Source organism: Apus apus, chromosome 1 (genome assembly GCF_020740795.1).
Source record: "Apus apus isolate bApuApu2 chromosome 1, bApuApu2.pri.cur, whole genome shotgun sequence".
In the NCBI taxonomy this organism is placed as follows: domain Eukaryota; kingdom Metazoa; phylum Chordata; class Aves; order Apodiformes; family Apodidae; genus Apus; species Apus apus.
In genome coordinates, this window is record NC_067282.1 from 28,558,553 (window position 1) to 28,814,803 (window position 256,251).

The 256,251-nt window shown below is 42.6% G+C and overlaps 7 protein-coding genes across 23 annotated transcripts; 3 read left to right on the forward strand and 4 right to left on the reverse strand.

The window, feature by feature from the left end:
* The first annotated feature begins 16,598 nt into the window (after positions 1-16,598).
* On the forward strand, positions 16,599-69,626 carry KPNA3 (karyopherin subunit alpha 3). Its single transcript, XM_051622368.1, has 17 exons — positions 16,599-16,737; positions 37,004-37,048; positions 50,403-50,492; positions 50,707-50,736; positions 50,822-50,874; positions 50,964-51,059; positions 52,093-52,178; positions 55,125-55,211; positions 55,605-55,774; positions 56,872-56,916; positions 59,305-59,436; positions 60,408-60,536; positions 63,025-63,129; positions 63,266-63,337; positions 63,437-63,599; positions 64,508-64,602; positions 67,035-69,626. The coding sequence occupies exons 1-17, from the start codon at positions 16,660-16,662 to the stop codon at positions 67,131-67,133; spliced, it is 1,575 nt and encodes a 524-aa protein (XP_051478328.1). The 5' UTR covers positions 16,599-16,659; the 3' UTR covers positions 67,134-69,626.
* An 11,338-nt stretch (positions 69,627-80,964) lies between these two features.
* On the reverse strand, positions 80,965-89,335 carry ARL11 (ADP ribosylation factor like GTPase 11). 2 transcript variants are annotated; one of them, XM_051635322.1, is made up of 3 exons: positions 89,093-89,335; positions 83,613-88,982; positions 80,965-83,041 (listed from the first exon to the last, which is right to left on the reverse strand). In XM_051635322.1, the coding sequence occupies exon 3, from the start codon at positions 82,681-82,683 to the stop codon at positions 82,078-82,080; it is 606 nt and encodes a 201-aa protein (XP_051491282.1). In that variant the 5' UTR covers positions 82,684-83,041; positions 83,613-88,982; positions 89,093-89,335; the 3' UTR covers positions 80,965-82,077. The 2 variants fall into 2 exon arrangements, with proteins under 2 accessions (XP_051491282.1, XP_051491274.1); XM_051635314.1 differs by having other exon boundaries at positions 80,965-88,982.
* Positions 89,336-89,833: 498 nt separating this feature from the next.
* Positions 89,834-116,772, forward strand: RCBTB1 (RCC1 and BTB domain containing protein 1). Of its 7 annotated transcripts, none has more exons than XM_051635038.1 (12): positions 89,834-89,916; positions 96,056-96,226; positions 97,052-97,202; positions 97,668-97,834; positions 102,285-102,443; positions 103,521-103,628; positions 104,521-104,663; positions 107,602-107,792; positions 111,142-111,268; positions 111,778-111,929; positions 112,606-112,736; positions 115,824-116,772. In XM_051635038.1, exons 2-12 carry the CDS (start codon positions 96,083-96,085, stop codon positions 115,962-115,964), a joined length of 1,614 nt encoding a protein of 537 aa, XP_051490998.1. In that variant the 5' UTR covers positions 89,834-89,916; positions 96,056-96,082; the 3' UTR covers positions 115,965-116,772. The 7 variants fall into 7 exon arrangements, with proteins under 7 accessions (XP_051490998.1, XP_051490987.1, XP_051491007.1 ...); XM_051635027.1 differs by lacking the exon at positions 89,834-89,916 and adding an exon at positions 90,124-90,343; XM_051635047.1 differs by lacking the exon at positions 89,834-89,916 and adding an exon at positions 90,350-90,637.
* A 1,170-nt stretch (positions 116,773-117,942) lies between these two features.
* PHF11 (PHD finger protein 11) lies at positions 117,943-142,384 on the reverse strand. Of its 3 annotated transcripts, none has more exons than XM_051635190.1 (12): positions 142,299-142,384; positions 139,301-139,444; positions 138,660-138,778; positions 137,685-137,806; positions 135,964-136,071; positions 135,115-135,248; positions 131,414-131,460; positions 127,820-127,878; positions 126,318-126,384; positions 124,560-124,682; positions 122,993-123,064; positions 117,943-118,815 (listed from the first exon to the last, which is right to left on the reverse strand). In XM_051635190.1, the coding sequence occupies exons 4-12, from the start codon at positions 137,790-137,792 to the stop codon at positions 118,676-118,678; spliced, it is 858 nt and encodes a 285-aa protein (XP_051491150.1). In that variant the 5' UTR covers positions 137,793-137,806; positions 138,660-138,778; positions 139,301-139,444; positions 142,299-142,384; the 3' UTR covers positions 117,943-118,675. The 3 variants fall into 3 exon arrangements, with proteins under 3 accessions (XP_051491150.1, XP_051491167.1, XP_051491159.1); XM_051635207.1 differs by having other exon boundaries at positions 137,685-137,820; XM_051635199.1 differs by lacking the exon at positions 139,301-139,444 and having other exon boundaries at positions 142,299-142,355.
* A 2,334-nt stretch (positions 142,385-144,718) lies between these two features.
* Positions 144,719-164,469, reverse strand: SETDB2 (SET domain bifurcated histone lysine methyltransferase 2). 6 transcript variants are annotated; one of them, XM_051634902.1, is made up of 14 exons: positions 164,266-164,469; positions 163,176-163,235; positions 160,823-160,945; positions 159,150-159,215; positions 158,281-158,383; positions 156,977-157,543; positions 155,407-155,526; positions 154,038-154,180; positions 153,393-153,621; positions 151,433-151,517; positions 150,387-150,495; positions 149,342-149,673; positions 148,104-148,192; positions 144,719-145,767 (listed from the first exon to the last, which is right to left on the reverse strand). In XM_051634902.1, the coding sequence occupies exons 1-14, from the start codon at positions 164,330-164,332 to the stop codon at positions 145,650-145,652; spliced, it is 2,211 nt and encodes a 736-aa protein (XP_051490862.1). In that variant the 5' UTR covers positions 164,333-164,469; the 3' UTR covers positions 144,719-145,649. The 6 variants fall into 6 exon arrangements, with proteins under 6 accessions (XP_051490862.1, XP_051490851.1, XP_051490871.1 ...); XM_051634891.1 differs by having other exon boundaries at positions 154,038-154,207; XM_051634911.1 differs by having other exon boundaries at positions 154,038-154,207; positions 164,035-164,468.
* A 15,767-nt stretch (positions 164,470-180,236) lies between these two features.
* Positions 180,237-228,755, forward strand: CAB39L (calcium binding protein 39 like). Of its 2 annotated transcripts, none has more exons than XM_051635165.1 (10): positions 180,237-180,463; positions 180,961-181,193; positions 189,766-189,914; positions 201,886-202,050; positions 207,394-207,512; positions 212,939-213,107; positions 216,134-216,193; positions 218,064-218,129; positions 218,797-218,940; positions 226,854-228,755. In XM_051635165.1, the coding sequence occupies exons 3-10, from the start codon at positions 189,813-189,815 to the stop codon at positions 227,031-227,033; spliced, it is 1,005 nt and encodes a 334-aa protein (XP_051491125.1). In that variant the 5' UTR covers positions 180,237-180,463; positions 180,961-181,193; positions 189,766-189,812; the 3' UTR covers positions 227,034-228,755. The 2 variants fall into 2 exon arrangements, with proteins under 2 accessions (XP_051491125.1, XP_051491114.1); XM_051635154.1 differs by lacking the exon at positions 180,237-180,463 and adding an exon at positions 180,594-180,762.
* Positions 228,756-240,329: 11,574 nt separating this feature from the next.
* Positions 240,330-253,138, reverse strand: CDADC1 (cytidine and dCMP deaminase domain containing 1). Of its 2 annotated transcripts, none has more exons than XM_051635085.1 (9): positions 253,026-253,138; positions 249,976-250,070; positions 248,220-248,397; positions 246,821-247,399; positions 244,696-244,745; positions 243,466-243,635; positions 242,757-242,946; positions 241,983-242,043; positions 240,330-240,670 (listed from the first exon to the last, which is right to left on the reverse strand). In XM_051635085.1, exons 1-9 carry the CDS (start codon positions 253,102-253,104, stop codon positions 240,600-240,602), a joined length of 1,473 nt encoding a protein of 490 aa, XP_051491045.1. In that variant the 5' UTR covers positions 253,105-253,138; the 3' UTR covers positions 240,330-240,599. The 2 variants fall into 2 exon arrangements, with proteins under 2 accessions (XP_051491045.1, XP_051491051.1); XM_051635091.1 differs by lacking the exon at positions 253,026-253,138 and adding an exon at positions 251,934-251,959.
* Positions 253,139-256,251: the final 3,113 nt, after the last annotated feature.

Genomic DNA, 256,251 nt, shown 5'->3' on the forward strand with positions numbered 1-256,251 from the left:
TGGACTCCCCCTCCCTGGAAGTGTTCAAGGCCAGGCTGGATGGGGCTTTGAGCAACCTTGTCTAGTGGGAGGTGTCCCTGCCCATGCAGGGGGGTTGGAACCAGATGATCTTTAACATCCCTTCCAACTCAAACCATTCTATGATTCTATGACTCTATGAAACCAGCACTGCGATGCGGTGTTGCCAAAACAGGGACTGACTGCGGGTTCTTTGACACAACTGATGCCGCCTGAGTTCAGCTTTTAGCTTCCTGAACTACTTGTGCAATCACAGCTCCTGTAAGGGATTAGCTTGCCTCTCCATGTCCCAATATCTTGCTCCTGGCCAGCTGGCTCTTGGTGTGAAATCCACAGCTCTACACACTGTGGTGATGCTCCTTGTACATGCACAGACCCGTTGGAGCTCATTCGACCTGGCATCTTGTGTCCTGGTGTGATCCAGCATGTTAGCTCAGGGTATCTGTGGTCTCCCCTAGGTCTTGAGCTCTGCCTATCATCTCCCTTTGCAGTGGACCATAGCAGCACAGTTTGGGGACAGACTTGGAGCACCTCACAGCCAGCATGGCCACCACACATCCCACACCACCACATTTGCCCAAAACTGGCCACCCTAGGGGGTTGACCATCATTCCCAGCACACTGGAGAGGACACACAGCACTGCAAATCCTTGGGGTGGAGGAGCCCAGCTCTGGGGTAATGCTCTATAGCATCCAGATAATTGTGAATGGGAGGGGATGGGAGGACCAGTCATGGGAACAAGCAGGACAGTGAGGGGCAGTAGCTGCCACCCCACCGAGCGCTGGGTGACCCCTGTAAGCATCAGCCCAGCAGAGGTTGCTCCAGGCTCCCTGCAACTGCAGAGGCTACAGACACCCTCCTCCAGCTTAAACCAGACTCACGTTCAGCACAAGCCTGACAGGGATGTAAGCAATTCAATCCCTGTGACTTTCTCAGACAGTGTGATTTTACACAGCCCTGCCCTCTCCTCCCTGTCTCTGCCCCACAGCCTTAAGATGTCTCCCTTCAAAAGAAAAACTACTACACCCTAGCCAGTTTAAACAATTGCCCAATAACCTGCCATGACCAGGCAGAGAGGAAAAACATGGGATTAAAAATACTCTGCCCTCCCCTGCCAAGTCGCCTTGCAAAGCAGTATCTGCTCCTCCAGCCAATTACAGGTGTCAGGTTGCCTCAGGATCCCTTTGTGGTTTTATAGGATGATCCATCAAAGAAACACATTACACAACCCTGAGCTCACCAGTTTATCTGGGAGGCTGCCAGACACGTGCATGCAGAAGTACAGCCTGGGTCATGTCCCCTCTTCCCATGGTGGAGTGACTTTGCTGGAGACCTGGGATGGGCTGACTGGTCCACATCCCGCCTGGAGGCCTGCATGGCCAGAGCCTCTGCCTGGGCAGGGGTCCTGGTGCTCATGGGGACAAAACTCCAGAAGATGAGGTAATGGTCTTCAGGGCAGCATTCCTCGGGTGATGTTAATCCATGGCAGAGTGGAAAGATGGAGAAGGTCCTTTTCTCTTGGGTAAACTCATGTTCTCAGCTTACTGAAGATAACAGTGTATAGTTATCAGAATATAGTAAAACTGTGTGAGTTTTGTATAGCTTCATTTTTCTCACGCAGAAGAGGCTCAAAAATGCAGTGGCTTCTCCCCACTTTCTTTCCCAGACAAACTGGTAATCACCACATACCAGAAACAACCCTTGTACTTCAGTGACTTCCTTGTAAGCTCTCCTAAAATCCAGTATTGTCAGCAGTTTGCCATGTCCATCACTAGGAGACACTCGGTACAACTGAAACAGTCACACTGTTGCAAAACTGCTTTCAGGTATAATCCAACAAGTGTTGCTTCTCCTTTAACCTTTTCATCCTGTGTTGCACCAAAAGCCGTGAATGATTTCAAGAGGGTGACTCGCATCCCTCAGTAATTTCCAAGGACACTGTCTTCTCTTTAAAATAATGAATAATTGATTCATGGCCAATAATTTCACCATTTATATGGGCTTCTCTGCTGGGTCAAGGATATTGAAAAAGTCTTTGGCCCTAGAGTATGTGCGTCTGTGTTAAGAGGCTGAAGGTGACGGGTACAGCTCATACCACCCACGCTCATTGCTCAGACAGGCTGATGTGTGGTGGCTAAAGGAGTCAATTTAATCTTTAGTCTTCTTACTTTCTCCCCAGTTTAAATCAATACCAAAAGCAGAGGGGATGCTCTTGTCGTTTGGCTTAAATCCGCTTCTGATCTGGGTAAGCCAAGTTGGAGATCAGGCATTTTTATGGCATAGTATGTGGTTTCTTACATATAACCCTGTCATTTCAAGGACAGGTTAGAGAAAGGAAAGGAATGAAAGGGAAAAGCAACAGCCCTGCAGCAACAAAGCCCTTCCCATGTTGCTTGGAGAAACCTCCTACTGGGGTCCATCAGAGTGGTCCAAAAAAAGTACACCAGCCAAACTCGCCATGAAGAAAAACAAATGCAACAAAACCAGTCACCAGTGCTCCTTACAGGACTTGTGCCTCCTGAATTTGAAGATGAAAGATGACACTTGGAAAACAAGCTGCTCACGCCTTGATTGGGTTCTTTCCTTTTCCCTCCATTGGCTCCCTGCTGCTCAAGAAGAGGTTTGTAGGAACAGGGCATGAGCTTTGCTAAATGCCACAAGCAAAATGCCACAGGCAAGAATGGTGAGTGTGTGGGTGACAGAGAAGGATCCTTGGTGCCACTGAGTGCAGGGCAGATCATGTGGCAGAGCAGACACTGTGCCTTCAGAGCCAAACTGTAGTTGAAACTCATGGGGCAGCATTTGGAAAGGGACTGACGTGGTGTTACTCATGATTTTTAAAGGTGCATAAGAGAGGAAAGGTGGCAGCCAGTCTAGGTCTGAAGTAATATGGCTTGTGGCCCCCGCTTCATTAGCAGTAGGCATCTTCTTTGGGGTCCCTTCCTCAGTTTTTGGCTTCTCACAGGTGGGTTAAAAAGATTATTCCTTGAGCTGTGGACAGGGCTGGCACCTTGGGAAGTCACTGCTGTGATAGACTGGTTTGGACCTATTCTGGTGCCAGTTATCCAGGCTGCTGCTGCTGTTTCATGTGCCCATCATCGTGGCACCTTTCGTTGCTGTGAATGCCCTTTGCAGAGGTCCCCTGCCAACCTCCCACAAGTACAACCTGGACAGCAATTAAGGAGAGCGGATGAAAGACATCTGTCCTCTAATTCATTGTTTCACTTCTTGGCATGCTTTTGGGGAAATAACTGAAACATAGGTGCTAAATAATACTCACTATGAGGGATTTATTGCATTTTAATGCTGTAAGTAACTTCCAAAAACTACAGCTCCAAATAACGTGTATATTGGTCAAATATATCTAAGATGTGAAGTTTTAATAGCTGCATTCATCTTCCTGAATTGCATTTCTACTAGATTTACAAAATGCATTCCTATTTCATTCTCTCCATACCAATATGGGTTTCTAATGATCTACGTAGAAATCTTATCATTTCAGCCTTAACTGTTAAATGTAACAGTTAAATAAGAAGAGAAGGTGAAGAGTGAGTGGCCTTCTTCCCTTCTCCTAATCCACAAGGATTTCCTCTCCCTTCAGGACCCCAGTGTATATTCTCAGTGCTTTATACGACTCAAAAATGCAACTGTAATTACTATCAAACCAACACCAGCATCTCTCAAGAGTCTGAACAAAACCCCACACATATTAGCTATCAACCCAGGTATTTACATCTGGCTGCATCTCAGTCTCTTGAGCCTCTATAGTAAGCAGAGATGTTTATTCTGCCACTTTCCCCATAGCAACCTACAAGGCTTCAGATATAACAACCATCAGTCAATGCAGGCTGAGCATATTTGGAGCAGAGAGACCCCCTGCATGGCTGTCATGGCTGTATGCTTAAATTAAAAAGCACAGTTATCTTTTGTAGCCTGGAGCACTGTTATCTCTTCAAATACGTGAAACCCTATTCCTTTTACACTGACAGAGCAATTCCAGGGATTCACCAAGTGTGCTCAATACAACAGTTTAAGAAAAAAGAAAATCTGCAGCACTGACATAATTATCTGAACTCCCACTTATTACCTGGAACAACAGAAATCCGACGGTAATTTTGGCAGAGCCAATGCTGGTTTTCTGCCAGGGAAGAAGTTCACCGTAGCCAGGAGGGTGGCTTTCAGTTTCTCTTCTTGGCCTCCCTCTTTTTTTTAATCCTGGCTTGCTGAGTGCTGACAAGAGACACTGGGATGTGCACAGCAGAGGGAGACAGGGCAGCACAGTGTTTCACGAAGCCAGCAGAGCTCCTGCTGAGGGGCACGAGGGAGCATGTGGCTCTGCCCAGGGGCCTCCGAAGGGGACCCACCCAGGAGTCCTTCCAACTGGGGCCTCCCATTCCTACCATTTTTCAAATTGGATGAAGAAGTCTTGCAGGGTTTTGGGGTTTACTGCTGCTGTTTTTCCTCCCTGCTTGTATTTGCCTTGGCAAATACAGTAAAAACAGCCTGGGAGAAGGAAAAAAAAACAATCCACTATCAACAGATACTCCTCTCTTCCTTCTTCTCTTTTCCCTCTGGATCAGTCCTCTGAGCTGGTTCACCACCAACCAGCCAACAGCCCATACTGGCTCATGGTGGAGACCCTTGGGGAGCAGAACCAGCCCTCACTGCTGGCCTGGCACCTAAATAAATTGGCATAAAACATCAATTTCAACTCTCTCCTCTCCTATCCACTCCCCTTACCTACTATTTTCTTGCCTTTTCTTGCCCCTGCCTGCTTTTCCTTTTGCCTTCCTTTCCCTTTTCCTTCCCTTGCCTTTTCCTTGCCTTGCCCTTTTCCTTTCCCTTTTCTTTGCACTGATGAATAAAAGCTGAAAAGTGCCTCCCAGGCTCACCCTGAAGACAAAGCCAGACTCAGGACTAGCTGAGCTCAATGCCCACTGCTGGAAAACAGCAAGTGGTGAGTCCATTTCATCAGTGGGTTGGATGTCCCCGCCCTGGGATGACAGCATCCGTCGGTGGATGCTGGGGACAGGAACGGCAGCTGCGGCGCTGCCTCTGGGCTGCAGCCAGATGCCCCATGCCCAGCTCAGAGCTGACGGACCCCAATCTCCACCAGCAGAGCCCCAGCAAGTTTGGCACAGCTCCTGGCATTGGCCCATCCTGGCCAGTGAGCTGTAGGGCCTCAGTCACCTCAGCTGAGTCCCACGGGGACACATCGGGGTGCCCTCGAGTCAGACAAGGCGCTGAAGACACTTGCATTTAGGCAAGCTCGCCTGCAGCTGGTGAGATGCCATTGTAGTGAGTGGTTGTCGTCACCAGCTCCGCTGGTCAGGAAATAAAGAGAGACAATTTAGCACTGTACAGCTCCAACTGGGAGTGTTTCCCAGCCCCTGGCTCTGCATGAGCTTCTCAGCCATACCCTGGTTTTGCTCTGTGTTGTGCAGAGCTTGAAGTGCCTCAACCTGTTCAACATTAAGGGCTCCTGTCTGCAGCCTCCTGACTGCTCTGTGTCTTGTCCTGATGCTGCTGTATTCTCTCAAGCCCCTGGGCAGTGGTTTTCCCTTGTCAGCCCATGTTGGTTTTGCCTTCTTCTCGTGTCCCTGCTCCTGCAAGCCCTGTTACGATGGTCTCCCATGAGAAGTGATAGCCAGTAGCATAAGGATCATCTTCCTCTCCCACCTCTCTTCCTATTCCTGGACTGTCACCCTCATCTTACATTAGGGAACCTGATAAAATGTACACACAAATCTTCCCAAACAACAAGTGTCCTCCACCAGCGTGTGCTCCCATCAGCACTTACAGCTTTGTAAGCAGGAACAACAAATAGGGAGTTTGAGAGGGTCAAAGAAAAAAGTAAAATACATAGAAATACCATGGGAAATTCGCCTGCAGGGAGGGCACCCATGTCAGCAGAGAGGATACCCAGGGGAGGATACTTGTCTGAGGACCTCCTGTTCTTTCTCCTTCCAGCCGGCCACAGAGATGAGATTTCCTTTCCCTTCTGTTTATCTCCTTTCATTTTTTTACCTTTCCCAAAAAGCAGCTATTATCTCTGGAGTCAATGCACGCCACCAGCTACAGGCCCCATGAATATATTTTTGTGCAGGTCCAGCTGTCCCAACATCCTCCACAGAACAACATGGAAGAGGCTTTGGGCAGCTGAACACCAGCCAGCAAATGAGCACTGATGGCAAATGGTGCCCATCTTCCTGTGGGACTTGGTGCCCACCATCCCTGGCACTCTTGGGATCACACAAGGTGCAGGCTCTAGGAGTGATGGAGAGCTGGGCAACCAGGAGATGAGGTCCATGTGATACCTGATGGCCTACAGGGAGAGGTCCATTCAGACACTGTTCTGCTGGAGCACTCTCAAAGGTTCATCAGAGAGGCAGAGAGCAGAGAAACTGTGTGTGTAGTTGATTCTTCCTTCATCGTACATTACCTTCAAGCACTTAACATAAAACGAGATTCCTATTCTTAAACAAAAAATTTGCAAGGCTTCCTGTTTTGATTAACAGCTCAAATCCAAAGGGGGAACACATGAATATACAAAATGAGGTTAGGATTCATTTTCCTGCCTCTCCTCTTCCATGGCACCATTTCAGTGGTATTTTGCTGGGAAGAGCAGTGCCTAATGGGTTCCCGATACACATGAACCACGTCAGGTATTGTCACGAAGCCATTCAAAGGGATGAATGCAGGCCTGCTTTCAAAAAGGACAATGTAAAAATAGCATGCCCTCACTTGACACACCTGACCAAGTACAGCAGATCTCTACGTGTACTTGGAAATTAGTTATTTGCTTTTGTGATCGAAACAAAACCTCCTCCCTGCAAGCACGCACCCATATGCCTTACGCATGTGTGGCATCTGGTTTATTCAGTCAAAATAGCTGCACACATTGTTATTTTCAGGATTTGAGAAGCTATTGCCATGGGGACTGAAGATCCAAATAGATCCTGAGATCAGATCACAGGAGGTTTTAAAATAAAATTGTCATTTCAGCCAATAATCATGTGAAACTGGCTTCAATGTATAAGCACGGGGACTCGCTGCTTTGGTGACTTCTTACCATTGAAGTTACAGAAACAAGGGGAATATTATATGTTGTTCATAACAGCCTGGCACCAAATGAATAACTGTTTGCAGCCCTTAAATATGCAGAACATCTCCTCAAATGAGCAGGAGATTATGGTAGTCAGCTGTAGTGGGTCTGTGTTGGTACCAGAGGTGTAACTACCCTTCAGTTTCCTTCCATCAAGGCACAAAAAGGGAAGTGTCTCTTGTTTCAGATTCACATAGCACCCCATCTGTGACTTTATTATCTCTGCAGAAAGACAAGCTGTTACACACAGACAGAGAGATAAAATAAATACATACATAGATATATAAGAACATACTGGAATAGAAACTAAAACTTGTTATGTAGAACAGCAGTAATGGTAACCTGCCTCTACTTCCGTGTAATCTCTGCAGCGGAGCAATCTCAGGGTGTGCTGTCAGCTCTGGCAAACAGAGCAATGTCAGGGCAGGTATGGGTGGACTTGGATGTGAACACAAAAGAAAATCCACCTTTCTAAGGATGCTGTTAATGAGGGACTGAGACAGCCTGCCTTGGGTGTCTGTGGGGAGACGCTGGTTGCACAACATGCAGACAGTCTGGAAATACAAATTGCATTGCTGAGACCCAGAGGAGCAGGGGAACCAGAAGCCCCACAGATCCACCTCAGTAAGTCTTTGCCTTGTCTGTCATAATTGTTTGCATTACATTGTCTTTGCTCATACGAAAAGTTCTTAATCTGAGTTAGTGAAATCACATCAAACCCAAGTGAAGGCTCCTGATAACCTTCAACAATGTGAGCACTAAAGGTACTTCAGTGTCACTTCAATTCCACTTGGAGATGCTTCTGCTAAAAAAAAATACCTATTTTCTGCAGTGCAGGCATAAGTTCTGCAGCTCTCACAGACTGTGTTTAGAAGAAAAAAGTGTATTGCTACCCCGTGCCAAAAGCTGAAAGGGGTCATCGTGCTTTCTGATGGTGTGGTGGGTTGATCCTGGCTGGATGCCAGATGCCCACTCTATCACTCCTCATCTCAGCTGTACAGGAGGGAGACAAATATCACACACAGCTCGTGGGTCAAAATAAGGACAGGGAGATCACTCAGCAATTACCATCATGGGCAAAACAGACTTGACTCAGGGAAATTAATTTAATTCAATTTATTGCAAATCAAATCAGAGTAGGGTAATGAGAAATAAAACTAAATCCTGAAACACCTTCCCTGCACCCCTCCCTTCTTTCTGGACTCAACTGCACTCCTGATTTCTCTACCTCCCCTCCCCCAGCAGTGAAGGAGAACAGGGAATGGGGGTTGTGGTTGGTTCATCGCACGTTGTTCTGCTGCTCCTTCCTCCTCACAGGGAGGACTCCTCACAGTTTTCCTCTGATCCAGCGTGGGGTCCCTTCCACAGGAGACAGTCTTCCATGATCTTCTCTGATGTAAGTCCTTCCCATAGGCTGCAATTCTTCACTTCCAGTGTGGGCCCTTTCCATGGGGTGCCGCCCTTCAGGAACAGGCTGCTTCAGCGTGGGTCCCCTGTGGGGTCACAAGTCCTGCCAGCAAACCTGTTCCTATGTGGGCTCTTCCCTCCATGGGGCCACAGGTGTTGGCAGGAGCCTGCTCCAGCACAGGCTCTCCACAGGGTCACAGCCTTCTTTGGGCACATCCACCTGCTCTTGGTTGGGGTTCTCCACAGGCTGCAGGTGGATATCTGCTCCACCATGGACCTCCACGGGCTGCACGCAGACACCCTGCCTTACCGTGATCTTCACCACAGATGGGAGGGGAATCTGTGATGGGTGAGTTACAGGAGGAATTGAGCAGGCTGCACTACATCAGAGAAGATGAAAGGGAGATAAGCCAGGAGCTTCTCTGAGACTTCTGGGCTGGAGTCCTCTACAGGCTGCAGGGGGATAGCCTGCCTCACCATGGTCTTCACCGTAGATGGCAGGGGAATCTCTGCTCTGGCACCAGGACCACCTCCTCCCCCTCCTTCTTCACTGACCTTGGTGTTTGCAAAGTTGTTTCTCTCACGTATTCTCACTACTCTCTTGTGGCTGCTGCTGTCCAGCACTTTTTCTCCCTTCTAATATATATTATCACAGAGGTGCTAACACCATCACCGATAGGCTCGGCTTTGGCCAGCAGCAGGTCCATCTTGCACCCACCTGGCATTGGCTCTGTTGGACATAGAGGAAGCTCCCAGCAGCTTCTGCAGACTCCCTGTAGTCCCCCCACTACCAAAACATTGCCTTGCAAACCCAATACAGATGGCAGCATGCTGGCTCCTCACATCTGTGCTAGCTAAATACATCTGGCAATGGTGGCTCAAACCACCATTTCCCCATCGATCCATCCATGGACATTAACATCAGTTAGTGTATGTCACTTAGGACCTGTTCAAAGCAGCAGTGTCTCAGCACCATGGTGTTTAGGAAGGTGGCAGCACAGCTTTGCATTATGATTTGGAGGTGACAAAGGTCACTCCGACTACAGAGCTCCAAACCTGCAGTTCGATTACTTCAGACATGATCCTCCAGTGCCACCAAACCAGAGGCTACCAGAGGAAAGCCATCTTCTTCCCTTGGGCTGCTGAAATAGAGAGTTGTCTGATGTGCATCAAAACTTTCATTGCTTGGGGCTGTCAGTACAAGGGAGTTCATGAGCTAAGGCCTTACCCAACAGATTACCAGAGACATTTTAAGTGTTCACTAAACTGAGGTTATCCGATCTGGATTGTCTTTTGCAGACCAGCCAGAGCCAACCAAATCTTTCCTATGTTTCATAGTCCAACCATAGTGTTGAGATGGATTTACACAGGCTGGTTTGCAGGAACTTCAGTACCTCTGGGGAGGACAGGCCATGGACATGTGTCCTTGCCAGCCAGCAGAAGCTGGCTGTGACAGCAGAGCTGCCTGTCCACCAGCAGCTGAACCTCACTGACACCAAGACTGGCTGTCATACCCAGCTCCACATTGTCCCTCTTGTGCACACTTTGAGACCACACAGAAATGTGCAGTAGCATGACCCTGCTGCAAGGGATGCTAATGAGGTCTGACCACAGAGCATTGCCTCAAGTTCTCCCACAGTCTTCAAGGACAGATCAGATGGTTTATAGCAGGAGGATCCTCCTCATGTTAGAGCTTACAGACTCAAATATACACTGTGGCTGATGTGTCATAGATGGAGAACATCACCCTTCAGCTGGCTCCATGACTCTTTGCAGGATGGAATAGAGGGGGCTTTGGGTGGTTGATCCTGAGTCCAAGGGGTTCAGAGAGAGGCTTTATTTTGCCCACAGTCTTGCCACAGTCTCCACAGCTTGCATGAAGGGTTTGAGGAGAACTTTTGCCTAGAGAATGCACTAAGAAAGGGTTGCCCCAGCACTGATGGCACCGCCACAGCTGCTGGGTCTAGTTCCCTGGCCAGAAGGTAGGCGTGGGAAGCCATACATGACCATACAGCTGATACAGGGCTACCTGCATTGTGCCCCCAAGGTTATAACACATGCGTTTGCACCACTAAGAATATCACCCTGGAGCACTGACTGTCCCCTCCTCTTTGCCATGATGCAGAAGTAAACCTCTCCTGCTCCAGAAGGTGAGGAATGTGGTAGCCCATACCCTTTGACTAGCATGATAGAAGAAGATCTTTGTTATCCCTGCAGTCTCCCAAATAAGACAACATTATTTACCTGGTTGCAGACTATGTCTGGAGTTATCTCCCTGCTTTCCTCTCACTGTCTCTACTCCTGTATTCCGTGCATCCACAATGAAGAGAAGAAAGAAAACACTCAATTATGCCAAATAAGTTATCCACTCTGAAATAAAAAATTAAGAGCCATCCTGCAGTCAGTCTCTCCCAGGTCCCCAGGGACCTTTCCTGTAAACTGCATGCCTTTGATGTCTCCTTCAGGCACAGCATAATCTGTGCCAAGGGTTTCCTGGCTCTTTTTGCCTCTAGGGTTGGGCTTGAACTGGTGCATCTCTAGGCTGCCTGTGCCCAAGGCTCTGGGCCATGAAGCAGATTGCCCAGAGTTGTTCCTACCAGAAAAACCAGCGAGCCCATCAGGTTTTGCTGCTTGTTGCACAGTACAGCCCAGCATCCTTAGCACCTGCATCCCAAGGCCAAAGCCTAGGAGGCTGGTGGACTCATGTCTCTGCAAACAGTCTCTCAGGAGCTTTGCTTTGATCAAAGCTTTGGGTAAGATGGCATTCTGTTTCCTGATCACCATCTGCCTTAAATTTGGGAAAGCTGTCCAGGGCCTGTTGCTAACACAGATATTTGTGACCCATCTGGTTCTGCAGTAGCCTGGAGCTTAGACATCAGAAGAAAGGGATGTTTTCAGCTCCAGATGGGTGCCCAGGCCATGAGCACATCCCCTTCTTCTGGGTTTTGGGCTGCCTGGGCCCAAGGTCAGCTTTGACAGTGCAGCTGCCTGGCCTTGAATCAAAGAGCTGTTTGAGAACAAGCTGAGAAGAGCCTTGTTGGGGACTCACTCCCTTTATCTCAGGAATTGCTTTTAAGGATCACTCTTTCCCTTTGTCTCTGTCTGAGGTTCATTGCAGCTATCCCCATACCAGGCACTAACACTCACTGTTCATGACCTGGGACCTGCCTCATCACTTTGGTCTTGCCTGGTGATTGGCCCTTTGAGGGACTTCAGCTACCATCACCCAACCAAGCTCATCTTGCTTGGGTAATGTGGCAGCAGGGACTTGTCCATGAAGCTCTGCAGCTCACCTTCTGTGTGGAGTTGTCTGACAGAGGGAAAGAGCAGAAGAGGAGGAACTGATACGTACTTGCCCTGGAATTTCTTGTGAGAACAGAGGAGGAGGAAAGTAGTGCTCTGTCTCGGGAGGAGCTTCCCCTAATTCTCCTCCTGGTCAAAGTGTGGACAAAGATGCTGAGACAGCAACTTCGCTCAGACCGAACACAGAGGGCTCATGAAAAACCATAGGTTTTACAGTTCCTCCTTCACTGACAACGTCCCCGAGGTTCTGGAAACGCCAGCAGACCTGCCAGCTGCTCCCTCAGTGCTTCTGTTCCTGGTCTGCAGATAAGGAGGCATTTATAAATCCTGACCCTGGGCTGTTCACTGTTCAGCCTCATGTCGGCTTCTTCACCAGCTCTTTTGTGTTGCCTCCAAAAGCAACTTCTCCCAGCAGAAAGGGCAGCTCTCTGAGATTGGTCTTGGCACAGAGGTGCTGAGGAGAGTCTTCATTTCCCTGAGCCCTGTACGAGTCCACATGCCTCCTGACAGCCCAGTGGAGCTGCCTGTTTTTGTAAAGGGCCATTGACTGAGCTGCCTATGGGTAGCAGGATTGGTGCACTGCTGCAGAAAGGTATTTAAAGACTTCCAAGTCCCTTGAGACACTATTGCAGGACTGTGAAAAGGACATTGGAAAGCCAAATTTGATGAGGTACACTTTAGCCAGGGCAGAGTTTCCTTGTGTGGACCATCCTAGCCTGTGGCTGGAGTTTTCTGCCAAAAGAGCAGAGTCTGGCACAAGGTAAGCTGTCTCCATGGTGGGTGACCCCTGCTGTGAATGGGGCAAAGCAACAACACAACAGCTTTGTGACACCCATAACCTGCTGCTTTGAACCTGGGGGACCACACTGTGTCCTGAGAGTACTTGCATGCCAAATCCACCCTGATGTGGCTCCCTGAGCACTAACTTTCTTTCTGCTGTAAATATAAGGACTACTGTGGGTCAGACCAAAAGCCTGTCTTATTCAGTATGGCATCTCCAGCAGATGCCAGCAAATGGATGTTTTCGGAAAAGTGTAAGAACAGGAAAAAAAGTGATGCTTCCCCCAGCACTTTCCCAGCTCCCAACCATTTTCATTGTCATTAGGGATTTCCTGACCTGGGTGTATATATCTTTGCACACAGCAATTTTCTTGGCCTTTTCTTCAGTGAACCTATCTCATCTCTTCTGGAGTGTGTGTTACTTCTCAGCATCCAGAGTATTTGATGACAGCATTTGACGAAGTTGGAGTCTTTACCAGGATTCACCTCACATTCATTACTAAGCCTTAGTAACCTTAAGGTAAGAACACAACTGTTAGCCTATGAGGAAACATTTCTACTTCAGTGATGGAGAGAACTGCAAACAGGCATTGCTGATCTCACCAAAATGATACATGTATCTTAAGGCAGAAAAAGTGTCAAAGGCATCGTTTGTCAGGGATGTTGCCTTAGTTTACTTTATACGTTACTCATCCCTTTTTGTCAGAGAGCAACACCCAAGGAGATGCTGCTCAGCTGGCTGCTGGGGAAGCTACACGTGGGCTGGAGAGCTCTGTGGTGGGCACAGCTGCAGAGGATCTGGGCAGGGACACCGGCTGTGCACGTGTCTGAGAATGCTGCCTCTAACAGGCGTGAGAAAGCAAGGCATGAAAGTTAATGTCTGCTGGGAGTTAGAGAGCACAAACAGTGGCAGAAGCTTTCTCTCACTCTGCCATGCCAGTGGTAGTACACAGATACTGCTGTTGTGCAACCCAATCCAGGGATGCTTAGGCATCCCATTTTGAGATGGGCAAGCAAGATCAAGAACCATGAGTGGTTTAGGTTAACAGCTTAACTAACCATCCTTGTACCCTTCTGTGATTACAAGATGCATGATTTTACAGACTGCTCTTGACAGGCAGTTTGCAGCCAAGTCAGCATCAGTGGTTTCAAGATGATACCACCTCACCAGCTGCCCTGCTCCTCCACACCTCCTCCACTGCACAGGTTTTGGCTTCAGCTGCTCATGGCTGTGAACAGAGAGGCTGAGGAGCTGACACGTACTATCTACCTCTCCTGTCTTCCCTTCTAACATCCACCCACCAGCAGGGTGGGACTGACAACAGGTAGCGTCTTAAAGCACTGCACCTAAATCTCCCCAATCCTTCTTGGAGGGACTCCCAGCAAGAGCATGACTCAGATTCTTTACATTTCTTTTACGTGCTGGTTTTCTTGCAGCTGTATTGACTGGTGGATATAGACAAAATCACTGGTTGCAAAAGAACACATGATCAGCTACCACAGGGTGAGTGGCTTCTGACTCTAGAGCTTCAGGTGGGCTCCTGAGCTAATCATGTGCATTTCTCAGAATATGGCAATGTCATCTGCTGGGTTCATTTTTTTTTGCTGAAGTCAACAGGTCATCCCAGAAGCACAGCTTGACTGAACAGTCATGGAACACCCAAAGAGTTGTTATTGTCCTGAGAGATCTTTCCTCCCCATAGATCTTTCAGTTATGAAGTTTATGCTATTGGAGCACTGAAGCCACCCACAGATCCCACTGGCCCTAGCTAGCTTCTTTTCCTCCCCTTCAGCTCTTCCCATCATCCAGGAGCCCCATTTCAGCCCAGCCAGGACATTAGCCTGCACATCGGGGCCGGGGCTGTGCTGGAGCTGGAGACTGGCACTGCTGCAGCAGTGTTGGGGTAGGGGGCTGAAATGCACTGTGGGGAGGCTGCTCAGGGCCAGTAAATCCTATCAGTGTGCTCACAACCCTGACATATATCTTGCAGAGCTTGGCAACAAGAACAAATTGATATGAAGCTCATATGGTGAGGAAGAATGGCCACTTTAAACCACTTGGTTCACTCGGTTTTCAAAGTAGCAAAGTACTTTTTCTTTGTATTTTAGTAGTGTCTGTTAATTACAGTGCCAAAAAGTAGTATTTGCTTAAATAAAACAAAATGTTTTCTAAGTACATATAAGTTAAATTATCTAGGGAAGAGCTCCACCAAGAAGCTTTATTTCAGACAGTAGAACTAACAAAACTTCCACGTAGCTCTAAGAGGTGTTCAATTTCTGAATGTCTGAGACTAATGAAAGGCACTACAGAAACTCTGAAAGGCTTGTATCGTGGATAGGAAGACATGAGAAATAAAAGACTTTGCCACAGTTGTATCTATAAATCCTATCTAGTGGAATGGGTATAGATTTATAGATTGGTAAATTGAGTTGTCCAGGTCTGGAGACACTCAATTTTCTATTTGCAGGTTTTCCTTTTACCTCACTGATTACACTGGATGGAGCAGAACAAAGCTCTTTTGTTCATGGTAATATTGAGCAGCTCCTCCAAAGGATAACTGCAGCACCCCTGCCTGCCAGGGATCAGATCAGCATTGCTCTGATGTCCTACCAGGCCTGAGCAAGCCACAGCTGGCAGCTACAGCCACCTTCCCTGGCACGTAAACCAAAGTTCTCAGCTACTGAATCTGCTTTAGCAGCTTTCTTGAAGACAGCTGGACAGCTGGATCCAATTCTCTGTTAGAAGAGCAAGTGCCAGAACCTAGAAGCCACCTCTGACACTAGTGATCTTGACAAATGCCGGCCACATCCATCATGCCCTTTGGGCTCTGCCTGCTCCTGGCTCTTTCTCTTCCATTGCCAGCAATGATGGTGCAGCACACCCAGACAAAGCTGTTGGGAAGAGGAACGGAGGAGAGTACATTAGAAGCTGAGGTTATTTGGGTATGAGGGGGATGGAAATGCTACGTTGATCCCAGAACATTTGGCACGCGGCTGAACGACAGCGAAGAAGAGCATCAGTCTTCCAGATTTTTATTCATCTCCGTCAGGCTGCAGAGCTTGTTTTGCCAGAACTGTGAGCTACAAGTTAGTGTCATTTGAACGATATGAAGAGGGGCTGGGGGAAGGCAGCTGAAAAGCTGAGCTGTCAATTACAGGGAGAAACCTCGGAAAGACGTCTGTGAAAAGCTTATGCATAGCCACTTGGGTCTGCTGCAGGGCCTGCTGTGGGGTAAAATAAACTAGATGTGAACGTTCCATGCTTCTGTGACTTGGGGGTTTTGGTTTTCTTGGGCCCTTTTCTTCCAAAGGAATGACTCCCTGCTTTACGGGAGGTGCGGGTCCCCTGCGCACCGCTGTCTGCAGCCACCGCGCATCGCCCCCCGCATCCTCCTCTCCAGCCTGGAAATACCGGGCGTGACTTTGGGGCGCCGTGCCCGGTCGGGGGGGGGTGGTCCCGGGGAGGGGCTGATCCCGGGGGGGCTGATCCCGGGGGGGCTGATCCCGGGAGTGGGGGCTGATCCCGGGGGGGCTGATCCCGGGGGGGCTGATCCCGGGGGGGGGCGGGGCCCGGGACCCCCCGCCTGGCACGAAGCGCGCGGAGCCGGAGGCCCCGCCCCCCTCCCCCCCCCCGCGCGCTCCCGCCCCCCGCACGTGCGGGGCCGCCGCCCGCCGGGACTACACGCCCCAGAATGCTGCGCGGGGGCGGCCGCGGTGCATGGCGGGAAGCGCAGTCTCCCGCCGCGAGCCCCGCCCCGCCCTGCCCGGCGCCCTCCGGCCGCTCCGCGCGCGGCGGGCGGGCGGGGCCAAGCGGGCGAGAGGCGCGCTGCGATTGGCGGAGCCCGCCTGGTCACGTGCGCTCGCGGCCGCTCTCCCAGTCACTCAGCAACGGCGCGCGCTCCCCCCTCCCCCCCCCCCTCCCGCCCCCCCGCGCGCTCGTCACGGCGCGCCCCGCGTCCCCCCGCCCCGCCCCGCCCCCCGCCCTCCCTGCGCGAGCCGCCGGAGCCGCCGGAGCCGCCTCGCAGGAGCCGCCGCAGCCGCCGCCATGGCCGAGAACGCCGCCGCCGCCGGCCTGGAGAACCACCGCATCAAGAGCTTCAAGAACAAGGGCCGCGACGTGGAGGTAGGTGCGGGGCCGGCGGGGCCCCGGCCGGGCCCGGCCTCCGCCTCCGGCGGGCGCGAGAGGAGGGGCCGGGGCCTGCCCGTGCTCTCGGCGCCGGGCGGCGGGAAGGAGGCGGGGAGCGGCCGCCCGGGGCGGGCGGGCGGCGGGGGGGAAAACGCCCGCGGGGAGTGGGGGGCGGGGGGGGTTTCTCCTCCGTCATGCGGGCGCGGCCGGCGGGGGGCGGAGGAGGCGGCGGCGGGGGGAAGGGTTGTTGCTGCCGGCCCCGGCACGGCCCCGGCGGGCGGCCTGCGGGCCCCTCCGCCGCCTCCCCGGCCTGCCCGGCTGCGGAAGGGCCCGCTGGGCCCCGCGCCGGCGGCCGTGCCGTGCCGGGCGGGCAGGATGCGCCGCCCCCCCCAGCTCCCCCTCCTCCCACCCGAGCTGCCTCCCCGCGCCCCCTTCCCCGGCTTCGGCAGGGTCGGGGCTCGGGTGCGGTGGACAAAGGTGCTGGCTGCCTTTTGTGCCAGCCCCTCTGGCCGGGGCAGGGGTTGGGCTGGCCGCCCCCCGGGCCCGCCGTGCCGCTGCAGAGCACGGGGCCCCGCGCCGCTGGGCTGGGGCCGCTCCCACGCTCCGAGCTGCCTTTCTTCAGCCTCCTGTGCTGACCGATTTTGCTCCCTGTGCTGCCTTAAATCGACCTTTCCCCCCTCCCCCTTTTTTTATTTTTTAAAATGCTGGTAGGCACATAGGTCTGCTGGGCGTCTGCATTTCGATCGGGAAGGAGTGTGGTGCTTTCTGACGCGGGTGGGATGCTAATACACTCCTCCGAATCTGAGAAATGCCGGGTGATTAGAAGCTTATTCTCGGGAGATGTTCCGAAGGTCTCCTGAATCGGTGTGTCATTACTGGAGACATCTTCAGTTGTGGTCGCAATTGAAAAGCCCAAATCTTTTGTTTAAGTTTCTGTAATAAGAAAGGAAGGGGGAGGGAGTTCTCAAATCAGACTAGGATTGAAATCGGATTAGGGTTTGCTAGAGCGAAAACCTAAATATATGTCAGATTACTGTGACTTCACCCCAGGGTGTTTGCTATGCTTCCGTGGATTTTATCACTGAAATTCACTTCTGTAATCAGTAGGGCTGGAATTTTAGCCCTTTGAAAACACATGTTGTATTTCAGCAGAATTCACACCTCTGCTGCTATTGTTTGGGTGGAGGCAATTTTATGCAGGTCAGGCTTAGCAGCAGCAGTGTCTTTAAGATGACATTCACGATGTGAACTAATCTTTATCTTAATTTTTGTCTAACTTGATTATAGTGAATCCTTCTCACAGCAAGTATTGTATCTAAAGGGTATGATAACTTCAGCATGTGTGACTTAACATTAGTAAACGTTAGAAAGTAACTAAAAATTGCCATCCTTCTGTTTAGCAGTTGCTTTTCAGGGAAAGGGGGAGCTGTGGTGGGTTTCTTTTCCCCCTTCCCATCCAGTGAGACTCTTCCTGCTGCTTCTCATTCATTTTGTCCTTGTCTCCTCTCCCGGTATTGGTTACTGGCATTGTTGCTGCTTTCTCAGTCACTGGCCTGAATCCATCAGAGCTCTAAACAGGGAAAGGTTAGGTATGTCCATGCCTACTGTGAACTGATCTGTCATCCATAGTTGCTTATATTATAGCATGCCAAGACTAGGGGAATTTAAGTGTCTGCCATAGGGGGGAGGAAGGGAATTGACTGCTTGATCTTTACTGCAATTAGTTATACCAGACCAGCTAAGACAGCTTAGCTCTCATTTCTTCCTGAAGGGGAGTGATTATTTTAGTATAGGGTATTTGCTGTTACAGAGAAGTATATCCTCTAGGGTTATCTTCCAGTGTGCTGACTGACTTCCTTTTGTGACTGAGCCTTAGACTGTTTGGCAAATAGCTCCAGCAATGTTAATGTGGTTGAAGCTTTCATCCGTGCTTTTGAAAAGAGTTAAAACCTAAGAAGCATCTTTCTTTTGGGGGCAGCAAAGAGATGAAACACAAAAGACTGTAAGAGTTGTATACCCATGAAGGTATGGTAAAATGAAATTTAGATTAATTTAAAGGACTGTAAAAGGTTAGAAATATGTTAGCATCTTTCAGGGCAACTTAATTTGTATGAAATGTCTGAAATTTTCTACTACACCTCCTTGTTGACTCTCTTCTCATCATGGTACATGTTAAAAAGTTCATATTAGAGGTACACTTCTAAGTAAACTTGGTCTAACTTAAGTCCCTGTAAGTAAAACAATGTAAGTTAAGTAGGTGGAGAATGAAGGAGCACAGCAGTGCTATGTAATTGCCATCACTTGCTGTGCTTCTCTTCAGATACTGGTGTACAGACTGGCTTATTGATTGGACAGTTTGTATTTAGTGAAAGTTATCAGTTCTTCACAACATGCTTTTCTAAATCAAATATTATACATAATCTCCAACTGTGAGCAATTAAATATGCTTGTTTTTTATCTCTATGCTGCAATAAGGAGATCCTGCCTCCAGTTTTCTCTATGTAACTTTGGAAACCAGGAGGCATCGGTGCTATTGTTGGCGTTGGTCTGCATCTACACATTTTGTCAGATTCCACCAATGAGAAAGTAATGGTTAGGACAATGGAGTAATAAATTATGGTCTGATATCTAGACTGTAGCCTTTGGAAAATCTAAAACATTTAAAGCTGTATGCTCTGGATTTCAGTTTGAAAACAGTGATGTTTGAGTCACCTTCTGCATGGAGACAATCACTGCCTTTGAACTCATCAGGCTTGAATATATTCTTAAGTAATCTTCCTTTGGCTTCTAATAAATACTGATGAGTTATTATTGATCCTCTCTGGGTACAGACTCTTCTGGCAGACCAAAATTACTTACTTCTTTAATTTGTAGTTAACTCATATTTTATTACTGGGTTTGCTAGGCCATACAATTGTCTCTGCTTTTTGTTAACGCAACTTGGGAAACAAAAGAGACGTACTTTTAGGTTAAGACAGACCTCATTATCCCTTGCAACTTATCACTGTGTATTTGAATGATGTAAAGAAGAGTAAATAAATTGATCTGTTGAGCATAAGTCAAAGCTTCTGAATCCTTCACCTGTACAAGTTCATTCTACTTTTCCTAGTTTCAGGTTTGGGTGGAAGTTCCTTACCTTTTTGTTGGCATCCTCTTTTAAGGAAGTAGAGTTGTGGTTTTGAAGTATTAAAACTTCCAAAAAGTATTTAGCCCCCAAAAGGGATAACAGCAAATCAAATGCTGGAAACCAAGCATTATGCCCTTAGCATGAGTTTGTGTTCTTGCTTTTATTAGTGAGGCTCTTCTATTTTTATAGTTACTGACATGTGATTAGCAGCAGACAGACCTAACCTGAACCTGCGGAGCTGAGTGATAAGGAGCCAAGGCACTAGTGGCTTCATCTGGACAAACAAGTGCCAGAACAGTTTCTCCTCAAAACCTTCTCAATTTTCTGTTCCTCAAAGATGTGAAAGGGCTTTTTAAATTGTCCCGTATATGAAGAGGAAATTTGCCTGTGTTGATCATACGTGTAGTCTTACATTTCAGTGGGTTTCTTCTAATTGTATGGCACTGATTATTCCAATACAGTTGAGGCTTTACAGGATAAGATTTAACAGTTGTGATCACTTAATTTGTGATTTGTAATATCCCATTTAACTTCTGCATTTGTTTGCTTATATTGACATCTAAGCTAGCATAGATTATAGAAAACCTAATTTGAACCTTCTGATTTTTCTGTTAGCAGTTCTTCAGCTTCACTTTTTACCTAGTAACATCTTTCTTAAGCTTTTTTACTCCTCCAACTTCTGGGACTAGAGATGTTATTCTACAATAGCAGGCACCCATATGTTGGCTCAATGTTCTCATGTTTAAGGTGACACGTTAAACAATTCAACCAAGTTCTTTTTGTTGAGATTCATCAGCATCATTAGCTAAAACTGTGGAAAAAATCTTGATGAATGGAGTTGTTATGTTTTGTAGGCTATTTGCATAACTTACTTTTAGTTTTGTTTGTGATGCAGTGAGTCTGTGTGGTCATATGATTAGCAAAATGCATACTGGATCAAAAGTAAAGCTCCATGTGCACTCATTTAGCAAACAAACCAACAAATCAGCTAGTGAGGAGTTAGTGCATTATAATGTAAAATAACATTCTGTAAAAACACTTCAATGACTGTGATTGAAATTTCCTTTGTATACTTGTCACACCCCTCATCATAAGTCAAAAGAACACAGGTTCTTGAATTTCTGTTGCTTAGGCTATAGGATAAACCTGCTGAAATTTGATTAGGGCTGTTCACCAAAATGAGATAAAGCCACTCTGTCATCTTTCACCTACTCCTACTCTATTTGATTTTAAGCTTCAGAGGTCCTGGCTACTGTGGTGTCTTATTCCCAGTTACAGGTTTTGGCAGGGCAATTATATCAGCTTTTGGTCTGTGTTACCATTTTTGTTCTGTACCCTCAGCATCCCAACCCCAGATGAAGCAGAGGAAGAAACTGGGCTTAGCCCATGTCTCCATCATCAGCTTGGCAGCTTCTGTGTGTTTATTGTTGCTGCTTTGTTAACAGTGTGGATCTAATTCCTGAGGATGCTTGAATTTATTCACATTTTTCTGTCATGCTGCCATGAATTTTTATGCAAGCAGAGGAATAACCATTCTGGGGAGACCAAGTCTGCACAGTCTCTGGGCATCTGAGAAGGGTGTAGGTTGACTTAAAGCCATATTTCTGTCAAAAGTCAAAGGCTCGTTGAAGTGGAGGTACCAAAGCTGCGTAGTGTTAACCAATGAGCAGATGTGCTGCTACCAGCTTATTCCTTGATACTGTTCTGTGCACTGGGTGGCTGTTTTGCTGACTCCCTGTACTCCCCTCAAACACTATATGCAACAAATAAGGCTTGTAGCAAGCACAGAAAGCCTGTTATTCCAAGCTACTTTATAACAACCCAGTATCTTTCAGGTGTGCACTTTTACAGATTGATCAGCTTTCTGCCTTTTGTCTTGCTGTCACAGGAGGAACTGATACTGGCAAGAGAAGAGATGGGAAGGAATGGGGAATGTAACAGCTGATTTAGGTTGGTTTAAGGTACTGTGGACCTGCTGTCTTAATAGCCTCACTGGCTCAGTGAATCTCAACTGTTACAGTGAAAACACAGGTGTCAGGTAGCTTCCTTTTGGGAACTGGATTTAATGTCAGATGCAGTATTCTTATGCAGAGTTTCTAAGCTTTGACTCCTGCAGCTTTATTGCCTTTTCAGACAAGTATACTCTTGGGAGAATACAGGTGTATGTGTTTGCACCTTGGAAACAGTTACATGGGTAGGAAATAAGAGGTAGATTTGTGAAGACTCCTGGTTTTCTATTGCTGGAGAATTCTCCAAACTTTAGTTAGTCTGCAGGTAAACAGTACAATATCGTGAAATGTTTGTGTCTCTAATTAGAAAACAAACATCTAATAAGACTACTTATGTATACTGTCTTATATTTTCCTTACAAGGTTCAAAATCAATTGAATGCTTTGTATTTTTAAATGTTTAAAGATACAGATGCCTTAGGAAGTAATTGTTTATTTCAGAAATACCTGTGGAGAAAACATTTGGAGATGGCATCTCATGATGAACATAATCTTCATAAGCTGATTGGGATCTGTGCTTGCTGTATTAAGGCCCAATTATTGCTGTTTATTGTTGTGATATACCAAGCCTTAGCTAATCTTCCTCTAATTACAGAATTTGTTTTTCTTCATTCTTGTGTATTTCTAACACCACAGCAGTTGCTCTGGTATCTCTAAAGCTGCTTCTATTCAAAGGATTGATTTTTAACTTGTAAACTGTCAAATTTGATAGCGGCATAACTATCATACTAGTTTTAAGAGCTCCTTAACTGTTTTTATGTAAGTTCTTTGAGGCTTTCATCATATCAAGCATGACGTTTTGTCCTCTAAAATTGTGTTATCTGAAAAGACAACGATTAGGAGGATGTACCAGCTACAAGTGACTAATCAGATTTGTATTTATTGTGGGTTTGGAAGTAGAACGAAGCATCTAATTTATAAGATCAGTCCAGAAAAAGCAATGAACTGGTTCAAGCAAAGAGTAGTAAAGGCAAATTGCCAAGTGAAATGACTTAAAATGCAAAAGAATTGAAAAGCTATATATTTTCCAAGAATAGGGCTTATCAGTCGTTTCCAAAATACACAGCACTCTGAAATTCTGACACTGAATTGGTGTTTCTGGATACTTCTGTAATAGCAGGAGCTGTGGACTTCACATTCCATTTCACATGATTTGATATGGATAGTCAAAGAGCTACTTTCTTCTAAAAAGTTAGCCCTACATCAGAACTGCCTGTGCCTTAGGAGTGAACTAGTAGCAAAGCTCTTTGTATTTCTTGAAGTTTTTTTGCTCCCTTAGCTTCCTGAGCCAGCCCTTAAAGTCTGAAGAAGGCCAGTGCTGGCTCAAAGAGGAGGTCAGTATGAAAATAGGATGTATACCTTGTCTAGTGATACTTAACTGTTGGATTGTTATCTATTCACAAGTAGATTGACACCATTAAATCTGCAGGAGAAGTTTATATAATTTCTTTTGGATCAGTTGATACTTATTCTCAGCTTAAGCAAATGTTAAGCTTGATTTGTGTGTGTGTGTTTAATAAATACAGCAAGTACAAAATAGGAATATATACTGTATGAATGGCTCCAGAACAGGACATAAAAGAAGTATCTTCCTCATTCAAACACCTCTTACTGAATAACTATTTTCCCTTACATTCTGTCATGTCTGACAAGCTGAGGATCTCTGTGCATTTTACCCTTGTTTATTGTCAGATTCAATAACAGGTGGAATTGGGAGGTAGTGATAGAATAGGTGATTTACAAAATCGACTTGGAGAAATGGCTTCCTCATAGCTTGACTTGTTAGCCTTGATGGAGGTGTATTTTAATGAGTGCTTAAGCCCCAAAGCAAACTTGCTGGTGTGGAACATAATCAAACCTGTTTGCAGCAGCAGAAGGTGGTTAGTAGGTGGTCAGACAGAGTTCTAGGACAACTTGTGACCAGGTTTTCAGAGATGCAGTAAGGGATTCCTGGCCAGGTGCAGTGTGAGATCTCAGGTTTGCAGTTCTCAGAATGTCCTAGACTTTGCCTTTTCTTAGTCAGTGTCATTGTAAGTCAGAAAGTTGATGGAATTATGCAGAGAGACATGATAGTTCTCTCACAGATAAGCAAAGGTCACCCTAACCAGCAGAAACTGTCTTTACATGCAGTTTTTTGGCACTGGGGTCTCATACTTCTTTTCACACACAGAAATTACAATTGCACAGACAGTGGTAGTGATTTCTCTGCACCAAAAATCTGACTTGCAGCCAGATATAGAAGGCTGTCAACATCAAGAGAGAATCCTGAAATGGGAGAGCCCTGCTAGGAGTCAGCAAGATCCTGTTAACCACTGTTCATCAGACACGCAAGAAGAAAGTAAGCTGGTAATGGGTAATATTCATAACACTGGACAAACAGCAGTGTGAGCAGCCTTCCAGATACAAAGAGACATTTAAGGAGCTCTGACACAAGCTGTGAATGTGACAGAACCTTTAAGGATCACAAGCTGCCAGCATCAGGTCAGAATCTGGCAGTAGCCTCTTCACGTGCCTATGGTCAACAGTGGTGTGGCCCACTATACCTCCGTGTTCAGCATAACCTGCGTTTTGGTGGGTCCTACAGCTGTGAGGTTTGAATGAGTTTTGTATTCATTTTTGTCCATCAAAACCAGACGACTTCTGGTGATCGAAGTAACTTCTTAGGGCTAGCTGGTACCCTTTTTATGAAGGTCATTCACATTGGAGATTTTAGAAACTGAAGGTTGAGAAATCCTTAAGGAGAGAAGTATGATACCCAAAATGTTAAAATGGCAGAAACATGGGATTGGGGCATGTGGCATGGTAAAAAGTGGTAAGTTAAAAAGTAGAAGCATCTGGAATTCCTAATATTGAAATGATTAAATCCAAAGGGTTGCTTACAGGATTCATAAAAGATTGTGGGATGTTGCTAGAGCATATTTTCTAATTCATAATGCTCTTTCTTCTTGTTAGGTTATTAGCTGGATCTGTTGTTTTCTCTTGCATCTTGAGCAGAATGATCTCTTCATAGATTTAATTAGGCAACTAGCACATGGTTAATCTTTTTTTTGCTTTTTGATTACAACTTTCAAAAAAACAGGAAAAAAATACTCATTTCATATGAGCCATATAATACTATACCAAAAAAAGTTCACTCTGGTTAAGTATAGACTAGCTCTCTAGGGACTTTGTTTTGTTTTTTTTATGGCATCTGCACCCTATGAATGTATGCAATTGCAATGATTTTTTTCCATTTTATACATAGAATAATAGGACTTCTTCTTCTCACTTCACAGGTACTTTAAATATATCATAGAACCCTAGAATGATTGTCTGAGGTACTTTAATATTACAGTTGAATATTTTTAAAGTATATGGAAAAGGAGTGTCTTTGTTCAAACATAGATTACACAAGAAGAGTTATCTGGCTAGTATTTAGCCTAGTAGGTTTTCATTTTTCTTTTTCCTAGGGGAAACTAGTATAAATATTTGGGAAGCTTAAGAATGTCTGGTTTTCTGTGGCATTTGCCCCAGAAGTCCATGAGACCTTTCTGAGCAAACAATTAATTTTGTAATTAGATTCTTCAAAGCGGCCATCTCCAATTTTATAAAAACCTTTAATTTATTTGAGTCTTTATGCTGATCTAAAGATCAAAATTTTAGTCTGATGTCTGCATGTTACTGTGAACAGTCATTTTCATTTTGCTCTGCTGTTTTCTGTTTCCATGTCCTGTACACAAGTTAATACAGTGTTTAGTCTCTGAAGTATGGCATTAAAAGTAGTGGATTTGGTTTCTGGCAACATCTGTTGAAAAAACATGAACCTTTACCTCTGAATTGGGGTCTTCAAGACTATGGAAGAGGAAAGGGACTCCTGCTCTTTTGCAATGGCGATCATATGTTTGGCTTGAATAGACAAGATTACTTTATTGTCCTCCTTGATGTGGGAATGGGAGGGATGCTTGCTTAGAAATTCTAGAAGACTACAAAGATGGTGTCATGTCTTGGGAGAGACCAAGGAGTCTTGTAGTTTTCCCCCAAGGACAGAATAAGCTTCTGTTTCTAGGAGATTATAAAGCATCTGCTGCACTATTTGTCAATACAGGAAAATAACTGATAACTTTTAAGCATTCACACACATGAACAGAAATTTGTGTACTGGCAAAAGCAAATCCCTTTAACAAAATGGTACCAAATTTCAAATCCTTGTACTTTATTTAGAGTGTGTCAAGAAGCCTAAATCTTACTACTTTTTAAATAAATGTGAATAGGAATCTCTTGTAATTAGGTTTTTTTGGTTATCCACTGTTCTTGGTGCCTGTTTGGCATATCACAATATTCAGATAAGGCAGGACTGGCATCATTGTAAAATTCAGTCTGCCCTTCTGCTTCCAAAAAGTACAGGAGAGTAAAAATTTGATACAGGTGTCCTTCAGACCAGTAGTTAGTTACTTTTGGGCTGTAGCATAAATGACATAATTCCACGGTTCTTCAAGGTGGGCTCCTGTCAAAAGTGGACACAGCAGTGGCTACGTTGCCATTGCTCTTTGGAATACCATGTGGAGAGGTTCCTTGCCCTGTTAGGACTACAGGACAAAGTAAATAGTTTGAATTGGTTGGTGATCCTTGCTGCCTGCCTGTTGGTCCGCAGAGACCAACTGTTGTGCAGTGATGATTTAACTTGGGTTTTTGTGGGATTACCTGGAAGCTTCAGTTTGACTTCAGGTAGAGCCTATATGGCTGCATTCCTGTCCTTGTTCTGATGTCAGTAAAGGTGTGATTAACAGATGTATGTCTGAATGGAAATGCTGTAAAACATTTGACTAGGTATAATGTCCTTGATTCACACAACAACAGTAACTGGAAATCTGCTAAATTGTCTTCCTTCCTCTAGTTGAGTTTTGATGTTGAATAGGGAATTTCAGCTCTTATTTTATATTAAAACAGTAGATAACATGTTTATTGTATTCTGGATTGCTTTGTGTCCTTTAGTATTGGTGCAATTTATGTTGAATGCAGCTAACTAAATTGCTTCAGGTCCAGTCTCCTGAGGATTTTCTGATGTGTTTGTACTTGTAAACTGGGTAATTGGTATATGGAAATTAAAACATGAGTGCTCACATCTCACTTTCTTTGCTGGTAGTAGCTCAGTATGTAAGTTAAACAAATGCAGAGAGGATATTTGGAGCTCGAAGAATATGCTTCCAAAAGAGCTGGTAAAAACACTTAGCAACTGCTTTTCTACCTTTGGAGCAGTAGAAGTGGATAATGTGGATGGGCAGCTTTGTCTGCTTCCATAGGGCTTTCATGTGAGTCAACACCACGAGCAACAATAATTGGAGACTTACGGGTTTCCATTTTGGCATGGATGTTAAACTTCAGTTACTCATTATCCATCGCTAAGTAAGAGTCATATAGGATATCTGATGCGTCCGGTTTGCTGGGACTAGATGCATCCAGTTTGCTGAGACTAGCCAGGTTCAGATACTTGAATTATCTTGCCACAGACTGGCTAACAAAAGGCAGCTGGTATTCATTTCAGGGGCCCCAAACTGAGTATTAAAAAACGTGTGTCAGCTTCAGCTGCAAAATAACTAATTTTCATTCAGTGGCCTGTATTAACCCCAAGGAACATGAGTCCCAGACAGACTATGGCATATAAAATACAGTAGCATAAATACTGCACTCTGCTTCCAGTGTACCTAGTAATGCGTTAAAGGTTGCAAGACAAAAGGAAACTTTGTAAGTGTTCTGCAGTGCACAGAGAATCTGAACCAAGTTCTCATACTTTTTGCTAAATAATAGAATGTGTCACTAGAAGAGGAGCAAATACTTTTCTGATCAAACAGTATTAAAATGAAATAAACTTCTCCTGGACTCTCAGGTCAGAATAGAGGCACATAGTAAGTGTATTTGTCTGCTTTGGTGGATCTGTTGCTTGTACTGCAGAATCCATACCCCCTGCCTGCATTTCTTACTGGGTCAGCATAATTTAATATGGAGCTATGATAACAAAGCCAGGGGTGAAGTTGTTCTGACTTTGTAGTCTATAGGACTGAAAAAGCATCACTGTTTTTCTTAGAAGGACAATTTGGAGCTTTGTTGGGAGTACTTGGTAATTAGGTCAATCTCAAAATTGGGTGTGGGGAAGGAGAGTTGGCCTAGAACACTGCAGGGGGAGAAGGGCTGGCTAATAATCCATGATGCATGCCATTAAAGGAATAAACCTAGCAGGAAGGGTTAATTTTTTACTAAATATTTGGTTTAGCTTGCCATGGATATCAAATCTTTTAGCCTGTCCAAAAGAAACAGAGGGGATCAATGTGCACAGTGTAATTTGTTTTAGTTCTTTTGGTTGTGTTTAAGTAGTTGTGTTCAGATCATCATGATGCTGTCCCATCATTTTTCCCTCATATTTTGTGATTTGCTTGTAATTCTTGCAGTAAGCTGCGTGCACTTTGAAGTGTGAACAGGTATAACAGCAGTATCACCTATCAGTGTCCCTTTGGCTCTGTTTTTGGCTGAAGCCAGCTGTACCAGAACAAGTAGAGCAATATCATCAGTCTAAGCCTTAATTTTACACATACTAACAAATTATATTCCTATGCACATATGCACTACTTCTAATGTTAACCAAAGATAGACAGCTGACAACCTTGATAATCTCAACTATTGTATACAAACAAGCACTTGATCTTTTTTTTCTTGCCCCAAACCAGCCCAGCCCCCAAGGCCTCTGCATTTTCATGTGCATTGCAGTATTTCATGCTTGTTAAAAGGTGTCAGATAAGGAATAAGGAAAAAAGGCTAGTAAAGCTATTTCTAGGGAAGAACACAGTTTACTTCCATCAATGCAAGCACCTTCTCCTTTTGCTGTATGGTACCCACATCTACACTGTAAAGTATTTGAACTATGCTATAGGGTATGCTCATGTGCAAGAGGGGAGATATTACTGAAATCCAATCCAGCTGTTGGAACTGGGCCAGGTTTTTTCTGTCAGTTAGGCAGGTGGAAGTAGCCTGGTATTGACTTGCAAATGCTAAGCTCTTTGGTTACCCTGTATGTTTAATCGAGCTATTTTACTATCACAACTATGTAATCAAGCTAGCTCTTTCCTGTAAGCATGGATCTTCTGGTTTTCTGACACTGGTTCCTGTAATATTGAGGGGAAAGAGCAGAAAGAAAGAATTTAAATTACTTCATCTTTTAATTAAGTTTGTAGATGCAGAGAAATTAGAGTCAGTTAATCTGTTCTGTCTTTTCCACTAATAGCTGAACTTCCAAAAGCGAAAAAGTACATTTTACCAGAGTTTCTGAAAATGTATCTTTTGTATCCACAGAATAGCCAAAATTTATGTTAGTGTATGGTGTTTGTCTTGTCAAGGTGAGCCTGGCTTGTCCACTTCTGTGGGCTAGCTGGTGGAGGCTGATGAATGCAGCAGAGCAGGGGCAGTTGGCAGGCCAGCCACCCTGGTAATATTGATATGCTGGCTGGCATAAAAACATCTTTTTTTTCTGCCTCTTTGTCTCTGATGTTTTCTGGACTTGCTCCCATTGCAATGGAACTGTTGTAAATGTGTTGGTTAAAAAATTACACTCCTCAGGTGTCCCACTTAATGAGGTAGCTAGTCTGGGTGAGCACCACACTGATCTCCAGAACTTGTTACAGTGTTAAGTAGATTTTTAGTCATTAAATTATGGTTGTTCTTTAATCCTCCCTCTGACACAATTGTTGGTATAGCTAAAATGGTTTAAATGTTTAAAATTTGAATCACTCATTGTGGCAGCATTTGGTTATTTTTTTCTGTACAGTGAATGTATGTTATTAAACACCTTGTATCTGAAACTTCATTTTTAATTTAATCTAAGAAACCTTTATCCCAGCATAAAAAAAGGAATGTAATGGCACGAGCTTCTCACTAGTTATATTCTTGACACATTGAAATAGTTTTCATTTTCTGATTTGTACTGTAACTGAGGATGAAGTAATCTTATCGGGTGTCCTGAATTTCTTGTCTGTGGAAGTGATATACTTAAGGGACTTTAAAGTGCTTATAATGAATTAAGATTGATTTATTTAATACAAACTACAAATGAGCAGCAACCCTAAGACTAGTTCCAATATTTTATTTAGCATGAGCTCTAGCGTGCATACCATAGTACTAATGTTTTAAATTGTTTTTCATAAATAGAAGGACAGTTCTGACTGCTGTGTCTCAGATGGGTTTTGTCCTTTTGATTTAGTCTGAATTTTCTTCTTCTAGTCTTGTATAACTTTGCTAGAGTTTCATTTTGGTTTTGTTGGCTGGGCTTTTTTTTTTTCTGGGAAAAGCACACTACATTATGTATTTGCTACAGAGGGTTTTGGAAAGTATGTTATCTTTTCTGATGTATGGTAGGTAGGTACAGCTGATTGGTTTCAGGTTCCTTTTTTTTTTTTTTTCTTTTTCGTTTACAGAAGCTATATGAGTTGCCTTTTCAGGCATATATATTATGCAGTTGAACATTTTCTATGTTAAACAAAGGCTCAGGAAGCCAGAGGAGCTTGCTAGACTTAATTCTCTCCTTTAGTATCTCAATGCTATTCAAAACTTCAAAGTAATCTCTTTGTGTTTGCATCCAGGGTGTGGATGCATTTTTACAACAGTGATATTTGCTCTTTAACACATACTGAGCATCTTATGCACCTTTTTACAGAGTTTCACAATTGGTACTTGTGAGGTATGTGTGGTTGATCCAGAGGGTCCCAAATGTTTTGTCACTGAAAAATAATTATTTGAAGGTGCTGGTGGTAAGGTGTCAGCGTTTGACTCAGATCTGACGACAATGCTCTCGATCCCCTCCCCCTCCCACCCAGATAGGGAAGGAGAGAGAGAAAGAGAGACTTGGCTGGATTGAAAACTAAACTACACAGCTTTAATTAAACACTAATGAATGATATAAGAAAAAATATATACGATTATATACAGATATGTTCAGGTATGAGCAAAAGCCTCTCGCCTCCCCCCACCCCCAGCAACTCCCACCACACTCCCCTGAGCTGGAAACAGTCCCGAGAAATCCCGGAGCTGCTGCTGGAGAGAGCGGAGAGTGATGAGGGTCAGGAGAGCTCGAGCCTAAGGGTCGACGGTGCTGGATGGATGGAGTCCTCCCCGGACGCCGGCCATGGATGGAAGAGAAGGGAGGAAGAAGAAGGAAGGAAGTTGTCTTCTGTGATTTCTGACCTTCCTCTGAGCTTACGTAGATCTATGGAAAGGAATATCTCTGGCCAATTTTGCTGTCTGTCTAACTCAGCCTCCTACGGGGGGGTCACAGATCTCCCCGTAGTGTCTGAGCCGGCAGAGTGAAGGTGCAACCTTGAAGACCCAGCAGTTAGAAAAACATTCCAATGTCTTATCAACCTAGCTAGAACAGAATGTTGCTAGTTAAAAGAAAGCTCACTGAAGAAAAAAAAAATGAGTAAAAAGGGAAATTGGTTTCATCCTGGCTCAGACCAGGACATAAGGGTTACTGTTATGCTGATAATTCAGAATTTCACAGGTTTCTTTTTACCCATTGATAGTTGATATCAAGAGTTTTGTGTTCAGTTTTGTCTTCTGTCATAAACTAAGTATCGACTGAAGAATTAGGAAGGCATTCCCTTCTTCACAAGTAGATCTAAAATTGAACTTTGAGTTTCTTGTTAGCTTCTTATTGAAGAGAGATACCAGAGCTGACAGTGCTGGTATGATGAACGTGGCAGTATTATGTCTTGCTTCCACCCATTGATTGTGTCAAAGGCAGTTTCACAGGGACTGAGGCATTCTTTCAAATCTTATTTTGGGCATTGACTTGAGGCTTGCTTTAATTTCAAGGTCTAGTGTCTCTTAAATCTCTTTTGTCACCTTACCATTTTTGTGTTTCATGTCAGCCTGAAACAAGGTTCCCTTGCAGTCCATAACACAACAGTGCTGACATACGCACTGATTTTATTTGTTGGCATATAAAATTAGTTTCAGTTTTGAGACTTCGATAGAACTAAGACTTATTTTTCTTTCAAGTGGAAGGTGTAAGGGAGAGATTCTTGGCACGTAACATTTTGTATCTGGCTTTGGGGGGTATATTCAAGGTAGAAGTGAGAACACTTACCTTACAGCACCTAGTACATCATCTGGGGTTTTTGTCTGGTTTATTTTGGAAAATAACAAAATGCCAGGGGAATTGAAATCAGCAATATTGCTGAACATCTACTTTTGGCTTGTTATAAGACTTAATGGTACTTGGTGCGTTATTGTGGTTTTGTCAGCCTGTCAAACACACTTGCAAGTAATTGTTCTTCACAGGCGGTAAACTGGGGAGAAGAAATCTCTTTTTACAGAAGCCTTATGAACTTAAGTCTGACTTGAGTCATGTGTAGCAACTGAGATGTAGTGTTGTAGCACAACTTGGTAAGTCTTGTATGATCTTGTTTCTTGATAGTACATGTGGAGTAATAGTGAATATCCTCATTTTTTACTTTCTGCACCTTGCATATGGTGCATTAATGACCCTGTGTATAGGAGCAGCCTCACAGTTCAGATTTTGCAGGAGTAAATTGTAATAATTGTTGTCTTTTGTAGGAATTTACCTACAGGCCAAAAGAGATTTGGAGTCTGCTGTTTTTTGTTTGGGTTTTTTTTTGGTGTTTTTTTTTTAAATATTCAGTGAAGCAGTTCAGATTTGTTGGGTAGTTTTGAGGTGTGCTGTTTCACTGTGACATGAAGCTACTTGTTGGAGTACATTATACTGAAAAGTGTCTGTAGTCAGATGCTGTGGGTGTCAAACACTGTTTTAAATCCATTGGTAACATCTTGCTAGGCTTCAACTAGTGTCGCATATATAGACTTTAGCAGATAGTTGTCCTTCCAGCCTAGTAATGAATCTGTAGGGTTAAATTGCAGAATTATTTTGTCTCTTCTCTGTTTTAGCTGACTTACATGAGCTGGGGAAAATGTTTCTACTACTGTCTAGATCTCTTGTAAATGCCTATCAGTTCCTTACATGTTGGTGCTTGCTTCTAGTATAAAAGTGTGGTGTTCTGTTTATCGTGGTAATTTTTCCTTAAAGGAGGCTTGCAGTGGTACTTCAGACTGCTGCTTCTATATGCTGTTGGGTTATAGTATGTTTACTTCTTCTAAGAATGTAGGAAGGTGCTGATAAGTTCCTGTATTTCTAAAATGCTTAACCTGAAACTCAAGCTTTAAATACCTACCTTTTAAGAGATGCCAAATAAGGACAGAAAAATTAACTGGATCACTTAAGTGTGTTTTGGGGGAATAAAATTTAGATTATTCCAACCCATCTCCCCCATAACATGTAAGATTATAAATTTTGCCTATCAGTTTGCAAGTTTTAAAATAAAGCTTGGAAAAGCCCAGCTGGAGAGTCCAGTATATATATAGCATGATGCTATAGGTATACCTGCTTTTCCTGTAGTCACATGAGGGTTGCAGCATGTTTTTGATCTTAGGAGCGTAGACTCTCAAGGCAAGGATAGCCAAATTGCAGACGTTCAGAAAACTTATCATAGAGCAGTCCATCACTAGTGTATCAGCTCCTGTGGCAAAAAGGAGAAAATCAAGATGGGGAACAGTCTGAACAAATGCCAATTAAGTAGCAGGCATAAAATTAAGAAATTGGGCCAATGTCAAGTGCATACATGTGTTTTTCATGTGCACTACTATTGTGACAGTTGACATGTACAAAGTGGAATTAATGATCTTAAATATATTGCTATGCAATAGTCATATGTTTGGGGCATTAAGTGGAAATAATGAAGTTAGAAATAATGCCAACATGGATCTAGCTGAGAGCACAGGTTGTGATCCGATTGTGGCAAGCAAGTTTAGCTGCCAGGATGCACCGTAGACTTTTTGGGAACTTCAGTGCCATATACTTGTAGGCAGATTCTGGCCTTAACACTGTGCTGCTGATTCTTGGGCAATCCTACTGACCCTCCACATGCTGAATTTTTAAAGGTCCTGTGGCAGCAGGAAACTCTTCAAGACTGTGAGCCCTTAGTTCATTGGGGGCCAGATAAAATTAATTAGTTCTCTGAAGTTAAGGCCAAGTGATATCCCCAGTTATCAGCCTGCTTGCTCTGTGAGTGGAGAAGCAGCTCTGGACTTAGTGTTGGGTACAGTCTATTCTAGCTTTTAAAGGAGGAAGGACAAAAAGAAAATGTACCAGAACTGCTTTGAAAGAGAAATTACATATAGCAAGTTTAAAATGAAATACAAACAAACTGCTAAAAGGGTAAACCCAGGTACTATGGAGATTGCCTTAAGATACATATTAAAGCTCGAAAATGTATGCTAATAGTCAGCAAGAATGTCCATGCAGTTGATGACCTTTTAGAAGAATCTTTCTAAAGAGGACTAGCTTTCTAAATGAGGAAAAGATGAGAAATTCTTGTTGGTCTGTTCTCCCAAGTAACAAGTGATAGAACAAGAGAAAATGTCCTCAAGTAGTACCACAGGAGGTTTAGATTGGGTATTAGGAAATATTTCCTCACCAAAAGGGTTGTCAGACACTGAAACAGGCTACTCAGGGAGATGTTAGAGTCACTAACCCTGAAGGTGTTTAAAAACAGGTAGATATGGTGGGCTTGGCAGTGTGCTGTGCTAATGGTTGGACTATATGATCTCAAAGGTCTTTTCCAGCCAAAATGATTCTATGATTAAACGTAAAGCCGTAACGGAGTAGTCAAATATTTTGCGATTAGTTTGATAAAAGTGAAAAACTAGTAAAAAAAAACTGAAGCAAAATTGCAGTAGAGTAGGATCAGTGGGGCTGAAATAATGGAAGTATGAAATGAAGATAAAACCCAGATTGAAAAGCTGAGTGAATTATTTGTCTTCAGAAAGAAGCTTTGAATCTTCCCAGTAGAGCCTTTATGGATGAATGGCTCTGAGTTACTGTCTTCAGTCAAAGCATTATTAGAGGAGGTTTTAGAGTAAATTGGAACGATGCACAGTAAAGCCTTGCCTGGGACTGCACTGTATTTGTTTGTTTTTTTAAACTGAGCATACAGTCTTTCTTGAATTTGCCTTGCTTCCAGAAGAATGGTAGGTGGCAAATGTTATGGTTGTCCCCTAAAGAGCTTCAAATTTGATCTGATTTTTCTTCTCAATTAAAAATATTCTAGAGTATTATCACATAGATAAATGAAAAAATGTAGGAATAAATTGTAACTGGGGAGCAAATTTAAAAGTAAATTGTACCTTAGATACATTAAATCCCTGAGATTTCAAACCTGGCACATACAATTTGGGGTAGAAAATGCTAATGGGGACTCACATTAACTAATTTGTCCTATGATGGGGTACCCCTTAAAATTTAAGATAAGGAATAAAATACTAGATTTCAGAGTGGAGTTGGGGGCTGTTACTAGTGAGAAGGTTTGTAAAGAACTTTGATGGCTAGCACGTTTGGAATGATCAAGAAAAGGAACTTCTATAGCAGAAATCAGAGACAACCTTATCTAACTACATTTTTCCATTGAAATGCAGAGTTATGATGGGGAGGAAGTACTGCAAATTTTTTTTAGGTTTTTTAGTGCCCTTAAATTTGATGCAGTTTTCAAGATAATTCAAATATTAAATTCTAATATAACAAGAAACTGGAATGAGTGGTCTTGCTAGTTACATGCAATGACTTTGCAGGTTCTTCATTTGTCTCTTGCCTACTTACCCAATGCTGTCCCATCCCCCAGCAATCCAATTCTATCATACTGAGCTTTTGCAGCAGGCTCAGATGGTTACAACAATCAAACAGCTTAGCAGAATAATAAGGTAGGAATAAAGTGTAGTTCTGGTAGATGCTGTAGTGCTAGTGTCCTCTTACTGTGATAAGGATTTGCTTTGTTTCAAGCGTAGTTTATGCTTGTAGATGTAAAAGGAGAATTGACTCTGTGATTACTTGAGTGAATTGGTTAGTTAAGCAGTGGAGAGGACGACAAGCCTTCCTCACTCTCAAGTCAACCTAAAGTAATTAAATGAACAATGCTATGCCAACTAGTTGAGAACAGTGAAGCTAAGATAATGTTCTAAGCACTGAAACTACATCCTGTGTAGATTCATGGTGTGAAGTCTGCTCATTTCATTTACCCATGTTTGAGCTTTAGCATGTTTGGTATTTCCTCCAATGAATGATGGGAAGTGGTGGTATTTTCTGTGTCCTCTTGGTATTCATTGATACTTTTTAGCTTAGGAAAGTTATTTGCCCTAAGTCCTAAGGAACGTGGTAGTAGCAGTGAAGGTCGATAGCAAGGATAGGACATAGAAAGTATTTTAAAAGGCTAATTTTAGTTAGTTTGGGTGATCTTTCTAGGCTGCCAATCTAGGCCTGATTTTTTCTGAATTGCATTCTGATGGTACATGTCTTTCCCACTAATAGTAAAAGGAACCCAGGGTGGTTGTCTTCACTAGGCTAAAATTGTTCGTCAATCTTTAGATCTCCTTTAGCTAAGAGGAATAGCTGCATTGTGGGGAATATGTCCTGAGTGTCCAGTATCTTCAAGGAGCAGAGATATTTATGGGATGTTTTTCCTTTACAGTGTTTAGGCTATAGATCCTAAGTAACTCAGTGCCACTGTACGGCTTTGATTCCTTTTGCCACAAGCTTTAATCTCTCTTGTTTGACCTCAGTCATCTTCTGTCACTCATGGTTGATTTTGGCCAGATAGCTGGCATAGGTTATGTGCTTAGGTTGTGAAAGTGATCATATGTGAATAAGAGATTGTCTAACCTATATTTACCATTTCTTTTGGTGTGCACATATTAATTCTAGTGAAAATCCGTGGGAAAGTCAGTGTTTTCTGCCTTTGGGATACTTGCTGTCGTCTATGACAAACCTTTCTGTAAGGTGTATAAACTTAAGAAAAACACAAAAACCCCAAACAAATACAAAATACAAAATGAAACAAAAACCCAACAAACAAAAAAAAACCCCAAACCCTCAAAAATACACCACAAAAAAACAACTTGTGCATCTTGCTAGGAAAGACTGAGTTAGGAATGATGCATGCTATTTTCCTTAACTTTTGGTAAATAACTCTTTACCTAGAGGAAACTGATTCCAAAACAATACTACTTTACATACAAGTAATTGTTATTTTTTTATTTACAGACTATGAGAAGACACAGAAATGAAGTTACAATTGAATTGCGGAAGGTGAGTCTGCTTTTCTTTATCAGCTCTTTGCTAATAATGATCTGGTGTCTTAGCTAAATATTTTGCCATAAGCTTTGCTTTATGGCCCCTAACTTTGATAGAAAAGTTGTAAATTTGTAGATTACTTAAGTGCTGATTCTAATGTTAGTTTTGCTCTCCAACTCCTTAAGCTCAGAGCAGCAGAACAGCACTGCTTTATTGCAGTGTATTGCTTGAAAATAATCCATATTCAGTTTCTGTACCAGTTCTCATGTCATTACAGTGAAGCTGTCAGCTGTTCAAATGTTTAATGTCTCCTAATGGGAAAAGGGAGAGTTTTAGCATTTAGAAAGTGTTTGTTTTCTGGAAATTATTGCTTCTGTATAATAGAGGGAGTTAATTTTAGAGTCAGGTTTTGGTTATACTGCTTAAACACCAATGTATCTGGGAAGATCATGGCTGTGAGAGATGGCTGAGTTTGGTGCTCTGCCTAAATACAGGATTTGTTACACCCTTGTCCTTCATAACACTTCCAACATTCTTTTTAGGCACTGTAAATCTTGCTTGCTTTCACAAGCTAAGCTATCTTGGGCTTTGTGTGTAAAGAGAAGTGGTAAACTCTTCTCTGCATTTGGGGTACGTTCAATATATTTGAGGACTGTTGTTGGCCCCTTTGGTTTTATCCTGTTGAGACAAATTCAGTTCTTCACCCTTTCGTTGAACGTTCTGTTTCCTAGATTTGACTTGTTGCTGCTCCTCTGATCCAAATTGCCTGTATCTTTCTGGAAGTCTTGAAGGATGCAAGCCACAGCTGACGTTCAAATGGGACACTTCTTAGCACAGTGTTCTTATTTATATTTGAGTATGTTGTTGCACTCAGTCTGTGATCCGCTACATCCTTCGGACACTTCCGACAGTACCGCAAAGCAGGGGTACTTGTTCACATTCTCTGTTTGCATAGCTTATTAAATGCAGAAGCTTTAAAACATGATTGTTTCTTGTCTTTTGAATTGCATCTGCTTTTCCCAGACTTACTTAACTTAAATTCCCATTCTGTTCCCAATATGCTCCTAAGCCTCCCCACCTTGGTATCACCCATATTTTCTAATATTCGCATTAATGACTTGATGGAAGCACATGCTTTCAATAGTCTAAGTGTAGGCCAAGCTCTGTTGGTTTCCTGCTTGATGTATATCTCCAGGTTGCCAGTTGAATAATTGACAGTGGGGCTTACTTAGGAGTGCACACCCACCCGATTTCTTCTTAGTATTTTTTTTAATTATTTGCAAGAGAAGACAAAAGCCTTGCTAAAATCAAGGCAAGGGGTTTATAAATAGAAGTTATATTGATAGTAATGAGCTTGACTTGTTTTTGAGAAATTTTATCTGCACTTATCATCTGACTGTGTAGGAGCTACCAAAATCTCGTGCAGGTATTTTCCTGGGATCCTTCTGCTCTTCTTAAAAAAAAAAACAAACAAAAAAACCCCCCAACAATAACAACAAAAAAACAAAACAACAAAACTACTTTCTTTTTTCAGGTCTTAGAGAAAATACATATCTCATTACAATATCAAAAATAAATACTTAAAGGATTCATCCTGAGACTATAAGAAGTAGTTAAAGGCATCTAATTGGATCCAGATGACTGGAAAAAAAATAATCTTAATACTTACATAAGTATGATGTGTCATCTAAACCTTGTTTGATGCTTTCATATTTTTCTAATCAAAGAAACTAGCTGAAGATGTCTGAATGTATTTTGTAGCTTGAGTGAACTATGGCCCCATCAGTACTGGCAGATGACCGAGGTGTGGAAAAAGCAACTTCTACGTAAAGTGGCAGTTACCAAGTGAAAAATTAAACTAGCCAGTTCTTGCTTAAAATGAGATTCAGGTAATTAATTTTGATATCAGTTGAAGTTTTATTTTATGCTGGTGTGTTGAGTCAGTGTAAAACTGGCAGTATAGCTATGAAGTCTGTACTGAGAAGAGTCATTCATGGCACTGGGGCAGCCTGTGCCTGCTAGCAAAAAACCCTTCTAAAATACGGCTTAGCTAATACAGCCTATCCTCATATACCTCGTTAAATTAAGACTGCATGTGAGTGTTCCAGTGGAGTCTTTGGAGAGACCTTTGCAGTGCAAAGTGAGAATTTTTATTTTAATTGAATTCTGATAATTGATTTTTGTAACAGGTTACAATTTCAAGGCCATTTCATTACTGAAGTGTGGTGGGGAGCAAGTCATACACTTAAAACAAGGCAATGGGAAGAAGGAATCCTCTGTGTGCCAGTAATATGTGAGTGAAAATGAGGAAGAGGAAGCCTCTGAGCTGCTAGTGACTTTTCACTGAAAACTGCACATAAAAAGATCAGTTACACATTTAGAGAACCTTAAGCACTGGATGCAGGTCGAACTATAAATCAAGAGTGAGCAGCAGCTGCAGAACTCTTAAATGCAGAAGTTGTGTTCTTCTGCAGTGTTTGCCAAACATCTACTGCAAAGAGGAAATCTGCTTTACTAAGAGATTCAGCATGTGTCAGAGTTGTTGGTTTGCAGCAACTGAACTGGGACTGGTGGGCAACTGGTTTGCTGTGGGAGCTCTGTAGCAGATGTGAGACCATTACTTCTGGTACAGAACTGGGACTGAAAGGTGAAGTGATACATTTTACTAAGCTCCAGCAGTGGAAAGGATAAGCTGTAATATCATGGTTTCATTCTTCAGCTTTACAGCTAGCCCTGCTACACTAGCATGAGTATGCTAAATTCAGGACATGTCTGTATTGGCATGACCTTAGTGCCACAGTAGTGCCTCTTCAAAACAAAGGGGTTTCTTCCCTTAATCACAGCTACACAGATGCTGAGTCTACACTTGTCTTTTGAAGAAATTGGGCAAACTGAGCAAATTCCTGACCTGTATGGTTGAAACACTACATAGTCATGGGTTTGTCTTTTGAATCAACCTGTGTATAAATATCAAATGAATGGATCTGATGAAGTTGCTTACATCTCTGTTTTGTAAGGTGGAATAAATATAAACATTCACAGCTTTGAACGGTAGTAAACAATTTCTGCATGCATTCGTGTGAGGTGTTTATTCTTTTGAGATTACAGACGTCAGGGTGCATTTGCAGCACATTCTGTGTTTCAAAATATATTATCTCTATTCACTATCTTCACACCACAGCTCTTGTTAAAAAATAACCTTTACTTTTTTGTTGTTGTTTGTTTTGCTTACTTTTCTTTCTTTCCCAATCACCTGTTATTTGATTAGGAATTCAGCTACCAAAGCTATCTCAGACATACAAGGGTAGTAGTCATCTGGCAGAGTCCTGGCTGAGGCATAGGCTGGCACTGTGAGACAGTCAGATGATACTCCTGATGGTCAGATGCCCTTTTCTGATTGCATATTGGCCTTGCTGAACATGTGTTTTATGCATTTTTTTGGAATGGGCCTGCCACACTTCTGGAAAGATGGTCTTGGTGTCTTGCTATATTGTTAGTTCAGCAACAGGCCAAAGAGTTTGAAAATTAGTCATCTCTTTTTTCCAGACACATAAGGTAATGATGTCAGTTTTGTTGACAGAGACTGTCTCAGGATTTAGAATTTAAACTTCCCAGTGTAGTGCCTGGTTGAAATCTGAATGTTTACCACTGAATTTCCACATTACAGAAATCTGAAGGCTGCTATGTTAGCAACAGGGCCGCTGGAACTAATTGGCTAACCTAGCAGATCAGTCTGACTCTGAAGGGGAGTGGGGTAGGTGTGTAATGCTTAGGATTCAGTTTAAGTTTCCACACCTAAATGAAGCCTGTAACTCCACTGCTGTGAGAGATCCTTTGCTCCATTTGCTTGGCTTTCTGTGAGGAAGGAATACTTTGTGTTTGGGCTAGTTGTGTACTTTAAGAAAGGTAGTCCTTCTCCATGTCAGTGTTATGGTCACTGGGTTAGATGCCACCCTTAAAATGAAGCCTTAACACTCCTAACCTCATCAGAAACAGAGGATCCTGTCCTTTAAGGCATGCTAATTAACTGGAAGTTAGTTTGTAAGAACTTGCAGGATTTCTCATAAGGTTTCTTTTTCACTTTCTTGGCAAACTCAGTTGCCTCTGAGACCTCATAGGCATGAGTTCCAAAAGCTCTAATTGCCAATTAAGTGTGATGCAAGGCAAAGCAATTATATTTTAAACAAGTGGTGGATGAAGGAGCTATGGACCACATATCTTTTTAACCTGTTTCCGTGGCATACTGTAATTGTTGCCCCTATCCTGATCTTTCTTAAATAAGATTGCTTATGTTCACAATAGCTCCTAAATTAAGTACTGAGCCTTGAGGAAAGGAGTCTATTGTCATCTTGCTGGGAGAGCTAAGGTGAGAAAAATCTTCTTCTGATTCGCAGAAAGTCTGAGAAGGCAAAGTTAATTTTTTTTTTTTTTTTAAATCCACATTTTCAGGTTCAGGGTAGTAAAACTTGTTCCATGTAAACATAAGGAAAAATTTTTTCATTGTGAGTGTGACAGAGCACTGGAACTGGCTGCCCAGAGATGTTGTGGAGTCACTTTGTCTGGAGACATTCAAAACCTGCCTGGATGTGTTCCTGTGTGATCTACTCTAAGGAATCCTACTCTAGGGAATCCTCCTCTGGCAGGGGGGTTGGACTAGATGATCTTTCAAGGTCCCTTCCAACCCCTAACATTCAGTGATTCTGTAACTTACTTTGGTTATGCATCTTTTCCAGATCAATATGAATATATAGTTTTTAATTCACTGTAAAGCACTCTTTTTTTGGTGTAATTCTACCTAATTCAAATAAATGGCTACAATCACAAACCTTATGAAGGTTTCCCTGCCCATTGTTAGTGGTGCAAATTCTTAGGAAAGAACTTGCATCTACCCTGCCTTGACTGATTCCTCAAAAAAAAAAAAAAAAAAAAAAGGCTCTAGGAGGAAAATTATATTCTCAATGTATTCTTCTGGAGACTTAGTTTTAAAAGGCTCTGAAGAAATTCCCTGAATCCCATTTTAGGAAGAGCGTGCTTGTACCTAACTTTAACAGGCCTCAAAAGTTGCCTTCATCATCTAACCCCCTATCTGTAGGTATGCTCTTTATCTGAAGAACAGTCTTGGAATTTATTTCACCACCTCTGCATACAAGGGAAATAATTCATGAAGCATGTAGGATAAAATTTTGATATCCATGGATTGTAGGATCATCAAACTGAGCTGTTCTGCTTTTTTGCAGGTTTACAGGGTGTTGGTTTTTTTAAATCTCTCTACATGTTACTAGAGCAGTGAGTACAGCCAACTAATAGTCCTTTCCCAGCCATTTAAGAAATTGAATCTTTCCCCAGGTTCATATCCAAAAACTGTTAAGAGGAATTTCTGCAGGCTAGGTAGCCCACCTAAGAAAACTTTCATTAAGAGCATATTCAGTAGAGATTTTCAGAGCATCCCTTTACCATGATGAGGTTTGAGTGCTAGGTGTGTTTTCTTTCTCTTCATGATGGACTGTGGCAGATGCTCTCACTCCCCAAGGCCAAAATTGGGGATTACATGTAAGTGAAACCTGGAAGTTCAGCTAAGACTCTCACAACAGTGGCCGCTGAAAAGGGACATCCAGACAACCTGCATCTACCTCTGTCCCTGGCCTGATTCTTTAGTCTTTCCAAGGAAGAGACGGGGAGATGAAATCCCTTCCACTGGAAACAAAGACAAAGTTCGCAACCATCTGAGGAACCTGAACATACACAAGTCCATGGGACCTGATGAGATGCATCCCAGAGTCCTGAGGGAACTGGCTGATGTAGTTGCCAAGCCACTCTCTATGTTATTTGAAAAGTCATGGCAGTCAGGTGAAGTCCCTGGTGACTGGAAGAAAAGAAACATTACATCCATTTTTAAAAAGGGTAGAAAGGATGACCCTGGGAACTACTGACCTGTCAGCCTCACTTCTGTGCATGGGAAAATCATGGAACAGGTCCTCCTAGAACACATGCTAAGGCACATGGAGGTGATTCAGGACAGCCAGCATGGCTTTACTAGGGGAAAATCCTGCCTGACCTACCTAAGTGGCTTTCTGCAATGGAGTGACTGCATCAGTGGACAAGGGAAGACCTATGGATGTCAACTATCTGGACTGCTGCAAGGCCTTTGACACAGTCCCCCACAACATCCTTCTCTCTAAGTTGAAGAGATACAAGTTCAGTGGACTGTTCAGTGAATAAGGAATTGGCTGGATGGTTGCATCCAGAGGGTAGCGGTCAATGCTTTGATTTTCAAATGGAAAACAGTGACAAGTGGTGTCCCTCAGGGGTCTGTACTGGGACCAGTGTTGTTTAATATCTTCATTAATGATACTGACAGTGGCATTAAGAGCACCCTCAGCAAGTTTGCTGATGACACCAAGCTGGTGCAGTCAGTATGCCCGCGGATGGGATGCCATCCAGAGGGACCTAGACAAGCTGCCCAGGGGAACCTCATGAGGTTCAGCATGGACAAGTGCAGGGCCCTGCATCTGGGCCAGGGGGGCAACCGGAGATATGAATACAGGCTAGGGGAAGAAATGCAAGAGAGCAGCCCCGTGGAAAAAAACCTGGGGGTAGTAGTGGATGAAGAGCTGGACGTGACCCACCAATGTGCAGTTGCAGTCCAGAAGGCCAACCACATCCTGGGCTGCATCAAGAGAAATGCGGCCAGCAAGGCGAGAGAGGTGATTCTGCCCCTCTATTCTGTCCTGGTGAGACCTCACCTGGAGGACTGCATCCAGCTCTGGAGCCCCTAGCACAAGAAGGATGTGGACCTGTTGGAGCATGTCCAGAGGAGGGCAATGACAATGATCAGAGGTCTGGAGCACCTCTCTTATGAAGACAGGCTGGGGGAGTTGGGGTTGTTCAGCCTGAAGAGAAGACTACAGGGGACCTTATAATGACCTTCCAATACCTGAAAGGAGCCTGTAAGAAGGCTGGGGAAGACCTGTTCACTGGAGCATGGAGCAATAGGAGGAGAAGCTTCAAGCTGAAGAAGGGTAGATTTGGGGTGAATATTAGGAAGACATTCTTTACAATGAGGGCGGTGGATCACTGGAACGGGTTGCCTAGAGAGGTGCTGGGGGCCCCATCCCTGGAGAGATTCAAGGTCAGGGCTTGATGTGGCTCTGAGCAATGTCTTCGAGTATGACATGTCCTTGCTTATGGTAGGGGGTTTGGACTAGATGACCTTTAGAGATCCCTTCCAACCCAACCTATAATTCTATGAAAGAGCAGAAGAAAGAGCTGCTTGTTGGCATCTGTGATATAGCTATTACTGGCCAATGTTTGGATGTTTTTGAAGTTCTGTTCTTTGTCCCCAGGGGACTCAAACATAAATATCTTAAATTTCATGCCAAAATAATTGCTTCCTACTAGCTGCTGAGTTCCTAAACCTTTCCCTCACCTGAAGAAGCATTTCATAATGGTGTTTGTTACCTGAGGGCAAAGATTTTCTTGTTTATTTTCTCTTCTGATCTTGAAGCTTCCCAATAGAATTTACACTCTATGCAGAGTTTTCCCATATGTCAAATTCTGAAAAGCATGTATAAATTTATATTAACACCTTTCACAGCTCTGTATCCTGTTGCCCATATCCTTAGTAGTACTAAGTGCAATGCAGCACAGTGCTTGTTGGACATCCTCTGCCCACAAAGATTCTCTCAGTAGTGTTTTCATTGAAACTTGTTTGCATTAATAGGCACTTTTTCAAATCTTGCGGCCTTTTTCCATGAAAGTAAACAAGAAGTATTGAAATCTGCAGGGTTTGCATGTTTACTGTTCATGCAGCCTGACCATCGTGCTGTCAGCGAAGCTAATGATGCTTTTCTGTCATCAGAAATTCTTAACAGATCATCACACTGGGCTAGGAAGTGCACCCCTTGTATCTTTACTGTTTGGCATTTTTGCTTGGCATATATGTCCACATACCTTCTGTTTGTACAGAAACCTCTGTAGACTGTTGTAGTGGGATCACTACCAGACTGTTGACATGCTTATAACCAGCAGTCACCTGCTTTTTATAAGTTTTCTGGCTTTGCTGTACATAGCACACGTGGTTCAGGCAGTGGTTGAGTATCTTGAAGGTGAGCTACTTAGTTTTGTTGGTGACAAGGTCTTACCCTTCATCAGAGGTTCCAGTCTGATGCCTCTCCTTTGAAAGGGCTCTCTCAGCAGGCTTTGGACAGGATGGCGGTATTGAGGTATGCTCATTTGTCTTCATTGTCAACACAGGAGCCTGTAGAAGAGGCTGGTGCTATGATTTAGGCAAAAACTTTTGAATTTGTCACAGTATGACAAAACGCAAGCATTTGAAGGTTATACCAAGCTGCAAGTCATGTTCTTTTACCTTTATGCAGAGCAGCGGTTGGTATAGGAAATTACTGTATACAGTAGTTGAGCTGTCCAAGCATTGGATGTTTTTGCAGATGGAAAGAGCTGCTTTAAATAGTCATAGAGCTACTTCTTATGACTGGAAGGTTCCACTTTGACTTTATAAGAAATGCGACTAATACTATTTTTTTCTTAGTAAGATTTTTAGTGCTTCTCAAGAAGCAGTAGCCTCTCTGCTTCAGGCTGCTGTGGAAGCTCCACTATATATGTTCTTCACAGTTGTTTTTCAGCCCACCCATCTGCAAACAGCGAGTATCTACAGGAACATTCTTGCTTGTTCTTTTCCTGGTTAAAGTAATTTTTTCTGCCCATTGTACCATATGACTTGACAGCCTGAAGATGTTGCCTGCATTTGCAGAAATTCAAGTGCCAATCTGCGGTCTGGTATGTCTTACGAAGTTCAGCTCTCTCAAGGAAGGTAGAATATCTTGGCATTAGCATATAACGCTTACTCATGCTTATTTTGGTTAACTTTAATATTAGGAAGCATTCTCTTAGGCATACTCATATTGCCAAAGGAATTGGATAGTTGTGTATGCAGTTATAAAGGCTCTCAAAGGAGCTATTAACTTGCTTGCTGGCACAGGAGAGAACTAGGCTCTGGGTTAGCTCAGTTACAGTGTCTCTTATGGCCATCTTTACATGCAGCTATAAATGGAAAGGTTTTTCAATGTGACTCAGTCTTAACCATGCTAAGATTTCTAATGAGGCTGATACAGTGTTGCACTTGTCAAGAGACTGTGTCCGACAGTGAAATTTAAAGCTAGGTTATGTATATTTGATGGGCCAGAATTGGAAACTTCATGCTTTCATTACCCTCTTCACCATCTTTGTTACCATCTTCGGCACGGGTGGCCTCCCTGTGGGCTATCTCCATTCCTGATAGCTGCAGGACAGTTAGTTGGAGCTCTTGGTGTGCTGCTGCTGTTAGCAGGTCCTTCAGTGTCTGTTCATTTAGGGATTCATGGGACTCTCCTCCAGGTAACTGCAGTTTTTGTGAGGTGTACTGTTTGGACATGCTGCATCCATGTTCACATGCACAACTGCTTGAAGGAGAGAGACAAGTTGTTGTCTGTTACTCTTCTTCTGTAACTATGTGTTCGTTTACAACCTTCTCTCCTTTTCTCTTTGCCCAAGGCCCTGAAAGATTATAGGGAATTGGAGGAACTTAAAAATAAGTGTTAATTACCAATTCTGTGGCCATGAATAGAGAGAATTTGTGCATGGCTCTCCAAATACTCAAGCAAATTATTTCAACTAACAGTACTTTTATAGAAGCGTGCTCACTGTGCATTAAACACGAAGTGTGTTTCAGATAATGGTTACAGGCAGGTAGTCTTTGTGAAGTTCTTTGAGTGAAGTGGCATGGAATAATCCAGTGCTTTGTCCACTGGCATGCTCTAGATTTACTGCCTGGTGTTCCTGTGGGAGGTGATTTTCCAGCTGTTTGGCTGCTGAAGGCTGTGCAGCTCATTCCGGCCATTCTGTGAGGATGCTGTTCAGCCAGCTGCAGTGGGACTTTCGCTTTATTCCAACTATATTCTCTGTATTGGCACAGTTGAACTAGATGACCTTTAAAGGTCCTTGCTAATCCAAACCATTCTGTGATTTACTGCTGTACTCCAGCTGCTGCTATCCTGGTATTTGAAGGATGTTTGTGAGAGGGTCTCAAGATACATCATTCTTGCATTCTGGAGCAACTGGATACCATAGCCCTTCTGTTACACTCCAGTAGAGACGTAACCCTCACAAAAACTGATTGCTTAGAATGATGTAACTGTATATGTTGAAAAGACACACAAGTCTATGTATGGATACTCATTTAGTGTCACAGTTGTTGCAGTGTGACTTTCCTTTTTGCATCCAAAAACTTCTAGATTTTTCAAGCTAGAAAATAAATTATGTGATTTCAGCTAGTTTTGGTTAATGTATTTTTTGGAGGAAAGTGTTGAGGGTCAAAGTGATGTCCATGATAGATACTGCTCACATCATGTGATCTTAATTCTGAGTGGATGTCATCTATTTAATGTCAACAGTTGAGAAGATCTTGGCCTTATTTGATTTTCCACTTAAAATAGGAACAAAGTAAGACTTTAAATGACCCTTGTGTACCCTTTGCGTTTTGGAGGGATCTCAGTCAAATCTCTCCAACGTGCATCTATTCTGTGCCAGCACAGATGCTTTTGTGGGGAGCAACATGGAATGGTGGTGTAACAGTTTCTCTCCCCCATAAATATAGGCATGGTTTCTTAAGTTCAGAGGATTCAATAGTGGGGGAAACTGCTAATACAGTGGTGTGAAACACCTAAATGGGAGAATCTGCTGTTTGAGCTCTTAAAAAGTTTTATCTTTTTATTGACAGAAGAAACTCGGAAATAACAAATGAGATAATGTGGCATTTCCTAACTGGAATTTTATTTTCAGTAAGTTCAGTAAAAATAGTTTGTTTGCTAAATTCTTGATTATTCTAAGTATTTAATAATCTTCTGAAGCAAAGGATCTGCAAGAGGCCTGCATCTAAAAGACTTTTTAACAGAAATTTGATAGTAAAGGTCACCTGTCTTTATTGCAAGATCTTGCAAAACACATAGTTGAGCAGCACTGATACCAAACTATTTGTTTGAAAAAGTATCACCAGGTGAATAAGCATGGATAACAATTCTTACATAAAAATTGTTACATCAAAAAATTTTAGAAAAACCCTCCAAAGCTCTTCCCCTGAATTTTCTGAGTATGAGGTGCAGAAAATCCAACCAAATACTTTAAGGAGGAACAGAATCAGAAAACCTTGCCTTACACTACAGTGGTTTGCTGCTAATGATAAGTAAGCTGGATTCTTCCCTGTAAAGGATTTTTTATTAATCATTTAACTTGCTGCAGCAGACATTTGGTGATAGTTCTGCGTTAAGACTCTGGGTTCTTCAGGCTGCACCTTTTATGTAAACAGGGAATGTCTGGTGGGGCCATGTCTGCCTCCCTCATAACTAAATATGTCTTCCTGTACATTCATCGATGTGTGGACTCATCACCGTGAACTGAGTCTATGGGTGGAAAGAGAAGGGCAGTAGGACTGAAGACATGAAGGCATTCATTCCTCCAGCTCATGTCACTCCTCCCAGAGCTGTCTTGTTTTACTTAACAGCACAGCTGATCTGTAGGAGCTGCTCTTCTGAGGCAGCAAGGAGGCCCTTTCTCCAAGGGGAGATGCGTGTAGTAGCTGTGCACTGAAGAAAGCTCACCTGTGCATGGAGAGGGCCTCTGGAAATTGGGTCTGGTCCCTGCAGTTGCCAAAGCAATATAGTTTAGACAACCAGTAGGAAAAGGTGTTGTTCTTGAGAAATCCAGATTGGCTGGGGTTAAATGATGTTTGCTCTTTTCTTAAAATGGCAGTAGCCAGTACTTAGTGTGGAAAATAAATATATTGTAGGTCTTTATGGTGAATGCATCCTTCAGTGTGAAGGAGCTGCCCGATGCAGTTTGTCTGCATAGCACTGTTTGCTCAGCCTGCTCATTTGCATCTTCCTTCTCTCCAAAAACGCTTGACAACAAAATAACTTCAGTGCTTGTCTGAATGGATGTGCTCCAAGGACACTGCCATTACTCTGCAGCTCTGGAGAGGCTCTCGTAGCTAATCTAGGTGATCTGATGTGCTCTTTGGAGATTTAGTTTCTCTGCTTAGACTTGACAAAAATTAAACTATGCTAAGTTTGTGGAGCATTGTGTTCTGCATTAAATGGCTGTTTAATTCTGGTGCTTGTTTATTGTTTTAAGCATTCTCTTACATGACAAAAAACAATATATTGCTTGAGAGCCTTTCAAAGTGAGGCTGGAAAGGTTGTTTTAAATTCTTTTCAAATATCTAAAAAGTAAGCAAGTCCCAGAAATTTTGGATCTGAGCTTGCTGTTTTTTCTAAAATAAAATAAAATATTAGGGTCTCCTTCGAAACATTATCCTCTTCGGGAGCTTTTATATGTTCTACAAGCAAAGCATGATATCATCTCCAGTCAGTACCCTATGGTTGTCAGTTAATTGTTTGGAAACTGAAAATCCTGCCTTTCCTTGCTAGTATATTTGTTTTAGATGTTACAGCTGTTTGTTACATCTTTTCAATTATTTGCTTCATTAGAGACTGAAATAATAACGCACTGTTAAAAACAAACACAAATCAAAACACCATAAAAAGATGTTCATATATACATGCATAATCATCTTCCATTGCCCTTTCTGTCTTTGATTGTACCTCTAGACATACCAAGCAAAATATAAAGTCTAAAATTTAGAAATAACTGCTTCATACATTCAGAATAATACTTTTAGGACATTTTAAATTTGTAAAAAAGCACATACAGGCACAGTAACAATTGATTATTTGATTCCTTTCTTTTTATATTAGGCCTTTAGGTGTTCAGTTTTTTTCTAACTAAGCAAGGTGGCGATGTTAAATGGTACTTTACCACTGAAAAGTTGTTTTTTTTTTTCTTCAGTAATTCCTTAAAGGAGCTAATTCTGGAAGGTGCATTGTTGTAAATCAGGAATTAGGCTAACAATGTCAGTGGGAAATAGTGTACGGAGCGTGCTGCTTTCACCCACAAGATGAAAATACGTGTAACCAGGAACTTTGAAGTAGGCTTACCTGAGAACTGATCTTACACTGGAAAATAATTTGTCACGTGTGGCTAAACATTAATGTCATGCAGCTCTATGTGTATTGTAAAGGTCTGTTAGAAAATTGATCCCCAAACAGCAAGTTTTATTTCATTCACATGTTGTGGATTGTCGTAGTTCTGTCTGTGATTAGCAAGCTGCTAGATCCTTGGAGCTGAAATACTGTGAATTCTATTTGCAGTTACAAATGCCTTTATGAAAGCAATTTTATCTAAACTTTTCTTTTGAAAGGGACCATTGCATCATCACCCTGTGCATTAAGTGTCTCTATTTTTTGTCACTGCTTTACAGAACAAAAGAGATGAACATCTTTTGAAAAAAAGAAATGTTCCGCAAGAAGAAAGTTTAGAAGATTCTGATGTTGATGCTGACTTCAAAGCAGTAAGTTCCTTGATTCTAGAATTATTTTTAAAACTTTGGTGGTGTCCAAAAGCAATACATTTTGGTTTTACTTTAACACTGGGAGTCTTGCAGTTACTTGAAAGCAAAATTATGAACTTATATGCTTTTAAAATTAGGTTGATTTTATTAAATGTTTTAAATTATATCATTTAGCAGCAAAATTAATTACTAAAACTTTTTTTTTCTTTTCAAGCAAAACGTAACACTAGAAGCTATACTGCAGGTATGTTACATTTAATGATTTTTTTAATAAAAATGCATGTGCTGTGCTTTTTTTTTTTTACTGGTTTGTTTTTTGTTATTTTCAGAACGCCACAAGTGACAACCCAGTGATCCAACTGAGTGCTGTCCAAGCTGCAAGGTAAAAATAGATAAAGGCACAGAGGTGTGTTTCCTATGCTTTTTTCGTTACGGAAGTTACTTATTTTACTTTTACATTTAATTTCACAGAAAACTCCTATCCAGTGACAGAAATCCACCTATTGATGACTTAATAAAATCAGGAATTTTGCCAATTCTGGTTAAATGCCTAGAAAGGGATGATAAGTAAGTATACTTTTTTAAATGTTCACCTTTACTAAAATCTGCATTCAACAAAACATCTACTTTCAAATGACACTGAAGATTCATAGCACTGTGTAATCTATTACAGTGGATCATATTCCATGATGATATACTATAAATCCTTCATGAGTATTTACTCTGCCACTGAAATGTCCTTTCATTTTTTAGACCTTGCAAGAGTATATCCAGCTAATGAAACCTTACCAAATTTCTCACTGGTTTTGAATATTTCAGACTTTTTTTGTTAACTGTTTTTAAGAAACTTGCCTCAGGCTTGCTGCATGTATTTGTGTGAAGGCAGGGGAAAAATCTAGCATCAATATCAAAAGAAAGGATCATGCTAGTATTAAAACAAGACTTACTAGATGCAGATAAAATTAGTTACAAATATTATGAAAGCTGAGGAACATCTCTTCCAAGATGTCTGTGATGGAGCAGAAAAATGTCTTTATCCCAGTGTGCCAGCTTACACTTGATCTGGGATGTAATGTTAGGCCAAGTTTTTATTAGTTATGATCAGACATGGTAAATTTATTGAGAACTGCTAATGACAGTGAGGCAGTTGCATATTGTTCACTAAATATGAATGGGTTTGGATGAGTTGGATGTGAAGAGGTCTCTATTACCCATTAGAGAGGCATAATTCAATTTTATTATAAGAGGTGCTAGAAATCTTTCATACAGGAGATAATTAATTGACTAGAGTCATGGTCAGCTTAATTGGTTAGTGTGTGCTTTGACAAGTATTGCTGCGTTTATTTTTACTACTAATACAAAGTCAGAATGATGGGGTAGATTATATAAGTTAATGGAATGTTAAATCTTTTTTCTATCTTTTACTCTGAAATGTCAAGGCTTATAATTTTTTTTTACTTTTTTTTTTAACTTTAAGCCTAGTGGCACTACTTAAACGTAGAGTGTCTCAGAGTGGATACAGCTAGTAATGCTGAAATGAACCGTGAAATAATATACAGATCGTATTTCAACTTATTACTGTAAAATTATTTAATTACAGCCCTTCATTACAATTTGAAGCTGCGTGGGCATTGACTAACATAGCATCAGGGACTTCTGCACAGACTCAAGCTGTTGTACAGTCTAGTAAGTATGATGATTTTCCTTTTGGGGTTGGTTGATCTTGTGGGTAAAAGGGAAGAGGGGATATTTGGATAACAAATGCCTTTTTTTAATCAAAACCATTAAAATAATAAATGCATGTCTATCCTCTTTAAAACAATTCAACGTTTGCTCTTAAACATTAACATGTTTGTCACTAACGATTTCATACTAAGGAATCCCAGACCTGATTTTTCCCATAAAGAAGACAGAGATTGACAGATGATGTACTGAGAATGTAAAAAAAATTGTAGTCCTTTCTAATCCTTGAGTTGATTTCTGCAATCATGTACCACTAAACCCCGTATAACTAAATCTTGTTAGCAAGTAATTCTTTATACCTCAAAGGGATGTTCATAAATCTTACTAAAGTTTTCAAATACCTAGCATTATGTAAGGTTGCCCATTTAAATACAGAGCTAAGAAAGTTGCCATCCTTTCCATCACCATGTGATTAGTATCTCGTAAAGACGCAGTGTTTGTTGCGCTGCCTTCGTTTCTTGCTTAACCAACCAGTGAGACTTCTATTATGAGAAGAGAAATAAACTCTGAAGTTAATTGAAGATGAATTAATCTAATTAATTTTTCAGGATTATAGATGTAACCTTTATATATCAGCATGCTTATCTTAAACCAATCACCTTTATGCTAAATACAACATTCTGTCACTAAGCAGGAGACATTCGATAATCAATTTTATGATAAATTGTCTTGACTTACTGAGTCAGTGTTTTTATATGGGAAATCAGTGACTTAGTTATTTGATTTCTTTTTATTTTAACTGTATGAACCTGCCTTTCAAATAAAAATTCTGGTTTGTATATTTTAATAGCTAATAAAAATCTCACTAGTTGTCACATTCTACATAGATTAGATACTGGATGACTAGAGTGAGAATGCTTTTACCAAAATGAGCTTTGGTTAAAAATCCAAAGCCTTTTAAGAAAAATAAACATCTTTAATTTGTTTCAAAAAATCCTGATATGGTTGGGCACTTCTGGTTTTAGATTGCTTTTCTGGTGTCTAAATATCTTGGGAAGTCTATTCCCAAGTTTTTCCATCCTTCCCAGCTTGTTCATTGGTTAGTAATAATTTTCTTCCTTTATCAAGTCCCACTATGTTACCATATTTGAATGAATTAATCTAATGAAAAGGCTGATCATAGTCTTAGCTTTGCAGAAAAAAAATCTGGAAAAATCTCAAAGTAAAAATTAAAATTAGAATGAAAATATGTACAGCATGGCCAAAAGCATTGTTGTTACCTAAACAATTACTGGGAGTTCAAGCTGGAATATGTCTGTCCCAAAATCTGTTTAGCTAATGCTTGAAAAGAAGAAAATGTGATAGTTACTTGAGAGAAGCAAAAAGCATTTCTCAAGCTTTAATCCTGAAGAGAAAATGGAAGAAGTTTAGTCTAAAAGTCTTGCTGCTTTGGCTGGGAGATGACTAAGGGAAACATCCTCCTAACTCTGCTCTCTTTTGGTAAGAGATTGTTTGAGGAAACAGCCACAGGCCAGAGGCTGCTGCAGCCTAAGTACAAAAGAAAGCAACTCCTGCAATCAAGAGGGGCAGATGGTAGTTGGAAGGCCCAGGAGAAGAGGAGAAGTACTATACGCACAGAATAGCTCTTGGCAGGAGCCAATTTGGAGAAGAAGTAATTAATTTTTTAGCAGCAGTAGATCGAATAACCTGCAACTTGTGCTTTCTCAGACTGCCCTCAAGCCTGAGTGCTGATAGGAAATAACTTCATTTGTACTTTGGAAAGCAGACCAGGATTGCAATCTAATGTAAACTACATACTTGGCTGTCCCCTCTGACATATGTTGAATACATATATGAGTGAAGTGTAATCTCAGTAATGACTGACAAGGAAGCTAGAATATTCCACTTGAGCTAATGGAAGTGGGATGATTGTTACAAGAAGAGAGTGAGTGTTCTTAAGCAGCAGTGTGCTGCTGCCCCTCAACACTTGTCAGTTGTAGACAGTTGCTGAATTACTCATCTAGGCCACGGAAGGGAGTTCTAGGTTGCCTTTACTCGTCGTCACACTGTTTTTCAGGAAAATACATCAGGTGGTTTTGGCTCATTATCACATGTTAAATTATCAACAGAGTATTGATTCACAGTTGCTCACAAATTGTGTTGCAATTTTTTTAAATTTCTGGATCTGTTTTTACAATTAAAAAACAGTCTCCCCTTCAACAGTATATAAATTGATCTATTTTGCTCAGAAAGACTGTAGGATGAGTATGATCATATATAGATACAAAAAACTGCTGCAAGTATTACTGTCTTTCAAACAGTGTGGATTGTTTGAAGGAAAGTAGTGCATGGGAATACTAGAGGAATACTTTTGTAGCTCTGTTAAATTTATTTAATTCAGCAGAGACTGATATCTAAAATCAGTACCACTTCCTTAATCTGGTATGTTGAATGGAGTATATAAGAGCAAATTAGAACACGTCTTAGGACTGGCAGATGGATGTAAATCTTCACTCCATGTGGAAACTAACTATAGCCAGCTCTTGGGAGGAAGCTATTTTCTTACAGTCAAGATTTGAAGCACGTTTGCACAAGTAGGCACGTCATTCTGCTAGGTACATCTTGTGATCTTGGATAACTGGAAAATGTGAATTACCAGGATGTTAAACCTAACACCTACATACTTGAGGCTCTTTCTCATAATTGTGAGAAATACAGGGAAATATTTGAATGTGGGCAGTATGGTTGTTTCATAGTTGCTTGTTCTCAAGTCTTTATTTTTTCCCCTCTAGACGTGAATAGAAATTTAACTAACTGAGGTTTTGTGTGCTTTTCATAATAGAAACATGCGTCTTGGTATAAGGCATGGTAGTGAAAGTGTTAATCAGTGGAAGTATTGTGCATATACCATGTTCCAGTAAAAACAAAACCACTCTTTGCCTTCTGCAGATGCAGTACCCCTCTTCTTGAGACTACTTCATTCGCCACACCAGAATGTCTGTGAGCAAGCTGTCTGGGCTCTTGGGAATATCATAGGTAACTCTTTTTGTTAGAATGATTTGAATCCAGGGAGTGTTTCATTTTAGAATATGACTTTTGGAACATTGGCATTATCATATAAGACTATGTTTCCTCTAAATTCTGTGACTTGATATAATTTTTACATGGCCAGAATTACCTATGTACATCCTGCTTTTTCAAAAGAATAGTGTCTCTTGCTACACAAAATATTAACAGGATAAATTTTGTGTCTTGTAAAATATACATACATATCCGTACGTATGTATATTTAATTGAACATGATCTTTTAGTAGTAGAGACTATTGGTGAGGAAACATAGAATTTCAGTATCCCGACATGTCATTGCATACATTTCAAGATTTTCCATTTTTAATGTAATTTCTTTTACAACAATTTTCATTTCTGTAGGTGATGGTCCTCAGTGTAGAGATTATGTCATATCACTGGGAGTTGTCAAACCTCTTCTGTCCTTCATCAATCCTTCCATTCCCATCACCTTCCTTCGGAACGTCACATGGGTCATTGTAAATCTCTGCAGGAATAAGGACCCCCCACCGCCTATGGAGACAGTTCAGGAGGTAAATAAAGAATTACAAGACAGATCATTTTTTATACTCTGGGCTAGAGGCCAAATGTTTTACATTGCCATACTATGAATTTATGCATGTTATTTGCCACTGTCTTGTACCACTTACAAGTTTTAAAATGAAGTTACTTGACTGAGTAAGACTAAAGACTGATGAGCCTTATATTAAAAGAGACACAATAAAAAATTGACACTAGAAAGTGTTAACATACTTAGTATTTCATGTTTTTATAAAAAGTACTTCAAACATGATTCTGTATATAGAAGTATTCAAATGTTATTTTTAGTAAGAGAGAATGTAAGTAAACTGGTGAATGTAGTGGAGTCTGTTTTCAGCTAGTGTGAACATGCAATATCAAGTCCCTACTTGAGAAGACAAGCATCTGAAAATCCTTTTAAACTGGTGAATGGAGTGAATGCACCTTTTATAGAGTAGTAAGCACAGCTAATAAGGTGGTGCTCTTTGTCTAGAACTATAGTTGTAATGTTTGTAAAGTTCTTAATGATGTCCCAAGTGTAGTTAGCATTTTTGAAGCCAGGTGAAGTATAATATTGCTGTTGGCAACTATACTTCAATGAAATTCTTCAAACGTAGCAGAGAATGGGGAAACTTTTACAAGTAATACTTGTAATACCAAATAAAAATCCCTATTCTAAGCAGTCCTATCATGGCTCGGTTTTATATTTTCTCCATATGTGAATACAAAAATAAAATTTTACTTTAATCCAAGAGGTATTTTATGTATTGATGTTAGGCAAATGATTTTTATTGTATTGTGTGGTAAGAAAGCTTTCAAAAAAGCAGAAGGAAGTCTTATCTCTGTTTGCTTGTTTTCCCTCAATAGTCTACTGTCTGTGTGTCTTTGAAATATAGTACTGCCTTGTATTTTTATGAATTTTAGATTTATATGTGTGTATGTATATATATATCCACACACACACACTTTGAGGGAATGACCAGCTGCTGGGAATTGTGTGAATGCAATATGCTAATGCAGTCTCAAGCTAAGCTTTCTGACTGTAATACTTGGATTTGTGATTGTACTGCCAATTATATTCTACTGTAATGACTGATGAACTTCTTTTCAGATTTTGCCAGCATTGTGTGTTCTCATTTACCATACAGATATAAACGTAAGTAATTTCTAAAGTTTTAGAAGTAAGTGGCAAACTCGGTTTTGTGTGTTAATTTATATATAATTAAGTAGTAAATGCACTATTAAATATGAAGACTAATATAATTGTAGTAATTTAGAGCATGAAAAAGAATGTCTAAACACTGTTTCTGAAATATCTTTTCTAAAAGTTTGGGGTTTCTTTCTCCTTTACATTAGAAACTACATAGAAAATCCTATCTGGCAGAATTGAGCACTAGAAATTTAAAATGCCAGCTTTGCCATCAGCTTCACTTTAATTCTGCCCAAATTTATAGTTTTACATAGATGATACATAATGCATGTGTAGAAAAAGTGCATATAATTCTACATATCAGTCCAATCAGATGCCATGATCATTTGGGTAAATCTTGAGTTCTGTAACCTGCTGGGTGCCTGACTTTCCTTTTTAACTAGGAAAATCACATGTAAAAATATACTTAAACAGTAATAAACTATTGTTTTGTGGCACCTTTGGCAACTTTTCTTCATGTTTTTAGTACTAAATTTTCAGTACTTCCCACATTCCTGATCAATAGGTTTACATATATTTTCTGAGTAAAGTGGTAAAGGCGTGGACTTATTTCCTGAAGTCTTATATTGGGACTTCAGGACCAAAGATGTGTGTAACTAAGGGATACTGAGCTGTTCTTCTCCCATTAGAACTTTGTAATGTATTTGGTTCTTGCTCCGTGTACTGATCTTTTAACTTAGGTAAGCATGAATAAAACTTTCGTGGTGGGTCTGGAGATAGAACATAAGGTGGAACTATCTTTGGTTACCTCCACGCTGTGGTAGTGGTGGTGTTTCTGCTGCTCTTTTAATGGTGAAGTGAGCTTTCCAATTTGTAATTTGGGCAAACTTGAATGGAAATTAATAGCAAAACCATACATCTAACTTATAGACAGTTTTTTCCCTGCCAAATTTGAAAGGTTTTGCAAGCGATGATTGTGTGAGAGCTTCTTGAAGTAGATATGAGACTATGTGATGCCAGGTTTTGACTGATCTCAACTAGGGTGCCCGTCTTTTTGATCCTGAGAGTCAGGTGCTAGTTTGGAGGTACCAGTCTGGTCCCAGCCTCTCTGTACAGGAGCAGCAAACGTATCTTTGGAGATGAGTCAGTGATGCAGGTAGGTCAGCCAACAGTCCTGCAAGCGCTTCTGGTGGCTGCTGCTCTTGTCACCAGCAGGGCTGTGGGGCAGCAAACTGGTGAGGCACCATCTCTCACTGCTTCTGCTGTGATACTGGCTCCACTGCAGCACGTTCTGCTGTCTCTGTGGCATTAGCAGGTGAAGGCAGCAGCAGGCTGTGTCAAGAAAGCATTAGGTCTGTGCTGTCTGGTTCCAGGAGCTGGGTGGAAGCAGCCTGTGGGCCAGGACTTCAAAGTCCTTCCTGTTTTAGTACTGTAGCATGTAGCTGTCTTAATAGGTCGAAATTTTGAACAGGTACCTGTTTTAAGAGTAGAATAGATCTAGATACTGCAGCAGATTATGTCCTCAGTGGGGTCCCAGTTTTCCTTCCTGCAGTTCCTGATGTCATCTTGACGAGATGTGATATCCCTCTTTCTGCTGGCTTTATGTCTGCTTCAGATACTACCTTTAATGACTGTAACTATTCTACCTTTCCTTTTTGAGGCCTCTCAAATCATCCTTATCAAGTCATCACTGATGTAGTCTTTATTTTCTTTAAGAGAGTAAGATTGCCCTGCATGATAGTAATTTCTCTGCTTTCCAGTTGCTACTTTACAATAGTTGCTAGTCCTTTAGTTGGTATAAGCACTCCTCTCCTTTGCTGTGGATTTTAATCTTAATATGAAGGCAGAAAAAGGCAAACATCCAGAATAGTTTGCAGTTCCACTTCTGAACTGCACTATGGATCAGAAATGCTACGGTTTAGGTAGACGGACTAGAGACTGAGGCAACTTAGTTATTCTGTAATCAAAAGATTGCACAGGTAACAAATGATAGCAAATTATAGGCTGGGTTGTATTGTCTTCTGTTCCTGGCACAACTGCCTATCTGAGCTGGTTATCTATGAAATGCAAATTGAGTCCAGCAGTTTACATTTGTGAGATGATGTATACTGTCACTGTATGTACCAAAATGTGGTATTTAATAAAAAAAAAATAATTGGACAGAGGACATATGGAAATTATTGTTATGGAACAAATGGCCCTAGTTTTCAGAGTTGTACGTAGTAATTACCAGTTTACTGGTTAGGTCTAGTCATAATGTTTGAGTTTTTCCTGTAACTAAATTGCATGTTCTTTTTTCCCCTCCAGACATGTGAAATGTTGATCACTAAATTAAGCCTCCATTGTATGGATTTTACTGTTCAATGTGTAATCCACATTCTGTCTAATTTGTAGATTCTCGTGGACACTGTTTGGGCTTTGTCCTACTTAACAGATGGTGGAAATGAACAGATACAAATGGTGATTGATTCAGGAGTTGTACCTTTTCTAGTTCCCCTTCTGAGTCATCAGGAGGTTAAAGTTCAAGTAAGTCTGGTTCAGTTGCTGTTCTTCATAAGGCTATTTTCTAAAAAAATGTGTGTTAGTGTATTTATTAATGGAGTACTGTGATGGGCATTTGTTTTGTTACAGTTCTTTTTAGCATTTGATGTTACAGGTAAAATTGAACAAAAATGTTACCTACACTGGGGCAAAAAGGTTATTAAAATTAAATAAAACTTGAACAAAACAGTTCTAATACAGTTTTAAGTAAAGTGACATGTTACGTTAACTTCCATTATGTGATTACATGGGGTGTCTTCCTTTTGTATTCCTAAAATATTTAATGACATCAGATTTTACATTTTACAGAATTCAAGTTACATCCACTGTATTCTGTTGCAGCACACATTGCTGTGCATATTCTGTCTGAAAAGCTCATGGGAGTCACTTTATTTTGGGATCTTTCAAATGTTAAAGTATTTGCAGATGCTGAGCCCTTTTAGTAAATTTCTCACTAGCTACAAGTGGTAGCTAGTTAACTGAGCTTGTTTGTTTAATTTCAAAGATGAAGGGAGACTAAAAGCATTTACTAACTGAGACATAAAGTCCAATTCTGAAAGTCAACCGAGTCAGTAAGAAAAAAATGTAGTGAAGAGCTTAATGGAGAAGTAAGCAACCTTGGCAGATGAAGTCAAAGCCTAGAAACAGCATAGTTGTAAGTCAGATATGATGCATGATGAATTAACTTTCTATTTTTTAATATTATTTTAACTTCTAATCTTTACACTCTTAAGAGTTGAGCTGCAGCATGTCTGTTCAATAAAATGCTGCACTGTGCGTTTCTGTTTTGATGAAAGAGTATCCATTTTTAGATGTAGCTCAGAGGGTGAAGTGCTAAATTGTATTTTGCAAAGTGTTTTTATAAAGAGACGTTTTAAAATTATGTTTGTTTTAGCATAAGTAACAGCAATGTCTTTAACACGCAATTTTCTTTCCTTCCCACTTTGGATATTCAGACAGCAGCACTGAGAGCAGTAGGCAACATAGTAACTGGTACTGATGAACAGACACAAGTTGTTCTCAATTGTGATGTTTTGTCTTATTTCCCAAATCTCCTGACGCATCCAAAAGAGAAGATAAACAAGGTATTATTTGTTTCTTCCTGACTTGATCTTTTTGTTTAAGAAATGAACCAGTCTGTAGAATATTACAGGAGGATTTCTTGGAAATCCTCTTGGAAATACATGCTGTTATTTCCAGCATCTGGGCAATTTTGTATAAAGATGCAACCTTTCAGGCTGGTGCTTAATTAGGTCTAAAGCCAAACAGCTGTAGTGAGGATCCATACATTAGAGTTGATGTTTTTAGGGTGGACAGATGGGTTTTGGTTTGGAGTGAGATTTTTTTTTTCATTTGCAAAGTGAGTAACTGGCTAACTTGTGTTACAGTTTTTCATAACTAAAGATCATTACTTTTGCTTGAGTCCAGTGAGTAGACTAAGACTGATCCAGTTTTTCTACTGTATCTTTTCCTGGTGGAGTTTGTTCTCTTGTCCATCTTCACCTTCTGGGATGTGTAGGGAGCACCACTGTACTTTTCTGAAAGTGGTCCTTGCGTTTTCCTCTCCTTCCTTTTGGCAGAGTTAATGTCACTGCTGCAAAGACTGGAGGGAAGAGAGGAAGTTACATGAAAGTGATCAGTGCCCTCTTTTCCATAGTTGTATTTCATGTTATTGGCAGGTTTTTTTAATCATCTTGTCATCTTCCACTGCAAAAGTGGGGCTGGCTGAGGAGAAGCCTTTTTTGTTTGTCTTACTGTCAGAGTTTAACACAGGATCAGCAATTAAACTAACGACAATAATGTTCTCTAATCCCTCCCACCCAGATAAGGAAAGGAGAGGGAATAAGGAGAGAGGCTTCCAGATTGAAAACTAGACTAGACGGCTTTAATGAAATACTAGTGATAAAAGAAAATATGTACAAATATATACAAATATGTGCAGGAATGTGCAAAACCCCTGTCGCCTACCCCCAGCAATTCCCAGTATACTCCCTTGTCCCAGAACGGTCCAAAACTGCTTCCAGAGATAGTGGCAGGGCAGACAGGAGCTGAGGGTAGAGGTATGAAGGACAGGAATGCACAGGCCTAGGGATCAAAGGAGATGAACAGATGCAGTCCTCCCTGGACCCCAGCCAGGGGTGGAAGAAGAAGGAGGAAGAAAGTTACTTCTGTGATCCCTGAATTTATACCGATGGTGACACAGTGGTCTGGAATAATCTTTTTGGCAAATTTTGTCATCTGTCTAGTCCCCTCCTCCCTACAGAAGGGCTGTAAATACAACTCTTCTGCTCCTTTGGTGTCTGAAGCAGCAGATGCAACAAGGGGAGCAAAGTGGCCTTGGTCTCTCAGCAGTAACTATAAACGTTCAGACATTATCAGTCCACAGGCTGAAAAACTTGCTGCTACTTTCAGCAAGTGTGCTGCTTAAAAGAGAGTTCACTGAAGGAAAACCAAAAGTCAGTAGAAAGAAAATTGGCTTCATCCTGGCTCAAACTGGGACACCTGTGTGATTCCCCCATTTAATGTATCACTGAGGGGAAAACTACTCATGAGGAATCTGTGTTTCCTTAGGCCCCTTGACTGCCAGGAGCTCTGAAGAAGTCAACTTTGACAGCTCAAACTGCTGTGATTTACTTCTGCCTGCGCTTCTGTAGCTCTCTGAAAAGAATGATGAAGAGCTTTTGAATGCCAAGACAGGAATTATATTTGTATACGAGGAGTCTGTAAATGCTTTGAGATTTAAGTATACATTGTGTGAGGCAAATAGAAATAAAAGCAGATATACATTCCTAAAAAAATTGAACCCATTATGTTTTTTTATTGAAGTACTGCATAACTGGCTGCTTGCCACATCTGTTTTTTCTTTACTAAAGATGGGAAGCTTTTTAAGATGTGCTGGATTGCCTTGACAAGTATTCCCCTTTGTAACCAGGAACTTGTAGCAGCCATGAGATAGGTGTTAGCTGTGCCAGTGAACCATCTGAAGGAGTTAATTGCTGAGTAGGGTCTCAGGACTTAGAGTCCTGTCTGATACTGAGAGGCTTTGAAAGAGTTTTCTGAGCTTCACTTCATGTTTCAGGAAGACAGTGGGACCTGGAGCTGGTCATTCTTGTATCAGCACAGAAAGCTACTGCTGAGCTGTTAAGTCAAATACTATAGGACAAGTCCTTTTTTAGATGATGTTTTACCAGTTTTTCTTTTTTTGCAAAACTGATCCTAATTTGAAAACATGGCCATGACTCCAGCAGTGCAAAGTGAATGTAAGGCTTAAGTCAGTATTGCTCTCATTATGTGGAGACAGTCCTTGTACATACAAGTAATAATCTGGGCCTGTGAATTAATAATATCAGTTTTACATTGATTCCTTATGTGCTTGGCTTTTACAGTGCAATAAAAGTGTGTGTGCTAAAAGTGCTACTGGGAAGGAAACCTGGAGGCTCTGTTTAGTGATTGGTCATGGTACGATATTAGGCTTTGAAGTTGTTTCATTTGGTTGGTTTGGGCTTTTTTTCCATCTGTTGACTATTTTTTTTTTTAAAAAGTATTTTGCTTTTTTATTTTGTCCAATTGTAGGAAGCAGTTTGGTTCCTTTCCAATATCACAGCAGGAAACCAGCAACAAGTTCAGGCTGTAATAGATGCTGGGCTAATCCCTATGATCATACACCAGCTGGCTAAGGTCAGTCAAACTATCAACTATGCAAGTTGTCATTCTCTTTTTATAAATCTGACATGAGGAGTGTATGATTTTTAATAATAAGCTTGGCAGATGTTTCCATGCTGATTTTAATGAGCTATTAATTTTCTTTTTTTAGGGGGACTTCGGAACACAAAAGGAAGCTGCTTGGGCAATTAGCAATTTGACAATAAGTGGGAGAAAAGATCAGGTATGTGTAGTAGGATTTCAAATTGTCACTAAAATGTTACACATGCAGCCATTTGTAAGAGGCACAGTGTTGAAAGCACTTATGTTTTTTGTTATTTAGGTTGAATATCTTGTACAGCAAAATGTAATCCCACCATTCTGCAAACTACTCTCAGTAAAGGATTCTCAAGTGGTACAGGTGGTTCTGGATGGTCTCAAAAACATCCTGATAATGGCTGGTGATGAGGCTAGCACAATAGCTGAAATTATAGAAGAGTGTGGAGGTAAGTGCTTGCTAGGCTTCTAAAAAATTTAATTTGGTGGATATTATGCTGTCTTCCCCTTGCTGCTGTTCATATCTGCTATAGCATTTGTTTACCATTGTTTACTATTTGAATAAGCAACTAAAACCTTTAATGAGAGAAATTTACTCTTCTCCTGTTCAGTTTGGTTTAGGGATTGTCATGCTGGAGGCAATCATTGAGAGATGTTTTAGGTTTAAATGAGAATGGTATTTCTATTAATTTGATTATTTTATTTCTTTGGTTCTGTGGTAAAACTCACAATTCTTGCTTTAGTTTTTTTGCTTTGGAAGCAGTTGTCAGGATCATTATTTTATTACAGAGCAAAGCAGGATGAGGAGTCAGGCTTTTCAATACTGCAATCCAAGTTTTAACACATGCAAATTAATGTATTATAGGAAGATAGCAGTAAAGGAATGTTTGACAACTTACTATACTAGAAGTTTTTCCCTTGTATTATACCATATCCAGTTTGAAAATAGAACTAGAGTTTTAAGCTGTACTTGGTGTGAGATTTTGTTGCCTTATTGTTTTAAACTTGTATTCAACACACAAATGAAGCCACTTCCATTTGGTGATACACAGAAAGCACACTGGGACAAAAACTGTGTAGCAGCTTATGTATGTAGTACATACTATGTCTAAAAAGAGAGAAGATTCCATTATTCCTTCTTCATAAAATGTGATATTCTATGGCATGCAAAGGTTCACAAACCACTTTTTTTCCCCCATCGAAAGAGACAAAGATAGGACAATATTTGCAAACTTGAGTTACGTCTTTTCTTTTATGTTTCAATAGTAATGTTTCATTCTTTTTCCTAATGTAGTTTTTTTCAAAATATTAATTAACTTCAGTTTAAACTTACAAAACTCTATTTTCTTTTATCCAGGGTTAGAGAAAATTGAAGCCTTGCAACAGCATGAGAATGAAGACATTTATAAACTAGCATTTGAAATCATAGATCAGTATTTCTCTGGTGATGATGTAAGTATGCTAAATTGTATGCACTGTGGTGTTAGCTTAGTAAGTACATTGACAGTGTTCCTCATTTCTAGTGGTCATGAACATAGGTTATCTGGGAATTCAGTTTTCCTCTTCTATTTTCAGGGCAGCTTCGCTTAATTGAAAGTCTTTGGAGAGTTTCTCAATACCAAGAATTTTCTCTAGCAGCATCAAAATGATTGTTCTGGTTTTGCCTAGTAAATTGATTGACGCAGGCCTGATTTTGTCACACTGATATATAAAATGACATGTAATTACTTGTGATTGGAATCCAAACAGTTCTCTGGCTCTCCTTTTTACTTTTTCATACATCAGTCTTTGGAGCAGGGAGGTGTATCCTGAGTTTCAGATAGATTATTGTATTCCAGCTCTGGAATTGCTTGATCTGAATTCTGCATTAAAAGGCATCAAACCCAGAACATTTTTTGCAAGTGACTGATGTAGACCATCTTATATTTTGTTGCTCCCTGATCAGATATTTTGACCCTTTGGGTTCTAGCTCTTCTGCTACTGGCTGCTTCTGAGCCCCTCAGAAGCACTTCAGTGAGTAATTTGAAGATGAATAATAACTGCCTTTTCTAGGCCATCCAGGGTGTCTGCACTTCTGCAGCCTAGCAGAACTGTGTCTTCAGTTCTTCTTCTCTTGAATTGAACTCACCAGATACCAGCTCTAACTTTAGGGCTTTTTAATTTTCAGTTCATGGACCCATCTTGTGACTGCAGAGCTAGGCACCAGAAGTTAAGATACGTGAAAAGTTGCTTACACTGTGATGATTCTCTAGCAGTGTCTAGTAATCTCCATGATGCTCTGAGACTTGGGTAGTTACCTTTAGTTAACTATAGTTGTTGTGGGTGGAAATTAGCCCTTTTGAGGCTAGTATTCCCTTTTTTACATTTGTTTTTTACATAAACTAATGCAATTCAATCTATGCCTGATTTGCTGAATTTACGTCCCTTACTCAGGAGCAAGACTTGACTTCAGATTATTGTTTATATTGTTATCATATTTTCTGGGAGTTGTGAAATTTGATATTGTAGAAATTTCATGATTGGGCGATAGGAGTTAAAACTTGAAAACCAGACACATTTTCAGGCAGTAGCTCTAAGCAGGAAAATAACCCTTGTTGTTAGAGGACCAGTGCAAAAAAAAAAATCATCCCAGAAACAAAATGGAAATTGCCCTAGGGAGACAAGAGAGTGGTTATGTTAGCCTGCTTGGCAGTGTTAAGATTGACTGCCTAGGAGTATTTCTGCCTTCTGTCACTTCAGGATCTTCTCTGTTCTTGTGAGATGTTGCTGGCGACTGGATATCCCTTCATTGTTTATCCCATCTGCTCCTTGCTGAGCCCTGTAAAGTGCACAGGCACGGACTTCAGGATCAGCACTGCTGGCTTTCTGACTTCAGTTTATTGTGTTAACAGTCATATGAACTTAGATAATGTTACTTTCTAGTACCTCAGCAGAAGTGCTAATTTATCAACTCACAAACATTTTGCAAAGCATTCTGAAACCAGATTTCATCTCGGTTTGGGCCTGGCGTGCCCCACTCTTCTTCCTGAGGACTGCTGGTCACCAAAGGCCTGAACCTCTCCCTCCAAAAGCTGTTTAGGCACTCCTCACAAGGGCTCTTCCCTGCTTCAGAATGACACAGTTTAAAACGAGGCATGTGGTTCCTTGCAGCCTGGTTTGTAGAGGTGGGGTGCTTGGGAGAGCAGATCTGGCTGTGGTATGGAGCAGGATGGGTAGGGTTTGAAGTTGTGCATCCTGAGGCTACTGACCTTGTTTGCCGTTCATAGTGGCAATAAATACCTACATTCTAACAGCTGTGAGGAAGTTGGGTGAAGATGGATATTGAAGCCTTTCATTCTATATCCGTAGAGTAATTAAGTACTTTTGGTTTAAAAAAAATATTTCAGATTGCACTTATGAGAGTGATGTAAAACTGCTCAGAAATTAGTAAATCTAAATCCTTCAGATTCTGCTAGGAGATGCTGAGAACTCTTTTAAGCTTTATATAAGTGTTTCTGTCAGCTGCCAATAAAAACTGTTTTCATGTTGAAAGAAAATGGGAGGAAGTACAAAACTAATTTTGGAATTCACAACTAGTGATTAGCCAGCTCCAGAAGTACTAAAAATTGGCATTGAAAAATTAAATGGCACAGCTAAAATAGCAACTTCTTTGACCAAGCATCAAGCCAGGCTCTAACCATTTACATTTTCTGTTTCCGTAATAGCGTTAGAACGCAGTTGACGTGTCGTTCTTTGTGAATGTACTTGAGGAATTGAATTGGGAAACCATAATTTATTTCTTTTAAATAATATATATGAACAAGAACATTTGTGAATCTCTGCTGTGTGTACTTGGTTGTGCAAGGAATTGGCTTCTTATGTATTTTTGTTGCTGTATTTTATAGATCGATGAAGATCCCAGTCTCATTCCTGAAGCCACTCAAGGAGGTACTTACAACTTTGACCCAACGGCCAACCTTCAAACGAAAGAATTTAATTTTTAAGTTGAAGAAAGTGCAGCTTCTCTGTCCCACACCAGTATGAAGCACCACCAGATGGCTACCAAGTGAAGAAACAAAAGGCTCCAAGACACACATGCCTCTTCGTTTTGATGCTTCTAAAGCAAGCCATGTATCGGTCACTTCGCAGTTGCCAAACGTCACTATCACATGGACTGTAAATGCATATGCATGATCTCTTAAACAGTTTCAGAATTCTTTTTAACAGTCCCAACTACCTTTTTTTGCCTTTTTCCTGGTGCCACATGCTGACAACCGCAATCTGCAGTTTTGTTAAGAATATTCCATAGTGGTGGCACATTGGCTTTCCACGGAAAAGTAGCTTCTTTGGAAAATGGTGCGCTGTGGATCAAGACACTTTGGTATGATGCGTACATTCTGGAAGACTTCACAGGGGCTCAGTTTGCTCTGAGCCTCCATCATTGTCCTCCACAGACATATTTTCATATACTTTATGTGGAAGAATAGATTAAAAAATGCAAGCCAAATGAATTTCATTGGTGAAACTGAAATAAAAGTAACTTTAATAAAACAAACACTTGGCAATTGATTAAACACTTAAGTTTAAAACAAACAAAAAAAAACTACTTCAGCTATCAGTAATTGATGTGTGTTCATTAACTGCCTCAGAAACCAGGGTTGGAGGATGAACTGTAGATTTGGACTGGTAAAGCTTTTGCCATTATACCTAATTTTTGAGAACAGCGAGCCCTATTTGACCACTCACTTCAGCCTGTGTGTTCCTGCTGTTTTGAAGTAATCAAATGCTGTGCATGGTATTTTACCTGAGCTACAACCTGTTACGGACTTGAACTTCTGTTTAAGCTGAAAGCAAGAGTCCCAGACTGTAGAAAGAAAAAAATTCTGTCCAAAAGCATATTAGTTAAAAAAGAATCTTGCTTTCAACTTTCAGTAGTCAATACATTTTGGTTTAAATCGATAATTGGATATGGTTGATTTATATTGGGTTTAAACTGTGGAGCTTTCATGTTTACTGTAATTTAGTCTTAAACTATTTTTTACTTAGTAACCAGTGCTTATGATGTGGTTGGCAACAAACCAGCAACTACTTAGAAGCGTCATAAAAGCTTCATTCTTGGAGTATTGGAAGAGTAAAGTCAGAAATTAGTCTCAAATCTTATTCACATGATTAAAAAAAAGAGACAAACTGGTTGATGTGTGAGGCTGTATGGAAGCTGCCATTATTCAGCATAAACTTGATGTGCAGCGCACATTAAATAACTGTACATGAGATAGGTGAGGTCATTGCTTTTGGAAAATCGTCTGACCCAGTCATTTTCAAAGGGATTTTGATATTGCTGGGGTGAAGGTGGATAATTTTGGAATTCTGTAAGCTATCACACAAACTGGTTTTGTTGCTGTTGTTTACTGGGTGTAATTTCCCAATGCATTGATGTGAAGGGATAGAAAAATCTAAACTAATTTAGTTATTGGATGTGGGTTGTATTTACTGTGATGAAGATAAGGACAGATGCCATCAGAGCTTTGTGGATCAGCTGTTTTTCCACTGATGAACAACGCATAGCAGGTGTGCATTCATTAAATATATATCTGCCAAGGTGGAGCCACTTTAAAGAGTGAGTTGTCTTGTATCTCACCTGGATACAAGCGTATGTTTAAACTGCAAGATTTTTACTTGCTAGATAATCTGTTTTAATATAGTGGTTTGGCCTCTGATTATTTATAGGTTTTATAAATTTTAGAAACAATTTCTCTTTAAGGTGGCTCAGATTTTTCAACTCTTGTGCACATAAAATTGAGTTGAAGTTCATTGTGCCTTTTTTCTTTTCCCAAAAGTTGAGTTGAAGCTTCATATGGTAACTGCATCCTGTTCACACACTATAGTCTAAAATCTTGAAACTGTGTGGTGTTCGCTAAAAAAAAAAACAACTAAACAATAAAAAGTCAAAGTTAGGTAAGGTCACAAAGTTTTTGTGAAATTAGGAGTTCCAGCAGATGTTATTGTGAACAAATATTCCCCCCCCCCTTCTAATTCAATTTAGTCTCCCCGTATGCCACGTAGAGTGACAGATACCCTGTTCAGCCTGCACTCGCTGTTGTCCTACAAGTGACATACAAATTGATACTGAAACAGTTTTCCACTACTGTGAAGATTTGATCCTTTTCTTGCACTCAATGCATTACATTGAAAGTGAACATCGGAGAACTGGGTAAGGCAGGACAAAGCGTTTGCTCAGTTCCTTCTGTTGTGACCTTATCAGCTTTTGATTGGGATTGCACCATTTCATAGTTAATAAAGGAAACAAAGTATATTGCTGCACTTTTACGTTTTCAGAACAGTGTTTAAAATTGCATTGTTTTTATTATTTTTTTAAACTATCAGTTAAAATAGACTAAAACGTTCTTTCAAAGAGGCATCTAAATGTGTTCCTAATTTTGTATATGGGCTTAGGTTTTGTAACCAATAAAAAGCTGCTATCAAATACTATAAAAAAATTCAAGAATTTATTTTGAAGATGATGGAAACACTTAGTCTTAAGGGATTGACTTAGGGGTTTCTTGTCTGTGACTAGATATCGGTTAGCACAACTTGGCATCAAACGTCAAAGTATGCTACAAGAATGAATAAAGTAAGCTAATGCAGCCATCTCTGAAACTTTGTATGCTGTTCCAGTACAGAGTTTTATGCTTTTTAAGGAGATGTTTCCCAAACATGTGCAGGAGGCTTTGGTAAGTGGGTTGCAGCTGAGCCACAGAACTGTGTTAAATGGTGACTTCAGTTTTAATGTTTGAAGGTGCACCATAGTGTCCAGGAGCTTTCACAGTCATTTTCTGCCTCCAGAAATGTCCTTTCTAGGTTCCTAATGTTAGACTCACATTGCTGAATCAGGACTAATTTCAAGCTTGGAGTGCTGTACAAGCAGCCCCTACTCCCACCTGGAGTCCCTTGGGCAGAGGTGTGGCCCAAGGGAGGAGAGCTGGGAGGGATGGCCAGCAGCCCTTGCCTCAGGCACAAGTGACACGTTGGGGTGCTGCTCAGGGATAGATTGGAGCCAAGTCAAGATCTGCACTGTCCAGCAGCCCTCTAATTAGTACAGACCTGCTTTAATTGTGTGACAGCACCGATGGAGAAAAACCTCTTGAACTGCTGGAGAGGTGCCTGCAACTCTGCAACTATGGCTTTGCCATCCTTGCTCCATGTCGGTCGGGTGAGTCACGTGGAGAAACCCCTCTCTCTCCATGGGTACGTTGATGATGGAAGTGAGCTTCCAGTGCTGTATTTAATTCTTTGCAAATGCTCTTCCATGGGGGGATATAAATGATAAGGATCTCAAAAGAACCCAACCTCCATTTCCAAAAGCAATTTCATCTCTTTGTTTCCTTCAGCTTTCAGTTGACAAACTTTAAACTCTTGAATCGTGGGGGTTTTGCAACCTATTAATCATCCAGCAGGTCCTCAATGACTTGAAAGACACTACAGTGCAATGAAGAACATATATTAAGTGACATCTTATTTAGAAATAATAAAATCTAGAGAATATTTTCACGTTCCCTATACTTTAAAAAATAGAAACACTTGCATTTTGTTGGCTAAATCTGCTGAACAGAGAAATGAGTGAGATTTACTTGCAGGCACAGGTTTTATAAATGTTTTAAAATCTCAGTGGACTGAGTGATAGTTCAAGCCCATTTTGGTTATTCTAACCTGATCTATAATGCCCTCTGGATTCTGAGTCTGTTTCAAACTAGTCTTTTTCTACCAAAGCAGCCTAGCTGTGCTGTGTTCCTTCTATTTTGTTGCATAAAACCCACTCCCTTCTGTGGTATACTTATGCTTCTATTCAAACATATGTAGGACAACAAATTATGCCAAGCCATTAGAAAGCACTTTTCAAGAAGAAATAGAAAAAACAGTAGAAGCCTGTGGGCTCCAGCAGGCAAAGCCTTGGGAGATGCTGCCGCAGGGGTTTGTCATGGTTGCCAGGCCAGCTCCGTGGCTGCACAGGCAGAGGGAGCTGCCTGAGCTGCTCAGCTGGTGGTTGCCTCAGACTGCTCAGGAAAGTTGGCTCCTATTGAGATGCGGAGTCACAGCCTAGAGCAGCTTTGCATTTTCCCAGCTCTGGTTTGTTGTGTGTTGTCCTGCTGCAGGTCTGATCTGTGCTGCTGGCTTAGACCCGGAGATTTTGCAGCAGCATCAGCAGCTTCCTTTTTCAAGGCTTTCATGATAAAGCTTTCTTGAGCAGCAAAAAGGTCTTAAAGGAATATAGGGGTTGTTTCTTTCCAACCCTAGTTTTACAAAAGTAAAGTTGGGGACATGAAACTCTTGTGTGTCGTACCTGAGAACACTTAAGACCATGATTCTTGTATTTTAAAATGAAGGCTAAAATCTTTACTGCTCTCTGCCTTCACCCATCAGCAGTAAAATGGTAAATGTCGCTGTGCAACCTTGGAGGAAAAATTTTGTGAAGGATTTAGATACTCTGCAGGAAGGCCCTTCCCTGGACACATTGAGGGAACTGCAGGAGGAGGTTGGTTTTCAGTCTGCTCAGTGTGCACTAAGTAGGGCCCAGGGTGGCATCAAGATGTGAAGATGGATTAACCATCCTCTTTACTAAATGGGATGCTGCAGAAGACAGTGAGGGCTGAATTTTCCTAAGGTGCTGAAATTAGGCATAAGGGATCTCACATCTGCATCCTAATTATTTGCAAGCTGATCCTCTGTAGTGGCTTTTTCTTTCCCTGATGTTTTTTTTTTTAAACCCTACTTTGTGGAGCTAAATAATCCCACAAACAATTTCTCTGTATGTGAAGGAAAAGGGAGGGTGAAACCGAAATGTTTTGCCAGCAACTTCAGTAAATTAAGTTCTAGGTTTGTGCAGGGAGATGCTTAGGGAAGCTGTACCTCTTACCCCAGGATTAGGCCTGTTGCTGTTCCTTTCTGTTTAATGTAGTTTACAGCTGTTTTCCCCTGCATTTTATCCTACATCCTGGTAGGGCTTCCTGAAATCCAGATACTGTCTGGGTTTTATAGTAAAATTAAAATAAGGGATAAAATAAAAGGATGTTCTGCTTGCCATGGTGACCCTAGCTTATGGAAGGAATGACCACAATGAAGTCTAGCCCTGTGAAAGAGAGTATTTGACATTAGTTCTTTGGGAACTGTTTGTATGGTCTAGGTTTTTGCTCTTTAGAGCATGACAGTGCATAAGAAATCTCAGGCAATGAAATGTGTGTGTGGGGGGAAGTCATTGGACTTGTCAAATTCTCACATATAAATCAAAGACATCCAAACTCTTCCAAAACCACATAGCTTCCTCAGAAATGTACTTTTCCAGTTTTGGCATCCTTGGATCCTTGTCATTTTTTTCTCTCTCTGAGCTGTTGCCTTCAGTGGTTTAGAACAAACCAGAAAAAACTTTAAAAACACCCCCCACTCCCCCCCTTTTTTTTTTAACCTCCCCCTTTTTCCTGCATGTTTGAAAGTGGGGGGAAAAAAAAAGCAACAAAGGTTCCACTGCTGCTAAAACACATGCTGATGCCTGTGATGCCTGTCTCTCACATGGATGAGCTTCTGTCCAAAGGGCTTGTTTGTGAACACTTACAGGCAGCTGGATGTGCAGACACTGTGTTGGAGTCTCAGCAAGAACAGTCCTAGCTCTGTCTGTCATTCTCAGCGTTCCAGGGCTCTGTGCTGGAATGTTTAACCTTTTGCTGAGAAAGGGGCACAATCCAGGGGGAGTGTTTAGCAAGGTGGTGTCTTGGCTCCCTGCTTCTGCAGCAGGGTTGTGATCCTACTCTCTCTGCTGGGGTTTAAACCCCACCTTGCTGTCAGCAGCACAGAGCCTGGTGTCTGTGCTGAGCTGTGCACAGCTCTTGGTATCCAGGGAGGTGTTTTTGGGGAAGCTCAACCAGAGGTTTGGGCTTGAAGTATGAAAGTCTGATGGAAAGGGAAGAAATCATCCATCGTAGAGCTCACAGTTTGCTCTGAATTTGATATTTTAGTCAACAGCTGAGCTCTTGAAAGGGGCCAGAAGTTATACTGACCTCAGCAGTTGCACGTGAGCCTATATTTAAAGGAGGAAAGATTTGGTCCTTAAAGATGGGAGAGAAAATTTGAAAATGTAAATCCTACAGGCTTAGAAATGGAGATTTATTAAATGTCATTGTTCTTAATGTAACCATGGGGATTGTTTCTCATGCTTCCAGCTGCAGCAATACTGCTATAAGTATTCCTTGCAGTTCTTGAGCCCATCAGTTTGTTGCTCTTACCACAACCCAAATTGCTTACTTAAAGAGAAACACTGTAAGCACTAAAGTGTTATCACTTAGGACTTGGAGGCTCTTTTCTTCTCCCCTCTCACCTGGAAATCATCAAAAGAACCCCTTGCATCAATGTTTCTTCAAAGCTAAGAGAGCTAAAAGTGGTAGTAGAGGGGCAAAACCTGGCTGGGCAGGTTTCACCACTGGCTGCAGGCTCTGTGTCCCAGGGCTGACCTCCCAAGTCAGGCTGTTCCCCTCCCTTACCCCTGAGAAACTCAGCGTGCACGTAACTTGCTCCTGACTTACTCAGTGTGTAGCTGCTGGGAGTTGTGAAGTGGGTGGCTGCATGGAGACTCACTCCCTGCCTGGCCCTGGGAACCAAGCAACTGACCTGGGGTGATTTGCTGCTTATGGTGAGGCTTTCACTGGTGGTTTGCCCTTTGGAGAAGGTGACCAGTAAGTTATAAAGAGGTTAAGAGGCGACCCTTCGCAACATCTCACGTGGGCGTGTGGCTGCACTAGGAGTTTCGGTTAGTGTCACCAGATTAGTCTGGTGACAAAAGCCAAGTCAGGAGCTTAGCTGGTCTCAGCTCCTGCAGGACTGCTGCAGTCAGAGCTCCTGTGTGCACTTCTGCTTTATTTCGCAGATGAAAAACTGCCCAGGAGCAGCAGCTCAACAACCAGCTGCACACGACTGGGACGGGAGCTCTGGCTGGCAGCTGCCTTTCTCCTCCTGCAATCTGGCTCCCGGGTGACTGATAAAACACAAGAAATAAAGGATTTTGCCTTTGCTGGGGGTAAAGGTGGCCACTTGGCAGCCATGGATGGTAAACTGAAACCTGGCTTCACTTTTTGCACCCTGCTGCCTGCTAATTGGCAGGTATTAGAGCAGGGCACCTCACCCCCAGGGTGTCTTGGAAATCACAATCTCTGTGGGGCAGCCTGAGCAGGTCAGGGAAAACCTGCTCCTTAATGTACTTTATTTGAGTACATTTGGCTTTGTTTCTCCTGCTCCCAGTTGAAAGGAGCTGAAGAAAGCATTTTGGGAAGCTTCATACAGTTGGGCTTTGGGTTTAAAGGTCACAGGTGAGTTTTGGAGCTTCCCCTGGGCCCTCCTCAGCAGGGGAAGCCTCCTGGTGACATCTCCGTACACATGTTTGAGAGACTGCCTGTCCTGGCAGCTTGCAGCTCTGTGACACTTGATCACTCACGCGGCAATAGCAGTTTGGGACACTTGCCAATGAAGTCCTGGGCCTCAAACACCATGTGGTGCAGTGAGTTGCCCCAGCACGTGCTGCCTTCTAAAGGGCCTAGAAGTCTACCTCATGGTGCAACAGCTCTCCTCCAGCTCTGCAAGGATTGTTGTGGTTATTAACACAGCTCCTGGGGGATATCTCCAGCTTTCCAGCACCACCAGCTCTGCTGGAAAGCATTTCTTTCATCAGCTGGGTGAAGAGGTCAGAGCAAACACTCACAAGAGCCATGTCCTAGACCTCACCTTCTCCCTAATCTCTGAGTTCAAAGCCTCCTTAAGTATAATGGTTGGCTTTAGTATGGGATTTGGTATGAGGTTAATGGTTGGACTTGATGATCCTACAGGTCTTTTCCAACCAAAATGATTCTATTATTTTAAAGGAATAACCCATACGTTATGATGTCATGCTCAGCATACCAAGCTGGGGGAAAAAGGAAGGGGGTTTCGTTCAGAGCAATGGTGTTTGTCTTCCCAAGTAACTGCTACATGTGATGGAGCCTGGCTTTCCTGGGGATGGCTGCACACCTGCCTCCTTGTGGGAATTAGGGAATAAATTGCTTGGTTTGCTTTGCTTGCATGTGTGGCTTTTGCTTTACCTATTAACGTGTCTTTATCTCAACACATGAGTTTTCTCACTTCTCATCAGAAGGAAAAGACCTTTCCGATCCTCTCCCCCATCCCACTGAGGGAAAGTGAGCGAGCAGCTGTGTGGGGCTGGCAGGGGTTAAACCCTGACAGCTCTGTTGCAGGTTGCATTTGAGCCTGAGCAGCAAAGGTTGTTGGGCACAGCATTTCAGTCATGGCTCTGAACTGACCAATGAGTCTTGGTGTCTTCAAGGCTTTCTGGAAGTTTGGTCCCCAGACAGGTCCTTCAGCTCAAGAGCACCTTGGCGGCTTTGGTCCGTTCTGCTGGCCAAGGTGAGAGCTGGTACTAGGCAGGTTGCTGCTGCCAACAAGCTTGGATATGACAGTGGAGGAAAAACACATTATTTTTTTCCAGCTCATTTGGAAAAAAAAGAGGTGTACTCCTTACCCATAGCCCACCGTGGCTGTAACACACCAAGTGCTAAACCAGGGAGATTCCCACTGACCTTCCTGCAACTGACTCAGGGAGAAACATCACCCACACACCACCCAACCCTGAATGACAAAGCCTCCTAGAAAAATTACTGTAGCTTTTAAAAAATATTTTTTATTTCACTGCTTCTCAGCCTGTAAACATTACAATGAAACTTGAGCACTGATAGTTTCTGTTTCCAGGAAGAGCTTTTTCCACAAGCTACAGTGTGGAGCAAGTGCTGCAATATTGGCTGCAGATTATTCCCTTGGACTGTGCTGGGTTCAGTCACTGAATACAGAGATGCTGGGAATGCACAGTGCTAGGGCCCAAACTAGGTATAAACAAAGCAAAATCCAGTCAGGACGTGGCAAAACCAGTGCAACCCCGACTTCTTAATTTTCTTCACTCCATAGCTGATGAGGCAGCCCAGTTTGGGTGAAGTTTTTGTTTGCAGCTGAAACTTCCTGCGTCGTCCCTGGTTTTCAGGGTTTGGGAGTTTAGTTTGCATGTGTAAGTGGTTGTGACCTGTTGAAAAAACTGTGGTTGCCACATTCAAGCGTGGTTAGCCAGCACAGGCCAAAAAAAAAAAGGATAAAAAAATTAAATATTGGAGGCCTAAGGAAGAATCTAAGAACAGTTTGTCAGCTCTGGGAACTCCAGGGAGTTTGTTTCTCACAGCAGTTAGCAGGCAAGACCCTGATGCTGGACTGACTCAATGCATTAGAGCTTTAGAGGTGACAGGTGTCTGAGATTAATGCTGCTGGTCCAACCTCAGAGCAGCAGGCAGGGCTGCAGGAACAGGGAGACACACTTGCCAGGTCTAGGTGGGCATTGCCTTTCACAGCAGCGGGTTGGATAATTTATCTTTTCCTTTTTTTTTTTTTTTTTTTTTTTTTCCTTTTTGCAGGAATTTTGTACAAGTCAGTGTGTGAAGTAAGAAGTGGGGGGCTTGATTTGCTCCCAGCTGTGGACACATCGCTGAGGTCCCAACCCTTCACCTGGTGTTCTTCACAATATCCCAGGGGACAGCTCAGGGCTGTGAATCAAGCAAATGCATCATGAAAACATCAAGTATCAGAAGGTTTAGATGAAGGCCAGTTAATTAACTCATTGAAGGCTGTAGTGCCTTGAACTGTAGTTTGTAATCTGTCTTAGTTGTAATTGCATGACTGGTTTTTAATATCATTTGGCAATGGTATTAATTTTTTTAAGAGGTGGTGTCACACGTGGTTTTGCTCCTTGTTTTCTCTTGGTGACTTGCATGTGATGAATCTTTATGGTGGTATTTCAAATCATCTTTAAGAGGAAGAAATTATTTTACAGCCATTAGCTATATCAAAGCAGTAATTAAGACATTCCACTGCATCACACAGCCTGTCTCCCAACAAAAGGAGTTTTTGCAACATATATATATATATTTTTTTTTTTTTTTTTTACATGTTGTATTTGAAAAGAAAGTTCTTACCTTTTAAAAAAATTCTTTGTGACCTTTTTTTCCCTGGACATTTCCCAAGTTTCTGGCTGCTGCCCTGAAACTTTGCTCCCAGTGCTACAGCTGGTCACTGTTCACTCACAGGTGTCCTGTGGCTGCCTGTTCCCACATTAAACAGTTCCTTGGACACCATTCATGGCCTTGCCCTGCAGTGCTGGGATTGCCTGGTTCCCCTCTGATCTCAGGCCCCTCAGCAAGACTGTGGTGAAACCCATCAGAGAAGCACCATGAGTAACTGCAAGGGCAAATGGCATGTACGTCCATCCAAAACCAAAGAAATTGGGTCAGGAGCAGAAATCACCTCATGCACAAGTAGTAACTATTTTGTGTCACTGACTGGCTGAAATATGGAAGTTGTGAAGAGACCAGGGAAAAGGGAATCATCCTTCCTGTACTGGTGTAGAGAAGGGGAACAGGTGAAGCATCTTTCATGTCCTGCTTTTAACGTTGGTTCTTTTTGTTCCAGCTCACTGCTTTCCTTCTCTCTGGGGGAGGATGGAAAACTTCTTGTCAGAAATTAAAAAGTAAAGCTATGCTGAGTTCATAGGCATGAAAAAGGTTTGCTGAAGCTGCTTTAAAAACCTGTCCCACATAAATGTTAGTACATCAGTGAGTAATTATCTAGGCCCTTTCATAAGCAGTGTGAAAGGTGACAGAAGTGTCTCGTCATCCTTGAAAGAGGCAGTGGGACATGGAGGCAGCTCCTGCTGCAGTGATCCCTGCAAAGCAGGGAAGGGATGGGAGGTCTCAGGGCTGGAGGGAATGATGGTCCTGGGCAAGGAGGTTGCTCTGACAGCTCCAAGCAAGGACAGATACTTACCAGTATGGCTCTTCTCAGTGGAGTGGTGACTGGGAAGATTAACACAATTACAGAATCCAGTTATGTTGCTGTAAAAGTTAATATATACCAGAGTGCCTCTAAAGGTGCTGGTTTGTGGAATCTCCATCCTGGGAGACATCCAAAACTGCTGCACCAGGCCGTGAGCAACCTGATTCAAGCAGCGCTTTGGACCAGAAGTCCTTTCCAAACCTTGCTGTATTAAGAGTCTGCCACTTTCTGCCAATGTATCTAGCTCATGGCCACCAGATTCTAGAATATGGAGAAGCAGATCACATTAATAACTAAATACTGACTAGGTCAGTTAAAGAGAGCTGAAGGAGCTGTAGGAAGTTACTTGGCAGAGTCTGGAAGTGCGATGCAAGTTACAGCAAGGGGGGGGTGGTGGGAAAAAAAGCAGCAGTGAAACCATTCCCAAGCAATAATTTTCCTTTATAAAGAGAGCCAAATAAATACTTGTTGCTGAAAAAAAAACCCACAACAAACCAAAACCAAACAAAAAAAACCCCATACAAAACAAACAAAAACCAAAACAACAACAAAACCCCCCCAAAGCCCCAAAGAAACTAAAAGGAAATAAAAGAGAAGCAGCCTAATGTTCCAAACTTTTCCTTCTGGCTTTGAGACAGCCAACATCAGGGATAGAAGCGGATAGACTTAACTTCCAGAAAAGCTGCTAAAAAGGGATCTTGAGCAACCAGCATGGGCTCTAGGACCAATAACCCAAAGGATACTTCAAATTTGTGAGGAACTTGAAACACAGAAGTGTCCTAAGGATTTTTGTTTTGCCTGTTACTAGGAAGGAAGCTGTGTTATTTTAGAAATGGGCACAGAGGCTGAGACATCTACCAGACTCCCAGGAAGACAGAAACTGTAAGTCTGAGTGTGCCCTCCTGGCGGAAGTCCATAAGTGAGGATGTTTAAGGTATCAGTACCACTCCACATGGCAGCAACTCTCCAGCAGAATTACCAAGAAAAACTGGTAGCAACTTCCCTCCCTGGAGCTGGCTTCTTTCTGCAAACCTCCTCACTGCTCCCCTTGAACCAGGCAGGAGTTCTAACACTGAAGCATTTAAGTGCCATTGGGTGGGCATTCAACAAGCGTTTGATTAGAGCAGTGCAGGGCTTATTAGATTAACTTGTTTTAACATGCTTTCCAATGCAGGAGAAAAGAGACAATAATTAGAAGAGAACTCTGTGTTGCTGTTTCAAACCTTATGACCCAGCATCATTTTGACAGTCTCTAACAATGGCATAAATGAGCTGAGTAATGTGGCTGAGCATCTAGAAAAGCCTTATTCCAGAAAACAAGGATAGTAAATCACATGATGCCCCATGAGATGGGGTATTTTGCCAAATTACTGCTTCAGGGGAAGTGAGAACACTTTCAGTAACAGGGATGTTGTTTCATCAGTTTCAGGCATTCAGGGTTCCCACTGCCAAGAACAACCTCTTCTTCCCCACCTCCTACCTTGCTATTTTAATTTTTAACTGGTGGCATCTACGAAAGGCTGGTGATTACCCCTGTTTGCTGCCAGAGAAGCCTTTTTGCTTCTCTTTAAGGGGCTTTAAAACACTCCTGGGGTAATGGGAGGCCTTTTTGAACCACCACTAGACAATCCTGTAGAGTCCAATGCAGGCATCAAAAGCCAAATAAGTGTACACGATCATCAGGACAACCCTTCATTCTGTGCTGAGTTTAAACTATTACTGATCCCTCTCTCTCTAATTACAATACTCTGCTTTGTACCATGTGAGATGCAAGACTGAAACACCAGTAAGGTGAATTGTTTTGGCATGGCAATGTACCACAGACCCTTTTGTGTTGTGCCTCTAGAACTGGTATTCAAAACGGCCAGATGGGCCCCTGAGAAGATGTGGCTTTTTTATGTACTGGCTACTGGGTTGCATAGATGTCCTGAGTTTGTTCATCCCTGTCTGGGTATTAGCACTTGTATTGTCTCACTAAAAGTGCTTGGTCCAGCTCTGGCACTCAAATACTCCACATGTGCATTGGAGACTTGTGTCTTAGAAGCAAATCGTGACCACCTACAACAAACCAAAGGCAGATTGACCTGCTTATGTTAACTGCAAAGATGTAAAGACATATTTTGTCCTCCTTACCATGCACACAGGTTTGTCATAGAAGTAATTATATAAATCAGTGTTGTTTAAGTATACTCATAACCCTGAACCCTTAGGCCAGATCAACACTGGACTGCAATTTTATAGCATACAGTAGTTATTCTACATTAACACACCACAAAAAATCTGATTTTAACCATTAGGAAGATTTTTTTTTTATTAAGACCTTCCTATAAATGTCAGATTCTGCTTCTCTATGACTGCTTAAGCTCTCTATTCCAGCCGCTGCCTTCTGTGATAGGAGGCTAATCATAGAATGTCTTGGGTTGGAAGGGACCTTAAGGATCATTTAGTTCCAGCCCCCCTGCCATGGGCAGGGACACCTCTCACTGGACCAAGTTGCTCAAAGTTCCATCCAACCTGGCCTTGAACACTTTCAGGGATGGAGCTTCACAAATTCCCTGGGCAACCTGTTTCAGTGTCTCACCTCCTTCACATAAAAGAATTTCTTCCTAATGTCTAACCTAAATCTCCTCTCTTCCAGTCTTATCCATTAGCCCTTGTCCTCTCACCACAAGCTCTTGTAAAAAGTCCCTCCCCAGCTTTCCTGTAGGCCCTAAATAACAGCACCAGTAACAGCTGGATTATTAATTCCTTAACAACTTTAAAATGCTCTGGTATGAACAGAAGACAATTTCACCCTTTATTTCTCCTTGGTGTTTCTAGGGTGAATAAATTCTTCCTCGAAAGCAGCTGACTTCTGCTGCCTGAAAAATTTGTGTCCTTCTTCTCTGCTTCCCCCACCACTTTAATTCATTTCATAATAACGTAGTGACTACTATGACATTTTAAAATTTTTAACCTTTAATAACAGAATTTTGGGTACAGGGAGCTCTCAAGCACATTATTTTATTGGTCTTTATGAGGGCAGGTTGAGCAGGATCAGACAAAGGTCATCACTGCAACAAGGGACCAGGCCCCACTCTGAGCTGCCAGGGGCATTTCAGCTGCCCTGGATGCATTTGAGCATGGAGAACCCGTTAGTTAACAACCTGCCTATGCCCATAGGTGCCCATGGTTACCAACCATTGCCTGTAGAGTGGTCTCATCCAGTTTCAAAATGTCTGAGAGACAGGGCTTCATCTTGGCTGTTCAGACCACCAGGAGTGTATTTAGAGGTTGACTGGCCATGCAGATGTGTTTCCAAACATCTAGAAGTGAGGTTTGATTTCTTATATTTAAATATGATCCAAGGAAAATGAGGTACCATTTTCATGAAATCAGTATTTGATAAAAATAATGAATGGGTAAGAAAGACCCAGGACAAAAAATGCAGAAATTAATATATGCACATCCTCGAACCACATTATGCCATCAAATCCTGACTTGCTTCCATGGCTTGAAGATTATACCCATAGATGTTGCATTAAAACAAATGATCTGTTGGCCATTTGAAGTCCTGTGCTTATGCTATTCCCATTCAGCCATTCCTTTTCATGGCTGCTTTCTTTTCTAGCTGATGAATGTGTGATTCAAGCTGAGAGAGAATCAGCCTGGGGAACATCCAAACACCCCCCTGTGGGGATCAGTCCATAAGGATAGCTGTATCTGGGCTGGGAGCCATAGAAAGAAGAAAATCTCTCTGTCCCTTTTGCACATCTCTGTTATAATTTATATTGCTCTGGCAAAAAGCATCCCTGCTGAAGCACTAAACATGCACACAATGGATAAGCAGAGCCTGGAGGCAGTAGGAAAAGCTGCAGCCAGTGATGGGAGTCCAAGAGACGGGGCCAAAAATGCTCCACAATGGAAGTTTAGCTCAGAGGTCTTCCTAGTGGGTTTTGGTGGTGAGCAGCTGAGGGTTCTGCAGAGTCTACCAGCAGCAGGTCTGCTCAGGCTGGGATCCCCTGTGACAAACCTGCTGGCAGGCACAACTGGGAAGGGTCCACCTGAAGTTCAGGTTTGCTCTAGAGCTTGCCTCCTCACCGCTGGCCCTGCGAGGGGCTGCTCTTGGGGTGGGGACCTCTGCTCCAAACCTTGCAGCAGCTCTCCCAGGACGACCAGGGCTTCCTGCAGGCCCTGTCCGGTGCGGGCACTGCACCCCAGGAGCACCCAGCGCCGCTCCTCCAGCCGCCCCCACCGCAGCCTCTCCCCCAGCTCAGCAGGAGCCAGCGCCCCTGGCACCTCCTGCTTGTTGGCCAGGAGGAGGACGGGGACACCAGCCATGCTGGGGTGGCTCAGGGCTTCTTCCAGCGCTGCCGCCGCTTCAGGCAGCCGCGCTGTGTCTGTGCTGTCAAGCACAAAGATGAGGGTGTTGGTGTCCTCCAGGTAGTCAGGCCAGCTTGCCCGCAGGCTGCCTTGTCCGCCCACGTCCCAGAGGGTGAAGGGTATGTGACAGGGTGTTTGCAGAGATTCCACGTTGAAGCCCACTGTTGGGCAGGTCTCCACAGCCTGGCCACGCTTCAGTTTGTACAGAAGGGTGGATTTGCCGGCGAAGTCGAGCCCCAGCATGACAACCCGAGCATCTCCGGCACACCGGCCTTTGGAGATCAGCTTCCCCATCAGGACGCTGCCACAACTGTGGCAGAAACAGAATTGCAGCCAAACGGAAAGCACGTGTATTTCCTTGATAATGCCAGTTAATCACAGAATGCTGTCTTGCCTCCCCAAGAGAAGCACCTCGGTTTGCTGAAGAGACGCACAGGCAGTTTGCTCTTCCTTCTCTTGGTAGCTGAAATGAGGGTATTATTTATGAGATGTGGAGCAGAGCCAGGGAGCTGTGTTCAGAACCATTTCCATAGCCCAGCTCTGCTGCCTCTCACTTCCATTTTCATTCATGACCTGAAGCGATAGCCACAAAAGAGAGCCAACACTGCAGGAAGATGTGGGGAGATGGTGGAGCAAGTTTCCTCCTCCCCACCTACAGAAAAAAAACAAACAACAATGACCTTCTTTTCATTGGCTTCTCTAGCGGAAATCCACCCCCAGCAGGACAGGACAAGGAGGAACCTGGGTTTCAGATCAGGGTTACTCTGGGAATTTGCTGAATCACAGCTCAAGGGCGTGGATTTAAACACGAGCAACAAGACAACTGACAATTTTTCTCCCTGTCTTATGTTAAAAGAATACAAAACAAATCTTTGTAGCCTCAGCTTTTACTATCTGTTGTGTGGAAGGTAACGACAGAAATTTAAAAAAATGCACACATGCATGTTTTTTAATGTCTCACTGAAATACAATGAGTTAAAATGCCTTCCCTGGGGTAAAAACCTATAAAATTCTTTACATCAAAGTATTTACGTTTTAACTTTTGTAAGTGAAACAAAGTCAGTCCTCTGTGGCTGAGGGGGTAAAAAAATCCCTTAAAAGAAAGCATCACTTGAACTCTACATGCCAGAGGCCAAAATGTGCTGCTGAAACAGCTCCCAGAGTTGCTTGTGCAAGAGCAGCTGATGGCAGCCAGGCAGAGTCCCAGGAAAGCAAATATTTACCTCTTTATTGGTTGGGTTTTGCTCCTAAAAGACAGCTCAGAAACGTTAAGAACTGAAAGTGGCTGCAGACCTCACACTGCGGCATTAACGCCGAGCTGCTCTCCAGCCACCTTTGCTTGAGAAGGAAATGTGATTCATCTGTGCTTCCCCAGGACCACAGGCAACTTCCATGTGTCTGTGGGAGATGCCATTCCCCCAGCAATGATCTCCACAGGACACCTCCATGTCGCCTGCCACCATTGCTGGGAATGAAGTTCAGCATGTGGAAGGGACTGTCCGGTCAGTGACCACATTACTGGTGGCCAACCTGAGGCATATTTCTTACCCTGGAGGAAAGATGTGTCAGTTTTCCATCTTTTAAAAAAGGAAGATGAATGAGAAACAGAACAAAACAAGTAGTCCAGCCCAGATAGGCTGCATGGGATTGCAAGGGGTCCTACAGACCATGTTTTGCAAGGTATTTCTGTGACAGATGTCACAGAATCAGAGAATTGTCACAGTTGGAAGGGACCTCTACAGATCATCTAGTCCAACTCCCCTGCTAAAGGGGATCCCCTAAAGCACACTACTCAGGACTGTATCCAGATGGGTTTTGAGTATCTTCAGAGAAGGAGACTCCACAACCTCCCTGGGCAGCCTGCTCCAGTGCTCTGTCACCCTCACACTAAAGAAGATTTTCCTCATAGTTAAGTGGAACTTCCTATGTTCCAGCTTGTGCCTGTTGTCCCTCATCCTGTCACTGGGAACTACTGACAACAGTCTGGCTCCATCCTCCCTGCACCCACCCTTTAGATACTTGCAGGTATTAATAAGGTCTCCCCTCAGCCTTCTCCTCTCCAGGATAAAGAGTCCCAGCTCTCTCAGCCTTTCCCCATAAAAGAGATGCTCCAATCCCCCTGTCATCTTTGTTGCCCTCCACTGGACTCTCTCTAGTAGTTCCCTGGTTAACCCATGGTTAACCCACAGAGCTGATTGGCATTGAGAGCCTCCACAAGCTTTGTGCAGCTGGTGTGTGTATAAGTTGTGTTGCTATGCTCAGGCTTTAGGTCAATTCAAAAGCTGATGCTTGTTTACAGCAGTTGTTGCAGAGTTAATCTAACCATATAAAAAACAGCACCATGCATGTGATAACTCATGCAGTGTATGATCTTTTCTGAAACTAGTCTATAAATGGAAAAAGGGCAGGAAGATCTCTAGATAGGAATTAAAAAAGAGAACTATGCTGTGCAGCAGATCACAGTCCTTCAGGAAACTGTGTGCACGCTCTGTAGTGTGAGCTGCTGCCTGAGGGTTACTCGTTCATCTCAGTTCTTAATCTTTAAAAAGAAGTTTAACTGTTGTCTGGCTCCTTAACCTGCTTGTTCTCCATTTTGGTAAAACCTTTCACCCCATGTTGCATTGTACTGTAGGATCAATGTAGTTGGCGTTTTTTGATGCACCAGTGGGTTGAGTGAATCATCTCATGATGTTTTCATGTTTCTCCTGCTTTTGCTGAGGCTTGATAGGAGGTAGACATCTGTTTCATCTGACCAGACATTCACAGCCCTGAAATTTATTTTAAGTAAACTAAAATACAATTACAGGAAGCAAGGGTTGAGATTCCAATGAGTATTTGAGTATTTAAAAGATGATGTGATGGCTGCTTTATTGCATCACTCTCTAACATGCTACAGGAGTAGGCTGCTTCTGTAATTAAAAAAATAAATATAATAACAATAATAAAAAAGATTTAAAAGAAAGGGAACGAAAAATATAGCCAGAATAAAGAATGCAACTAGGGTACTGTTCTACTGAAGATTGTTTTCAGGTTTTCTATAGCACAGAACAGTGCAATTCATGGGCAAATAGAGGCAACTCTATATTCTTTCTGTTTTCTTTTACATTCTCATGCCTTATGTATCAAACTGCAGCCTATTTTCTTTCTTCCTGCCAATTATTCCAAATATGGGGTGCAAATGGTGCCTACAGAGTCTGTTCCACCCACAGCTATGTTATAAAAGCATAGTGTTTCCAGTAAATAATACATGGGAGCAATTGCAAGTCTGTTTAAGAAAGAATGAAAGAGAAAAAAGTAAAAGCAGATGAGATGAGCTCTGAGTGAGTTTATTGCCAGAGCAGAAAGGCTGTATGCTAAATAATTCAGAAATTGTGTTCAGAGATGAGGACAGCCCCTATCACAGCCACGTCTAATGTAGATAGAACAAATGCTCTTGCCTCGTGTTTCATGTTTCTGAATTCACAGGAGCAAAGCTAGTGGTTGATTATTTCATTTCTAATTTCATAGAATTTCAGTCAATGTATTTGCTGTTTGTTAGGCATGCATTCCCGTTTCCTAGATATTAATCACCAAGAGCAATAATCAGGACTAGTACTATAGGAATGCTATGGTTTGTGCTGGTTTGGTTTGGCAGGATTTTTGGTAGCAGGGAAAGGGCCCCAGGAGTGGCTCTGGCAAGAAGCTGAGAAGCTGCCCCTGCTCCAAACCCAGCCAAGGAGCCATTAGAGGGACAATAGATGCGCCTCAGTTAACATACGAAAAAACTGGTGTACAACCAGAGCAGAAGAGCACTTAAAGGAGAAGAGCTGTGCTGGAGAGGCAGAGTAGTGCCTGTGGTTGGTGAGGAAGAAGGGGAAAAAGGTGCCCGAGCAGAAGTTTCCCTGCAACCCATGGCGAGATGGCAGCTGTCCCCCTGCACTCATGCAGGAACATGGTGGGACATTCCCTGAAGGTGCCAGGAGGGGTGAACTTGGCCAGTGGACTTGGATTTTGTGGCCCGTGGACATGGATTATGCAGCTTTGGAAAACCCCGGTGCCGGGGGAGTTTGTTCCCTAAGCAGCTCGTGACTCTGTGGGAAGCCCAGGCTGGAGCAGCTCTGTACCTCGTGGGAAGGACTCATGAAGCAGAGGTTCGTGGAGGACTCTCTCCCATGGGAGGGACCCCGTGGGGAAGTAGGGGAGGATGGTAAGGAATCCTTCTTCCTGAGGAGGAAGGAGCAGCAGGAACCACCAGCCTGTGAACTGACTCTAAACCCCATCCCCTGTCCCCCTGTGCCGCTGGTGGGAAGGAGGCAGAGAAACCGGGAACAAAGTGATTTGGGCCCGGGAAGAAGGGAGGGGTGGGGTAACATATGTAAGCCCTGCTCTGGGCGTTGCCTGTGTCACAGACAAAAACCACAGCATGGTTTGAGGGGACCCAGGCTAATTTTACAGTCCAAATACGAGGACCTAGAAATAGGTCCTTTAGGACTCTGAAGGATCCGGGGCCAGAACAGAGACAGATCAGTATCCCCACCCATTTTCTGCTATATTCTATAAAAGCCAGGAGGACCAGAAGTCTGTCCATTTTCCTGCTCTCTTCTTCCTTGCTTCTTTGCTGCACCTGGAGGTCTTGGAGAGGGAGGCTCCTGTTTTGTCATCAGCTCACCACATGCTCTGCAGGGTACAAATCCTGCGGGGTACAATACAATCGGGTGCTGGAAAGAGACGTGGACCCTTTTCCCAAGTCGGCTCTGCCACAATGGACCTTTGGACACTTATCCTTGTGATCATCGAGGTCGGGTTTTGTACGTATTTGTAGATCTGTTCCTCAACGCCCGTGTTACTATCCCTTCCTTGTTCCAGTAAACCTGTTCTAGTTTAAACTTCCAGCCTATGTGTCTCTCTTCCTTATTCCTGTCTCTCTTGAACTGAGGAGCCCAGAACTGGACACAGTATTCCAGCTGTGGCCTCACCAGGGCAGAATGTCCTCCCTTGATCTACTGGCCACACTCTCCTTATGCACCCCAGGATTCCATTGGCCCTCTCTGTTGCAAGGGCACACTGCTGGCTCATGGATAATTTACTGTCTACCAGGACTCCCAGATCTTTCTCCTCAGAATGCAAAAGCAATCTGTTACTTCTATGGGTAGTAAAAATTAAAGCTGCTGATGAAGTGCAGCTCTCCAGATTAGTCCAGAGGAAATTCTGCTTTGCAAATCTAGTTCCTCTTGGCCTTCCCTTGTTCCAGTTCCACAGGACAAAATGTGATTAAAATGACAACATAAGCATGGGCCTGAAAATGCACCTCATACAACCTGCCAAGTTCCAGAGTAACGGTGGAGTCTTACTGTCAGTGCTCCTCCCAGTCAGTGGACGCCAAGTTTTGTTTGGTCATTTCTTTGTAGTTTTCGTCTTAACTTACACGTTTAGGACATTTTATAGCAATAAGGGAATTGTACTGAAAAGACACTGGAAATTATCAATAAGAATGAAAATGACAAGCTGGTGTTTACTATCCTCCTGCCAGGTAAAACGGATGACAACAAAGAAAGCCTGTGAGAATGCAGACATGGCGTTTCACCCGGCTGGCCACGGCGTGTCACTCTTATCCCACACATTTCCCGGCGGAGCCACCATCTCCAGCTCCTGCCAAACCGCAGATGTCAGAGCCCTCCTGCTTTGATGCGGGGAGGATTCCCCTCGGCAGAGCCCTCGGCCTTTGGCACCTTTTTGCGGCGGAATCACTTGGAAACGGGTTTTGCCGGACAGCTGTAGATGTATTTTGCGACCCTGCTCTTTCACAGCCACAGAAACCTGATGGTGAGGACAGCTGAAGGGACTTGGAACAAGACATCATCTATCTTGTTTTCATATCAGATGTAGCTGGCATTGTATTCTAGCACTCTGAAGTTGGAATGAAAACCATTAACTGACTGACGGAAAAAATAACATGAAATGAGGAGGAAAATCATAGAATCATAGAATCATAGGGGTTGGAAGGGACCTCGAAAGATCATCTAGTCCAACCCCCAGCTTTGAAAAGTTTTCTTCTTTGAATATTCTTCAGCAGGTCACTGACAGTGGGCACCACAGCTCTTCACTGCGGTCACTTACAGAGCTGCAGGTACAGAACAGACTTTTTAACCTACAAGTGACAAGATGATAAAGTCTCCTAAGCTTGGGATTCATCAATGACTATGCACAGTTCTGTCATCTCCAGCTTCAACAACGTCTGCTTCGGAATAAAACTGCTGATTCAGGTTGCATTAGGGTGTAATTCCATGCCGCGCTATTGTGCATTTTGAATCTCAGATGTTCCCAGTTTGGTCACTTGAGAACAGCTCTTCACAGTCACATGCCATGGTTATCAAAAGAGATGTAAGCTGAGACTATCCGTGTAAGAGAGGGGGATCAGCACCTCAGCTAACCCACTACAGTCAGCATCGAGTTGCACACACCATCTGCCTTAAGCAACAAATCCCTTTTATTCTACAAAACTTGTCTCTGAGTATCACTGATTTGCCTGGTTGGCCTATTTGCTGCTTTCATAACATTTACAGTCTGTCCGAACTTTTCCAAGGCGGATATAAGGTTTCACATCCCTTTCCCTTCTAGAAAAAAAAAAAAAAAAAAAAAAAGATGGGGAAAGGTTATTTTTTGTTATTGTTGGCTTTTACAAAAAGCCAAACTGAAAGAAAAAGAACTGAAATTTGATACTCACAAGATTATAAAATTACTTCTGCTCCATGCAAAGCACTTTTTTAGCTGTTTCAGCTGTTTGCAAAGCTCAGACACAGTATAAACTGCCTGCCACTACTGTTTAAGAACTTTTTGTGCATGGTAAAAACCAGTAACAAGAAACTTAAACCCTTTTGAACAAAAAACCTGAGGGCTCGTCTGTCAGTAGTTGTTAAAACAACTGGGTTTCTGTATATCATAACTAAGCAGGCCTGTTCTGCAGTACTGAACAGGATCAAAGTTCTGTTTACACAGCTTCACCTTTGCACCTTTTCCCAGCGGTGTCAGGAAAGGGAATTGCTCTTGACAGGCCATTCCTTTGTGGAGCCACAATCACGAGCAGAAAATAAGTGCTGTGTCTATTCCCTTTCCAGCTCCTTCAGAGGCCTTCCCTTGCGGAGGCTCTGATGACACTTTCACACGTATCTTCTTATTTGTGCCTTTTTTGTTGCTCCAGAATTTGCACAACCCATTCGGCAGCGCCTCCCTGATGCCAGCTGCAGTCCCTCGGCGGCACAGGAAGCAGGAGCTCGGCAGGAAACATCTTTCAGCTCTGGACCTCCTGCTGCGCTTGCCTTGCCTCGGCTTCCACAGCGGGACTTCTTCAGCATCGCCGGTTTCCCCTCAGAGCAACCCATCCGCGCTTGAGCCCTGGGCACTGAAACCGATTTTTCTTTTGCCTTTTTAAAACCCGTCTCCCGGCAACAGCTTCGCCGTAACAGAAGAGCTCTCTCGGGAGGGCCGGCCGGCCTCCCCTCTTCCCTTTCCTCGGCCCTCCCTCACAGCTGCTGCCTGCTCGACCTGCAGGTGCGGACACGGAGGGGGCTTTAAAGAGACGCGGTTATGTCCATGCGGAGTTTTAACAACTAAAACACCCGGGAACGGAAAGAAGCGCCGGCAGGAGGCCCAGGAGGCCCAACAGGCCCCACGGCCCGGGGGGGGGGGCGGGGAGGGGAGACCCCCCCCCGACCCTGAGCGTGGCGTCACGTGACGCCCCGCCCCGCCGCCGTCACGCGCTGCGCACCCCCGGACGTGCGGCGCGCGCGGCGGGGCCGGCGCTAACGGCCCTAACGGTCTTGCGGGAGGGGGGCGGCTGCGGCTGCGGCGGGGCCGCTCGCCCCGGCGCCCGGGCACCTCGGAGGCTCCTCGGAGGCTCCTCGGAGGCAGCCGGGGCGCCCGGCCCGCCAAGCGGAGGGGCCGCTGGGAGCCCGCCGGGGGCTGTCGCAAGCGCCGGGTAAGGATCTGCGGGCGCCGGGCCCCGCCGTCGGCACCTCGTCGTTCCCTCAGGGCGCTGTGAGGGCTGCGGCGGTGGGGAGCACCGCGGAGACCTCGGTGGGGGTCTGTGAGGCTGGTGACAGCCATCCGGAGGAGGATGGGGTCCTCCTCCTCGCGCAAATGACGCTTGGTTAGCCGCTCTCATCCGAGTGGATTGGCGGAGCTTTAGCTTGGTCCGCCTGTGAGTTTCTCCCGCACAGCTCTCTGAAAGTCTCTCTTCCTGCTTGGCGTAGCTCACAGTAAGTCCTTACAGGTTTTTGGTTTTTTTTTCTGGTTCATGGTGTGTCAGTTCATCCTTCCCTTTGTTGTCTGCTTCCTGAAGGCTGAGATCTAGCTTGCTGAAAAAGCGGGGCTCTCAACAGTGTTGTTTTTTTTTCCCCCCTAACCGAGTTTTATATAAATAATTAGTGTTTCTTCAGTTTTTAATACAGATCTTCTAAATTAAACATTAAAGGAACATTAACTTTTGAAAGGAACTTGTAGAGTTCTAACTTAGGTAGTTGAAGTGATCTCTTTTGGAAAGCGTGTTTTCTACTGACAAAAGGTAAAATGGACTTAAGTTGTATAAAGCAGGGGTGGGATGATGAGAAAATGATGCTAAACATTATTAATGGAAATGTGTTTGGAGCAGGTTTTTTTAGGAAGATGCAATAATTCTTTAGAGCCTTAACAGGAGTTATTTCCTTTGAACGCTTATCTCTCTGTACACCAGATTGGAAGATAGGTATTTCTTATAGGTAAAGCTTATTGCTGTATTAAATACAGTTACTGTCTTGTCCTGAGTGAACGACTTAAGTAAGTTGCAGTAATGGCTCAGCATAAACAAAACTAAGAAGGCATATTGTAATTGCAGTTTTGTTATGGTGGGTGGACAACTGTCATCCTACTAATGTTTTTTTTCCTATGCCTGAAACAGTCTTATGTTCAATAATATTAATGTACTTAGTGTTTTTTTGCTTGCTTGTGTATCTTTCAGCTAGTTACTCAAAGCAAATAGTAGGTCTGGTTGTCAGTTCTTAGATCTGCAGGCTTTTCTTTCCCTGGATTTTTCATAAAAGGCATCCAAAAATAAATCATGCAGCAGTTTGAACACACAGATTTTGTCATAGAAATCTTGCCTTATGTAAGGTCTAGGGCAAGTAAGTTAAGGCGCGTGATTTCAGCGAGTGCAGTATCTTTTTGTTGTCAGGGAGAAAGCTGCACAAAGATCACTTCCTTCACACGTGATTAATGCCAGTAATATGTGTTGTTTCTCTGTTCTTTCTCAATACTCAAGTGTCAGATTGAAAAACAAACAGACTGGAGAAAACGTGTGGAAGACTGGTGTTATGATTTTACTTTTTCTTGTGTGAGGATCAAGTGTGCCAGTTATTTCATGTTGTTCTAAAGCCAGATACCCCTGCTTTTGTGTTCTCACAGCTGTAGACAATTCCCGTAGGCAGTCAGGAGAAATGAAGGCCTGAGCATGCAGTTTCTTTCTGTGCAAGAATAAGTTTGCCCAGCTAGAATAAACTGCAGCGTTGGAGCCTGAGGAAGGAGTGAAACAGACATGCAATTGTGTCCAAATACTCTTTACAAATAAGGGGATAATATTTGAGGATTTAACTATAGCTTTTTGTTGCAATGACAATTGGTACTGTTTTCCTGGTAGGATGTTGTATTAGGCCATTGTTCTCTCCAGCATGGATTTGTGTAGCTGAACTATAAACTCTGTAAAACTTTATCTAAAGCAATTTAATAAAATATTTTGTAAACACTGCCCTTTTTTTTTTTTTTTTTTTAAGGCAGGGACTGAGGTTTGCCTACACGTATCACCGAGAATCAGCCTGCACTGTTTGTTTAGAATGCAAACCAGTGAGAAGTTGAATGCGTAGCCAGCAGTTTAGCATAGAATTTTTGAAGGGCTTATGTCTCTGAAAGAATGTGGGGGTTTGTGATTGTGAGCAGATCTAGATTTTTTTCCGTGATAAGTGACCGCTCTGAGTTCAGTTTCTTTTTATCACAGTATGTGGCCGGTTCCGTTTCCTTCTCTACAGGTCATCCTTTCTTGCTTATTTTTAGCCCCAGTGAAATTCAGTCATCTTTGTTTCTGTTCCTGTTTGTATACCGATATTGTTGGATAACTTCAAAGATGTCAAAGCAGTTAGAAGAGGTATTGTTGATACAAGCTCCCTCTGCCGGTTAGTTCTGCGGTAGAAATAAAGGTCTGGGGTGTAGAGTTGTTTATCACTGATCATACAGCAGATATTAAAAGACGGTTAAATGCAGTGACACACAGTCTCGCTAAAAGCAGCTATCTATTAGAGCACCAGGTTTAAGCTTATGACTTTTGTACTCTTAAGGCTTTTAATTGCGATTAAATAAAAAGCTAGATGTTGATACATAACAGATATTCCTTAGAACTGCTGCTGCCATGCTGCGTACAGAATCTAAACAATAGCTTGAGAGCTAATATATTGAGGCAGCTATTTGCATACAGATTAAAATGGCTTCATTACTTTTGACTCAGTCTGGTACATTTACTACTACATTGCACTTACAAACTTTCAGTTAAGATTTAGTTGTTGTATAGTAGGTAATGTAATGGAGTCCAGGCATCTACATGGTTATCAGAAGTAAACAATAATCTTAGCTTTCTTATTAATGCAGTACAGGAAGGGTGAGTGAAGGACACAGTGTTTGTGCCACTGCTTGCAGTGACATGAGTGAAGTCTCCTAGATCAGCCTTTCATAGCAAGGATTGTCCAGAAGAAACTCTGCACACACCTTCCCCCTCCACGTTCAGACAAATGTGCAAGGATGAAGTTTGAGTGAGATTGATGTAAGAGGTCAGTCACAATATTGCATTTATTTTCTGTGGACAATGGGGAATAAGTACCACAGCTTTCTATGCACGGTTAGTGCTAAGAAACAGTAGTCTGTGTATAAGCTCCAGAACTTTCAGGTTTGTGTGTTACTTCACACATTTACATATAAGCATAAACAAGAATAGCTGCTGTTGCTACTGCAAAAATATCGTGGCTGAGTGATGATAGATACTCCAGCAAATGGCAGCATTTAAGGACAATAGTTAGTACTTCCAGAGGAGAGGAAGAGGTTGTGTTTGCTGAGAAAGAGTACATATTATGAAAAAGGCAAGAGATATTTTATGTTGATTGATTTGTTTTGGTTTTAAGTATTTTTGTGAACATTTATTGCTTTCTAAACCTGGAGAAACTTTAAGATTCAGATGAGTTGTCATTAAAAGCCTTTTAGGGAAAATCCTTGAAATAATTTTGTAAGATTATAGGAACAGTTGAAACTAAAAACGCAGCATTGCTTTAGATAAAGCAGTGTTACACCTGTCAAAAATTGTAGGGTTCCTAATCTGTGGAATGGAGTTCATTGCTCATGTCTTCAATTGGGAGTGTTGTGAGCATGAAAACTTTTGTCTACTTGTATTAGTTTGTCTGACAAGATACCCAGTTGAGGTATTTGAGCTTTGAGGAGTGTAACTTGCACAAGTTTTGTCAAAGAGGAGTGGTTAGTTGAGTCATGTGGTAGTGGAAAACAAGCCAGGAGGAATGAGGACTAGAGAAGATCAGAAAAGGAGAGGTAAAGTAGCATATCTTAAACTGGTTACTTTTAGAGTGGAATAGGTTTTCAGGGTGCAGTAAAACTTGTAAATTTACTAGGACATTTTCCATCAAAATAACTTCTTATCTCTGTGTCTTAAATTGACAGGATGTGTTGAAAAGAACTTCAGTGAAGAAAATACTTTTATGAATGTGCAGTTTATTACATGTTTTGGTCCCACCATTGTATATTATGTGGGGAAAATTAAATAGGTAAAGTCAGAAGGAAGAATTAGTTGGTCTTCTCAAGAGAACAACTCATCACTGTCTCCTTTTACTTGATTGATAGTGTCATATGTTAAAAGATTTTCTAAAGTGAGGTAGCAGATCTTAGCAGCTAACTAGCCTGAGTTTGTAACTGGACTAGAAATTAAGAAGGCTTAAATGCATTAAAATCTGTTTAGCTGTGGAGAATGTGCTGTGGTGTGGACAATGGGTAGACTTCCAAAAGCTGTTCTACAAATACATGTATTACAAATGTGCCATCTGGAAACTTCAGATGTTGTCAAGACCTGCTTCAAAGGTGAAATGTAGAGTGATGTCAGGCTCTTAGTCAGAGAGGTGCCTATAGAGCAGAGCTGGGTTTGTTGGAGCAAGATTACAAAATTGATAAGGGAAGAAGTCTTTTTTTTGTTTGGGTGAGATTTTTTTTTTCTAGACATATTTCCACTGTGACCTCAGCATTTCTCAAGCTTAAAAAATAATAGTAATAAACCTCCTCCTTCTAAAAAACATCTGTACTAAGCAGCCTGTATTTTAGGTTTGGCTGCTGGTCTTGAATAGCTTTCTGAAACTGTCTTGGTTGTCAGCACGGTTTTGAGAACCAAGTATCAGAAACAAAGGAAAGACTCTCTTGTGTTGTCACTGTTGTCCATATCTGATACCCATGCATCATCAAGAAGCAGCCTCACTTGAAAGCAGCAGAGCAAAGAATAGGGGGCTGGTGTAGGACTGGAGCAAACAAAGGAAAAGGAAAGGATGAGAGGATGTAATCTGGATAGAAACTTCTTATTTTTTTTATTTTTTTTATTATTTTAATGGTTGTGTACCTGCCTTTTTTAAAATAGTTTATTGTGATTTGTATTATGTCACTGACATTCTGTAGAATTCTCCACATAGTGCTTCCAGATTTCACAAAACTTGTTGAGACCCCTGAGCATGGATCCTAGCTTGTCAGTTGGCAGAGTTCCTCCGGAGCGTGAGCCATGTTAAAATTTTTCTGTGCAGGCCTGAAGGTCTAAATGAGCTCTCTAGGTTTGTGTTGACTATCAGCTTTGGCCTTGAGCTGGTGCAGTTGCCCTGAGGAAACTGGGAAGAAGGAGCATTGTGGAAGGATGGATTGTAAACATCTGTGTTCTTTGCCAGATGGTGTCTGTAGCCAGTTGTATTGCCAGCTTTTGATGTGGTTCAGCTTATTACTAAGTAACAGATTATGACAATTTCACTTAATCACTTTTCTCTGATGTATTTTACTGCTCAATTATACAAAGTCATTAGTTTATCTCATACTTTTGTGCTCTCACAAATAGTCCTTGAACATAGTAACGGCTTTTGATGACACAAGACATGGCAAATTTGGGTCATGTGGTCAACAGCCCCAGCTTTATTTTTATTTGCAGGATTCACATATACATCTACAGCTTGCTTATACGGCACATACAAGTTGTAAGACTACAAAAAAATTCCACAGGCGAAAATTTTGTAAATGAGATTTTAAACTGAGAGTCCCCCTGAAGATGCCCTTAGAAATTACTCTGCTATCAGTGGCTGTTTCCTAGATCATAACCTTTTAACAAACTTTCTTGTAGAATAGCAGATGTTCAGATGGACTGAATATGGTTTACATAAATGTCCTGTTAATAAAAGTTCTGTTCTTCCTGTGTCCTACCAGTGACTTGCTATTTGTTCACCTTTCTATATGGAAATACAATTACATATTTCATATAGAATAAAATGTTATACATAACACGTGTCTTTCCTTTAAAGGAAATTATTTTATTGCCTTTTGATGGAAGTGCAAAAGTACACCTTTTAATAATCTTTTATTTTTGTTACAGCAATGTCATCTTACTAATCAAAACATCATGACACACAGCAGCATCATGGTGGATGTAGGAAAGTGGCCAATATTTACTTTACTCTCACCTCAAGAAATAGCATCTATTCGGAAAGCATGTGTATTTGGTACATCAGCCAACGAAGCTATATACATAACACACAACGATGAGGTAAGGCTGTAATAAATTGGAACACATAATCCACAGTTAATTTTTTCCAGAGTCCATTAAATACCTGCAAATTAATAGTTTCTTAGATGTGTTGTGTGAAGTTTGTATATTTCAAAACATGCTGGATGTACCTTCTAATTATTCATTTAGTCTTGCATAGGAACAATATAGATGGAGTAATAAAAAAATTTACAAATGAAGAAATATGGGATGGAGTACATGCATTTCTGAAGACAGTCAGAATTCAAAAGATGTGGTAGTATGAAATTAAGTGTAAGCACTCCAACTGTGAAGATATAAAATGAAGTTATGGCTTGCTAAGTAACAACAGAGCAGATCATCTGTGGATTTTAATGATTCAGAAACTCAATGTGAGCTAGCATTGTGCTGCTGAAAGAAAGCAAACCAGCTGTTCTGGGATATATTAGGGGGAAGGTTTCTTGTGAGACTGGATAGAGTAGGATTCCCCCCCTAAGTCCTGTTAAAGGTGCCAGTAGGATGAGCTTCCCAGTTGTGGCTGATCTTTACAAACTCCTTTTAAAAGAAAGTGTCTTCCACTTTCACAGTTTAATACATTTTATAGTACAGTTCCTGCAAATGAGAAGCCTAGCTTTCAGGCGTGCATGGATCCAAAGTGTTCAGACTCATCAGTTAAATTCCAGAGTGTCCCGATCCTGACTCTTGAGCTTACTAATTTCCATGAGGGAAGTCTCCAGTCCTCAAGAGTCTGTGGCAAGATTCTGACTGGCTTTATGAAGACCCGGATATTACCACATCGGTGCATACCCGAGTATAAATAATTCAAAATGTATTTCTGTTTTTCAGGTGTTTGTTTTTGGACTGAATTGCAGTAATTGTTTGGGAACTGGAGATAATCAGAGTACAATAGTACCAAAGAAATTAGAAGCCTTATGTGGAAAGAAGGTTTCCAGTCTCAGTTATGGAAGTGGACCCCATGTTGTAATTTGCACTGAAGGTAGAAAATAACATGTAGTATAGAAACACAAGTTACAGATTGTAAGTTCCAATTGCCTTTAACAAGAATGGATTGAAGTGTAATTGTATTAACTTGTTAACTGGGTAATGTACACTTAGGGGTTCTTGTTGGTCTTAATTGTAACTAAATGTACTCTGTAATCGATAAAGTAAGTTTCTGTTACATTTCGGTTCTGTTGCAACTGTAGAGTTTTACTGTCATTTATGACATGCTCAGTCTTAACCTGTGCACATTCATGTATTTCCACAATTATACTGTGATATATATATATATATAATAGTTGTATGCAAAGTATGTATTTTTTTAAATATACTGATGATTCTTGTAATAATTTCACTATTTGCTAATGTCCTTTCTCTTTCATGGTAGCATTTTTAATTTCTTAGAATTCTATCTTCCTTGGAATTTTTGGTGGCTATTATGATAAACAAATTTTTTTTGCAGATGGTGAAGTCTATGCTTGGGGACATAATGGTTACAGCCAGCTTGGGAATGGCACAACCAATCAGGGCATTACTCCTATTCAAGTTTGCACAAATCTGTTAATAAAGAAAGTGGTGGAAGTGGCTTGTGGCTCTCATCATTCCATGGCGCTGTCGTTTGATGGGGATGTAAGTTGAAACCTGTTCAAATCTCTTAATCTCGTTCTTGAAGGGAATAGTGCAGGTGACCTTGCAGTCTGAGTTTCTCTCCTTCTCTACAGTGTAGTTACATCAAAACCTTTTCTCCTGCAGCCTCAAACTAGGGTATCTTTTCTTCAGAGCAGACTTCAGAACAACTCAAAAAAACCCAACAACCCCAAGCCCTACTCACAAACCCCAACACAGAAACTCCAACTCAACCACAAAAACAGGGAAATTAAAGTCTAGTAAATGTTTGTCTCTTTCATTTTTTACATACTCCCCAGGGATGAGACCAGAAATGCGTGCCACTTAAGAGGTGAAAGAATCATTTGTAAGGGGCAAAATGTAAAATTGTTATTTGGTTGTAGTTCTGTTTTTTAAGGGGTATATTGAGTTGTTTGTGTGTTTCTTGTGGTCTAGGTGGTTTTCACACTGGTACTGTAAAAGAATGTTGCTCTGCACACCTCTGAATACCTTTGTGTGTAGCTAATGAAAAGCACTTAATTTATATCCTGAGCTGCTTTATACTATTTGCTTACATGCCTTAAGGCCATGTGTCATAGGAAATGCATACAATTAGTTTCCAGTTAGTCAGATTTGACGTATGTGTGTGTCTCTGATTTGACTTACATGTTACTGCATGACAGCCTGGCTTCAGCTCTGCATTAATAAAAGAAGAGTTCTTTTAAAACCTTCCTAACAATGAAAATGGAAACTACAGTTCTTCCCATCCTGGTAATCTGAGCAGGTCTGTATTATGGTTCTGGATGGAGGGACAATGCAATAGTAATACAGAATAGCAAATTGTTACTTTGAGGGTAGTGTTAAATTAAGTGGTCTTTGTTGAATCTCTGAAAGGAGCAGCTGTACTTAAAATAGAGCTTCATGTTGTCCTGTTGGACTTGGTTAAATTATACAGTTTGGTGTGCATGCTGGAAGGCAAGGGTGTTCATGCATGAGTTAAACTAGTGGTGCCAGCTGATGTGTAGTAGCTGCCTGTGATGGCCCTGCTGTCTCTTGTAATAAATGTAACATGCTTGAAATCTCAATGGAGGAGAGGAAGTTGCTTTGTGTTTACCATAGAGTTGGTATTTGCAGCTCACATACCATTGTGGATAGTTAATGTGCTATAAATCCATCCCTAACGTACCTGTGAAGTAGTTTAGTCTGTTTGTGCTCTGAGGTTTTATCTGTACCATAACAGATTATACTGAAAGCAGTGAAAGCTAGAGCTCAAACTAGTTACAGCTGTTAGGGGTAATAAAAAATGTTTCTATAAGTTCACTAACAGCAAAAGGAGGATTAGGGAAAATCTCCATCCTTTATTGGATGCAAAGGGAATCTTAGTAATAAAGAATGAGGAAAAGGCTGAGGTGCTCAACACCTACTTTGTCTCAGTCTTTAGCAGTGGAACTAGCTGTTCCATGGATACACAGCCTCATGAGCTGGGAAACAGGAGATGCAGAATGACGTCATCACAATGAAAGAGGAAGTGGTCAGAGACCTGCTACACCACTTAGATGCACACAAGTCTATGGGACCGGATGGGTTCCATCCTAGGGTGCTGAAAGAGTTGGCAGATGTGATCACCAAGCCACTTTCCATTATTAACCTGAAGTCCTGGCTAACTGGGGAGGTGCCAATGGACTGGGAGGTAGCAAATGTAACACCCATCTATAAGAAAGGTAGAAAGGAGGATCCAGGAAACTATAGACCTGTCAGTCTGACCTCAGTACCAGAGAATGTCATGGAGCAGATCATCTTGAGTGTCATTAGAAAACATATTGAGGGCAACCAGGGGATCAGGCCCAGTCAGCATGGGTTTATGAAAGGCAAGTCCTGCCTGATGAACCTGATCTTCTATAACCTGATGACCTGGCTATTGGATCAGGGGAAGGCTGTGGATATTGCCTATCTGAACCTCCAAAAAGCATTTGACACGGTTCCCCATAGAACTCTCACTAAAAACCTGGCTGTTCGTGGCCTGGATGAGCACATGATCTGTTGGATCAAGCACTGGCTGGACAGTTGGGCTGAAAGAGTGGTTGGTGGTCAATGGAGTCAAATCCAGCTGGCACTGGTCACAAGTGGTGTTCCTCAGGGCTCAGTGTTGGGACCATTTCTGTTTAACATCTTTATTGATGATCTTGATAAGGACATGGAGTGTATTATCAGTAAGTTTGCAGATGACACCAAGCTAGGCAGGAGTGTTGATCTGCATGAGGACAGGGAGGCTCTACAGAGAGACTTGGATAGATTAGATTGTTGGGCTAATGTTAATGGTCTGGGCTTCAGCAAGGCCAAGTGCCAGGTCCTGCACTTGGGCCACAACAACCCCAGGCAACGCTCCAGGCTTGGGGAGGTGTGGCTGGAAAGTGTCTGGCAGAAAAGGACCTGGGGGTTCTCATTGACAAGAGGCTGAAGATGAGCCAGCAGTGTGCCCAGGTGGCCAAGAAAGCCAATGGCATCCTGGCTTGTATTAGAAACAGTATGACCAGCAGAAGTAGAGAGGTGATTGTCCCCCTGTCCTCAGCACTGGTGAGGCCACTCCTGGAGCATTGTGTCCAGTTTTGGGCACCTCAGTTCAGGTGAATGAAGGGCCTAGAGAATCAATCTTATGAAGAATGCTTGAAGGAGTTGGGAATGTTTAGTTTGAGGAAGAGGAGGCTAAGGGGAGACCTCATCAGTCTCTACAACTACCTGAAAGGACATTGTAGAGAGGTTGATGCTGGTCTCTTCTCACAGGTCATTAGCAACAGAACAGGAGTGAATGGCTTCAAGCTGCAACAGGGCAGGTTTAGACTGGACATTAGGAAAAATTGTTTTCACAGAATGAGTGGTCAGACACTGAAATAGGCTGCCCAGGGAGGTGGTTTAGTCACCATCCCTGGAGGTGTTTAAGGGTCATTTGGATGTGGTGTTGGTGGATATGGTTTAGGGGAGAACTTTGTAGAGTAGGGATGATAGTTGGACTTGGTGATCCCAAGGGTCTTTTCCAACCTGAATAGTTCTATCAATCTATGAAATGTAATAAATGGAGTTTCATTTACAGAAATATTTGGCTGTAAATAGCTGGAGTTTCAGAAACTGATCGAAGTTGGAAGTATTTGTGGAAATACTTGGCATAATTGATTTGTACAGTTGGTTCAGTGCAATTTTAATACAGTGCAAATAATAATAAAAAAATCTTAATGGTAGACCTCAAGGCCTGCAGACATGCATGCTTCTGTGAGAGGAAAATCATTAGCTCTTTGGCATTTTGATCTACCTTCTGAGATGCTCTTTGTTTTTTCAATTTTATTGAAATGAAGACATTTTATAGATCATCAAATACTCAGTGGGAATCAAAGATCCAGAAAATACAACTAACAAAAAGCAAAGGACTAATACTTTCTTTTTTTTCATATTAGTCATGGTAAATGGGTTGTGTTGGTGGAAGATTTTTTTTGTTCTTGTCTTTGGTGGTTTCATTTGTTGGGTTTTTTTTGTTGGTGTGGGGGGCTTTTTGTTGGTTTTGGGTGGGTTTTTTTGGTGGTAGGAAAGGTGTTTGTTTCTCAGGTCTGATTTTTGGTTTGGTGTCAGAGGAGACAGGTGGCTTCTGGCACCAAGGGATCTGCAGACTTTTCATTAGATTCTCTGTCAATGTGCTTTTACTGGCTGGCATGTCTGTGGTTTGGTATTTCTGAAAGGACAAACTTTTTCACTGGGTGAAGCACCAAAGAATGAACTGTCTGTGTGCACATAATAAAAACTGAAGGAACTGAAAATAAACTATAAATATATTTTATGTCATATTAGTTTCGTGTCTTCTGGACTTCTAGAAGAAACGAACCAGTATTTTTTTATTGTATTATTATTTGTTTGCCACTGGCAAATTTTAACTGTCAGAGATGATGCTTTATGGTAATGTTATTGATTTTTGCTGCTGTGAAACATGGGCTAACAAAACATCTGCTTTCATAGCTCTTGAAAGATACAGAAGAGGTATGATGAGTGTCCAGCAATAACCTGATTATTCTAGAGTTCTGTGAGTAAAACTGAATAGCTGGAAATTGGGGACTTCAGCTTGTCTGCGAAATAAATTATATTCTGGCTTGCATTCCTTTTTCCAACATCAGGAAAATGCAGAGGCAATCCACTCACTATCTTCTTTGTCTTACATTTACTATGGAAACGTTGCTTTTATTTCCACCTGTAGCCAGATGTCCTGGTTCTGTAGGAAGAAGCTAAAAAACGTGCACTTTTTATATTTGCTAGATCAATCCTAGTACTGTTTATAATTTTCAGCTGTTGAAAATTAATTTTAAGTATTTTAACTCATTAAATAGGATCATTTTCCCAAACTGATTCTGACTGCAGTAAGATTATAGCTTATTACTATTGTTACTGTTATTAAGACTTAAACTGCAAGTGTGTGTTTGTTTGTTTTTATGGACAGCTGTACGCTTGGGGCTACAATAACTGTGGTCAGGTTGGATCTGGATCTACAGCAAACCAGCCAACTCCTCGCAGAGTTTCAAACTGTTTACAGGGTAAAATGGTGGTTGGCATTGCTTGTGGTCAGACCTCCTCCATGGCTGTAATAAACAATGGTGAGGTAAGCATTGCTGCATTCTTGTGTTCTCTCCCTGTTACTCAAACTTACAAAGTTAAATGTCTGAACATGAAGAAATGCTGACGTGGATTGCTCAAGTTACAGAGTTGTATTGATGTAATAATGTAGAATTATATTGATAACTTCACTGAGGCTGGTTTAAGGAAAACTGCAATTAGCTGGAGATGCTGTCTTTACATCAAGCATTCCTTCTTGGGGCAAAGAAGCCTGAAACGACAAGAATTTGAACATTTGTATTAAACGTGTGTCTTCTTTATTTCAATAGATTGTTTAACATATATCTCAATTCTATTTTTTGAAAGCATACACAATTAAATAGTTAATCTTACTGCAAGAATACACTGACTAATCCTGGTTCTTAAACACATTGCTTAATTGCCAGCAACAAAACTAAATCAGGCTTTTGAAAATTGCCCTAGTATTGTGCAACTGCTCAGTTTCACAAAAGTTTATAATGCTATCTTGCTTCTAGGTATAAACTGTAGCCTCAATTTTACTACATTTCACCAAGCCTGGAGCATAGCATTTCTTTGTGAGTGGAGGAACTGTAGAAGTCCCTGAGACTGAGATGAACTTTCATAGTACATACTTTTGTCTTGATGTGTCTACCATAGAAAAACTAAAGGAAAAATTAGAGTGAAACTGGAGACTTCAGTTCAGACTAATCTAATAGCTAATCAGCTGATCAGAATAACTAATTTATTGTTGTCTTTAAAAATAGGGGAAAAAAGAAATAAGGAAGGAGGGAAGGTATAAAAGCCAACTAAAATGTTGACACTGTGGAAGAGGTTTTGGTGTATAGGAAGTTTACTGCAAAATTCCTAGTACTTGAAAGACAAATCTATTTTAGAAGGCTTCTTTAAAAGGTAAATGTAGGATTGAAAAATTGAATACAGTCAAGTCATTGCAGTATATATTCAGCGTTTTCTATATTGCTCTTAAAATACTATACAGTTTTTTAATAAGAAGTACTTTTCTGACTTGTACTTGATACTAAGTCTTACATGTTTTGTACTTCTGCAGGGGAGTGGCTTAATTTTGTTTTCCTTTTGCATTCAGGTTTATGGCTGGGGTTACAATGGCAATGGGCAGCTAGGCCTTGGGAACAATGGCAATCAGCTAACACCATGCAGAGTGGCAGCCTTACATGGTGTGTGTATACTCCAGGTATGTCTGCTTTCATGTTTCTAGCATCTGCTAAAACTGTATCTTTGGAATCTTACATCTGCTTATGGCTTTCACAGTTAAAATACTGAATTTTCTTAGCTTCTATTAATTATATTAGTCTTAGAAAATGCAAGTAAGCTGTAAAATACGGCCTTTTGTAACTTTTGAATTATTTAAAATTACCTAGTGTAACTACTAGTAGATTATGCTGTGGATACAAATTGCTGAATGAATGAAATGCAATAGGCATAGACAAGAAATGAAGATAAACAAGATGTTAAGTTAGATTCTACATTAATATTGTAATTAGCTCTTCAGAAGTGAGGGGAGAGGGAAGGGAAGTCATGGGTGGGGGGCTGATTGTTTAGTGGTTGGGGTTTGGTTTTTTTGGTTTTGTTTTTTAAATTTTTTTTCAGCTAAGGAGTAAAAGTAAAAAATCTAACTTAGTGGGTTTTCAGTAGGGTGCTGTGAAGTTTCATGTGATAACTTGGGTTGAACAGTTGTTAGCTATTGAACTGGAACTCTCATAGTTTGTATGGTATTCAAAATACCACAATCTGAAGGTATTTCAGAATTGCGAGATGTGGTTATGAAGTTCATTGGGTTTTTTCTGGCAAGTCTGCAGCTGAAAGCAAGTAAAAGCCAGGGAGACCTTGCAAGAGTGCAGCTAATTTTTTAAGAGTAACCAACTAGATGAATGAAGTTAGGACATTCTCAGCACCTACAGTTAACATTTCTTGTGTTAGCTTTAAGTACTGAGAAGTAATATATTGTACTGCTAAATGAAGAATGCTGGAGATATTTAACATCAGCTAGACTAAGGTAATGTGTGTGGTAATTGTGTTTCTGTCTCTGTTTTGTTCAGTAGTAATGCTTATACATTTACTTACAGATTGCCTGTGGCTATGCGCACACACTAGCACTAACAGATGAGGGTTTGCTCTATGCCTGGGGAGCTAACACTTACGGGCAGCTGGGAACTGGCAATAAAAGTAACCAGCTAAGCCCGGTGCAGATCATGATGGAAAAAGAAAGGTAATCTTGCTGAAGCTGTTTCTGGATTGATAAATCTGAGCATGTGTTATGCTGTCCCTAGCACTGGAAGCACGCATGTATGAGGCTTGGTGGATTGTTTTTCTATTGCTCATGTTAAAAGCACAGGGAAGGAGGGTAACCTACTCTTTACTGTGGACTGAGTGCTTTTTGCTATCTGTAATGATTATTGAAAGTAAAAATACTTTGTATTTATGCGATATTGAATGATAACTAATGACTAGGTGTTAGGCTGTTCTAAATATGGTTCCTTTGGTTAAAAATTTGGAGCTATGAAACTGATAAGCCAAGCTTTTAAGCTGTACTGAGTGTGATGTGAGGAAAAAACAATTTTCTGAGAGGCTGCCAGTAGCCAACTATGAAAACAGAACTCTGCAAGTTTGCTAGAGCTAAGGGTGGATGATACCACTTTTTTCAGTGGTATCAGTTGTTAGTTTGTAGTTTCTTAGTTGCCTAAACTCATAAAATAACCACAATCCTTGTCCACCCTCACTCATCACCCGTGTTATCCTCATATTTGGGGTGGCTTTTCTGCTGTTCATCTGCAAACTTGGACCTCAGTCCCATTCTCTCACCCTCTGTGTGTACCTATAGATTAATGAACCTCAGTTCAGAAACCTCTTAGTCTGTAAATCCCTCAACCTGTAAATCTCTTACCTTGTAATCTCCTCTTAACTAGGAAACACTTGTGGTTGGTTTTTCTGCTCCATTTCTGAACTGTCTTTCTGGGAAGTCATCCCTATTTTTTCTTGTTTCTCACACTTGACATTAAATTAAAAGCTGCACAGTACTGAGAATATTTAAGATCTTAAAAAATGGATTGGGGGAAAGAAGGAAGGAACCATTACAACAAAAACCAGTGAGGTGAGGCTAGCTTGTCTGTGAAGGAGCTGACGCTAGTGAAGCAGAATTAAATACTACTCGTTAAAAAAAGCACTGTAAGAGAAATGCATATATTTGTAAACAGATCAACTTTTTTTCTTAGCAATTTATTTCTTGAGTGAACTAAGGGTATTTCTTGCATTTAGAGCTGTATTTTAATTCAAGCATGGGATTATAATAAAAATGGCATTTTTTTTCAATGACTAAAGGAGGGTCAAAATATCATAGAGCTTCTGCTTGGAGTCTAAGAGAGAGTAAGTCACTTGAATTTACTCATCTTGCTTGACTTGGCTCCCATGGAAACAGTGCTGTAAGTGAATGAGCTGTCATTTTTCATGAAGCACTCTTTCTCCTGGATTTTGTATAATCTTTTGTCATTTATATGTAATGCTGGTGACAGTTCCTTAGGAGGTGGCATTTGATTTTGTCTTAATGTTGCACATACAGCCTGTAAGGAAATGTTAGACTTTATTTTGTGTTAGCTTGGAGGAACAGTCATGAAGGTCAGCTTCCTGATTTTTGGTATGTGTATGTTATGTATGTGCTTAACATGTTATCCTGTATGTGCACTGTAAGCATACTGTTTGGGTACTGTACATGTGTTACAGTACATGTCCTGCCATGCTTCTTAATTACACTATAGTTACTCTAAAATTAAGAATTTGTTCTGCTAGGTAAAGAAAGGCTGGGAAAAGAAAGCAGTTTAGGCAGATAGCCATGATGGACAAGAAGTTCTCTGTAAAATAATTACTTAATGATATCTCATGTAGAGAAGCTGAAAGATCTCAATTTTGCATACAGGTTTGTAAGCTGATAATGGTGTGAAACAACCCATTAGTCTTTTACCTACCAGAAATCATTGATGTACATGCTGAAAGCAATTGTAGATGCTTTCTGTGTTTAACCTTGAAATAATTTTTGCACTTACAATGTGGTTTTTTTTTGCTAAAAATGCTAACTCTTCATGGATATTGTTCTGTAAAGGAATAAACATTTTTGTATATATATTCTTAGACTGCTTGGGAAACATCTATTTGTCCCAGTTGGTCTGTTTCTGGCACAAAAGCATGAAATCCTTTGATGCATTTTTAGCATGGAGAAAAAACAGGAAAGCGTAGTTTTTATTTTGATCTAACGCTGGAACTTCCTCTAGTTTTTCCTTATCGTGTGAATAGAAACATGGAAAATATCCTTATGGTCCTTTTTAATGGAAGTGTGATTCTTCTCAGTTCTTGCAATGTTCAGATAGCAAGATAGGGGACTCTGTGAGCAATGGGAGAATAGAATAGAGAAGTGTGCATCAGCAGCTCTGGTATTTTTAAGAACTGTGTGAAGTGGGTGGAAATACGGTTTATACTTTTGTTTGAAAAACACCCATAGCTCTTCAAGTTAAGTGTGTTTGTTCACCTCTCCTCCAGTGAAGCACTATCCATGTTCCATGCTGAATGTCAGTGTTGAGGAAAGGAAACTAACAAAAGATAAGAAGTCAGAAATACTGGCAGTAGGTCAGATCTCTGTCTACATACAAAAAAACAGATTAAAGGCAGGGTAGAACAGTTTCTTAATAAAGATTAATTGAAAAATACATAGGACCTTTATCACAAAATGGGAGAATTTTTACAATCTCTTAGAAAGATGTTCTGAAAACTGTTCTGCAAAAGTCTTAGTAGTATGACATTTCTGCCTAACTGGAAGTTTTGTAAGCTCCATAAGCATTTCTTCTTGAGAATAAGTGTCTGATATTAGTTGCTTTTAAAGGAGATAAAAACCAAACTTTGTTTTGCTTCATTCCTTTCTCATAGTTATGGAAGAAAAGGAGGAATGTCAGCTGATGAGAATCACATTATTAAGGCAATATCTGATTACAGTAAAATCTACAAGCAATCTGAAAATGTCACTGCAGTTTTAAAAATATTGATCCATTTAAGCATTCATGCAGGACAAAGAAAGAAGTACAGGAATGCAATTTGGTTGGCTGTTATTTTGGTGAGACATTTGGAAAGTCACTTGATTCTTACAAGTTTTCTTCTGTTTGCAGGGTTGTGGAGATTGCAGCCTGCCACTCTGCTCACACCTCAGCTGCCAAGACCCAGAGCGGCCAGGTGTACATGTGGGGCCAGTGCCGTGGGCAGTCAGTGATCCTTCCCCACCTCACTCACTTTGCCTGCACTGACGATGTGTTTGCTTGCTTTGCTACCCCTGCTGTCATGTGGCGTCTTCTGTCAGTAGGTGAGAACAAGCTCCGGTCTGACAGCCACTGCTGTGCTCTGTACACGTTTCTAGCAAGTAGTACAGGGTACCCCTTCCATGGTGGGGTGGTTCCTGCTTCAAGGAGAACCAGCAATTAAAACAACCTCTTGTAGCTAGGTTTTTTCTTCTGAAAAAAGCAGTCTGTGTCAGCAGCTGAGGATCCAGAATGGGCTTAACAAGATTGTTTGCCAGCATGAATCTGGAGGAAAATACTGTTTTACCATTGCACTGTGAATATTGCATATTTCCTACCTTTGTATAGTTTGTATATTGCTACTTGGAAGACTGCTGCTGACACTTGTTACTTTGGTATCTAACACCTTTGAATTATATATGTTGTCTAGTTTTCCCTCATTAGTGCTTACGGTTCTAGTATAAATATGAACGATTGAAGCTCTGTCCTATGTTTCATGCTAGGAGAGTAAAGTAACAGAATTCCAAGTTTTCATTTTGTGAAATGAATCTCAGCTCGATTTAGTTTGAGTTTCCCCAAAGACCTGCAGACTTGTAAATAATAGTCCCTGTATTACAAGACCCTAATATAATTGTTTTCTCTGAATTCTCTTCTTATACTGCCTTGGATTACAATTTGGCATGCAGTGTTTGTAACCAACAAATAAGCCCAAGCCAGCGCAGAGCTACTAAGATGATTAAGGGAGTGGAACATCTCCCTTATGAGGAAAGGTTGAGGGGGCTGGGTCTCTTTAGCTTGGAGAAGAGGAGGCTGAGGGGTGACCTCATCAATGTTTACAAATATGTAAGGGGTGAGTGTCAGGGAGATGGAGTTAGGCTCTTCTCAGTGATGACCAGTGATAGGACAAGGGGTAATGGGTGTAAATTGGAGCATAGGAGGTTCAAGGTGAATATCCGAAAAAATTTTTTTACTGTAAGAGTGACAGAGCACTGGAACAGGCTGCCCAGGGAGGTTGTGGAGTCTCCTTCACTGGAGACATTCAAAACCCACCTGGATGCGTTCCTATGTGATGTACTCTAGGTGACCCTGCTCTGGCAGGGGGGGTTGGACTAGATGATCTTTCGAGGTCCCTTCCAACCCCTAGGATTCTATGATTCTATGATTCTATGATTCTTTCTTCTCAATTATCTTTGATTCACATGCTGCTCATTCTTACTTGACCCCAAATACGCTTTTAAGTGCTGAGCTTGCACTTCCTTGAAAACGTAAAGGTGTTTTCATCTTAGATCTGCTGCTTCAGTTCTGAAGATTGTTTAGGATAGGTAATCCTTTTTTACATTGAGAACAGATCCTAATTTTGTTAGTCCCTGCACAATATTGCTTTTTGGAGGGGTCACATCCTGAGAAACCTTTTCTCAGACTCAGAAGTTATCTTTGCATGTGGCTTGTCCTAACACAGCTTCTCCATCTTTAACTTCTCATTTAGCATCTTATCCCATTTATAGAGGTCCAGATAACAGCATCTCGTCTATAGAGGAAAACTGAATAGTTGTACTACAGAGAGAGAAGATTAGCTTGGAGTGATCTGCTTTTGGGTAAATCCAAGTCTTGTTTTATCCCACTTCCCACTTTCTCCATTCTCTAATCCTCTGGGATGTGTGTTAGTCTTGCCCTCTGTAGAAGTCTGGTGGTTGTCCAGGTCTTTTGACTTTTGCTAATGGTGAAGGCTGTTTAAATGACATCTCTCCAGCTTCAGTACCTTTCAAGTCCTTATTTTTATGAAGTATTCCCAGTATTTTACTTCCTCTTAGCCTTTGTGGGTTCTTCCCTCTTACTCTGATAATTCTACTTACTGAGTATTTGTATCAAAAGCCTGAATTTGGGGGGTATTTTAAATCTTCATTTTCCATATGCATTTTTTTTCCTTCCCCACCTCTTTTTATTCATACAGATTTTGGGGAAAAAACCCAACTTTTCCCTTTTTATGTTTTGTTTTGTTTTCCTTAGCAAGAGCTAACTCTGCATAAAGGTGGTTGTTCTACTTCCAGTTATGATGGCTCTGCCAAAAAAATGAATCAGTCTCTCAGGATTGGCTGTGGTGAAGTACAAATCTGCAGCCTTTATTGAGGAATGAACTTAAGGTATTTCGAGTGAAAGTTGATCTACTGCATAGCTTAAGCTAAGCTGATGACCTAGAAAAAAATCACATGGGTAAATGGAGAGGGTTTGCAGCATGGTTTAGTTAACTCTGATGAGATGCAGATTCCATGGGTGATCCATGTCAGTGAGTCTTTTGGGGCACAAGCATGACTTGTCTGTTACAGCAGTTTGATATAGCGGTTTTTCTTTTTAAATACCAACTAATTTAGCTGTCCCTAATAGTGAAGAGCAATCTGTGAATTGTAGATGAACAATACCTAGTCCTGTGTGACACAGGAGACAGACCACATCCCACTATAGTTGAAATCCTGTTATTTTTCTTTTCCATGCTTCACTTCTTAGAACCCATGTGTTTTGAAAAACACGAGATGCATCAACAGAACTTCAAACAGTGAGTTAAATTAGGTTTTCTAAGACTTCAGACTTCTTCCTTTACCACAAGCCTTACTAACTTACGGTTCAACTCTTGTATGATTAGAGAATGGCACCTCTGTGGGACCAGTGCTATAGGCCTTAATATAAAGAACTGTCAAAGAGCTATGGTATCTCAGCTTGGTTGTACCAAGAACACAGTATCTACTGTCTCTCTTCTTCAGCAGCACTGCTTTTGGATTTTCTGTTGTCATAACTGGCTAATAAACTGAACATATTGGTGTCAGTGATAGTTCGTGTTAGTGAGCCCTGACAAAGACCTTAACAGACAACCTGCAAGATACATCCAAACTGCCAGCATAAAAAAGTAGTCAAGTGATGACATGTTGTCTTACTCTTGATGCTCAGATCACACCATGTCAGTGTGGCTGAAGTACTGTACACTGTGTCTCAAGAGAGATGCAGGTGGTGCTGTAGACTCCCATTACCAACAGTTTGCAGGCTGCAGAGCTGAGCTGACCTAGCATGAGCGCTGAGCTGCCAGGAGGCTGGCAATTTCATGGGTGGTTGCCAGGTGGAGAATGAGAAAGGAAGATCTCCAGGTACTTTACTCGGTGCTATTCTACCTCTGTGTGATGAACTGAAACAGGAACTTCTGACCACTGCTACGAGTAGCTGCTGTGGAGCAGTCCTTGCCAACAGGAATTGGTATTGGATTCATTCATTCTTCCTGTTTCACCACTTAAGCCAGTGAAGCCCTGATACTGATCTGTTTTCCTTGACATGCTCTTTGTTGAGCTGCTATCTGTAGTTAGTGATGTGTGTGTTGTGTTTAAGATGCTTAACATGTTTGGTTTGTTTGTTTTAAACTTGTTTCTGTAGAGCATGAGGACTTTTTAACTGTAGCAGAATCTCTGAAGAAAGAGTTTGACAGCCCAGAAACCTCGGACCTAAAATTTCGTGTGGATGGAAAATACATCCATGTCCACAAAGCTGTTTTGAAAATCAGGTAGTTGTCATGTTTCACAGCTCTTTCTTTATATAGAATAAACTCTTACTATTGCATCTAAGGGGGGAGGAGAGTAATGTAAGGGGTAGCAAGAGACCCCTGAACCTGAAAGTTACAGCATCTGTGTGTCCATAATCATTTTAAATTAAGTGATTATAAAAGGAGTTGCATCAAAGCTCTCCTTGAAGTGGTCTGTCTTAAAATGGTCCATATTCAGTTTTCCCTAAGCCTACTTGTTGTTTCCAGAATAAATATTCTGTGAAGTTAGGCTGATTTGCAGTGTATACACAGACGTTTCTGTAGCATAGATCAAATAAGTTTTATCTTGATGCACAAGGGTAACAATGGCCACGCTGTTAGGAACCAAAACGAGGACCACTGTCTGTGATGGGGTGTGGTAAAATAGTGTGAATATTGCAGAGTGCACTAAATATGTGTTTTAGGGGGACTGTAATGTAACATTCATGTGTTCATATAATAGTGTTCCAGATGATGTCTTTGTCTCTTAGGTGTGAACACTTCAGAACCATGTTCCAGTCCTACTGGAATGAGGATATGAAGGAAGTGATAGAAATAGACCAGTTTTCTTATCCTGTGTATCGTGCCTTTCTTGAGTACTTGTACACAGACAGTGTTGACCTTCCTCCTGAAGATGCAATAGGTATTGCTTATAGTCCAATTGTCTTACAAAGCAGCATCCACTGAGACAGGGGATGCAGAATCAATTCTAGTCTAGTCTACAAAGCATTTCACTGGTGATAAATTAAGCTGTCTTTAAAATACTGTTGTAGCAAACTTACTACAGCAAAAGTGATGCATGTTTAGAAATAAACTATGAGCGGTTTTTTCAAGGTTGGGAGAGAAACTATTTCTCTGCATTAAAATACTTGCATATTTGACTAAATTGAGTCAGTTATTGTTTAGGATAATATGAAAGAACCTCAGTAGATCTAACCAGGGGAAACTTGAACAGCAGAGCAAAGAGCAAGCTGTAATTCAAGCACAGGTTTTAATAATGGTAGGGCTTTGCTTGTGTTGTGGTGCCTGTTTTGTGACAGTTCCGCTCTCGCAAGCAGTTAGCTATGCAAATCAGGGGAACAGCCTGCATATTTACAAAGTTTAATAGGATTGTGGCATGAGGTAATAAAAGGCCTTTCTTCCTGTGTAATGGTAAAATACATTTTTCTGAGTAGTGACCTACTTGCAAAAAGCATGTTGTAGGCATAGAGAACATTGCATACAGAGTAGAGATGCAGCCTGTACCCCAGGAGCATGAGCTGTTGTTGAAAGAGCAGAGATGGTTACAACTGGCTAACACAGTGATGTTATAATTGCAGGGCTTTTGGATTTGGCTACTTCGTACTGTGAAAACAGACTGAAAAAACTATGTCAACACATTATCAAGAGAGGAATTACTGTGGAAAATGCATTTTCATTGCTCTCTGCTGCTGTCAGATATGATGCAGAGGTAAACTTCTAAACTTCAGTCTCTTAAATGGGTGGTTGCTTTCTGACCTAACTATGGAGAAAAGCAACCAGTTATTTTCATATAAACTCTCACTATCATGTAATGCTGTTTGCCAGTTTCAGAATTTGAGAATCTTGGACTTACCAAAGCTGTATTTTTGTTGAGAGATGTATCTATTTTTTTTTCCCCATAAACCAGTACTGGGAAGGCAAACTGGTATGCAGATATCTAAAGCATATAGGACTTAAGTCCCAAGCTGAGACTCAGTATCTGTAAATGCTCGTATTGCTCAGTTTCATGGTAAAATGTTACGATGCTGTGCCAAGCTTCATGATTTACTATTTTGGGGGTGGGGAATAACAAAAAATTTCTGAGGATGAAAGCACTTAACTCTGAAACAAGGAAAGGGTTTAAATGTAAAGTAGAACCCATAACATTAGGAAAAGCAATCTTGTAAACCTTAAATTACTTACTTGTGAGGTTGTGTGGTGTGTGTGGTTTATGGTGGTAGGTTTAGGGAGCGAGTGCAGTTGGGTTTTGTTGGTTGGTGGGGTGCTTTTTTGTTTGTTTTGTTTAGGTACACTCAGTCTCCACAGTACACTAATGAGATGGCAGGATAACTGCTTTATGAAGTTAGTAAACTTTGAAGACAGAAAGCAGTGTGTGAAAAGAGGGGAAGGGTAGAAAAATTTCTCTCCTACATACTGTCTGACTTCACTACTAGATGACTAACATACTGCTTCATGAACTAATCAGGAAGTATTCCTGGGCTCGCTTTGGCTGTGTTCGGCATAGTATCTGTGCATCACGTTTACAACTTCATGATTGGTTCATTTTTCGCTTGCTACTTATGCTTATAAAGCAATTCTGGTACTCAGTAGATCAGCTCATTGCTTTTTCTTGTACTTAATATCCAGCAATTGGCATGCAGTTACCCTAATTTATTACAGAGCTTTGTAGTGTTGCTTGTTTGATATACCTTGCCCAAAGGGCTGTGTTAGTGTCTGAATTGTGGCTTCAGCTGTACTGTGAATAATGATCTCTTTGGTGTGAGTTAATGGAAAATAGGAAGTTTTCTATATTTTAGTCTTAAAAGATTTTTTGCAGAATGAGTCTTCAGTATGTGATTGATTCTGCTTGTAAAGGATAGAAGAAATCTGTTTACTGTGCCTTGGCTGTACCTCACTAGCTGAATGAAGTTAGAAGTGAAGTGACAACAGTGGGCTTAAGTGCTATATCAGGGAGGGAGTGGGTTACACACAGGGACTGGGTTTTAGTAAAAAGTGGCTTTCACATGCAGAAATGGTAGATGGGGGCTTGAAATGGCTTGGGTGATATAGTTCCTTCAAGGGACTGTGCATCTGCAAGACAACAGTTGAAAGAAGCTGCTTTGCTAATATAAAATACCTTCATGACATGAAACTCCCCTATACTTTATTGTGATTATTGCCTGAATTGAAGTGGCTAGAATTAGGTCAGGTCAGGCTTCTAATTGTAGCTTTAAAAATAATCATTGGATGTATCTTGTGCCTTTATTCACTTAAGTCTATAGTAACTACAGTTTGCTGGGAGTGCATCCATCTGCAAATGAAATCCAGCCTTTTTTATACAGAACTTTAAATTTTCCAAAGTTACTTACTAATACTACAGTATTTCTGTTTATTGTATGCTTCTGTTGCATTGACTTGGAATATGATTTTTTTTTAATAAAGCAGTGCAAAATATTGTAATGTGTATGATGTAATTTTGTTTAAAGTGCTAATTCATTTTGTTATTTGAAAAAAAAAAAAAAAGAAAAACCCACTCAGCGTTCAGTTCTATTAAGCCTTTTTTTGTTGCCACAAAGATGCCACACAAGTCAAGATCTGCAGCTTCAGACTGTCTGGGGTTTTATTTATTGTTGTGCCAAGGACTCTCACTGGCAGCAGTTGCTCTAGCTTTCAGTATTGCCCTCAATTGAAAACGTGAATATTAATCAGTCTTTCACACCTCATGTAGCTTAAAGAACTCTGCAAATTAGTTATGCCTTACCCAGCACCCAGTCTGCTGAGCAGCTAAGGAAGGGTGTGTTCTCACCTATAAAGTACTGGTTCTACCAACTTCTAATACAGAAATTAGAGCAGGGTGGGGAGTTGCTGGTTTGTAGAGGCTGCAGCATCCTCCCTATTTCAGCATAGATGTGCACCACAAAGAGTAGATTTCCTGCTCAGGAGTTGGAAACAAATAATCTGAGTGAGAATTGTTCTGTGATCAACCTTGTATCGACAACGCCTGTCTCTTGGTTTTTTAGACACCCTTTCTCACCCACATGATGGTTGGTTGGTGAGGCTTTTCTAATCCTTAAAATGGAAAGCGCTTCCAAGTAGACTCAAATATCCAGAGTCCACTTTCTGCAAGAATTGCTGTGTTGTGTGGTGCCACAGTCCTGCCTCTGAATAATTTTTGGGACATCTGTGAAGCACTTTGTAACATGAGTCTGTTTCTAATGCACAGAAAGGCCTTCTGCCCAAGCTGTGCTGTCAGTGTCCAGTTGGTACACGCTGGCACTGAGCCTGCTGACATGCGACTTCAAGGCTTCAGTGACACCCTTCACTAAGCAGGAAGTCAAGCAACCTTATGTGTAGATATGAGTTTATATTACAGAACAAAAGAGCTGTAGTTTTAAAATCCACAGTCTTGGTGATATATCATTACCCCAAGATCTCTGTTCGTATTGGTTTTTAATAGCTGTCACTGAATGCCGATGATGAAACTTCCAAGTGGGTAAACTTTTAAAATGTATACTGCTCAGAAAAGCTGGTTTGTGTGGCTGCAACTGTACAGTGAGAACCAAATTATAGCTATTTCTCCCTTTGTAACCATGTAATATGAGTAGAATTACTGCTTTCTGTTGCATTTACATAGTGACTATGTGGGGGAAAACATTGAGAACCACTGGGTGAATGTGTTTGTCTAATTCTCTGCAAAGATAAAGCATATACAGGCATTTGTGCCTGAATGTAATTTTCTGGGATGGAAACAAAAATAATAAGATTTTTTTCCTCTTTTTTTTTTTTTTCCTTTTGTTTGTTTGTTTTGTTTGTTTAGGACTTAGAGGAATTCTGCTTTAAGTTTTGTGTCAATCATTTGACAGAAGTGACACAAACTACAGCATTTTGGCAAATGGACGGTCGCCTGCTAAAGGAATTCATTGCTAAAGCCAGTAAATGTGGAGCCTTTAAGAACTGAAATGAGGTTGTAAGTTACAGGTGTTTGTAGGGATTTCTTTGCAGTTCAAGCAGGATGTCATAACTGTACAGGTAAAGGCGAGGTGTTAGCTGGTCTCTTGTGCCAGAAGATGTGAAAGGCCACAGTGAAATGTTTGCTGCGCTCAAGAGCGAACTGTCGTAAAATGTCAAGTATTCACTTGCAGTTACCGAACCGGGATGGTGGAACCAGCTGAAGATCTCGGAGGAAGGAGGAAACGCTGCAGTTTCCTGCAGAGGATATCAGCAGGGTTAAGGACTTGCCTTTCTAGCCTAGGAAATCTCCACGCTAGCGCCACCTGTCAGTATTTTCAATTTACTTTTTGGGGTTGGAGAAGAGTCTGACCTGAGCCACTGAATTATGTCACTTAAATAATTAACTTTCTGGGATTATAGAGAAGCAGATGGCAGGGCTAGATCTCTTACTGCATTTGCATGATTGCAAAAGAATTTGCCATTTGCTGTATGTAATTAACCAAATGTATCAGGTGCTTAGAAAATTGTGCACAAATAAATACATCCTCAAAGCCTATGCAAGTGACCTTGAAGAAAGAGGTAACTAGCAAATCTAATTGGAAGTACATCTCTGTATTTGGGCATACCTTAATATAAGTTGTAATGTGTACTTTGTGGAATCTGTTCAAGCAATATTTGTAATGGTTAATTCCCTCTTTGGTCAGCTCAGATTACATTGGTTTCCTTGGGAGGGAGATACTGTTCTGAAAGTGGGGGTTTTGCATTTAGGTGTTGTATAAATTTAAACTACCTGTAATAAAATTAACTTTTTTGTACCTCTTCATTAGCTTAACTTCTTTGAAGAATATTGCAAGATTTTGTGTTACCTACAGCGTTTGTTTTATTAAAAAACACAAACCAAAATAACAAACCACCCTAGATTATGTGTTACTAAATCTTACCGATTTCACTGTGTTTGACACCTACCACTGATCTCAGTTTGAGAAAACAGCAAGTTTCCATGGAGGCACTAATATAGAGCCCAGGGGTTGCAATCCATGGATCAGCCCTTATGTGACTGTAACCTTACATCACGTACCTGTGCACATGCACACCTCCTGCTTTTACTGTGTGCTTTTAAGGTCTTATATCCCCACCAAATCCAGGGTAGAGAACCTGGAACTTCAGCTTTGAAGTTTAGGTTAACCACAGGTCTAATATTGGGGTTATGACTTATAAATTTTGCAAAGCCTGGATTTTTGTATTGCTGACTGAGGGAGGGAGCTGCTGGAGTGTGACAGTGGAAGTTCAGTCTAGGATAGTCCCACAAAATGCTTCCAGATGTGTCAGAAGTGTTTCTAATCAACAGCTTGTTCTGGATTGCAAACTTCAGACTGAAGGTCTCCATTGCAGGGTGGAGGACTTGTCATCTAAGCTGCCCTGAAGCTTGTCAGTCATTCAGATTGCTTCTATAGGGAAAACAGCTCACATGAGCTTTTATGTCTTTCCTGTGACAGTGGATTTGCATCTTTCTTTGTTCCCTATAGGCAGATAAATTCATTCTCCATGTTAATACATGTGTTTTAGCTGGGAGTCTTCCAGGTGGAATAGCTGAGTCAGGCACTAAACTGGTGGCGTTTCTAGTCCTGGCCAGACAGCAGGCCTGAACTGTAAAAGCAAGTAAAAACACTACTATTTTGTTCAGTTGGGCACAGCTAATAGTTCTACCCCAAGAACTTATGTTTTGGAAATGATTCAGTGTTTACTGATCCCCACCTTCATCCAGAAGCAGCTTAAGTTAACACATTTTTACTATTCATGGAGAGTACAGCTGTTCTACCAGGATGGTGCTACAGCCTGGCAGAACAAAAGGAGTCTGAGCTGTCAACAGGACAGTGCATCACTCTGGTCCTTCTCTGCTGCTGAGGGCAAGGTGTGGTTAAACCATGGTAGGACAGGACACCCCTCCTCAGCCATCTCCTGGGCAACAGCACAGCATACAGAGCTTTCTGAAAAACATTTTATTTGGTTAACCTTTTAGAGCTAAGCAATGCTTTTCTGTATTCAAACATATTTTTTTAAGATGAAACACTTGGAAATTGTATCCTTTCTTAATGAGGAAAGGAAGATACAGTCCATTGTTTGATCCATTTTGAATTGTACAGGTTGTTTAGAATATGATGCCCAACCATTCCTGGTCTGCCTACAAACACTGTTTCAGCACTGCCATTACAGCAGCACTAAATACATATTAAGCAGTTTATCAAGAATAATTTCATTTTTAAAAAGCAACCCACAAACTCTTGTTTATAATTCAGAAGGCTTCTTTGAGTGCAAGTTCTGCTGATTTATCTTCTTTGGAAAGCCAAAGCAGCAACCTGAACCTTACAACGTGACTGTCTGGATGCAGACAGTGAAGCAGCTACCCCATAGTCAGGAGAGGGCTCCCACAGTTAAAGTGACTTTAACAAGTGTTCTGTGGCAGCTGATGCTGCCTTGTCTTTGAGAGTGTTTTGCTGAGCTTTAAAAAAGGCCTATAACACTCGTTTTAAAAAGAACGGGACAACTTAAAATTATTGCAACAGTGAGGTATAAAAATTAGTAAAACACCCAGTTCTGGCTTATGTCCCTGTCCTGGGAGTGGGGGAGGGAATGACACACACACTGACCAGACGTGCTCTATGGTTTCTATCATTAGAAAAACCTAAGTATTGACACCATCTCAGACAGACTGAGGGGTTATTCAGACATGGTACTAGATGTACTAGCACTACTCTCCTGGGCAGGAAGGACAACTTCTTTTAAGTCCTGAAGTAGTTCAATCTTGGAATCCAGTTTTTTCCTGCTTTCCATAAGTTCCTGGATTTTTTCCTCTGTTCCTATTAGGAAAAAGGACAACATTTTTTATTCATATGTAACTATTATTAATTTAAAATACATGTTCTGTGTGTGTAAACACTGTAGGAGGCTACTGATGCTTAGTTTAACCTACACTAAAACCTCTGCCCTTCTGAAACAGAGTCTTCAACCTGACAACCCCCCACACATTGGTGTCCCTGTGAAGAAATGGACTGTGGGGTGTAGGAGAGATTCGCTGAAGCAGCCAAGTGTCAGAGGAAAATATGACACAGCAGTTACAGACTCTGTCATCCCTTTGCTGTAAACTCAAAACTACCTACATCATGGATTTCATTTAAACCATCACAGCACACGTAAACACGATTTGTTTAGTAACTCAATGTTACTTGGCATATGAGCTTTACCAGTTCCATTTTCAGAATCCCTTTGCCTGGGGACTCCTCCAACAAACATGCATTTTAACTCTAGATAACGCCTCTTGAATGACACACTTAAAAATCACAAGCCTCATGGATTTTAGCCAACAACAAAATTAAACCTAGAAAGAGATGGACAACTGCATTAAACAGCTAGATTCCCAGAAACATGACTCGAGCATTTCATGTTCCTGCTTCTGGCAAAATAGTTACTGCCAGTATGCCAACAGGATTGACCGAGTTCCTTCCCTTATTTGCAAAGCCCTGCCTGCCTGGGTTTCTGCTTCCATCTACTGCTTCCATTTTCCCAATGCTAAAGATGATTGAAATCAGCAAGAGCTCAGTAACAGGTTTTGCTGGAATTCAGAAGCATCACCGTAACCTTACATTGCTAATTGCAAGTTTTAAATCACAGAATTGTCACTGTTGGAAAAGACCTCTTAAGATCACAGAGGCAACTGTCCATGCAGGAGATTTAAAAAAAAAAACAAAAACAACACACCAAAAAGCAAAAAAACCCCCAACAAACCAAAACCAACAACACACCACCAGCCACCATGGCCACTAAAGCATGTCCTGAAGTGCTTTGGTCCTGCACTTGGGTCACAACAACCCCATGCAATGCTACAGGCTTGGGGAAGAGTGAAGAAAAGGACCTGGGGGTGCTGGTTGACAGCCAGCTGAACATGAGCCAACAGTGTGCCCAGGTGGCCAAAAGGACCAACACTATCCTGGCTTGTGTCAGGAATAGCGTGGCCAGTAGGAACAGGGAAGTGATTGTCCCCCTGTGCTCAACACTGGTGAGGCTGCACCTCAAGACCTGTGTGCAGTTCTGGGCCCTCCCACCACAAGGACAATGATACGGTGGAGTGTGTCCAGAGGAGGGCAAAAAAGCTGGTGAAAGGTCTGGAGAAAAGTCTTATGAGGAGCGGCTGAGGGGACTGAGGTTGTTTATTCTGAAGAAAAGCAGGCTGAGGGGAGACCTCATCACCCTCTGCAACTACCTGAAAGGAGGTTGTGGTGAGGTGGGTGTTGGCCTCTTCTCCCTAGTGATTAGCGACAGGACAAGAGGAAATGGGGTCAGGTTGTGCCAGGGGAGGGTCAGATTGGATATTAGGGAAAATTTCTTCCCCAAAAGGGTGGCCAGGCACTGGAACAGGCTGCCCAAGGAAGTGGTGGTAAAGGTGTAATGGTTAAGAGTGGGGAATAGTTAGAGTGGCTCCAGCCACTCACCCCTGTTCAATCTGAATTACAGAGCCTGAACCATTATTAACTGTTTATCTACTTGTTTTTGAAGCCTTTGGCCTTCTGCTCCCCTGCTCTGTCCCCCCTGCTCCTGCCTCTTTGTTCAGAAAGCCCATCCCTGCTGCTCTCCATGTGCGTGCACGGAAGGGTCCGTGTGTGCACACCCTCTGATAATGCATTTTCAGTCACGTTCCCCAGCCTGCGTGGCTAGAAAAGCTAGCAGGCAACCTCGGGGGAAAAAGCTGGGCGTGTACAAGTGGGAGCCGAAGAAACTCCTAGAGAGTATTTGGATGCAAATTAATAAACTTAGAAATTGACAGAACAAAGAGCAAACATGATGATTCTGTTACTGTATTCAGCAGATGGGCGACCCACGTGTGGCTTCATCTCTGCTTCCAGTATGATGTGGCAGAAACAGGAATAGCCCAGAGAAATAATGTCACTGATGGGAATGCCTGGCCTGTGGGAGCTCTTCCATAGGAAGGCAGATAACAGATTGTGAACCTTCCACCTCACACAGGAGATGACCTAAAGGGAAGGAACATGTTTTTCTCTAAAACCAGGAATGGTCTGAGGAATGTGGACCTGGAATGACTGCACTTGCTCCTCCCTAAGGCAAGGGCTAAGGGGCTCTTGGTGAAGTGTCTGCACAACTGTTTTAAAACCAAGTATCCCTGCCTTTGCACAACTGAACTGCAGAATTCACTGCCACAGATGCCCCGAAAACAAATGCTACCAAGGAGCTCAACAGCTACTGGACAAAGTGCTGACCCACAGAGAGAGGAGATGAAAGGTGATGGAGGTATCACCCCAAGCAGGACACGGGACAAACAGAACACAAACCTTTAGTCACTTTTCCTTGGAGGACAGAACAAGAACCTCCAACCTAGAAACTTGAAATTACTGAGAACATAGCTGGTCCCATATGAAAAGTTTTAAAAGCAGTCAGGTGTGCAGCAAAGCTGCAGAACTGTTTATGCCTGAACATCAAAGACATTTTAAGAAGCAGATTCAACAATTACAGTTCAGGGTAACCTCACTGTGCTGACACATAAGGCTTTACAACAGGTTTTGCCTGATGGTCCTGGAAGTGAAAAAAAGATAACATTAAAAAATTTACTGAAGGTAAAGCATGTCAGATGACCCAAAATCATCATTTCCAGGAGAAAGATCAAAGATGACACAGGATTTATACTATTCCTACTTTTTTTAGTCCTAGACTTTGAACGTCATCACAGAGACTCATTAGCTAGAGCTCAGAAGACAGATTAGGACCCAAAACCAAAAGATTAAAAAGCTGGTGATTTCCTTCCCTCCCTGGTTTCACTAGTGACCAACATTGTTTTCATTCCTTTCTGACCAGTTCACTTTAAGAGCTCCTCTTGGATCGGTTTTGGAACCAACCTTGATGTGTGTTTTCATCATTGGCCTTGAAGTTAAAAGTAGGCTGATGGCTTCAGAAGATTCTGTGGTACAGGAAGAACTGAGCTGCTCAAGGATTGGGGAACTGGAGAGGGGACAACTTTTACACATGAGAATCACGTGGGTGTGTGTATGTAGGTGCTGATACCAGTGAGCTAAGAGGATGAAATAATTGATGCAGCTGGGAAAGAAGCAAGCATGATGCAAGGCTGTTTCCATGAGTTTTCAGCAGAGATGTTTTAATGCCCTCAGATGAGGCACTGGTGGAACCTTGTGTCAGATAACTCTGCAAAATCTCCTATTTCCAAAAGAGGAATCAAAGTGCGAGATCAGGAGAGAGGAGCCTGGCTTTTTCAGTCGAGTGAAGGGGAAATAGCACATCAGCAAACATCACCTTCACCCACTGGACCTCAGCACTAGCTAATTAAAACCCATTTCCCTTTTCACAAGGCCAAACTGAAGCAGAAGTTAGAACAAGGTTGCTACTTGTTAGAGAGGGAAGACTCGCCTATCTGAAAAGCAGTTTTAACCTTGTCCCTTACAATAGCCCAGGCTGGAGTCCAAGCCACAGTTTCCTTCCCCACTGGTGTTCCCAAGCCATCCCTCCTGTTTATCATTTCACTCTGTGAGCACTCAGCTTGTTTTTAAAACCCTGTTACAGTGGCCATCAGGTCCGGGGAAGTTCTGCCCATAGCATTCAATGCTCTTAACTGAAACACGGCAGGCAGTGTGGGCAGCGTTCCTCAGCAGGGAGCAGAGCTGAGACCCGGGCAAGCTGCTGGAGGGAGGCTGCGCAGGAGGAAGGGAAACAACCTGCAGAAGCAGGACACCAGCGCACCCTGCAGGAGAGGGAAGCTCCTCTGGGGCGGGGACCCTTCGTCTGTGGAACCGTCACTTGCCTCCCCCTTCAGGTCAGCCAGCCAAATTTAACATACTGTGCTTCTAAAGATTCAGGTAGCAATGGCTTTTATTCAATTATCTGCAGAATGTTGAAAAAAAAATTCCTTGGAATTTTCATTTGACATGGTTATTCTATCAAAATTCTCGGGAAAATAACCTCACTGCCAAAAACCATACCAACTGCTAGTGCTCTGACAGCTTTTTTTTCACATACCTGAGTGAATATTTGTCAGGATATTTTCAAACAGTCCACAGTCGAAGAGTGACATCACTGTCTCTTCATACTCTGGGGAAAAAGAATTTGATTTCATGTTACTGAGCAAAGGGTTACAGAGCCCTCGTGTTACTGCAGAGCCCTACATTAGAAGTAGCACAAAACAGTAATTACTTATATTATACTGATTGCTTGAGGTTTTAGGATGTCTCCCTTCTCATATAGTCTATATTGAGAAAGAAGGATTAATTCGTCAATTCTAGGTTGTTGGTTTTTTTAAGTTTCATAAAGAAAACAGCCATTATTCCTTTTTAGGGTCTGCACCCCAAGAACAGTCTGTTTAAAAACGAGCAACATACTTTAAGTCACATTCCATTCCAGGGCTGTACATGCAATGGCAGGGCTGACCATTCCTTGACTGATTATGGGACACATGGGATGGTGCTACCACTCTTCAGCGTTAAAAACCAGCCTGGAATTGTGCCTCAGCTTCATGACTGAGGCTTCCACTGAAAAAAAATCCAAACCACAACACACCTGGAGAGTTTGTGTGGCTGGTAAGAGGTTTGTTTAATGGTGAAGACCTTTGAAACCCCAATGTAGAATCACAGAATGTGTGGGGTTGGAAGAGACCTTTAAAGGTCATCTAGCCCAGCTCCCCAGCAGTGCACAGGGACCTTGTTAACTAGACCAGGTTGCCCAGAGCCTGGTCAAGCCTGACCTTGAATGTTTCCAGGGATGGGGTGTGTCCTGGACTTCATTACTGTCTCCAGCAGCTGCTGACACGTTACATGCAAGCGCTGGTGAGGAAGGTTTAGCCAGGTGGGTTACTTCACCTTCCATGCATGTGCTTCAGTTACTTCACATAAACCAGCATTTGTTACAGACAGTATTATTGAGAATTTTGTAAAGCTGGGAGGACAACAGCAGAGGAAGGTTCAAAATGTTATTTTTTAACTGTGTTGTGGACTAAGCAACATCAGGATGGAACCCTTCAAGAACAATGTGTTTCATACAAGTGAAACCCCCAAATACACATGAACAGCTAACAAATTGTTCTAACTAAAAGTTCCAACTAATCATCCAAAGACTTAAAAGTACATACTCAGAGATTTTTCCCTCAAAAAGCAGTGCTGATATTAAGAGATAGCTGGTCCCTCTGTGAAGCTGGAAGAACAACAGAGGCATGTTGTGTTTACTGTGCTGTGATCTAGCAGACTATTTTACATGGCAACTAGGATTGTCTTGAAGTGGTTTGGTAAGAACCAACAAGAAAAAAAACAAACAAAAAGAATCCATTTATGCATCAGAATTTGATGTTGTTTTCTTTTTTCTTCAACTGAAGCTGATAGTTTATATTCTCAATAAATAACCTGAGTAACCCATCTGAGTGTTCCTGTGGGATCTACTGTAGGTGATCCTGCTCTGGCAGGTGGGTTGGACTAGATGATCTTCAGAGGTCCCTTCCAAGCCTGACGACTCTCTGATGACTTAATATCCAAGCAAAACACGGCATTCAGCTCAGCATTTCTGCTCTGAGAGCAGAGTCCCCCATGGGTCTCCATACCTGTTTCTGAAGTGTTGTCATCCATCAGTTTTTCCTGCGCCAGGTGAAGTGTGTCCAGCATCTCTTCAAATATGTCATCCAGAAGCCCAGCTTGCTTGCATTTCCTAACAAAGTCTATTTGGACTGTTAAAACACAAAAAGAGACTCTTACACAGAAGTCAGCTGTAAAGTGGGCTTTACCTGCTTGCTTCAGAAACTACAACTTTGGCTAATGTCCCCCTTTCAGTAAGAAATACTTGTGCAAATCTCTGGCTCCTCCAGCCACCCATTCAGCAACAAAAACTTAGTAAGGTAGACATAAGCATTGCACTGGGTGCAAAATTCCCTGAGCTCTAGATTTGGCTTAATTGATCAAAAGCAAATACCTCCATGACTCTAAATCCATCATTCCTAAAGACTCCTGATACCTCCCTAGTATAGGAAAGCAAGTGATTTGCCTTGTTTTTTTGCTCCCAATCCTCAGCATCACACTGTGGATGGAACAGACTAAAGGATAGAAAACAGTGCAAGAAGTGAACCAGTATTGGATTTATTAGGAAAATTAAGGCTATTTTACTCAAGTGATCCTGGCATTAAACTCGTGTATTACAGCCCATTTTACACACCCACGTTGTCAGATTTGGATTGCCAGAGAGATCCCTATATTTTTCCTCATCTCAGAGCAACAGGTCAGTGACAGGTTTCAGTGAGATCAATTCACTGGGCTGTTCAAATGCAGAGAGCTATCAGACAGCTCACAGAAGTCTGCCAGTCTCTACTAAAAACAGTGTTACTTTTTACTGGAGACATTTGTGAGAAAAGAAATGTCCTTTCACTTAACTCTAGATGCCCTAGAAGTAATCCAGGATTTTTTTTTTATAGTAAAAATTCAGGAAAAACACTAGGCAGCCACCTATGGTTATAATGCCATGCCCATGTACTGAACATGGGAAGGTGAATAATCACCACCAATGCCTTCCAAAATTCCAAGTGACAGTGTCATCCTGACAAACAATTGCAGCAGGATTTTTGGGGTAACAGGAAAACCCCAGAACTCAGGGATAGGTCCAGTGATTGCTTTCACTGCTGTAACACTGTACTTAGGAAGTAAAATACTGTGCTGTGTGAAGCACCCTGTGCACACCTAGAGATCAAACGGCCAGAGAAGCACCCAGTGGCTGAAGGACTGCAGCAGCATTTAGGGAGCCCCCTTCCCACCCAGTGAGCCAGAGCTCCTGTCCAAGGTGCCCTGAACTCCCCTCTCGCTGCTGGGTTACTGCTCAAGCCCCCTTCTCACAGCACCTCCTCCCTCTGCTCACCCATTCCAGAGCACCACCTGGCAGAATTGCATCCCTGTCCTTCAAGAGGGGCACGGCACAAGGAGACCAAGGTGAAGGATCAATTATTCTATTTAAAATGTAACGGTATTGATATGGTAGAGGGGGCGTCAGGCTGAGCCACCCGTTTGCTGGAGACACACTCCTGAACACAGCAGACAGCCAGAGCAGGATGTTATAAGAATTCCAGCTGGATTCACCAGCTGACATCACACAGCAAGTCTCGGCAAAGCAGGGAGATTTGTTTGCTGCCCAGTGATTAGAACCTGCACAGTCATCCTGCAAATCAGACTTCCGCTCCCTCGCCAGAGCTTGGAAAGTCACTCATCTCAGGAGAATAAGAAATATATTTGCAGCCCCTCTGCTATCAACCGTCTCCAAGCTCTGAACTTCAGCATAATGATCCCAGCAACTCCTGGCTGTTCTAGAAAGGGAGTTGCACCTTTATGCCTGTTGTTTTTTCTCTTCAGTATTCGTAAACTGTTTTCTTCTGCTGTCTCGTCTGTGCTCTGTAAGAAAATAAAACCAACATTTTTACATCATGCTGACATTTACTGCTCTGTTTTCATCATCTTACCTCTACATTAGCAGATAGAAAACAGAACATATTTTTGTGAACACAGTCAACTTCTCTGCACCTTTAGAAATATTCCTCTCTAGACATCCAGTTTTTAAAAAGGAAAACAAACATTGGAGAAGTCCAACACCCTCCTTAATTATTACTGCATTTGCAGATAGCACAGATGTTAAAAAGTGCCTACGGCTAATTCCCAGTGCAAATGATGCTTAGTTCCCTAGACCAGATGGAATACTAGAAAGGATATGAGAGGGGCAATATTTTTCTTTAGACAGGATGCAGTCATTCTGTGCTGTTCCACATCATACCACAGTACTACAAATGATTCTTAAGCTCTGCCTCTGAACCATCAGTGTAAAAATGCATGCTTACACAGGGGTAAACTATTTATCCTGCAGTGATAAATCCTGGAGCCCCTCAGCTTACTTGCAGTGTTTGTACTGATTTCCAAGATCGCTAGCCCTGGAGAGCAGTGGAAACACATTACCTGGGTCACAGGAATCTCAGTCCATGTATGAACATTAGTGGATTTACAGCTGAGAAATTATTGGAGACAAATAACCTGTCCTTATGGAAGTAGTACGTAAAATCTGCAAAGATGGTTCACATCCCCTCACATGAACTCCCTTTAAACTCAAGACCTGAGAAAGGCAGTTTTTCCTCAGGAAAGCTGAATGCTAATTCCTCTAAAAAAGAGAAATCCTAACCCCCTAAGGGTCAATGGGAGTTCCCACAAATACTTCCATGGAGCCTAGAGAATCACCTAAAAAAATAAAATAAGCTCTATTTACAGGTTTTCTAACAGCAGCCTCTAAAACAACTTCCCCAGCAACCAGAGGGATGCTCAGTTTGATAGCTCCCAAACCCTTGGGAAGGCCATCTTCACCAGCAGAGCTGAGAACTGCCTGATCTGCAAAGACAATGTGCCACAGTCCCCATGAGCACAGGCTCACAAACCAGTAAGTTCTAGTTTAAAAGGCCAAGTAACCCATCAAAAGAAGTGTTTCATGCAAACTGTGTCAAGCCCTAAGCAACTATGAGGGATGTAGCACTCCAAAGAAAAGAAGCCCCCAAAGGGAAGCTCCTTCTGGTCATGTCAAGATCCCAACCACTGAGTCAGCCTGGTTTGGAGGTTCCTATGGTGTTTGCGCAATGTTAGCCGAGGGCAGTGCTGGCTGTGCCTGAATCAGCTCCAAATGCAAACAGTTTTGTTTTGACAGATCAAAACAAGGCAGCTCAATAGAAAGAGTTATGGTTTCTGTGAGGAAGTCGCATTCTGAATACACTGTCCAAATACTGCACTAAAAAAAGCCCTTTGCTGTAGCAGATGTGGGTTGACTACTAGAAAAACCTGAAGTCAGCATTACCATCTGTTGTGCAATGGTGGGAGATTTCAATGCATGTCTTCTCCTCTTGTTAGCCGCATCTAGGAACCAAGAAACAACAAAGTAACCAATATGTCAACCTCAGCAGATCATTCCAATTCTCTCTTTTCCCGAAAAACTATAAAAGTGAGGCACTTTGGGTGTCAAGGCAAGAGTATGCTTCAGGTTTCCCGAGATACCTGATATTTCAGTGGAATTCTCATCATTTTCCTGTAAGAGGAATTACAAGCCCGAACCATTGGGAAGAAGTGCAAACCACCACAGCATCAGGGTATCATTTTGCCTTTTAAATTCAGTATAAAGCAAACTGGTTTTTAACATAAAATTTTTGATTGTGGCAGAATGAACTGATTCTCCCCAGCAGCAGCACTAACTCTACATGGGAAAATCTTCACAAAAAATTTATGAAATATGACTGTTTTGGTTTTTTTCCAGTCAATCCTTGTTTATGTTAACACACCCTGAATACTAAGACTACATGAAGAATTATTTTAGGTGTCCTAAAGACATCTCAATGGCATCAGGTTTTCCCTGGACATAATGACCACCTAAAAAGCCTCCAGGACAATCTGACTTGCAAGATGAATATTGTTTAAGCTACTAAGTGTTTTTAGTGAGGTGGCATGAGATCTCTGCAAAATCATTTCCTTTCACTCCAGCCTTTCTGTCAGCATGCACCAGCCTCTCCCCAACATCCTAACTGGTAGCTGTCGAGAACAGCTACGGCATCGCAAGCAGAGAAGCGTAACTAGCAAGGAAGACATGGAAGGAGCAGAGAAAGCCAGAGAGGAGTTCAATCACCCAAGAAAACCTGTGGGTTTGAAGGAGGCCTACAGGAAAGCTGGGGAGGGATTTTTTTCAAGCGCATGTAGTGATAGAATGAGGGGCAATGGCTTTAAATTGGAAGAGGGGAGATTTATGTTAGACATTAGGAATAAATTGTTTAGTGTAAGGGTGGTGAGACATTGGCACAGGTTGCCCAAAGACATTGTGGATGTCCCCTCCCTGGAAGTGTTCAAGGCCAGGTTGGATGGGGCTTTGAGCAACCTGATCTAGTGGGAGGTGTCCCTGCCCATGGCAGGGGGGGTTGGAAGTAGATGGTCTTTAAGGTCCCTCCCTTCCCATGCAAACCATTCTATGATTACACGTCCCCTTCTTGTTTAATTCTACACCCTCTGGACAGCAGTTAGTAAGGTTTTTCCTATTAGAAATCCTATTAAGAGGAATGAGGAGTTACAGGGAGGTGGCTGAAACAAGATTGGTTTTGGGCTACTCTTCTTTGGGCAGGATGCTGTACATTTGCATTCTTCATAGCCTAAAAATAAATCATAGCCTCTCACTTCAGCCAAAATAAAGCTGGGTGGCCTAATCTGGAGCAGTCTAGGAGATGCTGGTGTAGACACAAAGGGTTGCTTGCTGTCAAGCAAGACATCTTTGATCTGTGGTAGGATTTTCTCAGCTCTTCTTGGTGTTTGCTTTAGGGATGCCTTATGAAACAAGAGGAACACAATCTGAAAAGCAGCCCAACTGCTCCCCACAGTGTTACTCACTTGCTTACATTTGTCAGCCTTTACTCTGAGTGCATCCAACATTTCCAGTTAAGCTGAGGTTGGGGACTGTTTCCAAGCCCAAAGTGCCCTCCCATCCCTGCTGCAAGGAGACCTCTTGGATCCTAAGGCACTCTATCCCCTTCCAATCACACAGAAGAGCCCTGACTTTTCAGCACAGGAATGTTGTCTGGACCAAGAACAAGGGGATGTTCCTTAACCCCATTTTCTCCAAGCTACCAGGGAAAACAAGCCTGGAGAGGCAGCTTTTTTGCCCAGCTTCTGCTCTCAGCCAGGGCTGGCTCAGCCTGCCCCAGAGGAAGAACTGAGCTACTTTACCTGAGTTGGATCCTGAAAGTCAGAACTTTGGAGTCACAGTTCTTCTATCCCAGCCTGTCTCACTCCCCACCTTGTGTGGATCTGCAAACAGCACAGGTGTCCCTGCCTGCCCAGGAGGGCCAGGACTGGGCCAGAGTACCTGCTCCTTCAGTCAACTTACCAGAAGATACCTCCAGCTATTCTGAGCACCACACATGCATCTGAGACGCACTCAGAGGCAGGAGACATGGGTCTTGGGGAACAAAGTGTCATTTGCCCAACTCTCACAGCTTCTCCCCACCTCCTGGGGTACAGCTACTCTCTCAGACAGAGGTAGGAGAAACTTTTTCAGGAAGCACAGCAGACACTGCTGGCAGAATCCATTTACCCCTCATAAAGAGAGCACCTCCAAAGTATGTGCCTCTGGAAGATCTCCTCTAGGACAAAACTGTTTTCTCAGGTAACAGGCTGTACAATGCATATGCAGCACTTGAAGACACCAAGGCCTTCAACCTTGTAAGATTTAAGTCTTCCTTATGAAGGAGGTTGTCTCCAGAGCTGGGCCTAATATTGTAATCTTACCTCATACTGGAAACAAAGCAATCCTGGCCCAGTCTAGTACTTGGGCAGGAGACCACCTGAGAGCCTGGACAGACCCAAGGCAGACCCAACAGACTGACAACCAATAGACCACAAAAATCTAATTAATTTTTAAAAGGGCAGGAATATCAGGCCTCTCAACTATGGATAAAGTAAAAAGCAAAATTGGTTAAGTGAAATAAGTTGCATTTGGTTAGTGAACCACAGCAGTACTGTGTGTTAAACAGACTGTACGTCTGGCAGAGAAGCCCCTATGACTAAAAGTGTAAATGACAATCACCCAAGCCATCCCTTGAGTGGCACCAGGTGGGAGCCAGACTTTGCCAAGACTAGCCAAAGTTTGCTGGACTTCTGTGGGAGCACCACCCTCACCACCAGTGCTCCTAGTGTGAATGAGCTTAACTTCAAAGGGAAGGCCAGTCTAGAACCCACTCAGCTTTGAGCAGGATCGTTTGCATTTACAAAGGCACAGCTAATTCCTGTGAGATTCCTGACTACCACTGAATCAACAAGGACCAGGACTGCCAATTTAAGCTGATTTTCCAAAGCAAAGGAAGTGATCCTTAAACAGGAGTTGTATAACCCATTGTTACACTTATAAAGCTCTTTGGGATCCTCCAGAATGAAAGGTCCTATTTAAAGAACTACTGCAGTGAATACAGAAGATGCAAATGCAATCACTTTAACCTAAGGAGAGATAAAAATCCCACGGTGACCACTCCCATAACAGTCCTCTCTTTGCCAATCCAGTGCAAGCTTGTGCATCACTCCTCAGGCTGGCTCTCATATCTCACATGGATTTTACAAGCTGCTTGGGCCTACCTGCCTGCACAGAGCCAGAATAATTCCTTGAAGGATCAGGTCCACAGTGCTTCAAGTCAGTTTTGAGAGAAATTTGGGATCAAATATAGACATTTCCTACTTAAAAAAACCTTCTAAATTGTTTGTGTATTCACATGGATCTCAATCAAACCACTCCTGCAGGGTTAGAAATCCACTGCTCAATTATAAAGGTGGAGTAACATGTTTTTTGTTCAAATGAGTTACTACTGACTGTAGGACACAAACTTTTAAAACAAATTAAATCAATGAAGCCATTAAAGAAACTCACCATAGTGGTTGGTCCTATTGTCTGGGTCATGTTTTGTGCAGAACACTCTAAAATTTAAGTTCCATTTTAAGAAAAAGAGAAAAAGTATTAATAAATATGTAAACAGAGTTATGCTGACTGATTTAAACATATTTTCCCTTTTCACTGAATGTAAACCGAAAGATACTCAAAAAAATTATCAGGAATTTTTTTCGGCATTACCCACCTAGGAAAGCACCTGCTGTAAAGTCACACACATGCACAAGAGTCTCAGTGGACTTTGAACACTGAAACTTTGAATCATCAGTTCCATTACTCCACTCTGGACTTGCTCACTGTTCCTGGACTACACCCAAAGAAGCATGGGCAGCAGGTCGAGGGAGGTGATTCTGCTCCTCTACTCCACGCTCCTCTACTCCACGTGAGACCCCACCTGGAGTATGTGTCCAGTTCTGGAGCCCTCAACATAGGAAGGACATAGAGCTCTTGGAGCAAGTCCAGAGGAGGGTCACAAAGATGATCAAAGGGCTGGAGCACCTCTCCTATGAAGACAGGTTGAAAGAGTTGGGGCTGTTCAGCCTAGAGAAGAGAAGGCTCTGGGGAGACCTTATAGTGGCCTTCCAGCACGTGAAGGGGATACAGAAAAGCTGGGGAGGGGATTTTCACCAGGGTGTGGAATGATAGGACAAGGGGTAACAGTTTTAAACTAGAAGAGGGGAGACTTAGGTTAGACATTAAGAATAATTCTTTAGTGTACAGGTGGTGAGACCCTGGCACAGGTTGCCCACGCAGGTTGTGGAAGCTCCATCCCTGGAAGTGATCAAGGCCAGGTTGGACAGGGCCTGGTCCAGTGGAAGGTGTTCCTGCCAATGCAGGGAAGTTGGAACTAGATGATCTTAAAGGTCCCTTCCAACCCAAACCCCTTCTTGATTCTATTATTCAAATCCTGAGTCCGACACATTTCCCCTGGTGTGGCCATCACTGTGGCAGGGGTACTCTTATTGAAGCACCTTATTAAAGTGACATTAATGTTGTCATGATGAAACACCACAGGACTAATATAGCTTGATCACAGCTACTGCGGTTCTGCACCCTTGCCCTGTACCACAACCTGGGTCCAGAATCTCTTTAGGTGTTTCTGCTTACCAGTGAGCTTGAACTGAAGCCCTGCATGATGCGCTAGCATAGCCATGCGGCACTGCACCACCATGCATGGTGCCATTTCCTTGTCTGGAGATCTCTTTGCCCCTCCCTTTACACTGCCTAGTGCTGGTGAGGTGGTCCCCAACATCACAAGGAAGCAAGTCCCCCGGTTTGAGATCCAGTAGCTTAAAGCTGCCCAACCCATTCACTCCTTAAAGATTTGAGTAATACGCAAGATGGGAATATTTTCTCTGGTTCTAGGAGAGCAATGTGAATTCCTCAGAAAAGGTAAAATGCAACAAATAAAGCTGGAAGTATTCCTTATTTTCTGAATACAATAACATGCAGAGAACACAAACCAGCTTCTACATTATGCCTTTCTTACAGAAGGATCCCAAATAACTTTTTCAGCAAAATTGCTTCGCCAAGAGTGTGGTTTAGCTGATCTCTTCATTACAAATCTATTTGCCAAGACTAATGCTCAAGTGTTTGGAAGCAATTTTTAAAGGGAACTGCATTTACTAGGACATTTTCTAATTACAGTTTTTTCTTCTATTTTAACAAAATAGAAGCACTGACCTTAGGAATGCAGTCTGTTTCCTTGATGAGCCAGTGTTTTTGTGTGACATTCATTTTGATGCACAAAACCCCCCAGATTTATGCATGCCTAAGAATTCAATCAGGAAGCTAAGTTCTAGAGGCACTTTCTTTACATCCCTGAATTCCTAATATTGCCCTTTGGAGGCTGTTGTTTTCCTCACCTCCATTTAATTCTATTATTTCCCAGTTAAAAATAAGAATATTTTATAAAGAACAGACAATACCTTTTACTACTCTATTTGGAAACATTCCCCAGCTACCATGTTTGCAAGATGGCAGCACAAATTACACTTATTGCCCCACCTCTGCTCTTACTTGCCACTACCATAGCACTTCTCATTTTTTGTTGTGCTCTACTTGTTTTGATAATTGCTGCTCATCATCACCATGATAGCAACTCAGAATTTAAAAACACCAGCTCTCCCTCTCTTGAAGGAATTCTCTCTTTTGATATGGTTCGCAGTATGTTTTATTTCACCATGAAAAAGCACAGAGGGCTCTCAATCCACTGTTTTTCAAGTCTTGCTCACCTTTTCTCCAATAATTTCAAGCTAGCTACAAATGTTGTGCCTTACTCATGCCACTGATACTGTGCAAAAGTCTTTGGGTTCAAGTTCCTGAAACCCACCTCACCATCTTTCTCTAATCCAGTCCTTTTTTACCTCTTCCATAGAGGTTACTATAGCCTAGTTTCCTGTATTTCTATATATATGACAAGCAACCAGTCTCACACTGTGACTTAATACATGGCATTTTGAAGCGTTCGTCTTCCAAACCTCCAAGGTCACCAGCTCAGAAAAGCACCAAATCAAACCATATATTCAACCACTTCTTTACAAGTTTGTATCTAGACTGTTCTCAGTCTCGTTTATTTTCCAGTATCTTGAGAAGTTCAGTCTTGCTCAGCCTGAGGTTTCCTTGCTAAAGCTGCAAGGTGAGAGCCTTTAAAGTATTCTGTGATGATAGAAAGTTTCCATATCCCAGCTACACCCTTTCACGAGTTTTGCAGACTCCCTAAGACTTTATAGGCACAAACATCTTTGTTACACAGCTGGGCCTACACCCTTGCGGAAAGATACATTTATTTTGGACTGAGAGCCCTAGTGAAGCTGCCAGGACGGCAAGTGTTCTGACACAAAAGGACCCATCTCCTACTGATATTAAGTACTGCACTAGTCCACCTCTTCCTGGAAAAAGTAGTGATGAGATGGTCTACCAGATTAATCTAAGACTTACATGGCCTGTCATCTCTCTGGTGTTGCACAGAAATGGACATTGAGGGTTTTATGCACCTCAGACTTTGATCTAACTTCAGCCCTCCAAGAGGTCCCTAAAGTGCCAATTTCTCAACCCCTTCACCTGCATCCTCTAAAGACCTCACTCCATCTAATAACGGCAGCATGGGCAGCCCGGGGGTGGACATCAGGGCTAGCATGATCAGCATGGAAAACTGACTTACAGTCTGCTTAATTGTGTTAATGCTAGCAATGTACTTGAAACTAAGGTCTTTGGTGAGAATACAAGGTTCTCTGCTAGCAGGAAGGGACAACTACCAGAATTTGCCTAATGTGAATGGATCCAGAAGTGCTATAGCCTGTTCTGTGCTCAGACCACATTTACAGAAGCATCTGAACCAACAGAAATACAGAATTTGAGTGACATTAATAAAAACCCTGGTCCTTGAAAACTAGATAGATAGCCAATAAGGACTGATTTCCCCAGTTTTGAGCTAGTGATCTTTCAGGTGTGTTGCAGACTCAAACACTGAACAGATTCCTTCCTACTTCTGTGACATTTCCTGTGAAACAAAAACATTTCCGCTACTGCTCCTGAACAGAGGATCAAGTATAATTCTAAGCAAGGATAACACATTTCCTCTTTAAAAAAACTTGAAAAACCACACCACTTTTAAGTCTCTTTTCCTGACACCACCACCAAAGCCTGGACAACCACAAGCTGGGAAGTACTTGGTTCAGTACCGGTAGACACCATTGGCTCCATCTGTCTCCACAGCTGCGTCGTCGCAGAGCGCGCAGAAGTAGTGGTAACTCCTGCGACAGGCCCTCTCCTCACAGCCCACCGTGGCTCCTTTCTTGCGACAGAAGTTGCACACCTAGGACAGGACGAGGTGTAGCAGGTGAGCATTACAGACAGCTGCTGGAAGTCTTCTCATCCAAGGCAAACCCTACCCTCCATGGGAAAAATCAACTCTTTAGTCACCTCTGTGTAACTCCTCCAGCAAGTTCACTCCCGGCCTGGCCAGTGTTTCTGTCACCTTTTTGCTGTTTTACCTCTACTCCATACTAATGAATTTGTAAAATGATGCAGAGAGCCATGTGAGGACACTGGGCAACTTCCTCCACTCCCCCAAATCTTGCCCGAGTTATTTCAGTACCTATTTGTATTAATTCTTGTATTTATACTTTCTGGGCAAACTTTGTAATGGAAAGAGCACCACCCAGGAGCTGAGGACAAAGCCAAGAAGAAAAACCTCACATACACAACCTTCCTTCTGCTAAAACCAGAAGGTGCTTCCCTTTACACTTACACAACTTTGTTTCAGGCAATGACTTAGTCCTTTACCAAAGTCTCTTAGGGAACTTAGACTAAGGATTTAAAGGACAGAAAAACCAACATATTTTAACACAAAATGAAATAAATTTTGCCAAATGTCAAATGAATGTTTCTAAGTCTAAATCTGCAATTTCCCTAATCTTAATAGGAAGACCAAGTACTTTTCTGCCCTTTTTTTCAAGCATAAAACAGGCCAGACAACCTCCAGTACCACAAGACAGGACCAAGTGCAGATTCAGAAAGAAACTCCTTACCAGCCGCTTTCCCCTCCTGAGTTCTTTCAACACTGATGCCACATCAAACCTTACATCCAGATTCTCTGGGTTGTACTCTTCAGCCTCCACAAATCCTGAGGAAAATAACTAAAGACAAAAGAAATTATAGTAAGAAACTCAGTCACCAGTACAGAGAAGGAAGAAAGGGTACATCTTTTCTTCTTGCACTTGCCCTGCCTAAGACGACTGATTTTTCTCTGTGTTTTCAAGAGGTTTCACCTATGCTGAACAAGGAGCTGTGTGTAAACCTTTTCCTAGTCCAAAGAAGTTCCTCTATCTATACAGGAGATTTCACATGACCTGAAGGTGAACTAAGAAAAGATGACAAGGTAAGGAAGTGAACTTAAAATGAATAAAGTCTGGAAGTCCAGGCTGCCCAGAATAAGGAGGAGAAGCTCTTTGGCTGACAGACCTCCACACCTTGAACATCATGTTACCTGCCTGGCTGTTCAGCCTTACAGCTGGATGCAACATTTCTTTGTAATTAAATTTCCATACAGTCCAATTTCCATGCAGTTGACTGCATGAGAAACACTGGAACATTGTAGAAAGCCTGGGAGAAACCCACAAAAAACATTCATATGCACATTCGGGCCACTCTAATTCTCAGGACAATAAGTGAGGAAGGTGAAGTTCTTAGCAATTTTTAATAATCATTATATATAGATAATCCCCAACAAAAGCAAGCTACCCTCCTGTCAACTGGCAGGCAGGGTCTCTTTGCTCAGAAGGTGACAGCCAACTGCAAAAAAGCCAAACAGCATAGAGAAGCCTAAGGCAGAGAAATTAGTAAAGCTGTTGAAAGGGAGGGAAAAAGGAAAAAAAAAAAAAGAAAAAAAAAAAGAGGAAAAGTTACAGCAATTGAAGCAAAATTATATCCATAACAAAATCATTTTCAAACAAAAAAATCCAAGTAACACTGTCAAATAGGTATCTGATATTTGCGAAACATTCAGCTAAAAAAAAAAAAAAGTATAAAAAAAAAAAGATGCAAACATAAAACCTGCAAGAATAATAAGGCTGGAACCATGAAAGCCAGAAAGTTGTTCCCACAGCAGATACATTTCCTGCACTAAGCAACCCCCCATGAAAGGAGAGTATGGCATCTGTAGCTGATTCTGCACATAAGAACCAGCTCCACTCAGAATCCAGAATAAAGGGGAGGCATTTTGACAGTAAGAAGAGTAAATGCCTCCCAGGACTACAGCATACCTAGAGATTACAGGTATTTTTATACAATCAACTTCTGATATTTTTATTCCTTATTTTATGTAAGACACAGACTGTGAAGGTTTTTTCAGCTCGTTATATCAAGTGATGTGAATATCTTCACATCCTGCAAAGGCTTTTGTAAGTACTCAACTTTCTGTGGCCTAAGAAACCTCATTCAGTTTAGTGTCTCAAGAAGACCTATTCCTACTGCTAGACTGTACGAGTGTCTAGAACTGCTGATCAGGAACAGACATGCAAGAAAACACCAGAAATCAACATATCCAGCTGTGCAGCCATGTCCCCCCCTCTCCAAAATTCTGGCCAAGCTTCATAGGTTTTCAATCTACTATAAGCTTGCTGGTTTAGATAACCAACCTTTTAATTCAGACATCACTGTAGAGTCAAAAACAGACAAGCAGTGGTTAAACTTCCCTTTTAGCCTTTCTTCTCCATTCCTCTTAGGTGCTGACCTACTAAAATCCACTCACCAGACAATCCTGATGAGCTGCAATATTTTCCTCTTTGGCAATATACATTACAGAACCAGCCTCCCCTTCTGGACAAAATGCACAAGTTATTTTCACCATCTTCGCCATTATCTGGAAAACACCTAAAGCAGGAAAGCTGGTCAAAACACAAAGCAAGTGATGTAACTATCATATGCTAAGCAGGATGAACAGCAGAAAGCAGAGTTCTAACTGCTCCTTCACCTACATTCCCTCCACCCTGGTGCTTTGCTCCTCCAGCAACAACTACTAGTTGAATAGGCAAAGCCTGCTCTTGGGACAGCAGTGGGATGGAAACCAGCCCCCAGGAGCTCCAGCACTCAGAGGAGGAGGGAAACTGTTTTATTTCCTCTTGAAAAATCACTATCAAGTCAAGGGGGCTGGTACAAGAGCTTTCAGGGTTGCTTGGCAGTTTCTGCTCCAACAACAAGTCCCAGAGTGGGCCAACAAGTCATGCTCTAGATGTGAAACTCCTTTTACTTGAAGGAGATGAGTCATTCATAGTAGTGCTTTCCTTAAGCTAGTTCTGCAAGTCAACTGAGAAGACACTGACTTCTCCAGAGCCTTGCAAGAGTTCACAGAAATCAAGGAAGAAACACTAATTCCTTACTGTAAAAAGCATATAGCAAAGAAGCACAGAGAAGTCTGCAAGTAAAAGGAGTCAGAAATGAAAGATCCAAACATTCTCAATGAGGTGGAGCGCTAACATGAGAGACATAATTTTCTCTACACCCTGGGATTAGCCCCATGGATATCTGTTCTTTTTTTCTGGCCATATCCATGCAAGTCTTAACTCTTCTTCCCAACACAGTCTCTCTTTTCCCTCAGCAGCTCCAAAATTTTAAGGCCAGCTACTTATTTCACAAAACAGTCTAAATGTTTCTGGATAAGCCTTTACTTGCATCCCCCAGCAGTAGTTTAGAGCATCACACCACACAAAAGTAGCATAATATTTACTTTGTCTGTGGATTCTGTGCAAGTTCACTGCAGAAATCTTCAACAATTTCCCACTCCAACTAGGAGTGATACTCCAAAATGCCCTTTGCTGGAGAGGTCACCTCTGACAGCACAAACTCCTGCAGGATAAGGGTAAGAGAAACCTGCTTTTATTTTCAAGAAGTAAAAAGATTTGAAGTTAAATTAGTCTAGTGAGTGAGGCAGTAAGGTCCAAGTGCAAAACAGGAGGGAAATCTCACAATCCAGCAAATCACAGACATCTTTCTGTGGCTTTCAACAGCCAAGCACAGGGCAGGTAGTCTCAATTGAGAAGAACACCAGAGTAGAAAGGGATTTTTTTTTCTTCTGGCTCTACCACTGAGAATTTACTTAATCACAGCAATCCACTGAGTCCACACACAGGTTTTTTCCCCACCCTTGCCCTTCTGTCTCTTGTAAGCAAGGTAGGGTAGAGAGTGATTTCCAATATCCATCTTTATGGTGACCATCCTGTCAGTCTCAGAACTTAAGCATTAAATAAATATGATAGAAACAAATAAAAACTCTAGCAGAAACGAGAGACAGAAAAAATTAAACAGCAGAACAAGCTAGAGTCTGAATGGTCAAGAACACAGAAAAAGTTATCTGCAGCAAGCGAATACCTGGAATGGATGCAGATACATAGGCCCTGCTCAGGCCTAGTTGGAGGATCCAGCTCCAGGGGCTCTGGGAATTTCGTGAGGAAGAGGCTAAAGGTGGAGTCTACAGTCCCTGGTGTTCTTACAGGCTCAGGAGAAGTCCTGGTGCTGCAGGAGAACAGAGGACACTGAGTTAAGGTTAAGGTCAGCCTTTGGGTTACCGCAGTGCCTCTCCAGGAACCCTGAAGCGCTGTAAGGACATTCCCCACTGCAGAAGCAGCCAGCCAGACCTGCTGCCCTGTTCAGCTCAGTACCCTCTCCCCCACAGCAGCACTGCCTTGGCCAGGTGCTCTTCCCAAGCTTTCTGCTACAGATCATCGCCAGCGACGTGACACTGAGCTAAACGGGGCCACGGATCTGGCTGGCTGCTCTCAAGCCAGAAGGGAGAAGCTGAGGGCACAGCTCCAGCTCCACTGTTTAATTACGTTTCGCCTAAACAGACCCTTGCTTCCGCAGATCTTGAGCCTGCCACTCATGGATTCATTCCACTGACATCCCAGGATTTGCCTGAAGAGGCAAGAAATCATTGATGGTACTCAGCTTTCCCAGTAATACCCATGACAACATAGAACTGTTCTTCATTCTCCTACTGTCTCCTTTTCAAGTTGAAGGATCTGAAACTATTTAGTTGCTCCTTGTACAGAAGCTGCTCCACATCTTTGATTACCCCAGTCACTTCTCAATATCTTTCCAATACACAGTCATAGTGGTACTTTATATTTTTCTCTTTTTTGTTTGTTTGTTTTGGTTCCCCTGCCCCCCTTAATAATTCTTAATATTTCACTCACATTTTGGACTGCTTTGGAGCACAGACCTGACACTTTCATTGATCTACATGTTATAGTCCCCCAGATCTCCTTCCCAAATGGCATCATATAGCACAGAGAGCATCAGCATTATGACTGTTGCTCTGACATGCATAATTTTCCACTTATTTTAGTTTTTCATCTGCTATTCTATAGACAAATAACGTGCTGTCACAAAGTCCTTATGCATCTCTGTGAACTGTGAGAACCCAAGGTGGCTAATCCGCCTGTAACAGCTGGAGACCTTTCCACTGCCCTCCAGTAAGGACAGAGCAAGCAAAACTGCAGAACAGAAGACGGGGCAGAAGCAAGGGAAGAAAGAGCCACGTGCCTCTGGCTGCTCCTCTGGTGCCTGCGCCACTTCCTACAAGCAGGTGTTGGCATTTGTTGTTTCGTTCTTTCATTTTTGCAACAGTGACAATATGGAAGAAAACAGAAATGAAACAGGAAGCAAAAAAGGCATGAGAACACTGTTGCAAGCACACAGGGACTGTGCCGCCTCCAAGCACACCTTGCTGGGAATTGAAACAGAAAGTAAAAAGGGATGAGACCATTGTTGGCAAGTGCAGAGGGAATGTGCCGCTTTCAAATGTATCTTCCTGAAACATTACTAGTTTGTCCAAGTATCTCCTCTTCAGAGCCAATTCTAAAAGCATCCTTGCTTGTAAATACACACATTTTACACAGAAGGAAACAGAAACACAGAATGTCACTCAGTGTATCTGCAGGAATGTAAGAAGAACCCAAGTCTCCCATACTTGCAGTGCACCACCTAAACCCACTGCCCTGGCTCCTGCTCTGCTCTTCTCTTCACCCCAGTAGAGTGAAGCAGTTGATACAGTGAAGTAGGGAAAAGAGTAATTATGCACCTATTACTGTGTCCTTCATTTGTGCTTTGCTGGTCATATATTAGCAAGGTCTGATCTGCACAAGCACCCCTTTGCTCTTCACCAAGTCATTAGCAGCATAAACACACCCAGCCTTTGCAAAGCTTTCAAAACAAAAACAACAACAAAATCCACCTTTCTGATCACCTTCCACTTGATACAGGGGAAATATTTCTAAAGATCTAAATAAAGTACTTTCTTTAGCAAGATATACATTAACACACCTGATCCAAGTGACAGGGGTGACGGGAGGGTCGCTCATCACATCTAAACTCTCACCTGTTCCCAAGAACAAAGACTGGCTGGAGCTGGAAGGGCTCTTTAAAGACCATCTAGTTCCAGCTCCCATGCTGTGGGCAGGGACACGTGTCAGGTTGCTCAAAGCCCTGTTGAACCTTACCTGAACACTTCCAGGGAGGAGCATCCACAGCTTCTCTGGGCAAGCTGTCTCAACACCCCCACAATAAAAAATCTCTTCCTTATGTGTTATACAAGTCTACTCTCTTCCTGTTTAAAACTGCTGCCCCTTGTCCTGTCACTACAGTCCCTGGTAAAAAGTCTGTCTTTCTCATAAGCCTCCTTTAAGTATTTAAAGGCCACAACAGGGTCTCCCTGGAGCCTCCTCTTCTCCAGGCTGAACAGCCCCAACTCGCAGCCTGCCTTCACAGCAGAGGTGCTCCAGCCCTCTGATCACCTTTGTGGACCTTCTCTGGACTCGCTCCAAGAGGTTCACGTCTTTCTTGTGCTGAGGACACAGCAACACAGGTGGGAGGGAGATCTTTGGACCTCCATTTCTCCCTGATGTGCTTCACACAGTATCACCCGACCCTCTACCAACACATCACTTCCAGCATTCCCAACACAGCGGTGACATTTTTAAGGGGCTAACACTTTCCACCTGGCCACAAACCACCAAGTGCCACCGGGCAGAGCTTGAGGAAGAAGGACGGAGCCCGACTTTCCACCCGTTTGGCCACCCGGGCGCTGAGGCGGGGCTGGGACGGGCCTGCTGCGGCCACGGCTTAACCCCCTGCCCCGCTGCTTCCAGGCCTCGCCGGGCGGGCCCGGGCCGCGGGCAGCGCCGGGCCCAGGCACGCGCGGCGGCGACGGGGCCTCCGCGACAACGGCCACCGGGGGGGCCGCCGCAGCCCCTCCCCCAGCCTCGCGCCCCCCGAGCTCCGGCCGGGCCCATGCGCTGGCGCTGCGGGGAGGGCGGCTCCCGCTCCACACGCCCCCCCCCCCCGCCCCTCCATCCGCCGGGACACTTACCGGGAGCGCCGGGAGCAGCGGGACCTCCCGCCCCGGCCTCACAGACACCGCCGCGCCCGCCCGCCTCTCCCGCGCGGAAGAGGGCGTGCCCAGCGGCCGCACGGAGCACGCTGATTGGGCGGCACGGGGAGAAGGGCTCCGCCCTGCGCGCCCTGCCCCGGCGCTGATTGGCTGCGGGTCTGCGTCGCGGGGAGGGGGTGGGGTCACGTGGTGAGGGAGTGGCGCTCGGCTCACCCCCCCGCGCCTCTGGGCGTGCCGGGGCCCAGCGTCACCGGTTCGGTACCCGCGCCCGGCACTCCTGGTAGGCGGAGTCACGCAGCCGTTTCCCAAGGGATGGCTCCATGAGGAAAAGGACATCCTGCGTTCTCCCTCCGCCCCCCTCCATTCTTACACGTCCCTTAACCGGGACACGGGCACAGCAGTGGGTGAGGGGCCCCATGTAATGGGGAAGTCAGGAGGGGTGGCCCCTGTGGGACGGGCAGGGTGACATCTGACCAAGCAGTCACCTCCCTAGGGGTTTTCCCAGGGGGAAGGGGACATCCTGCACTCCCCCCTCACCCTCCTTTGTTCTCGCACATCCCTTAACCAGGACAGGGGGGGACAGCAGGTGAGGGGCCCCAGGTAACGGGGTCATGGTGATAGGTGCCCGAGGTGCTGCTAGCAGGGTGACACCTGACCAAGCAGCTGGACAAGGCAATGTGGCTCCCACAGCCACCAGGCCCTTCGTTCAGTCCATCCCTCCACAGTGGAGGGGGCTGGGTGCACTGGTTTCACACCCCCTGGTCTTCGTGCTCACCCAGCACACGAGGGACCACACCGCCCCAGTGCCCCTGCTCAGCACTTCTCTTGGTCAGGAGGTCAAAGACAGGCTTATCCTTAGGGAACCAGAGATATCAGAGCTCCTACCCTGCCCGCTCCTGGCTGCAGGGCTTTGCTGGTGCTTCCTGGCTGGTAAGCCTGAGGGGTGATGCACAGCCTGGTCCCCTCCAGCTGCCCTTGCAAACACGACGAGGGCGCACCAGCTCACCATGAGGCATAAGCCACACTGCAAGAAGCTGATTGCTCTGCAGGTCTCAACACAGCACTCACCCCCAGGAGATTTCCTCTTCCTGATTCACACAGTTGTAATGTTTCTGCAAGCTTTTTGAACCTCAGCGACTTGAGGTTTCAGGCAAAATCGAGCCAGTGGGACCAAGGTTCAGGCCGACATGAAGTTCCTCTGCATGGCATGGGGCAATTAAACAAACCCTAAATTTCCACTCCCACACAGCTCACCAGCCACAACATAACAGGCACATTCTGCCCTATTCTGGACACACTGCTGGCTCATGTTTAACCAGCTGTCAACCAGTACTCCCAGGTCCATCTCTGCAGGGCTGCTCTCCAGCCACTCTTCCCCCAGCCTGTAGCCCTGCCTGGGGTTATTGCGGCCGAAGTGCAGGACTCTGCACTTGGTCTTGTTGAATTTCATGCCATTGGCCTCGGCCCATCCACCCAGCCTGTCCAGGTTCTCCTGCAGCTTCTTCCTACCCTCCAGCAGATCAACATTCCCCCCAGCTTGGTGTCATCTGCAAACTTACTGAGTGTGGACTCAATCCCCACATCCAGGTCATCAACAAAGATGCTGAATAGGACTGGTCCCAGTACTGATCCCTGGGGGACACCGCTGGTCTCCAGACACCAGCTGGATGCAGCTCCATTCACCATCACTCTCTGGGCCTGGTCATCCAACCAATTTTTAACCCAGCACAGGGTGCACCTGTCCAAGCCATGGACTGTCAGCTTCTCCAGGAGGATGCTGTGGGAGACTGTGTCAAAGGCCCTGCTGAAGCTCAGGTAGACCACATCCACAGCCTTCCCCTCATCCACTAGGTGGGTCACCCAGTCGTAGTGGAAGATGAAATTGGTCAGGTTCCAACCTGTCCTCTGAAAACCTTCACAGGAACAGGGTGACATGGTGAGTGTCAGTATGTATGGGCTTGGAAACCGGAGCATCAATCATGCGACTGACACATGAATAGTGGGGTGGTTCTTCCAAGACTCATTTATCAGGGAACAAAGAAAGTTGTGGGTACAAGGAGTGTCCTGCTTACCTTTTCCATCATGGGTAACTTGAGTACAAGCCAACCACTTGGTTCCACAATTATGACAGCCTGAATGAGCTGCCTTTGAGCTCTCCCTGCTAAGCCTCTGGCTGCACGGCAGCAAACTCCTCAAGCTGGGACCCCTCTCAAGGTTACTCCTCCAGGCTGAGAGACCCCTTACCACCTGCAGATACTGCACTTAACCTTGTATTATACTGCACTAGATTTCATATTGATAAATTTGATTTTATGTTGGTAATTTCAAATCATTATTATATCCTCTGGAATAAGTACCAGAGTGAACCTTGCCATCGAAGTCTCACTTTTACGTTTCACTTCAGTAAAACCACTTTTACTGATAACATTGGCTGTGGGTCTTCTAGTGGTCTAAATTGCTCATCTGTGACACCACCTTTTTTGCACAAGGCTCCAACAACACGTGCAAATGCCACACACCTCCATACCCATCCCTTGCTTCATTTCAGACCACCCTCCTGCATCCATGTCACCTAATGTAGCTGCTTTCTCTCTTATCAACAAACCACATGGCTAGGACTTCTGTGGCCCACCTATCCCACACTACACAATATGGCACTGAAATAAGGCACATAGGGTTTCTCAGGATTTCCGTGTCACAAATATGGAGAGGGATGCAACCCAACAAAACCAGTAATTTCTCTTCTGCAGCAAAAGGACTTGCCCAGCTCATTTTGTAGCATGAACACAGCTCTGCAAAATTCTTCTGATTAATCTTCTCTGTGTTCAACAAACACTACCTGTCCCACTGGATCCATCAGGTTTTGGTAAATTGTAACTATTCTTAGCCCCCAAACAGGCAGACTTGCATTCATCAAAGTATCAGAAGACTGAGTTTTGCTAACTCAGCCTTGTGGAATGCCACAGAAAACAAACTGTTGCTCTGCATCTGTCATGTCTCTGCTGCAGATGGTACAGAAGCATCAGTTCCTCCAGTGCACTGTGGACTTTGCTTGCAAATGAAAAGTGGCAGAGGAGGGGAGGGAGAGGAAGACCAGGAGCATAGGAATTATCTAGGAAAAGTCTGATGATGTTCTGATGACAAATAGTTCCAATTCTGTAAACTATGAAAGTGACATTTAAATGTAATTTGAAAAAACACTCAGGTGAAAGGCATTTTAGTTGTATGTAATTAGCACCATGGACTTCAATGCATTGTTCACTGTGTAGCAGTCCCTTGCAGCATATAAATCTCCAGGTACAAGATGTGGTGACAGTAGGAAAGCTTTGCCTATAAGGTTTTTTTCCTGCACTTCTGAACTCCACACTGACAGGAAACCTCTGTCTCTGGCATGCTTCCAGCTTCATAACCATAATCCCACGTGAGTTCGGTTCCAGCTTTCACATGCCTAAGGAAGAAAACACTAGTCAATTGGTTTGGACTAAGTGAGATAGTACAGCACTTGCTTACACTTTGTCACCAACAACTCACACGCAAAACCCAAAACCCTAGGGGATAGGGAACATTACACAGGAAGCTCACTGGGAGAAACCCAAGAGATACAAGGTGTTGCTGGCACACACATGCTGCTTTGCCTACCGGAGCTACAGAGAGTACAAATAAACCCATACCTAGAAGAAAATAATTTATCAAGCACTGCAACAGGGTCAGAGTCTAAAGAACTTGCTCTAACTTAGAAGCTAATTATGGGAAATACAAATCAGACAAAAAAAAGGAAAAAACATATAAGTGAATACAACTAAATGAGAACACAGACAGTTCTCTAGATACACTGGTGATGAAGACCATCATCTTTGGTCTGACAAGCTATGTTTTAATGCAATTGCACCATGTGCACAAAGCCTAAGACTCAGAATTAAACACGTTCCTCACGAGCCAGCCACTCTGACAGTACATGAAAGATAATAAATTGCTAAGACAGGAAATTAATTGCCCAAAAATGAATGCCAAATTAAATACCTGAGACTAAGATGCTGAGGGACAACTGAGGAAAATGCAATCCAATATGTCTATTATAAAGAAGAGAGTAATTATCTGATATTTCTCATGGATATGATACAAGGAACACCCAGTGAGTTATCAGGCAGCAGGCTGAGAACAAACAAAACGAGGACTTTTCAAATACAACATAATTGCAAGGTGTGACTTGCTGCCTTAAGATGTTCTGAAAACCAAAAACGTAAAACAAATAAAAGGTGACTGTGCAAGTTCATGGAAGCAATACAGTTAAGCTCGATGATCCAGATGCAGCCCCTATTTAGAAAAGTTGTAAGAGGGTGACTGCCAGAAAGCAAGAGGGCCAGCCAAGGCAACATTCTTTTAACAATCTTTTCAGTAAGTGCCTTCTGCTGACCACTACTGCCTCTCTCCACTGGCCTCCATCCCTATTACACACTTGAAGTACTAAGGCTTGGACAATAGGTTCAGGCTAGAGTTGACCTATGGATGAACCCTGTATATTTTATAGTTATTAACTTTTGTGGTGTAATTGTAAGTTCAAACTATCACTTACAAATTGCTTATGCTGAGGATAAACCAGATATTTTGGATTTTGTGTGCTTGATCACTACAGCTGCCTTTTGTGCAGTAATGATTAGATGCATTGCTGTGCTTTGCTTTGACTTTGCTACAGTATTCTAGTTTTGTTATACCTGTCTTTATCAGATATTGCGTGTGTTTGTTTCTAGTGGTCATTGTATCATTTTTAACCTCAGCCAGTGAAGACAAGCTGTCTTCTCTGACTGGGTGTCTGTGTCCTTTGTGCTGACCCTGTCCCTTTTGTAAAGCATAAGCTGGCAACACAACACTTGTTTACTGAGCAAGTGAGCAAAAAAGACCCTCTCTAAAACAAAGTATTTTTTCTGATGTATCTCAAAACATTGTCTTCACAATTCTTGGAAGCCCTCCTCTCAGTGCAATCCACAGCATCTATGTCATTATGGACCAGGGCTGCAAGGCTCCACAGTGTTCACGTGTTCCCTGGGGTCAGTTAGTCTGGAACAAATCCTCTCCTCTCTGTTTTAAGTTCTCACCTAGTACTCCTGCTGTCACATGTATCAGCTAGCTAAATTTATACAATTAATCCTTCTCCTCCTTGGTTTAGCTGCTGCCTTCTTGTGTCTCACTGGCACCAGCTCTCTTTATTCCCTGTTCTGTCATCCACTAAGGGAAGGCCACATCTTTTACTTTCAGAGCGTCTTCACTCCTGAGTATCCTACTGTCACCTTCTTAGGACACGTTGGCCTACACAGAATCCTGGTTCTCTTGGTAGCTGCGACAAGAAGACTTAGACCCAGCCTGTTTGGCCCACAAACTGTATCAGCCTTAAGACCCTGTAGGGTCCAATCCTTCCCTATGAGATTCAGACCTGCTGGCCATTCCTTGAAACACATCGCTGGGATCAGTGAACCTTGGCTTTCAAAATTACCATGCTGAGTGAAACCAGTTTTTCCACTGAAGAAGATTTTCACTGAAATGGACGCATCAAAATTAAGCTTTCCAGCCCTAGATTTCAGGGCTAAACTGAAGAAAAACTCAGTGGTGACAATGAACAGCTGTATTCCTTCAGTCTTCAGTGCAGAATAAGAAGTCATCAATAAGAAGGTAGTTTTGTAGTTTCATGATCTAAGCATCTGTCCCTCTTTTGCATAATTACTTCCTAATAATTAAGCACTGCTTTTTCCCCTAGTGCCTTGAATGAACATTAAACTTCCAAAAGTTCACCTGTTTGTGAAGAATGCCACCCATGGGAAACTTCTGTTGTGAGTCTCCACAAACACACTCTGTGCAAAGAGATTTGGGCAGCAGCTGTGCTGTAAAACAAAATCTTTGAATTAGAAAGAGTGAAACAGCTCATTGTTGGCTGAAGAACTTATTTGTGTCAAGATATCTGTCACTAGTAAGGCAGATTCTTCCCTCCCTTCTCCAGCCCACACAAAACCTCTACTACTCAGTGCCATTGTGACTTATTTTTGCAGTAACTATGTCTCTTTAAAGGATGATTTCCATCATGTTAGGAAAGTACTTTTGCTGACGAAAACCACATTCTTTTATCAAGCTGTCCTCCATACATTTATGGTGAGAATTCATCTTTGATTCATGATGCACCACAGATCAGTGTGTGACAGATGCCTCTTGCTGTCAGTCAGAGCAGCAGTGCCAGGGGGCAAGCAATAGATTAAATGATTGCTTATGTTGGCAAAGACATGCCAGATGCGAAATGTCATTCAGGTGCAAGTAGGCACATGTGTACGGTCATGAAAGCAGAATAAAGGTTTCAGCAAGATGTGTTACTAAACTTAACACCATATTACCTCTTAAATGAAGAATGGTTTAAATGTATGCAGGGATTTTGTTGTAAGACACATATTCACACCAATGAAGAGAAATCAGTTACTTGCAGAGCACTTGCAGATGTGTCTATGAAATACTCATCTCAGCTGGAGGTACATGGTAATTCATTATTATTTCTTGGCAAGTCAAAATTGACTTATGTAGCAGATAGGTACACAGCACGACAGACCACTTTCTGAGCCTATGACTTGAATGGTTGAGAAGCTTCCTACAGTATCATCACACTAAATCACTAAATCACACTGAATGGTTGGGAGAATGTATGTTGTTCAACAAAATGTGTCATTTGCTTTCTGGACCCTCAAAAAAGGCTGTTCAAAAATTCAGGAGAAACATGTCACTCATTACTTGGAATATTTCACTCAGGAAGCTAGTGGTCCCAGAAACTTCCAACTAGTACATAGCACGCACTGTTTTATGGAAGAACTGCCAGCATGACCTGACCTGCTGTTCTCTCACTCCAGGGTGCAGGGAACACCACACAGCCTGCTATGTTCTGCACCTACCACATACATGGCTCCTGTGCAAAACCTTTCTAGTTTATGCAAATATATTATTTACTTATTTAAGTCAAGACAACTAAAAGAACACATTAACTTTTTACTTACATTAAGAAAACGACCCACATTTCCCTCTTTTGTAGCATCCAGCACATAAATCTTTTCTTCATTAACATTATTCTGAAGTGTCCTGTCACCACCAGCCTCCTCACAAAACACATATTCTTTTGAATGCCTGGGATTTTCTGTGCTGCAGTCAGCTTTCAGTGGTACATTTTTGGATGGCCTCATAACACATGTGTCATCCAGCACACCTGACTGGCCACAATCAACACCCTGCAGAGACAGACTCTTTCTTTTGCATTCTGCACTGTCCACATCAGCAGGCTCAGTCTGTCCAGCTTCCATTGGATGTTCTTCCTTCTGCTGCTGAGCGGATTCTGTCAATGGACACGTAAGGTATTTTTCAATGCCAGTTTAAAGCCAAAGCCTTTCCCTTTTCAGCCCTGAACTCTCAGCCACCCACCCTTCTTTGTTTCCCAAAATATAAGCAGCTTCCTTTCTATTTTGTCATGAGTCTCCTAAATCCTCCCACAAAGGACTCTTTCCTGCTGCAGTGCCTAATGGACATCGATTACTTCCACATAGCATTTTATCATCATTCTCCAACCTTAAACCTGAGAGAATAACAAACTGTAATTAAGGCAACAACAAAATGCACATGCAAATATCACCAGTTTCACAGTGTCTCTCCAGCTTGAACCCTCCCCACCTCCACATTATATCCTGTTCAATTTCAGTTGAATGGAACTTGTATTGGGTGTGACACAGAAATATCTGTAATGCTGTAATGCTGACTTTCCCACAATTGCCCAATTTGAGAAGCTGCTGTCAGGAGTGTTCAACACGTCCCAAGATCAACTTTGCAGGCAAAAGCTTGCTGTGTACCAGTTAATGCACTGAAATATGCAAGGCAGAAATAATTTCTCTACTGCTGAGCTCTCAGGACAGCCCAGGCATTATGCATACATCATCATTCTACTCTGAGAGCAGACCTACCCACATCCAAAGATCACTTTCTACATTTTAAGTCTATCACCTAATGGGGCATAAGGGTACTAAGAGGGCAGTATTTACATCTCTGCAGACCTACTTTCTTTTCCTTTCTTTGTTCCACTGGTTAGTTTTGTTTTGCTTGACTGATGAATCTGAGAACTATTCTCTTCATCTGAGCTGGCACTGTACACCAGTGTATCAACTCCCTTTAAACAGAATAAAAGATAATGAAAAGGCTGTGATACATTGTTGCTGTATGAAACTCTGGGTCAACACAGGATAGAAGGAGGTTTTTAGGACTCTAGGGTTGAAGTTTCAAAGCTACTGTAAAGCATGGCTATGGCTGACTTTCCAAAATTCATGCATTTATTGCAACACAACACTTATTTTCAAATTATCCTTCAGAGTAACCTGGAAGGAGCTCTCCACACAATAAAACTTTTAAATAAGTGCTTACGTCCCAACAATTTTACCAGAATTTAAACATGTTTGAGTAAGCTGCTGAACCAAAGCCCAAACATGCCTTTCACAGTTCCAATAACTTGAACAGATGAGGCAGTATTTTTCCTCTCCCATCACAAAAAGGCAATTGGTTATGGGAGCTCCACACTCTGCCAAATGTTAGCATGAAAATGCAATTACATCAATGAAACCTACAGAGTAAGTTTACCAGTCTCCCTTCTTTGCACATATTTGCAAGCAACACTTCACACCCAGGTCAGATCAAAATCTCCCAGCTGTGCACTGCATGAAAAAACTGACCTCCTGAGATTTTCTTTTCTCCATGCTATGGTGTATTTTTTGACAAAAATATTACCACTCTGACCCCCTAATCCTGTAGTTAGTTACAACTGGGGGGAAGGGGGAAGAATGATTTCTTAAGACTGTCCAGGCTGGAGTGTAAGTGAAAGCTGGGTAAGAGGGAAGCCTGTGAGATTAGTTAGTGCTCATCTCAGGGAACATGTTGAAGGACTGATAATGGAGAAGGGATGGTGTACAGCTTCCAGTGTGCCAGCTTAGCTCACAGCATGACACAATGTCATGAAGAAACATTATTAGAACTTTGTAAGCATGTAAGAAGAATAGGTCAAAAACAACATATACACTCAGCATGAATCTATTAAAGCCACTTCTTATTATTACCATTTTTAGCTGGTGAGTACGAAAAACAACTGCTCTAGTTCCAGGCCTTCTCATGGTTGCAAGACTTAAATTCCTTGGATGAACTCTGTACACAAAGGTCAAAAAGAAATTAAAAAGAGACAAAAAGGCTCCTTAAGTAACTCTCACAACACACATTTCTCTAAGAGACTCTAGTTCACCAGGAACAGACTACACCAGAGCCAGCAATCTGGCCTCACCCCAAGTTCTGTGACTATTTTGCTTTTAATAATCGAGGACTGAGGTTAGGTTCTCAATAATATTTGTAAAAAAACAGTTGTTCATACTTTTTTTGAGAGATCAGCAGCTGCATTTTTGTTCTTTCCCAGTTCTCCTGCAGAGAAACAAATTCTCTGTTGTTTTACTATTATTGTACCGGATCATCTCAAAATAAAGGATCTAGAGAGAGAGTTTTGCCTTTTCCCTGCTGCCACTTTCAATTTCAAACAAGGAAACAAAGATGCCGTAGGGGCATAGGATAGGGAGGGAGACAGGCAATATAAGCCAGATATAGGAAATACTCTCCCACAAAAGAACCTCTCTCCTGCACACAAGGGGAAGGTTGAGGAAGAATGGGAAGCAGTAACTGGTATATACATTAGGAATGTCAGTTTCAAAACTAATCTTAGTACCTGAACACTGTCTAGTAATAAGTAACAGCTCTTATTCAAGAAAACTTTCAACACAAAGTGTTTATATGCATTTTCTTGCCACAAAAAAAATCATGATACTTTTTTGGGCTACTGCTAATGGCAATGCATGCTGTTCTTTAAGGCTTTCTTAAGATTAAAACGCCTTTGTAAAATCAAAAAGTGCAGCAGCCACAAGAAGCTGTGACATTATACCATGATAACACTGTTTGTCCTTTTAAAGGCTACCTGTTTGGGTGAATGACGTGTCAGACTTAGCACACTGACATCTTCTCAAAGGTTTCTTGGATCAGCAGGACTGTCACTCCTTAAAGAGCAAACTAAAAAAGTCTTTTTGTCTGTAATATTTTTTTTTACACAGCCTATGTGAAACATTTTTATTATCAGGAAATTCAGAGGATTTAAGGCAGCAGTGCAGTAAACACAACTTTAAAACTATGCTTCCCTGCAATTTTTAGTAACAGCACTTACTTAGAAGTAAAATCTAGCTGCTGATAATCATGTAATTTACAAAATTATGAATTCACCAGGTTTTCAAGATACTGAAATGCAAGTGTATCTCAAAAAGTTTTCATTTGCAATTCCATGGTGCTTCTAAAAGATCTGCAATACTCTTCTACTACCAAATGATCCAGAATTTCTGAATAGTACAAAGAAAGTGTTTACAAAATAATGCGGCAGAGCAAGGAAAAAAGTTTATTTAAACAAGCTCCCAACTTCCTTCTGAAAAGGCTACAGCCACATGGTTTAGGAATCCTGACAAGCTATGAGACTCTTACTATAAAATGAAAACAGGACCAGAATTTTTGCATAATTCATTGTGAAAATGAGGTGTTGTCAGACTCCTAACAGGAAAGGTTAAGGCTCCTAGTAGGAAAGGTTCTGTCACAAAGAAGCAGAAGTTTAAGACTGGGAGCAAAGGACAGGACAGTCTGACTAACTTGTTATCAAACCCTTGAGTGTCCTCATGTACCTTTAAATCACTTATCTTGTCTCTTTTATTAATTCTTTCAAATTAACATAATGATTGATGCCCCAAACAGAACAAGTATATCCAGGAAATTAACTAGGTTTCTAGAAAATGCCAAGTGGTACACACAGTAACTAGAATTAATATAGAGGAAAGCTCTGTCCCACTAGAAGAAATAATCAGGAATTAACAAAAAGGTTGAGAAAGAAGAAAAAACACCCTCAGCTGAAGACATTCAGTTCTACTTCAAGTTTTATAAAAGACTTTCTAGAATAGCAGGATATTAGTTTTGTCATGCTTAAGTTTGCTTTGGTAAACTTACAGGGTTGATTTATTTTCATTATCCACAATCTGCGACAAAGACTTCTGCTTCTCAAGAATGTCATTTTTGCCCGTCTGCAATAGTTCAATCACAGAGTCTGAATGATCAGGGTCAAGTTTTCTTTTTTTGGGAAAAAAGCCATTGTCTCCTTTTTTCATAGCACTCTTCTCTTTTAGCTCTTGACAAGCACTTCCCAATACCTGAACTTCGGTTCTGCTCATTAATCTGCCTGGGAGAAAAAGAAATTTACTTATTTTTAATTGTTTGTTTGCTAAGATAGGTCACACTAACTATTGCAGTTCAAAGTTCCATTAAAAAAAACTACAAGAACATTACTTGGGAAAGCAAAATATGAATCCATTTATACTGAAGCAAAACAAGCCCTTGCATAGGATGCACAGACCTGTGAGGGGAAAATCAACAGTCTGAAATAAGCTTTGCTCCAGAATGTTTTAATTGTTTGTCTGGCACAATCACATTCCAGAGCTCTTCAAGGTTCTCCTGTCTGTTTGATCATCTTGCAAGTTAAGGTAGTATTGACTCGCTTCTCTTCCAACACCACATTTCCCTGTTTGATTCTCAAAAACATCCCAGGGCACAGGCCACGAGAGGGAGAATTATCTTCCACAGGTCACTTTCTGTTACCTGAGTAAGTACAAACAAACGTCCCCTTGTCGATATCATCTAGGCAGCGGACGCCCCAGCCTTTCTTCTCTGTGTTGAACACTTGCAACCTGACTTGAATGCCATGCTGAACAACTCTGTTCTGACACATCATCTTGTCACACCTGCACAACACACTACACTCATAAATTCTGTCAAGAGGAAGCAAAACAAAACATCATGTAAAAGACTGTACTACCAAAACAAGGTCGCTATTATTAATTTCCCTCCCGTGTATTGATAAGGCAATTGACTGAAAAGATGAAGACTCTGACTAAAACTGTGCAACAGTGTTCTGGAACCAATGACCTTCTTGATTGCTGATTCACCATTTTTAAAGAACGGTCAGACAGATTTTTGGTATAAGTAGACAAGAAAAAAATAAATGCTATATTTTATAGGAGTAAATCACACAGGAGGAGAAATCCCTGTGAAGCACCTAATTCTGTGCTGGAACAGACTTTAGGAAAACAAACTGTATGCCCGGACCTCACTGTACTTGTCATGAGTTTTAGGACTTAGCAAATTTTTTCTAAAATAATTCACAATTATGGATTTTTTTGCATTTGTATCTGGGTTCACTCACAGTTTAATTCTGCATGTCAACCACAAAATAACATTATGCAGCAACAAAGAACTGAAAGGGGCTCCTTAAGCCTGTGGGTTCAGCCCTTGGCTACTGCAGAGAGATACCTTGCACAACTCTTCTCCTAAATACCTGAGATTACTGGCACCTTCCCCAGGTCACATATTAATCCATGTGAATTGAATTAAAGTGTGAATACTTGCAGCACTGGGATGTCTTTGGAGACTCCTGGAAGAGTCACATAAAGACAAGTCTGGCAACAGCAGCTGTCAGCTATTTCTTTAGGACTCTGGTCCTATAGAGCAAATGGGTAGACAAGATGCAGGGCAAAAACCAAGGGTGGCTACTGCTTCCTACTTCTTTGACTGATAAAAGCTGTGAAGGTCTTGTGATAGATCTCCCTTCTTTGCAGCAGGTTTCCTTCCCCTTTCCACTCTCCTCTTGACACACCTGAATGAAACAGCACATTGGCCAGATATGGCCTGAGCTCCTGGACCAGCTAATACTGTGTTACTCTTCATGCTCTTCTTAGACCTTAAATTAAGCTGTGAAAAGTGCAGCATCTGCAGTACAAAAGTTGTTTTTTGCTCCTATTACTCAAGCCACATTTTTTATTATCTTGATCTGTCCGTAAAATTGTGACAAAAAATGGAAGGTTTCAGTAATCCAGAAACTGCAGTTATTTTAGTCCTGTAGCTCTTACACTACAGTAGTATAATAAGAACATATACATAAAATAAGAGTCAATAGTTTGGTCTTTCTTACCCACTAGGAATAGGCCCCTCCAGTCGTTTGTAACTATATCCATGGGATGCTTTAGTATTTGGAGACACAGAAATTTTACTACAGCCTTTTGCAGTTAGCTGTAAGCATGCACATTTTGCCCTAAAAAGTAACAGTAAAACATCTCAGAATGTGTTTAGGGCAGCATAAATAGAACATAAATCTACGTAATTTGAAATGCACTTGACTATACACACACACACTTTCATATATACACACACCTGTATTTCACCCACCCTCAGTTTTTCCTCCACAAGGCCATATAAGGCATTCTGCCCTTTTCTTTGCCTCTTGTCTGGTTATGGGTGCTTTACAATGATCATGCTCTTTCCACTCTAACCCCGTTCTTATGCCAAGCTCTGTAAACAGGTTCAAACAGTTGAAGTACAACAGAAATGTATTATAAACGGGACTCTGCCAAACAGATTGAATGAAGGAATGAAAATCACCTGTTCTGGCACAGCATCCCAGCCTGTTAGCCCCTACTTTCATACCCTCCTCCCACCCTACCCCCCAGGAAGTGAAGAATTTCACACTGTGGATTGGAGAAGTCAAGCAATAATGCTGTTCTTCACCATCTCATGTCATGACATCTCCAAAGACCTACAGCGTTCGTGCAAACAGCAACAGACCAAATCCTGAACCCTAAAACCACCCATCAAATGCATGGCAACTCCTGGGGGAGCTCAGAGCAAAGCAGCAGCTCTGTGTGCCTGCTGCTCCCTACCACTCAGCTGAAACTAAGGAACTTTAATTATTAGAGTTACAGAACTGTAGAATTGTTTTCAGTTAGAAAAGACCTTTAAGATCATCGAGTCCAGCCATTAACCAAACACCCTTCAAGGAAGTGGACAAAATGATCACCAAACTTGCATGTTAACAGTGGCAGGCTCCCACAGAGTCATATGTAACTCAGTTACGGGGCTTTAGAAATAAAGACAGCAGTCAGCAAAACCATTGGAACTGCTCGGAACATGAATGTGCTCTGTGACCACAGGGTTTCACAGTTTCTGTTTAGACAAGGGGAATGATGGGATGTAGATGTTGTAATCAAGGGTTTCTTCTTCTGCCCTCAGTAATGTTTGGAGTCCCAAATGATTGAATACCTCCAGGCTGTCACATCCCATCTCTAGGACTCCATCCCACAGCAGGAGCTGCAGGAGAAGTTGTCATTCAGGATCCTTCCCTGCCTACCAGGAAAACAAGCCTCTCCCTTCCCCACTCCTTTCCCAAAGCTGAGAGATATGCTTGCCAGCCCCACCGGGAGAAGCACAGCCAATTTGGGAAGAAAGGGAAAAGAACACAATAATCCTCCTGTTGATCACTTCCTTCCCTACAACAGAGGCTGACAGGTAGAAGCACCCAAGTTCTGGAGAAGACAAAGACACAGTGGTGTGAGTCAACACAAAGCATGGCACAAGACAACTGCCTCAGATATTCCATCAGCGTTGGTCCGTCGTTGTGTGGCACTGTGTGCCTTCACACTGACACCACCACCCAGCTATTTGGGACAACATCCATCACTTGTCTGGGATTAGAATTTTCTACCTACCTATCAATGCAGCCGTCTGTGCAGTCACATGAATCAACAAAGATGCTGGAGAAATTGTTAAGATAATAACCGCGGGGCCACGACGCCCTCCGGTATTTGAAATAAGGTAACCTTGCGCGGTCAAGATGATTGCAGAACGAAACAGGCACAGACTCAGCTCCATTGCTGATATCAAAATCAAACACCAGGGGTTCGGGATTTACAGTGTTCCTGCCCAACAGTACGTAGGTGTTGAAGGAGAAATGATCAACAAATAAGAAATTACACTCCGTTTCAAAAAGATAATTTTGCACATCTTGGAAGCTTCTCAGACTTCGGCCACAAGGAGCTTTATAGTTCACATCCAGTGATTTGGAAAGGCAGTCTGCTTTTGCATGGCGTCTTTGGAAGTGAAACAGGATTGGGATCTTAAGAGGATTTTCACCCTTGTAGGAGCCCGCTGCTCTCTTGGCAAGACATGCGCTAGAGCACTTGTGGTTCTGATACTGCAGCTTTAAAGGTAAATCTTGAATGTGACTGGATGCTTCTTTACTCCCTGAACCTGTTTTTTCAATCTCGTCCTTTTTGCTATTTGGAATTAAAAAAAAAAAAAAAAGGAAAAAAAAAGAAACAAGGAAAAAAAAAGAAAAAGAAAAAAGAGCAGCATCTTAGACAAACAGTAACACTCTCAGGCTTTTAGTGGTTCAATACTACTAATGTAGGAAAGAAAAAGCCCATTGCTAGAAGGCCAAGGGTTTCACTGAGTCACTGTTCACATTGTGTTACTGTCCTAACATCATATGAAGACATACTCAGTGGCATTAAAAAACAAACCACAGAGCAATGGCTTCTTCCCAGAAAGAACTTACATACTAAAACAGAGAAAGAACATTAAAAAAAAAAAAAAAGGCATGATAACTTTACCCCCTTCTTCCTAATCAGCACTTGCAGCTAAATACGGAGAAACTAAGTCATGTGCCTGAGACTAAGTCATTTGCACAGTCTGTGGAAGCCTGAGAACTGAGCTGAAAAAGGATTAAGTTCTAACCCTGATAATTCTGGGTATAGTCACAGATCTTTATTCACAACCTAATGCCTTGTTTTATTCTGCAAGGTTCTCACGTGGTAAATTAGACAAGCCTACTCAAAATCTCAGGTTTTTCATGTAGGCTGAGTTGAAACTATTTTCACTTTGAAAACTAACAGGATTCAAAACTGGGTTTAAAACATTGATTTTAGAAATTCAAGAGAGGTTAAAATCTCTCTCAAATGCACAAGACATTATGTTAAATAAGGAACTGGAATAAACTATTATATACACTGACCTGTAAGAACCTTCTACAGAGCTTGCAGTGTTGTCATCTGTAAGAAGAGGCTGCAATTTGGGTTTGGTTTCCTGTATGCCATCTCCATCAAACACATCACTTACTGAACAAATTTGAACACAAGCAAAGACTTCAGCAATCCACATTTCAATCTATAAATGTACTTGCTTTAGTTACTGAAGAGATAATTGTCAAAATACATCAAAAACAATGCACTGCTATGAGCTACCGCTAACAAAGAGCAGGATAGCAAGGGCCCTACTTAAAAAAAAAAAGAAGCTGGTTTTCATAACTTATACAAAAATTACCCATTTGCATATAGGTGTGCAAATGAGTGACTGACACACAACATATGCACTCATGCTTTCTCTCTTGGTCCTCCTCTCCCTCTGTCCCTTTCCTCAAAGGGGAAAAACTTAGGCATGCACTGACAAACTTGAGACAGAAATGCATTATTAAAATCTAGCCTTTTTCACAGACCACCAGGTGATCTCCATATTAAAACCCTCCATGTGGCTTTCACAGTACCTCCAGACAACACATGTATGAAGCATATAAACAGATTTCTCTTTGTTATTTGAGGTAAAAGGATACCAGGTTATTCTAGCTAGTGGAGCCGTGCACAAGCTGACTCTGCCTGCAGCCAGCTCGGGTTCATCAGGGCTTCTGAGTTCAAACTTTCCTCACTTGGTACAAGCCATATACATATAAACACAAACCACAGAAGTACAAACCCAGATGAGATTCCACAGTCAAGTACCTGAGGAAACTAATAATTATGTTTTCAGTGAAGAGAAATAAGCTCCTGGTGAGTAAAACAAGTAAAATTAAATCCATATACCAAATAAATACAACTGAGATACACATACCATTTGTCGAAGTTAAGAGATCACCTAGGTTAGCTTCATTCACTAGTGCCCAGGCCTGCCAGCACTCTATGGAAAAACCAAAACAAAACAAATACGAAGTGTAATCTAAGTCATGATAATAGGGACAATGATAATGGAGAAAACAGAGTGTAAGTCCTCAGAATCACAGAGCCCAGAATCACAGAATGTTAGAGGTTGGAAGGGACCTCGAAAGATCATCCAGTCCAAGCCCCCTGCCAGAGCAGGGTCACCCAGAGCACACCACACAGGAACATGTCCAGGTGGGTTTTGAATGTCTCCAGTGAAGGAGACTCCACAACCTCTCTGGGCAGCCTGTAAGTGTCCAGGGACACTTCTTTCCTCACTATGTTAATCTAGAGCAATGCAAGCCTGAAACTACTCAAAACCTTTTCCGCCACAGTCCGTAACAGACACATCTAAAAATTACAATAAAATTACAGCTCATATTAGTAGTTGTCAATCAGCACCAAATATTCTCCGGCTTTTGGAAAGCTGCTGGAGTGTTTCCAAACACAAAGCAGTATCCTCCAATGGTAGTAATATACATAAACACCATTTGAATAAGTTTATCTCTGTCATCAGACTAGTCATCTTCCTGCTAAGAGGGCTGATCTTGGCAGACCAAATTAATGCTACTCCTAAGCTGGTGGAAATGGCCTTCAGACAGCCTGAACACCACAAAGAAGAGACCAGTTCTGTCTCAGCCTCTTACCTCATGCAATAAATATTACAAAGTGGCAGACATATGTCAGCAAACCCCATGCTAATATTTTAGTTTGAAACCTTTACAGAACAAAGCATAGAAAAATTCAAATTTAGCTAGGTCTCAGATTCATTGTGTCACCTGGGGATTCAAATTCAACTCTGACATATACACTGCTGCAATATTTTTTTCATAAGAATCAAGATGTGGGAGTTCAAGTACGTAAAAAATTGCGCTACCAATTTAGAGCAAGCAGTGCAATGCAGAATGAGTGGCTTTATCTGTTTAAAAGCATCTTACACTACTGTACGTTTTATGCCACAAAAAGCAGTAAGATCTATAGAGTACAGTTACATGGATTACTTGATCAAAACAAAACAATCATCTGAATTAATTAAACCAATGAAAAGAAACCTGTGTACTCCTCCAAGCTTATGAGACTTGATTTTGATGTAGATAAAGGAAACATATTGCCATGAAAATCAGGAACAGTCTTAAATGCAGTGCTGTCACATTTTTTGGCTTAACTTTCAAGCTATAATGGTGTCTCTGACGTGACATAATACTTACATGATTTTAATCCCACCCCAAAACTATTCAGTTCATTGAGATCAGTTTGAAAGGCTAAAACTTCTGATGATAAAAAAAAGGCAAGGCACTGCAGATGTTTCATTACTTCTCAAGAATAAACATTTCAGTTCCATGTGCTTAAGATCCATGCATTTTTTAAAAAAGTATACAGGCAAAACAAGAAAATGGCAAAATGCACCCAAAATTACTAGCCCTTTTAAAAAAAAAGCAGATGTATTTATAGAAGTGCTTAAAAATGCCAACTACCAAGTAATTCAAGTTCAGAGATATCTGAATTGTGGCAGGTATCACACAGCCCCACACAAAACACGCCTCACCTCCCCTGCAGTCCAGCTAAACCACTATAAGGATTTCAAACCTTGGTTTGTGGCTGTTCCATTCTTGATCTTTTCCTTTAGCAACAGGAGCACATTTTGCACCTGCTCAAATATGACATCCACTCTTCTACCTCCTAGTTGTGTCCAAAACGCCTTCAAATCACCTGAAATGCAAATTTCTATTTATAGGTCTGCACATCTCCCAATAAGTCTGAAACCACAAGTAGCTCCTAGTGGACTTTTCAAAGGCTTCCACTCATTTAACTTCTGAAAATACAGCCAGGACAGCTGTCTTCTTCTGTAGGCTTAAACCTTTAGGAATCTATTCCTAAACCTACTCAGGAAAGTGAAATATAAGTCAAAAGACAAAAGAACTGGAGTGGCTTCTGATGGTTCATGATGCTCCTTCAAGGAACTTTTCAAGCATGTCTACAAAGGCTGCTGTGGAAGCCTTTCTCCAAACACCAGCAAATTAGTCCCACTATAAATTAATCCCCACTGAAACTCATAGCAGTGTCACAGGAGAATATTTTCAACTGAATTAACTGAACATATTACTTTTATAGCTATAAACTCCATTAGCTATACAAGCTATCCTGTCCCATCAATATTTTTGGTAAGTTTTCTAGAGAAAAAATGTTCAAAATGTTTTCATATGATAAGATTTGTTCATCAAGTGGTATCAGTTGCAATAATTAATACAACCTTTATATTGTGCCTCCTTCCTCCACTAGAAATTCTCATAAAGAACATTTTGTTCAAATAAATGTTTTTAAGCTACTGGTTCCAAACCACTTCTCTTCCAAGTGTACGTAGCTTTGAGGTACTAATCCCCTTCATGAAAGTTCTTGTTAAAATACTAGCACTGCATCTTTGGCAAGGACTCTGAAATGGGAATATGATGAAGTCTGTCAACAGATGATGCCGGAAAAGAAAACTCTCTCTCTCATGGGTTGAGTTTCTCTTCTTCAATGATAAACAGTTGGCAAATGTGCTAGGGTGACATCTTACCAGTCATGAAATACTCTGTTCTTGTGAGGCTAGTACAAAGTATTTCCCTATTTTTTGACTTAGCAGAGAACTACTTCTGTTGTCCAAGACACCAGAACCTACATAATGCTATGGCAGCACAGAGTCTGTGGTTATTCTCAAAAGCATCATGACAGCAGTGAAGAAAGTAACAATCTTTTGTCACCACAACCCCTGCTGCTTCCATCACCAGCAGCTAAGAGCATAATACTTAGTATCAACAGGAAATGCTGAAAGTCCTCAATCTCATGAAACAACTGATTTGGCACTAACTCTCCACTTAATTTCACGAGTTTTTATGTTCACAGAAATATAAAGAAAAAATGTGGAAACATCGAAGTCCCATTACAAAAAATGCTGATAAAACTTTCTGGAAACCTACACTACTGCTCCAAGAGACAACGTTTGCCCTGTGCCATTCCCATCCTTTTGCTGTGCATGACAGTATCACAAACTTAAAATACTGATAAATTAGTATATTTAACATCTGTCTTTAAAAACATGCATTTGGAAATTCTAGTGCACAAGCTCCATCACTGCAGATTAAAACTGCTGTCCTAATTGTCATCTGTTTTCAGATATTTAAACACACCTACTAAATCCTGGATAGCACTGGTGGATAGATTACTTCAGAGGATGGGTAACAAAACAGGTTTTCATTTCTGGATAATCAGTCATAATCTTGTGTAGGTCAGAAGGAAATAAAATACAAACTACTGCCTGTAGTGCTCAAACCACTTGCTCACCTTGGCAATGCTTCTCCAGTTCTCATGCTGGAGTGTCCTGAAACTCCAGCATTAAAACACGTGGTTTTGCATGGAGAAGCAAAGATGGAGTATGAAGCTCATAGTATAATTCTCATTTCAAAAAGGACAGCTGTCCAGATCACTAATCTCCTCTCCAGTATTAATGCTGTTATTGCCAACCCCAGCCAAGAGAACAGGGAAAGAACAGACACGGGACGCATCTACCTTGTTGGCATTCAAAATGATCTCACCAGCTGATGACTCAACATGTGGACTGACATGTGGTGGCAAAAGTTCTGAACCAGGCTGAGGCCACCACCTTTGGAGGGACTGTCTGTTCCCTCTATAGGATCCTTGTGGCCATGTATCTCTTTTATATATCATCATGCAGGTGACTGATGCCAGAGGAAGAAACAAGCAGCCAAGACCAGGGCTACTTACCAGAAAAAGTACTTGGGTGCAGGTTTCCCATAAAAGACCTGCAGTGTTGCTGATTAAAGTCTTACGTATACACCATAAAAGGCAAAACTACTGTCTTCTGGTTATCATTTTCACACCAGAAGTGGTGCTAAGTATATACTCCTTTTGCTTTTCCCTCCTTAAATCCAAATTGTATTACCTTCAGTCCACTCCTCCCTGGAACTGGCAAGGTTCTCCACTTCAACCAAGTCACGCAGCACTGCAAGAGGAGCAGAACAGACAAGTAACTGAAATGGTTGTAGCTACCTATTTTTTCAAAACTTTCTCAAAACAAATAAACACTACAGCAAGTAGCAGTGGCAGCACTGTGAGAAAGTGTTGTGGCGAAATGGTTTTCCCACATCTCATCAAGACTCTGCTGAAAAACACTCATTTGAGTGTTTTGAGCTGTGCCAGGAAATTCATTTTACACAGGTCATTTTTTATTACCCCTCAAGCATGAAGCTGCCATGAGATGACCTATACTTCCCAGCACATTCAGCTGAGCCTACATAATCCCCACTTTTTATTAGCTCACGTTTCTCTCCCTCCTTTCCCCCCCCCCCCCCAAATTAATGCTGTCACTAGAGCGCGGTACAGCAGTACTGCAACTGAACTAATGTACTGAGGAAAAAAATCAAGGCTTTTTAGGTAAAGAATTACTGAATCAGCTTGTCAACAGGTGCAAGGTAACTGCAGTGCAGCAGCCCCGAGGAGAAGGCAGCATCCTTCTACAGCACTGAGGACAGCAGGTCTCTGACCATCCTCACCCGTGACGCAGAGAGCACGGAATGAACCTCACCTGCAGCCGAGCTACTCACCCTTCGCTACGCTATAAACGGAAAAGACAAAACAAAACACATTTACGTTCACTCTGACAACATAGATTCCGTTTGGCTGAGCAGGAAAGCAGGTTAAGCGAAGACCGCTGACTCCTTGAAAAGCCTCTCACCAGCTCTGCCTAATGACTGCTCAAAACAACATTTTTTTTTTTAAAAAAACCACAAAACACGGCTTACTTCCTTGCTCGCCCATCTCCTGGGGCTGCAGGCAGGGCTGTTCCGCTCGCTGGGTACCGCCGGGCCCCGGGCCGGCCCTGGGCCAGCCCCTCCCGTTCCGCTCCGGCCCGCGGCCCCGGGGAGGAAGGCGGGCGGCGACGGGGGCTGCGCGGCGCGGGCACGGGCACGGGGCGGCAGCCGCGGCCGATCGATCCCCTGCGCCGAGGGACGGGCCCCGGCCGCGCTACTTACCGCCCCTCGGGGCTTTGCTAAGGGACGGCGCGGCCCCGACGGAGCCACCCGCCGGACTCCGGCCCATCACCCTCCTCCTCCTCCTCGTCCGCCGCCGCCCCCAGCCCGTCCCCGCTCGGCGGCACCAGCGGGGGCTGCACCCGGGCCCCGCGGCCCCGCGCTGCGCCGCTCCCCGCGCCCGCCAGGGGGCGCCGCGACACCCCGCCCCGCCGCGCTGCCTTGTCCTGCCCTGCCCTGCCCTGCCCGCGGCGCACGCGCAGAGACGGGGAAAGGCGGGGAAGGCAGCGGCCCCTGGTGATTGGGCGCCGCACCTTCCCTGTGTTGCTATTGGCTGCGGCGGGGGGCGGGGCCTCGGGGGGCGGGGCCGCGGGGCGGGGGGAGAGCGGCGCGGCGGGCGGGCCGGCCGCCATCTTGGCTGAGGGGCTGGGCGCCCGGGGCTTTGGGTGGCCCGGGGAAGGCGGGCGGGCTGTGCCGAGTGGGAGGCACCGGCTGGGCCAGTGAGTGAGCGAGTGAACGAGCTCCCCTGCTGGCCCCGGCCGCCTGCCTGTGCTGGTCGCGGCTGTGCCCTGTGAAGTTGCTAAATCGCTTCTTTTTCAGTCCAGGTGTGAAAATAATAATAATAAAAAATGGCATTGCCCTTAACACTTTCAGCAGCGTTACCTTACAGGTGTTCGCGTTGTGGCTAAGGGGCTGCAAAGGGACTTTTCAGAGAAGTAAACACCCGCTCTTAGAAGGTGGGGAGGGTGGTTTGTTGTCACTCTGGGCTCACCTCTTTTTTTTTTTACCACCGCTTTAAACTAGAGTTGATGTGGGAAACTGTTTTCTTCTTCCCCACAGATAAACATAATGTGCTCAAGTAGCTATCGCAGCATTTCTGATCCTGTGGATGTTACTAGAAGTGTGTAGTCGGGGGAAGATTAGTAACACTAATTAGTAACACTTGTGGTGTTACTAATTGCATGTGAATAGTATACCAAACACAGAGAAGATGGAACCCAGCATCACAGTGATTGTATGAATTAGAATTTATTTTAAAATATCATTACCTCATAAAATTTTCCTTCTTTAAGTGTATCCTGTGGTGGTCGCCAGCAGAGAGGCCCAGCTCCAGGGAAAAGAGCAGGGAAGTGCCAAGATTGACCTGGAGATGGATGCAAGGAATCTACTAAAATGAAATTTAGGACTGATTGAAATCAGGAGGGTTTTTCTCAGAATTCATGCAAATGTAAATGTGTTTTAAGTCAGTGTGACCAGAAATGCGGTTTTTATGTGTTTTAGGAAGAGAATGCCGAGGACAGGTAGTGAAGAGGTAACACTGGTGTAACCTGTGTTATTCCCTATCAGGTGGTGGTAGCACTCAAAAGCTTTTATTAGCAACTGGGAGTGATGGAAGAAGCTGGAAGCACGTGGCTGCACATTTCTCAGACAAAAATTAAATCAGTGATTTGCTTGTTATTTGAAGAAAAAATAGTGGGAAACACGTATTTCTCGAAGACTAATGACTCTGAGTCAGTTTCGGGGCACAGCAGAGTTTCCTTGGCTTTACTTTTCTGCAGAACTGCCAGATGCTTTCTGCACCACAGATCCTGCCGGCGGGCTGGCCGGTCGGCTCAGTGCTGCCCGGAGCTGTGCGGTAGCAGAGGCTCTCCAGCGATGCTGCTCTGATATCCCAGGAACTGGCCAGCAGCATTCCTCCAGCCCCCGTGTGAGCGTCCTGGGGCTCTCCCAGCAGCTCCTGCAGCCTAGACCTGGGCTGACCAGCTGCGTCTAAAGGTGAGGACAGCCCTGTCCACGTTGCTAGCACCTTGATTTGGGGGGACAGTGAAAGGGCTGACTGTCCTGGTGAATGGTGCTATTGATTGAGTTGCTGAGTTAAGCTGACATGTTACATAGTTCTGGTCGTATTTTTAGAGGCTTCAGATGAACGATGACATAGATAGGCAGGCTGCAAATAGCTGCTTTGAGTGGGAGGAGATGAAGCTGGCCCAAAAGGAACCACCTCCTCCAGTTCTCTTCTCTGGGGCTGTTGTGATGATCTTGAATGTGTTGGGGACTTGAGTGTATCCTCAGATGGCCAGGTGAGGTACAGAGACATCTATCAGGTTCCAGGAAATAGCAAAGCAGTCAAAGCCATAGACTGAAAAGCCATAGGATTAAGAAAAATGTTCTCTAATTCTCATTTAGCTTTTTGTCCTTTTCTGACAGGGTTGGCCTTTTTCTTAATTGACTTTTTTCTTCTTAACATATCTTCACATCAATTGAGTACTTTTACCAGCTTCTTCTCTGTCACGTCTTCCCTGTTATCCTTCTTGGTGATTTAACTAGCTACCTTATAGAAAAGCCTCCACACCTCATTCTTTCAAAATGTGACTTTAACATTATGTTCTCTTTTATTACATGGATTAGTGTAAGTATGGTTTAGTGTACTCTTGTTTTTTACACATCTAGTCTACCTCAAGTAACATAACAGAGCAGGTAATTTTATATAGATCATAGATCCTTACTTCTTTACAAAATGTATTCAGTGGGGCATCCTTTGGTTTATCTTAGAAGTTTTGCTGAAAAACATCATTATTTATGGTGACACAGACTAATATTCACTGTGGATGCTTTGCTTTCTAATTGGACTTACCACAGACTATTTACAGGCCTTCAGTATGTTTTGTTACTATATTTTGTAATTTTGTTGCTGTTGTAGATGTGTTAGGTTTTAATTAGGTTATTTGGATATTAATTTTTCCAGCTATTAAATCAAATGAAGGGGAGATTTGGATTTCTGAGAAGCCTGGAAAACTGTTTTGTGCTACCTGTGATGTATGCACGTTTGCACTCCTGGCAACTAAAAGTGGACAAAAAAAAGGGAAGTGGAGCTTCTAAAATCATAGGCTGTTATGGTCCTAAGGGAATCTTAAAGCACAGGCAGAGATTGGCTATGAAAAGGAAAGGAAAAATGTGTGTCATGCTTTAAACAATAGGCTTCTTTCATGTGGAGGACGTAGATGTCTGTTAATTACCAACTGGCTTGAGGGTTTTGGAGTCTGGCCCAATATGCTGGAACTCTTAACCATCCACTAGCTGGCATATCCTTCAAGGTCCTAGCTCTTGGAGGCCAGTAATGTAATGGATTTCATCTTCATAGATTGTTTATGTAGTAGAAACTTTTTCATTTTTAGCTACATTTCTGTCTTACAGTCTCAGTTTTCATTGCCGAAATAGATTCCAAACAATTGTACGAACACAGAAAGAAAGGACTGGTTTAAATGTTAGATGATGCTGGCCTAAGTCAAGGAGCATGCATTCTCTGTGCTATGCCACAGCCCCACCACAATACACTGATCAAGGCATGGAAGTGTGTCCTCTAATTTTGGATGACCTGAATAAATTAACAAGATCTGAAAGCCTTTGATTACAGTTGCACTTGAAAGGGCCTGAGATCTCTGGAAACCAGGCAGTAGATTAATATGATGAAAGGAACCCAAAACAAATGAATCCCTAGAAACCTTTTAATCTTCAATTCTCCATGTGAACATAACTATATTTTTGTCTGAAATAGATTTTCACTGGTATTTTATGAAGTATAGCTAGTGGTTGTTAAGTATTCTGACCCTTTTGATGTGCTCTGATTATGGGTTTTCATGAGTAAAGGCACAAAGTATTTTCATTAAATGAAGATGTAGACAAATATTGCTAAGCAATCTTCAAGTTTTATTGAATTTGCAGTGTTCCCACTTCTAAGAGATGCTCTGTGGGGTGCTCCACAACTTATTTTTTTATTTGCCTTTTATATTTTGAATTAAAGAGTAGAGGAAGCTGTCCTTGTAATGCCAGCTAATGTAAGGCTGATGGGTTAGTTCTGGTCTTGGTAGCAACTGTGCTAAAGGCAATGGAATGAGTGCCAGCCATTGGAATTGGACCTGACCTAATAAAAGCCATGAAAAGGAGGCATATGGCAAAAACTTGAAGTCATTCTTGTTTGTCGATTGAATAAACACTTTCAAATAAAACTAAAACCTGTAGGGTTTCAAATAGTCTGAAGGGAAATTGATTACAAGTGTAGAAAACAGAGTAAATACATGTCATGGTGTAGAGGCTCAACAAACAGGGCTCTTAAGAAGAACATTCTGAACTAACTAGTCCTTAGTCACAGCCTCCTGTGGGAAAAATAATTTAGCTGAAGAAAACATTGGTTTTTTCAGTTGATTGTTTTTCCTGATCCACTTCACCATCCTGCATCAGCAGTTGGTTAGGCCTAACTTCTTAGAGGTGTGAAAGCTGGCAATAAAGTGTGGAGAGCAAGAGCAGCAAGGAGGGGAAGCAGTATTGTCCTACTGATATTTATTGTGCTTCCTTTTGTTAACAAGCATTATGAAGGGTCAGGGAAGCCACAGTGCTCTGAACACTTTAAATTGGCACTGGAAAAAAAGGAACAGTTCTGTTTGCCTTCTGCTTCTCAGCCCTCTCCTCTTCATTTGTGTCATTGCTCAGGGAACTGTTACTTATTTGGCTCAGCTGATTTTATCTGAATAGTTTTCCCCATCTAATTTGCTGTGCAGCCACTTCGTGTTTCTGCTCCTCTCAGGGAACTGGGGATGGCCTAGGGGCAAAATGAGCATCTGGAGATAGATGGACTGCTTTCTAATTTCATTGTCAGTGGCATTTATCCCCGTTTAAAGTGTTTGTGCAAATATTTCTTTACTGTGAGCAAAGTCTTGGTATGGACAGGACACTTACTGTGTCCGGGATATTGCAGATGGTCCTCATTGTGCAGCAGAGCTGTCCTAAGCCTGGACCTCTCTGTGTTCCCAGTTGTGTCAGACAAAAAAACCCTCCTGCTTTTTGCAGACAGGGGAGAGGAATGGGCTACTTTTGGGGGCAACTAGATTTAACTTCTTCATTATTTTTTCTGTAAAATTCTTGAACGAATGGAACCAAAGAGGCTATGTTGAAAATGTGTGAGACATCCTTTCAGCAGCACTGAACAAGCAAAGTCAACAATGGGCCCAAAACTTTGTAACCTTCCTTCATAAGAAATGTTACTTAATTGACTATAACGTATGTATTTGGCCCACCTTACACAGAAGTGCTACTTGTTACAAAAAAAGCAAGCTCTCTAGTAAGGTTCAGTGTTAAGCAAACAGACTCCATGTGCACCTGCCCCCAAAAAAATAAATCCACCAAACACTGCTAGTTAAACTTAGTTTAGTGATCAGACACGGTTTATCTCAAGTTTGTGACAAATCAGTTAAGTGAGTTGTGGTTTGGTGGCATAAGTTTTAAGTGACGGATTATTTTTAAGAGTAATTGATTTTGTGAACAATTTCGTGGCAAATTGCAAGAACCCCCTTGCATTAGCAGATCAAGATGTGTGGCTGCAGCCTGGGCATAGGATTGAGGAAGAGGGGACAGGATCTCTTTTTATTTTTGTTTTAACTGTTTATGACACCACATTTTATAGAAATATTTTAAAATTGCATGCTCCCTTCCTTAAAAAAAATGTTCATGGCTGGATGGAATTTTTCTTTTGTTCTTTTTGTATTGTAGCCTGGATTGTCCATTTTAGAAATGACTGATAAAGATAGTTCAAAAAATTTCACACAGGTTACACGTAGTAAACCCCTCCACAGCTTCTCTGGCTTCTCCAAAAGCTGCATTTTTAATGGAAGTAAGGGAGCTATGTTTTTTTTTTTTATTCCAGCTGTTTAATTTTCAGGGTGCCCAACAGGCTGATCTGTCTCCCTTTGCAGTCATGCCATTCCCAGAAGTGGTGCAACAGGTGACAGCAGGCAGGGCACGACTTCCCTTTTTGGCAGCAATGTAAGCTTGAAGCAACTTAATCAATTGTGAAATAACATCTTATTTTACAACGTGAGTTTAAAAAACCTTCTGATATACCTTGTGTTTCCTGTTGCAAGAGATGATCGTTAAGATGGAAGAAAATGCTGCTGCATAACTGAACATTGAAATGTGGGGACAGTTGCATGACAGCTACTGGATTGGGAGACTCCATATCAACCTATTACAAAGGCACTTGTACAAAATTATATATACAAATTTATTGCAGCAAAGAATGCAGTTCCCCTGCTCTTAAGTGTTAGAAGGGAATTGATGGGGGGCTTTTAAAGTCAAGGCACAGGAGATTACTAAATACAGACTTCACTGGCAGTCAAGCAGCTGTCTTGTACTTCTGCAAATAAGCAAAAGACTACCAATTGGTGGTGGTCATTCACTACCTGTTGGTTTTGTGTGCAGGAGAAGCTGGCTAAAATGCACGATGTATTTGTTATTACAAATAAAGCACCAAATGGAAATGTATAGGGTAAGGGCAGGATTGCAGGGTGGTTGTAGAGATCTATTATGCTAAATACTGTGTATATCACATAATCAGTCTCTGGGATAAGTGTGGGTTTGGGTTTTTTGTTAATTTTTGATTGGAGGTTTTATTGTTGAGGGTTTTTTTTGACAAATTGGTTAATGTATTTCAGCAAACAAGCTAAGTAAGGCTGAACCTTATGAATGCAAGCTTATTACATAGACATTGTGTTGACCTTTGGTCCTACTCCTCATCTGCAGGCCATTAATAGGTCTTGTCTTTTTCAGTACAATCTGTGTTTAGGTCTGTAACTGCCTGCGACATCTGCAGCCTTGGGCAAAATACAAAAGTGAAAAACAAAGTGCTTTTGGTATAAGGCAGTTGGAATTAAGCCAGGTTTGAATGAACTTTGAGGTCAGATTGGCTTGGAAGTCTTTAGGTTATGTGCTGTTTGGAAAAGGTTTTTATCTTCAAAGAAACCCAATATTAATGTAAGGAGATACATTCCCCTACGATTCATCTGTGTTCCACCGTCTTTTGTCAGGGAAAGGAAGATGTTGCCAGAGGATTTCCCGAGACATCCTCATGCTATTCTAGTTTCTTTGGCAGCAGTTAAATGCTAAGAAAATATTCACAGAAATGTTGGCCATTGTTTCTTCTCTCTCTCCTTGAGCTCTCCCTACCCTGTAATCTGAGTATCTCCTAATTGCAGTTCATAAGGTCATGGGAGAAGATGGCTGCAAAAGTATGTAACATTCCTGTCTTTGAGGACAGTAAATATGGGGGGCTGAGCAAATGTTTGGTTCTTCATGATGTGATGTACTGTTACATCGCTAATATATTTCTAACATTGTTTACAAGAGTCTCTCAGAGTTTGAGGGGGAGAAGTGTGAGAACTGGTGGCAATCGAGAACGTGCAGAGCCAAATACTAAAGGACAGTTTAAGCAAAGGAAGAGTCTCATCTTGATTTAGAAGCAGTTCAAGTGCAGCAGCCAATGTTTTTTATAAAGATGATTAAAGAAAACTCATCAGATTTTCTTCAGGATTTAGGGCTAATGAGAAATTCTAAAAATACCAGGAACAAAAAGAACAGTGACATATGTCTGATGGCTGCATTAAGGTTGTCTACAGCAGTGCTGAAAAGGCAAAACTCTTATGTACATCTGTAGTGAGAATGAAGTTGAATATTAGAAATAATCATGTAACGGTGAACAAACCCATCACATTACAGCAATAAATAAAGACTGAACAAATACTTTTGAAGATTTGTATTGTACATTTGTGGAGACTGAGGAATAGTTTTTTTAAAATGGTTAATGTAAAACTGTTCAAAACCTTAAGAACTGACATGCAGCGCATGCTATTCACACTAATAGAAAACAGGTATTATAATGGGTCTAGCTGATCTGTTAGATAAAGGGTTTGCTTACATCTGTCTAGGAAACTGACTCCTGAAAATGTTACACTTAATGAAGAATTATTGAATTAAGATAAAATTTTCTGATGTTCAGTAGTTAGTTGTTTGTTGTTTTGTTTGTTTGTTTTTGTTTTTGTTTTTTAAAAAACAACAAACCCAAATGAACACACAATTGGAAGAAAATGCAAAATCTTTCCTGGCAGTTTTATCTAGGCCACATAGAGCAGAAAAATTAAAAATGGTGGCATAGCCTCATGTGTTCGATTGAATTAAAGAGCATATTAGCTGGCTCTTTTGAAAGATAGTCTTAAACCTTTGAGAAGTTAATCACCATCAAAGAAGGCTGGATGTGTCTTCAGGATGAGGAACACTATCCTAAAAGAAGAGTAGAGCAAGGTATCAAGGCTTACGGGCAACAGTCAGCAGACAACAAAGTCCCTGTGGATAAATGGCAGTCAAGAGCTGACAGTTGTCAGATACACTGAATGCAGAAAAGGAAATTTCCTTTCCCATGTTAATGACCTCACTTCTGGAATATAGTCAGGTTTGATGGATTAAGTTAAAGCCCTGTTTTTAAATTGAAGTCAGTATTGGTTATAGGTGTTGGAAAAATGTATCTAAACTCTTAATGTAGATGGCAACAGAGAAGCAAATTCTGAGTTTGTACCTGTCAGTGAACAAAGGGGAGAACCATCAAAGAGCATATGTTTGCACATACAAGAGTCACAGCAGCAAGAAGCAATAAGTAAACAAGAATATGAACTTGCATAAAAGGAAAAAAAATATTTTAAGTGATAACTAATTAACCATTGCACTAACTTACTGATGGACTTCTTAGGTTCTCCAACACTTGAAATAAATGTCAAGATCCAAGAACTTTCAAAAAACTGCTCTTGAACAAGAAGCTTTTGAGTTATGTCAGACATTAATTCATGCTTTGTGAGAACCAGAGTAGGTCTTTGCAATTTTTCAACTCCTTTGCTGGTAGTGACAACATTTATTTATTTTTTCAAGAAGAGGAAAAAATTTGTATAAAACTTTTTTTCCCCAAAAAGGGCTTATTTCAGAAGTCTATAGGAAGTATTGGACCTCTGCAATTTAGGTTCTGTGTAAATTGTCACCGACTCTTTATTATGTGTTACTTTACCATGTCATCTATATTATTTTTAAAGAGAAAAAGTTAAAAATAGTGTGGTTGTTGGATTAAGTGACAAGGTGTTAAATAGCTTAGGTTTATGCCTTTAGTTCCTTGGCTAATATGCAGCTGTTTGGATACAGGTCTTTGTGTGCTGACATCTTTCAGTGGAAGTTCTTATGCTTGTGAAAGTAATTTCATCCTGTGATGACAGCTAGTAGAGACTGTCTTGCTGTGGTCATGGAAAGTTAAACAGGTATGATCCTTCCTAGGTGACCTTCTCACAGGATTCTGCCTACTCTCAGAAAACAAACCATTCCTTTTCCCTGGCACTCGAGTGGAAATTCCAAAATGGGCAATAAAGCCAGGCATAATTTTATGTCCTTACGAGCACTGCTGTTTTGAAACAAATGTTTTCAGGACTTTTCTCTCTCAATTTTGCTATCAGGCCTACAGGTCTGACTCCTTGGGATTGGGAATCTCTGCTCAATTTAGTAGGTATGAAACTTTGTCTCTTTGTGATGTTAAGCTTGGGAATTTGAGGATGTCATATGAGGAAAAGAGCTGAGGTCTTGAATGTTGATTTGATATTAGAAAATGTGTTCTGCTGGTGTTCAGACTCAAGTAGATTCTGACTATGATACAATAATTTTTTTTTTTTTTTTTTTTTTCGGATATACTGGATAACTTCTCATGTCTAGTGGCAGGTGCAGCTTGAGACTCCTTTTTCATTTGTGAGGGGTAGACGTTACTCCCTTTCCATGCTATCACCTTTTCTTTTTTTACAGGACAGTAGCAGTCTTTTACCTTTCCAAAGTGTAGATTTGGATGGCAGTAGTTTTGTGACTGCAAACTGCAAAAACAAATACACAGGAGAAAAATTATAAGTTGTTTCTGTAGGAAGAGAGCAGATATGTAAACTACCATTAGCGTGAGAAAACTGACATTTCTTAAACTATTTCCAGAGGGTGTGACAATGATTTTAAGTATAGATCTGTGCGCTGTGTAACAAAGGAGCTGTCAGATTCCACTGAGAGATGTGTAAAGGAGTGATGTTTGCCAAGATTTACATCAGTGTATTTGACTTGAAGTAACCTATGTATCTGGAGCTTGCCATTTATGTCATGTGGTGAGTTATTTTCTTCCAGGTATCCAGAGCCTGTCAGGGCTGATGATCCTTACCATGGGACAGAAAGCGCAAGCATTCCAGGGTTGTGTTGGCTGACCATGTGACCCTCACACAAAGGCACATTAGCAACAGAATTATATTAGCAATCTGACAAGTGATGAATACATGTAGTTGTTTCAGAAATGTGAGATAGCAGATAAATGATTTTATACACATGAAATAATCTTGCAATCTAGTGAAGAAAAATACTAGCGCTGATGCAAGGACTGTCTTTCATTGTATTAGACAGCGAGGTCTTACTTGGCTGGGCACATTTTTTATTTGTAGCAACTGCAAATAGCTTTTTTTAGTGTGCTGTGACACAAACTGTAAGGTTGGGCCTCTCATGCTACATGTGTGATGAGAGGTGGAATTTTAGATATTGAGCAAAACATTTTCTTGTTCCCTCTGAAATGAGCTTTCCTTTTCACATTTTGTATTGTGTAAATAGGCCTTGTCCACTGACATGGTTGGTTATACAAAGTTGGGATAGATGCAATTTGGAGAGGTGAAGACTTTAATTATTCTAAAATTACCTGCTTAGCTCTTCAGGGAGTTGCTGATTTTGGAGGACTACTTTCTGTTTGCATACATCTGCAAGTAAAATGATGATGTCGTCATGAGTTTGCTGCTCCTCCAGTTATGAAGTTGGAGTCAGGTATGGTTCTTAATCGTGTGTTACATAGTAGATGAGGGATGTGATTAACATTTTATAAGTGACCCTTCAGAGCACACATAAAATTTTAATCTGTTTCATTTTTCAGCTGTTGGGCTTTAGTAACCTCCCGTTCAGATGTAATTCCTGTTTGGGGTGAGAATGTGCAGGGAAAGGGATTAATTTTAGCTGACCTTCTTTAAGGACAGAGCTGATGGATGCCTTTAAAATGAGTAAAATTTAAAATGTGCTAGCCCATACATGAAGTATTTAACACATAAAGGTTTCTGATAGATAGGCTGGTGTCAGTGCATGATTATTGGAGTGATGTACATACAAATAATATGTTCAGTAAAAATCCCTAAGCAGTTTGTAAGAGTTACTGCAGGTCTTAAAAAAAAAAATCTTAGCAATTGTTTATATTTGCATTAAATGCAATAGGAAGAAAAAGGCAGTATATGCTGAGGAGCACTAGGGGGAGCCAGGAGGAAAAAGAGAGGAAAACCGTTGAAGACATGTTTGCATTTTTCGGAACAGCTTATACAAAGCATCCATTTAAATCTTCCTGCTGACTTCAGCTCAAGTGCAGCTACAGGTCAGCCGCTGCCTCTGGCTGCTCTCTTTTACCCCACACTTCACTGAGGAATTTTCAATTTTCTAGTTCTGAGAGAGGCCAGAAGCTTTTTAAATGGCTGTAGGGAAAACCACCTGCCCCTCTGTAGAACGTACCCCTTCTGTTGCCTGGTTTTGTATTTGGATGAGCATCCAAAGGTTAATTTGCCTTTCAGTGCAGGTGGCTTTTCTGAAGCAGATCCGTTGGGGGAAGAAAGTGGGGGAGTTTGTATTTCGGGTCGATTAGATGAGGAAGAGTTTTAATGTTATTAATTTGCATTATTGATTTGAAGCGACCACACTGGTCTTGCAGGGGATCTGTGGAAAAATGGGTCTTTGTGAGCTTGTAGAATAACATACAAGCATGAAGTCACTGTAAAGTCTCCCCTCTATTTTATGAGGTTTTAGAAGTGTTGTTGGGCACACTTTGTATCCTGCTTTGTCGTAAAACCAAATGCCTTGAGTTAAAGTGTAACAGCTTTACAATGTAGGTCAGTAATTTGTTTTTAATTCCCCCCATCCCTATAAGTGGCCATAATGTTGGTATCTTGGCATCTGTGAGAGCAGGATGCATTCCCATGGTGGTGGTGGGAGGGAATTCTTTAGGCTTTATGTTTTGGAGGGTGAGGAAATTTTTTTAGTACCTACAATTTCTTTTCATAATAATCTAGTATTACACAACTAAACTTGTTTTGGAGAACTGAATTTTGATGGCCTGGGGCCTTGGCCTTGAGCAATTTTGGGGCAAAGAATGGCATTTTTTGTTATTATTTGAGGCTGCTTAGGGCTTTGGAATGCTCAAAGTCATCTCGGAGGAGGTAGACAGACTGGTAGTGGGTGATTAAATGAGCAGAATTAATACATATGTAGTGCATGTTTACCATCCACCTCTGTAATTTATTGCCACCACGCTCATTGTTCAAGCTCTCTAATTTCTCTTTCCACTTAAGAAAATAAATCGAAAGGGCAGGAATAATGGATTGGAGAGTTCTTACTTTAGTCTTTATTAGATGGCATGATTTTAAGTTACAAAAACAAGGACAAACATTTCTCACAAGTACTCTCACCATGCTTTAGCCTGAGGGCTCTGCTTACTTAATAGGAAACAAATATAATGAAATTCAAATATGTGGAGGCTGGAGTCCTTTAGCAGTCCACAGAGATATTTTTTTCAGTGTACTTTGAGGCTTTAAAGCATTGTTGGCTGTTCATAATTACATCATCCCAGATTTGAGATGTCTAGAAATTATGAGTTAAAGCAAACATTTCTTCTGAAATATTTAATAACCTCTTGGTAACAACAACAAAAAAATCCCAACAGGTAAGAGCACTAAGTAATCACGACTTAATTCCTGTTGGATGGTTCAGGGCCTTTTCCTGCCATCTAAGAATTAACTGCACTGAAGATGAAACAGAGTACTGAAAAAGCAGGGATTTTTTTTTTTTTTTCCCCTGTCAGCAACTCTGCTTTCATAGAATCATACAATCATAAAGGTTGGAAAGGATCTTAAAGATCATCAAGTTCCAACCCCCCTGCCATAAGCCGTGAACCCTACCACTAGAACAGGTTGCACAAAATCAGCAACTGCCCTGGGCAACCCATTCCAGTTCCTCACCACCCTTATAGTGAAGAATTTCTTCCTAATATCTAACCTAAATCTCCCCTCTCTCAGTTTAAAACCATTACCCCTTGTCCTATCACTATCTTCTCTGCTGAAAAGCCCCTCCCCAGCTTTCCTGTAGGCCTCTTTCAAGTACTGGAAGGTGCTCTAAGGTCTCCCTGGAGCCTTCTCTTCTCCAAGCTGAACAGCCCCAACTCTCTCAGCCTGTCTTCATAGCAGAGGTGCTCCAGGCCTTTGATCATCTTGGTGACCCTTCTCTGGACCCTCTCCAACAGGTCCATATCTTTCTTGTGGTGAGGGCTCCAGAGCTGTACACAGCACTCCAGGTGGGGTCTCACCAGAGCAGAGCAGAGGGGCAGAATCACCTCCCTGGCCCTGCTGGCCACACTTATTTTGATGCAGCCCAGGATGCAGTTGCGCTCTGGGCTCCAGCACACACTGGTGGCTCATGTCGAGCTTCTCATCTACTACCACCCCCAAGTCCTTCTCCTCAGGACTGCTCTCCAGCCATTCTCTCCTCAGCTTGTATTTGTGCCTGGGGTTGTGTTGACCCAGGTGCAGGACCTTGCACTTGGCCTTGTTGAACTTCATGAGGCTGGCACTGGCCCACCTCTCCAGCCTGTCAAGGTCCCTCTGGATGGCCTCCCTTCCTTTTGGGTGTCAACCACACCACACAGCTTGGTATTGTCAGCAAACTTGCTGAGGATACACTCAATCCCACTGTCCATGTCTCCAACAAAGATGCTAAACAGCACTGGTCCCAATACTGACCCCTGAGGGACACCACTCGTCACCTACCTCCATTTGGACATTGAGCCATTGACCACAACTCTTTGGGTGTGGCCATCCAGCCAATTACTTATCCACCGAGGGGTCCATCTGTCAAATCCATGTCTTGTCAGTTTGGAGACCAGGATGTCACATAGGACAGTGTCAGATGCCTTGCACAAATCCAGGTAGATGACATCGGTTTCTCTGCCACCATCCACCGTCTCTGTAGCCTTGTTGTAGAAGGCCACCAGATTGGTCAGGCATGACTTGCCCTTAGTGAAGCCATGCTGGCTGTCACCAATGACCTCTTTATTTTCCATGTGCCTTAGCAGACTTTCCAGGAGGAGCACTGTTTCTCCTGCTGCAATGCAAGAATGAGGGCAGACGTGTTTCTTACTCTCCCAGTACAGTGTATAGAGGGCTCCTGGTAAAGTATTTCCTTAGGTAGAAGATTGTAAAAGTTGGACTCTAAGCTGGGTGTATCTTCAATTTACTCCTCAGAACCAGGGATACAGGCATATTTAGTCCAAAAGACAGGATAATATGTTTTTAGATAAAGTTCTTAAGCTTCCAAAGGGTTGTTTACTGAGGATGTGCTGTGAATACTTCAGAGAACTCTGTGATACACAAATTATCCAGTGGGGCCCCTTAATGTACAACAGGAACAGCTTTTTTTTTGTGATTATTCAATCTTTTTGTGTGTGTGTGATTATTTAACTGCAGGGTAGTATCCACCAATATTGAACTTCACGGGGCAACAGAGGGGTGTCTTTTCACCTGTTGAAGTGGTGATGGATGCACTGTGGGAAGGATTTAATTTCCCTGGGGTGAGGAAAAAAGGAGTTATTCTCTTAAAAACACACAGTGCAAATCAATGACGCAACACGCTCAGACTTTTGTGTTGCCTTAGGAAAAGCAGGTACCTCCAGGAGCTGAAGGGCAGAGTTTTTATCGTTTGACTTTCACTATGACGTTCACCTGAAGGCTGCAGTACCCGATAAAAAAGAAAGGGCCAACCCAAGAGTGGGTGTGAGGTGTGGGAGTGCCACAGGTCACAGCTCCCCTTCCTCTTCCAGGTGAGCCAGGGCAGGGAGAGGTGCCCATGAAATCATGGCCAGTGCCCATTTTTCCCTCTCATGTCTCTCCTGTCATGAAGTTGTCACCCTGTGCTGAATGTCCACATGCCTGCTAGGCTTTGTGGAGAAAGATGCCACTTCAGAGGGCTACAGTGTCCCTCACTGAGCTCTCTCTGGAGAGGACCTGGAGAGGAACCCTGGCTCTCGTGTCTAACATAAAGCCTTTGGTTGTGTGCTGGAGGAATACCTCACTATGGGTTTGAAGCAGAAATTGCCACTTGGTGTCACTTGTTGCAGGGCTTTCGGGTGCAGCAGGAGCAGCACTTGTGCCTGTTCCCAGTACTGTTCAGGGCAGCCCAAAAACATGGGGCTGAGGAGTCTTGACCATCTGTTAGGTAAAGGGTAAGTGCCAATGGCAGCTTTACAGAGAAGTCGAGAGCACAAACGTGCTGGCCCAAGGCCAGCTGGGCACCTCCTGTGCAAATGCAGGAGCAAACGCAGGGAGGTTATGGCAGCAGGGACTGCTTCTGTCTCTCTGAGCCCAGGAGGGCACCCTTCTGATTCCTGGCTCTTCAGAGTGAGGATTTGGGATACTCCTGCCTGTCTCTAGTAGGAGCTGGGATCACTAGCAAAGCATGTTAGCCCTTTAAAATGTGGCTGGTTTATCCGTCTTTCTCAGAAATGAGGTTTCTCGCTGTTTTTTGTTTGTTTGTAGGGCTGCAAATAGCTGCTGCAGGTGAGCCCTAAATCAAGATCTGATGTGACTGTAGTGCTGGTAGGCAGCAAGGGGCTGAGAGTAGCTCCCCAGGCAAATGTAGCATACGGAATTATTTTTAATAATGTAGGACTTTGGCTGGGCTTTGCCCTGAGGAAGAGGGGATGGGAGGTGAAATCTCCCGAGCTGGTGAGCTCAGCAGAAATACATGCTGGGCTCTCATCCCTACCGGGGCTTGGCAGAGATCCGGGTGAGGATGGGATTTAAATCCTGCAGTGCCTGTGGTGGCTAGTAAAGCATCCTCCTTTTCCTGCTCTCAATGCCTGTTAGACAGCCAGCGAGAGAAAGCCACTCGCTCTTCCCTCTGGGAATATGTGGTGCTTGCTAAGCAATAGCTGCCAAGACCGAAGCATTAAAAATTCCTTTAATTGCATAATGTTGTATTTGTGTGCTTGATAATAGCTGGTAGTTCTCGTTCAGAATATATTAATTGGTTTTTTGGGGTTTTTTTTTGGTCTTCCCCATCACAATAATTTTTTGAAAAAATACTTTAGGCTAATGCATTTATTCAGTGGGATCTGATTTTTTTTCTTAGAGTATACTGCAGATTCCCCTTCCAGTATTAATGCGAAAAAGTATTATGCTTTCCTAGCATACGTCAGGCAGGAAGGAGCTTCACTTCGGCTTCTCCGAGCAGGACTCTGCTGAAAGACGTGGTGCGTTGATTTTATTATTACCGTGTAACAGCAGCCTGCTGCTGCTGGGCTTCCTTATTTGCATTCCCAGCAGGACAGCAAGGTGAATAATTTAATTCCAGCAGCCTCTGCCACGTGATGGTGCGAGGACCCGCCGGCGATGCCTCCCGTGAGCCGACACACTTCGGAGGGGAATGGAAACTTACAGAAGTGATGCAAAATCGTCGCGTCTCCTCCCTTCACCCTGAAGAAATCTCCCGGCGGAGCGATCGCTTCTTCCTTTGCTTTTCCACGCGTTCCTCTGACGTGGAGTTGGAGGGGTGTGTGAGCCTGCGAGCAATCCGAGCGAGGGAGTGGGAAGCGGGGAGGGCAGAGGGGGGAAAACGCACACCCAGCCACGGAGCTAGCTGGAGCAGGAGCGGCGAGGAGCCGGGAGCTCGAGCGGGGAGTGGAAATTTACAGCGGCTTGCGAGCGCCTGTGCGTGTTCAAGCGATCCTTTCTGCTGCCGCTTTTCCAGGGGCTGGCGGTCGCTGGGCAGAAGAGGAGCGGGAGGCTGAGTCGTGGGATCCCTTCTCCCTGCCACGTGTCCGTCATCAGCGCCGGGGGGGCAATGAAGTGGAATTACATGGAAGAGCAGTGAAGGCGGCTGGTGGCGGCGTGGGCTGCGGGGAGGCGGCAGGGCTGTCTTCATCACCACCTGGCCATGGGGCTGTCTGGGGCTGCCTAGGAGCCCCCACCTTCCCACGCACAGTAAGTGTCAGCAAGACGATGGTCCTCCGAGGGACAGAAAGTTAAGTGATTTAATCAAACTTTTTTTTTCTTTTTTTTTTTTTTTTTCCTTCCAGTTAGCACCAGCCTCTTTATTCTAAACCGTTTTGCCTGCTTGTCCTCAATAGTTATTATGCTGTTAGCTTTTTATAGCTTTGCAAACTGTGTTACCAGGAGTGGCTTTTGAAAGCAGGCAACCCTAAACAATGCTCCTCCTGTTACATAAGGCGCTGGCTCCACAACCAAGCGCTCTGTGTCCATGGAATATCTCTGGAAATGGCTTTATTTACAGTGTGGTTTCCAAAAATAAAATATCTGCAATATATCATTTCTCTTGCTCCTCTCTGCTGACTGCCGGCAGCTGCAGGGCTGGCTTTGGAGATGCAGAGGAATGAGAGCGTGGCCACTTGCATAAGACAGTGGGAAATGGTTAGAGACGAAGGGCAGATGAGCGCGCATGTGAATTGTCACAAGAAACGGGAGATGTAAATTAACCATCTCATTATTTGTAGTCAATAGGTATGGTCAACCTGAAATGCTAATTCGGTGCAATGGGCTATTCAGGAAGTTAATATCAGGCAGAACTTTCATTGAGCTTAAGGGAAGTTGTTTTGTTTTGTTTTGTTTTTCTGAGCAAAGACTAAAATGCTACAGAAAGTACTGCTATAGAGTGTGTTACAAAGCTATTGCTGTGGCAGGCTTGCCAAGAACATAGTCAAGGGAATGCTGTGTAGAGAGGTAACTTTCAGTAATATTGAACAAAAATCAAAAAGAGTATTGACATTCCTTGCTACTGGGTGTAGAGGAAGTCCTATTCCCTCTTGGCTGCTTCCCATGTTATTTAGATTATATTACCAGTTTCCATTATTTCTACTGTGATTATTACTAATAGAGATGGAAATTTAACTTGGTTTCCCTTTTACTTAAGTAAATGAAAAGCTGTTAAGAGTAGTTCTGTTAGAATTGTGTGTACTACAGAGACATTATGAGTTAAGAGATCTCTTCCTGCTTGACTGAGCTTGTGGGAGTTTTGCTGTGGACTACAGTTAGACATGGAATTGAATCCTTAATTTTTTAGGTTTGAAAAACCTTCATGGTGACAAGTGGAAACAGGGATCCCAAACATTCTTGACTCATTGATCCTGAATATTTAGTGGCTGTAATACCACGGTTTTCTTTCTAGCTTTATTAAATGTAACGTAATGATGTACTACTCCTAGCTAGTTAATTAGCATGGGTGGGAGAGCCTGTGTAGTCCTGTGATACAGAGGTGATTGATGCTGGTATGAGAATGATGCTACAGGATGCTGCTTCTGCCTGACTTTAGAATCTGAATTGCAGTGTGCAAATGCTGTTTTGTAATAAGCATTTTCTTATCATAATAGAAGTGGTAGCACAGGACTTGCTGCAATAAAATTACACTAGGCAGCAAAGTCAAACACTGAAAGAGTTCCTAACTTTAATTATGGCATTTATCTATGCCATTGTAGTCTCTTCTCTGTACCCTACTCAGGATACTTTAATTAAGTTTGTATCATCACACATTTACACCCCCTTTCTTATCATCACTGCCTCACTCTGGAGTTGGCTGGTGAACACCTGAGCTGTAGCATCTGCTCCAGCAGCCCAGTCTCTACTTTCCTTCCATCCCCTTCTTCCCCTTCTGTGCTAGTACAGCTCTTTGTAAGACTCTGTTGAAAACTGGACTGACTTTTTTCTTTCCCTGCGAGGCTATTTTTTGTTAACCTGGGTCAGTTCCCTGACATGGCTCAGCACGAGGCCCTGCAGACAGTGGTACCACTCCAATAGAGGCTGGAGGGATGTGAACAGGGTGGCACTGTCATGGAACAAAGTGTTTATCAAACTGTTGCCTCAGTGACCAGATAGCTCTTAGGTGTTTCATTTTATCCCCCATGTTTGCTGAGAGCTTATATGGGCTTTTTGGTTTTTATTGAATGGGCATTCTAGCACTCAATTAAAAATAGAATTGTTAATTTATTTGAGTGCTTCCATAGAGCTACACCACAGCACTTGAGTGGAGCATCACCATGAATGCCTTCAGTTTCATAACAGTATTGAACAATTATGTGGTCCTATGCTCATTCTGAAGACAAGATCAGAGTAAGGACAGAGCTGCCTACTTACTTTCCATGTCTGATCTCCAGGATGCTTACCATCTGCTAAAAGAAGGTGGTGATGGTAGGCATTACTGCAATGTTTTGTTTGTTCAGGTGAAGTTTCAGCCAATATCCACCCTCATTCCAGGTAATGCAACAAGTAGCCAATAGCAAGGCTAATGATGAGTAAATTCTTGAGTTTTTAGAACAATTTTGTTGCCAAACAGAGATGGTGTTTATTCAATAACAATAAAAGTGTCCTCATTTCTGTTAGTCTTTTGTCTCATTTACAGCGTACCTTCCAAAATTTGCAACTTGTTGAGGATTTGTAGAGAAATGACATGTGATGTAGCCCCAACTCCCTTCTGTCTATGGAATGAAATGTGGGTCATGTGAGGGGACTGCATGGGGGAGGAGAGATCAGATTTCTCTGGGTCATCATTACACATGGGGGTTTCCACCCCTGGTTTGAGTACATGACTCTTTACTTGCAACAACTTACCCAAATATGGCAGGAGGGAGAAATGAGGAGGCAATAAAGCATCTCTTCCAGTATGTAGAGGCTGAATTAGGCAAAACGATGAAGAGAGTGTGGTAATTCAGGCCCCCAGTCTTAGGTACACTGGGGTGAATGAAAAATTAATGTCTTTTTCCATTCAAGAAGCTCTCACCCTATATGAGTTATTGAAATGTTGAAATGTTTTGACTCTGATCAGTAAGTTGATGAAGGTTAGTAACTAAGACAGAATGGCTGTCTGATACTTGATGGGAAGGAAATTTTTTTGCTCATTCCTTTCTGAAGCCCGAATGTGTTGTCTGCAAAGGGGGCATGGATCAGCTCACGTACTCTCTCCCATTCTTGCCTTCATGGGTAGGAGGAAGCGTTTGTCACCAAGCTGCTTCACTGAGTCACTTCATAGTGGGATGGTCTGGTGAATATTGTGAAGTTGCTGTCTGCATTTTGCCTTCATCATGCTTACAAGCTCAGCTGTGCTGTAATCTTTTGAGAAAGTAGATGATTAAGAGCAAAGATACCGAGAAGGATGCCTATAAAGAGAGATAGATCTCTTACTCTACTTTATAGTTGTATTAAAGAGCTTCAGTTGCACTGATTCTTTTTTGTTTTTTTTGGTGTATTCCCTTAATGAACAGATAAACTGTCAGAAGAGATATTTTGAAGACTAATAAAGTATACATTTTGGTGTCAAATGATCTAATGATTCATTCCTGACACAGCCACTGAATTTTAGTATGATCTTGGGTAAGTCTTCTAATATTCTGTGCTTCAGCACAGGTGAGTTTTTTTTGGAAGTTTGTTTTGCCTCTTGGTTAAATGTTTACAGTTTGAGGCCTCTGAGGGAAGGTATGTCCCGAGTATGAAGGGACGTTACGTTACCTTTGACAGGTCAATGAATACTCAAATACTTAAACCTTGTAAACATCATCCACCTCTGGATTCAACTCGCTGCTTAAGTCTACGTGAGATCTATATTTTTATTTTTTTCTGACTCAAACAGAAACAGCCAAATATTTTTTAAATGATGCTTTAAAATTGTCTTTTGGTGTTTCTTTTACTTACTTAAAATAAAATCCATGCCATTTTTTTTCTCCCAAACACAGAATTATATTCCCTGGAAGTATTTTTATAAATGTAGGACTTGTAAAATGCTCTGGGGACCCTGGCACTGGTGGCTGAAATGTCCTGTTCATACTGATGGCAACAGCAGGCTTTGGAAACTACCGTTCCTGCTACAGCATTGCCGGGGTGTTCCCTCTGCGACCAGGAGAGACAACCTCTGAGGCCAGGGGAGTGAGTCCAATGAGATACAGCTGTTTCTTTCTATGGTATCATAAGCTCCTTATAAGAGCACCAGTGAAATAACATAATCACAACTAAATGTTCCAGAAGTTGGCTCGTCCCCCATTATGAATTCAGGAGTGTTCACAGTGCTTTTCTGATGTTATAAAAACATACGCTGTTGAATAACCGTTAGATGGAAAAGTTTTCCTAGAAAGCAGGAAAGAAAGGGGCTCATTCAGCCCTGTCCCTTGCTGCCAGACAGCAGTGTCAAAAAATTATGAACAGATACTCTGTAGCAGGTCTGGTAGAATAGGTAATTTCAAAATCTCAAAGCTGCAGTGATTGGAAACCTTTACATTTTCAGCTTAAGTTTATTCATCAGCAGTTTATAGCTGTTTGTTTCTGCATAAATAAAGTGTTATTGTTATTTGAGCTGAAATAACTTCTTGGGATTCCCTATATTTTTATTCTAAGCTTGCCAAGGTGAGCACTTTTAGCCAAGTAGACATGCTGGTCTTCCTGTTTTTTCCGGCCAGCGTAGGGTCCCTCTCTGCACCCACTCTAATCTCTGTTGGTTTTACGTGACTGCTGGAGCTGAGGTTTGTGTACAATGTCCCTATGAAATTCTATCAAGACTTGGTGAAAGACATGCACGCTTTGTTTTTCTACTGGTTACTTTCTAAATTTGTCATGGATTTGTCTTTGTCTTTCTCCTGTTTGAAAAATACTGGTGTAGTCACTGGGTATCTGCCATTTCTCATGGTAAGTCCTTAGCCTGAAGCAGATATTCATGGAATCATAGAGTAGTTTGGGTTGGAAGGGACCTTTAAAGGTCATCTAGTCCAACCTCCCCTGCAGCGAGCAGGGGCATCGTCAACTAGATTAGTTGCTCAGAGACCTGTCCAACCTGACCTTGGATGTTTCCAGGGATGGGAATTCTAGCAGCTCTTTGTCTCTTCTCCCATTCAGCATTATTTGATACTTAATTTTTGTCCCATTTTTATTATCTCAGTCCTTAAGGCCATCCAGTTTCTCAGGGAGTAATACTCCAGTCTTCTTCTGTATTGATAATATCTTCCTGTTTTGAGTCACCACAATTCTGTGTAGGCTCTTATTCCCATGTCTCTCTAAAGAAGATCCCAGCCCCAAATTGCTCTTACTTTCTCAGATGATCAATCTCCCCTTACATGATAACTTTCCTTCAACTACTTTATTTTCCATTATATTCAATATAGTGTGTTTCCATTTCAGATGCCTGGGTTCTACTGTTTTGTCTGTCTAAAAATGTATTCGTAAGGGATTGCAGTATGAGCTCCCTTTGGTAACCCTGTGTTGCATTCTCTTCAGTTGTCATTCACTTTTGTGCTTCAGTTATTTTTAGACTGGTTTCTTGAGAAAACAAAGCCTATATGGTCACACTGTCAATCTCTCATCCTGCTTCTCTTCCCATGATAACTTATGAACTTACTGGCCAATTTCCAGCAACCTGAGCAGAGGGCATGACGCCTGGAAAATATCGAGTTCCAAAAAATGGACTGAAAATAAGTGATGAAAGGAATAGGGAATTCAGACCAAACTAGTGCCTCTACTGAAGAGAAGACTTTCCAAGTAAAGGAGACCTGACACAGTGACGGGACAGAAATGTCCAGCTGTGTTAAGAGCTTTAGCAAGAGCTTGTGCTTTCTTTGATGCTGCAAAGCTGAAGGAGAGGAGTCCCTGTTTTGCTGCATGCCTTATGGAATAGCCAGCCATTGGACTAAGGGCTACAATGCTCCAATCTGAGCAAAGTGACTTTACCCAGGTTTGCTTCTACCTGTAATTGTGAGTAGCATGTACCCCCTAGGAGATTCCTGTATGGAGAAGCAAAAGGGAACATAACCTGCAGCTGCTAGTATGTATTTTCTGAAGTGATGTAACATCTTTTCCCAGATGCTGATTGGTTAAAAACTGTGTCCTGAAAAGGAGGAAATCCAAAAACGTTCTTCAGTGCACATCTGGGGCATTTCCTCCGTCTCCCTCCACTTGCATACAGCAGATGCTTTGCGTGCGAGACTGATGAGTGAACTGAAGCAGAGACTTGGCTCTGTTCAGCAAGGTGATGAACCAAACAGTCTCCTCAGTCTCTTCCTGCCCTACTGTTGGTGATTCTGCTGTTGTCATTAGGACACTGGTAGGGCATGAAATGAAGAGAAATGTGATGACTTGGGGTGAGACAGGAACTATGTAGTGGAAAAGGGCTAGCCTGGCTCTTGGAGATTTATAGTAATTATTTAAATACAGACACCATACTCCAGACATCTATGTATGTTATTTTTTTGGGAGGAAAATGTGTATATAATTTATAGCCAGCATTTTAGTTAGAAATGTGGATTTCATGTTTTTTAAAATCTCAGAACCTCAAGCTCATGAGTACTTCAATGAAAAAATTAAATTACCTCCTCCTTTGCTTTTCCTTGTATGGAGATTTCAGCAATCTGAATAAACCTACCCCACCTTGGATGAAAATGCTTCTCTGAAATGCAGTGTGCTTGTTAAGCTCCTGCTCTCAGACTGACTCCCTCTTGCATCTTCACATCCTCTGTCTTAATGGCTAATAAAACCATGCTGAATCAGGTCCTTTTTGAAGTGTTTAGTGAATTACTGATCTTCTCATTGCAGCACATGCAGGATTATGGGGTGCCTGGGGCTTGCTAGCAGTGTTTAAAGCAATTAATTGTATAATCCTAGCATCCCAGTCCTTTCCAGTGCTTTTATGTAGCTGAATGTGCCCAAATGAGTTAGTTGTTAGTACACCCAGTCTTCAGTCTTGAACGTTAGGTTGAGGTGTGACTCTGCTGTTGCTGGTCAGGTGGTGCTGCCAGAGCTTGTGGTTGTGAGCTCCATGGGAGCAGGACGCCACAGCTGAGACCTCAGCCAAGTAGTGAAGGTCACATAGCCAAACCTGCAGAAATAAAATTTAGTTTGAACTGAACCATGAGGAGCTTGGAAATGGAAATCCGAAAGGTGAGTTTTCAGATGCTGAATGTGAAAATATTCCTGTAAAACTGACCTAGCAACAAATGAGAAGCTATATACAAATTGACCTGCTCTGGACATTGTAAAGGAGCTTTGGGTTTAAATAAGACATTTGAAAATATTTCCTGTGTATCATGGAAACTGGTCTTGTAAAAATAATCTTTTAAAAAAATTTGAATTGTTTTCAAGAAAATGTTAGGACAGAGTCTGTATAGATTTCATTTATTATTTTTTTTTAAGTACTCCTCTATGGTTTGAACTTTGTACTTGGTCGTTTCATATGGTTGCTATTTATAGTTGGAATAGAATGTATATCTGATCTGGGTATTAATCCTATAGAATATTTGGGGATGAGTAACACATGGATGTATCACACAAATGGGGTCGTACTTCCTGATGGATTCTGTAGCATGACACAAGTAACAACAAAGCCTGAGAGGACTGGGCTCTTCGGGACCACTGGGAAAACATGACACCATTCTGTTTTCTGTGTTGTGGTCGTTTACTTATCTCCTTTAAAACCTCTGTATAAAGCTTTTTCTTTTTTTTTTTTTAAGAGTAAAATTTGGAGAAAAATCAGGAGGTTGGAGTGGTTTGTGTATGTATTTATGTTTTCATAGGTAATCTTGCAAATATGTGTGGAAGGATGGTGGTGGTTGTATTTTATTTAACAAACTGGAGGGCAGTCAAGAATGGTGATGGGCTCTCCCTGGAAAAGGGGTACTGCCTTAACCAGAGCGTATTGCCATCTGTAGTCTGTCCATTGACTTCAGTAGATCTTTGTATCAGACCCCCAGCAAAAATGGGAATTCACAAAATAATGTTAAGAAGGATTAGAAGCTAAAGTACTCTGTTTCTTTCATGTATATATACAGTGATGTGGTATTTGCCTTTCTGACTATACAGAGGAGGAATGTTTTAAATTAAAAAACAACAACAACAACAAAACAAACAAAAAACCCCACAAACAACCCAAAAATTAGTTAAAATGCTCAGTCTTTCATTTAAATAACATGAAAATATTTGCGCCCACATATGGGCCTAATCCTCTGATTTAATTCTGGCAACGTTTTACTCAAGTGAGATCTGACCCACAGATTCTTGAAGTCTATCAGATTCCTAAACTGCTTCCCCTCAAGAAGGTTTAGGCTGGAAAAGAAAAGCGGATGAAGAACAAGGAGCTGGGATCTTCTCTTACGATGCTCTAAACAAAGGACACTTTGGGTATTCTGGCATCTAGAGCTAGTTGTCTGCATCCTGATGAAGCTGGTGAAGTTTGGCAGAAGCCCCTATCTGAAATCTAGTGGAGTCTGCCAGATACACAGTGTCCAAAAAACATTGGACATAGGCATAGACTCACTGGAGTGCCGACCTGTAGGCCAGGGGCTTTAGGAAGCATCCAGCTCTGGCACAAGCGCTGAGTAGTTGTTTTCCACATGCTAATGGTGGCTTGTGGAGGAACTTGCAATAACTGTACATGAGAACATTTACTGCCCTACTGAGTAGCTGAAGCAGAATATGGTCCCCGAGGCATAATCTTCTCTTGTCCATGTCTTTGTGTGTTTTTATTGCATTTTTGTATAAACCTAAAAAGCTATTTTTGTTTCTTATTTGATTTAAGGCAGTCCTCTTCTTTCCTGAAGGAAGAAATCCAGGTGAAGAAAAAACATGCCTTTGTTTAGTAAATCGCACAAAAATCCTGCTGAGATTGTGAAAATTCTGAAGGAAAACATGGCAATATTGGAAAAACAAGAAAAAAAGACAGACAAGGTATGAGATAACTTTGTAGAAGACCAATAAGGTTTTTATGCGGGGAAAATGGTAGAATAAAGGGAATAAAACTTTTTGGTCACTGCCCTGATTCTGCAAGCTCTTGCACATGTAAGTAGCTTTGTGTTTGAAGGGTTCTGCTGAAACCAGGGGGCTTTTGCCTGAATCAAGTATGACAGATCTAGGGGTCAAACAGAAAATGCTGAGATCCAGGAGCCTCAGCCAAAATGAAGGGCAATCTCCTACTGCTTCAAATTGCAATGCTTCTGACACAACGGCTTGGAGGGCTCTTTGAAAACTATGATGCCATTAATTGATTTAAGCAGGATAACAAATGAGACTGCTAATTAATGTGTAGGTACCTTCAGAGCAAAAGTTGCTCGTGATGAGCATTGCTTGCATAAAATAGCATGCTTTCAGGTGTATAAAAGAGATCTCACTATCAGTTCTTTCCAATCTTCTGGGTGCTAGTGCTTCCTAAATGAACTGTACTACTTGTATTCTAATGATGGTGCTAGGTTTTTGCTAATAATGTTGGTCTCCTCTAACTGTGTGACACAGACTTGAGTGACTTTTGCCACTCTGCCAGTGACCAGTTGAGGAGATGCACCCCAGCATACAAAATGCTCCCAATTTGGATTTTGTGCTTAAATAAAATAAAATAACTCGTGTGTATCTGAGACTCCTACAGCAGTAATGCAGAGGCTTGAAGTATGTGATTTTAATTAACAACAAACTCATTTTAAGTTAAAACTGAATGTCAGTGGAAACAGAAATAGCTGGCAAATGACATGAGCACCTTCTTTGTGCAGCTGATGTTTGCATGTGCGTGTGTGACATCCCCCACCTTGTGCAGCAGCCCATATTAGAACAAACCCAACCCAAAAGGTCAGCATGGAGACCTTCACGCCCTTAGTGAAATCCTCTTGAAACTTCTCGGTTCAAAGCAGGTAGCTCAGTTTGTTAATTATGTAAGATCAGTCACGTGGATTTCAGGGAGGCCTCTGGTAGTTGATGTCTCATGCTGAAATGCCTTTAGTTAACTGAGAAGCACTGAGAGAGTTTGACTCCAAACTAAAACTTAAAATAAGTAACTAAATAAACCAGCAGTCTGCTCTCCCCATCTGAATTGATCCTTCAGAGCCTATTTAAAGAAGACACTCAAAGCAGAAGCTCAGGTTTATGTTCAATTTGCTTTGCAGCTTGACTCCTCTGGGTTGTGGTTTTAAGGATTTTTGGCTTTGAGCATGTTTGTTTATTTGGGTGTCAGCAACGAAGGGAAAGAAATTCAAGCTTCTTAGAAAACTGGGAACTTGATGTAGATTTTTTCATAGAAGTCAGAACAGCTGGTGTGTGTTTTTCTCACAAAGCAGAAGATACAGGAGCATTCCTCCAGTGAAGTAGGATGGAAACAGTTCATTAATTGAATGGCAATGCTTATTTTACACGAGGAGGTTGGTTTCCAGTATTTTCTGTTGTATTTTATTGCTGTGGGATGGAGGCTGTTCCTGGGGTGAATGTGGGTGATCAGGGGACAGGAGGAAGGGGGGACAAGGCAGTCATTTCAGCAGCAAGGCAGAAAGTGAAGCAAACAGCCCTTTTTTTGCACAGTATTTACACATACGCCTTGCACAACATGTTTGTTGACTCAGGACTTTGTGGTCCAATGTAGAGGAAGCACATAAGGCTCTGCTCCCTTCAGAAGGGAAGATGTGAGACTCCTCAGTGATACTACCTTTCATCTAAAGGGCTGCACTGAGCAGTCCTGAAATAAATACCTAGTAAGGAAAATAGCCCGATTTGTGGTCCTGAGTTGAGGGAAGTAAATCATAAGGAATATATTTAGTACTGTGACAACGATAAACTTTTTAAAAAGGCAGGAAAAATAACTCTTGCAAAAACAATCACCCCATTGCATCTCTTACTATCCATCTTGCTATCCATCCATTTTCAATTGTTGTTTGCATTTTGAATTGGAGGAGAAAAGGTGATGGGGAGACTTTCAATGGCTCACAGGTTTTATACTCAGTAATATTAATAAATAATATCTTTGCATGAGTATGATTAGAGAAATTTAACTGAAAACAAAAGCAAAGATAAACATGCACAGTGCTGTACGCTGTGCTCTTCAAAACCTGGCAAGGTTTTTAAATTTGCCTTGAATTTGATTTCCAAAGGGAGATGAAATGTCTCAAGCTTTCATAAAAAGGCCCAGAGGTCTGGTTCCTGCAAGAGTCACAGACCCTGGATATCCCTGAGCTGGTTTTGGACCCTGTGGGCATGTGAACACAGAAGTGTGGGAATCAGGGATTGCTGATTCTTTTTTTTTTTTTTTTCTTCTGACTCCTTGTCTGTGAGAACTGTTGTGCCTCATCATAAAACTGAGGTTCCCAGGACTTGTAGAGTACAACTCCACAGCATCCTTCATTTTGCTCACATGCAGAATAGCTTCCAACTAGGACTTGCCTCAGATGCTTAAACAAGATTTATCAGATGACAATCGAGCTGTTATTGTAGCACAGCCAATTGCTTTGTGGGCTGAGACAGCTAAAAGCTGCTAATACAGCCAGAATTGGCAGAGAAGTGTGGCAAAGCCTGCATTAACTGCAGGGCTAGAGGACAACCTCCTCATTTCCTTTCCCAGTTGAGAAATCCTAAGCACAAGGTGAAGATGCCCTGGGCAGCTGAGGGGGAACGAGGTTGGACAGGGAGAGGCTTGATGCTTCTGATACGACTTTGTGCAACTTCCATCAGGAATCATCTATGCCTTGGAGAGGCTGTTTTTAAATAATGCAGAAATGTTGATTCCTGCCAAGCTATGCAGTATGCAGGCAGAGGGAGCCTTATAGCACATCAGTTAAGACTTTGGGAGTAATGAGAAGAGAGGGGGAGGACACAGCTTGATGGATAAGATGCAGAGAAGCCACTTGAGAGTAAAAAGGCAATTATACATCTTTTCTGAGACACATTTCCATTGACACATTGCTCTCTTTCTTATTGATGCTTTTTGTTACTCATAGAACAGGACCCATTCAGACTTCGGCTGAACTCTATTGACTCTGTTTTTCTGCTTAGACAAGATTGAATTTGACCCAATTCCTCCATATGCCCTTTTATTTTTTAATACTATTATTATATGTAGTGTTGCTGTAATTTTTTTTAAACACTCTCAAGTGAAAAATGGTCTAAGTATTTTATGGGTGGGTTTTTTTGTTTGCTTGCTTGCATGCATGTATGTGTGCTTAAAGCTTTGCTATTATCTCAGTTACATTCTGATGGGGTTGATACACCACAGGTTGAGAAGTACCACCACATGTGGCTCTTATCATTGAAGTGTTCTGTCTCATACCTTCTTTTACAGTTTTTTCTTAAAGAACATCTAAAGAAGGTGTTGCAGCACTGGCCAATCAAATATAACAGTTGGGCGATTAAGTAGGGTAAGACAGCTGGAAAAGTGGACCAAAGTGTTCTTTATCAGCTCCTGTCCTACAACATCTGAAGTAAAGAAGGTGGTTTTTGTGACATGTGCAATTGCTGACATCCTGTTCTGGCTTTATACTGTGAAAAAACAATGAATTACGTTTTATTACAGAATTCTATAAATGCCATAAAAAGTTAATCTCGGTCATGTAGAGCCAAACTGTACTTGGATTTAGTGAAAAATACCTGTTCTGGAATTAACTAGAAAAGCAGAGAAGTATTTAAATACCTAGGAAATGGAAAGGAAATTAAACCCTCACAGTTTAAGCTCTTTTTCTCCTTTCTGGCACAAGCTCCTATGGCATTTGCAGGATGCATGTAAATAGGGAGCAAAGGGAGAGAACCTGACACCAAGAGGACAGTTCTGTTGAACCTGAGGAAGAGTGGACAGCAAGTGACATGCTGGTCATACTGTCTCATTTATCACTCATATGCTGACAGGTCTTCTGTTGATGGATGATGTAAAAGAAATCCATTAATAGAAAGGCTACCTAATCTATCTCACAAAAAAGGGGGGTGACATCCTGACCTCTTGAAGTCTGGAGTTCAGCCACTGAGTCCAGTCAGCACAAAGCAGTGCAGGTGGTACCCAGTGTATCACTGAAGGATGTCCTTGAAGGCATCACCCTCTTGCTAACCAAACACCTTTGGGTGTGGCAGCTGTGACTCAGTGCCACCTGCAGTGCCTACAGGTTTGGTAACATTTTCTGAATGCACCCTGCAGCAAAAGCCTTCAGAGTGTCATGTGCTTTTAATTTAGAACAGCAAACGGAGCTGGGGTCAGCTGAAACTTTGCGCTTGGCCTAGGACGGGCTGAAAGAGCTGCAGTTTCTAGCACAGCTGATCCAAGACTTGGACTTGTTGTGGAAGCTGAACTCAAGTGAGTTAGAGCTGGTTCAGGGTGCCGTGCTGAGTCTTTTCTTGGCAGGCAGGGCCACAGGCTGCAGCACCCTTAGCTGGTGTTCAGAAACACTGTGAAGCTAGATGTAAAATAACCTGAAATGTCTGGGTTCTGCCCCTTCCTCCTAAATATATCTAAGAGACTGCTTTGTAGGTCACTCTGTTGCATCTCTACGTACTGTAACAAATTTAGTACTGTTCAGAAGAGTCTGGAGAGCAGGTTTTAAATAAAGCTGCAGGTAAAATGCTAAGATTTCCAGAATAAATATTTATATCAATGAAGCCTGCTCTTTCGCATAGCAGCAATGAAGCCGTTTTCAGCTGTTCACCTTGCTTGCTTCTGTGCTGATGGAGTGGCTGGGGACTGGTGTGTGAGCTGAGGTACATGTGGAGGATGTGATATGCATTTGCACGGAGGAGCAGTGGCATGACTACTGTGAACGTGAATACCCAATGGAAGGGATTGTGCAGCTGCCAAAGTCGGTTGCAAAATTGCCTTCGACTTCATTGCTGCACAGTGAAACTGAAGGAATGTGATAAGGAGGGCTTGGCACCTCTTCCTTCTAGCTGTGTGTGTCCTGGGATTTTGTGGAGAGTTTCATGTTTCAGCTTCCCCATTCTGCTAAGGCTTGTTACTACTTTAGAGATGGGAGAAACTCCCATTGGTGCCAAGATTTAAAAACCTATCTCTTCTGGTTGCTTTTTATTTTATTATAAGAACCTTACAACCTTTAGTCCTGTCTAAGTGCAACATTAACAGTGGGAAAGGAATTTATGTCCAGGTGGGGAAAACCTGCCTCTTCCATTTAATCATATGGCCTTTTAAAAGGCATTTTCCTGTTGTGCCTGCTTGGCCAAATTGTCTTTGTCAGCTTCCTTGAGTACTAGGCCATAATATTTTGCTAAATCAAGGAAGAATCCTAGAATCATTTAGGTTGGAAAAGACCTCTAAGATCATCAAGCCAACACCACCATGCCCACTAAACCATGTCCTGAAAATGCCATGTCTACACATTTTTTTAATACCTCCAGGGATGATGACTCCACCACTTTCATGGTCAGCTTGCTCCAACGCTTGACCACTCTTTCAGTAAAGAAATTGCTCCTAATATCCAATCTAAACCTCCCCTGGCTCAACTTGAGGCCATTTTCTCTCATCCTATCACTTGTTACTTGGAGAAGAGACCAACCCCCACCTCCCTACAGCCTGCTTTCAGGTAGTTGTAGAGGGCAATGAGGTCTCCTCTCAGCCTCCTCATCTCCAGACTAACCAACCCTAGTTCCCTCAGCCACTCCTCATAACACCTGTGCTCTAGACCCTTTGCCAGCTTGGTAGCTCTTCTCTGGACACACTCCAGCACCTCAGTGTCCTTGTAGTGAGGGGCCCAGAACTGCACACAGTACTCAAGGTGCAGCCTCACCAGTGCCAGGGACAGAGGCACGATCACCTCTCTGCTCCTGCTGGCCACACTATTTCTGATACAAGCCAGGATGCCATTGGCCTGCTTGGCCACCTGGCCACACTGATGGCTCATGTTCAGCTGGCTGTCAACTACCAACCCCAGATCCTTTCCTAGAAGCATCTTTCCAGCCAGTCTTCCCCAAGCCTGTAGCCTTTAATTGGGGTTGTTTGGACCCAAGTGCAGGACCTTGCACGTGGCCTTGTTGAATGTTACACAGTTGACCTTGGCCCATTAATCCAGCCTGTCCAGACCCCTCTACAGAGCCTCCCTACTCTCAGGCAGATCAACAGTCCTGCCTGATTTGGTGTCATCAGCAAACTTAACTTATCCATATAATTGATAAAGATATTAAATGACAGAGTTCATGCCTCCTGATCCAACATGTCCAAAATTTGTTCCTCTATATCCATTTAGCATGAAATTGTGCTAAGAGTAAGTCAGTTGGGATGATCCTGAAGCTAAATAGATTCACATTCTGCTAATGTTTTTTCTTTGTCTTTGCAGTTGCAAGTAGTGAGAATTGTGTTGGCACTATTATTTTGGGAGAAGAATTGGTTTGAATCCCACACTGAGAATATTTTTAAACAAGGTAGAGCCAACCAAGGAGCTTTACGCTTTTGGTTGTAATATACATAGTGTGGAGTACTGGCAGTTCACTGAATCACACACTGGAGAATTTAATATCATGCTGGCAGGCATCTTTGTGTGTTGCTGTCTGCTGCTGTGCAAGAGAGCAACAGTTTACAAAGAGATTTTTTTTCCCTGGAAATACACTAGGTATACAAACAGAAGCTGTACAATCCTATTTGCCATATTCTCATGAAGAACTGAGGATTTCCTGATAGCTCTGCAGATGCCAGATGTCACACATCCTGTGCTTTTCTGATGTATATTTGGTCCCTGAGTTTGAAAGGGCAGAAAAAGTTAATGCAATCTGTTTTTTCTTCACTGTTATGGTTGGTCATAAATGTTACATGAAGTGCCTGGATGAACACAAGCAAGAATAAGCCCTTCTGACCTGTAACATATGTACATACATGTGAAACCTCCAGCTTTTTGGTGAAGAAGAGGTAAAATAGGGACAACACTGAAAGCTTTGAATAGTTGCTGTTCAGGTGTAGGAGCTCGGACTGTTGGTTGTTCCAGGCCTGATACTTTTCCCCTTATGGATTTTTGTAATCTTCCTTGGAGAGGAGTGAAAAGATGCAATGGATCTACATCACGTAACAGGAGATCCATCTCTCTCTTTGAGAAGCATGATAGGTCTGGATCACGAACGCCTAATACAGCACATTTAAGATAAATGTGGAATTGCTCTAGGTAGCTAAGGAGAGAGGAAGGGCAAGGTTAGTAAGTAGAGATCCTTTTTATTAAGCCAGTTGGAATAGCTAGAAATTTTAGGTGCTGAAGCTGGGGACTTTTGGTAAAATACCTCTGTGGTGTGCTATGGGGTTTTTTAAAATCTGCTGTGTGAAGTTCTAATTTCTGAAGCAGAAGATCTGTTATTTCACTATATCACTTACATGCAGTGTTGCAGATAAAGCTGCCTAGCTTTTGAGTATGGAAAGTCCCAACTCATGTACCTATGGAAATAAATACTCTGCTTTCTGCATAAACAACAGATAAGAGCTTTGTCTTAGCCTTCCATGCTGCTCTTTAAAATCTCTCTGGAAGATTTTACAATAACTGAAAAAAATGTAGACTTCAGGATTTCTTGGTAATCCCTTAATGAAAAAAACAATAAACTCCTTATTGAACTGTTTCGTATAGTTGTGGAATATAGAGAAAAAAATAACTGCTTTGCAGCATTCCTTAATAATGCCAAATTACTGCCCTAAGAACACTGTCTTTCTTTTTGGCCTTCCAGTAGAAAACAGTCCAAAAACATAGGTAAGACTCAGAGATCATCTTCTAGACCTTGCAAAGCTAGTTAAACTGAAGAACCCAGTATTAGCACTGTGGGAAAGGAAGATAATTTCTGGAGTGTGAAAATATTTCAATATTTCAAGTAGTGTTACCCATTCTGTAATAAAGACTGGAACTTCACAACAAAATCCGATGGTCTTCACATGTGCATTAGGCTGCAGAAAGTCTTAAGGTTTTTCAGGGACTATTGTTTTTTCATATAGAATTTCAGGAAATAATTTCCTTGTAAGCTCCTTTCTTTGTGTTATATGATCCCATTAAGTAAACAAAGACAAGAATTTGATCTATGAGGAAAAGAAGCTCGAGACCAAGTACCTTCAACACATAAAGTTTCCGACTCCTGTTGAAGCTGTTGGTTGGAGAGACACATGAATGTTGACGAACTCCCAACTTTATAAGCAGAGGTGATTGGGCATATTTATAATTTAACTACGAGAAATTATGTAAATATATCTATGCTGTCACTTCTCAAGCTTCAAGGCATCATCTAGTTAGTAGGGTTAGCAGAGTAATCCAAGAATTGTTAGACTTCAACATTTACACAAAATGTTACATTTCAAAATGGAGCCAGAAACCTCTTCTGGGTTGCTGGTCACTATAAACTATGCTCTGTGGATAAAGAGTTATTTCTTGTTGGAAATAACTTGTTGGTGTGTTGAGGCAAAGTAGGAAAGAAGTGTCCATCATTGAAAAACACATCTTCACTGCACCAGATCAATAGGGGCTGGGGTCTCCTTCACTCCCCTTACACAACTATTGCAAACCAATCTTGTAACTCATCTGAGACTTACCCATGTACCCACCATGAACTGTGTTCTGCAGTGGAATTGGATCCTCCCAAGTTTGGGCAGTGTGAACTGAGATGCCTGTAGAGAGGAACCTGCAAGTTGTTCTAAGAGGTCAAGATCCTGACATCTGTGCAGTGACAGCAACACAAATGTTAAATTGATGTGTGTGCTGAGAATCAGCTTGCCATTCATCTGCTTTGTTGTCCCTGTCTGTCAGCTTTAATTGTCCAAACTTCAGCATTCTTCACTTCTGACATTTGTACACAATATGTATAATCTGTTCTATTTAGGATTCTGTGTTCAGTTCTGTCCTCTCCCCCTTTTATCCCCCTCTCCTCACAGCAGCTTCCCTAATACAGTGGCATAAATTCCATCATGATTTAAAGGACTCATATGTAAAGGAGCGAGACCTTCTTCTGGAAAGAAGATTGTGCTTAATTGCAAGAATGAGGCAAACGGCCAAAGTGCTGACATATTTCATGAAACCTTTTATTTTGCTCTCTAACTGCCACTGAAGAGAGAGTTGCAGCACTTGGCGATTGTTGCTGTTGCCAATGATGGAAAATAAATAGTAGTACAGAAGCTGTAATGGATTGGAATACTGCTCTCTCTTTTTTTTTTCTGTCACTGAAATTTGTTTTGTGGCATCATTTTGGGGGGAAGGGTGTCTTGATGTTTGTTGTTTTTTGCAGTTTTTCCTAAAGGGAGTCAAGACCAGTCTGGCTTCTATGACAGGCTGTTCTACAGCTACATTTCTGTCATCTTGGATTTTCTATGTATTTGAGTGAATGTATTTGCTTTGTTGTTTGCTTTGGACAGATCTTGGGTCTTTGGATCTTGGAATGTCTTTCTTTCCGCCCCGCCCCCCATTTTTTTCCCACTAAGTCTTGAACAAGTTTCCATCCCAGAAAAAGTGCTTATGTACTTAGAGTATTATTCTAAAAATGTTTTAAGTGGAAATGTCAAAGTGGAGGCTAAAAGTGGCTCTTAATTTAAGAACATGTGTTTGGGATTATGGTTTTCCTCCAGATAGATTATGAGGGTTAGGCACAGAAGAGTGGTCCCCAGGTTTCACCAGGAGTAGCTTTTGAGGAAGTTAAACATGAAATGTAAATTGCATGTAGAAAAGCTGAGAAGATGAGTGGATGACATGGCAGATGATTAGAGAAATACAGTTGTTGTGCCCTTCAACAACACAGTGTTCTGTAGCTTTTTTATTTTCCTCCTGCAGTGCTTTACTTTTTGGCCTTCATTTTGAGAATTAAACCTAAGTATGTGTCTTGCAGACATTTTTCTACATATCAGAAAGAACTACTTATACTTGAAAGGAAATTTATTATTTTTTTTTAACCACAGGATGCCAGAGATATTCACACCCTGCCCAGCAGAATGGGTGAAAGCCCAAAATGTATGGGTTTTTCCTATGATATGAAAACATTTGCACAGCTCTTACAAAGGTTTAGAGCTTTAGTTTCCAAGATAGCACCCCTGTTGTTAATCCCATCTGTACTCTGTGGGATATCTCTAGTGACATATCACTAACATTTGAGGTAAAAATAGGCTCTTTTGCTGAGAGACAGTAAGGAACAACAAGACTTCTGCTGTGGTAAAAGTTATCATATAGTCATATTCATTTACATGCTACTCATGCTGACCTATCTCAACTAGCAGAAAACTGAGAGTGGGTACAAACAGGTTGGGGGAGAACATTTATTCATGCTGTGCAAAGCTTCAGTCTTCCAGGTGGATACGATGTGAAAGTGGCTTTTTATTTGGTTTGTTGTTTTGTTGGAGGTTTTTTGGGTTTTGTTTTGGTACAGGTTTTTTTTAGGATTTTTAGGCTTTTTCTAGGATTTTTATTCACTAATATGAACAAAATGTGTGATTTAAAGCAGGATTAAAATGGTGGGAGATCAGCAGTAGTTGAGATATGCCTCTGTGGAATACTGAGGGGTTATTTTACGCAGATTGATGGGATGGTATTTGAAAGTATGACATTTTTCCGTTCAGTTTATGTGAGAGATGCATTGAAATTGCTGATCTGGCTTTGTACATCCATTAATGTCCAGTTAACTTTTACAAATGATTATTGGGTTTTCTTTGTGTATCTTGAATTTTTTTTTTTTTTTTCCCCTGCTATGCTACTAAAAGGCTCATTTCACATAAATGTTTTGCAAGATAGATGTGAAATGCTGTGCTGTCTTCAGCATCTTTAACCATCCTGCTTGGCACTTTCCTGTCATTCCCACCTTTGCTTTCAAACCTCTCCCTTACTTCCTTCCCACTGCTGCAGGTCACTCGTATTAAATACACCCCAACTCAGAAAAAGCCTTCATAGCCCCATGGCTAGAGCAGGTGGGATTTAATGCACATGCACACATGCTCTACGGAGTCTTTATTTATACAAAGGGGAGCAAACCTGGAAGGGAGCATGAGCCAGAGCTGCTATGCTGTGACCAGTGTTTGTCTTCCTTGAGAAGTGGGAATTTATGGTTCATGTCTGATTTGAACCCGCTGACTGCCACGAGTGCCAAGCTATTGCCTGTTTATACATATTTCTCTTTCAATTCCCTGCTGTAAGCTTTCTGGTCAGGATATTTTGTAAGGTAATTCCTGATTTGTTCTCTACATTAAGTACCTGGAAACATCATGTGGAATTAGTCTACGCTAGGTGGGAGCAAAGGATGAGAGACTTTTTTAGTTTGCTTGATGGCAGCTGTGGAGCTTTACTGAAGCAAGTTGTTTAATTTCTCAGCCTGAGACTAAGGTGCCTGTGCACTCAGCAGGCAAATCCCTTGCAGAAGATGCTGCCTCAAACCACCAAACTGTGATGAGGAGAAGTAGGTGGTGGCAGTGCAAAGCTGGCAGGGGTACAGGGATTTATTTGGGTTGCCAGTAGAGGAGCTGGGACAGTCCATCAGCAAGCAATTGGTGGGGAAGCAGCACAGTGGCCACTCTGCTGGTGGGAGAAGCCATCCCATTTGGTACCTCCTCCTGGCACCTCTGGCCCCACATGTGTTGATGGACCCCACTGGGGAGGGTGGGGGAAGCGATGGTAAAAATGCTGCCCCTTCTGCAGGGCAGGGCACTGTCTCCAAACCCATAAAGGATCTTGCTGATGCCAGTTGGCAGTTGCACTCTTGACCCTGTTTGATGCCTGTGGTGTGTAAGTGATGGCACGCTGGATTTGAATTGAGTATATCTGTGTGCTTGTGTAGGGCCTGCAGGGTGCAGGGTGGATGCTCCAGCCTCAGTGACCACATAAAATTATTAAACCATTTTGCAATAGATAATGGTCATTGTGGGTATGGTTAGAAGCTTTTGGTTTGAATTGCTTGTCTTTTAAAATAAACCACTTTGTTTTCTTTTCTTTTCTTTTTTTTTTTTTTTTTTTACCTTATCTGCTGGAAACAGGCATCGGAGGAAGTGTCAAAATCTCTGCAAGCCATGAAGGAAATTCTGTGTGGGACCACAGACAAGGAGCCACCTACAGAAATAGTGGCTCAGCTGGCGCAAGAGCTATACAACAGTGGCCTTCTAGTGACACTTATTGCCAACCTGCAGCTGATAGATTTTGAGGTAGGTCAGCATCCACAAACCTTTTTGACACCATGGTCCTAGTGTTGTCAGTGAGGATAGCTGTGTTTTTCTGAGGACTAAGTAATTTTATTCTATTCAAAACTGCTTTTTTTTTGCAAGCTTCAGAAAGTAGCTGCTGTAGATTCCTCAGTGTCCTGGTAGAGGTGCTCACATACAATTTGCAATGCATCTGTTTTTTTAATTTTTTAAATTAAAACAAAAAAAACAATAAAGAAATATTGCCATGTGTATCCAGACAAGATAGGAAATGATGCTGAGAATACTGCCTATGATCAACCTTGTAAGCTGCAGTGACTAACCTCTTACTTTGGGATAGTACAACTGGAGTCAGCCACCGTCTCTGAAGAGTGTGTCCAGCTTAGAAAGGAGTCCAGGGACATGGAATGAAAATAATTGGAATCATGGGAAAATCTCATGTGAGAAGGACTGAAAAAAAGTTGGGATGGTTTGTTTGAGAGGAAAAGAGTTGAAAAAGGTGTTAAAAACTGACAGCAAGGGACAAGGTAAATTGGGTTGCCCCCAATTAGTTCTTCGGATTAAAAGAAGATAGGAATATAACTTGTTTGGGTTTTTTTTGCCAGCAGAAAGATTAATATGAACAAAACAGACCTGTGTATATATATAGAATTAATTATATATTCCATGGCACTCCTTGTCAGTTTTGTTGTTAAAGCTGAGAACTTCACAGGCAGCTACTAAGGCAACTCAACTTAGAACTAAGGAGAAGACTTATGGTAGAAAAGGTTGCAGTAATTCAGGATAAATATAAACACTTTTAATTGACCTTTGACTGGCAGGGACTGGGAGGAAACTTAGTCACTGGAAGGTCATTATATTATTCCTGTGGTCTAGGGTCAGCTGGGATAGTGGTCCCAAGGGACTGCTGTTACGAGTCCTGTGATTTCTATGGCTCCTGGGTGCTGGTGAATTGCCACAAGTGCCTGAGCATCTCCAAGCAGGGAGAAATCCCCAGCTCCTGAGAACCAAACTTCCACCACTGAGGTCTGAAGCAGGGATGGTGTCCAATGTGTAGGGCAGGGTGGCTGCTGAATTTAAAAATCAGTTCCCTTGAGGCCAAGACTCTCAGAGCCACCTTTTGTGGGAGTTACTTTCTTACTTTCTTGTGGAAGTTTTCTCCCCCTGTTGAAGGCATTTTTTTAACTTTTCTTTCCATCTTGTGAATGAATGGGAGGAACAGTAACAGATTTGTTTTCTTATTCCCTCTCTTCCTCCTACCCCCAGAAAAGACAGGATTCAAGAGACTGATTTATTTATTTTGTATTAATTTTCAAAAGTGTTGTTAGTGGAGTTCTCTCACTCTTCCTCAGGTCTTAAGTTCAGAAGATTGTTTTTTATGCTAAAATTAATTGAGATCCTTTCATTTGTCTTCTCCTTGCCACAACTGGTTACTCTTAAATGCTTTAATTACAAAAAACAAAACAAAACAAAACAACAACAAACCCAAATGAAACCAACAATCCAAACCCCTAGAAGCCCAGTAATTTATTTATTTGTTTTTAAGAAAAAAGGAGAGGAGAGGAGGAGAAGATTGGTAGCAAATACAAAACAAAAAGGGAACTACTGCAATTTTTTAGTTACCTGGTGGTTTGTGTTGCATTTGGTAGACAAAAAAATCTGTATGGACATATTGAACACACAGTCTTCAAATGCAAGCACTGAAATACCTCATCTGTTGCTGAATTATGTCCTTCCTGTGTGGAGGTCTCCAGAATTGGACACAGCACTCCAGGTGGGGTCTCATGAGTGCAGAGTAGAGTGCCAAGATCACCTCCCTCTATCTGCTGGCCACAGGATGTGGTTGGATTTCTGGGCTGCAAGTACACATTGCCAGCTCAGGTTGAGCTTCTCATGGACCAACGCTCCCAGGTCCTTCTCCTCAGGGCTGTTCTCAGTCCATTCTCTGCCCAACCTGTGTTTGTGCTTGGGATTGCACCAACCCAGGTGCAGGACCTCGCACTTCCGCTTGATGCCACCCATTATGACCTCTCCCATTATGACGTCTCCCTTTATGATGTCGCCCATTATAACATCTCCCATTATGAAGTCTCCCTTTACGACGTCTCCCTTTACGACGTCTCCCTTTACGACATCTCCCTTTATGACTTCTCCATTTATGACCTCTCCCTTATCATGTCTTCCATTATGACATCTCTGTTGATGACATATCCCTTTATTTCATCTTCCATTTTGACGTCAGCCCTTTTGACGTCTCCCTTTTTTTTACGTCTCCCATTACAACACCTCCGTTTATGACTTCTCCCATTATGACTTCTCCCATTATGACATCACCAATCATGACGTCTCCCTGTATGAAGTCAAGCATTATAACCTCTCCCATTTTGACGTTTCCCTTTATGACATTTCTGATTATGACATCTCCCTTTACGACATCTACAGTTGTGACTTCTCCGTTTATGATGTGGCTAATTAGAATGTCTCCCATTATGAAGTCTCCATTTATTACATCTCCCTTTACTGTTATTACAAACAATTCTAGTAACTCTTATTGCAAAATAGAGTTTTCCATGATAAAACCTTTTCAATCATTTAGCAAAGCTGTTATACGTGCTCGTTTGGCAAAACAGTAGAAATGAAACTGAACATTGAGGAAGCAGAGAGTAAGAGCAGGTGCTGCTTTTTCTTCATATTCCTATTGACTTCTTCAGTTCATCAGCTTCTCTGCTGCCAATTTGTTATATTGGTGGCCACAGCTGGCATTTAGGTTTCTTTGTTGAACAAGCAATTTAATCACTTTATAGCGTGCAAATTAATTTTTTAAATTCGTACGTCACGGTAGAAAGCAAAATCATAAATAACTTGAAAATCTGATTTGTGTAGGGAATATTGTTTATGTAGGTTAGCTCATTTTGTCCTGACTCCCCGTCTCCTCCTCACCAGCCCTGTTGCCCTCTTTGATCCCAGTTTTGCACAGTTGTACATAACTTTTGAAGATGTGTTTTCAAAGTCTTCATGAAACTGTTGGAAGAGTTAGACTGGAGCTAATGCCCCCACCAAAAAAAAGGCAGGAGCAGACACTCAGGTCCTGTCTCATTTGTGTTTCATGTACCAGTGCATTACAGCATGTGTGGACAGGCTTGCCTGTAGGAGAGACTCATCCTTGCATATGTCCATCACACATCTAGAGAAAACACAGGTTTATTGCTTCTGCCACTCAAGAAACAAGATATAATTTTGGTGATGATATTGTTATGAAACTCTAAAGTTGGGTTTGGGCAGGAGCCCAGAGTCAAGATCAGAGTGAATTTTTCGAAATTTATTGTTGGACTTCGGAGAACTGAAGAAAATGTGCATAGAGGAAAAGTTAATTAACAGAAATAGCGTCACTAAGTGCATATAAGCTTAAAGGTTCACAAACTATAAAGCCACTCAAAGAGGCAGTAAGTAGCCACAAGCTTGTTGTGTTAGAAGCTCTCCCTTACTTTGTCTTGAAATAGGAACCAAATTACGGTATAAGTATAATGCAATTTGGTTTTTATATCATGATATCCTTCACAGGTTTTTTTGTTCTTGTCTAGACACTTTTTCTCCATGCTGCCTTATCTTGTACTTCAGTGGTCATATGTATTTCGTTTTAAAGCAAAATCAAATCACAGGTCCAAGTGAGAAGTGTTGCAAAAGTATTCTTACAATTTTTATAGATGTATGGTGTTGAGGGAAATCTGCCTTGGTTCCCTCCTTATCTGCCTCCATACCCTCCAGAAGAACCCGGAGAGACCAACTTCTTAGGCTTTCACCATTGTTGGTCTCAAGAAAATTGGATGTAATTGGATATATAGATATCTCCTCTCTGAGATATAAGTATCAAACAATGTATGTATCTCCTCTCTGCTATTGGATATAAAGCTGAAGTGCACCTAATATTAAGTAACTAATATAAAATTTGGCATAGGAGAGACGAACACTTAATTTTTGGCCATTTCCACCCCGCCCTTTCAACAGCTCTTTTCTGTCTGGAATGTTTTTGTCCTGGAGTAACTGCTGAAGCCACTGGGGATCACAGGATTCCAGACGTACGTTACGGGTCTTGCAAAGATCGTGGAGAATAGGATGACTTTATAAAGAATTAGCCTAATTAAGTGCATGTCCAAGGGTCAGAAGTGTTGCAGACAAAGGCAGATGGACTGGCTTGCTCTGATTTGACTATCCTATTTAATTCTCCAAGTCTACAAGCCAGCTGGGTTGGAATGAGTAGGAAAGCAGAATATTTTGCGTTTCTCAGCGGTGATTTATTTGTAGAGGTGAAACCAGGGAGTTTCCTTCTGTGTGAAACTATCTGCTCCTTGGCTATCAATGTTTAATAAATTCTCTGCCAAGGAGTGTTTGTCCCCTCAAGACAAATCAATGAGCATGTACAGATTATAAGTAACCTTTTGCTTTAGCTTGTCCCGTGCATAGTGACCTGCTGTTGACTCAGTGCCTTGGTTACTGGTCATTAGTGCAGCAGTCTCTCTCCCCCCAGCATTGATTTCACACAACAATTTGTCTCCTGTCGCCAGGGGGGAAAGCGGTGGAGGAGGCAGAGGACTTTTAATGCAAGATGTATTGGCAAAACCTGAATAGAACATAATTTGGAAGGGCCTTCTGAAAAGCTGTTTGCATGGGGAAGCATTTGAAGACAAAATGTGGTTGTGCAGATGTGCATACAGGAGAAAATTAGGATAAAGTGAAGGACCTGAGTTGTGACTGAAGCAGAGACGCGTATGCGAGGCAGCCTTTCTATCAGTAGTAATTAATTCATTCTTCAGGGTGAAGTAATGGGTGCAGTTTTAAATTTAACCATGATTTTTAAAAACGCAGTCACACTTGGTGTGGTTGTGTTCAAACAATGAAAACCTTCAGCTTTGTAAGCCTTGGCTGTGGCGCCGGGTACTTGGTACCAGCTTGAGGATTTACACGGGGAGGCTGCGGGAGCGATGGTACACGCTGCAAAAACATGTTAGGCTCAGGGTAGTGGCTTGCTTTTCTAGAACTTTAATGTTGCTATTTAAGATAGCCAGGCACTTGTTTGGCAGCATAAGGGGGACACACACATCTTCATTTTGAATGAGAGACGTGTAAATGGGAGTGAGGGCATCAGTAGTCTACAAAGCCCCTTGGTGGAAAAAGCCTTCTTCTGGTGTTGAAGAAACATCAAGTACGAGGTGGTGAGGCTATGGAGAGCCCAAAAAAGAGACTGACTTGTTTTGTTTTCAATTTTATTTCTGCTTTAAATAGGCATTACAGTAAATGGTAATTAGTTTATCTTTTTCCAGTTGAAGATATATTTTGCTTCTTTAACAGGGCAAGAAGGATGTTTCCCAGATATTTAACAACATCTTGAGAAGACAAATTGGCACACGCAGCCCTACTGTGGAGTACATTAGTGCCCATCCACATATCCTATTCATGCTTCTAAAAGGGTGGGTGCTTTAATTTGATTTTCATTAAAAAGCATTGCCTGGAACATGCTGTCATGTTGCAGTTGATCTACTTTCTCACTTTTTTTTTTCTTTTCTTTACAAAAAAAAGGGGTTTCAGATTTTGTTTCAGAATTCGTATTTCTTTGATGCTGACTTTTCTTTCTGCTTAGCAGTATACATTTCAATGGCTGGCCTACTTTATTTGGCTGTTGCTTCTTCACCATTTCTTCATGTTGGAATAATTATGCACTGATTGTTTTTGACTGCTCCCTGTGAGATGTGTACTTCAGTTCTTATCCTAGACTGTTGTGTAGCATTGTTCACGACTGCTGAGTTTCATTTAGACCTTTTTGCATTTGCATGAGTGACATATGGTGATGTCTGTAAATAAACGGAGTCAAATGCTGGACCACCATGTGGTAAAACAGAGGGAAGGAAAAATGCATTAAAAGAATAGTTGTGTCTGCAGGGCAGACTTCTCCAATGCTTGTAGCCACATGTGAACTTCAACTTTAAATCAATTCAGTAATGAACTCCACTTTTTTCAGCATTAGATCTTATTTTTTGGGTTTTTTTTTGTCTTTTAACCTTTTAAGAAGTCACTGCTCAGCTGTAACCCAGTGGTTCCCAAGGTAAGTTGGCCAAGGAGGCGGAGTAGGCTGCTGTGTGGAGAGGACATCGGCTGTAGTTGGATTCAGGAGTGCACAAGAGCTGGCCTAAAACTCTGGAGATTTCTGTCCCCTTTACTTTTGGCTAAAAGCACCTTCTGTTCAGCTTTGCTTTTCCAGCCTTTGGAGTCTACTGTTTTCTTAGTTTTCTTGCAGCTTTAGGATTTCGTTTATTTTTCCCTAAGGAAAAGAGAATAAATGTGTTTGGGATTAAATAACTGATGTAGAAATATGTGCATTTATTAAGTGATCGGTACCAAACAATGTAGTTGTATGGTCACACTAGTAACAGCCATTCAAGAACATTACATAAGCCTTTAAAACTAATGATTCTTAAGAGAATGCATTTTTTAAAAATGTCTTTCTTTCTCTTGTTGTTGAAGATTTGCATTTTTACCATTTTCTCCACAGCCAGAGTCAGGAAAATACTTAAGCAACATCTAAGGCTTGTGCATGAGGAGGCTGCAGCAGCCCCCAGGGTAGAATTCCCTTCAGCCAGCCTCCCTCCTCTCCCAGGGGCAGAGGCGGGCCAGGAGAGGGACAGGCCCATGAGTCCTCTGAAGGAGTTGTTTCCTTCAAAACTGGCTGTGTTCCAGGACAGCTGAGCAGGGAAAAAAAAGGAACCAAGAGAAGTTGTCAGTACCAGGGATTTCAAGAGCTGTGAGCTTGTGTCTGAATGTGGTGGCTGTGGCAGGAAGGGGTCAGGACCTGCTGCCATCCTTGGAGGCACCATCCCTGGTGGAGAGCCCGGGCTGGTGGCTGGGCTGAGCTGTGTCTTGCTCTCACAAGTAAAGAGATTTCTTGTGATTTAGCTTTGATCTTGAGACTCTTGTTTCATGTTACTAAGCACTAGCTTCCTCAGAAAGAAAACCAGGAAGATAGCTAAATGGATTTTGTTTAGTTTGTTCAATAAAATTCACCCTTTAGATAAACCCCAAACTAGTAATTTCAGGCCAGTGATGATAGTTCTTTCGGTCACCATTAAGTTGTACACCTGTTTTAAATTTCATGCACAGGTACAGTAATTTTCTTCCCTTTCCTCTGTCTTTGCTTTGTCAATTTTTCACTCATTTTGCTTTTGCACATTGTCCATGTATCGCTACCATATGTCTGGGCTTTATTTAAAGCTGAAAATATTTTTGGAGCATGTCCCAGATATTTTTTTTGGCATCTGTAACAACCAAAAAATATTAAGAAGATAGTAAAGACTTCATCTGATGCATATTTGTTGCTGACAGACATTTTACTGGAGCTGACCTGAGCCAGTGGATGTAATTAAATGGCGTGATTTAAGTGCTTGTTTGGAGATCGCTGCTGCACGCAGCAGCATGTTGGTCTTAGTTTGGTCCTCAGGCTCCTTGTTCTTGATTTCTTGGCTATCTCTGCCAAAAAGAAATCACTGTACAAATCACTGTATCAGAATTGCCATTTCTGGAGTTTCTGTTAGAAAAGTGCAGTTGGAATTGATCAGCAGGAGTCTGTAAGACAGTCCTCCAGCCCTGATGCTATCTGAGCAGCTGCTGCAGAACAGTGTAATGATGTCAAACAGGATGTTGCCTTACCTGCCTTGTCCTGCTGCTGGGACTGCCTCAAAATTATACTTCAGTAAATGCCTCCAGCAAGGGTGGGGCCCTTGCTGCATGCAGGCAGCGGGTGGTGCTTGTGTGCAGTCATCTGCGGGAAACACACACTTCATGTTAGACACCACTGCTTGAAAATGTGAGTGGAGGACACATTTTCATAATTGTAATGCTAAATGCAATCTATGAAATAAAAATCTCCTTAAAGGAAAGTGGATTTGGCTGGCTGATACCATTCAGTGTTTGTTCTATGACACTATCTGGAGAGAAAAATAAATAAATTATACCATGACTACAAAAGAAACAGCCCGGTACTATTATGAAGGCTTGTCATTGTTTTGCTTTTATTGGATGCAAGAGTTCTTCTGCCCCCTGACAATTCCCAACAGCTTCAACAAAAAAGTTGCTTTTTCATTGCATAATGTGAGCTCTGTTGAGTGGGAAGGATCCTGGAGCGGAGCTCCCACCCAGCGTTTCCTGCCTAATACTCCAGTGGCACTGCCAGCTCGAGATAACTGTTCTTACCTTTTTGGCTTCATTTTACTTGTTGGCTACTTCCTTCCAGCTTCTCAGCTTTGGAAAAACACACAGCACATAGCTCACCACTTTTTTTTTTTTTTTTTTTCTTTGTAGATTAATTGGCCTTCCAGCTGCATGAAGGCTTGCTTTAATAGTATCTTGTTTTCTGTGCACACAGGCTTTGTGTATGGGTAGGATTTCAGATGAATACAATGTTTAGTGTATACAGACTTACTGGATATCTTCAGGTTGAATTTTTTCTCTGGTGTCAGCATATTGTTTTAGCCCAGAAATAACTTTGGTCCTTTTGTAATTTAAAATATTTCGTCTTTAGCACCATGAGGTACTCAAGTCCTGTAGAGGACTTAAAGTTTGTGGCACTTGCATTGTTTCTCATAAGTGACAGATTTTTATATATATATATATATACTTGCTATCTAGTGTACTCAGTCACTGCCCCAAGCTGTTCTGTGATGATCACTTCATATTACAGTGCAGTTAATGCTTTAATGGTATATTGGCTAAAGTTGCAGACTTCCCCCCCCGTTTATCCAAGGATAAACTCAAGCTATAAAAGTTAGTGTAAAACCAGATCAGAATATAGCTGTTTGTCAAGATCTCATGTCTCCCAGGCGCAGTGCTCTCCTAAGCTCCTCCCTTTGTTCCTTACCTTGAACCACCTTCTGCACTAGCCACACAAGTAGGATATTTTTTGGCTGAGATGCATCTGTGCTCTCAGTCTTGCCTCTTTCAGCCTCCACAGTAAGTGTTTAGAAATATTTCAAGTACATCATTTCCTTTTCTGATTGCCTCCAGCAGAGAGTATATGGAGGCTCTTTTTAGGCTGTAAGTTCATCTGAGCAGAGAAGAACTCAGTATTTTCTTTCTGCTGCAGGAGTCTGTCAGCACAGAGCACGAATTGCTCATCAGAAGCCATTTTGAAACACGTTTCTATAATTCCTGCCCCTTTGCATGTAAGCCTGGGTGCAGAGAGCATGCCAGTTACGACTGGGCAGCCTGTAAGCTTCTTCCAGGCATATTCCAGGAGCCAAACCCAACTCCCCTTACTTATGTGAACAGCCAAAGGTCCGTAAACCCACTTCCAGATAATGGAGCATTTGACCTAGAATGATTCTGTTGATTCTTAGGTCTTTAAAAGTTATTGTGCTGGAAACAATATAATTTGCTTTTTTATTCCAACCAAAATATTCCTTGGCCAACTGTTAAATATTTTCCTGGCTTCACTCTGCCTTTTTTTGCTTGAAACTTAGTATTCCTGTTAATGGACTCAAGGAGAGGTACGCCCCAACGGAAAACATCAGCAAATCTCCATTGTCCACAGACTTATAAATTCACATTTGCAAATGTTTCCCAAAAGGAAACAAATAGGGGCTTGAGTGCCTGCATTTCCTTGAGGGTGGGAAGTTTGGAATAGTGGTTCATTTTTCATTAAGCCAACTATTGTGGACACCAGGTTGAAGTATGCAGCTCTGGTATGCTCACAAAACACTACCATTCTTTTAAATTGCAAGCTGGTGGTAAATTTGAGGGCCCACTCACTCACAGCACAGATGGCATTTTGTGTTTTTCTTCTTCTTTTTTTTTCTTTTTTTTTGTTTTGGCCTAGCGATAGGAATTAATTGTTCAAAGGAAAAATGATGCTGATAAGCTCTGGGTGATAATACAGGGTTCTGATAAGAATATAACCAGCTTATTGAAACAGAGCATGCTTTCTGTCCCTTTGGACTTCATTGCTTCCACATGACTGAAGATTGCTGGAAGAAGTTCATTTTAAGTCCTTCCTGACTGCTGGATTTAAACCTCTTTTTTTTTTTTTTTTTTTTTTTTTAATTTCTATCAGTTTTGTTTCAGATTAATTTCAGCTTTAAACAAATCAAGACTTTATAGAAACAGAAGATGATCTGAATTGCCTCCCCCCTTCATTGTTTTCCAAGACTGAGGAGTGTGCTGGCTCCTGGCTATTGCAATGCTCGTGCCCTAACAGGATTGTAACTTGAGGAATGAATACTTGTCTCCTGAATAAAGTTGTAGCCTCTGTAGAGGAGGGATTGAGCAGAATGCATCCTAAACTGCAAAAAGAGATACTCACAGCTACAGAATCTTAATCCTGTGCAGAATGCCTGGATAGACGCTTCCTGTCTTCCTTGGCAGACATTAATATTCAAGAGCAATGTTCTCTAAAAGGAGAGTGGGAAGTGATGGATGGTCATGAGGTGTTACATTTTTCTTAGATAAACTGAGGAGCATTAAATCTGAAAAGGGAGATTGCTATATTGTATGGGCCTTGCTTTCTCATCAGTCCAAAAGGGTGAAGGAGCTCTGCTGAAACATTATGTGCTCCTCACAGTCTTTCCACAGAGAGAAGGTGCAATGCACATTTACATCAAAATGTGTTTTGGCTTTGAGGGCAGAGGTTTGTGATGGAAAACACTGGCAGCCTTATGTGCACATCTACTCCTTAGCTTCAGGCTGAAGTCCTGAAACTGGGGACTGCACTGTGCTGAGGATCTACTGTCCATGTGTTGTGTCCTCTCTGGCACATGTTCCCTATGCTACAAAGTTCCCCTTTGCTAGAAGAGTGCCCGTTTATCTTTGTTCTTCTAGGTTTTGATCTTTTCTGTCTCTTTCCATTATTCAGATATGAATCCCCAAATATTGCCTTACGCTGTGGAATTATGCTGAGAGAATGTATCCGGCATGAACCCTTGGCCAAAATCATACTTTTTTCAGAACAGTTCAGAGACTTCTTTAAATATGTGGAAATGTCAACATTTGATATAGCTTCTGATGCCTTTGCTACATTCAAGGTAAATTATTTGATACCTGCATCATAGTGTTGTGTTAAAAATGGGACTCGGTCAGGAGTCATCACTGAATGTTGTGTTGCCTTTAAACTGGGTGGCCTTTTTGTTGTTCCATGAAGGGTATAATTAATCCTTGGTCTGTGATCAAGTCTGCAAAGAATCTTGAATTCAATACGATTTACATTTCACTAATGGTCTTCATCTTGATAACCCAAGGTCTTTTATCCAACCATTTAACACTAATATTAATCACGTATTATGGACAGTTACTGTGTTTTCTCTCCCTGCTTTCCCCGGGAGACAAAATCACTACCCTTCATGACCACAACCAGGAAATAGGAGAAATAATGTAAAATTCACTTTTAAAATCCTCTCATTTTTGCTGATCATTCTGAGTTCAGCAGCCAAGTTTAGACTAATGCCAGGCCAGCTGGTTATTTTGCAACTTATTTGTATGTTTACTTTTATGACCCGTGGATCACTGTAAGGACTGTACTGCTAAGAGCTAAGCAGTTGAAAGCACTGCTTAGACTCTGTATAAAGTCTGTGTTATTTTATAAATGAAGTTGGGTGAAGCTTGCCAAATTTCTTGGAGTTTGTATGTCACCATCATCTTTCTGGCAAGGTGCTAGTATAGTCTTTGAGCAAAATATGATGCCTGTGAACTTAACGTACAGGGAAGACTTATTTTTGAAAAATAATTTAAGAAAGCTGGGAAAATTCTTTTAACATAAATACTCTTCTAAATATAGACCTGACTCTTTTTTTTTTTTTTTTTTTTCCTATCACTGACTTCCTTGCTGTCATAGAAACAAGTTGTTCATTATTCCCTCTCAAAGCTAATTAGAACCATGATTAGATAGACCTTAGGAATAACTGTAAGGAATGTTTTATAGAGTTCAGATCAGCAATTCGAGGCATACTGAAACCTGGCCTCTACTAACCTGCTGAATGCAGTGAAGATTTACATAATGGAGATAATGTGGCATTCTTCAGTAATGAGTTGAGCAGGATTACCAATTCAAACCACCTGTTTGTTAATCAATAGCAGCATCTTCCAGTCACTTTAAGTTGCGCTGTCCGGAGTTCGATAGGTAAATGTTATGAAAGTGGAAGTAGCACAGAAATACAGACAAGTAAAAATACATGTATAGAACTGTATAAAATGCAACTGAGGTATTTAAATCCTCTGGCGTTTACCCTGTGCTCAGAAGAGTATTTGTATCTGGTCAGAAAAAGTGCTCCTGGACTCTGTTCCCAGCTTGGCAGGAGCTGACTCTTTTGCCCAGGTCCTGTCTTGAGCAGGACAGCAGAGTGGGTTGTTAGTGATGGACAGTCTTCACCCCAGCCAGGAGGCACCAAGGAGACAAGGGTCAGTTAAGCTGCAGCAAGAACCACAGGCTGCTACAACCCTCCCAAGAAGGACTGATGTTGTTCACAGATCTACAGCTGTGGAACTTACTGCTGTTCCCTGTGATCTGAGTGTATTTTTAGGAGGATTTAAAAATAGGATTCTACATCCTCATGTGCACCGGAAAGAGGAGTAACAGGGTAGTTAGTTCTCAGACGTAGGGCCAAAATCACCTTTTAAAATGCTTGGAAATCTATAAACTGCATTTTTAAAAAATCACCCCTTCTTTTAAATTTCCTGACCTGATACATGGTCAGACCAGATACATGGAAATAAGCCAGTTGTTCATCTCATCTCCTATTTGTCTGTTACTCTGGAGAGGTGGAACAGCAAGAAGTGATATGGAAGCAATTGAATAATGAAATATGGAGCTACTTCATTTTTAATACCATAAAAATAAGTGCTATGATTGCTCACTGGTTGGATTACTGAACTCATGTATTTGGGTCTGTCTCCCCCATGTTGGGTTTGCAGTGTTGTCACTGAGGTGTCTGGTTCAGAGTGGAAAACCTTGGATAGTCTATGCTCCAGAGGAGGGCTTAATTAAATGTGTCATAAAGTCTGAGGATATTTATAGCAGGGAAATATTGGAATTTTTTTTATGATCTGGAGATGTACTTAATTAAATTCAGCCAGGTGTACTGCAGATAGGAAAAAGAGCTGCTAAAAAAGCAGAGGAAAGCAGCTTGTATTTAGAGATACAGTCAGCTGTGGAGGGTACCAACAGCACTTGGAAAGAGATTGAATACTGCTGCTCCCGCTTTCTCGTGTTTTTCCATGAAAAACTCATTTTGGATTATATTCCATTTGTGCCCCCTATTGAAAAATGTTTCACTTGCCTCCTAAGTGCTCTGCATAAAAGCTCGTGAATCATGTTTGTTGCATTCAGCCTTTTAAACTGCTATCATTGCAGTCCTTTTAAATAATGTATTAAAAACATGTACTGGATTTTATAGCACTCTGCTTTTCTCTTATAATTGATGTAAAAAATAAAGGGTTGGTATGTAAACGATTTATTTTATTTGTGAGGCTGTAGAAGATGTGTCTGTGCATCTGCTTCAGCTGCTCATCAGCTTTGGTCTCTGACTGTGGGTAAGGAAACCAAAGAAGAGATAGTGAAAAAGATAACAACTGATTCACTGAAAAAAATATTCACTTGAATGGACTTAATCAGACAATTTTTGTGATGAGTGCTATGTTTTGAAGGACGCAATAAGATAAACTGAAATGCCTCAAACTGGCCACTTCATTTCATAGCTATTGATCCGGTAAAGAGACTTGATATCTTCTGGAGCTGAACATTTGCATTTCTGTCACTGAGCACCAGCATTTCCATTCTGTGGGAGAGAATGCTTTAATTTACATTTTAATTAGTTGGCCTTTTAGCATGGAAGGCAAACCATCCAGCTGTCTAAAAAGTCTGCTACTGTTTGTGCCAGTAAGCCCACCTTGGGCAGAAAAAGAGCTGCAGAAGGGATTCATCCCACTACCTTCTAAAAGATGACCTGGTAAAACCCACTAAAACACATTTTGAGAATAAGATCCTGTGATTCGATGTAATAAAGGGACAAACAAGTGAGCACCCTCTCTCAGGTGACCTTTCACTGTTCTTTTCCAGGACCTGTTAACACGACACAAATTGTTGGTAGCAGAATTTCTGGAACAAAATTATGATGCTGTAAGTATAATGGTTAGAATATTTTTTTTTAAGCTCTTCATGCTTACCTAGAAAAAGTCTGCTTTCAGTAGTAGAGGGTTTCATGCTCCACCTAAAATAGTCAAAGGGGACTGCAAAAAATTTTGCTCTTACTAAAGGAGAATCCTCATATGGCATTTGAAATACAGGTACCCCCTCTGCACACGTGGGGACAGGCACCACGATTTCAGGTGGATTCATAGTTTAAAAGCAAGTTTTATTCCTCTTTCCACACATTGTATCTACTCATATATTAACAGAACTGTAAACTTTGTATGTAAATAGATCATGGGGAAAAAACATGGACATTTTTAAAGAGTTTTGTGCTATTCCAGCACCAATAGGACCATACCAGTGTCCTTTATAATACTTGAGGATAGAGGAGAAGAGTTACTGGAAGAAGTTTTAGCATTACTGGAAATTACATGTACCTAACTAGGAGACTAAGGTATGAGTATTCCCCTTGCTGTCCTAAGGCAATTAGTCCCTTAGTTTGCTGACATTTTTCACTTTGATTTTTTGGGTTGTTTTTGAACCAAATGTGAGTCAGAAAAATATAATTGGAGTCAATTAAAATGGGACTGATAAGAATCTTGGAATTAGACTACGGGTTCTGTTCTTATGTTACCTGAGGTATTCTTTATTTCATTGCCAAAGTGAAAAGGCCAAAGACTATTTCTTTAATTCTACAGTTACCAAGAAGGTTAAATAAAAATCAGGCTTATTATTGCTGAGTCACAAATGCAGCTTAACTGGAGCAAAATTAGTGTCTCTGTTAATCTTTTCTCTTAATACTGAAGCACTGCTCTGGAACAGTCCCTGTTCTACATTCATGAATATTTAAAGTTTTAAGTATAAACTATGGAAGTGAGCATTTTTTTAGATGATTCTTGGACCACAGTGTTGGGGTTTTTTGTTTGGTTGGTAGGTGGTCTGCACGTGCCATAGCCTTCCCTCAGCCGTCTTGACCACAAGATTCCCTTGGCCGAATCCTGCAAAAGCCATCATGCCCTTGGCTCACAGTGGCCCTTGTTGGGCAGAGAGCTTTAATGAGCTGCTCAAGGCAGGTGGCACCTCACAAAAAGAGGTTTTGGCATACACCAGTATGGGGTGCACCATCACCCATTTGGGGTATTGTGTTAAATCACAAAGCACATCATGACCATGATACCAGTCAGTGGATGTTACGTGCTAGACCCATGTGTCCTGTCAACAGATTCACCCTCCCATAAGAGGAGGTGGAACAGGCACTGTCTTACTTCTGTCCTAGTTGGCTTGCACCAGCAAGTGTTACATCCAGCCTGTATGTGGTATCCCTCTCTGCACTATTTGGAAGAGGAGTGTTCCTGGGCATTAATTCACTGCATGATAACCAGCCAAGAGAAAAGGCCATGAGAGCTGGGCCTGGCACAGCAGTGAAGTGTTAGAGGGTGGCATTTCTGCAGCCCCTGCTGCTCCTCTGGGATGGGAAGGACCAGGAGGAGGAAAGGTGATGGAGTTAAGCTTTTTTCAGTGATGACCAGTGATAGGACAAGGAGTAATGGATACTAATTGGAGCATAGGAGGTTTAAGGTGAATATCAGAAAAATTTTTTTTTACTGTGAGAGTGACAGAGCACTGGAACAGGCTGCCCAGAGAGGTTGTGGAGTCTTCTTCACTGGAGACATTCAAAACCCGCCTGGACACGTTCCTGTGTGATGTGCTCTAGGTGACCCTGCTCTGGCAGGGGGGTTGGACTAGATGATCTTTCGAGGTCCCTTCCAACCCCTATGATTCTATGATTCTATGATTCTATGATTCTATGATTCTATGAATGTCAATCAGATGCATTTGTGTTTTCTTGTTACTCTAGATCTTTGATGATTATGAAAAACTCCTTCATTCTGAGAATTACGTAACAAAGAGACAATCTTTGAAGGTAAAGCCAAGTCTTTCAGCACTTTCCTTCTGAATTTGAACTCCACATTATGCAGGATATCAAGATGCATGTATGGCAGTGGAGCAGCCATGTACTTTCTAACATAAAAGAAATCAGTGCTTGGGATGCTCTTCTTACTATGCAGAAGAGCCCATTGTGTCTTTTCTTTCCAGGATCTCTGATGAAGCACTGGACCATTTCTATGGAACAAGCCCTATAGTTTTTCCTCTTACCTCAAATCTGTGCTTTGGTTCAGAACATGGGTTAAAATGAGCTTCAGAGTAACATAACAGTCTCTGTTAGTCTGCTGCTGCTTGCTGCTACAGCACCAAGTCTGACATGACCTGCAGATGGGCCCAGATAGCTGTTAATGTAACATCGACACAAAGTGGAAGTGTCTTTGCGGGACAGCTCTGCTACACTTGCTTCTGTCCTAGCTGGCTCACTCCAGCTCGTATTACACCCAGTCCATATGTGGGATCCCTTTCTGTAATGTTTAGAAGATGAGCATTACTGGACATTAAGTAACTCACTGCAGAATAACAAGTCTAGTTACTTTTATTTTTTAAAGATAGTGACACTGAAAGCAAGCATTAAAATATGTCACTGCTTTCCTTGCATTCAGACATCATGTGGTGAACTGGGGTTTTTATCCTTGTGTCTATAGCTGCTGGGTGAGTTGATTCTGGACCGACACAACTTTGCCATCATGACAAAATACATCAGCAAACCAGAAAATCTGAAGCTGATGATGAACTTGCTGCGAGATAAAAGCCCCAACATTCAGTTTGAAGCATTCCACGTGTTCAAGGTGAGTTAGTGTGAGCTGTAGATATGGCAGACTTCTCCTCATGAATGTGTTTTTCAAGGTGGGCAAGAGAAAGCCCTGAAAAGTCAGGTTAAAGGTTGGTGTTTACAGTCGCTTGCAGTGTTTGAGAATGTCTCAACTGAAAATGTTTCTGTCACTCAGGCTCTGATATCTGTTTGCCTTCCTTCAAGTGAGGTGTAAAGCAGCATCATTTTGGCTTGTGCTGAATGTAGTCACTCAGATAGTGATAAGGTGGATGCCACAGGTGACAAAATACACAACTTCTAGGTTGTATGTAAAGCACCTTGCCCCAACTCTCAAGTAATTTTCTATGTGATTCTGGGTAAAGAAAAAAAAAAAGCCTTAAAACTCTATATTAAGACTAAAAGTAGATGGTGCTGGCACTTCAAAATTCACTTTTAAAATTCACTTTTAAAGGTATTACAAAGATTTAGTAAATCTGAGCTTTAAATGAGTTTAATCCTTCCATCTTTTGCAGTGATCATTAATGCAGTCTTAAACCATTACCAGACCCAACCCTTTTTCATGATGATTAATCTTAATAAGTGAAAAGTTCACTGTTTTGCTATCAAAAAAAGTTCTCTGCTCTGGGACAGAGGGTGAGTTGGATTCTTATGCAAAACTAATTGTAATTTGAAATGAACTCATTCCTTTCAAATTATATAACGAGAGTTGTTAATGATTATCAGAAGAGGAATATTGAGCCTGTAAGGGTATCCTTTCCCAAGATGGTTAAGAAAGATACCGGATCAGACCAAAAGCCATGCTACTGCAAAAAGGTTATGTCACCCTCCACAAATTCAGGATGGCTTGTTGAGTTTTGTACTTCTGCCATTTCTGATCTGGAAAAAAGCCTTCAGATCATCAGTGTGGAGGTTTAGAGGATGTGCAGCTTCTCCAGAAATCACAGAATCACAGAATTACTGGAGTTGGAAGGGACCTCTGGAGATCATCTAGTCAAACTCTCCCACTGAAGTAGGATAACCTAGAGCACTTTACACAGGACTGCATCCAGGCAGATTTTTAATATCTCCAGAGATGGAGACTCCACAACCTCCCTGGGCAGTCTGTTCCAGTGCTCTGTCACCCTCACTGTAAAGAAGCTTTTCCTCATATTTAAATGGAACTTCCTGTGCTCCAGCTTGTACCGATTGCCCCTCGTTCTGACACTGGGAACTACTGAAAAGAGCCTGTTTTCATCTTCCTTGCACTAACCCTTCAGATACTTTGTATACATTGATAAGGTCTCCCCTCAGCCTTCTCTTCTCCAGGCTAAAGAGTCCCAGATCTTTCAGCCTTTCCCCATAAGAGAGATGCTCCAATCCCCCAGTCATCTTCATCACCCTCCTCTGGACTCTCTCCAGTAGCTCCCTGTTGTTTCCAAAAAAAAAAAAAAAAAAAAAAAAGAGCTTCAAAGAGGATTAAAAAATAAATTTAAAAAATCCCTCCCTGAATAAGCAACTTGCTAAGCTGTTCCCTTGCTGACTTCCACCACAGTTAGCTGAACCACTATGAGTAACTTCTGCTCCCCCTCCTTATTAGGAGATACGTGGCTGCAAGATAAGTGAGCAGCCAGGCTCCAAACACTTGCAGCCTTTGAGATGCCCATGGAGGGAAAGGATCAGAGAATTGGGCTGTCCTAGCCACTCTCAATAAATTTCAGATTTCTATGTATGAAACACATGAATTGCTGTTCCAGCACTAATGATAGAGATGGACCAGGCCTTGGGAACAGCTGATTTTGCTTATTTTAAAAGATATTTGGAAGAATTTGACATGAAAGGATGCCAGTGTGCAACCATGTCACGCATTGCTGTTGCTCCCACTCTGCCTTCTCATTCCTCCCTCCCTTTCCATTGCCGGTGCGTTGCATCCCATTTCCAGTTAAAGAGAAGATATGGCAGGCTCAGCCTTGCTTGACCACCCTCCCTTGCTACCACATGGACATAATGGCATATGACATTTATTGGGGTGCCCAGGAAAACAAAGAGTGCCTGGTGGTAACATAATTTCTCTTCAGTTCAAGGAGCCAAAGTCTGTCCTCAGATACTAACCTCCATGAGATGCTGGGTTTTTTCAGTGGTACCCATCAGCAGCATTTAAGCAGTGCCATGATGTGCTTCATGCTATCTCACATCCATTGGATTCCTTGTGGGGAACTTGCAGGTTCAGTGCAGAACCTGATCAGCTGGAAATTGCTTGTTTATAACCACCAGCAGCACACTAGAGTAACTCTAGAGGTGCGGCAGAGCTCCTCTTTTAGGTCCTCACTGGGGATCTGGGTTATCTGGATGTAGAAGCATTCAGCTTCTCCCAATGGGCATGGTAGGTATAGGGTGTGTAACAGAAAATTGCATTTTGAATTAGCTTTATAAAGCAGGTCAGAGAAGAGTGTTTTCCCTGATTTCACCTCTTAAATTGAATTCTGACTTGTTGAGAGCTACTAAAGGAAATGGGGGAAAACATGTCTGCCTTGTTGTGCCCTGTTCTCCAGTATCTCTGCCTCCTGTTTCTGGGTTAGTGTCCCTCAGCCCAGCTCTCTTGTCAGCTGTAATAATTCCATGCTGATGTAACTGGGAGAGGAATATTGTCCTCAACCTTTAATCTCATAAATTTTAAACTGTACCTGCATTTTTTAATTGTGCTTGCAAAATACCTGCACAGTTGTGGTTGAAATTACAGTAGGCTGACCTCAGTGATTTGGAATCAAAGGTCTGCTGAGAAATGGATACTTGCTGCTCTGTCTGAGCTGCCAAGAGGTCTGGGTTTAAATTACTCAATTTAGATGTTTCACTAGTTAGACACAGTTGAAATGAAAAAGTGCTTGTTTTATAAGCATCTCGATTCCAACACTCCTGTGCCCCAGCTGACCCCAAAAAAACACTTATGACTCTTACCTCTGTGAGGACATTTCTAATTATTGAAGAGTCAAAACCTGTAAGATAGAGAGGAAAACAATGAGCACCTGTAATGCAAAAATATTTTGCAAGAACATTTCGTGGCTGAAAATGCCAGTACACCACGAAGCTCTGAGAACATTTCACTCATCCAGGATACTTTGGATGGGAAACTGAAGACAGAGTGCCCACTTGCAATGCCTCCTTCCTTTCTCCATTGAGGAGATTCCTGATCTTCCTCCTAGCTCCAGCTGTTTCTCTTCCTTTTACCTGAGCAAAATGGAGCTTCTGCCTTGAGGCACCATCCTAAAGGCCTGTGGCTGCTTTGTAAAGCTGGATCGTAGAATCACAGAATCATGGAATGGTTTGGGTTGGAAGGGACCTTAAAGATCATCTAGTTCCAACTTCCTTGCATTGGTAGGAACACCTTCCACTGGACCAGGTTGCTCAGAGCCCCATCCAGCTTGCTCTTCAACACTTCCAGGGGTGGGGCTTCCACAAGTCCCTTGGGCAACCTGTTTCAGTGCCTCACCACCCTTACACTAAAGAATTCCCTCCTAATGTCTGTTCTTAATCTCTCCTCTTGAAGTTTTAGTCCATTACCCATTGTTCTCTCACTCCATGTCCATGTAAAAAGCTCCTCCCCAGCTTTCCTGTAGCCCCTTCAGGCACTGGAAGGCTGCTATAAGATCTCCCTGGAGCCTTCTCTTCTCCAGGCTGAACAACCACAGCTCTCTCAGCCTGTCTTCACAGGAGAGGTGCTCCAGCCCTCTGATCCAGATGATGTATGCATAAGGGTTAGCCAGTATTTATCACCAGCAACAGCTAACACACCCCACCCTGGGCCTCTTCCTCCATAAATAATGCAATGGGGTTGCCTAGAGTTGTAGGCTTTGAGAATCACCTGTTCTCCTCTGCACTGATTTCCAGGAAGAGGTCTCACTCTTGAGCATGCACACTTTGAGGACAAAATGTTTGGAAGGGCTCTGCAGCTCCTGTGTTGGATGTGTGACAGTTGTTAATGGAGCCTTCTTAGAGCATGCCTGGAGGGGAGACCAAATCTTTCAGCCACAGGTGAATGTGGTGCAGGTGTTCCTTTGACTGTAGCATTTACAAAGGCTAATAACAAGCTCTCTTGGCTTTCATGTAAACATTATTTTGAGGAAGACACCCTGTAGCGATGAATTGGGATTATACAACTTTCCTGTTCTTAAGCAGACATTTAGCAAGATATATTTTACTGTTTAAATCTAAAAATAGAATGGGTACACTGTGTTTTGTGACCTCAGTTTCATTTTCCCATTCTCCTCCCCGCGCACTGCAGAGCTACCTCCTGCAGCTTGCTCTGCCAAGGGTCCCACGTCGTTTGACCGTGCTGACCATTTCCTCTTGCTAGAAAGCTGAAACCACATCTGTGGGGATGTGTCCTCTCTGATTCTTAGCTGGAGAGTTCATAGGGCAAGCAGTGCTACGTGAAGCAACACGAGGTGTGAGGCACTTCTGAGTGCAGTTTCCTGACACAGGGAGATGGTGCATGACCCCAGAGTAAGTCTTGAGGCACCCGATCCAGGGTATCCAGCTTCTCTAGCTGCCTTTGCTCTGCTGTAGTTCCCGAGGGTGATGATGCCTCGTTATTGATTGCAAGGAAACAAGTTCAGATTCTCTAATAAAGTGATTTTGGTATTTGTTTGAAGAAATCCAGGGTGTTACTTTTAATGGAGAAGAGAGCAACAGTTGCACTTTGAACAACTGTTAAAGCTTCAGAGTTGATTTTCATTCCAGGCCTTTTGCAAATATTCATAAAACGGAACTGCACTGAAATGGCTATTTTTAGAGCTGGAATTTTAATATGAGTACTGTCTTTATTTTGGTCTCTGTCTCTCTCATATAACTGAATTAAATGCTCTAGAACACACAACCTTTCATAATAAAACCATAGGTTTAACAAAGTTTTCCGTGAAGTATTTTAGCCTTAGTTATATTTCCTTTTAGTAGAAATGTTCCAGATAGGGTTAATAATAATTTCTATTTTCAGGGATTTATCTCCTCCTCTGAGACAATACAGAGTTCTGAATGTGGGGGCTCTTTTAAAAGTTAAGTCTCATGGTGGTCCTAATCCTGGACTTTGTGAAGCTGGTTAGTTGTGAAGCTGATTAGTTTATACTGGCAGAATTGATTCTGTTTGCTTAGCCAAAGTATTGAATAACATTTCAGTAATTTTCTGGTCCTTTAACATTTTCTCTTTACAAGTCCCTGCTCACACTGAGCAAGACTGGCAGTCAGGATGATCTCTGTTTGAATGTTCAGTTTCACAGTCTTGCAAGGGGAGGATTATAATCTATCAATAATCAAGCAAAAAGATAAACAGGATGTGATGTCTTGTATTAAACTAAGTTCTTTAATTATTTATTCTGGTAGTACCAGTTGTAGGACCAATATGAAATGCTGGAGCTTACTAGGTTTACCACTAAAATCTTCCAGTTCTTTTGTAAACCAGGTGGCTTTTACAAGAATGATTGATTTCTTCATTTTGAGAGTCATCCTCTAGTTATCTTTATACAGGGGCCTAATATTCATTGAGGGAAGATGTTCAGCACTTCAAGGTCAAGCCGTAATGAGATTGTTTCTGAAAATGTGAGTCCTGTCAGTTTACTCGATTGTTTTCTTCTCCTGGTCACAAATGGTGAAACTGAACTTCAGAATTAAAAAACTTTCAATGTAGAGCTGCAACAGTTACTTTCCTCTTCCCTGCCTGTAGGCTTATGTACCACTTTTCTCAAAGGAAGCATGTCTGGGCAACTTAGGGCTTAATTGTGGTCCAAATCCTGGAAGTATCCAGCCCATATCAGTGTGGAGACCAGCTGCCAACAGCAGCACATCAAAGTTATCTGCAAGGGAAGGGGTAGTGCTTTCAGATGCTGCAGGCAGAGACAGACCAGTTGGCTACTGACAGTCCTTCAAGTGTAGTGAGAGCTGTGAACTGGCTGTCTGGATAGGTGTTTCCCTGGTAAGATGCTGCATTTTGAGGGCTTGGAACATCTCGCAGGAAAGCTGTTACTTTTTTGAGTGGCTGCTCTGAAGGGATCCTTGGGAGTTGGAGCTGTTGGCCCTACTCTTAGGAAGCTTTGGTGGCAAATAGGCATAAAAATTGTTTGAGATTATAGCTCAGGGTAGTCAGAGAAAGGCAATATGAAGGCCTGTGCATAGAGAGTGTGAATAACTGCAGGTATTGTACTGTCATAGGGACTGTGGCCTGGCTGCTAGATCAAGGCAAACTTTGTAGAAGACTTGGGGCCTGGGCAAGGGGACGTGCTGCCAGCATGGCAGAGCTTGCAGCTCTTTCCCCAGAGCAGAGGGAAAAAACACCTTGAAGCAGGCACTCCTAGGAGCCACCTGAGGAGAAGGGACCCAGAGGAGACAAAAGCATAGGCAGAAATTAGGGCTCTTCTGGCATCAGGATGCCAGAGTTTGAGTAGATGCTTTGCTTCATCCCTATGGGATAAAAAACATAATCCTGTCTGGGCAGAAGTAATTAATTTGGCATAGTGTTAACGTGTGCCAAGCCCCATTCCTTCCACACATTCCCCACGTGTGGCATTTTCCACACCACAGGACATCCTCTAATTGGGACGTGCGAAGCATATTGATGGATCTAGTCTGAGTCCTGTCCCAGGTGTTGTTTCTGGGGGCTAGGGACTGTAATGCAACCCCCCAGGAGGGTGTGTGCAAGTTCCTCATCACATAGCACGGGAGCTCCCTGCGCAGTTGGACATGGCTCAGGTTTTCACGAGGCCACAATCCCAGTGGAGGTAAATGAACCTGCAGAAGAGCCCCAGGTCAGAAGCCAATGTCTCCAGGGCCAGATGGGTGCTTGGCTGGACAACATGCCATTCTGTAGTGTCAGCAGATGCTTGTTTTCGTTCTGGATGGAACAAGCTTGGAGGGAAACTGGACGTTTTCCAGTCCTGTCCATCCTTCATTTCTTCTCATCAGCTAGAGAGTAACTCCAGTTATTTATGCCATTGCACAAGTGCTCGGGCGGTGTTTTGTTGACCAGCCATGGCAACCTTGGTGCAGGCCAGATGTGGGAGCTCCTCCCGGGGTGGCCAGGGCTGTGCTGTGCGTGTGTTCCCACCACTGGCCCCCCATGGCTGAGATCCACAGGTCCAGCATCTCCGCAGCATCCTGAGGTTCCTGGGAGGAGCTTCTCACCACTGGCCTTTACAACCCACCTTACGGTTCAGCCCAGGCGTGAGGCAAAGAAAATGTTAAAGAGGCAGTGTCACAGTGTAGGAGGTTGTGTTCAGAGCTGGAAAACTCTGCAGCTTGAGGCTGTGCTGAAGGAAAACTCAGAGCACTGCTAGGTTTATTCTTAAACATTACTATCTGAGAAAGCCAACAAGCCTATGGCTCTGGGCTGGTTGGACCAGGTGAGGGTACCTGTGTCTCACATCACCTCCCTGCACTGCCACCCCATGGCAGTCCTGCTCCTGCTGCTGGAAATTTCCACGCTCCCCGTGAGTGGATGAGACAGAGGGAAGTGGAGCCTCTGACATATTTTTCCAAACCAAAACAAAGCTGGCAAGTCTAATTTTAGGCCTGGTTTAGTATGGAAATGATATCAATAGTGACACAAAGCTCTTCCATTCTCTTGATAATTAATTTATGTGTATTTGAGCCTTGCATATGGAAGAGGCTGAGAATTAACAGCCTGCTCTCAACAGCTGGGTTTACAATCAAATGCCTTATTATCAAAGAGCACAGTTGAAGGGAAGCAATATCACGCACAGGCATAGCTTTGCTTCAGTTTGCTGTTGGAGCAACGTGTTTGTAACTCCTCTGTCTGCCTTGGGGCAAGGTGTGTAGCAGCAGAGTATCTGCCTGCCAGCCTTCAGCAGACTTGTTAGAAAATAACTTAACAGCAGTGTTGTGACTGATGCTCATCTCTCTCTCTATCTCTCTCTGTGCCTGTTTTTTTGTGGGTTTTTTGCATGTTAGGTTTTTGTGGCCAGTCCAAACAAAACACAGCCTATTGTGGAGATCCTGTTGAAAAACCAACCCAAGCTAATTGAGTTTCTAAGCAATTTCCAGAAAGAGAGGACGGATGATGAACAATTCACTGATGAGAAGAACTACCTGATTAAGCAAATCCGAGACTTGAAGAAGCCAACGGCATAAAGAGCTCCTCTTGTTTTCCACTGTAGGCATTAATCTCATTTGTTAAGTTCCTCTGTGTCCCTTAAACACCACAGTAGTGCTTGAGAAGGCACAGCAAGTGCTTGTTTTTTATTTTGTCTTTGTTCCTAGATGTCAAGAGTATAGGGGTTTTACATGAAAGCTAAAAAAATAAACCAACCTAGAATAATATATTCTTTTTAATCAAGACTACACTTATTTATGTCTGTTTAGAATCTCTCTGTAATAGAAGCTGGTTTGATGGATTTTCATATGTGCTCAAGAAGAATGAACCTCTTTGCTTAACTTTATCAGCAAACTCAAGCTGTTGGTGAGTGCACAGAGTAGGTCTTCTGAGGACTGTAACATTGCTCCTTTGCACCTGTAGTTGTGACTTTGTTCTAGTGCTGCACACACACAAGACTGTGAAAGAGTACGTTTGTCTCTGGAGTTAGCTGCACTCATAGATCAGGTTCTTTAGACAAAACAGCGGGAGATGAAAAAGCAGTAAAGGTCACGTTTTTGCTTTATTTCTGTATTCTTTCATCTTAAAGTTTTCTTTTCCCCTAGATCAGAGGTTTTCTGTTCAGTGCTAGGGAATGGATGAAGACAGCAGCCAGATGAGCTGTTTCTACCTGTCTCCCATTTTCCTTGTGCATGATCCACCTCGTGCTAGAGCACAGGCTGCTCCCACCAGCTCCCAAGCAGACTGCTGAGGAGCAGCCCTAGGTACTAGGACCCCTTGTACTTCCCAGTGGGAAGAAGGCAAGAGCAACCCCCCTCCATCAAGGCCTGTGCTGTGTTGCCAGTAAAATTGTCCTGCACCTACTAAAATCAGCAAGGAGCCTGTCCTCAGTTTCAGTGGGAATAATTTTGGGTGGTGGCCAGAGCTACGTGGCTGAACCGTGCCAAGTGCTGAGCCCCCACACCAGTGCGGGAGGACCGTCCCATCCGGATTCAAATCCTGACTGTGGGAGGCAGGACTGAGCTGAGCTCAGCAAGGGGATGCTGAAATGGCTTCAGCCTGAACCACTGAGTAGCCCGGGGTCCCCAAGTCCTGCAGGTGCTCTCAAAGCTGAGAGCATTTATTGGATACCAAAACCAAATGTGGGAGGCATTTAGCAGCCCCTGGCACCCAAGGCTACTTTTTATCTGGCATTTTCCATCCTTGTTCATCCTGATGTGAATTCAGGTTCTGTGTTGAAACTGTATAAGGGGAAATCATTGCACTGTTTGTGTTTTAAGTTTCATAAGCTCTGTGGTCCAAACAGTGTTTCCTATGCGTGTTTGAAGAGTTTTTGGGGTCTTTTGTTTTCTAGCAGGAAATGAATATGTTACCCTGATGCTTAATTAGAAAGTGGAGTTTGAGAGCAGGGAGTGGAAATTTCTTGAATTTTTCTGGACAGCCTAAGTTCTGAGTTTCCCTATTTGTTGTAAGACAGTTTCCTAGCTAGAACTCTAGCTAATGCTTCAGATAAACAGGTGAAACTGAATGGTAAAAACAGAATGAGACTGTTTCCTTCAAGGAACTGTTGTATATTGGGGTGATGGATACTTTATGTGCTTTAGAAAAGGTATGCAATGGAACACCTTGTGGACTCGTTCTTTTTTTCAGATGTCAGATACACACAACAACTGTACATTGTAGTTGCCTGGAATAAAAAAAAAATAATTATATATATATATATATTTACAAGCTATTAAAGGCATGATTGCTGATCACCATTTCTGTCTGGTTTTTTCCTCCTGCCTTTCTGGGTACCCAACCTCCGTGCTGAATTCTCTCTCTCTCCTTTGCCAACCAGTTTCAGCAGATGCAGAGAGAGAGAAGAGCACTTTCTTCAGAGCTAAAGCACTTTGCAAGCATCACGTCTGCAGCCCTGGCTGGCAGGGGACCTGGCAACCCCTACTGTGGTCCAGTTTAGCCTGACTGCCATCTTCACCCCCAGCTCCATGGGTGGTGCTCACTGTCAGTGGTAGCTTCCAAGTCAATAAAGGACTATTTCCAGAATTGCAGCCCTCAGATCTAGGCATTTAAGTCTGATCCTCTGAGAATTGGAGCCTGAATCCAAAGGGCGCTTGGCTGTGTGCTGAGTTCCTGGGTTGGGGCTGTCTCCAGGGCTGGATTAACACACAGACACGTGTCCACTGCCTCAGCCTCTGGAGTCACATGAGAACATAAAGCTTCCAGCCTGCACTTGGAGAAATGTGTAACAGTGATTGCTGGGGCACGTTTGCCCTTGACAACGCGAGTATAGCCCATGCAGAGGTGGCCACTGCTTCTGTGAGGGTGGTCAGCTGTGTGAGCAGCTCTGGTCTGCATGGTCTGGACACAGAAGAAGTCAAAATCTGGCTGAGTGAGGTTACACCCACCTTCCGGTGCTTGTGTAGGCAGAGATGTGGCAGCCCAAGGGGGAGCAGAGTGTTGGGCCTCATCCTGCAAGGCAATTGAGTCTCCTCCAAGCTCAACTTGCTTTGCTCTTTGAAAGAAGGAAAAGCAAAAGAAATGGTGAAGATGAAATTAGGTGCCATAAAGAATACTGCACAGCAGGTGGGGACATAGCTGTAATTAAACAGAAATAAGGTCTTTTCTAATGATACTTAAAATAACAGCAGAACTTCATCTTTCCTTTGGTGCATTCACTCAAGGTGGTGGTTCTGCCTAAGCGACTGCTCCTACCAGGAACTCAAAATTTCTCTGAAATGAGTAGCTGAGGGAGCTGTGTGATTGCAGGGAACAGTTCATCAGAGTGAGACAGGGAAGGAGACTGTAGTCCAGGGATGGAAAGAAGCTGGAGGTTGCTTGGGCTGCAGCCTTTCCATTCCAGTCCCCACCCAGCGTTCAGAGGGATTTGGATTGTACAAATGAATCTGTGCCAACATGTAATGTATGATCCTGCACATAAAGCCTTGTTTGATACAGCAGAGTGCCAGGAATCTTTGAACCATAAGCTTCTGTCCTGGGATTTGGGCAGTTTCTGCTACTAAGAAAAATCTGATGAGAAGCAACAACAACAGCCTCTCCTGTCTGTAATGGCACAACACCAGCAGGTGTAAACCCGAGGGAAGGATGCAGAAGTCTGGCCTTCAAGAAACATGGGCGTTAAGACCACTTGAGCCTCTTAATCTGCATGCTCTGGGGACAAGATCTGATGAGTAGAAAAGAATGACTTGGACCTTGTAATCTAAGGATAAAAGCACTCGCACGAGGGAGAGGAGATCTGGATCCCATTTGTTCTCTAGTGCATGCTTTGCTCTAGCCTATGAAATTGGAGCAGGGCTAAGAGAACTCAGGCCTCTTTCCAAAGGGTGCAGTGATGTTTGGTCAGTGGAGAGGCTTTTTCTCTGGCTCAACAAATGCTTCATTTTTCTGCCTGTAGCAGAAGCACGTCAACATTTTGGCAGAATGTCTTATGGAGGCTGGTATGAGGCAGGGGGGACATGGGTTTTGGTCTCTGTGACATGAAAGAGAGTTGTACCTTGCCCTCCCCCTTGGCTAACCGCGCTTGCATAAAAATAAAGGTTTTCATGGCCTTCCACCATCTCTAGACCTGCATTTTGGCACCTGCCACCTTCCCCGTGTGGCGCTCACTCTGCTTTTGCCTTGAGCATCACCTGCTGGATTTGTATACATGGCCTGCAGCACAACAGCATCCAGCAGCTGAGGACTATATAGACCATAAGGATTTACTGCATTTACTGCCAAGCCATGAAAGCCTGTTTCATTGCTCATATGTTGATGGACCTAACATGGCCAGTTACTTTCCTGTCAGTGCAGACAGCTGGCAGAAATTCTGCCGGGTGGCAGTGCTCCTGGGGTCTGAGCAGAAGATACCCAGCACTCACTGATGCCTGGTGACAAATGCAGGTTCCTGAGGGTCTTCACTGCTGGAGCTCCAATCCTGAAGCTGCTGGTTCACAAGTGTGAATGCAGGTCCAGCCTCAGGAACTGACATGTTCCCCCTTCCAGTCTGCACCTTAACAGAGGGCTCAACCAGTCTTTCTACCCATTCGAGAAAATCCAGGGCTCCTCTCCCACTGAGCAGCAAACGCAGTGAGTTACAGAGTTATGAGCTGGGGCAACTCCAAGAACAAATACAGGTTGGGTGGAGAATGGTTGGAGAACAGCTCTGCAGAGAAGTACCTGGGAGTGTTGGTTGATGCTCAACATGAGCTGGCAATGTGTGCTTGCAGCCCAGAAACCAACTGTGTCCTGGGCTGCACCAAAAGAAGTGTGGCCAGCAGGGCCAGGGAGGGATTCTGTCCCATTACACAGCTCTCGTGAGACCCCCACCTGGAGTACTTTCCCCAAGAAAGCTTTTTCCAGGGTTTGTAGTGATAGGACAAAGGGTAATGGCTTTAAATCAAAGAGGGTAGATTTGCATTAGATATTAGGAAGAAATCCTTTAGTGTGAGAGTGGTGAGCCACTGGCACAGGTTGCCCAGGAAAGCTGTGGATGCCCCCTCCCTGGAAGTGTTCAAGGCCAGGTTGGATGAGACTCTGAGCAACCTGGTCTAGTGGGAGGTGTCCCTGCCCTTGCAGGGGGGTTGGAACTAGATGATCTTAAAGGTCCTTTCCAACCCAAACCATTTTGTGATTCCATGATTCACTCAGGCCCACTGCACATGCATTCCATACACGTGCCCCAGGTGGAGCAGCACAAGGTGTCTGGCAGTGAGATGTCCAACCCCATAGCGAGAGGGGCCATCCCACTGGTGCGAGCTGCTGCGGCCTGGGCAAGAAAAGTCACTGAAGTCCCTGCCACCCCAGCCCATGCTGAAGGGGAGCCTTTCCTCCAGCAAAGGCTGGGATCCCTCAGCCTGCACCGTGGGAGGCCACAAGGTAGCAGAAGCCCAAGCCAGCTGGTTGGTGCTGGACAGGCAATGTGGGACGAGGCTAAGGGAAAACCCAGGACAATGTCAGCAGTTTTGGCTGTGCAGTTCAGCTGCAGGCCAAGCATCTCACAGGGCTGTGACTTGGCCCGGCTCCCCTGTGAGCTGCAGGGAGAGGCAGGTGGTGAGCCCAGCCCTCCTGATTCATGGTCCTGCTCCACAGCACCTGCCTGATGCTGGCCCCTCTTTCCAGAAATGTGGAAGGAAGAAAAACAAACAAGCAACCCCTTTTTGAGGGCACTGGTTGTGAGTGGCTTTGGAAAGCCATGGTAAAAATCACCTTTTCACCTCAGGCTGTGTCACAGTGGGAATGACAGGAGTGTGGGGAAAGCCTGTGCCCTGGGAGCAGTGCCAGCTGGGGATGGGGACAGAGGGTGTCCCAGCACACATGGTGAGACAGCCTGCTGCCTTCCCTTGTGCAGCTGAACACTACTTTGCTGCAGGAGCCCCTACGGCTACTTTTCATCCCTGTATGGCCTTGGCAACAGCTGGGAGGGCTTTGCTGTGGAGCCTTGGTTCCAGGAAAAGCATGGCACTGCCCTGGCCACCTCTGAGACTTCAGCTATCTGCTGTGAGGCAGCACATGAGGTACAGCCCAAAGTGTGTCTTGTGCTACCTCCCTCCCTTGGAGTGCCTCTTTTGCTTCTTCCTGGTGCTGCATGTAGGCACCATGAGAATCTCCTCCATGGGCAGGTTTGGGAATGAAGCCCCATTGTCCCATGGCCAAATGTGTAACCCACTTGCTTTAACTGTCATGCTGTGCCAGCAGGGTACCTGGTACTCCAGCACATTGAAGTTTTTACAAGTATTTGGGCAACAAGCACCTGACCAAAGTGACAGAGATGAACAAAGTCCTTTGGCTGCACAAGAGGCACCAGCTCTGTTATGGCACCATAGCCCAGCTCCTTGCAGTTAAAGAAACAAAATACACCAAACTCCCCAGCACAGTTTGCCTGGGGAGAGCTGCCAGTCTGCTAATGAATGGAGCATTTCTTCTGAGGGCACAGAGAAGATGGAACATGTCTTTGGGGCTATGAAGGTGCCTTGCTCAACTCATGAGCAGAGGCCCCTGATTTCCAAGTGGCTGGGTAGGTTACCTCCACTCAGGCAGGGCCTTGGCAAGGCCCTTCAGCTCACTTGGGAACAGTTGGCTTGACAAGGGTTTGGAGCAGATTTAAAAATACCCTTGTCAAAAGCAGAGCCTGCTGCATCTCTTCAGAGCTTTGTGCAAACATGCAGCCAGGGTTAGCTCTTCAGCAGGCAGCACACCCAGCCAGGCACAGCCCCACCCCGGGGCTGGCAGGGGGCAAACCCACCCGTCTTGTGCTCAGGCAGGTGGTCAGATGCCCAGTGGGCTCTTTGTGCAGGGAGCAGGTCTCACAAACTCCCCTGGGGGGGAAGGGGAGGAAGACCCCTCCTCCCCGTTTAGAAGCTGGGTGTGGGGGAAAATAATATTCACTTGTGCCCCAAGGAGTGTCAAGGGCAGAGCCACAATTAGCTCATGGGATGGAGCAGGTTGTCGCTGTGGGCTGACAGCAGGGGCTCCTGCTTCCTGTCAGGGGCTCAGAGGAGGCACTGGGGACAGGCCTACTGGCAGGCAAGAGAGCACTGTGTCCCAGGGGGTGGGAGGTGTTGCTGAGGGAAGAGAAGAGTATGTTCATCCCAGCTCTCCTGCTAATAAATACCACTTGTAGCCATGCAGTTAGGCTCCTCTGCTTCTGCTGGTTTTTGCTTTTGCTAGATGAATCTGTCTTGCCCCACCTTGGGAATGAAAGACGAGCAGCAGGCGTCTGTACTGGCATTGATACTATTTTAAATGCATCTTTCAGGTACTCCTGAGAAGATGTTTCAGAGTGGGAAAATGTGTCTATGCCAGCACATGTATGACATGACCCTAAGGTTTGATTCTTGCTGAAGTTATTACTCATATGCTTCATGATTTCCCCAGGCTTTGTCCAACAGTTTTGTCTCCAAGTCAGAAATTTAGCTGCCCTGCAGGGAGTATTTGCTAGCAAAGTTGTGAGGTGACCTCACCAGAACCAAAGTAAAGAGAGTTGAGCAATGAAGGCAAAAAAAGGAGAAAAACACAGGCAGTCTGCAAAGGCTCCTTTCTGTTGATGTACCTCGCTAGTGCCAGTGACTGACACGTTGCAGAAATACCAGCTACGTTAAAGCTGGAGCAGACCCCATCCCTTCAGCAGTGGTGGGAATGCACAGTGGTCTCGTAGCTTCAGGAAGACCACTCAGTGCTGAGGAAGAGCCTGGCTCCTCGGAAAACTAACTGGAAATATTTCAGGTACAAAGAGATGATATCTGAGTGCAAAAGATAGATGTCACATGGCAAAACACCCCAGGGAAACAGCTCAGCTCTTTCCCCTGCAGGTCTGTTCTGGCCCAAGCACGGTTAAGCCTGTGCAGCTGTGAGTCAAGCCGTGCCCTTTACCTACATGAGAGTCATAATCATTTAGGTTGGAAAAGACCATAAGATCAAGTAACTGTTAGTGTAGCACTGCCAAGCCCATCACTAAACCATGTCCCTCAGCACCACATCTACAGGTCTTTTCAATACCTCCAGGGATGGTGGCTCTACCACCCACCTGGGCAGCTGGTTCCAGTGCCTGATGCCCCTTTTGGTGAAGGATTTTTTCTTAATATCCAATCTAAACCTCCCCTGGCACATCCTGGGGCCATTTCTCTCACCCTAACGCTTGTTACCTGGGAGAAGAGACCAACTCGCACCTGACTACAACCTCCTTTCAGGTATTTGTAGAGAGGGGCCAGGTCTCCCCTCAGCCTCCTTTTCTCCAGGCTAAACAACCCGTTCCCCCAGCTGCTCCTCACAAGACCTGTGCTCTAGACCCTTCACCAGCTTCACTGCCCTTCTCTGCACACGCTCAGTCACACAGAATAATTTTTTTTTTTCCCCTTTTCTTCAGTTCTGAGCCACCTCCGGTGCTCTGGCTTTGACAACGAGCATCGGCAACACCGCTCTGCCTGCTTTTCTGGGTGTCTCCTGCAGTGTTCGTGATAAAACACACCCCTGCTGTGGCAGACGTGCAGACACCTCTCCCCTCCTCTGCCCAGCGAAGCCGCCATCGAGCGGCGGGCAGGGAGCGCGCAGGGAGCGGGACGGGAGCGCGCAGGGAGGGGGCAGGGAGGGGGCAGGGAGCGCGCAGGGAGGGGGCAGGGAGCGCGCAGGGAGCGGGCAGGATTGCGCGCAGAGAGCGCGCAAGGAGGGGCAGGGAGCGCGCAGGGAGCGCGCAGGGAGCGGGCAGGGAGGGGGCAGGGAGCGGGACGGGAGCGCGCAGGGAGCGGGTCCCTGTGCCCGCCCCGCCGGGGCCCTTTCCCTGCTGACAGCGCCCCCTGGTGGCAGCGCCGCAGCCCTGGCAGGGAGCGGGTCCGGGAGCGGGTCCGGGAGCGGCTTCTGCCGCCGCTGAGGAGAAAGAGCCCCAGCTCAGAGCCAGGCAACCGAACTGAGGAGCCTCCTCTGACCAGGGCTCGTCAAAGCCGGCTGGTCTCTTCTCCCAAACGGAAAAAGAGGAAATGGCCTCATGTTGTGCCAGGGGAGGTTTTAAGTTAGATATTAAGAAAAAAAAAATTCCTCACCAAAAGGGTGAAGGAACAGGCTGCCCAGGGAAGTGGGTGGAGGCACCTTCCCTGGAGTTATTTAGATGTGTAGATGTGGAGCTTAGGGACATGGTTTAATGGTGGACTTGGCAGTGCTGGGTTAATGGTTGGACTTGCTGATCCTAAAGGTCTTTTCCAACGGAAATTCCTCTATAAGCCAGCCACAGAATTGGCATAGCAGCTTTTTGCCTGTTTTCTCCCTGCACTGAAGAATATTCTCACTTAGGGGCTGTACCTCTGGCTGTGACCAGCAGTGCATGCCATGGAGGTGCATCTCTGAGTTTCAATAGTGTTTTGGCATAGGATCATAGAATGATTTGGGTTGGAAGGGATCTTAAAGATCATCTAGTTCCCACCCCCCTGCATGGGCAGACACTCCCCACTAGACCAGGTTGCTCCAAGCCCCATCCAACCTGGCCTTGAACACTCCCAGGGATGGGGCTTCCACAGCTTTCCTGGGCAACCTGTGCCAGTGTCTCACCACCGTCACAGTAAAGGATTTCTTCCTAATGTCTAACCCAAATCTACCCTCTTTGATTTAAAGCCTTTACTTTTTGTCCTCTCATTACATGCCCTAGTAAAAAGACCCTCCCCATCTTTGCTGTAGCTCCTTCAGGTACTGGAAGGCTGCTGTGAGGTCTCTCTGGAGCCTTCTCTTCTCCAGGCTGAACAGCCCAAACTCTCTCAGCTTGTCTTCATAGGAGAGGTGCTCCAGCCCACTGAGCATCTTCGTAGCCCTCCTTTGGACTTGCTCCAACAGGTCCATTATCCAGAAGGAGGTGGGCTCCAGTGCAAGTTGTCTTGTGCCAGCAGCCACTCTCCCTTTCACGGAACAAAACTGCAAATCCCCGAGCACCATCTTCAGCCCAATACGTCAAAATGCTCAAGGCCAGATGTTGCCTGGATATATTTATGCAGCATACAAAACTGGAACATTAGCAGATAGCTACGTAGGTCTGGGAAACAGGACCCCAAGGAAGGAGGTAAGATCAGCAAGTGTTTGACAACAGTTCTCTGCAGCAGGCCTTTCTGAGCAAGAGTGGACTTCAGCTCTGCACATGCGGCACAGTGCCAATCTTCGTTAATGATATGATAATGCAGATCTATTAGAAACCAGCACACACCATTCACCTTCTTTGCTGCTCTAGTCTCTAAGCAATGTTGCTTACTGGATCTCACAAATCAAAGCCAAAGAGGTACTTGAAGTCTGGTTTGCAGGCAGAATGGCTGAAACAAAAAAAATCTAGAGGTCCTCAGAGCAGTCCCCGCATCACACACATCTCTGGGACACCTGTCCCATTGCCAGCCTGGCTGTCCACGTCCCACTGACTGCTCACTGTGTGTCTACAATGACATTTCAGCTCAAGAGCCCTTCTGTAATGCATCTCCCATCTGCCCCCCTTACTGCGGGTGGCTCTGTGACATGGAGTGGGTTCCTTTCAGATGGATGTAAAGCCCCTGATGGGTCAGGCCTTCAGCATCACCTGCTTGATGCCACAGACTCGCTCTGCTCTAGGCAGCGCAGCCCGCATCAGCACAGCCATCCCCTCTAGGGTGACAATGAATCGAGACGCCCGCGTCTGCCCCTACAGGCCATCCAGGGCTGCAAGGCAGGAGGTGCAGCTGGGACCAGTTTTACTTCTGGATTGTCACAGCTTCGCCCACTTCCAAACAAGAACCAGGCCGTGGAGGTGGCAGATCACACAATGCTCCCTGAGGCAGTTCTTACTGTCCCAAGGAGGAGGGAATTAATGCTCATTAATGCTCGCAGGGCCGAGAGAGGGGATCCCAGCCCTTCCAGCCCTTCTGCCAGGCTGGCAGGAGGCACAGTCTCATGTTGAGACAAATTCTCCAGGCAGAGCAGAGGGAGGTGATGCAGCTCAGCACACGACTGGGGCTGCTGGAGCCAGGACAGCACCGGGCTGGTACAGGGTGTGAGCATTTCAAGACACTCTGCAATGTTTCTAAATAACCTAAAGCACTTAAAAATATACCTCAGTACTTACTGTCGGATTATTTATTAGCAGAACACATATTTTGCTGTAAGGCAGATGATTAATAGAGAATTTCTATAATTCTCAGTCAAGAGGCCAAATTATTACTGATAGCTAGTAAAACCGCAGTTAAAATTACTGCTCTGAAATGAATGGAAGACACTCAAAATGCATATGGAAATTTCATAAAATATATAAAATATGTAATTTTTACATTTCTTAATTTTAAATACATCATCCTGAAGCTCATTTGCAAAATAAGCACTGCAGGAAATGTCCTGTCTTCCATAGTAAGCAGATGACATGCACAGTCCGTGGGTTGAGAGACAAACCCCATTCACATTGGTCCTGTTGGCCAGGATAAAGACCCTACTTTGAAATCCCAGTAAGAATTAAAGAAGTAGGGCTATACTGATAGTCAGACCTACAAAACTGGTGAGCTTCTGGAGGAATCTGCAGAAATATGGCAAGACAGAAACAAAGCCAAACATCCAAGCCTTCAGTCTTGCAAGCAGTTTAAAGTTTCAGAGAAAGTTTTGTACAAAAATCCTCATTTAAAAAAACAATTAAAAATAAAGGTAAAATCTCCTCATGAATTTCAGGTTACCAGCAGCATCCACTGGAGTGTAGTTATTTAATGTGCATGATATTTGACTTGATTAACTTCTCCATGCACTCAGGCCACCTGTGATGTTTCAGGGACTTCTCAATTTGAGTTGTTCCTATAATGACAGCTTTACTGATTTTCATACCATCTGACTGATCAGTATAAAACTTGAAGGGGCCTTAAACCTGCTTCTGTTTTTTCTCCCTCTGCTTCTACCTCAAGTAGAAGAGCATTGCCAATGGATTATGGAAACAAGAAGGCTTCAGTGGGCAGAGTGGGGTGGGCTTTTTACTCTAATCTGGTCAGTGTTCTTCTATGTAGAAAAAACCAAGAACAATTATTCTAGCACAAGACACTTGTAAGAAGTGTGGGGGAAAATACACCAAAGTAAAATAATTGTGATTTTAAAACCAATTATAATTTTGTTTATGAAACACCAACATTTAACTTCATATGCAAGTTACAAACAATGAAATGATATAATCCTTGATGAGAGGAAAAAACTGTCTGTCTGAGGTCTGTACACATCCAGACCAATAACTTAATCCCTAGCTCCTGGACTCTGAATCTGACAGGTGAGGCATAGAGCTCTTGCAGCTGGATCCTAAATTCAGGCCCTGGGTTCCTCCACACCAGATTACAAGACCTGGTGAAGTGGCAGTTCAGCAATTTCCTCAGGAGCTACTGTGAAAAAGCACACTGGTGTGATGCAAAAATGGATTTTGCTATCCTTCCCTTAGTTGAAAACCAGTGTCAGATCTTTCTCCTCCCTTCCTTACCTGGTCCTGGGAAATGAAGCTGTATGTGCCCAGCTTTGCAAGACAGCAGTGGTGCAGGGCAGCCAGCTGCCTGAGGAGATGTGGCTGCTGCTAAGCCTGCACACACTGCGCTCAGCGGGCAGCCTGAGAGTAGCCTGCAACCAGACTAGCTCAGAGGAACAGCAGCTTCTCCAGCTCCAGGGAGCACATGGTCACAGTGGGAAGAGGATATGAGCATTCCCCAGTTATGAAGTCCAGGTACTCAAGAATGAAGTTTATACTGTGAGCCACAAGGGAGGAATCACAGTTCCTTGCTGCAGCTCCAAGCATCAAGAACTGCACCTAAAATTACAGGACCAGCAGCCAAATTGGGTGAGAAGACACTTCATATAATTAATGCCACATTAAGGATGCTTTGCACACTATCCAATCCCAGTTATCTACTTCTATCTACTTCTAACCTTTTCCAAAGCCTGAAACAAACAGAACCTACAGCAGCATCTTAAGGCATAATTCCCCTTCCAGGAGTTAAAGGAGGGCAGCAAAGGCAAGATTCTTGGAAGAATTGGGAAAAGGCCATTTACATATCCTACCAGCAGCAGCAAAAGGTTTAAGGTGTTTGCACTTGAGAGCTCAGCAGAGTAAACAGAAAGCACTGGAACATCTGTTAAGACGAACAACTCGAGGTCATATTCAGAGCAGGAACAAATTGGAGTAAGGAGAGTAACCTCTCAGAAGATGCTGGGTACAACTCTCTGTTTGGGTTACCCATTACCTGCTCAGCACCTCCTCAAAACTAGCAACAACATTAGTCTGCAGTGTCACTGACTGTTTTAATGTCACCCTCACTCCACATGTAGTCATCCAAGAGACTGGCACCTGAAAAGATTCAGACTATTCCACTGGCTCCATCCTGCAGAAACAACAGGATATCTGGTACTTCATTAGCTTCTGTAGTCCTAGAAGCCTGTTAGTGAAGACGAACAAAGCTAAGCACTGGCCATCTTCACGTAGTCTGCAGGGGGCAGTGAGGTGCAGACAGCCACATTCTTTTAGGCCTTCACCCGGCTGAGAAAGCTGAGCTGAGCTGAGAAAAGGCAAAGCTAATCTTTGCATCAGTTCAGATGGGCTGCACTGGAGGAAGCACACGGAGCAGCAATGCAAGTACCACAAAACAAAATAGCTCTGCTGCTGTGGTGGTTGGAAGAGGTCATGTAAGAGAGACAAGCTTGATCTCCAAATCACTTACCTAGCAATGACTGCCATCCCAGTGGCTTTGTCTTCTTTGTACAGAGACTGTACATGAAGAGCTAGGGCTTGTTTCTGCATTCTTCTAGCCCAGAACTTAGAAATCCATTCCCTCAATCCAGACACCAAGCAAAAAATATACCATTTTGTTATTACTCTGAACTACCAGCAATAAACTTCTGGTATTTCTTTAATAACATATTAACAATTTTTAGCCATCCAGTTACTTTCACAGAAAATACAAGCAGCAGGTTTTTCCCCCAGGAACTTCTAAATTAAAAAGACCTTCAGGTAATTCTGTAAAACATTTAAGACATCATAAATAAACTTCTTCTAAAAATCACTTTCTAAACAATAAATAAAACTCTTCCTTATTTGAAAGTGCAAACAGGCTGCATTATAAAAAGTAGAGAGCAAGACTGCATAAGTGCTTAATTATTCATTAGTGACCAAGACACAGTTTTTTGTTTTGGTGCTGCTGGTCATCTAGTGATTTGGTTTTCTGGACCCCATCTAAAGAAAAAAATAAGTGTGAAACATTAATATAATAGCAAGCATTGTCTAAATACTCAACATATACAGGTACATTGGAATAACACTGGCTGGGGGGTTGAGAAGCTTGTCTAATTCCCCATACTAAGGGACATGCAATAATCACAGTAAAAGAAACATACTAAGGCAAAAGAATAACTTAAAACACTTCAGTGTAGAAAATGCAAACATATAATCTTGAAGAAAACATTGTTAGAAAAATGAGCTCTGATAAAGGTTGTCAAACAAAGTACCCCAGGCTGAATCTTTCTCCAGCTGGGTCTAAAAACCATTAGCAGACAGAGGGACAAACAAGCCCTAAGATTTTGCATTGATTACTAATGCCATGAACCCTATTCGGAGCCCTTCCCACCCTCTTTGCTCCAACTCATAAGGGAACAGCTAACAAAGAGACTTTTCCACTAACTGAGCTTGCTACAAGTTAGGAATTAGCTTGTAGTATGTGGCTATTCATGAGCTACAAAAAACACCTTCAGTGGTTTTTTTGCTCCTAGCGTGGTACTCAGTGCTTTGAGTAACTGCCAACTCCCTGTCTTTACGCTCTGTATCTTCATGCTTGGGGCACTACAGTTATTTAGCTTATTTTTTCCACGTTATCTTCCCCTCTGGATGAGAAACATTTTAAGGACTGGTAGCTGACAGTAGATGCCAATGGTGGGTCCCTTTTGTAGCATAAAAAGGATTCAAAAGGAGACTCATCTAAACTCTGTTTTCAGAAGATGACAGCTCCCTTGCTACAGGAGTGCAGGTCGACAAGGATTTTGTGGCCTTTGTATTATTTATGTGTATATACACACACACAAAAACAAATGCTGATTGAAGAGCACTGGCATAGATTCTACCACCTCATAAAAGATGCACTGAAATGTTCTGCAGAACATATTTCAGTGACTCAGAGGAGTCCAATTTCTCTTGAAAAAGAATGGCACTCTCTATAGAACCCAATATAAACAGTCTTTGTAGAACAAAATTTAAAACATGACCAAGCACTTGGAAATTATCTGTGCAAAACAGCATATTGTCAACCTTGATAGTGGCATTACTTGATTTTGTAACAAGCACCAATGCCATCCATTTGTTAAAACAAACTTGGTTTTGAGTTATCATTAGTTCATCCACTCAAAAACCTCAGAGAAGTTTTCATAGCAAAATTTAACTAATCAAAATCAAGATTAATTAAGACTTATAAATCCCAGAGGGATTCAGGTTTGTTAAAAATGTGATCTCACTTATTTATTTCAGTCATAAAATGAATTAATTAAAAAATACTTACTTTCCCTGGCTGCGGGGTCATGGAATTCAAGGGCGTTAGTGTGCAGTGGATTTAGTTGCCACTGGTAAAAGAAGAAAACATTTACTTATTCCACAAGACAGCAGAAAGAGCAAAGGGAGAAAGAAAAAGTACCCTACAGGCTTCACTGTAAGGGTGACAAGGGGTGAGATGGGAAATGAAGAGCTCCCCCTTCAAAACACACTTGCTTTGAGGATAAAAAGCTGTTGGGAATGTGTGGCCTTTTACTCCCTTGTGAAGGTTACAGGAGACTGCTCAACCCAGCAGTGGTGCAGTTGGTCGTGCTGAGCACCCTGAGTGCAGAAGCACCTGGCCACCTTCAAAACCCACTGCAGCTCCTTCAGGAGCTGCTGGAAGGGCCTACAAAATCACACAGTGATCTCCCACATCAGCTGCTGTGCTGTGACAGGGAGGCTTGGAGAGAACTTCAGAATGTTGGACCAGATGATCCTTGAGGTCCCTTCCCACCTGGCATTTTGTGATTCTGTGAATGTGAAGAGACCATCTCAAACAACAGCAGCGAGTCAAGAGGGAAATCTGTGTGGCAATTAAGAGAAAATGGACACACTTGCCCCAACATCTGGCATCTGGCACACCACTTCTCCCCAGTGTGGTGACAAAGCAAGCTCTCAGTTCCACTCACTTGACTAAACAGCACATGAAAACACTTCTCTATGCTGGCTGCAGATGGCTGCTCACTCTCCCCTCAGCCCAACGCTGCCCAGTTTTTAAAATATACTACATTGAGACACTTACTGTAAATTTGCTTACACCTTCAAGTTCACCAAACTTCATGTAGGATATGTCTGCTTTCTTTTTTCCAGCATCAACATCTCCTGCATAGATCTGCTTAATACCAGCCCCTTTGATTAAAGGGACACATTCATCACATGGACATTTAGTCACAAAGATCATGCTTTTCTCATCTGGCTTTATCTCTCGACACCTACAAACAGTCAGAAAACAGAATTTCAGAGTCTGTATTGTGAGAGTTTTGAATGGTGACAAACTTGATACTTCACAAGACCAAGCAAGGAAGAGTTGTGTTGTACTCTCAGAAGTGCACGAGTACACAATGGTATCTGGTTTGGTTTTACTATCTGTGAACCAAACACCCATCCCACCTCTCCCCTAGTATCATTGTTGGAAGCCTCAGTAATTGCCTCACTCCCATATTTCAGGTTACAGCATGGTGCTAGCAGGAAGCAGAGGCAGTAGCTTGTATCTGATGGACAGCTGCCATGCATTGGAGTGAACATCCTCTCAAAGACAAGTTCACTTTAGAAGTCTGAAGAAACCCCAGGAGCTGTCCGCACCCATGCACATCCAAGTTCTGCATCACAGGCATAAACAAGACCGTGATTGCAATCCACACTTTGTCACAGTGACATTAGGCATTTGTCATGGAACTGTTTCTGGACCATCTCATTCTTTTTTTTTTTTGTGACAAAAATAAGCCCATTACCTGAATGTTAAGGCATTCTGCTCCGCGTGTATAATGTATCTGAACTTTCTGATTTCCCGATCTTTTTGCTTATCATCCATGTGTGGAAAATCTGCATATTCAGATCCAACAGGAAAGGCATTGTAACCACAGCCTACAAAATACATTGCTCCTGTTCCATCACAGCTTCTCTGCAACAGTAAGCAAAGCATCATGTTTGGAGATTTTAAACTGAGAACTAAGTCAAAGAGCTGTGCAATATTATACTTCCACATTATCAGTGCATGCCAAGTTACAGCAGTTAAAAGAACTCAGCTCTTGCTACCAGCTTCATGTCTGTATGGAGCTTTTCCACTAAGCTCCACAGCAGCTGCATGGGCAAACTGTTAACACCACACACAACACACTGCACCAGCCTTTAGTGGCTCTCCTTTCAGCGAGTAACACTGATACTAGGAAGAAAAAAGTCTGAAGGATTTAGTCTTTAAACTTCTTGGCAATGTGCAAAATTAAAGACAGACAGAGTTAGTCCCTGATGTGCCAGAGACTGCTTCACCTGTTTCTCAACAGACCCAGTGACCAAGTAGGAATCTGACTGAAATCAGAACAAGAGACAAAACAGCAATAAACAGTCAATGACTGAGGCCAGTTGAAGAGTATGTTGCAGTTGAATGAAGAATGAGGCTTCCTGGGATTGGCAACGTGCATTATCAGAGGCATAAAGAAACAAAAACTTAATGCTTGGATGGGAAAAAGCATAGTAAAGATATCTGAAGAAAAATAACATTTTGATTCAAAAAGCACCCTGCTGAGGCCAGTACTGCATTTCCACTGCAACAGAAATCCTCAAGAGACTGTCTGTCAGGCTATGATTGCACTGAGAACTCTCCAAAACAGAGCTGCAAAGAGGGACCACGCAGAGGGGACACATGCTGCCTGCTCAGCAGCTGTGGCAAAACTTTGTAGCCAGGACACGTGTTATAAACGGCCATGGCTAGGGAAGCAAGCACACTGAGGACCAAGGCAGAGACACTGTGGGAGTTACTAAACTCATTTTTACTTCCCCTTCATCTTGACAACACACCAATGAATCAATCATTAACTGAGTTACTAAAGAATGAGAGGCTTTCCATAGTGTTGTGCCTGTGTATGAAAAACACCTGTATAACTTTAAAGCTAAATAAAAAGCTCAAAGCAGATACAAGTGTATGAATTGTGAGTGCAAGAAAAAGTAACATTTTCAATACTTACCGATTTTTCTTCTGCCCAAATAATAGCTCCAACTCCCGTTTTATGATCCTCTAAAACACATAATATTTTAGCAATAAATAAGAAATAAAGCTCTTCTGAGTTACTTAGCTATTAACATGACAGCCTAGAGTCAGGAATAACATTCATTCTTGCTTTGTGGACAGGAGAAAAAGAAATGCAGAAAGATGAAGAAGTTCAAAGTCATAGGAGTCTACTGCAAAAGCTGGGTGTGCTGTAACTGCAAGGGCTGCCATCCCAAGACTTTTCTACATAGATTTGTTCACAAATGCTATGAAGCAACCAATACATATATCAGATAAGAAAATGTGTGCCAAGAATGTATGTGGACAGTTTCGCTGACATGAGCTGGCAAATGGATAAACAACCTGCTCATTATTTACTACTTGATTTCTGCCATTCCTTAAGTTTATGGTTCTATGGTCTGAATGCCTATCAAAATTATTTGTATTTTGTACCTTATTAGAGACAAAATGTTAACAATCAGATTTTGGGGGGTGTTGCCTGTCACAGGAAAACTGGAACACCCTTTCCACAGGAAAACTGGAACACTTGGAAGATTTTTATGGAACTTGGAAATCTTCCCCAGTAGCTATTCAGGATAGTCTTGACCAGTTAAAACAACATATCAAGGAGAAAAAAAATGTTTCAAGCTTCCAGCATCTAATAATGTAGATGCCACTTTTCACCTAACCATTTTGATCACCCTTTGTGTCACTACTATACATAAACACTCCAAGAGAATCCTTCCTGACAAAGATATGTTTTATGAATGCTTATAACTTTATGTATATCTGCATATTTATTAAGTCACTGATGTATATTAATATAGCACAAAAAATGTCATATCTCGTGCCCCTTCTATCCACCTGTATGATAATGTAAAGCATCTAAGTATGTGTGTAGGTGTTGTTATTTATTATAATTTCACAGAGAATGAGGACTTCACTACAAGATTGAAGTGGAGCAAGAGTTTGCTCAAAAAGCAGATCTGAGTCTAGGCTGAACAGCACAGACAAAGCTGAATTTTGCTGCCCCAAGAATGAGTACTCAAGCTTGGTCATTCCATCTTGCTCTATACAGCAGCAGTGGTACAAACCCCTCAAAACTAGTTCCATCTAACTTCTGAATTATTTCTAAAAACCTAATCTTCCCTGCAACTTTTTGTGATCAACTTCATGCAGGGAACCACACCCCCCAAAAAAAAAAAAAAAAAAAAAAAGGGGGGGAAGGAAATATTCTAAACTTGGAAGATTCACAAAATTCAAGTAAGTCAAAGGGCACATTCAGCACCTTACTTGATAGGTTAATTTTGTGGGATCAGTTTTGTTTTAAGTTCTAAATATGTACTACTTATTTGCTTTATTTGTTTATAAGGGTTAAAAAATAGAAACAAGCCTATTTAGATTAAAAATATAACAGAATTAAGGAGTACCACCAAGTTTTAAGTATTCATATTCTGTTATCTCTGGAAGAACCTAATAGTTTACTGCATTGCTACCCAGACAGAATAAAGTAGCTGTGAGAGGTAATCTGTATCACAAGATGGGCAAATACCCTTCCAGCCTGAAATCATGTATAGGAAAACTCCAGCATCTTTGCAAAGATAACCCCCATCAGATATATAATCACTCTTACTAATAAGATCGGAACTAGGAAACTTAATATTGAATACCCTAATGGAAGGATATTATTTCACTGTTCTTTTCTGAAGAAGTGTACATAATATGCTTAAAATACTGGCACTTACTTGATAAAAGAAACATCTTGTGAAACCTCTGTAAAAAAAAAAAAAGCCTCAGAGCAGGTTGAAGAATTTAAATGTCATTGTGTTCTCTTTTCAGATAGGAAGTGTTGGACATATTGTCAGGGCAGGCTTTGCCAGCACTCTGTGTGACATACCTGCCCTGATACTCTCTTGGAAAGCCCAGTGCTCTCACACACAGTACTGTGTAATCCTATAGAGTTGTTACTATTACTGCTGCTCCTGTTGCATAGAATTAGAAACAGAATTCAGCAGCTTGCTCAAGGAAGTATTTGGAAGAATCAAGACTGAAATCAGCAACTCTGCTCTGCTCATTGTTCCCCCACTACTGTAACAACTCACCTGTCCGGTAGGCAAGCAGTCTGGCTTGTATCATACAGTGCCTTGCAATGTCCTGGGGCAGGCCCTGATGGTCTGCTTCCTTTGTTCGCCATGACTCACTGTTGTAAAATCCAAAGCATCCAAAGGCAGGGACACTGGCAGCCACTGTTGCCAAGACCAAGACAAGATCCTTCATGTTTTGCCTAAGGTTGCTGAAGTACGGGTTTTCACAGAGGTTCTCCAGTCCCATTGTCATCAATATCTGCTTGTGCGTTTCTTCGTTTGAAATTAGGAATAAGCTTTCATACTCTTTGATTCTCTCTTGTCTACATGCAGTGTAAAAGTCAGTGTTCGAGTCAGGCTGAGATTTTGCTATTTTTTTAATAAAATCAAACTTGGTGGAAGTTTCTTCAACAAACTGCACCATGTAGCACACCAAGGGCTGAAGCAACACGCACACACGAGCACGACTATTTGACTTCAGTCTTTCTACAGCTTTGGCATCTAGCTTGGCATCATCAGTAGTCACGGGACTTGACACCTCATTCTGCAAGCTGATTTCAGGATCTGCAGGCCAGTAAGAAATCCTGTTCACCCCAGCTGGAAGAGAAGATAATGCAGCAAAATGAACCATGCAAGCACAGTGGAACATAAACATCATTTTCAACACACTATTGCCTAGCCCTGTTTTCACTCCTTTAAGGCTGTACGTGCTCTTTCAGTGGTGTCTGGACAACAAAAATGCTCATATCTTGAGCTTATCAGACTTGGTAATCAGACTACAGACATAAATTAGAATTTCCTAAATTCTAAGATATTTGTGGCAGTTCAATTTTGCACTTTACCTACAACAGTTATATGAACACCACACAAAAAAGTTAGCATTAATACACGCTACCGTTGAGATTAAAAACCAATACTTGCAGAAGGGCTGTACAGCAGATCCCACTTCAGAAGGTGAATCATCTGACTTGTCTGCATTTCACTTGGGAAAATTAAACTCTTAAAAGTACTCCCTATGACAGCTGCATGAGAAACACCCTTCCTCTGGTGCCACTGATAAGCAACGGGGGGGCAAGGGAAACTGAAGCAATCTATGCCTAGTCATCATGGCGTAGGGTTGCTCTGGCAAAGTGCAGCAGGTATGTCAGAATCTCAGCAGTGTGTCCCAGCAGAGCAGAAAGCACCACCAAGAATCAAGGCTGCACAGAGAAACAAGGTCTTAGCAGCAAGCCCTTGTTTCTTGGTCATCTGCTCCAGGATATGTCCATTCAATACTGTTTTCAGCCTTGTGGAACATGATTGTTGCAGGCTACACAAGTCAGGGATTGGCACTTACAACTGAGACAGCCCAAACAGGCTTTCTGATACCAATCACAAGCAAAACATCTACCCCTCCTCTGCCACAGTAATTTCTCACCGTTTACAATCATTTTTAAGCAAGTTGAACATGGTTTTCTGGAAAAATAAAGATCACAGTTTTTAAGTCTTGATCCATGCTTGATGAGTGCAATCTGGCCAGCATGCAAGTCCGGACTGGAACAATGAAGACCGATAATCTTCATGTTTTTCACCACAACTAGACCACTCTTCTTTACCTACAGAAAAACATATTTTACTTCTTTTTGTTACAACATCAAGTCCACAGAGATGTTACAGCTCTTCCTTGGGTAACAGCAATCAGCCTGGATCAGAGCACATAGCTCTTCAATACAAACTGTGATAGGAATCATTAAACAATCTGTTACACTTTCCCTAAGCAGTATTTTTTTGGTGGTTTCTACAGGTGTCTATTGACATCAGAGTGCTGCGCTCCTGTCAAACTACAAACACAGCCTTGTTGAAAATTCCTGGGTTTTCTGGTCATAGAATCATAGAATCCTAGGGGTTGGAAGGGACCTCATTGCTTTGCCCATAAAAAACCCTATACATAGCATAGAAAATTCCATCAATTATAGCTGAAAACCCCTCTGAATCACCCAGCATCTGGAAACGCTCATGATTTTGATTTCTCTCTTAAAACTGACCATCCTGGGAGCTAATAGCTTCTCTACCTTTATTTCTGTCTCTTCATTTACAGAAATGAATCTAAAAATGGTTCTAAAAAATCTTCCATGGAAAAAGCCAGCATGCTACAGACAAGAGCTCTTGCATCTGGATTCCTCTGTATTGTGAGGAAAGTGGTTAGAGGCTAGTTTGATGAAGGTGGTGAAACACCTCTCATTGTGCAATCCAGCTGCTACCAGAACACTGCTGCCTTAGATCTGTAAATTATTCGGTTTCTTTGAGGTGACAGAAATGAGGCTCTAGGAAAGCCCTGCATGTAACCCAAGTGCCATTCCTAACTGAATTACTGAATTTGAAACTGCATTTGGGGTCTGCATGGTACTCATCTAGCCCTACTTCAGATCTAGTTTGGGACATTCCAAGCTCTGAAAATTAGGCCTAACTGTCACTCAGATTATTTTCCTATCTTTTTGTGTCCTGGACGATTCCTATGCTATGGATCTTACCATTTCAGTATGCTCTGGACAAAGTAGTAACCATTTTAAAGAGCACAAGAAGAACTCTGATCACAAAAGGACACACCCAATTCCAGGACACTCTGAAAATACCTCTCTACTTTGAAGTGTAACTGGCAGCTATTTAGAAGATCCATTCTTAAGAACTATTTGTTTTCAGTATCACTAAAGTAGTTATCTACAAGTTCTTGATGAGCAAACATTTCAAGTAGTTCTGTGCACTTCCACTGTATAAGAGAACCCTTCTGCAATCATGAACATAGATATTTTAAAGAATATCTCTACCCCATCAACCACACTGATTTTAAAGTTATAATACACTAAGAAGTCCAGGGTATACACCATGCCTTCTTTGTTATAGTCTTTGAAATATCCACCGGGATTTTTTTTCTGATTCCTTCACCTGTCAGGGGTATACGTTGCCTTTCAAAGTTTTTCAGAAATAGAATGATATGCAACCATTTTGCTATTTTTCTCCCACTGATGGATTTTTTTCTACTTCTAAGAAATATCTGAAAAACATTTATCAGCCTTTTTGCTTTTTTTTCCCCTCCAGACTATCTGTCATGTAAAGAGCAGTCAGGTTAGATTCACAGCAGGAGCTCTTAGCACCTGTTCAGAAAGACCATCTAATGGTAAATATAGACATTTTACCTGTGATTTTTTTTGTTGCTCAGCTGAGGGAAAGAGCTCCATCCAGAGACTGAACAAAGTAAAAAGATTCACTTTAGAAAGTCTTGGCATTTGACCTGTCATCAGAAGAAGAAAAAAAAAAAAAAGCTGTATTAACAATTATTTATAAAGAAACCATATATCGTTGAACAATATTTTCCAAGTCTTCTACACCACAGCTGCTGCAGAAGCTGGTTCATCAACAACTTCTGCTATTACATCAGCTAAATCCACACTGTCCTCTTCAGGGCAGTAGTTGTCAACTCAAAATGCTCACATCTGGGTGCAGAGGTCAGATTTGTGCAATAGGAGAAAGTTAATTCCACTCAGAGGCGAAGAGCAGAACTCACAGATCAGATCCCACATAACCTAATGTACTCAAAATGATTCACAGATGCTTACAGACATTTCAGACACAGCCTGTGATTCAGCTTCAGGCTCACCACAGAAGACAGTAAAAATATCCAGGCACACATCATGATCTTACACTGACACCCGCAGCAAAAGTGGATGAGCCACTCTGAAACCTTCCAGTTAAATCAGTGCTGGAGAAACCTGCTTCTGGATTGTTACAGTCTGCTTAAATTTTGGTTAGATTTTTGCAAAAAATTCAGCCTATTGCTCAGGCTGCCACTTCTGACTTCCTTCTTGGACCACCACCTTGTGCTGTGTTGTGCTTCTACTCAAAATCTGGACATTGACCTGTGAGGGCCAGTGCTCAGCATTACTGAGGGTCCCACAAGTGCAACGGGAGGAAGCATCGCACTGCTCACTAATTTTACACCATTCCAGATGTAAAGCTGTCCTGCCTCACACTTGGCAAGAAGTTAATCAAGTATTTGAAAAAGCTCCAATCCCTACTTCAGGGGTGCTTACAGAGAGCTGTAATGAACACATATGCCTCTGCAGGTCTCTCATGTGCCGACAATACTATGATTTCCAGCTTTAACCCTTCCAGCAAACAATAAAGTTTTTGGAGGAAATGGCAGAGGCAAGAATAGAACAGAGAAAAACAGTTCTCTAATTAGTTCCAGCCGTTTGGAAGAGATATAAGCAGATAATAAGATTGCTTTGGTGGGAGACAGGGTTAGTTCAATGACATGTCTGTGAACCCAAACAAGTAGGACAGCAGATGAACATATGCAATCCATGACTGGAATACTATTTTCAGACAGTATTTTTGCACCTTTTTTTCACACAGAAGTGTGATTTTGGAAAGCAACTATAAACGTCTTAGCAACATATGATACCACGTGGTCCACTACTCCCTGCTACGCTAACCCACTGTGCACAGGCACTGCAAGGGGCACCTGGTTAGCACCATCAGATACCTGTTCTGGAAATCTACATGGCAAGCAGCACACGTGAAGATTTGTTATCATCTGTACTAAAAAAACCCATACCTGTAAAAGTCAGTCTATAAGCCAGATCTAAATACGGAGAGTTTGTTCTCTTAAATGGGCATTTGAGTCCATTCTCATTACAGCCCCTGCTCACTCCTGTTGTAGCACACACATGTACAGTTCACAAATAGCAAGCTAAAATAAACAGTGCAATTTATACAAACTCAAGCATATACCATCACATTTTCTAACGTGGATTACAATTTGGCACACAGAATAGATCTAAAACAGAATACGCTAGAAACAAGTTTGAATTACTGTGTGTTTTCTGGGACCTAATCTGAATGTGACCTGTCAAACAGAAGGAAAACAAACTGAAGAATGTACCGGTTCACAACCCTGTTGTGAATGGACATGAATTTATAAAGAGAATCAGGAGAATATTATGCTGAGAAAGGAAAGACCTGTGGTCACAGTTTTCATGTCTATGTATCCTCATCCTTATTCATGTACATAGCTAAATGTTCCCTTTAAGTTCAAGACAGTGAATAGAATAATGATGAAAGTGGCCTGCAAAAAGGTTCGAAGACATCTTACAGAATTTCAAGCAGAAAGACAGGGGAAGCAATCAGGCTGTTTGCTACGGAGAGCAAAACTGTATATGAAAGGAGCACTCTTTTCAGGTGCATCAGGTCCTTGCAGCTTCCCTGCTTCACACAAAAGCACAATTCTATTCCTCCACGCTATGGATCTTGCTCCAGTGAGGTAAGGCATGCTCCAGAGAAAGCATGCTGTGAAGGCCCGTGCTGGAAACCCTGCTGCTCCTGCACCTGCAAGAAACAAGGAGTAGGGCACTGCCCATCCGGCTCAGGTGCAGGATTATGCCACGGCTGCAGTGTAGGCAGGCTTCCCTAGCACATAGTCTGAAAGGCTTGTAAGAAGTCATCTTACAAGTAAGGTAGCTCCTCAAGGAGGAGGCAATCAGTGACACCACCCTTTCCTCTCCATCAAGGAGATCTGGCAGCCCTGTCATGGTCCTCAGTCTGGGGGATCTGTAGGCACACAGACACAGTCCCCTGGGGCTGCAGCATGGGGACACACGACATCCAACCCATCCCGCTTCACCCGGGCATCCCCAGCCCGGCGCAACAGCTGCTCCCTGCCGCATTCCTGCGCGGGCCCCGCGGCAGGGGCTGGCAAGGACAGCCCTGGGAAGGCAGGCGCTTCCAGGCACAGGACGTTGTCTGCACACTGAACACAGGCGGCACAGAACAGGGCAGAGAAACAGCGCTGATGAGGGGGAAGCAGAAGACAAGCATGTGTTGTCAGAAGGCCTCATGAGGAGGAGCAGAGGCGAGCAGGGGACGGGGGGACACTTTCTTGCGCCGTCTCTCAGGGGCAGGAGCGCTCCACGAAGCTGCCGCTGAGGAGGGGGAAGGCGGGAGCCCCCTGGACAGCCCCGGGCAGGGAAAGCCTGAGGAGGGGACACACCGGGCAGTGCCTGCGTTTCCTCAAACGCCTGGAAGCACCCGCCGGGAGAGAAGAGACCGGCGAAGGCCGATCAGCACATCCTCTCCCTCCCTCCCCGCCAGCCGGTACAGCCCTCTCCGCACCTCAGAGCCGCGGCAGGCCCCGGCCCAGCCCCCCCCCGCCGCCGGGCCCCCCGGGCGGGGACGGGGCAGCGCTTACCGGCCATGCTGTCGGTTTGCGTGCTTGCCGCGCTCATCCGCGGCCCCCCCGCCGCCACCGCTTCCTCCGCGCCGTGCATCGGTGCCAGTCTGGGTGCGGGTGCGGGTGCGGGTGCCGCCCGCTACTGCCCTTCCCTCCCGCCCCGCTCCTCCCTCAGGGCGGCACCGGGGCGGCCGCGGCGCCATGGCAACCGCCGGTGACGAGCGGGCGCCCCAGCCAATGGGAACCGGGAACGGCAGGAGGGGGCGGGGCTTGCAGGGGCGGGGCGGGCTCCCTCCGCCGGAGCGGGGCTGTAGGGCCGGGGGGGGCAGCCGGGGCCTCGGGGGCTGCCGGCCGGGCCCTGCCAGCCCAGCCCAGCCCAGCCCAGCCCAGCCCAGCCCGGCCCAGCCCGGCCCAGCCCGGCCCAGCCCGGCCCGGCCCGGCCCGTGGTGGCCTCGGGGGAAACCCGAGCCCGCGGGCGAAGGAGGGAGCCGGGGGACACCCAGCCCTGGGCCCGCTCCCCGGCACGGCAGCTGCTTCCGCGGCTGCCTCTCCAGGCAGGTGTCTTGCGTGAGGTCTTCCGCTTGTTGCGGCCGACCCCTCGTGCCCTGCCCGCTGTTGGGCGGGCTCAGCCGCCTCGGCTGGCGGGGGCAGCGCTTCTCCGTGCCCTGGCGGCAGCGCGGCCGCCCCGCAGGCGCGGGAGCCGGTCCTCTGGGCCCGGGAGCGAGGGCAGGACGTCCCCGGGCGGTGTCCGCCTGGTGGAAACTGCCCCTCTGGTGAGGGGTTTGTTCTGTGGACCCAGGCCTGTGTGGGGAAGTGAGGAAGGCCTCGGGCAAGCTGTGAGCGCTGATCCTTTTTTTCGGCCTTTGGACACCCGCGTGGTGGCTGCAGCGAGCAGATGCCGGCAGCGGGCAGAGGTTCCGAGCTCTGCATCCCCCGCCAACAGAGATGCAGGCTCTGGGAGGCTGGCTTTGGGGCTGCCCGCGGCCCTGGAGACAGGGTGGCTGGAACTTGGCAGAAAAGGGTTGAGTGTTTTTGTTTCTTTGCGTTGTTTGTTTTGCTTTGGTTTGCTGTTTGTTTGGTGTGTTGTTTTTTTTTTTTTAACCAATCTCCCTTGAGTCAATAATTAAGGGTATATTTACTTCTTGAATATCAAGTCATTTGGCTCCTGGTTGAATGGGATTTGACTTCCCCTGTTCCTGAGCTAACAGGTTAATGGCTGTTAAATTGGAATACACCCAGACTTTGAATTAAATAAGTTCTGTGAAGAGAACGTCTTGCAATTAACTGGATAGTTCTTAGTGGATACAAAAGGGCTGCAGTGCACAATAGCTTCAAGATTTTGAAACTTAATACAAGGGAGTTACTTCATCCCAAAACTCCGCACATTTATAAAGGAACAATGACTGGCTTGTGGAAGAAACGTGATACACCCCTGCAAGTGGCTGAGGTATCAGTTGAAAGTCTGTGAAGTCTCATGGCCCTTACGGAGGGCTGTGGACAGAGTCTGGAATAAAAACCAGGAGAATCAGCTGTATTTTGCAGTTATAAAAAATAAATGCCCAAATCCTTTTTCTGAGGAGTAATTCTCAAAGAGAAGGCTTTCAGAAGGAAGCCAGTGTCCACAGGATACTCAGACTTTTTGCCTTGGTTTTGTGGGTCAAATCTCCTGACAATGCTGTAGAGAGATGAACAAAGTATTAGCAGGCAAATCTGCTGCATAGCTGAGGTGATGTTAACATCCCCTCATTAGTTTGCTACTTGGGTTTCCCCTTCTTTTTCTCTGGCAAGAGATTATTTTCCTGAAGTGATGCATGTGGGATTCAAGGGAGAAGGGTTGTTTGTGTTTGTTTGGTTTTTTTCACCTCCATGGAAATAACTGTTCAGAGAAATATCTGAAAACGCAGAAGTTGCCCTTCTGATGTTTCCAGGAACATTAAATCAGGATGAGGTTTTTGAAGCTCCTGAAGTAGTTGGTCCTTACCACAGTATCACCCTGTCTCAGAAGTGCTTGGCCCAGAATTTGGGGTCTCTGTCAGGGAAACAGTGCAGCAAAGGTGTTCTTGTGAAAGTCATCTCCCCCTAAAGTTAAGGGTGTTTGTGTAAGTGCCATCGTTAATATATTGTAATTTATTTGCACTTAACTCAGATGTGGTTTCATAGTATGTGGTATTTTACCCACTGAAAAGAATTTGGTTTTTGTGCACTGCTGTGCAAGTGTGAGAGAAGCAGGAAGAAGACCAAGACTGACATACCACTTCATTCCTGTGCAAAAATAACTATTTGTCTGCTGCCTCATCTTCCCACTCCTAGGAACTGCTGTGAAACTGGTGCTTCAGTCATGTTGGCTCTCTGAACAACAGTCAGCCAGACTGGAAAGGGGTCCCAGAAAGTTGTGGGGTGTTTTTTCCACAATAGGGGTTCCTCAGCTGCAAATGGTGCAGCTGGAGGCACAACAAGAGCCTCTGGGACTATGCTTTACTTCCTGGTGTTATGAGAGATTTGAGGCTTGTGCTCTGGAAGCTGATTCAGCTTTCACCACAGGTGTCTAGAGGCATCAGCCTTCATTGATAAGGTCCACCAGGCTTCATGGACTGTAGAAACCAAAACCTTCACCTGTGACCTATGGGTGTTTTGACCAGAGCCTCTGTGGTGGAGTGTTTAATGTCTCTGCCACTTCTCTGTGGCTAAGTTTTTTGAAGATGAACCAGTGCAGCCCTGAGGAAGTTACCATGGGAGGGTGGATGGAGTTCCAGCTGATCTCACAGGACTGTACAGTCTGCAGGTAGCCATGGTGAGGGTGCTCTTGTGGTGGTGGCTGTTGGACACCCAGGATTCCATGCCCTGTGCAGGCTGATCCTCTACAGGCTTTTAATACAGAGTCTGAAGCTGAGCATGGCTGGCTGTAATGTGGCACAGAGCTTGGCTGGGCACCTTCCCACCTGCTCTCCTACCACAGGTCAGACCAGCACAGCTGACCACTGGAGGTAGCAATGCCAGGTCTGAATAATCCTGAGGAAACTCCCCCAAACTCCATTTGTTTCCTAAATGTTTCTTCTGGTGGCAACAGAGTATTAACAGGAAGGTGCAGCAAGCTCACAAATGCTGTTTGCTGGGTGTGTTATTCTGTTAAGCATGAAAAAGGGATATTTTTAACAGAACTTGGTGGACAAGGCAGATTGGTGCTTCCTTATGGCAGGGAAACCCCAGGTAAGAGGAAGAACCCACCCAGACCTGGCATCACCAG

Bases quoted from the DNA above. Each gene is read 5' to 3' on its own strand.
- KPNA3 (XM_051622368.1), top strand. From the start codon at position 16,660: ATGGCCGAGAACGCCGCCGCCGCCGGCCTGGAGAACCACCGCATCAAG. The intron at 52,179-55,124 runs GTAAGTATGATG...TGCCTTCTGCAG, and splicing joins TCAAGCTGTTGTACAGTCTA to ATGCAGTACCCCTCTTCTTG. The intron at 64,603-67,034 runs GTAAGTATGCTA...TGTATTTTATAG, and splicing joins AGTATTTCTCTGGTGATGAT to ATCGATGAAGATCCCAGTCT.
- ARL11 (XM_051635322.1), bottom strand. From the start codon at position 82,683: ATGGGGAAGCTGATCTCCAAAGGCCGGTGTGCCGGAGATGCTCGGGTT.
- RCBTB1 (XM_051635038.1), top strand. From the start codon at position 96,083: ATGACACACAGCAGCATCATGGTGGATGTAGGAAAGTGGCCAATATTT. The intron at 97,835-102,284 runs GTAAGTTGAAAC...TTTTATGGACAG, and splicing joins CGCTGTCGTTTGATGGGGAT to CTGTACGCTTGGGGCTACAA. The intron at 111,269-111,777 runs GTAGTTGTCATG...TTTGTCTCTTAG, and splicing joins AAAGCTGTTTTGAAAATCAG to GTGTGAACACTTCAGAACCA.
- PHF11 (XM_051635190.1), bottom strand. From the start codon at position 137,792: ATGGCGAAGATGGTGAAAATAACTTGTGCATTTTGTCCAGAAGGGGAG. The intron at 135,249-135,963 runs GTAAGGAGTTTC...GTCCTGTCCTAG, and splicing joins TCAGGAGGGGAAAGCGGCTG to GTGTGCAACTTCTGTCGCAA. The intron at 126,385-127,819 runs GTAATGCTGACT...ATTTTCTTACAG, and splicing joins CCACCATTGCACAACAGATG to AGCACAGACGAGACAGCAGA.
- SETDB2 (XM_051634891.1), bottom strand. From the start codon at position 164,332: ATGGGCCGGAGTCCGGCGGGTGGCTCCGTCGGGGCCGCGCCGTCCCTT. The intron at 153,622-154,037 runs GTAACAGAAAGT...TTTTTCTCCCAG, and splicing joins GTTTGTTTGTACTTACTCAG to GCAGATTAATGAGCAGAACC. The intron at 149,674-150,386 runs GTAGGTCTGCAG...GTCCATTGACAG, and splicing joins AACAAAGAAAGGAAAAGAAA to AATCCGCTCAGCAGCAGAAG.
- CAB39L (XM_051635165.1), top strand. From the start codon at position 189,813: ATGCCTTTGTTTAGTAAATCGCACAAAAATCCTGCTGAGATTGTGAAA. The intron at 189,915-201,885 runs GTATGAGATAAC...TGCTGGAAACAG, and splicing joins AAGAAAAAAAGACAGACAAG to GCATCGGAGGAAGTGTCAAA. The intron at 218,130-218,796 runs GTAAAGCCAAGT...TTGTGTCTATAG, and splicing joins CAAAGAGACAATCTTTGAAG to CTGCTGGGTGAGTTGATTCT.
- CDADC1 (XM_051635085.1), bottom strand. From the start codon at position 253,104: ATGCACGGCGCGGAGGAAGCGGTGGCGGCGGGGGGGCCGCGGATGAGC. The intron at 250,071-253,025 runs GTAAGCGCTGCC...TTCTGATGACAG, and splicing joins GCAAACCGACAGCATGGCCG to GTCAAATGCCAAGACTTTCT. The intron at 247,400-248,219 runs GTGAGAAATTAC...CTTCTCTTCCAG, and splicing joins CTTAAAAATGATTGTAAACG to CTGGGGTGAACAGGATTTCT.